This window comes from Coregonus clupeaformis, chromosome 37 (assembly GCF_020615455.1).
Source record: "Coregonus clupeaformis isolate EN_2021a chromosome 37, ASM2061545v1, whole genome shotgun sequence".
In the NCBI taxonomy this organism is placed as follows: Eukaryota; Metazoa; Chordata; class Actinopteri; order Salmoniformes; family Salmonidae; genus Coregonus; species Coregonus clupeaformis.
Genome location: NC_059228.1, coordinates 7,831,426 through 8,062,795, shown reverse-complemented (window position 1 = coordinate 8,062,795; position 231,370 = coordinate 7,831,426). Strand labels below are relative to the sequence as shown.

At 43.0% G+C, this 231,370-nt stretch overlaps 4 protein-coding genes and 1 non-coding gene across 11 annotated transcripts; 2 read left to right on the top strand and 3 right to left on the bottom strand.

The window, feature by feature from the left end:
• Positions 1-4,370: 4,370 nt before the first annotated feature.
• LOC121553688 (cytoplasmic polyadenylation element-binding protein 3) lies at positions 4,371-64,219 on the bottom strand. Of its 6 annotated transcripts, XM_041866992.2 has the most exons (12): positions 63,369-63,526; positions 61,491-61,590; positions 58,978-59,813; positions 36,405-36,489; positions 26,403-26,459; positions 23,529-23,552; positions 20,284-20,451; positions 18,427-18,516; positions 8,984-9,102; positions 8,627-8,741; positions 7,889-8,070; positions 4,371-5,599 (listed from the first exon to the last, which is right to left on the bottom strand). In XM_041866992.2, exons 2-12 carry the CDS (start codon positions 61,543-61,545, stop codon positions 5,372-5,374), a joined length of 1,959 nt encoding a protein of 652 aa, XP_041722926.2. In that variant the 5' UTR covers positions 61,546-61,590; positions 63,369-63,526; the 3' UTR covers positions 4,371-5,371. The 6 variants fall into 6 exon arrangements, with proteins under 6 accessions (XP_041722926.2, XP_041722931.2, XP_041722928.2 ...); XM_041866997.2 differs by lacking the exons at positions 61,491-61,590; positions 63,369-63,526 and adding an exon at positions 64,103-64,219; XM_041866994.2 differs by lacking the exon at positions 61,491-61,590.
• On the top strand, positions 63,610-100,870 carry LOC121553689 (E3 ubiquitin-protein ligase MARCHF5). Of its 2 annotated transcripts, none has more exons than XM_041866999.2 (6): positions 63,610-63,988; positions 75,657-75,859; positions 95,237-95,367; positions 95,509-95,692; positions 96,165-96,331; positions 99,045-100,870. In XM_041866999.2, the coding sequence occupies exons 1-6, from the start codon at positions 63,945-63,947 to the stop codon at positions 99,159-99,161; spliced, it is 846 nt and encodes a 281-aa protein (XP_041722933.1). In that variant the 5' UTR covers positions 63,610-63,944; the 3' UTR covers positions 99,162-100,870. The 2 variants fall into 2 exon arrangements, with proteins under 2 accessions (XP_041722933.1, XP_041722932.1); XM_041866998.2 differs by having other exon boundaries at positions 95,509-95,710.
• A 1,785-nt stretch (positions 100,871-102,655) lies between these two features.
• LOC121553687 (insulin-degrading enzyme) lies at positions 102,656-147,065 on the bottom strand. The gene is made up of 25 exons (XM_041866990.2): positions 146,950-147,065; positions 145,373-145,557; positions 144,677-144,884; positions 142,609-142,778; positions 140,649-140,771; positions 138,300-138,412; positions 137,977-138,139; positions 137,387-137,479; positions 135,627-135,718; positions 135,049-135,129; positions 134,541-134,644; positions 130,694-130,796; positions 128,751-128,873; positions 128,195-128,277; positions 127,748-127,892; positions 123,741-123,851; positions 123,415-123,535; positions 116,108-116,199; positions 115,374-115,485; positions 112,500-112,667; positions 112,004-112,276; positions 106,121-106,182; positions 104,040-104,112; positions 103,885-103,952; positions 102,656-103,739 (listed from the first exon to the last, which is right to left on the bottom strand). The coding sequence occupies exons 1-25, from the start codon at positions 147,033-147,035 to the stop codon at positions 103,644-103,646; spliced, it is 3,048 nt and encodes a 1,015-aa protein (XP_041722924.1). The 5' UTR covers positions 147,036-147,065; the 3' UTR covers positions 102,656-103,643.
• Positions 147,066-194,222: 47,157 nt separating this feature from the next.
• LOC121553625 (opsin-3-like) lies at positions 194,223-209,622 on the bottom strand. The gene is made up of 4 exons (XM_041866880.1): positions 209,211-209,622; positions 204,896-205,215; positions 196,085-196,336; positions 194,223-195,443 (listed from the first exon to the last, which is right to left on the bottom strand). Exons 1-4 carry the CDS (start codon positions 209,527-209,529, stop codon positions 195,174-195,176), a joined length of 1,161 nt encoding a protein of 386 aa, XP_041722814.1. The 5' UTR covers positions 209,530-209,622; the 3' UTR covers positions 194,223-195,173.
• Positions 202,324-202,376, top strand: LOC121553791. Its single transcript, XR_005997577.1, has one exon. It is a non-coding gene; the product is annotated as a U7 small nuclear RNA (small nuclear RNA).
• Positions 209,623-231,370: the final 21,748 nt, after the last annotated feature.

The following is a 231,370-nucleotide window of genomic DNA, read 5'->3' as shown; positions in this document are numbered from 1 at the left end:
GGAACTGCACACTTGAAGTAGTAGTAGTAGTAAGCATTAGCAGCATAGAGCTCCATGTTTTTTAAAATCAGTTATACTACCAATTCAGACACCATACGTCCAAACATTCTCAAAGCCTCGTCAAGATGGAACCAGTAATCAAACCAAAAATACAAAGTATAATAAATGAACACTTAAAAGTAGTGATTTTGTCTGAAAAAAAACTATTGAGCAGGTTTTGAATCTTTTTTGTTTATCACATGATGAAGAGGCCTACTGACTACCCAGAGAGAACATCCATGAAGCATAAGTGAAAACATACTATTTCTAGTGTTACGTGAAATATATAGGTATATTTAATGAAGATTATATGAAAATGCCTCCACCAAACACATGATTTTCTTCCTACCAAATCTTAGCCTTTCAGTTGCACAAACACAGGTGCTTATTATTGTCAGGGTATAAAAATGATAAATACTAGACAAATACTTGGTGGTATGAGTGTAATACTGACCCTTGGGAGAAAGCAACCATTGGGTTAGTAGAAGAGATGAAGGTTATTAGTACAAACTGGTAGAAGAGAAAAGCTAGAAGTAACATTCTTGGACCAGCATTTGCATTGGTGTTTTTTTCTCTTATTGATGACCATACTGTAGTACAGGAAGTGATGTCACAACACTTCATGTGGAGAATTAGTCTATGTAAAATTAGGGCAAAATCAAGTCAATGCCATCCCCTAAGAACACACCACATAATATCAAAAGAGGATGTTAAAGGGTTTCTTGGGTCAAATGAATTTCAAATCTAAGGCCAGTTCATACACTATAGCAATCTAGCTGGTTTGGGGACAGAAAGAAAACATGCCAAAGATTTAGATGTATGACTCCTCTTATTAAGATGAATGGATTCCAACAAGTCACTCCCTCCACTTAACATTTACATTCATACTTAAATACAATCTCAATGGTGCACATAGCCACTTTTCAGGCTACTACAGGGGTTAACCCACCATCTGAAACTCAAGGGAGGGGGGTTCACATCAGTGGAAGTGGTGTGACATGGCCATACAATGTTATTGAAAGTAATGTCATTGACTATAGAAGGTGGGGGTTATAGTAGTAGCAGCAGAAGCAATAGGAGAGGTTGGTATCGTTGTCCAGCTTCCACAATACACTGCGCCATTCTGCCTTTTTATTGTATTGCCTATTCATTTGTTTTACATTGCCAATCAATTAACAATACCAACCGTCATCGTGTTCTTTTTCCTTTCTTTCGATCATCGTCACACTAATGTAAGCAACATCAGCGAGTTAACATAGGCTTTGCATTTCAAAAGTCTAGACACTTAAGTAACAATATTAAAGGTTTTTCAGTTTCCAAAAATAAAATAGTGAACAAACAAAAAACTATAAAAGAATTAGCATCATAAAATTAATTTATTCCATGTAAAAATGCAAAATAATATTAATGACATTGACCAGATATGAAAGTCTCCACCAGAAATAACTTAATGGTTGAGAAATAAGTATTTAAAGAAAACACTAAACAAAAAGGAAAATATTTAAATATGTTTGAAGTCTTTTTAGCAAAAATCTAAAAAAATAATAAATGTTCTCAGTACAAAGGCTACATGACTACTGGAAGGTACTAGCATGTAGAGTAGGTAAATAAACAGTAGAAAATTATTTTAGTGAATCACAATGCAATGAAAATAAATTTGCAATAAAGATTTATGCCGCTTTCTTTCTTTTTTTTTTTCTCTTTTTTTTTTTTACAAACAGTATTGCACATTACAACAAAGAACAGGTTCTTAGCCTTAAAAAAATGGGACTAATTCAAGTCTTGCGTGAATCGAAGGCCACCACTCAATTGATGCACCTTGGGGGCTTTCGATCAAGTTACAGTTGAAAATAATTACATTTTCTCTCCACCTCCATCTGCTCAGTCTCTTTTTAAACAATGTCAGAATAACATATCATGGGTATGTTGCATTTACAAAACAAAAGGGAGCACATACTTTTAGGAAACGTAAAAAAGTGTTCTTAAAAAATAACATGAACAGAAGATCTCTTTCACAATTCTGGTCAGCATAGTAAATGATTGATTATAAATATAAGTATCTTCAGTTGTCTTTCTGTGCACCTAATAGACTTATTTCTATAGAACTCTTTTTTTTTGTGGATTAATGTTTTCCTTAGAACACTACCACTCATTATATGTTTGTCTTGGTGACTCCGCACTTCCACAGGTATCAGACCAGTGGGAAACTCACTCTAACCACCTCTGTAATAAGGTAGACTCTTTACTTCAGCTAACTACATCATTATATTAAAGTTATAATGCTCTAGTTCCTTCAGTTGTTGTTTTTCTTCAAAGAAACACAATTTAAAATTAAGCAAATAAGCATGACAAAAATAAAATCAACCACCTGTTAAATCATCTCTCAAATAATTAAATTACTTTTATTTTTTTTTGAATAAACTTAGAAAATATCAATTTTTCTCCTAATATATTTCAAAATTGAGGTATTGCAAAAAGATCAAGTCAGTCAGAAAGCACGCTTTTTCGTTTTTTCTCTCAACCCAAAAAATAGCTGACTCTTGAAAACTGTCCAGATAGAAAGAGTAGTGCATAACAAATGTATATTATAGAGAAGGAACAAACATAGAAAACCCTTCTGGGCGGGGAAAGAAATATCACAAAAACACCCAGAATTCACTTTCATAGGGATACTTATTATTATTCATGGTTAGTCTCTTTTTTTGTCGTTTTTCCCACATTTTTTTTTTCAAAACAATGTCCACCATTTTAGCAGGTAATTATTCTACTTCAAGCTTTGCAGGAAAATCTGGATCAATACGGTAATCCCAGCTAGCACACAATGTTCTGGCAATGTTATTACAACCCCGTAGCCATGTCGGGACAACGTTATGTGCGGGCTGAGAAGCTCGGTTTACTAAACCACAAGTCTCCAGTAGTGTCTGTTTTCTCATCACTGTCTATAATGCCTTGTCACAACAGTACAAATGTTTTTAACTTGCACCTTGAAGCCCACAGACATGGGGCTTAATGCTTCGCGCAGTATCATCTGTGGTCTCCGTATGTGTTGGTGGTTTAAGTTGAACATATGTGAGCTCTTTGGTTTTTTTGGGGACATGATCCTACGCTTTGTCAACGGTACAGACAGTGGTTCTGTGTTTTTCAGAGTCAAGCTCACTTAAGTCTGTGTGTCATATGTTCTGTGTGTTTGGGTCAGACTTTGTGTGCATAGGTGTGTGTTTGTAAGAGAATGATAACCATCTGTGTACAGTGAGTGTGTGTCAGACCTGGGTTCAAATACTATTTAGGTTATTTTAATTACTTTCAAAGACATTTGGAAATAAGTATTTAGATATTTTTTATTTGAAAAGACAAGTAGTTGAATATTGGAATGTATTTGGAAATACACTTTGAAAAGTATTTGAAAATACTAAAATACACTGACTCAAATACACGCCCATGCAGTTAACACAGATATTTGAAAATACTTTAAAATAGTAGGCTATTTATAGGAAATTATTTGAAAATACTTTCAAATACTTTTAATAGAAGTACTTGATTCAGGCCACATTATTAGAAAATACTCAAATACACAGAAAATAAGTATTTAAAAAAATAATCAAATACACATGTATTTGAACCCTGGTCTGGTGTGTGTATTTGTGTAAACGTGTGGACGAGAGAACATATATACGTGTGCATAAACTAGCTCATGAAGTTTCACATGACTTTTATGTCAGACATCAACAACAGTTAAAGCGAATCACAGTTCTATAGGCATACTCAGACCTAACTACATACGGTATAAAAAAATGCCACAATTATATTAACAAATCACTGCAAAAAAGTACTTCACCTATCATAGACAGTTTTAAATGATATATCCTACATCTAGTTGGATTCATGATTAATATGAAGGTTTCGTCATCTGGTTATGTTAGCCACCTTGTGCAGAAGCAGTGCTCATACTGCCCCTGTGGCTGTTAACTTATATCTCACTGGAGGTGTAGGATTCTTTTACCAGTCTTCCCTATTGTGTCCAGTTTCTTGCTAGTTTTATGTACATCTATTGTGTTGTGCAAACATGGGCAGAATTGAATAGTAGACATGATACTGAAATTCTATTGCATGCAACCTGATTGAAATACTGTATACATGCATTAAGGGGCGACCCCCCCCACCCCCACCCCCCCACATCATACTAGGCATAATGTAGTAATGGATGCCCCCCTCTCACCATTATATATATATATATATATATTCTTTTTACATTTGAGTCATTGAGCAGACACTCTTATCCAGAGCGACTTACAGGAGCAATTAGGGTTTAAGTGCCTTGTTCAAGGGCACATCGACAGATTTATCACAGTCGGCTCTGGGATTCAACACAGTGACTTTTCGGTTACTGTCCCAATGCTCTTAACCGCAAGGCTACCTACAATGATAGCCGGTCATCATCCTTAACACCAGGTGCCATCATAGTTGTTATAACACCCTAGCCTGAATAAAGTACTATGGTATCTGTTAATACCATGGATATAGCAGCAAAAGCTATTGCAGCATTACATTAACATAACGCTAGAAAATAATGTTATTAAAAAAATAAAGCCCTACTAATCAAAAGCAAAACTAAATCTGATTTCGCCTTGAGGTATTCATTTTACTATTTTCAAAGTCAATATAGAGAGCAAATATAGCTGTTTTTTTTTATCTGGGCTTCTGTGGCCCACACTACTGGATAATTGTTAAGTCTTGCTACATTTTATGCCACCTATGTCGTTTTTCTGTATGCATTAATTCAATTTTTGCGTTTGGTAATATATCTTACAAGGGGCAATTATTTTTTTTTTTAAATAAGTGCATGTTCCTTTCACATAGAATCTAATTATCTATATATGTATAGATAGATATATAAAACAAAAATATATATACTTTTTAAATATATATGTATTGTATAGTCTCACTTCTGCCACAGCTAAGTGGGGTTCTACAGGAGACACTGACCCACCCGGTCATGAAACAGGGGACTCGAACATAATCAGGTTTTTCTAACATACCATCCCATGTGTGTTTAGTGAGTATTTGTGCCAAAGTGCAAATTCTAAGCAGATAGACTTTCACAATTAATTTTTTTCACCCTAATATTATTATTAAGGGTACACTGGACAATGAGTTTGTAGTCGAGCATTGTAGAAAGAACCATGTATTTGTAGTTCTCATCTTCACTGATGTTGAGGTGGTGGGGAGGGGGGCAGAGCAAAGGTGGTGAGGGGGGTGTAGCGCTGTCCCAGGTCGAGAGAGTTTAGGGGCTGGGGGGGGTGGGGTCGTGGGGGCAGGGCTTATCTCAACCCCCTCAACTCCAGCGGAAGGACACTTGTCGAGGGCGGTCGCCCCCCTCCTTCACCAGTGGCTTGTGGAACTCTCGGCCCACCCGGGAGTGGATACTGGCCCAGCAGTACTCACAGTAGTACTGCAGGCAGGTGACGTTGGCACAGAAGAAGGGGGCAAACTTCCCCCCGCAACGTGCCCCCTGGCACTCGTCACACATCTGGTCATCCAGGACGTAGGGCTTCACCTCAACCTGAAGGTCAAAGGTCAGAGAAAGGAGACACGTTGGTTTATTATCTTCTTGGCCTGAGGTGTAGATTGAACTCAAACTTGAATATCTATTCAAACTTGAATATCTATTGTCAGAATGTAAACTGAGGTAGTCTATATGCTTTATGCAAAAAGTTTGACCATTTTTATTGCCATTAGCGCCCGAGTCTGGGAACGTATATTTCTGTTGATGTATTATTTGCCCCTCTAATACCACTGTGACATCTTAAAGGCTAAATATATCAACTTCTCAAATATGTTTCTGTCTCTGGCTGTTCTTATTTTCCTCTCTATGGATAAAGCACTGCAAAAACTGGTGTGGCGAATATTGTAGAGCCAAAATGGCTGCCATGTGTCCAAGTGTTAAACAACATTCTTAGACCACTGTCTGGGGCTCTTTATGCACCGAAGCAGGTATACTGCTACACACACACACAAGATAATTGGAGTCCGATGACCGTTGCTGAGGGACAGACTATCTAATCTGTGTCTCCATGGAGATGACACAGTGTGTGAGCAGGGCCTGGTTACATAGAGATGTCCCTCCACTACAGCCTATTGTAATGAAGGGTCCTCTTTAAACCCCTAGCCCTGGAGATACATATGGTAAAGCACTGTCTGTCTGAGCTCAGCTCAAAAAGAACTAAAGTCCAGAACTACAAAACAATGGCTTTGGAAAGACATGACAAGCTAGCTAGCTGAAACATGACTACAGACATGGGCTTTGGAAAGACTACAACAAGCTGGCAAAGCTGGGTATTCATTAGGCACCAATCCAAAGAAAACGGACTGAAACAGGGAGGGACTACCTGAACTTGCCCAATAAGAAAGCCTCTTTTTGTTTTCCATTGCATTATGTTTTTCTACGGCATGCACTAATGAATACGACCCAGAAACAGAATAGCACCCAGGCTATTAAATACAATTATCACCTTAGTGAGTACCACAATGGTCTGAGGTAATTGAACCATTCTGGCCTATCATTAAGACAATTCCAAGAGGCCATTTACAGTTAACGGAATGATTGTGTTGCTAGGGGTGGAACTGAAATAAAGCATGAAAACAAAAGTGGTGTGGTTGGACACCAGTGAACAAGGCCTTAGGCCTCAACCACAAGCATGAACATTACTTTACCCTGAGAGAACTTGGGTGTGGCGCAGTGGTGGTTGACCAAATGGGGCTATGGTGTGTACGGAGGGAGGGGAAGGGAGGGAAGCAGATGGGCTTTTCTGGGTAGAGCCTCCAACGATGTATCCCCCCAGCCAGTATCCCCTCATTCATTCCAAGCTTCCCTTGGCTTCAGACAAATATAGGGATCTGGAAAAGAGATTTCTCTCATACCATCTCTATGGCGCTATGGCTGATAGTGAGGGTTCGCAGTGCAGAGGTCTTATCTACAGCCCATTACGTTCATTGTTAGTGGTCTAGTGATCTGGGCCCATATTCAAAAAGCATCTCAGAGTTAGGAGTACTGATCTAGGATCTAACTTTTAAGTAATAATCAATAAGAGTATATGGAATGGGAGGACCTGATCCCAGATCAGCACTCCTACTCTTGGACTATGTGAATTCGGCCCTGGTCAATCAGAATGAAGACACTGTCTGCTCAACCAGCCACTGAGGTTGGATATTAGATGATGGCAGCCCAGATGGAGTGTGGACCGAGCAGCCCCCAATGAGCCTCTCTGGGCTGGCAGACTATCAGTCTTGGTTGGTTACGATCGACCATACTCGATAGGGCTAGCTTGCTCAAAATAACCTGTCAGCAGCAGAGCTGAAGTTAATATACATGTATAGGGAAGTCCTATAATTAAACCCTCCCCGCGTCTGTCAGCCCTCCAGCAGCCAAAGGCCAGGGTGATTACACAGCTTACTCTGTTCCACAGACCTAACCGGGGCTCCCTGTATTGTAGGCTCGCTGAGCGGTTGGTTGGAAACCAGCGTATAATGACAGCTCTTACGTATAGAGAGACTGAATTTGAGATAAGTAGTGCAGATCCACAGCAGCAAACCATAGGAAAACCTACAGGGAGGTAACACTAGGGTCATGTTTATTCGTCACCAAATGGAAGAAAGCCGACTGAAACAGGGAGGGACTACCTGGACAAGTTTCTTGTTGCAAAACGTCTTCTGTTGCGTGCCCTAATGAACACAACCCAGTCATTCTTCATCTGCTAAATATATCTCCCTGTTATCCAGCTTTTAGGGCAACTCCTGAAGCATTATTGATACAGAGACAGACATTTTGAATACAGTGATTGGTCTCACTAACCCGTTTGTCAATGTCATTGTGCTGCAGCTGAACGAATCGGGCGCTGATGGCGGCGATGTAGCTCTGCTGATTGGAGAAGGCCACGCGGGCCGCCCCCTTGGGGTACTTGAGCTCCGGGTCAGTGTCGATGCCGGCATAGCACACGCCACCATACAGCCTGTCCATGATCATAGCTAGTTCCACTAGAGAGAGAGAGAGAGAGAGAGAGAGAGAGAGAGAGAGAGAGAGAGAGAGAGAGAGAGAGAGAGAGAGAGAGAGAGAGAGAGAGAGAGAGAGAGAGAGAGAGAGAGAGAGAGAGAGAGAGAGAGAGAGAGAGAGAGAGAGAGAATGTTATGACTGCATGCCTCTAGTTTTGTCTAATGAAAATTGAGGAAAAAAGTTTAACTTCATTTTTGTCGAGACAAACAGATGCGACATTCGACTTGAATAACATTCTTCGCCAATAGTCAATAACATTCTTGGGACTGTTGTTATAATTAGCATAGGTCACATAGCAGACAGACAGTCAGTGATGTTTGTCCCAAGCACAGATATATCATACCACCTAATGGGCCTTGCATGAATACTTTACATGACCACCAGTTGGCTCACTGCCTGGAAACAAAGTAGATTGCTTTCTCACAGGCACAACTTTATTTTTGATTACAGCCAGTAGGCTACAGTCTATGCCAGTCAACCTTACACAGCTAATCCACCAACTTATCCACTGATCAACAGCCACTTTGACCAATACCCTACCTGCACGTAAAGGCCGGGGCACGCCCCCCACAAAGATGGTCTTTCGGGGGTCCAGCGGCTGGGAGCCGTCCATCACAAAGTCACTGTCACTTAGGTTCCAGGGGCGGATCTGGACCTGGAGAGAGAGAGATACATAATTAATTAAGGACTGTGTCTGACAAGGAATTCACACTTATACCCTTTTCACATGATTGTGGCAACCTGACCCGTACCGCCTTCGCTATTTTCCTTACCAGTTCCAGCAACTACGGTGAACGTGTAACCAGAATGGCACAGTACAGGTCTGCTTGGCTTGGTTTGGCTCAGTAGTGTGAAAAAGGTATTACAGTACAGTATAATACTGTAGCATTCACTTACTGGCTTGTCCTTGATAGTTGGGCTGGAGACACACAGGTAAAGCTTGCCGTCCTCCTCGATGCAGGCGTCAATCAGGGCCTGGACAGAGGTCTCCTCTTGGAACAGTAGGAAGGCATAGCCTGGGAGAAAAGAGATAGGAAGGAGGAAGTGTTTAAAAAAATCCCCATTCACAGTAAGTACACTGTGTACTGTCTATATAGTTATGAATTCATGAGTGCACAGTTCAGTGAGCATCTCAAGTTAGCAGTGGCTTTTGAAACAAATCTGAACCACCGAATGGCCCCATAGATTACTTTTAGGGAAAGTGACAAAAGAGGTAAGTCTAAGAAAGTGAAGACATCCTGTTCTTTTCATGAGTCTATTCATATTCTCAGAGTATCTCCTCTTACAGCCGATTTACTTGAGGTCTGATCCTCTTCATCAAGGTTTCAGAAGACAGCACTGCACACCCAGTGCCTTTCTGCCTGAAAGCTGACACAGCTAAAATGCAAGTCTGTTCTGTTCCACTACTAAAATAGGATGCCATGCAAAATGTATCAACCTAATACTATCCAAATCTTTTTGGAACAATTTTGGAACAGAGAGATTTCTTCCTGTGGGATGATGAGGTCTGGCTTTGCAGCAGAGAGAGACACACACACACACAGACAGATAAAACATTGAGCGTGAGCTACCGAGAGAAAGAAAGGAATTAGCGATTGATAGGAAAATAATATATATTGTGTGACCTGAGTGAACAAAAGATCATGATAAAAAGTAAACGAAACAAGAACATGATGACACATTTGCGGTAGGTAGCTTAGTGGTTAAGAGCGTTGTGCCAGTAACCGAAAGGTCGCTGGTTCTAATCCCCGAGCCGACTAGGTGAAAAAATCTGTCGATGTGCCCTTGAGCAAGGTACTTAACCCTAATTGCTCCTGTAAGTCGCTCTGGATAAGAGCGTCTGCTAAATGACTAAAATGTACAAAAAAATAAATGTAAATGTAAGGTATCACAGTGGTATTCGATTCAGTGGAATAGGGTACACTCGCCAAAAAAGACATTTGCGGCAACTACTAATAGGCTAGCACCCACCAGAGCCATAAATATAGCATACATATCCATCTTCGATGCACATGATTTGACATATCCTAAATTAGGGGGCCGTGGTCATTTGAGCAGAACCGTGGAGGCACCAGGAACATGCCGTGGGAAGCAGCAGAACAGGCAGCAGGGTGGAGGGAGGCCGGGCCAACACGTAGACAGGACATACAGTATGGTGCAGAAGACTGTCATGTTTTACATTCCTCAAAGGGACTGCTGCTGCAGATGGAGGGGAAAAAGAGTAAAGAAAAACACACTGACTCTGCAGATTCAACGGACTGTGAAAGTGTGTGTGAGAGAGAGATAGAGAGTCTACGTGTAAATGTAGGGGGGTGTGTGTATAGCTACACAAATTAGAGCAGGGATGGGCAACTTTGATGGGGTGGAACTCATCATGAGGGGTCGCAGTTGCTTGTGGAGTTGCGTACCCACATGTGCATCCCCCCCCCCCGCAATTACACACATTTTGCCATGGGGTGGAGAGAAGATTCTGCACTTTCATAACTAATTTCATGCAATTCTACACATTTTGCCTTGAGGCGGAGAAGAAAATGAGATGCCGTAGGGTGGCGAGAAATGTTTGCAGTTTTTAATATGATATCTGAGTGAGACTGACTAACATTACCGGCCGGTAATTTGACCATGATTACTACGTTTAGATAGCTGGCCGCTAGACTAACTTACCAATCAAAAATCAAAAATGCTGACATGGGCTAATTGAGTGATGACATCTGCTGATGCACAACCACATTTGGAAATGTCACCTTGTGTATTCTACTATGCAACAGTAAGTTGAGACCCCGACTGAGTAAAAAAAAAATATATATGTTTTATCCGAGGGCCTTCAAAAGGGGGGGCCGCCAGTTGTCCATCCCTTAATTAGAGTATACGTGTTCAAGTTCATGCATACATGTCACCATGAGAGCTACAAATAACTGCACCAATCATTTCCACTCCCCAGCCTTCTAGCGCTGCTCCCTGAGCCCCGGCAGTGCCTAGACATCCTCTCATCATTACACACACCAGAGTGAAGTGTGTGTGTCTAGGGTCCTTCAGTGAGGTCACAACCAGCACTCCACTGCCCACCTCTCCAGAACAGCCAGGCCCTTCAACGGGGACTCAGTGCCTCTGATGCCTCACACACATCAAAGCCAGTACCCACTTCCCCGTCCCTGCTTCACAACAGATGAGTCCCTGTGCATCACACTCGCCATTAGTGATGGGGGGGAAAAAATCTATACAGTTACATTACGGGACATTATTTTTGACAATATATCGTATCGACAATATTGCAATATTATTTTTGCCCTAGCTGGCTGTTCCTGCACCAAAACTCCAATATGTTTCCTTCTTCTTTTTCACCACTACGTTTTCCATGACTGATCAAAACTTATTGTCTCGTGGCTCTCTCGTCCCTCTGCATTAGACATAGGGTGAGCAATATGTTTGGTAAAAAGCATGAGCTGGCGCACACCCAGAGAACATTATTTTGTGTAGAGGTGGTGACCAACGGCGAATAAACAGTAAGCTATAAAAATAAATAAAGTGAGTCGCACACTCAATATATAAACTCCCAGTCATTTATTGGGTAAACCACCAACGTTTCGGTATCACTGTGCCTTCTTCAGGGTAACCCAATAAATTACTGGGAGTTTACATATAGTGTGCGACTCTATTTTCAGAGCAATATGTTTAGAACATCAAATCGCAATAATTCACAGTATCGAATGGCAATACATTTAGAATCGTGAGAATCGCAATACATATTGCATCAGCAACAAAGTATCGTGATAATATCGTGAGGTCCCTGGCAATTCCCAGCCCTACTTGCCATAAGCAAAACATGAGGCCCCAGAGGTCAATGCTGTCAGTAGAAGGCTGTTTTTAATATATCTGAGGACTGAAAACACAGGAGAGGGAGCTTCAGGCATCACAAGATGCGTCAATATGGTGTGAAAAAGCTGATTATATGATTCACCATAACGGGATATTTCAAAGCACACACAGACACACCACCAGGTGGAATGGGGTATTTTCAATGTCCAAATGGCAGACTGGCAGTAGTCCAGCCTGGTTACACACTTAACCCTCACTTAGCACATCATCCTGACCGATTAACCACATTTCACTTGCAAAATCTGACTTCAAAGTATTTTTCTGTCTAGACAGACAGCAATTTCTGATACTCCATGATATATTTTGATCAGCTGGCTTGTTCTTGTGTCAGGAAACTAAATGCCACATTAATCAGATAATATACCTGGCCATTACAACAGATCAAAGAATACTTTTTACCAAATTCGTCTTTACTGCGTTTTGCCTTTGTAGGACAGCATAATACAACTACTAACTGACTAATCCATCTGTGTGTCACTACTATTGGTTAATTACGACCAGACTCCTCCTGGGACTAACATGGGGAAAACATAAGACAATTCGGACAAAGGAAACAGGCAGGTGTGCCTGTTGTGCCTCATACCCTCAGAATAGAAAACCCAAACATAGGCTTTTCACAGAACCCCTTTTGACTGCCATTACATAAAGAGGGACAGAGACACACAGACAGACAGACAGAGAGAGAGAGAGAGAGAGAGAGATAGAAATAGAGAGAGAGCGAGAGAGACACGCAGACAGACAGAGAGAGAGAGAGAGAGACAGAGAGAGAAATATAGAGAGAGATATAAATAGAGAGAGAGACACACACACAGGCAGACAGACAGGCAGACAAAGACAGACAGACAGACAGACAGAGAGAGAGAGAGAGACACACACAGGCAGACAGACAGGCAGAGAGAGAGAGAGAGAGAGAGACACACAGACAGAGAAATATATAGAGAGAGATAGAAATAGAGAGAGAGAGAGAGACACACACAGGCAGACAGACAGGCAGAGAGAGAGAGAGAGAGACACACAGGCAGACAGACAGGCAGAGAGAGAGAGAGAGAGAGAGAGAGAGAGAGAGAGAGAGAGAGAGAGAGAGAGAGAGAGAGAGAGAGAGAGAGAGAGAGAGAGAGAGAGAGAGAGAGAGAGACACGAGAGAGAGAGAGAGACAGAGAGAGAGAGAGAGAAATATATAGAGAGAGATAGAAATAGAGAGAGAGAGAGAGACACACACAGGCAGACAGACAGGCAGAGAGAGAGAGAGAGAGAGAGAGAGAGAGAGAGAGAGAGAGAGAGAGAGAGAGAGAGAGAGAGAGAGAGAGACACGCAGAGAGAGAGAGAGAGACAGAGAGAGAGAGAGAGAAATATATAGAGAGAGATATAAATAGAGAATGAGAGAGAGAGACACACACAGGCAGACAGACAGAGAGCGAGAGAGAGAGAGAGAGAGAGAGAGCGAGAGACACGCAGAGAGAGAGACACAGAGAGAGAGAGAGAGAGAGCAGAGAGAGAGAGAGAGAGAGAGAGAGAGAGAGAGAGAGAGAGAGAGAGAGAGAGAGAGAGAGAGAGAGAGACACGCAGAGAGAGAGAGAGACAGAGAGAGAGAGAGAAATATATAGAGAGAGATATAAATAGAGAATGAGAGAGAGAGAGACACACACAGGCAGACAGACAGAGAGCGAGAGAGAGAGAGAGAGAGAGAGCGAGAGACACGCAGAGAGAGAGACACAGAGAGAGAGAGAGAGAGAGCGAGAGAGAGAGAGAGCGAGAGAGAGAGAGCGAGAGAGCGAGAGAGAGAACTGCAGTGTTCAGAAATGGCCAGCGGTGCAGTCAAGGAAAGGAACAGCGTGTTCCGTCCCGGAGCAAGAGAGTAGGGGGAGAAAGAGAGGAATAGGAGAGATACATTAATTTCTGAAACACCCTAAATGACTTTGACAGACAGACAGACAGACAGACAGACAGACAGACAGACAGACAGAGCGAGAGAGACCGTGAGAGCGACAGAGAAAGTGAATGGTGTGTGTATGGAGGAGAGAAAGAGGGGAAGAGACAGTGGGGAAGGAAATAAATGAAGGAGGCAGTTCTTGGCTCTCACAGTGAGTAAACAATGCTCCCTTCCTTCTCAGATTCAAAGCACCGTATAGGATTAACTTCGGTCACCTTCCAGCAACTCCAAAGCTGTTAGATCACATCTAACAGGCGGAATAGGCACACACACTTCGCTATTAGGATGGGTGCCATCGCTGATATGTAATCCAGGGAATTCCTAAGTACCTCTGTCAGGTTATTGGGCTAGTTGGAGTTCGGTTTGTATAGCCTTCTGTTTTATTTGTGTCCATATGCAATCTTCCCAGGCCTTGATGGCATTGAGAGTTAGAGGTGGGTTTGAGAGTTTCTAGGGAAGACAGTTTGCGTCCCGATTCTCCAGAAGTGTGTCACACATTCCCTGTTGTGGATTTAAAAGCATTGGATTGGTGTAAACATTAGCGGGAGGGAGGTTCCACCATTGTTAATAGACAAATTCACCTTTTTTCAACCAAATCTGTATTTTGGATTTAAAGTGTCCAGACACTTTTTTTTGCATTTTCACTTGGTTTTTAGAAACTTACCCCACCATCGATAGACTTCTTCATGCTCGTTCTGCACACATGGAAAAGTATAGCTCGAGTCCAACAAAATGGAATATAACGTTGCGGATAAAGTTAGGAATGACACAATTTCATGTGTACAACACCTAAAGACCTGCATCAGTATACTGAGAGAGTTTAAAATTATTTATTTGGGACTTTTTGAAACCTTTGTTCATGTTTTATCTGTGCCCCTGCAACTGCAGAACGAGCATGAGGAAGCCTATATCTGGTGGGGTAAGTTTCTTAAAACCAAGTGAAATCGCTAACTGTCCGGACACTTCTATAACATGCCATTTACATCCAAAATACAGATTTGGTTAAAAACAAGCCAACTTGCCCTTTAATAAATCCATGGGAGAAAGTATGCAAGTGCACACTTCAGGGGAAGGGAAATTCGTGCCAGACAGGCAGGCAAGCCGCAGTGCAGAGGCTTAGTAAACCAGAGGAGAAGAGGAGAGCACAGATCAGCAGTGGCTCGTGCCTGAGATTTATAGAGATTTACTGCTGAGCTTCCGACTGCGCCAAGGGAGGAAAGGTAAACATACAGCCAGACAGTTTTGGGCAGTAAAGAATTATGTTTACAGATACACGACAGGTCCGGTTACCTCACGGTCCTACGGCCAACAAAATGACACACGACCAGGACCGCCCGACTCTTTCCCTCGCCGACGGCCAACACCGTCTCACCAGGCACTCACCAACATATGACCTCACAAACAAGCCACTGTAATTTCACACCTTGACTCAAAAAGTTCCAAAACTCTGCTGTACAAACTATGACCAATTTTCCCAACAAACATTTACTTAATTGGCTAACTCCTCTTGGGAGCACAGGGCATCCGCCGTGGCTCTCTAAGTCAACTACAGCCTAAAACTTACTTCACAAATCAATAGCCACCATCAACATTACCTCATAAAATACAGTCGTCATTTTTTGACAGTCAGTTTCCTACAATCAAAGTTTAAACGATGAGACTTGCTTTGAGACTCGTTTCAAAGTACGGTTAAAGTTTGTGTCTGTTGATTTAATAAGGTGACATCCTCATCAAGGCTAATGTTTCCTGATTCAGGAACTAGTGTGTCTTTCCAGATTTTCAGCCCTAAGAGAGCATTTTAGACTAAGAGTTCTGATCTAGGATCAGGTCCCCGCTGTCTTATTCATTATGCTCTGAAAGGCAAAACTGATCCTAGAGCAGCACCTACTCCGAGACCCTTTATGGATACAGACCCAGGACTAGTAGACAATAAATCAGTGAGTACTATCTGTGAAGGATGGAGAGCAGACTCTGGCAAAGCTCCCTTGCAGCTCATTAGCACAATCCTAACATAGAAATCAGCTCTTTCCAGTCTGGAAGCTGTCTCAACTGATCATGACTGAAACATACAAACGACCTGCCCTGCTGACATTATATATCCTCATAACAGAAAGGAGGAAGGAAGGGGGGAGGAGATGGAGGAGAAGAGGGGTGAAGAAGAGAGGAAGAGAAGAGAGAGAGCAGACATGAGACACACAGCCAAGCTGCCCTGAAAGTAGGCCTATCTAATCTATCGAGAGAAAGAGGGAGGAGGAGAGATATGGAGGAGAAGATGGGTGGAGAGAGAGCAGACAAACCCACGGGGAGCTGTAACTCGTGTCACTGAAAGTAAATAAATGCCCCGCTGACAGCATCTTACATGTTGAGAGAGGAGAGAGAGGAGGGAGAGGGAGAGAGCGACACAAATATCTGCTTTCCTAAAACAAATAGGCATGGGAGTGTGACGAGAGCACAGGCAGCCGAGACCAGAGAAGGTGAAATGAAGCTTCACTAAATCGTCTCAATTTGTGAGAAATGACTCAATGCATCCTCGACCATCCCCCACACATCTTCTCTGTACCATGAGTAGAGAGCTAAACCCACCCTAGAGGTGAGGGTACTGCAAATGGAGCTTCAGTGGCATCATTACAGAGTGGCCTGACTGTCTGTCTGCCCTCCTAGCCAGAGGGGGTGCCCTGTCCTGTTATGCCAGCCTATGCCAGCCTATGCCCGCCTCGTCCAACTACAACGTGGATAAGCTCCCAGCATCCAGACTCTGACGCGGACACATTATCCTAAAAGCAGCCACTCTAAACCCCAAACGAGCCCCCTCGTTCCTCTCTACCTCCATGCGGAGCGGACAGAAATAGCTTCAGCAGCGTTTGGAGCTCATCTCCAACGGTGATGCCTGGGACTACAGGCCAGGGCTCATTGAGCAGGTGTGAGCAGCACCACCGTCACGGTGATCTCATTGGTCGGTGACATCATCCAGCAGGCAGACAGACAAACAGACAGGCAGGATGAGAGAATGGGACAAAGGTACTAGGAAGTTTAGGAACAGTGCAGTGGCCTTTGAACTGACCTCAGGCCTGTCCATCAGGGATAACTGCCTGTCTGGCCCCAGGCTTGCAACTGATCCCAGTTCAGACCCTAGATGGACCCTGCCCAGCCACAACATGATTCATCCTAATCTCCCAAACCAAAAATGATTCCATAATTGTACAGAGACACATAACTGCTCATTTTAATGCGACACAGGATGGAAAGAAGTGACTACCAACTTCCATTAGGTCAGCTTGGAACCATTTTTAATATGGGGAGAGATTGATGACTGCTTGATGGGAATCCTACATCTTAGAAACACCCCTTACAGCCTGTGATAGGATAGGATACACACACATGCGCAGACACATACACACACAAAGAAATACATGTGAAGGCACATACACACAGTCGAAAGGATGTGCACTCACACAAACCTTCAGCTAAGAACTTGGCCATTAGGGCGACTGTCCAAGCTCTTTCACTCAGTATCGCTAACGTGCCGAGTTCACGAAGACAGTGTAAACAAGGGATTTCAGACGCTCTCACATGGCATCCATGTTTTAAAAGGAAGAAGGGCCCCTATTAAAAACCTAGGTGGCCCAACACTACATTACAACACCAACAAACGTGGGAAATTACAACAAGCCGTGGTGGTTTCCTTGTGGCTTACCAAGTCTTCCCTCCCTCCCTTCCTTACAAGGAATTCTCCGACTCTCAAGCCTGAACTCATTCCCCTAAAAGGATGCTGTATTTTCCCCTCCTGAGCTTTGGAATACTAGAGAGCCCTGAGCCGAGGCCTATTGAAAATAAAGTGTACCACCCCCCAAAAACTAAGGAAAGGGAAGAAACTGGCAATTTTCACAGCTTCCCCAAATGCAGCGTGTTACCATATGCCTGAGGAATGTCAGCTATTTCCAACCCTCTGCTTTAATAGTTTCCCTAATGACGCATTGAAGTGTGTGTGTGTGTGTGTGTGTGTAAGTGTGTGTGGTGGGCCAGCGGAGTGACATGATACAGGCAAGAGGGGCCTGGAAGGAAGGGCCATCTCCGCTATGGTCACCTGTCCAAATGAAACACAAGAGGGCCGGGGGCCAGGAGAAAGCCTTTGCACTCTCCAGGTATTGACAGAAAAACAACTCTCCTCTCGTCTGAGTGCTCTGGGCCCTTCAGGAGCCTGTGGTGTTTTTCTATCCCTGAAATAGCAGTAGGGGGCCATATAAATAAATAGACGCCTCAACTCGAGACCTAGGTGACCCTTGAATTCTGGGTAATGTAACCCTTCACACACAACCTATGCCTTAGAAGCGCAGCATGATCTCTCTGAGACAATGACTGAACAATAACATCTGTTACTGTGGACTGAGGTCTTAAATTGGACTGGTAAAGGAATTGTTGATAGGATTAACCAATGACATTAACCAATGACAGGAGTTGGTGTCCCACAAACATTCCTATATTTATTCAATGAAAAAGGCTATTTTACAGACTGGTGTGAACAAACTGTTCTTACCTTTAGGTGGAAAGTAGGACTTGCTCTCGGCTTTGTGGGGCCAATCCACCACCAGGTGTCCATAGCGACGGAAGCTGTTGGTGATCTCATCTACAGAAAAAAAAACATGTTACCATGGTCATGGAGCAATTTGCAAAAATATAAACGCTACATGTAAAGTCTTGGTCCCATGTTTCATGAGCTGAAATAAAAGATCCCAGAAATGTTCCATACACACAAAAAGCTTATTTCTCTCATATTTTGTGCACAAATTTGTTTACATCCATGTTAGTGAGCATTTATCCTTTGCCAAGATAATCCATCCACCTGACAGGTGTGGCACATCAAGAAGTTGATTAAACAGCATGATCATTACACAGATGCACCTTGTGCTGGGGACAATAAAAGGCCATTAAAATGTGCAGTTTTGTCACACAACACAATGCCACAGATGTCTCAAGTGTTGAGGGAGGGTGCAATTGGCATGCTGACTGCAGGAACATCCACCAGAGTTGTTGGCAGAGAATTGAATAGACATTTCTCTACCATAAGCCACCTCCAACGTTGTTTTAGAGAATTTGGCAGTACGTCCAACTGGCTTCACAACTGCAGACCACGTCTATGGCGTTGTGTGGACGAGCGGTTTGCTGATGTCAACATTGTGAACAGAGTGCCCCATGGTGGGGTTATGGTATGGGCAGGCATAAGCTACGGACAACAAACACAATTGCATTTTTTCGATGTAATTTAAATGCACAGAAATACCGTGACGAGATCCTAAGGTCCATTGTGAGGCCCATTTATTTTAAAGTTTCTGTGACCAAGACGCATATCTGTATTCCCAGTCACGTGAAATCCATAGATTAGGGCCTATTTAATTTATTTAAATGGACTGATTTGCTCATATGAACTGTAACTCTGTAAAATCTTTGAAATTGTTGCATGTTGCGCTTATATTTTTGTTGAGTATATTTGTCCACATGATGTGCAATTGCATGTCAAGCAGGCCATCAAAAATGTTGTCTACCCTCACTGTATGCCATCAACAATACCAAAATGCTTGTCTTCCAAATTCATGTGCACGTCTGAGCCACATTGAGCAGTGTCACCATTCCAGATCCTGCTATGCCCTCAGGCCCTCTTCACACTCCGTGAGATAACACACTATCACATCTGATACCAGACTGACTGCCAGCTCATTGCCACAAACCCACAGAGCATAACCAGTCAGTCCACAGGCCCAGAGAACCAGCTCCGTGACTTATAGACAGCATACAGACTTACAGAAGGGAAGGGAAATGGGGATACCTAGTCAGTTGCACAACTGAATTAATTTAACTGAAATGTGTCGTCCGTATTTAACCCTCCGAATCAGAGAGGTGCTGCCTTAATCGACAATCCACATCATCGGCGTCCAGGGAGCAGTTGTTCTTAGGGGTTAATTTCCTTGCTCAAGCGCAGAACGGCAGATTTTTCCACCTTGCCGGTTTGGGGATTCGCACTAGTGACTTTTCGATTACTGGTCCAGCGCTCTTAACCGCTAGGCTACATGCTGCCCATTTAGCCCACTGAACCAGCAGACCACCAAAATACATCTGTAGACCCACATCTGGCTTATAACCCCCCCCCACCCTTACTATCCTAGCCAGTACAAAACATCTAAGCTTATTAATCATGTGCTATGAAGCTGATGGACATTCTATGAGGAAATATAGTGATTGTACAATAAGGTGCTAACCTGGTCCAAGACCTGTTTGTGCTGTCTTGCCAATTTCTATGGTCATTGCCACGGCAAACACTGACAATGACCATAGGAGATGGCAAGACGACACAAACAGATTTGGGACACAGGCTAGTGCCACTGCCATCCGTCTGTACCTTCATCTATGTCAGGGGGCAGGCCTCCAACAAACACCTTCCTGGAGTAGCGCTCCATCCGCTCTTCGTTCTGACAGCGGGTGGGCGAGTTCAACCCCGCAGTCAGAGAGGGGTCACTGTGCCCGTCGTCCAGGAAACCGTCCTCAAAGGGAAAGAGTGAAGAGCGACCTGGAAAGAGAGAGAGGGGAGCGAGAGAGAGAGAAAGAGATAGGGGGGGATTGAGAGGGAAAGAGAGATGACAAGCAAGGATAACAGGGAGAAGAGAAGGGTACAAAACAGAAGAGGTGAAGACAGGGAGGATATGAAAGAGAGAGAGAGAGAGAGAGAGAGAGAGAGAGAGAGAGAGAGAGAGAGAGAGAGAGAGAGAGAGAGAGAGAGAGAGAGAGAGAGAGAGAGAGAGAGAGAGAGAGGAGATGGTGTTATTATAACTGGTAACAATAGCAGTCTCCTTACAGAGGAAGGTCAAATCACAATCATGCTGCTTCATGAACTCTCTTTCTTCAAACATTGTGGGCCTGCCTGCCCTCCTCGGACGAGCCACCTGTGTTTTTTCGGGTTGCCTATGTTCAAACAGTAAAAAAAAATATATATATATATTTATGTTTTTGAAAATAATCTTTGGGATCGAAAAAAACGTTTTCAGTGTAATCTTAAACAACTAAACCAGATAAAGAGTATGTAAAAAATATAATTGACCTATATATTTTTTTATAAAATCCTCTGAGAACTAACAATCACCAAAAACAGAGTCAGAGACACTACAATTCCCAAAATTACGCATTCAGGAATATTTTTGTCATGGCATGGGGCACCCATTGATTTTGTTATAATGTTTGAGTCACTCAGATAGCATAAGCCATAGCAAAATGTGTATAATTGCAGGAAATTGGCTATAAAACTGCAAAAAAACATTCTCAGCCTCATGGCAAAATTTGTAGAATTGCAGGAAATTATCTTTAAAGATGCAACATTTTGTCAATGTGGCCAACAGGAGGGCCTCTAAAACTTTTGGCCGGCGCCCCGCCATGCCCACCACCTAAGCCCCATTTTGATCCAGAAAACCCCCTAAGTCCTTCATAGCCTTCTTCCACCAGATAGACCCTTGTTCCTGCAGGCGATAGGAACAAGGGGTGGAGGGTGCAGGAGGGATAGAGGGCAAGACGGCTGACCATTTGCCACAGCAGTAGATGACCTCTTACAGGTGAGGGCAAAGAGGACTGTGTACTGACTGAATGGAGCTGCATGTATCTAAGATCTGGAGGTAGACGATGTCAGAGGCCTCTTTTAGGCGTAGGCTACTGTACATGTATTTTTACTTACCATGCTAACAGGCACACAGCTATAGAAAAATACAGGACGGCTGACTTAAAGATAATAACCGTCCGATCTGTTGATCGCTGAGTCATAAGCGCTGTCTACATGTGGAATAATGTACTGCCAACAGTCAGACTTAAAAAGTCCTATAATTCTTAGATGCAACAAATGCAAGCACTGCAACAACATTTTAACAAAGTTGCAAATGTTACCAGGGCTTTCCTCAGTGAGGAAATATGAATTAGTTGAACACTCCAAATCAGAGAAGAGCATGTCCGCAACTCCCATTCTTTCTATTCAGGACATAAATAGTTTCTGAGTCAGTGTACTTCCTCAATGTTTTTATGATACCTTGTAAAAAACATTTATTTTGGATACAAAATTCGGAAGTGCAGTGCATTCGGAAAGTATTCAGACCAATTTCTACAAATGTAGAAAAATAAAAAACTGAAATAACTTATTTACATAAGTATTCAGAACCTTTGCTATGAGACTCGAAATTGAGCTCAGGTGTATCCTGTTTCCATTGATCATCCTTGAGATATTTCTACAACTTGGAGTCCACCTGTGGTAAATTCAACTGATTGGACATGATTTGGCAAGGCACACACCTGTCTATATAAGGTCCCACAGTTGACAGTGCATGTCAGAGCAAAAACCAAGCCATGAGGTCGAAGGAATTGTCCGAAGAGCTCTGAGACAGGATTGTGTCGAGGCACAGATCAGGGGAAGGGTACCTAAAAATGTCTGCAGCATTGAAGGTCCCCAAGAACACAGTGGCCTCCATCATTCTTAAATGGAAGAAGTTTGGAACCACCAAGACTCTTCCTAGAGATGGCCGCCAGGCCAAACTGAGAAATCGGGGGAGAAGGGTCTTGGTCAGGGAGGTGACCAAGAACCCGATGGTCACTCTTAAAGAGCTCCAGAGTTCCTCTGTGGAGATGGGAGAACCTTTCAGAAGGACAACCATTTCTGCAGCACTCCCCCAATCAGGCCTTTTGAGCCCGCTTTGAGTTTGACAAAAGGCACCTAAAAACTCTCAGACTATGAGAAACATGATTCTCTGGTCTGATGAAACATAGATTGAACTCTTTGGCCTGAATGCCAAGCGTCACGTCTGGAGGAAACCTGGCACCATCCCTGCGGTGAAGCATGGTGGTGGCAGCATCATGCTGCGGGGATGTTTTCAGTGGCAGGGACTGGGAGACTAGTCAGGATCGAGGGAAAGATGAACGGAGCAAAGTACAGAGAGATCTTTGATGAAAACATGCTCCAGAGCACTCAGGACCTCAGACTGGGGCAAAGGTTCACTTTCCAACAGGACAACAACCCTAAGCACACAGCCAAGACAACGCAGGAGTGGCTTCGGGACAAGTCTCTGAATGTCCTTGAGTGGCCCAGCAAGAGCCCGGACTTGAATCCGATCAAACATCTCTGGAGAGACCTGAAATCAGCTGTGCAGTGACGTTCCCCATCCAACCTGACAGAGAGGCTGTAATCTCTGCCAAAGGTGCTTCATCAAAGTACTGAGTAAAGGGTCTGAATACATATGTAAATGTTATATACATTATTATTATTAATTTTTTGTGCAAAGGTTTATAAAAACCTGTTTTTGCTCTGTCATTTTTATTTCCTTAATCCATTTTAGAATAAGGCTGTAACGTAACAAAAAGTCAAGGTGTCTGAATACTGTCATTTGATCATCCGCCTCTCCCCGACTTGAATTAAATGCAATGACGTCAAAACAAAAAGGTGCGTAAATTAACATGATTTCATCCAATCACAGCACAGACGAAGGCAGATCATGTGACATCACACTAGAACCCTCAGCCCTGGAAAGAGAAACACCCGTACGGAGAGACACAAGCATTTGTGCTCATGCATCCCATTCATTTTGGCAAGCAGAAACACAGTAAAATTCCACAAGTTACCTCTTCTGCGGCCATAGCTCCTGGCTGCTTGTGAACAGTGGGAGAAGGAGGGAGGGAGAGAGAGGGAGAGAGAGGGGTATGGAAAGGAGAGGGACAGAGACATGGGTTTCGTGGGAAGACAACCAGGCAGAACATCACCAAGGCAACAGCGAAACCACAGACACAGACGGCCACACCTAATCATCAGCGATGGAGGGAGACAAGGCTTCATTATGGGTTAGCTGGCAGTAGCCCACAGGAAACCTGCTGCACCTGCCCTAGCCGGGCAGAGGAGAATGAGATATAATATGCCTTACTACTCCAAAATATTCACCTGCAATAACAGAGCAATGACTAAACCCTATTATCCAGATTATCATCTCAGGCAATAAACAGGGACTACTACCTAGCTCACGTTTACTCTAATTTCTGCCCAGCGTCAATATTCATGAATGTGGCTGATATAGCGACACGCATAGACAGATGTCATTAAATCATGAACTAGTGAAACAGAGTCTTTATCCAGTGAGAAATGTCCACTCACAGCTGCCCTGTGGATGGAGCCATGGAAGCCTGAGTCTCAGGGTCCGGACAGGAAAACTGTGAGAGGAGGACTGCCCTACTATGTGATAGGGTTGGCTGGCAGATTTCAATTTAGTGAACAGGCCAAAAAAGGTACAGCAGACAGAGATAAGCCTTTGTGACTTTTCTCTCCATCACATTAGTTACGGTATTCGTGGGCTTTCGGAACAAACCTTTGAAGTGTTAGCTAGCGCTTAGGAAACACAGTAGCAAAGGACTTACATGAAAGACCACAACAAATGTATTGTTTGGTGTGTGTGCGTTTTCACACGTGAAATTTCAAAAACCTTCCTTGAATGCACCCAATATGCCTGAATAGGAGCCTTGCTGTGGCTGAGAAAAAGGCAAACAAGAGACAAACAGTCTATAACATTAATGCCAGTAGACAGTGCAGAGGGGCTTCTGGTAATACATCCCTAAACAGACCTTCTCACAGTCAAGTGTCACAGAGAGAGAAAACAGTCTTCTCCTAAAAACCAATATGGGGCCTCCATTGTGCTGGTGCCCTTTTGCGACCCCCCTCCCTCCCTCCCCCCCCCCCCTTGCTCTTGACAGAGACATTGTATCCAGGCCTCTTCGCTTACTGGCTTTTCATTAAAACTCTCTGGCTCTTCTCACCACAGAGCACCGTTGTTCAGACCAATGTTCTCCATTTTATTCTCCCACTGTCAGGGCCTTAGGAGAGACAAAGGCGCCTAGCAACAAGGGGAAAACGGTGGACGGGTGGAACCCGCTGATCTAGTGTAGACTAGTAAGTGCTGTTGGGAAACTGTCAGTCACTCTGGTGGGGGAGAATAAGACAAGGAGGATGAGAGTGAGGGCAGGAACAGGAGTAAGCAGAGACTCAGAAATGTGAGTGTCAGAGAGGAGATTTTTGAAGGGATGACGGGAAGATCTTCTGGGCATGAGGAGCGTTATGTCTGTTATGTCGGCACAGATTCAAAGCATTGTTGTACGGAGAGGAGCGGTTCTGAAAAATATCTGCTAGGCCCTTACACTTCTACTAAGATATCAGTTCATCTTCAACCATAAATCCATGTTGTTGGCCTTACGGTTCATCCTCCATCTTAGCCACAAAATCAGTGGAAAGACTCAAGGCTTCATACAGCTGAGACAATGGAGAGATGAAGAGTAGACTAACGTTAACCAGCTTTCCTCACATCTAAAGCAGTGCTGACATTGGAGACTACAGCTGCGAGGGTAAATTCTGACAGATGCCAGAGCTCCGTGCAGATCTGAGATCTGTGCTTAAGTTAAACCCTCTAGAACAGCAGTTTAACATCTATTTGAAATGTGTTTCCCAAAGGACTGATGATGAAAATAACTAGTTAAAGAGAAAACAGACAGCAGTGTTGTCAAGCTGTGACAGCAGTAAAACAAGTTACTATAAGCCTTCTTGGATATCTTCTCCTTTTCCATTCATCCTCATTTCCTCTCTTTTCTCACTGCTTCCCCTGCTGGCATCCCCAACCAGGCGAGTGAGGAGAAACCAAGGTCGTGTTCATAAGGTTACGCAACAGAAAACGTTTAAAAACCTTTTGCAATGGAAAACAAAATTAGCATTTCTTATTGGACAAGTCCAGGTAGTCCCTCCCTGTTTTAGTCAGTCCTCTCTCATTTGGTGCCTAATGATCATGACCCAGGGCTCGACTAACACTCCCAGATGTCTTGAGCCGAGCTCCACCAGTCACCATGGACACCCCAATCCGCTTTCCTCTCACAGAAGTTTTGACAACGCTGAAAGGAAGAGCCTTTTGCCAACTCACTGTCTGTAACTCTGAGGGAAAAGAAAGAAAAAAACTGGACTGAGGGAGAAAAAGTGACACTTATGAATTATGAAAAATAATTATCTCCCAGACACGGAAAAGGGGTGGGGGGGGGTAATCTAGTGTTACAGGTCGGCTATTTTTAGAACCGGTATTCAGGGGTCGTTGACTGTGGTTCCCCCCTGCTCTGCGCTGAGAGATAGGTCCATGCTGGGTTTATGGTGTCAGGGGGTAACACTTGGGGTGCGAGGTGGGATTAGCATGAGTGGGCATCTGTGCCCTACTGTGTATGGGCCCTGTGGCGATCGCTGCCCCAACCCTAGGGCATATCCTGAGGCATCCTGCATAGGTGTGTCATGATGACACTACTTCTGAATAGGTTTGTATTGTTAGTTTCCGTACAACAGAGAAGCAACACAATGGCACCACTCTGCGTGTCAAACCGAATGCCACAATTAAAGCACAAATACATACATCCATAATAACATTGTAACATAGAGGGATTTAAAGGGAAATAGCCTATTGTATGTTCTGAAACACTACTCACTGTTCAACGGCATAATGTGATCTGCTCCGGGGTGGTGAAAGTTCAGACCCATGCGTCCTGTAGAAAAACAAGAGATGACAGGTTATAACCTGCAAACACAACACTCATCACGCTCCATACCAACAACACAAAACATGGAAATGCTAACATGAAACATATAACTTTTATGTGAATGTTCTGAGAGGACAAGATGTGGCATATAATATGTTACGCATATTTTATACTGTCGTCATAACCTGGTAAAAGACACCCACAGAAAATAAATAAGTATCATTGAGAAACCAAACCAGGGCAAACGTGTGTGATAAACAGCAAATAGATGCAGGTTAGGCTATGGAAAACAGTCATTCAGTTCTCTCGCTCTCATGCGTCGCAGCTCACACACAAACAATGGACACTCCAATGCAAAGAATTTGACAGAGCATGCATTCTGCTCTGGCGACAATGGGAAAGCGTCACAAGGCCTGGCTGTCAGTGTGTTGTGGACATGCCCAGGCATCCTCCACCTCCACACCAACCAGTGAAAGGACTTCCTGGTACAGACTGTAGTACTGTCAAAAGTACCTCTCTCTCCTGGCTCGATCTCTTTCATACACACAAATACATACTGCATTTTTGGAGATTTAGAGGCCTGGGTAAGGCCCAAATGTCATAAATATTCCAACTAATTAATTATTTCTCAATTATGCTTTTAGATACAAATGTGAAATATATGTCACCAATCCTTCCTTCAAAAGACCATTCTATAGATAAAATATTGTGAATATCCCCAAAAGAATGGTATTGTTTTGTCCTGGTTTCGTGGGGAATCACTCTAGCAGACTGTTTCCTAGTTAACAGTTGAGTTATGATTCACTGTATGCAAAGACAAATTAGCATCTATCTTTGAGTAACAACCACACAGTGACAGACTTTCAATTCCCCAGTCCTTCCTTTCTACAACACTAAACTACTGGCTGGTTTTCAAACATATGGGCAGCAAAATACTACCATGGACAAACGAGAAACAGGGTTCAGGAGTTCACGTAATGAAAAGATGGTCCAGCAAGTCATCCATGCCTTTAAATGGCAGATATTTCTACATCAATTACCCAACAGAAAACGTGCAACTAACGTGTTGGCTCCAACAGGGCAACAAGTTTCATCACAGTGCTCAAAATCTGCACTTAGCCTATCCAGTATGGGTGAATGTCAGGGGCAGACATCTTGTTTTACCGCGTGTACGTCTATATACAGTGCATTCGGAAAGTATTCAGACCCCTTGACTTTTTCCACATTTTGCTACGTTACAGCCTTATTCTAACATTTATTTAAAAATAATAATTTATCAAATCTACACACAGTACCCCATAATGACAAAGCGAAAACAGGTTTTAATACATTTTTGCAAATGTATTACAAATAAAAGCAGAAATACCTTATTTACATAAGTATTCAGACCCTTTGCTATGAGACTCGAAATTGAGCTCAGGTGCATCCTGTTTCCATTGATCATCCTTGAGATGTTTCTACAATTTGATTTGAGTCCATCTGTGGTCAATTCAATTGATTGGACATGATTTGGAAAGGCACACACCTGTCTATATAAGGTCCCACAGTTTACAGTGCATGTCAGAGCAAAAACCAAGCCATGACGTCGAAGGAATTGCCCGTAGAGCTCCGAGACAGGATTGTGTTGAGGCACAGATCTGGGGAAGGGTACCAAAACAATTATGCTGCATTGAAGGTCCCCAAGAACACAGTGGCCTCCATCATTCTTAAATGGAAGAAGTTTGGAACCACCAATACTTTTCCTAGAGCTGGCCGCCAGGCCAAACTGAACTATCGGGGGAGAAGAGCCTTGGTCAAGGAGATGACCAAGAACCCGATGGTCACTCTTAAAGAGCTCCAGAGTTCCTCTGTAGCACTCCACCATTCAGGCCTTTATGGTAGAGTGGCCAGACATGATTCTCTCGTTTGATGAAACCAAGATTTAACTGTTTGGCCTGAATGCCAAGCGTCACGTCTGGAGGAAACCTGGCACCATCCCTACGGTGAAGCATGGTGGTGGCAGCATCATGCTGTGGGGATGTCTTTCAGTGGCAGGGACTAGGAGACAAGTCAGGATCGAGGGAAAGATGAACGAACAATGTACAGAGAGATCCTTGATGAAAACCTGCTCCAGAGCGCTCAGGACCTCAGACTGGGGCGAAGGACAACAACCTTAAGCACACAGCCATACAATGCAGGAGAGGCTTCGGGACAAGTCTCTGAATGGCCTTGAGTGGCCCAGCCAGAGCCTGGATTTGAACCCGATCTAACATCTAAAAATAGCTGTGCAGCAACGCTCCCCATCCAACCTGACAGAGATTGAGAGGATCTGCAGAGAAGAAGGGGAGAAACTCCCCAAATACAGGTGTGCCAAGCTTGTAGCGTCATACCCAAGAAGACTCGAGGCTGTAATCACTGCCAAAGGTGCTTCAACAAAGTACTGAGTAAAGGTTCTGAATACTTATGTAAATGTAATATTTCCGTTTTTTATTTCTAATAAATTTGCAAACATTTCTAAAAACCTATTTTTGTATTGTCATTATGGGGTATTATGTGTAGATTGATGAGGGGGGGAAAAAAACAATTTAATCCACTTTAGAATAAGGCTGTAACGTAATAAAATGTGGAACAATTCAAGGGGTCTGAATACTTTCCGAATGCACTCCATAGAGAAACTTGTGAGAGACGGGGCGGCTGTGTTGCAAGCCGGAATGGCCCAAACAAGACAAGGTGTAAAAAAGTTTAAAAACTAAGTGGCAGCAGACAGATAAAAGCATTTCAACAGTTTAGACCAGGGTCGTATTCATTAGGGCAGAATTAATCTAAGGGTGGCAGGTAGCCTAGCGTTTAAGAGCGTTGGGCAAGTAACCAAAAGGTTGCTGGTTCAAATCCCTGAGCCGACTAGGTGAAAAATGTAAGGCACTTAACCCTAATTGCTCCTGTAAGTTGCTCTGGATAAGAGCTTCTGCTAAATGACTAAAATGTGCGTTTCTTATTGGACAAGTTCAGGTATAGTCCCTTTCTGTTTCAGTTTGTATTCTTCCGTTTTGGTTACTGGCCCAACGCTCTTAAACGCTAGGCTACCTGCCGCCCTTAGCTTCAATCTGCTTAATGAATACAACATAGTCCTCCTCCTAAGCTGGAAACAGCAGTGAAACTAGTAGTGAGATTTTGATGAAAACGAGAGAGGGGGAGGGGATAGAAGCCAGTGCAGCCACCGCGTCCAACAGATGAGAGCAGATGTGAATTTCCTCAAGGTTCTCAACGATTCATAATCCAGCACGAGAACAGAGGGGCTTATATGGCAATATTGCGCGCACACGTATCTATCCCCCCTTCTTGCTGATGTTATGTTGCTGTGCAAATCATGTGATTGCTATATCTTGTTTGATTGACATTGATAAAAACACCCAATATTTTTCTTCTTCCAAATCTCTCTCACACACACACACACACACACAGTTGATTGTCAACCTCGCTCTCTCCTACTGCCATTTCCAACTGAATGAGAGTACAGTGTGGCCATCTTGAGTGAAGAAATCTTATTGTGTGTGCCAGCATCACTGTATTGTGACATGCCCGAGTGAGCATGTTGTGTCATTTGTCAAAAAGGATTTGTCAAAAGTCAGTCCCCAGAGGAAATAGGCCCATTCTTTCTCAGAAACTGTTACTGTAAAAGTAATGGAAGATAACAACTTGGTATGATCACATCCCTGACTCATACTCTAGAATAAAATGTGTGGTTTTCTTTTGTTTGAATTGTGGCGAGACATAGACATGAGCCACACTCAATGTTGACAGCATTACTTGAGTGTTAGGTCACACAGCCAACACTGAATATATCCAGCCCTCTAGCTGCACGGGAAAGCGACGTGATGCCTCCATTTTGCCTATTCAATAGCCTTGGTCCATGGTAGTCCTACTTAAACCAGGGTCGTATTCATTAGGGCACAACGTAGCAAAGCGTTTTGCAACGGAAAACTAAAATGACAGTTTCTTATTGGACACGTTCAGGTAGTCCCCTCCCTGTTTTAGTCTGTTTCCTTCCATTTGGTGCCTAATAAGAAAGATCCAGGCATTCTAGTGGCGACAGAGTGGACAGTTGCTCCTGTAAGCCCTAAAATAGCCCTGGGCCATCTGCTTCCCCAGTTCAGTGGCATGACCTCAGGGTGAGGCCTGGGGCTATTCTCAGACTGTGTGTGTGATCAGTACAGTTTCTTGACTGTGTCCAGCTCGCTAATAATCACCGAAATGAAAGCTAGACAGTCAGGGAGCATCGTCAATTCCAAAAACACTGGATTATTTTGCTAGTTTTGACAGTGTGAAATTATAACACATTTTCTGTGCGGCCCTCCAGACCTCGTTGAAGACCGAATGCTCAAAATGAGATTTAATACCCCTGGGTTAGAGCAGTGTTTCTTAATCCTGGTCCTAGGGACCCAAAGGCAGTGCACATTTGAGGTAATTCAAATGATCAACTCATCATCAAGCTTTGATGATTTGAACCAGGTGTAGCGCTAAAGGCAAAAACTAAAATGTGCATCCCTTTGGATCCCTAGGACCAGGTAAAAAAAAAAAAGAAAAACACTCCAAGTAATAGACTAGTGTCCTCATCTCTCCAAAACACCTTTGCTCTATATGCAGAAATTCCCCAAGACGAGCCCTTAGAAAGGTGTGTTTGGTTTAGCCTAAATGGACTGGTTTTCATGGGGCTGCATTTAGAGAAGTGTTGTACAGCAAATTATGATCCTAAAGGGTTAACCTTCCTCTAGATTCCATGAGGTGCTCATCAGCGACTGCCTTATCCCTGGATTTCTCCCTGACTCTGCCTTAGCCACGTTTTTTACCCTCTGTTCCACATTAAATTATGTATTAAAGCTACTCAATAACTGCTTTTGGAAAAAGCCCAAGCAGCAGTTATGCGGAGGAATGGCAAGTCAACGGGGAGGTGTGGAAGTGTTAACCCTGCCGACAAAAACACTGAGACTAGGAGGGAGTCTCACACCCAGGCTACTGGCAATGAAATGCAACCCTCCAACTGTCTGAAAAGCTCAAAGGATGAAAATGACAGATTTATTTACACTAGATGTTCTTGAAATGAAAGAGTTGAGATATTTCCCTACAAAAAAAACATAATAACCTCAATGAAAGGCCAACAGAATAAGAATTATCATCAACTACTGTACTAGTAGATGCTGGATGGACAAAGGCTAACCTAAGCTAATGGAGCGTGTGTGTGTGTCTAACCTTTCCCACTTTCAGCAAAGCTAAGAAAGTTATCTCCCAACAATGATTACAGACTGTTTAAAGTTCAGACGCATCCTCTGTCGTCATCAGTGATAGAGCAAATTATTTAAAAAGGTGCACATTTGAGTTAGCCTAGCCTACATTTGGCTGGACTAGGTCAAGTTCAGCTTATCGGTCAGCCTGGCCAAGAGAGCCTGAATGTCTGGGTGACCTTTTAATGACCTTTTACCTCAGGGTCAGGCTGTTGTGACATCTCTGACCCAAAATAAACAGCCTTCACTGCTCTTTCCCCTTCCTTCTCTTGCCCCATCAGTCTACTCTGAAGTTCCAGTGTCCCTCCTGATAATAAAATGGGCGTCAAGAGTAAGGTTTTATCTATTGATTTGTAAATCAACAAACACACTAAGACAAACAGCATTGCTCAATAGATCTGTACTCAAGTTAGAGAGACTGCAGAGTTTAAACTAGTTGAGATGCGTATTTACAGTTAGAAGACTCGTTTCATTGATCAACCACAGCATAGATGTGATTACTGCACTCTAGTTTACCAGTGTGCTGCATCAGATTCCACTATGCTATTCTTTTAGCATGTAGTCCTACACAGCAACTGACCCCATCTGTCATATAAGCCTATATGTCTTCATCCAACCAATGCAAATGTCCACATCACCCCACACACATAACCCAGAATGACCCTCTCCCACACACACAATCAAGTGTTTCTTTTTAATTCTATAATGTCAGTTGTAAGAAGGCTAAATTAATTTGCTTTTTCGAAACAAACAGTAGGCCTATTTGTTATTACTAGGCTACATGTTTCTATGCACTGCTGAAATTCATGGTAATTCAAACATCACTAAATACACTAAATACATTTAAAAGCTCAAGTTGAGTAAAATGAACACAAATTAACAATGGAGTCTATTTGTAGCCGAGGCATACAGTCACATTTGAAAGACCATTTGAGGCAGACCGGCTGAGCAGCAGATGTGTGTGGACATGACATGAATGCTTTGAATAGAATGCCTGATTTGCATGTGGCGGTATATGCTAGTCAGTCTATGGAGCAATTTGTCCTGTGTCAGTGGATGTGTATGTGCAGAGGTCTGTGTGTGCATGCGCCATAGCCACAGCAGCTTGGACTCTGGTGGCTGCAGTAGAGGCTGCTGGTGTTTTTCCAGGCCGGGGGAGGGGGGGGGTGCAAGGGAGGCCTAACTCTAACCCTTACTCTCCACACGTGAGTTCAGCGGACCTGTTTGTTCAGGCCATCCCAGCCCTGCCTGCTCCCTTTCAACTTTCAAAACAGAGCGTAAATTCCCCATGCATGCCATTCCGATCGGATTAATCAACATTCAGGAGTTGGAGAGGATCACAAGAATGGAGTGGCAGTCAGTGGAGTGGCCTCTCTCCTCCCTTTCCCTCCCCCTGGATGGAGTCTCTGGACTGACTCCGCTTCAAACACAGAGTCAACTCTATAGAGGCTTGCCCTTTTCAACATCACAGTCAGACTGAGGGTGGTTCACATTCACATCCCTACAAGTTACCCTGTTACATTTAGCCCCACTCTCCCCTATGCACTCACAGCTAATTGCTTAGTGTTAACCATGCTGCTGCTAACCATGCTGCTGCTAACCTAACATAGCAGGCGTAAAATAATCGCCTGAAACTAGACCCCCTACATACTGGTCTTGACGAGGAGGTTCTCTTCTGCACTGTTCAACCAATCTAGTAAATGTGGAGGAAGAGTTAAGATGGAGGAAGAGTTAAGATGGAGGAAGAGTTAAGATGGAGGAAGAGTTAAGATGGAGTGTCGCCTTGTTAACATCTAAAAGCGGAAGTTGGGTCACAGGCTCTCTTTCCATTTCCTCTGAAAACCAGAACATCCGATTGTTGGGGCACTCTGCAGAGGCAAATGCTGCTGCTAAAAACTCTGGGTTTAAAATGGTGTAGTTCGCTAATATTTAAGAGTTGAGAAATAAATAAATAAAGTAAAAAAGCCATTAAAACAGCTGTTTTCCCAGCGATTGCAAGAATTGTTGTGCATTGACTGCTTGTCATGCATGTTTCCCTCCCGATCACTCATAACTTGAAATGAGCCTCGAGAGGAACATTTATCTTGTATAGAACACAAAACACCACGCCGACTAGGTAAATAGATAAACTATTCTACTATGGGGTTGTCTGATTTTTCTATTCATGACTTGTTTGCAGAGGAAATGTAAACGTGGACTGTTCTAGCATCTTCGAAGTGCGCCTTAGCAGAAATATTTTTTCATGTGCCATATTTTTTTGCAGTGGCGGCAATGATTTTGGTGTGGCGCAGCACCACGGCTGAATGACTGCAACGGAAACACTGAGTCAGCATCACTTTGAGATAATAACACAGGGAAAGGATAAGCAAAGTGTATTTATTTTTTTATTGCCTAGGTGTAATCTAAGAATTACATTTAGAATCCATATTAATTTCATATGATCTCTGTGGGCCTAGCAAAGATTTGTCATATCCCTTTCAACATGTATTACCTTTTAATGTGGCATAAACACAACCAGTCATGAGGCTTTCATCTGATTGTCAAACAATCCCTTCCCATGCTACCCATGCACCGTCGTCCACTCACAAAATAATTCCAGCATCCAAACAATTTCAATGTGCACCCGCAATTTGATGAATAAAAAGATACATTGGTCACAAAACACCTACAAATGTATTGTAATGACATTCTGAGATTGTCATTAGGCCTACATTTGTAGCCGGAATTGGTGCGTCCAATGCTGTCCGCGGGCCTCGGTCTCTGACACTCATCTTGGCAAAATCAAAGTGTTCTCCTCTAACCATAACACAATTTGGAGTGTAGATCACCGGATTTTAAGTCAATTCACTAATTTTTCATGCGGTAATGTTAAAGAATGGTGTAATAGCCTATAGTTTTCTTGGAATTTTGGGTTAATTATTGTGATTAGTAATTATAAAGTAAAGTAATTATCAGTTTTAACGGTACGTCGTACCCCCACTATTTCTTCTGCCAGGACTATTTCTTCGGTACCGGGCCAGCTTACTTTCACCCCTGAGTGCAAGTGACAGATCTAGGTGGCTATCCCTTAGCCTGGTCCCAGATCTGTTTGTGCTGTCTTGCTAACTCGTATGGTCAGAGTCAATGGCCATTGTCAATGACTGTTGGCAAGACAGCACAAATAGATGGCTGTCCTGTGCCTTGCTGTATTAGGGCAGCCAAAGCCAGTGGAGCCAAGGTTAGGGAAGGAGGACACCAACAGGGAAGACCTGCTCTGTGACAGGCCAAGCGGCAGCACGCCTCTCTGAAGGCAGCCCCACGCTGTTGACATGAGGAAGGGGAGTAAACAGTGCTGGGGCAGGAATGTGGAACCATCGTCCTCTCTCCCCCCTCTCTCCCACAGGGGAACATTTTCAGGAGAGGTCTCGGTCTCCTCCCCTCCCTCTAGTTCCAGTGAAGTTGAGCCTGCCCGGGACAACCTTTGCAGCATTAAAACAATCCTCTCCTGACACAATATTGAAAAAACAGTATCTATGCATGAGAAAGCAGCAGGCCGCTACTCATAATAACCCCCCCCCCAAACATTTCCATTGTCTGGCAGGCTAAGAAAACAACACTGAACATGACAGAGGCCAATAGTCCAACAGAGATCTGAAAGCAATGGAGTCAGTTTTCATAATAGGCATGTGACCTGACAGAATTATCTCAAGGAATCTGTGAGCCTGTGACATACATACAATGTGACATCAAAGAATTTGGGGAGTCTCCATTACAAAACAACATGTTGCTTTTCACAGTGAACGCTCTATGCTCTGATAAAGATAGACTAAGGGCTACCTTTGTGTTTCTCTAAAATAAGGCATTTGAATAATTGCTTTGATTTGCTATTTCTTTGTATCAAATAATCACTATGCCAGCCTTTAGAGCAACCAACAGACACATTTGAACCCACTTGTTTGACCCAAATGAATTTGACTCAATGTTATTGTCATCCCGCAGAAGAGGAGTAGCATATAAGGGGTAACTTTAGCTCAGTTTCATACTAATTTGACTTTCTCTTATATCCTTCCTCCCAACTTAATAACAGGAACAAATACAATCTGACTACAACAACCTTCACTTTGCCATAACGGCACCAAATAAAAGTCTGTCAATGATTACGGTAGTAATAAATAAAATGGTTCACACGCAAACACACACACCTTCAAAAGAGGCACGCAAAGGAGCACACACATGTGAACAATCAATCACACATGGTCACTCAAAACAACAACAGATAACCACAAAACATGGCAACATGCCATGACACAAGTGACATCAATATAAATATTTACATGTGACGGACCACAATATTTACCCGGGAAACAGAAGCAAAAATGTAATCATGAGTAGTTGAATAAAGTCAGAAGAAAATGCAGAGAAGCAGCTTGTAAGGAATATAAAAAAAAAAGCGTACACTACACAGAGTGCATGAAAATTGTGTCTGATTTTGCAGGTTAGGCCAGTGGTTAATTTATCGTATTAAAATTACGATTGCAAAAACTAGATTGTATTGGTGATAAAGAAGGCAAATAGAGCAAAATAAAACAAATGGTTTTATCAAAAGATTATTCCCATGAAGCCCAAAAAAACATAAGCGTGGATGTATGATTATTCCTAGCCTGCAAAATGATATATCAGCGATAGTCATTGGTGGGCCACCAGCTGGGTTTACCTTTGTCATGGTCAGTCCTTATCATATCCATTAAGGAATTCTCCAAAGAGTGCAAGCTAAATGCATCAAAGGGCCGATTCCGGTCCTGCAAGAGAAGAGAGGGGTCAGAGGTTAGTTATCTTATCTCAGCTAGTTATCAAAATAGAGTACGACAACATCACTACTACTAGACACTGTGGATGTTGCTTAAGACTAGCTTGGAGATAATAGCGATAATAACTTGATGACTTGTGAGAGGATAAGGAACACTCATCATCCACACAGATGCACAAAACATACAATCATATCAATTTGTTGAAAGTTCAGCAGTGACCTGATAAGGGGAGAGCAGGGTTTCAACTAAATGAGGGCCTCTTACAACTCATGTCCAAGTCAAAGACAATCACAGACCATGCTGCCTGATATTACACAGCAGAAACCATTGGAATCTTGCGTTTGCATTTTGCCTTGCTGTTGTCAACGCAGGCCAAAACCAGCTGGTCTTGTAATCCTAGCGAATCTCAATTAGACAGCCAAGCATTAGTCAACAGAAACTAAAAGAGAGAGAGTATTTTACATTAGCCGACGGAACTGCACAGTGTGCAGATTTTCGTTGGTCTGATAGGAATGTAAATAGTAGAGGATTTCAAGAGTAGGGACACACCTAGAAAATCAAGAGTAGATTAAACTAGTGCCAAGAATGGCGTGATTTGTGAGTGTGCTCTTTCCTCAAACACTCAACATGTTTCATTTCCAGAGTGGGCTCTTTTGAAGTTAGCAGTGTGTGTGTGTGTGTGTGTGTGTGTGTGTGTGTGTGACGAATCAGTGTATTTAGTCCTCCAGGCTAGCAGACCTGCCATGTGGCCACCCTCTGAACTAGAGTCCTGCATTGGGTCGGATACCCATGGTCCACTGCAGTTGACCAGCAAAAAAAAATAAAAAAAATCAGCTGGCGTGTGGAATGAAAACATTCTTTCAACCCGTGGGTCGGCTCGCGGTTCAGAACAATTATATTGCGGGTGGGAAACGTTTTAAATCATGATAATTATATTATTTTACAAACCCAGGAGCTTGTTGTGTTGCGAATTCCATTCTGTGAGTGGTGAGGCAAACATTTAGGCTACCAGCCATGCACGCAGTGGATCAGGGAACTGTCCTTTATTTGTGTGGTGCTGAAACGTGTTTCATCCCCCCACGTGATAATTAGTTGCCGAGTGTACTTTCCCTGGCTAGCCTAGCTCATGCGAAAATGGCTCACGTAGGCCTACCCAGAGAAATATGAAAAACACTATTGTGAAATCCCCAGTTTGGTTTGGAAGGATTTTGGAGTCATTGTGGACAAGGACAACAACCCGGTAGATGGATACAAAGCCAGCAAAAAGTGCAAGCAGGTATTTGTTTACGCCCTGTCTAAGCCGGGGGAGGGGGGTTCTACTAAGCTATATGGAATTGTTTTAACAAGGTCATACCAAGGATCATTTAGCTATTTGATTTTTTATTTTAAGACCCCTTGAAGTATAAAAAAATATGACTTGTTTTGGGATGGAAAATTAGTTTTAGCCTTAGTGCTATTAGCCCATACAAATGCATTGAATAACAAATTCACTACATGGAACAACAGATAGTCCCCCCAAAAAAAATCTAAAGGAAGTTTGTTCTGAAGTGTCTGTCCTATATCTGAGATTAGGAAACAATTTGGTTTATAATTTTTTTTAAAAATTTTTTTTAAATGGTACTGGGAGACCTTCAGACGAGTTTTGTGAGGCCTGTGGGCGTCCTAGAGCAAAACCAACATGTACGTGTTCGTGAGAGTCTCATCTTTCCATAGAGAGGTCATAATAGTTTGTAGGCCAAACCGTTCCAACACTACAGACAATTTTGTGAGAAGACCAATTTTCAGGATGTCTAATGGTCTGACAAACACCGCTCTAGCTCGGTCACCTTTCACCACAGATGCGGAAGTACGACATGTGGTGGAATGAGACGCATCCAATGCAAAAAAACGGATATCTCTAGCTTAAACTAATGGATTTTCATGGGGATTTCTTTATTATGCTAATTAGATTTCCACGGGGGCACGGACATCGACTAATGATTATGTTAATTCAGGCTTTCGTTCATTTAGACCATACGCAGGCCATATCAAGTTTAAACCGGTGCACTGGTAAAAGTTTGAGTAGCCTAGGCCAGGGTTTCCCAAACTCAGTCCTGTTCCCCTCTCCCCCTCCTAATAATAATAATAATAATAATAATAATATTATAGCCTAAATAATTCATTTTCATTCCTTCTGTATAGGGTTGAGTGGGTGTGCAGGTGTGTAGAGTCAGTATAAATGTATGTGCATATTATGTGTGAGTAAGCACATGGAGTGTTTGTGTGTGTGTTGAAGTGACAGCTACTGGGTTTGTAGGGCCCTGTGAGTGTGCCTAGAGACAGTGCAAAGATTGAAATAAAAGCTCAATAACAGATACAAGGTAAACTCAGATAGTCTGTGTAGTTATTTTGTTAGCTATCTATCAGTCGTATTGCTTGGGGATAGAAGCTGTTCAAGAGCCTGTTGGTGTCAGACTGGATGCACCAGTACCTCTTGCCGTGCGGCAGCAGAGAAAATAGTCTATGGCTTGGGTGGTTGGAGTCTCTGACGATTTTCCGGGCCTTTTGTCACATTGCCTGATACAAATTAGTCAATGTGCTGCATCTCATTGTAAAAATGACCCAAATGTTGAATAAACATGTATACAAATTAATTCATGCAGGGAGGGGAATAATAGCCTACTGCTCTGGAGTCGTGAAAACAATTAAATGAATTCATGTTATTTGGCAGGTCACGGATCGGCTCTTGGAACAATTCTATGCGGGTGGGTCGGGTTGCAGAGAAGAATCTGTCCCGATTCTGGATATCGGGTGCGGCTTGGAATTGATGTGACCGGCGTGGGGCGGGTACGGCACCAAAAAAAAAACGGTTAGCTCCATATGGATTTCAGCCTATAAAGTTCAGGGCCATTTGGTATATACACTGCTCAAAAAAATAAAGGGAACACTTAAACAACACAATGTAACTCCAAGTCAATCACACTTCTGTGAAATCAAACTGTCCACTTAGGAAGCAACACTGATTGACAATACATTTCACATGCTGTTGTGCAAATGGAATAGACAACAGGTGGAAATTATAGGCAATTAGCAACACACCCCCAATAAAGGAGTGGTTCTGCAGGTGGTGACCACAGACCACTTCTCAGTTCCTATGCTTCCTGGCTGATGTTTTGGTCACTTTTTAATGCTGGCGGTGCTTTCACTCTAGTGGTAGCATGAGATGGAGTCTACAACCCACACAAGTGGCTCAGGTAGTGCAGCTCACCCAGGATGGCACATCAATGCGAGCTGTGGCAAGAAGGTTTGCTGTGTCTGTCAGCGTAGTGTCCAGAGCATGGAGGTGCTACCAGGAGACAGGCCAGTACATCAGGAGACGTGGAGGAGGCCGTAGGAGGGCAACAACCCAGCAGCAGGACCGCTACCTCCGCCTTTGTGCAAGGAGGAGCAGGAGGAGCACTGCCAGAGCCCTGCAAAATGACCTCCAGCAGGCCACAAATGTGCATGTGTCTGCTCAAACGGTCAGAAACAGACTCCATGAGGGTGGTATGAGGGCCCAACGTCCACAGGTGGGGGTTGTGCTTACAGCCCAACACCGTGCAGGACGTTTGGCATTTGCCAGAGAACACCAAGATTGGCAAATTCGCCACTGGCGCCCTGTGCTCTTCACAGATGAAAGCAGGTTCACACTGAGCACATGTGACAGACGTGAGAGTCTGGAGACGCCGTGGAGAACGTTCTGCTGCCTGCAGCATCCTCCAGCATGACCGGTTTGGCGATGGGTCAGTCATGGTGTGGGGTGGCATTTCTTTGGGGGGCCGCACAGCCCTTCATGTGCTCGCCAGAGGTAGCCTGACTGCCATTAGGTACCGAGATGAAATCCTCAGACCCCTTGTGAGACCATATGCTGGTGCGGTTGGCCCTGGGTTCTTGCTAATGCAAGACAATGCTAGACCTCATGTGGCTGGAGTGTGTCAGCAGTTCCTGCAAGAGGAAGGCATTGATGCTATGGACTGGCCCGCCCGTTCCCCAGACCTGAATCCAATTGAGCACATCTGGGACATCATGTCTCGCTCCATCCACCAACGCCACGTTGCACCACAGACTGTCCAGGAGTTGGCGGATGCTTTAGTCCAGGTCTGGGAGGAGATCCCTCAGGAAACCATCCGCCACTTCATCAGGAGCATGCCCAGGTGTTGTAGGGAGGTCATACAGGCACGTGGAGGCCACACACACACTACTGAGCCTCATTTTGACTTGTTTTAAGGACATTACATCAAAGTTGGATCAGCCTGTAGTGTGGTTTTCCACTTTAATTTTGAGTGTGACTCCAAATCCAGAAATTGATACATTTGATTTCCATTGATAATGTTTGTGTGATTTTGTTGTCAGCACATTCAACTATGTAAAGACAAAAGTATTTAATAAGATCATTTCATTCATTCAGATCTAGGATGTGTTATTTTAGTGTTCCCTTAATTTTTTTGAGCAGTGTATTTTGGCACTGACTACAGAGCTAATTTAGTGAGCTTATCTGGCCCACTTCCTGGTTCATTGAGGGAGAGACTGATCCAATATGGAGCCTGTGTCGATACTAGTAACCTCAGAATCAGACAGAGACTTTCTAGTAGATCATTTTTATCATAAAACCTTTTATCGTAGGCGATTGATTAAATCAGCGAGTGATGGAATGACAGGGTGTAGGCAAGTAACGGAGTGACGTACAGCGTGCCTGGTGAGTGTGCGTGCAGCACAGGAGTTCGGGTTAGGCCTAGCCCTTGGCAGCTGTGTCCTGTGAGTCCACTGCCCTGGCCGTGGGGCCACATTGTTTGCACACCAGTGCTATTGTCGTGCATTCGGCTGAGCATTCAATAGCATTATTCCCCCTCTCTGGACCCACAGCACCGCCGCGGCAGATAAAAATCTGCCCACTTGGTGCAAACGGTAAACACTTAAAATGCTGAGCTTTCCATTACCCTCCCCTCTTTTTCCACCACGCACTCTTCTGATCCTAAACACAGAGAGTGAGGGGCATCATTCACAGTCAGTGGCGTGTTCATTAGGCCGATAAGAAACGCTCATTTTCCTTTTCCATCGCAAAAGGTTTTGCTACATTCTGCCTTAATGAATCCGACCCTGAGGAGATACACTGCATCTCCTCCACTACTGCTTTTATTGTTGTGTTAATACATCACATAGGAGATCCAGCATGTGGGATACAGACTATGGTGCCATTGTACCTGATCCCTATTCTCAAATTGTCTCTATTCATCTGACCCATTACCAGGTAATGAGAGTACCTTAATGAGCAATATTATGAACCACGTTATTGGAAACAGACCAAACATGAAAGATATGGTTGACTTCTGCTTTGGAAGAGTTTTTGGAGCTGAAAGTGACCATATGTTTGCTCAACAGGGTGAGCTAGGCCTAAGCGTTAACAGGTTTGTTAAGCAGACCTTGATTTTGGCATCCACTGTTAGACAGAGCCTCAGTCAGAATCTTTGAAGCACTGTCCATATGGGATCTGATTCATCCATACAGTGCACAGGTATGATATTACAATTTTCCTGGGCTTAGAGAGATATTTAAGAGATGTATTGTTAAGCCTCTGATTTAATACAGTGCCTAGTGAAAGTATACACACCCCTTGCACAGTCTTCACATTTTGCTGTCTTACAATTATTTTTTTTAATTGTAAAAATGTCCTACCGATGTGCACAACCTACTCCACATTTTCAAAGTGAAAGAAAGATTACAGAAAATGTTATAATTTTCAATCAAAAGAAAACCTGAAGATGTGTTGATTGCATGTCTTCACACCCCAGAGTTAATGCTTGGTGGAAGACATCTTTGGCAGCCATTATAGCTGTGAATCATGTTGAATCAGATTCTACCCACTTTGCACAACTCTTGGGGCAACATAGTACCTAGTGAAAGTCTACACACTCCGTGCACAGTGTTTGATACCATTCCATTCATTCCGCTCCAGCCATTACCAAGAGCCCGTTCTCCCCAATTAAGGTGCCACCAACCTCCTGTGATTCAAAATGATTCAGTCTTCACATTGTTCTGCCTTATAAAAACATCTGAAAAGGTTTTTGATTTTTTTGGAGCAGCTTGGCAGGGTCGTGTTTCAGAGGACGCATGGTTATCTACCTTCGCCTCTCCCGAGTCCGTACGAGAGTTGCAGCGATGGGACAAGACTGTAACTACCAATTGGATATCACGAAATTGGGGAGAAAGAGTTAAAAAGTACAAAAATAATTTTAAAAAAAATAAAAAATACTTTTTTTCGTACATATCTACACAATCTACTCCACATTTCCAAAGTGAAAGAAAATGATTTAAAAAAACTAACATTTTATAAAAAAATTCCAAATAAATGAAATATTTAAATAAATGTGCAGATGTCTCCCTACGAGCCAGGACGCAGCCTGAGATCCTCTGGCAGGGCACTGTTGACCATGCCAAAGTCTAGGTTGAAAACGAAAGGAGACAGGGCATTTGCCATTAGGGCCCATAGAATCAGGCTTGCAGATTCATTGACTAATTTTAAAACCCTGCTGAAGACAGACACTTATAAAGACGCTTTTAATGTAAAGCTTCAATGTATGATTTAAATTATCTTTTTTCATTCTCCTTCCTCCTGTCTTTCTTTCTTCATTAGTACTTTTATTTTATGATGTGAAGCACTTAGTTACTTGTAATGAAAAGCACTATACAAATAAAGTTATTATTATTATTGATTGTGTATGTCTTCACATCCCAGAGTTAATACTTGGTGGAAGCACCTTTGGCAGCCATTACAGCTGTGAATCATTGTGGTGGCAGCACCATGTTATGGGTATGCTTGTCACTGGCAGGGACTCAGGAGTTTGTCAAGATCAAAATAAATATGAAAGGAGCAATGTCCAGGTAAAAAGAGGAAAACCCCCCTTGGTCTTCTGAAAACCTAACCCTGGGATAGAGTTTTATTTTTCAGCGGGACAATTACACAAATGTTAATTCCAAAGACACACCAGAATGGCTTCCCAATAAGTGTTGAGTGTTCCTGAGTGGTCCAGTCTCAGTCCTGACTTAAATTTGCTTGAAAATCAGAGACACGGCTTAAATATTGCTGTCCATCAATGATTCCCAACCGAATGTACTAATCTTAAGCAATATTGACAAAAACAATGGATACATTTTGCCCTAAGAGTCATGCAAAGTTGATAGAATATTATTAAAAACAGTAGAGGATGCTGAGGGGAGGACGGCTCATAATAATGGCTGAAACGTAGCGAATGGAATGGCATCAAACCATGTGTTCTAGTCATTACCACGAGCCGGTCCTCCCCAATTAAGTTGCCACCAACCTCCTGTTATTCAAAATGATTCACAGCTGTAATGGCTGCCAAAGGTGCTTCCACCAACTATTAACTCTGGGGTGTGAAGACATACACAATCAAGACATCTTTGTTTTTTAATTTTGTATTCATTTGGAAAATGTTCTATAATTTTTCTTTCTATAATCCCAATATATTCATTTTTAGCTAAATGTGAATACTGTGCAAGGGGTGTGTAGACTTTCACTAGCGACTGTCCTGTATGTGTTGCCAGGCTAAGCTTCAGTGTTATCAATGAAACCTCATGCATAACTAAAGTATTATAAAGAGCAACTTTATCATTGAGGAAAACTAAACTTAGGCTAATAAAAAACTGGCAAGGTAGCGCTCACATACACTACGCACACCCTTTTCTAACACAGGAAGTTAATGCAAAATATAGCCGTAAGCAGCAATGAACGAGCTTCACAGGGATGAAAGAAAGGACAAGATCAGTTGGATAAAACAAGCACAATATATAAAAACAAATGTTACCTTTATTTAACCAGGTAAGCCAGTTGAGAACAAGTTCTCATTTACAACTGCGACCTGGCCAAGATAAAGCAAAGCAGTGCGATAAAAACAACACAGGGTTACATATAGGGTAAACAAAACATAAAGTCAAAAATACAACAGAAAATATATATACAGTGTGTGCGAATGTAGTAAATTATGGAGGCAAGGCAATAAATAGCCATAGTGCAAAATAGTTACAATTTCGTATTAACACTGGAATGATAGATGTGCAAAAGATGATAGAGATACTGGGGTGCAAATTAGCAAAATAAATAACAATATGGGGATGAGGTAGTTGGGTGGGCTAATTACAGATGGGCTGTGTACAGGTGCAGTGATCGGTAAGCTGCTCTGACAACTGACGCCTAAAGTTAGTGAGGGAGATAAGAGTCTCCAGCTTCAGAGATTTTTGCAGTTCATTCCAGTCATTGGCAGCAGAGAACTGGAAGGAATGGCGGCCAAAGGAGGTGTTGGCTTTGGGGATGACCAGTGAGATATACCTGCTGGAGCGCAGACTACAGGTGGGTGTTTCTACGGTGACCAGTGAGCTAAGACAGGGATTTGCCTAGCAGTGATTTATAGATGACCTGGAGCCAGTGGGTTTGGCGACGAATATGTAGTGAGGGCCAGCCAACAAGAGCGTACAGGTCACAATGGTGGGTAGTGTATGGGGCTTTGGTGACAAAACGGATGGCACTGTGATAGACTACATCCAATTTGCTGAGTAGAGTGTTGGAGGCTATTTTGTAAATGACATCGCCGAAGTCAAGGATCGGTAGGATAGTCAGTTTTACGAGGGCATGTTTGACAGCATGAGTGAAGGAGGCTTTGTTGCGTATTAGGAAGCCGATTCTAGATCTAACTTTTGATTGGAGATGCTTAATGTGAGTCTGGAAGGAGAGTTTACAGTCTAACCAGACACCTAGGTATTTGTAGTTGTCCACATACTCTAGGTCAGACCCACCGAGAGTAGTGATTCTAGTCAGGTGGGCGAGTGCAAGCAGCGTTCGGTTGAAGAGCATGCATTTAGTTTAATTAGTGTTTAAGAGCAGTTGGAGGCTACGGAAGGAGTGTTGTATGGCGTTGAAGCTCGTTTGGAGGTTTGTTAACACAGTGTCCAATGAAGGGCCAGATGTATACAAAATGGTGTCGTCCGCATAGAGGTGGATCCGAGCGTCACCAGCAGCAAGGAGCAACATCATTGATATACACAGAGAATAGAGTCGGCCCGAGAATTGAACCCTGTGGCACCCCCAGAGAGACTGCCAGAGGTCCAGACAACAGGCCCTCCGATTTGACACATTGAACTCTATCTGAGAAGTAGTTGGTGAACCAGGCGAGGCAGTCATTTGAGAAACCAAGGCTATTTAGTCTGCCAATAAGAATGCGGTGGTTGACAGAGTCGAAAGCTTTGGCCAGGTCGATGAAGACGGCTGCGCAGTACTGTCTTTTATCGATCGCGGTTATAATATCATTTAGGACCTTGAGCGTGGCTGAGGTGCACCCATGACCAGCTTGGAAACCGGATTGCATAGCAGAGAAGGTACGGTGGGATTCGAAATGGTCGGTGATCTGTTTGTTAACTTGACTTTCAAATACTTTCGAAAGGCAGGGCAGGATGGATATAGGTCTGTAACAGTTTGGATCTAGAGTGTCACCCCCTTTGAAGAGGGGGATGACTGCGGCAGCTTTCCAATCTCTGGGGATCTCAGACGTTACGAAAGAGAGGTTGAACAGGCTAGTAATAGGGCTTGCGACAATTTCAGCGGCTAATTTTAGAAAGAAAGGGTCCAGATTGTCTAGCCCAGCTGATTTGTAGGGGTCCAGATTTTTCAGCTCTTTCAGAACATCAGCTGTCTGAATTTGTGTGGGGGGGCATGGGCACGTTGCAGCGGAGGGTGCAGAGCTGGTGGCCAGGGTAGTGGTAGCCAGATGGAAAGCATGGCCAGCCGTAGCAAAATGCTTGTTGAAATTCTCGATTATTGTAGATTTATCGGTGGTGACAGTGTTTCCTAGCCTCAGTGCAGTGGGCAGCTGGGAGGAGGTGCTCTTATTCTCCATGGACTTTACAGTGTCCCAAAACTTTTTGGAGTTAGTGCTACAGGATGCAAATTTCTGTTTGAAAAAGCTAGCCTTTGCTTTCCTAACTGATTGTGTATATAGGTTCCTGACTTCCCTCAAAAGCTGCATATCGCGGGGGCTGTTCGATGCTAATGCAGTACGCCACAGGATGTTTTTGTGCTGGTCAAGGGCAGTCAAGTCTGAGGAGAACCAGGGGCTATATCTGTTTTCAGTTCTGCATTTTTTGAATGGGGCATGCTTATTTAAGATTGAGAGTAAAGCACTTTTAAAGACCAACCAGGCATCCTCTACTGACGGAATGAGGTCAATATCCATCCAGGATACACGGGCCAGGTCAATTAGAAAGGCCTGCTCGCTAAAGTGTTTTAGGGAGTGCTTGACAGTGATGAGGGGTGGTCGTTTGACCGCGGACCCATTACGGACGCAGGCAATAAGGCAGTGATCCCTGAGATCCTGGTTGAAGACAGCGAAGGTGTATTTAGAGGGTAAATTAGTCAGGATGATATCTATGAGGGTGCCCATGTTTACAGATTTTGGGTTGTACCTGGTAGGTTCCTTGATAATTTGTGTGAGATTGAGGGCATCTAGTTTAGATTGTAGGTTGGCCGGGGTGTTAAGCATATCCCAGTTTAGGTCACCAAGCAGTATGAACTCTGAGGATAGATGGGGGGCAATCAATTCACATATGGTGTCCAGGGCACAGCTCGGGGCTGAGGGGTGTCTGTAGCAAGCAGCAACAGTGAGAGACTTATTTCTGGAAAGGTGGATTTTTGGAAGTAGAAGCTCAAACTGTTTGGGCACAGACCTGGATAGTAAGATAGAGCTCTGCAGGCTCTCTACACAGTAGATTGCAACTCCTTCCCCTTTGGCAGTTCTATCTAGACGGAAAATGTTGTAGTTGGGGATGGACATTTCTGAATTTTTGGTGGCCTTCCTAAGCCAAGATTCAGATACTGCTAGAACATCAGGGTTGGCGGAGTGTGCTAACGCAGTGGATAACTCAAACTTAGGGAGGAGGCTTTGGATGTTAACGTGCAAGAAACCAAGGCTTTTACGGTTACAGAAGTAAAAAATTAATAACGCCTGGGGAGTAGGAGTGATACTGGGGGCTACAGGGCCTGGGTTAACCTCTACATCACCAGAGGAACAGAGGAGGAGTAGAATAAGGATACGGCTAAAGGCTTTAAGAACTGGTCTTCTAGTGCGTTGGGTACAGAGAAAAAAAGGGGCATTATGTACAGACAAGGATATGGAAGGATATGAGTACAGTGGAGGTAAACCTAAGCGTTGGGTAACGATGAAAGAGATAGCATCACTGGAGGCACCGATTGAGTCGGTCTCCGTGTGTATGGGGGGTGGGACAAAGGAGCTGTCTAAGGCAGGTTGAGCTGGGCTGGGGGCTCTACAGTGAAATAGTACACTAAGAAATAACCGAAACAGCTATAAGCAAGGCATATTGACATGGGAGAGGCATAAAGCAATCACAGGTGTTATTCGAGAGAGCTAAGACAACAGCTGGTAATGGCGACAAAGTTTGGGCTGAGGCTAAACATAAACAGGATTTTGTACCGTATAAAAGGAACAGTCCAGCAGGCATCAGCTGTATAGCTGAGTTATCATAAGGTCCGGTGAACAGCAATAGGAGAGTTCGGAACTATTTCACATTGTTCATGAGGAGAAGACGATTGCACATTTTGAGCTTTAGCGTAACATATGCAAAGAATGAGTTGTTAATAGTTTCCTTGTTTTTGAGATATAACTACCAAATTCAGTGTGGTTCATTTTAGGGACGTCCATGATAGCGATGACAAGTTTCAAGTAGATAGGTCCCTTGGAGTAGATTTACAGTGGTTTAGATTGCCACGTAAAATCATATTTTTTATTTGTCAATAACTCAGCAATTTTTTGACCAATCCCTTAGCTTTTCAAACTAAGTTAAGACATGTACGATAGGCCTACATTCCAGATTTGGTGTCATTTGGTCATATGGTTCATGAGAATAAGATTTTAGAAGTATTTTTAGCATATTAGCGTATGTGCTAATATGCATCTACTGCATGGGGTCTCCAACAGGTCAATCGCGAGCTACCAGTACCTAGCAGCCCACCTATGAGTCGTCGCCAAACAATTCTGAAAGTACATGCAATTTTCACGTGTTCCACCGCAAACTGTCCTAAACAAATCTCACAAGTATCAGACACCGCAAGCTCCCAGCTACTATCTAATCAATGCAACAATGACATTATCCCACCCCTGGTTAGCCACTATTGGCTTAAAAAGCCAAATGTAACACAATATCTGAGAATTAATTTCCAGCAATATTGCCCATCTGTCTGTGTGGTGTGCGCGTTTGTCTTTCACTCCGTGCGTAGCCAGTTGATGTGATAACCATCTTGTGGGTTGACAGAAATACTTACCCCAAAACCTTCTCAATTAAATGTTAACTGCAAAGTAGGCTTACCTGGTAGAAGTATATCATGAGTAAGTATATAATGTATCTATTATTTGCTAACTTTGCTATGAAGTGAGCAGCAGCAGTACAGAACCATCGCTAGACCGGCACATTAGACAGCACATTACTCACTCGCTAGTAGGCTTGGCCAGTATAACGTATACCGGGGTATTTGGAAATAGCCACGGGGTGGTTTTTAAATACCCTCAATACCATTGACACGATTTCTTTGAAGTTTTTATAAATGTGAATATTTGTAGCTAATAATAGCTACATTTAAGTAAATACCTGCAGTCAACTTGCAATAAGTTAGGAGATAAAGATTGCGTTCTTCATTTCACCTGTCACAATATTTCATTATGAAGCTGACCGGTAGTCTCCAGTCATGTGGTGTTTGTTTACAAGCGCACAAAGGCAAGAGACTGGAACCTTGTGAGTCACACACTGTTGTGCAGCCAGGTGATCTAGGTGATCTAGTTACTGTATGGAATTCACAACTAAATGTTTACCAGCTAGATATCTTATAACTATTAGTTGCAGTTGTGCATTTGGTTTGCTAATTTAGTAGCTAGTTAGCCATCTAGCTAAGTGGTTAGCTTCTTCCAAAATCAAGTTTCACTTGGTAACAGCAGAGAATCCCCTCCTGGATCAAGAGCCTTGCGGTCTAATATGTATTTTGTGTGTGCAGCAAACTGTGAGTAGCATTTTTGAGTTACTTGTATAACTTTGAGCTGGCACGTCTGTCCTGCAAATACTTTAGGTCAGAAACAGTATAAAAATGTTTGCAATGTGCTTGTTAGCATTTAGTTAGCATTCTCTATGGGATTTGACATGTACTTGTTAGCATTGCTCATCTTCGAAATACAATGGCGCCCTTTGTGCTCAGTGCCGGTATGACCAAATATCCCGGTATGGCACAAGGTTGAAATGAAAACTGGATACTGCCCAAGCCTACTCGCTAGATGTAGAATTAAACGAGCCAGATGTGCAATTAAAAGGGGAATTACACAAAAAAATATCTACATTTGTTCTTTTTCTTTAAGACCTAAACATTTTTTTTATTCTGATGTGATTTAAGCATCGACATGGACTCAGAACATCCAATTTCGTTGTTTCTCTATGAACAATTGTAATTTTGAGAGTGAAAAAAAACCTAAAAACCCAGAAGAAAAAAAAACAGAAAAAACATTTGGGAAGATAAACATAATTTGGGAGAAAACTAAATGACAGATTTTATAGGGACCCCCTTAGAGTTTTTTATTAACCATTATTTTACATAGTATACAAGAGAAAGTAGTGCACTAAGGACCCGGGGAAGAGTTGCAGAAGAATGTGCTTATTTGAAAGCTAGAAAAAAAAAAAAAGCATTTCATTTTCTTAAAGCAGCTCTCATGCTAGAAAAGGTTGGAGACCCCTGATCTACTGGTATAGTGTGGCCATCTTTGACTGCAATAACATTATATTATCAAACTCTTTAGGGACTATTGTGATGAGTTCAAACACCAAATTTGGAGTGAATCTGACTTTTAGTCCATGAGAAGATTTTGTATGATTATTTTAAGCATTAGCGGTACATAGTCCAAAAAGTTAATTGTTAATAGTTTCCTTATTTTTTATAATATCAATACCATACTTAACATGGTTCATCATGGTAATGTATTTGATGACCCTAAAAGGTTTAGAGTTGATAGACCATTGTGAAGAGGATTTACAAAGGATTTAAATGGACACGTAAAATCGGATTTCATGATTTATCAATAACTCGGCCATCTCTTAACCAATCCCTTAACTTTCCTCAAACTAAGTTAAGAGATGTACCACATACCGATTTAGTGTTATTTGGACTTATGGTTCATGAGAATACGTTTTTTAAAAGTGCTACAGTGTGCCCTAATGAAGATGACCCTGGTGATACTCTGAAGTGACTTTAAACCACTCTTCAACAGTTTGTGCTTGGTTTGATATCTCCTTTGCCTGAATTTCACTTTAGCAAACAGGGCACTCTGAGCCCATGGCATGTGGCCCCCTGACCTTGTTTTCCTCATAACTACCTCCACAGCTAGCTAAATAGAGAGCAAAAAGATTAAAAGTTCACTAAATGAAATAGAAAGATAGCTAAATAGTAGCAAAGGGAAAGGGTTTAAAAAGAGAAAACAACAGACAATAGTTATCTATATCTACTCGATATGTTTCAATCAGGCTTGAACTTCACCCTCTGCCCCGGACCAGGTTCCATTGGCACATGTTGTTCCCTGCAACAGTTTCACATTTTGGCTCACACTACCTTCCCCGGGGCTCTACCTCTTGATTGGATAAACAAATACTGCCCACTCAGTGAGTACAAGTTCAAAGTAGCCTACACTGGAGATATTTACTATACTGAACAAAAATATAAATGCAACATGTAAAGTTTTGGTTCCATGTTTCATGAGAAGAAATACAATATCCCAGAAATATTCCATATGTACAAAAAGCTTCTCTCTAAAATGTTGTGAACACATTTGTTTACATCCCTGTTAGTGAGCATTTTATCCTTTGTCAAGATAATCCATCCACTTGACAGGTGTGGCATATCAAGAAGCTGATTAAACAGCATGATCGTTAAACAGATGCACCTTGTGCTGGTTACAATAAAAGGCCACTGCTGGGGACTCTGTCTGTAATAAAGCCCTTTTGTGGGGAAAAACTCATTCTGATTGGCTGGGCCTTGCTGCCCTGTGGGTGGAAATCCATAGTCATGTGAAATTTATAGATTAGGGCCTAATGAATTTTTTCAATTGACGGACTTCCTTATATGAACTGTAACGCAGCTAAATGTTTGAAATTGTTGAATGTTGCATTTATATATAGTGAGGGAAAAAAGTATTTGATCCCCTGCTGATTTTGTACGTTTGCCCACTGACAAAGACATGATCAGTCTATAATTTTAATGGTAGGTTTATTTGAACAGTGAGAGACAGAATAACAACAAAATCCAGAAAAACGCATGTCAGAAATGTTATAAATTGATTTGCATTTTAAATGAGGGAAATAAGTATTTGACCCCTCTGCAAAACATGACTTAGTACTTGGTGGCAAAACCCATGTTGGCAATCACAGAGGTCAGACGTTTCTTGTAGTTGGCCACCAGGTTTGCACACATCTCAGGAGGGATTTTGTCCCACTCCTCTTTGCAGATCTTCTCCAAGTCATTAAGGTTTCGAGGCTGGCGTTTGGCAACTTGAACCTTCAGCTCCCTCCACAGATTTTTTATGGGATTAAGGTCTGGAGACTGGCTAGGCCACTCCAGGACCTTAATGTGCTTCTTCTTGAGCCACTCCTTTGTTGCCTTGGCCATGTGTTTTGGGTCATTGTCATGCTGGAATACCAATCAACGACCCATTTTCAATGCCCTGGCTGAGGGAAGGAGGTTCTCACCAAATATTTGACAATACATGGCGCCATCCATCGTCCCTTTGATGCGGTGAAGTTGTCCTGTCCCCTTAGCAGAAAAACACCCCCAAAGCATAATGTTTCCACCTCCATGTTTGACAGCGGGGATGGTGTTCTTGGGGTCATAGGCAGCATTCCTCCTCCTCCAAACACGGCGAGTTGAGTTGATGCCAAAGAGCTCCATTTTGGTCTCATCTGACCACAACACTTTCACCCAGTTCTCCTCTGAATCATTCAGATGTTCATTGGCAAACTTCAGACGGGCATGTATATGTGCTTTCTTGAGCAGGGGGACCTTGCGGGCGCTGCAGGATTTCAGTCCTTCACGGCGTAGTGTGTTACCAATTGTTTTCTTGGTGACTATGGTCCCAGCTGCCTTGAGATCATTGACAAGATCCTCCTGTGTAGTTCTGGGCTGATTCCTCACCGTTCTCATGATCATTGCAACTCCACGAGGTGATTTCTTGCATGGAGCCCCAGGCCGAGGGAGATTGACAGTTATTTTGTGTTTCTTCCATTTGCGAATAATCATACCAACTGTTGTCACCTTCTCACCAAGCTGCTTGGCGATGGTCTTGTAGCCCATTCCAGCCTTGTGTAGGTCTACAATCTTGTCCCTGACATCCTTGGAGAGCTCTTTGGTCTAGGCCATGGTGGAGAGTTTGGAATCTGATTGATTGATTGCTTCTGTGGACAGGTGTCTTTTATACAGGTAACAAGCTGAGATTAGGAGCACTCCCTTTAAGAGTGTTCTCCTAATCTCAGCTCGTTACCTGTATAAAAGACACCTGGGAGCCAGAAATCTTTCTGAATAAGAGGGGGTCAAATACTTATTTCCCTCATTAAAATGCAAATCAATTTATAACATTTTTGACATGCGTTTTTCTGGATTTTGTTGTTGTTATTCTGTCTCTCACTGTTCAAATAAACCTACCATTAAAATTATAGACTGATCATGTCTTTGTCAGTGGGCAAACGTACAAAATCAGCACGGGATCAAATACTTTCTTTCCTCACTGTATTTTTTCAGTATACACACTACCAGTCAAAAGTTTGGACACACCTACTCATTCAAGGATTTTTCTTTATTTTTACATTGTAGAGTAATAGTGAAGACATCAAAACTATGAAATAACACATATGGAATCATGTAGTAACCCAAAAAGTGTTAAACAAATCAAAGTATATTTGAGATTCTTCAAATAGCTACCCTTTGCCTTGATGAAAGCTTTGCACGCGCTTGGCATTCGCTCAACCAGCTTTATGAGGTAATCACCTGGAATGCACTTCAATTAACAGGTGTGCCTTCTTAAAAGTTAATTTGTGGAATTTCTTTCCTTCTTAATGCGTTTGAGCCAATCAGTTGTGTTGTGACAAGGTAGCGAAGGGTATACAGAAGATAGCCCTATTTGGTAAAAGATCAAGTCCATTTAATGGCAAGAACAGCTCAAATGAGCAAAGAGAAACGACAGTCCATCACTACTTTAAGACATGAAGGTCAGTCAATACAGAACATTTCAATAACTTTTGAAGTTTCTTCAAGTGCAGTCGCAAAAACCATCAAGTGCTATGATGAAACTGGCTCTCATGAGGACCGCCACAGGAATGGAAGACCCAGAGTTACCTCTGCTGCAGAGGATAAGTTCATTAGAGTTACCGGCCTCAGAAATTGTAGCCCAAATTAATGCTTCACAGAGTTCAAGTCACAGACACATCTCAACATCAACTGTTCAGAGGGGACTGTGTGAATCAGGGCTTCATGGTCGAACTGCTGCAAAGAAACCACTACTAAAGGACACCAATAAGAAGAAGAGACCTGCTTGGGCCAAGAAAAACGAGCAATGGACATTAGACTGGTGGAAATTTGTCCTATGGTCTGGAGTCCAAATTTGAGATTTTTGGTCACAACCACCGTGTCTTTTGAGACGCGGTGTGGGTGAACCGATGATCGCCGCATGTGTAGTTCCCACCATAAAGCATGGAGGAGGAGGTGTTATGGGCTGGGGTGCTTTGCTGGTGACACTGTCTGTGATTTTATTTAGAATTCAAGGCACACTTAACCAGCATGGCTACCACAGCATTCTGCAGCGATACGCCATCCCATCTGGTTTGAGCTTAGTGGGACTATCATTTGTTTTTCAACGGGACAATGACCCAACACAGCTCCAGGCTGTGTAAGGGCTATTTTACCAAGAAGGAGAGTGATGGAGTGCTGCATCAGATGACCTGGCCTCCACAATCCCCCGACCTCAACCCAATTGAGATGGTTTGGGATGAGTCGGACAGCAGAGTGAAGGAAAAGCATCCAACAAGTGGTCAGCATATGTGGGAACTCCTTCAAGACTGTTGGAAAAGCATTCCAGGTGAAGCTGGTTGAGAGAATGCCAAGAGTGTGCAAAGCTGTCATCAAGGCAAAGGGTGGCTATTTGAAGAATCTCAAATATAAAATATATAATATATTTATTTAACACTTTTTTAGTTACTACATGATTCCATTTGTGTAATTTCATAGTTTTTATGTCTTCACTATTATTCTACAATGTAGAAAATAGTAAAAATAAAGAAAAACCCTTGAATGAGAAGGTGCGTCCAAATTTTTGACTGGTACTGTATATGACAATATTTGAGAACACAAGAGAGACTAATGAGAGACGACACCATTGCCTGGTAGTAACTGAATATTCTTCTGACACTGAATCTGTAAATGAGAGATACAGGAATCAGTAATTGGCAATTCCTAGGCTGTCACAAATCCATATGTTTTCAGTGAAAAATACTTTCCAATAGCTGTCTGTGAGTCCTATTTTGGACATCAATTAGTTGCAATGATTTAGTCACTAGCTGTTCAGGATGTGGGAGACAAACGTTATTCACAGAGCAACAAGTACTATTTGGGAAAACTGTGCTGCAATGAGTTTAAAAGAAATAACAGAAATGAAGTCAGCATTGTTAGCAGTGACAGCAATGTTGCGTTGCTTGTTGTTTTTTTTTGTAACTCTTGTGTTAACGTAAGCCCCCACTCACAAACCATCAGTCACAACACGCAGGAAAAAACAATGGCATACGGGAACAATACTGGCCTAGAGAAATGTAGCGGTTGTTGCAAAGACAGTACTACACAACTAACTTAATCTATGTTATCACATTTTAATAACATAGGACTATTTGATATGTGTTAACTAACTGATAAGGCCACAATGATTAGCTAAAAATCATATTGGGATATCAGAAAATGTAAAATGCCTCATTCCTATTCTGTTTTTCAACACACAATAATTGTGCCCATGTGGTTGACCCTAAAGTTCCTATTTGTCAATCCTGACAATAGCTCTACAGTATTTTTGTAGTAGCGTACTACCATGTAATTATGTTTTGATTGTCCTCTCCTTGAGGACTATGTCGAAATCTTTTTTAACTTGCCACTCAAGGGAATTCAAAGATTTGAAATGACAATTGCCTCTGATGATAATACAGCAGAATATCAAAGGGTCTCTGCTTTGACTGTCTGTAAATGGCTCTGGCATATTGGAATGAGAAACGATCCAACTCCTATAGTCCGGTAAGAAAAGTCTCCAGACGCACAATTTATATATTTTCATTCTCTCCGTGGTCCCGTCAATGAAAGCTTCAGCAAGTATTCACAACACTCTACTTTTTCCACATTTTGGTTGTTACAGCCTGAATTTAAAAATGACTTAAATTTGGATTTTTTTGTCACTGGTCTACACACAATACCCCATAATGTCAAAGTGGAATTATGTTTTTAGAAATGTTTACTAATTAATTAAAAAGGAAAGGCTGAAATGTCAACCCCTTTGTTATGGCAAGCCTACATAAGTTTAGGAGTACAAATGTGCTTAATAAGTCACATAAAAAGTTGCATGGACTCACTTTGTGTGCAATAATAGTGTTTAACATGATTTTGATTTGATTACCTAATCTTTGTACCCCACACATACAATTATCTGTAAGGTCCCTCAGTCGAGCAGTGAATTTCAAACCCAGATTCAACCACAAAGACATGGGAGGTTTTCCAATGCCTCGCAAAGAAGGGCACCTATGTAGATTAGTAAAAATAAAAAAGCAGACACTGAATTTCCCTTCGAGCATGGTGAAGTTATTAATTACACTATGGATGGTGTATCAATAAACCCAGTCACTACAAAGATACAGGCGTCCTTCCTAACTTTGTTGCCGGAGAGGAAGGAAACCGATCAGGGATTTCACCATGAGGCCAATGGTGACTTTAAAACAGTTACAGAGTTTAATGGCTGTGATAGGAGAAAACTGAGGATGGATCAACAACATTGTAGTTACTCCACAATACTAACTTAATTGTCAGAGTGAAAAGAAGGAAGCCTGTACAGAATAAAAATATTCCAAATATGCATTCTGTTTGCAATAAGGGACTTAAGTAAAACTGCAAAAAATGTGGCAAAGAAATGAACTTTATGTCGACATTGAATGTTCCTGAGTGGCCTAGTTACAGTTTCGACTTAAATCCACTTGAAAATCTATGGCAAGACTTGAAAATGGCTGTTTAGCAATGATCAACAACCAAATTTACAGAGCTTGAAGAATTTTGAGAATAAATAAAAGTCAAAATATTTTGGTTACTGGCCCAACGCTCTTAAACGCTAGGCTACCTGCCGACCCTGTATTGACTCAGGGGGTTGAATATTTATCTAATCAAGATATGCGTTTTATTTTTCATATATTTTCTAACCATTTTCTAAACGTTCTTCCACTTTTACATTAGAGTATTTTGAGTAGATCGTTGACAATAAATGACAATTAAATCCATTCTAATCCCACTTTGTAACACAACAAAATTTGGAAAAAGTAAAGGGGTGAGAACAGTTTCTGAAGTCACTGTATCTCCATTAAACAATGCCTTTGTCTCTGCTTTTGAAAAAGGAGGTGTCTCAGGCCCAAGAATAGTGGTAGCCTAAATAGAATGGGCAGATAGGACGGCATTTCATTGGTTTGTGTCTGATGTAGTTGTAGACATCAGAGAAGGCTGCGCTGAGACAGCATCTATCACTGACTAAAAGCACACATAACTCCTACGTTATCTCCACTGCAGTGCTGGCAAACTAGGCATAGAAAATGTGACTTACATTGGCAGCATTCTAGTACTCTCCTTTAAATTAGTGTAGCATTATTTAGTTAATGACTCAGAAAGGGACCTTCCCCTTAGGCCTATCTAAAAAGGCCTACAATGTAAAACTAAACTAAAAAAAGATTCTACAGAATCACAGTTTACTGAACCGGCACTGTTCATTACTTGGTTGTCAAGTGACTATAGCCTAGTGCATCCTTTCATTTATGTCTATAGCTTTTTTTAATAACTTGGCCTGAATAAACTGAACTACTTGTCCAAATGTTATAATTGATGTCATGTGATACTGTCTATGGCACATCAGGCTATAGTGACAAAGTAAAAAGTTTGCACAGTGAAAAGAATCGTTCATTACAAACCAGTAAAACAACAGGAGAGGGGTTGAACTGACATAGGTGTCGCAAACAATGTTTCAAACGTCACTTTGTTACAATGTAATTATGACTAATACCACCCACTAGACTAAAACTAGCCAATTACATACGAGCAGTGTGCCCTTTAAGAGCTATTATTAAATATATAATTTTCTTCAATAATTGCGATGATTTTTACTAGGATAGTGTGGGAAGTGAACTCCAGAGCCATTTCTCAATGGAGTCAGACTTCTGACCATAGAAATATAATTAATAGAACAGGCTAGGAACCTCTAATCCTGGCAATTTGACTGGTAAACTAATGGGTACACTCGCAATGGCTGCCTGGTATTGTGATGGAATAAGTTTCATGGTAACGTAGAATGTTCATTCAAATGATGCTAAATGTATTTTTTGTAAGGTCAGTTGAGTTGATTCAACAAATCACAGCACAGATTGATGGGCACACTTCCTGCTTTGCTCCAATGGGTAATCACAAAATGGCTGCCAGTCAACCCATTATGCTATTATTGACTTGAATGGGGAGGTCCATTCTATTCATTCTATTTCTGTGCTGACACCGATGGAAAATCGGAAATGATGCATAGCAACCTTATTATAAAGTAATAATAGACTAATCAATATCATAACGTCATAATAGCCTAATCACATACTAAACAATCCATTATGACAATTATTTAACATTGTTATAATTAAGATTTAGGCTGTTCTAATGATCTGAACCAGTGCCTGTGTGGGTTGCAGGAGACTAAAATCAACGAACTTCCTTTATTTTAAAGAATCATTTACATGAAGAATATTCATCATAACCTGATATTTATAATTTGGTAGAATGCTTGAACCAGTAAGCTATAGGCCTAGTTCGTTGACAGAGATTGAGAACTTGGTTAGTCTATATGGTTATTGCATTAAATGGTTACATTTCTTTCTTATTATGCCAGCTCACTCTGGTAGTGTTTAAATGCAACCTATGAGCATACATATAGGCTACTTCTACACAGTTTCAAATGTTCTCTCATGATGTGGACATGACGTCATCATCATAATCGTCTTCTAACACTTTCGCCTCTTGCGTTTAATTTACATACCAACATTGTTTATTAAGAAAATGTTTCAAATTGGATAAAGGTTTCCTTATTACTAGGCCAAACATACCTGAAAAGGCAGCATATTGTTGCCGTTGTCCATCCTAAAGGCGTTGTCCTCCATCCAAGATTTCGTGGGGAGGGGACCAGCTCTCGGGAATTTTGGGGGTGCTATAACGTTGCTAGAATAGGGCTTTTTCATCGGGGAGATGGGGTTCATGGATGACGGCACCCCTACACCAATCCCGACTCCCACAGCTCTTCGCGGGTCCCTGCCTGCCTGGAGACCGCTCCAGGGATTGGAGGTTGCGCTCCAAGTGGTATTTTGGTGATTATTCCAACCCGAAGATGAGGCAGGTGAAGAAGCCTTGCTATTCATGACAGACTGGTGACTGTAAGCGTTTCTCTGTGGAAAATGACCTTGATTGGGGCTAACAGGGGATCTCCGTTGCTGTGCCGGCTGGTGCTGGGCTTGCTGCTGTGGATGCTGAGACTGTGCCAAGCCAAGCTGAGGTGAGAAATTGCCTCCAAATACCGGATTGACGTGATGGGGGAAGTTCTGGAAAAGCATTGTTCCGTTCACTGAGGGTATTCCTTGATGAAAATTGTCATCCACGGTGTTCGTAGTTCCAGTAGACCAAGTGCTACCAAATGAGGGGGACAGGGTGCCACCGGTTTCCTGCGGCTGATGAAAACTCAAACCCGGCAGAATCGGAGACTCCATCTGCACTTTCTCTTTGTTGAGCGCTGAAGCTGCTTGGTTACTCACACTCGACGGGCTCTCATCTAATGTAGGGGAATCCAAGGGGGTCGGGGTGGAGGGAGGGTCTACTGCTGGATCTTGCTGCTGATGAGGTTGGGCTTTGTTTTTGTCCATCAGTAAATCATCCTGCATGGTTTGCTGAGCTGAAAAGGGAAAAACAGATAAGTTAATTATTATTGAGAATGTCGTAGACAAGGCTCTCTGGGCTGTTGTGATATTTTAGTGAGAACTCCGAGAGGGGAATTGTGCTGCTGCAAGGCAAATTAGTGATCACCCATTTAGAAAAAAAATCTAATACTGCTGGTGTGTTACAATAAAGTGCACTTCAGCAAGAGATTCAATAGTGTCACCCTTTCTGACGCCAGCGCTCCACTCGGATGTATGCGGGAGATACACGTGGAGGACACCGATATTCACCATGTCTCATTTTCCTTTACCCAGGAACTCCGAACTGCAATGTGAAACTGATTCTTGTTCCTGTTTTTTTTCCTCCCTAGAACCACCCCTGAATTAATTTCCAGTAAATAAAGCTGTTGCGTCCTTCAAGGTTAAAGAGACACGCCACCTTGATCCACCCACTTCATAGTAAAATGGATACATTACGGATAGCTATTTCCTATGGAATGAGCAAGGCACTTTTTCTTAAGTTTCTGTGACAATGATTGCTGCAGTAGCTATATGAGATGATGAATTTAGGCTTTCTTTGCTTGTACTTTTGTATGACATTAGCCTAGTAGTAGCTTAGACATGATCTACAATTTTAAGTGACTTCACAGAATGACTTGCTACATAGGTTAATAGCTTCACCCTGAAAGCATGAACGTTATAGAGATTACAATAAGAGGCATCTTAAATTACCCCATTCAACTTGGTAAATGTTCCTGTCTCGTTTTTATATGCTGATTTTCTGAGTAGGGTGCAAATGGGTGCTATAACAGAGACAGCCCTATATGCATATCTATGTTCACAAAAGCCTAGAGGAGCGGTGCTGCGCCTCTTCTTTCATGCCTGCCTGCCTGCATTGATCAAAATAATATTTCTAATGTATATTTATATTAATTTAATATTTTAAGGCTATCATAAATTCTTTATATGTTTATTCTGGGCGTCCGTTAGCATAATTATAGACAAAATTAGACCTATCGCTGAGAACAGTATTATTATTATTAACAGTATAAAATCATTCTGCTTGCAGTGCACACAGTCACACTTGAATGATGGTTAGGATACCGTACGGTTTATTGTCAATTTTAATTATGAACCATTCGAGATAACTGTGGCCTAATAAAGCCACATAGAGTGGTATTTAGAAGGTATTAAGAATAGGCTAAAACGACTCAAACACAGTAGGCTGTCAAATTTATGTTGAGCACATTATTTTAATTCTCAGGCATCTAGAATAGCGTATTCCTAACAGGTGTGACGTTGACTTCTCGCAGAAAGTAAAATATTGAACAGCATTCTGGACACCGGTTAATCCTTGTTTTTTCCTCGATGCATAAACGCTGCCTATTCGTGGTCATCAAGTAATCAATACGGGGGCAGTTTACCAGCCTAAAAGAAAAACAATATACCAATTTTGACAAACTAAAAGTCGTAGTTTCCCTACGCGTTGGTTATACAAGACATTCGATACATTCACAAGCGGGCTATTAAATACATTCATATCCGACCACCCTAATCCACAACTGTACAAACACGGCAACAGCATGCACACCCGTGTCGGTTTTCTGTTTCACATTAAATTCAATTTACCTTTATCGTTCACCCAAACTATTTCTGTTTGCCTCGTCTGGGTTTAGATATGACAAATGAGTTACCCTTCGTGCGGAGGTAGTCAGCAGTTGCTTCAACAGCTGATCGACAGCGGCGCATGGATGAGGAGGCTTCCGGGATTTGTAGTTTATTAGTATAACTTGTCTAGAATGCAAAGTTTGGTCGGAAAAAAACAATTGTTTTTGGTCAGCTTTTGTTTAGCATGTAGGCCCATACATTTTTGCATTAAATCAGGTTAGTATTTAAAGATGACTTTTTTTATTGACTATCAAACATGCTATTTGCTGCAACAATATATAGTTTGATTGGATCATCATTAACCCATTCATAGACGCTAAATTGGGTTAGTGTTCCCACAAGGCAATATCTCCATGTTACAGCTTGTTTACGAGGCGACCACGTAACTGGGGAGGAAGTGTAGTTCACATGGACAGCCGTGGGCGAAGCTAACTGCTGAAACCCCTAGAGAAGGGTTTTTTAGTGAGCTAGATGTAGCTAGCAGATTGTAATGGCTAATGTGATGCTCCATTAGCCATTTAAGCAATAAGGCCTGAGGAGGTGTGGTATATGGCCAATATACCACGGCTAAGGGCTGTTCTTATGCACGACGCAACGCAGAGTGCCTGGACACAGCCCTTAGCCGTGGTATATTGGCCATATATCACAAACCTCCGAGGTGCCTTATTGCTATTATAAACTGGTTACCAACGTAATTGGAGCAGTAAAAATAAATGTTTTGTCATACCCGTGGTATATGGTCTGATATACCACGTCTGTCAGCCAATCAGCATTCAGAGCTTGAACCACCCAGTTTATAATTAAGCAATAAAGCCAGAGGGGGTGTGGTATATGTCCAATATACCACGGCTAAGGGCTGTTCTTAGTACAACGCAACGCAGAGTGCCTTGACACAGCCCTTAGCCGTGGTATATTGGCAAGATACCACAAACCCAAGGTGCCTTATTGCTATTATAAACTGGCTACCAACGTAATTAGAGCAGTAAAAATAAATGTTTTGTCATACCCCTGATATACCACGGCTGTTAGCCAATCAGCATTCAGGGCTCGAACCACCCAGTTTTTAATACAGGTTAGGTACTGTTTGGCTTAGCACAGCAAATGTTCAACTAACCTTAACTTGTCAATACTTCCTCAATTCCCGACTTGGAATACATCCAGTCTTCTAAAAGTGAATGTCTAGTTGCTGGGTTTCGTTTGAATTTAGAAAATGCTCCGTTAAAAATGAAATCCATTTTTTTGCTACATTAAGTAATCCAACAATGTGTACACCACCATTGTCTATTTCAAATCTTCTCTCATTGATTGAGAAAGGTGAGTGTCATGACATGCAGCACTTTGGGGTGGACACCCACCTGTCTCAATCAATGAGAGAATATTTTAAATAGATAAGATGGCAGTGTACACATTGTTGAATTACTTCATGGAGCAAAACATTTAATTTAATAACTGAGCATTTTCTAAATTCAAACGAAGCCCCTGCAATTAGACATGGACGTACATAGGTTGGTTGTCTTCCAAGTCGGAAATTGAGGAAGTATCGACAAGTTAAGGTTGGTAAAACATTCTGTGCTAAGCCAAACAGTATATATCTAATAACGCTTATCAGCCAGCTGGAATAGAGTAACGGTCTGACTAGGCGATATTTTAATAGCTACATTAGATGAGGCTGCTTTTCTTCACCGACCACAGACCCATGTAATTAGGGGAAGAAAAAAAAATGTATCCCAGATTACATTTGCCCAATATCTTTCATGACTGCAAAACCTTGTCGCAACATTTTGCAGTCATTTTAACCAATAAAATGTAGAGAATAAAGATACAACTGAGCCATTAAATGAGATGTACTCCCCGAAGCTTGTGGCTTAAAAACGCTACAGGGCGCTATAACAAATGCAGCCTACCGCAATACGAAGTATTCTGTAGCCATATGTGTATCTTCATGATGCTCGTCTTCCCAAGTAGGCTTAGTGCCTCTTAGGTAGGTCCGCCTGCACAAGTTAGAGTATTAATTAGATATTTCTTTGGCCACATGAAGGAGGAAAAGTCGGGTCGGACTACATATCCCAGGCATCTTGTAAATGTGTGATTTCTCAGCCTCTGACGGGCTTGTTATTGTTGGTGACGCAATGCGCATCACGAGTTCCGGTGCGTTACCTCATAGAGGGGCGGTCAATGGAGTCAAGCCGTCGCGTTAAAAAGTAGTTTTTAGCAAACTAATAAACTGAAACCTTAGATGAAGCATCAAGTAGTAATGCATTAGTTATAATGACTCCAAAGGAATTGGTTTATAGTTGAAGTTTTAGCTAGTTCATTTCGGTTAGACAAGTTAGCCAGCTAGCTAACCTCTTCGACTTCGTGCCAACAGAAAAGGCCTCGCCGCTTTCAACAAGGCCAAGCTAGCTAGCTATCTAACCTGCATAGGGACTTAATACACTCAAAACGTTTAAGTGTACTGTTGTTTTACATTTATTGGCCATATGTCGGAAGAGAGCGCATTGGTAATGCAACAGAATTTGGACAGGTGAGTTGAGTTTACCGTTAGCTAGTTACCAAACCAGTAGCGAAGCTAGCTAACGCGTTAGTAGCTAGCTAGGTGGCCCTTGGATTCATAGTTAATAACTTTACAAATTCTTACCTTGTGGCAAGTATTTTGTAGTTCAGCTAGTCATATGTTGCACGCTATAGTCATTGTTTCATCCAGCTAGGTAACTAAAACCATGGGTCTGGATCAGTGCGCTGGACCATCATCAGATGTGAGCTGGGGGGGGGGTGTTACGCGAGACATCTGGCAGAGGATGGCCATAATCATCATGCAACCTCCCTTTTTGGGCGTTGAGTGAATACTCAGGGGACTGATTAGGATTTTGTACTGTCAAGGTGGTGGATAACGAACACAAATTAATTGCCTGTTCAAATGTAGCCTTTCATTAAGGTGTGGTGGAACTGTACTACTGCTTTGCCCTTCACACTAGTCAAGGTTGCCAGGGTCACCCTGGCCCAGACCTGGGTATGCTCCTTTCCTGAGTCTGATAACAAGATGCACATGTATTTCCAATGTGCTATGTGTACATTTAAAATCTTACTCACCTCACAATAAAACACAACCTGGGAAAGAGCGTACCTACCCCAGGCCAGTTCAAATCTGAAGTCTACTACAATATCGCTAAACCCTAATGGAAAATGCTATTTTAAATTAGATTCTGCTTTTAAATGATAAACTTCAATATGCATTGGGGTATGTGTATGTATTATGGATCCCCATTAGCTTACTCTTACTGGGGTCAAGCAAAATTAAGGCAGTTATACATTTGAAAAACATTACAATACATTCATAACAGATTTCACAACATATTAACTGTGTGCCCTCAGGCCCCTACTCTATACCTCATTTATCTTGTGTTTGTATTCATGTCTATGTTTGTTGCTTCACAGTCCCCGCTGTTCCATAAGATGTATTTTTATCTGTTTTTTAAATCTAATTTTACTGCTTGCATGAGTTTACTTGATGTGGAATAGAGTTCCATGTAGTCATGGCTCTATGTAGTACTGTGCGCCTTTTCCATAGAGGTTTTAGGCTAAACCTTGCAATCGAAGCTCATCTAAAATTTAGAGACCTGTGATGAATGCCTTGACTATGGATTGTGGTGGTGCTCCAGAGTGAGTTATCGATTTGCTCCTGTTGTAGAGTAGGCCTGTTGTCTGTGACCTTGCCAATGTTTTATTTTCCACTATGTGCCATATTTGCCAGAATGGCCCAGCTTGCGTCTGAGTGCCATAAAACAAATTTGATAACCGCTTTGGGCACAACAAGTGAAACGCACAGGGTGAGCTGTTTTCTACTAAAGCAGGTGGCATGGCACATTTTAATAACTGGATCTTTGAACTGTGAAAACATATATTTTTTAGATAAGAGGGCTAACTTTTGTGCAGTGAAAATGGTGGAAGGAAGCCTCTGCGATTGCTAAATGTGTAACAGCTCTGCATGCCGCTGCCATGCCAGGGCTCTATGCTGACATTTATTACAAGGAGCACTTGTTCTCAAGTTTAAAAATGTGGGAGCACACACAGAAATGTGGGCGCACAATGTAAAATATTTGAGATATTAATGTTAAGAATTGCCAGCAATTAAAAAATACAGGGGTTATAAGCACCAGAATATTTTATTTTAAAGATTGCGCATAACCTATATTGGGCCTAGGCCTATATGAACCCTAGCTACTTTTACAAGATCTCCTTTTTCCTTTATTTCTCTGCTACCAAGTGTTTGCATGCTACTGGTAAAGTTACCACAAAGATTACGATGAATAAACTCTGGAGATGGCTTATGGTAGAGAAATTAACATTTTAAAATCTCTGGCAACAGCTCTGGTGGACATTCCTGCATCTGTGGTGGTGTTTGACAAAACTGCACATTGTAGTGTGACCTTTTATTGTCCCTAGCACAAGGTGCACCTGTGTAATGATCATGCTGTTTAATCAGCTTCTTGATATGCCACACCTCTCAGGTGGATGGATTATCTTGGCAACGGAGAAATGTTCACTAACAGGGATGTAAACAAATGTCTGCCCATAATTTCAGAGAAATAAGCTTTTCGTGCATCTGGAAAATTTCTGGTATCATTTATTACAGCTCATGAAACATGGGACCAACACTTTACATGTAGCGTTTAATATTTTTGTTCAGTATCTGATCGGCTAGTTTTTGGACAGGGTTGATGTAGGTTAATTTAATCATAAAATGTAACCATGAAGACTAAAGCGATTAGGCTCTTATCTTTTATGATACATTTATGACATTGTTATAGTGTATGTAGGCCTATAGGTAATAGTTATGCCATATTATCATTATAGACTGACCTGATGACGATATCCAAAATTCTACAGCGTATCACAAGTAGAAAACGTATCCATCACCTCCTGTCTCTTCTTATTGGAGTTATGTCATCATTTTATGGGAGGTAAAGATTAATTATTTCATTCACCCATTGAAATGCCAACTGTTCAAGGTTTAGTGTAATTATGCAAATTGAGATGTAAATGTCATATGGACAGATTGGAAATAGGGGGCTATTCTCATTGACAAACATTTATGGAGAGGCAGTGCGACAAGATTTAAATTCTTCACGTGCGTAACTCAGCTCTTTACGTGCGCACAGCCCCAGCCAGGGAATGTTGCAGAGCGAGGTGGGATAGGCTATCGTAGTTCTTTGACTTTGTGCGATTTTAATTTACTAGCTATGAAACTAAATGGCTGAAATTTGAAGTTTGAAAACAGCTATTGCAGCATTTCTTTTGTTAGAATGTGATCATACTTGATTATTTTTATTCACAAATGTGGGTGAAATGCTCCCACTGTGAACCACCTGCCAACGTGGCTGATGAAATAGACAACTTACCCGCCAATACCAAAATATACCCGCAGGTGGCGGATGTAAATTTTAGGCCCTGTTGGAGACGTGCATGGCCATGCTGTCATGGGTGAACAGGGAGTACAGGAGTGGGTTGAGCACGCACCCCTGTGGGGCCCCCGTGTTAAGGATCAATGTGGCGGAGGTGTTGTTGCCTACCCTCACCACTTGGTGTTGGCCCGTCAGGACTACGGGACCCAGTTGCTATGGAATCTAGTGGAAACCAGATGGGAGGTGAGGGAGACTAAGTGAATTGGTAATGTTTTTGGTGACAATCAGCTTTGAAATCAGCATATTTTGCGTTATGGTTATCAAAAAGTACTAGGGTAGTGAATTCAGCTGTAAGATAGCAAGGAATGTTAGCCTACGATTAAAGCGGGAAGCTACTGGTATCGTCTTGCATTGTAAAAGTGTTGTAGCCTGTAAGGATATTGTTTTGCGAACCGTTATGAAGTTTCTACATGCCGTGCTGCATTATTCAAGTGTGTTAATTTCTGTGCAGCATGACTGGGTAGCTAACAATGCAGCCCAGACAGCTCTAGCAATGAATGAGCAGCCTAAGTGGAGCAGGCACTTTGCTTTACGTGCTATAAAGTGGCTGCACTGATACAGACTTGATCCTCTCTATCACGTGACTCATCTTTAAGAGGAGGACCGAACATAGCAAATTCTAGTACCTAATGTACAGAGGTTTTGGTATACCGTGCAACATTAGTAGGAGGAGGCTCACAGGTTGCTAAATGACCCTTATGGCCTACTCCCTGGCTGAGCTGAATACCAGTAGTAAGGGGGAGAGATGACCTATTCAATTATGGCTTAGCTCCGGTTCAGAACTCATCTGTCTGAATGTCCCGGAGAAGGAGGAAGATGATGATTCTCCGTCTCCTTGCTCCGACTCCACCCTCTCTGCTTCTGCTGACTAGAACACAGGTGTTAGAATATTGCTCTACAAGACATCTGGCATATATGTGGAATGCAGTGGAGGCTGCTGAGGGGAGGATGGCTCATAATAATGGCTGGATTGGAGTCAATGGAACGGTATCAAGCACGTGTTTCCATGTGGTTGATACCATTCCATTGACTCCATTCCAGCCATTATTATGAGCCATCCTCCCTTCAGCAGCCTCCACTGGTGGAATTGTGTTACAAAGGCACACACACCGTATCAAGCATGGAGCTAAACTAGGAGGCTATAAACTAGTAGGCTATAGGAGACAAACTCATACACATCAACAGGGTTTATCGCTGGGTGCTACTATTGATTACATTCTTTCTTCCTGCATTGATCAAATAATCATTATGCCCATTGTTTTCTATTAGTAGGTGACGGTCACATGTTTGAGAAAAGACTTGCAGGTAGTCTCTTTCCTTTGCATATGGTCCTAGACATTCTGACGCTGTCTGCCTTGTAGGCCTATTGATGTACAGTGAGGGGGAAAAAGTATTTGATCCCCTGCTGATTTTGTAAGCTTGCCCACTGACAAAGAAATTATCAGTCTATAATTTTAATGGTAGGTTTATTTGAACAGTGAGAGACAGAATAACAACAAAAATCCAGAAAAACACATGTCAAAAATGTTATAAGTTGATTTGCATTTTAATGAGGGAAATAAGTATTTGACCCCCTCTCAATCAGAAAGATTTCTGGCTCCCAGGTGTCTTTTATACAGGTAACGAGCTGAGATTAGGAGCACACTCTTAAAGGGAGTGCTCCTAATCTCAGCTTGTTACCTGTATAAAAGACACCTGTCCACAGAAGCAATCAATCAATCAGATTCCAAACTCTCCACCATGGCCAAGACCAAAGAGCTCTCCAAGGATGTCAGGGACAAGATTGTAGACCTACACAAGACTGGAATGGGCTACAAGACCATCGCCACGCAGCTTGGTGAGAAGGTGACAACAGTTGGTGCGATTAATCGCAAATGGCAGAAACACAAAATAACTGTCAATCTCCCTCGGCTTGGGGCTCCATGCAAGATCTCACCTCGTGGAGTTGCAATGATCATGAGAACGGTGAGGAATCAGCCCAGAACTACATGGGAGGATCTTGTCAATGATCTCAAGGCAGCTGGGACCATAGTCACCAAGAAAACAATTGGTAACACACTACGCCGTGAAGGACTGAAATCCTGCAGCGCCCGCAAGGTCCCCCTGCTCAAGAAAGCACATATACAGGCCCGTCTGAAGTTTGCCAATGAACATCTGAATGATTCAGAGGAGAACTGGGTGAAAGTGTTGTGGTCAGATGAGACCAAAATGGAGCTCTTTGGCATCAACTCAACTCGCCGTGTTTGGAGGAGGAGGAATGCTGCCTATGACCCCAAGAACACCATCCCCACCGTCAAACATGGAGGTGGAAACATTATTCTTTGGGGGTGTTTTTCTGCTAAGGGGACAGGACAACTTCACCGCATCAAAGGGACGATGGACGGGGCCATGTACCGTCAAATCTTGGGTGAGAACCTCCTGCCCTCAGCCTGGGCATTGAAATGGGTCGTGGATGGGTATTCCAGCATGACAACCCAAAACACACGGCCAAGGCAACAAAGGAGTGGCTCAAGAAGAAGCACATTAAGGTCCTGGAGTGGCCTAGCCAGTCTCCAGACCTTAATCCCATAGAAAATCTGTGGAGGGAGCTGAAGGTTCGAGTTGCCAAACGTCAGCCTCGAAACCTTAATGACTTGGAGAAGATCTGCAAAGAGGAGTGGGACAAAATCCCTCCTGAGATGTGTGCAAACCTGGTGGCCAACTACAAGAAACATCTGACCTCTGTGATTGCCAACCTGGGTTTTGCCACCAAGTACTAAGTCATGTTTTGCAGAGGGGTCAAATAATTATTTCCCTCATTAAAATGAAAATCAATTTATAACATTTTTGACATGCATTTTTCTGGATTTTTTTGTTGTTATTCTGTCTCTCACTGTTCAAATAAACCTACCATTTAAAATGATAGACTGATCATGTCTTTGTCAGTGGACAAACGTACAAAATCAGCAGGGGATCAAATACTTTTGTAGGCTATGCTTGTAAAAAGGCTGTAAATAGGCTGCCTACCCTTTGATGCTGCTCGGCATGTAGGTATAAACAGCATTTCAGTTCATTTTGCTCACTTAGCAGATTCTTTGTTATTGATCTTGTTTGAGTTGTGCACGGTCACTGCACCAGAGTGTGTCTCTGCTCTGTATTCCAGGACACATCTATTTAGTCTACTGTCTGAGAGGAATCTTCGATCAATACGCTACTCTGTAATCGGTCCCAAGAGCTAGGCCTAGCCTAACAAAATACACTTTCTTCGAAAATCAACCCCAAGTATGAAAGCCTGTGTTTTAGGAGGTGACTTTTTTTCTGCTGACTGCCCACTTTCACCAAGTGCTATCCCCCTGAGGCCATGGATGAGATTACTTTACTTGGTCCGGGGCGGACAGTGCACTCCCAAGCTTCTTATATCTTCCTCAGATATAGGGGGATTTTGATTTTTGGTTCAGCTGCAGTGTAACAGCATACACTGTGTATGTGTTTTTTATTTATACATACATACATACATACATACATACAACATACATACAGTTGAAGTCGGAAGTTTACATACACCTTAGCCAAATACATTTAAACTCAATTTTTCACAATTCCTGACATTTAATCCTAGTAAAAATTATGTGTCTTAAGTCAGATAGGATCACCACTTTATTATAAGAATGTGAAATGTCAGAATAATTGTAGAGAGTGATTTATTTCATTTTATTTCTTTCACCACATTCCCAGTGGGTCAGAAGTTTACATACACTCAATTAGTATTTGGTAGCATTGCCTTTAAATTGTTTAACTTAGGTCAAATGTTTAGGTTAGCCTTCCACAAGCTTCCCACAATAAGTTGGGTGAATTTTGGCCCATTCCTCCTGACAGAGCTGGTGTAACTGAGTCAGGTTTGTAGGCATCCTTGCTCGCACACGCTTTTTCAGTTCTGCCCACACATTTTCTATAGGATTGAGGTCAGGGCTTTGTGATGGCCACTCCAATACCTTGACTTTGTTGTCCTTAAGCCATTTTGGCACAACTTTGGAAGTATGCTTGGGGTCATTGTCCATTTGGAAGACCCATTTGCGACCAAGCTTGAACTTCCTGACTGATGTCTTAAGATGTTGCTTCAATATATCCACATAATTTTCCTTCCTCATGATGCCATCTATTTTGTGAAGTGCACCAGTCCCTCCTGCAGCAAAGCACCCACACCCACGTTCTTCGGCTTGCAAGCCCCCCCTTTTCCCTCCAAACATAATGATGGTCATTATGGGCAAACAGTTATATTTTTGTTTCATCAGACCAGAGGACATTTCTTCAAAAAGTACGATCTTTGTCCCCATGTGCAGTTGCAAACCGTAGTCTGGCTTTTTTTATGGCGGTTTTGGAGCAGTGGCTTCTTCCTTGCTGAGCGGCCTTTCAGGTTATGTTGATATAAGACTCGTTTTACTGTGGATATAGATACTTTTGTACCCGTTTCCTCCAGCATCTTCACAAGGTCCTTTGCTGTTATTCTGGGATTGATTTGCACTTTTCGCACCAAAGTACGTTCATCTCTAGGAGACAGAACGTGTCTCCTTCCTAAGCGGTATGACGGCTGCGTGGTCTCATGGTGTTTATACTTGCGTATTATTGTTTGTACAGATGAACGTGGTACCTTCAGGCGTTTGGAAATTGCTCCCAAGGATGAACCAGACTTGTGGAGGTCTACAATTATTTTTCTGAGGTCTTGGCTGATTTCTTTTGATTTTCCCATGATGTCAAGCAAAGAGGCACTGAGTTTGAAGGTAGGCCTTGAAATACATCCACATGTACTCCTCAAATTGACTCAAATGATGTCAATTAGCCTATCTGAAGCTTCTAAAGCCATGACATCATTTTCTGGAATTTTCCAAGCTGTTTAAAGGCACAGTCAACTTCGTGTATGTAAACTTCTGACCCACTGGAATTGTGATACAGTGAATTATAAGTGAAATAATCTCTGTAAACAATTGTTGGAAAAATTACTTGTCATGCACAAAGTAGATGTCCTAACCGACTTGCCAAAACTATAGTTTGTTAACAAGAAATTTGTGGAGTGGTTGAAAAACAAGTTTTAATGACTCCAACCTAAGTGTATGTAAACTTCCGACTTCAACTGTACATACATACACACACACACACAGTGCATTAGGAAAGTATTCAGATCCCTTGACTTTTTCCACATTTTGTTACGTTACAGCCTTATTCTAAATTTGATGAAATTATATTTTTTCCTCATCAATCTACTTACAATACCCCATAATGACAAAGCAAAAACAGGTTTGTACAAATTTTTACAAACAGAAAAACCTTATTTACATAAGTATTCAGACCCTTTGCTATGAGACTCGAAATTGACCTCAGGTTCATCCTGTTTCCATTGATCATCCTTGAGATGTTTCTACAAATTGATTGGAGTCCACCTGTGGTGAATTCAATTGATTGGACATGATTTGGAAAGGCACACAACTGTCTATATAAGGTCACACAGTTGACAGTGCATGTCAGAGCAAAAACCTAGGCATGAGGTCGAAGAAATTGTCCGTAGAGCTCCGAGACAGGATTGTGTCAAGGCACTGATCTGGGGAAGGGTAAAAAAAAATGTCTGCAGCATTGAAGGTCCCCAAGAACACAGTGGCCTCCATCATTCTTAAATGGAAGAAGTTTGGAACCACCAAGACTCTTCCTAGAGCTGGCCGCCCGGCCAAACTGAGCCATCAGGGGAGAAGGGCCTTGGTCAGGGAGGTAACCAAGAACCGGATGGTCACACTGACAGAGCTCCAGAGTTCCTCTGTGGAGATGGGAGAACCTTCCAGAAGGACAAACATCTCTCCAGCACTCCACCAATCAGGCCTTTATGGTAGAGTGGCCAGACTGAAGCCACTGCCCAGTAAAAGGCACATGACAGCCCGCTTGGAGTTTGCCAAAAGGCACCAAAAGACTCTCAGACCATGAGAAACAAGATTCTCTAGTCTGATGAAACACATATTTAACTCTTTGGCCTGAATGCCAAGTGTCACATCCGGAGGAAACCTGGCACCATCCCTACGGTGAGGCATGGTGGTGGCAGCATCATGCTGTGGGGATGTCTTTCAGCGGCAGGGACTGGGAGACTAGGCAGGATCGAGGGAAAGATGAACAGAGCAAAGTACAGAGAGATCCTTGATGAAAACCTGCTCAGGACCTCAGACAAGGGCGAAGGTTCACCTTCCAACAGGACAACGACCCTAACCACACAGCCAAGACAATGCAGGAGTGGCTTCGGGACAAGTCTCTGAATGTCCTTGAGTGGCCCAGCCAGATTCCGAACTGAAACCCGATCGAACATCTCTGGAGAGACCTGAAAATAGCTGTGAAGCGATGTTTCCCATCCAACCTGACAGAGCTTCAGATGATCTGCAGAGAAGAATGTGAGATTTTCCCAAATACAGGTGTGCCAGGCTTGTAGCGTCATACCCAAGAAGACTCGAGGCTGTAATCGCTGCCAAAGGCGCTTCAACAACGTACTGAGTAAAGGGTATTACTAACTAATTCGCTAAAATTTCAAAAAACCTGTTTTTGCTTTGTCATTATTGTGTGTAGATTGATGAGGGGAAAAAACTATTTAATCAATTTTAGAATAAGGCTGTAACTTAACAAAATTTGGAAAAAGTCAAGGGGTCCGAATACTGTGTGTGTGTATATGTGTATATATACACTACCAGTCAAAAGTTTGGACACCTACTCAATTCAAGGGTTTTTCTTTATTTTTATTGTAGAATAATAGTGAAGACATAAAAACTATGATATAACACAAATGGAATCATGTAGTAACCAAAAAAGTGTTAAACAAATTCTTCAAATAGCCACCCTTTGCATTGATGACAGCTTTGCACAATATTGGCATTCTCTCAACCAGCTTCATGAGATAGTCACCTGGAATGCATTTCAATTCACAGGTGTGCCTTCTTAAAAGTTAATTTGTGGAATTTCTTTCCTTCTTAATGCGTTTGAGCCAATCAGTTGTGTTGTGACAAGGTAGTGGGGGTATACAGAAGATAGCCCTATTTGGTAAAAGACCAAGTCCATATTATGTTTAAAAACAGCTCAAATAAGCAAAGAGAAACAACAGTCCATCATTACTTTAAGACATGAAGGTCAGTCAATACGGAACATTTCAAGAACTTTTAAAGTTTCTTCAAGTGCAGTCGCAAAAACCATCAACAGCTATGATGAAACTTATGAGGACCACCACAGGAATGGAAGACCCAGAGTTACTTCTGCTGCAGAGGATAAATTAATTAGCGTTACCAGCCTCAGAAACTGCAGGCCAAATAAATGCTTCACAGACACATCTTAACATCAACTGTTCAGAGGGAACTGTGTGAATCAGGCCTTCATGGTCAATTGCTGCAAAGAAACCACTACTAAAGGACACCAATAAGAAGAAGAGACTTGCTTGGGCCAAGAAACACGAGCAATAGACATTAGACCGGTAGAAATGTGTCCTTTGGTCTGGAGTCGAAATTTGAGATTTCTGGTTCCAACCACCGTGTCTTTGTGAGGCGCGGTGTGGGTGAATGGATGATCTCCGCATGTGTAGTTCCCACCGAAAAGCATGGAGGAGGAGGTGCTTTGCTGGTGACACTGTCTGTGATTTTATTTAGAATTCAAGGCACACTTAACCAGCATGGCTACCACAGCATTCTGCAGCGATATGCCATCCCATCTGGTTTGGGCTTAGTGGGACAATCATTTGTTTTTCAACAGGACAATGACCCAACACACCTCCAGGCTGTGTAAGTGTTATTTTACCAAGAAGGAGAGTGATGGAGTGCTGCATCAGATGACCTGGCCTCCACAATCCCCCGACCTCAACCAAATTGAGATGGTTTGGGATGAGTCGGACGGCAGAGTGAAAGAAAAGCAGCCAACAAGTGGTCAGCATATGTGGGAACTCCTTCAAGACTGTTGGAAAAGCATTCCAGGTGAAGCTGGTTGAGAGAATGCCAAGAGTGTGCAAATCTGTCATCAAGGCAAAGGGTGGCTATTTGAAGAATATAAAATATATTTTGATTTGTTTAACACTTGTTTTGGTTACTACATGATTCCATATGTGTTTCATAGTTTTGATGTCTTCACTATTATTGTACAATGTGAAAAATAGTAACATTAAAGAAAAACCCATGAAAGAGTTGGTGTGTCCAAACTTTTGACTGGTACTGTATGTATGTATGTATGTATGTATGACACACGGACGGACTATTATGACCTTCACAGAGTAATTGTATTACTCAATAGTTTGGGGGTTTTGTAGGCTTTAACCTTATTTCATTTTAAGCCTACATTTCATGGTGAATGCAAGGTCACATGTAGGTCTTGTCTTGGGTATGTTTGTTCTCTCATCCTGTTCCAGAGGAGCTCTCTCTCTCCCTACATACCACTCAGTGCCCAGGGGGTGAGGCTTTGGTTGTGTTTCCTGCCTCTGAACATGCTGTTGATTCAGCCAGTGTGTTTGGTAGCTCTGAGGTTTACAGGGTGGAGGTCACATAATCTGGATGAATGCAAACCCTCTCCCTGACACACAACCATTAATTCATTGTCAAATGCACTGAGAATACTTAACTGGTATACAGACATTGATAAAAAGACCGACCCCAGTGTTTCAGCCACTGTTGGTGCATGCGTGGGTGCATTAGCCTTCTCGTGTGTGTTTATGTGCCTGTGGAACAAACCCTCTCCTGTTTGTGTGCGTTTCAGGAGCTGCTGGGTGTGCTTTGCCACGGACGAGGATGACCGCACGGCGGAGTGGGTGCGTCCGTGTCGCTGCCGCGGCTCCACCAAGTGGGTGCACCAGGCGTGTCTGCAGCGCTGGGTGGACGAGAAGCAGAGGGGCAACAGCACGGCCCGCGTGGCCTGTCCTCAGTGCAACGCCGAATACCTCATCGTCTTCCCCAAGCTGGGTATGATATGACAGGGGTGGGGGCCTGTGGGATATGGGCTGGAATGTTCCTGGAATATTAGCTGGAGGTAGTTAACGTTACAGCGAGTTCCTGAATTGATGCTTTCACGCTGTTTGTAGGCCACATTATTGAATTGGTCTCACCCTGTTCAAGCGAGTGTCTTTCCTGATTTTCACACATCAGGAGTAAAGAGATTAACATGCATTAACTGCTTATGTGATGTGTTATGATTTCAGTCAGTTATGATTCAGGCCCATGTGAAAGATATTTATGTCATTAGAGCGTTTTGTAATTCCATGGCAGCTTACCTAACAGATCGAGACAGCTTTGCTGCGTCTGTCAGCACACAGCCACGTAATAACAGCTGAATCACGGTCAAATTTGTAGTATCTCACTTTACTGTCACTTCACTGTCAAAATGTCATAACAACCCTTCACTTCCCTACCCTTCCAAAGGGGAAGTAGCATTAGAAGGCAATTTCCATGCCTAAATGAACTTCTGAATTGGTCCTTTGAGGACATAGACAACTAATGGCTGTTGTTGCTGTCTTTCTAATAACGGTTGCAGCACAGGGACAGTGACTCAGTGCTGTGAATTAGGAGGGGGGAACTGAGAGCTCTAAAAACCACTCAGCCTGTCTCAACTCACTGCATGTTTATTTACTCCCAAAGCCAGGGTAGGTTATTTGGTGAGTCTGGTAAATATACCCTTTGAGGGAGAAGTAACACAAGGAATTGGAGCGGGCAGGGCACCCGCCAGATGCTCATTACCAGACCTGGGTTCAAATGTTATTAGACACATTTGAAATAGTTTGCTTTAGCCTGCCTGGAGTGCCAGATAGGTGGGCTTGGCACTTGTGCGACTATTCTAGCAGTTCCATTGCACCAGGCAAGCTCAATAAAACTCAGCGAAATCATTTGAAATCATTTCTAATAGTATTTGAACCCAGGTCTGCTACCCGCTCATTACCGGCCAGCTTCAGCCTCACTGGAAAATGCCAATTTGGAGAGGGGGTGTAGAGAGGAGAGTTGCCCACTGTAATTAACCCCAGCACGTCAGAGTGACGGGGACACTGATTGTTCCCAACACTGGCACTTAGTTATCAAGTAAACACAGCCAAACCTCTCCAAAAAGTGTTGCCTTGCAAATGTCATTTTCCTTTAGCGTTTGTTCCTCAGCTCAGCGTTTGTTCGTTCGGCGATTACAGACCTTTCAGCTCCGTCAGTCACCGTAAGAGAGGAAACTTTTATGTAAGTGGAAACCCTGGAAACTGCTTTGGGGAATAACACTTGTACATTTTATAGCACCTGGTAAGCTATTAAATCACTCTGCATACACGTCTAATTAGTGTGTAATTGGGACTAGGTACAACCTATGAAGTAGGGCCTGGACATAAGACAATGTATTTGGGAGGGCAAGCTCTGCTGGTAAGCAGGGCCACGTTGTATTTTTAGATGAAGGCCTGGCTGTGCTGTCAGTCACCTGTGTTGCTATAAGCAGCAGGACTGGAGCATAGAGATCAGGGCACTTAGTTCTACCTCGTCTCTGGAGCTTCGGTTCAATGGGAAGACTCTGGGACAGTTCCTAGTCTCGTATGCCAAGTACAGGACAGAACTAATGATGTGTCATTGATAAAGTCACGGCACATGACAAACCGGCACCCAATAATTCTCAAGCAGTACTCTGTGAACTTAGAACACAAATCAGATCAGTGGCATTTATATTTCCATGTTCACGTTCACTTCACTCACCCATTTTTTAAAAAAAGTATCTGGCTCACTGAAAACATAATTATCCTGTGTCCCATCATGGAACCGTCTCTACTGCTTAGTATTTCAGATAACATTGATGGAGCATGAATCCATACTGGGGAATTTGGTTCGGTGGCAGGCTTTTTGAATGTCATCTCTGATTCTCCGCATAATGAGTAGATGAGGCGACTAGTGAATCTCAATGTGAATATTTTCCTCTTCTTTTGTTCTAGATGGGCATTACTCTCTCTCTTTCTCCCAATATGTAAATGCTAATTGGGTGTATGGAGTAGCCTGACACTGGGCTTGCCTGCATGTTCAGTAAATAACCTTGTCTCTGTCTTCTCTCCTGAGGCCCACCATGCCTGCTGCCTGCCTGGTTATTCTGGGATAAGTGTCTGTGTCACACTCTACCCTTGCCCCCACTGGTACATTTATCCGGTTAACCTTCAAAACAGGTGAAAGGAGGAAAAAAAGAGATGTCTCCTGTTTACTCTCCAATCCCATGTCCCCTTCCCCCCCCCCCACACACACACACACACAGAGAGAGGAACTAATCTCTCATTCCCATTCAGTAGCTACTGAAGACTTGTTCTGGACACTTTGTTTCATCGCCCCCTTTACTATCTGGCTGATCAGTAGAACTTCTTTGTGGTCGGTTGTTTTTGGCCAGCGTCTTCACAAGATTAGCCATCCATGAAATATGTCCTAAATGTTTATTATCAAGTTCATCAGTTCCCCTACACACACATCCTCCACAAGTTTTGTTTGTGTTCCTTTTTCTTTTGAATACCCCGGTGTTTTTTTCATTTCCAGGCATTAACAATGATAGATGAGGGATTGTGTACTCTGTGTGTGTGTGTGTCCGTGTAAATAGGCAGTTTTTTGTATTTTTCGTACATATTTCCCTATCACACTTTTCATCCTCCTACTAAATATACTTTCCTGCAACCCGCCTCACTCAATGTGGAACGGATTCTATTATTGACTTACCTTTTATCTAGAATCTCCAGTTGAAACTAGCCAGCCAGCTAACTAGCTACTTGCTATTAGCCACCGTTAGCGGTTTTCACCCAGAACATCGGATTTTCTGCCGGAATAACTGAATCACTGGACATTAACACCGGATCGCAACTAGCTAGCCGCAACCGAATGGATGTTGCTGTTGGCTAATCACTACTGCCCCCGAAGCAAGCACCAGTTAGCCTTGAGCTAGCCTCGAGCCAGGCCCATATCCCAGCTATCTACCTCTCTGTCTACCGGACGGGAGTAGCCAGCTAACTAGCTACTTGCTATTAGCCACCGTTAGCGGTTTTTCACCATTGTCCGTGGCCTGCACTACCTACCAGCCAGCTCTAGCCTGGACTATTATCGGCCAGTCTGCACTGTCTTTAGAGCGCGTTATCGACCAAGAATATATCGGTTTTTCTGCCGGAATCACTGGACCTTTAACTCCGGATCATCGCAACTAGCTAGCTGCAACCAAATGGATGTTGTTGTTGGCTAATCAGCCTTGAGCTAGCCTCGAGTCAGGCCCATCTCCCAGCTATCTACCTCTCTGTCAACCGGACGGGACCTCCTAGAGTCGACACGGAGCCCCGCTGATCCATCACGACTGTTCTGCCGACGTAATCGTCTGTGGTTTCAACAGGCTTACCGTTGCGACGACCACGAAGATCCATCTGCTAGCCCCGGCCCGCTAGCACATGCAAACAACAGCCGTGCTTCCTGCTAGCCTGTGCTGTAGCACCAATTCGAACTGCTCTCGGACTCACATATTGCTGTTCACTGAACCTTATGATCACTCAGCTGCACAGCTGATGCCTGTTGGACTGTTCCTTTACACGGTACCCTGTCCTGTTTAGCCTCAGCCCAAAACTTTATCGCCATTACCAGTTGTTGTCTTAGCTCTCTCGAATAACACCTGTGATTGCTTTATGTCTCTCTCCCATGTCAATATGCCTTGCCTATTGCTGTTCCAGTTAGTTCTTATTATACAATTTCACTGTAAAGCCCCAAGTCCCTCTCAAACTGCCTCAAATAGCTCCTTTGTTCCACCCCCCATACACGCGGAGACCGGCTCAATCGGTGCCTCCAGTGATGCTATCTCTTTCATTGTTACCCAACGCTTAGGTTTACCTCCACTGTACTCATATCCTTGTCTGTACATAATGCCCTGAATCTATTCTACAACGCCCGGAAATCTGCCCCCTTTACTCTCTGTACCCAACGCACTAGAAGACCAGTTCTTAAAGCCTTTAGCCGTATCCTTATTCTAGTCCTCTGTTCCACTGGTGATGTAGAGGTTAACCCAGGCCCTGCAGCCCCCAGTATCACTCCTACTCCCCAGGAGCTATCATTTGTTGACTTCTGTAACCGTAAAAGCCTTGGTTTTCTGCACGTTAACATCAGAAGCCTCCTTCCTAAGTTTGAGTTATTCACTGCGTTAGCACACACTGCCAACCCTGATGTTCTAGCAGTGTCTGAATCCTGGCTTAGGAAGGCCACCAGCAATTCAGAAATGTCCATCCCCAACTACAACATTTTCCGTCTAGATAGAACTGCCAAAGGGGGTGGAGTTGCAATCTACTGTAAAGATAGCCTGCAGAGCTCTATCATACTATCCAGGTCTGTGCCCAAACAGATTGAGCTCCTACTTCTAAAAATCCACCTTTCCAGAAATAAGTCTCTCACTGTTGCCGCTTGCTTCAGCCCCCAGCTGTGCCCTGGACACCATATGTGAATTGATTGCCCCCCATCTATCCTCAGAGTTCGTACTGCTTGGTGACCTAAACTGGGATATGCTTAACACCCCGGCCATCCTACAATCCAAACTAGATGCCCTCAATCTCACACAAATTATCAAGGAACCTACCAGGTACAACCCTAAATCCGTAAACATGAGCACCCTTATAGATATCATCCTGACTAACTTACCCTCTAAATACACCTCTGCTGTCTTCAACCACGATCTAAGCGATCACTGCCTTATTGCCTGCGTCCGTAACGGGTCCGCGGTCAAACGACCACCCCTCATCACTGTCAAACACTCCCTAAAACACTTTAGCGAGCAGGCCTTCCTAATTGACCTGGCCCAGGTATCCTGGATGGATATCGATCTCATTCCGTCAATAGAGGATGCCTGGTTGTTCTTTTTAAAAGTGCTTTCCTCTCAATCTTAAATAAGCATGCCCCATTCAAAAAATTCAGAAATAAGAACAGATATAGCCCCTGGTTCTCCTCAGACTTGACTGCCCTTCACGAGCACAAAAACATCCTGTGACGTACTGCATTAGCATCGAATATCCCCCGCGATATTCAACTTTTCAGGGAAGTTAGGAACCAATATACACAAGCAGTTAGGAAAGCAAAGGCTAGCTTTTTCAAACAGAAATTTGCATCCTGTAGCACTAACTCCAAAAGGTTTTGGGACACTTTAAAGTCCATGGAGAATAAGAGCACCTCCTCCCAGCTGCCTACTGCACTGAGGCTAGGAAACACTATCACCACCGATAAATCTACAATAATTGAGAATTTCAACAAGCATTTTTCTACGGCTGGCCATGCTTTCCACCTGGCTACCACTACCCCGGTCACCAGCTCTGCACCCTCCGCTGCAACTTGCCCATGCCCCCCCCCTAATAATCTGGGCTAGACAATCTGGACCCTTTCTTTCTAAAATTAGCCGCCGAAATCGTCGCAACCCCTATTACTAGCCTGTTCAACCTCTCTTTCGTAACGTCTGAGATCCCCAGAGATTGGAAAGCTGCCGCGGTCATCCCCCTCTTCATAGGGGGTGACACTCTAGATCCAAACTGCTACAGACCTATATCCATCCTGCCCTGCCTTTCGAACGTTTTTGAAAGCCAAGTTAACAAACAGATCACCGACCATTTCGAATCACACCGTACTTTCTCCGCTATGCAATCCGGTTTCCGAGCTGGTCATGGGTGCACCTCAGCCACGCTCAAGGTCCTAAACGATATTATAACCGCGATCGATAAAAGACAGTACTGCGCAGCCGTCTTAATCGACATGGCCAAGGCTTTCGACTCTGTCAACCACCGCATTCTTATTGGCAGACTAAATAGCCTTGGTTTCTCAAATGACTGCCTCGCCTGGTTCACCAACTACTTCTCAGATAGAGTTCAATGTGTCAAATCGGAGGGCCTGTTGTCTGGACCTATGGCAGTCTCTATGGGGGTGCCACAGGGTTCAATTCTTGGGCCGACTCTTTTCTCTGTGTACATCAATTGTGTCGTTCTTGCTGCTGGTGATTCTCAGATCCACCTCTACGCAGACGACAGCATTTTGTATACATCTGGCCCTTCATTGGACACTGTGTTAACAAACCTCCAAACGAGCTTCAATGCCATACAACACTCCTTCCGTAGCCTCCAACTGCTCTTAAACACAAGTAAAACTAAATGCATGCTCTTCAATCGAACGCTGCTTGCACCCGCCCACCCGACTAGAATCACTACTCTCAAGGGGTCTGACCTAGAGTATGTGGACAACTACAAATACCTAGGTGTCTGGTTAGACTGTAAACTCTCCTTCCAGACTCACATTAAGCATCTCCAATACAAAGTTAAATCTAGAATCGGCTTCCTATTTGGCAACAAAGCCTCCTTCACTCATGCTGCCAAACATGCCCTTGTAAAACTGACTATCCTACCGATCCTTGACATCGGCGATGTCATTTACAAAGTAGCCTCCAACACTCTACTCAGCAAATTGGATGTAGTCTATCACAGTGCCATCCATTTTGTCACCAAACACCATATACTACCCACCACTGTGACCTGTACGCTCTTGTTGGCTGGCCCTCACTACATATTCGTCGCCAAAACCACTGGCTCCAGGCCATCTATAAATCACTGCTAGGCAAATCCCCGCCTTATCTTAGCTCATTGGTCACCATAGCAGCACCTACCCGTAGTATGAGCTCCAGCAGGTATATCTTACTGGTCATCCCCAAAGCCAACACCACATTTGGCCGCCATTCCTTCCAGTTCTCTGCTGCCAATGACTGGAACGAACTGCAAAAATCTCTGAAGCTGGAGACTCTTATCTCCCTCACTAACTTTAAGCATCAGTTGTCAGGGCATCTTACCGACACATCATCTCTTGCACATCTATCATTCCAGTGTTACTACTAATTGTAATTATTTTGCACTATGGCCTATTTATTGCCTTAACTCCATAACTTGCTACATTTGCACACACTGTATATATATTTTCTGTTGTATTTTTGACTTTGTTTTGTTTTACCCCATATGTAACTCTGTGTTGTTTTTATCGCACTGCTTTGCTTTATCTTGGCCAGGTCGCAGTTGTAAATGAGAACTTGTTCTCAACTGGCTTACCTCCTCTAAATGTGCCCTAATCTGTTGAAAGTTAACGACCTTTGTATAATCGTGTAGTAGGCTTAGGCCTCGATCACTCATCGTTTATTGAGTCGTGTACACAGGCTCATAGGGGCTTATGTGAACTTCGATTTAACAGAGCATGAAAGTCCTCTGAAAGCTTTCGGAGACTTTCCGACACAGGGAGAGATGGGGAGCTGATGCGTGGTAAGACCTGTGCACCCACACTAATGATAACTTCCTGCAGAAGGCCAGGGAGCATACAGATGGGCAGAGGAAGAGACAGTCTTTGGTGCCTGGAGAAAGAGACTGAGGTAGACACCCACTGGGCTGTGTAGGAGGCAGAGAGAGGGTAAAAGATGGGGATGGGATGGTTGGTAGATGGGAAAGGATGATCGATGGCAAGAGAAAAAGAGGAGAGGCCTAATGATGTGGCAGTCAGTGAAGTGTACCAGTCTGCCTGCTCCCCCGAGCAAGCTTCCTTTGACTCCCACTGTGTTCAGACATACAGACAGAGGTGTAGAGAGAGTGGGAGGGAGAGAATGAAATTAGGCCACGGTATGAAGAGAGCAGCTCATCAACCAGCGGCAGAGAGGAGACTGGGGTTGCCTGCCACTGCTGCTGATGAATCACTAAAAACCTAGGCCTGAAAAATAGCCGACGGCTCAGACAACGAATCAGCAGCACACTGACGCTGCCAGCCTACCACCTGATTCAGCAATCTGCCCGGCGACTCCCCATTCTCCTCTGTAATACCCTGCCTGCCCTGGGGACTGGAAACGCTCTGACAAATCGCTTTCCTCTTGACATTTATGTAACTTCACCATGCCATCATTAGACTTCTGCAGCCACATTATGACATAGCTTCCAGAGGTCATGATGTCACACTGTCTGATGTGTGCTTTTCCAGCTGAACTCAACACAGTATTCTGCTCAGGCAGCCAGGCAGATTCGATGGACACAAGAGGATAGTGTGCTAGTATAGCGTCAGTGGGTCTCTCTGGGGTTATCAGTAGTGCTTAATTGATTATTTAGGTCCGATTAGCACATCTTGTTTACAACTTGTGCCGTAGAGCTTTACCTAGATTTCCTCTGTGCGTTTAAGTGCTAGGCTACATCACGGCACCTCACTGGGGGCTGCCTCTACCTTTTTTGAAGTGAACACAGCTACATTCATAGAATTACATATCGAATTTAATAGGATATCTATGGCTTCGTCTGTATGCTTAGGAGACATAGACATGTGCATTATAGTGTGCTTTGAAGTAAGCAGAGTGCTGCGCTCTGAAGTGAACACAAAAAGAACAGCACTATGTTGCTGGCTCCTTCCTACAGTCTTCTAATGTAAAGTACTAGTCTGTGTTCTGGGCTTGATCACTGGGGCATAGGCCTACAGACAGACACGGGACTAAACAGCTTCTGTGTCTGGATTTATATTCACCCGACTGTGCTAAAAGTAGAAGTAAACTTCTTTAGAAATTGTTTACTTTTCCTTCTGTTGGGAATGGCTTTAAGGGTGTTTCAGTGACTTTAATCAATCTCGGAAACATGGCACTTTCGCAGCTCACAGACATTGGAGGACAACTTTCGATTGGTCTAATAAAGGCAGAGCTGAAGAGATGGGTGCTGGGTGGTGTTAAGATGCTGAAGTGTAGTTATTTTCTCGGGGCGTTCTGCTGAGCCCAGCTCATTTGTTAGCCTGACAGGCATTACTCGTGTTCCTACTCTCAGGGCCGGGCCTCAGGTTAGTACGGCATCACATTGATTAATGTGTTTGGCTGTAGCACACCACTTGTGTCAGGTTTTTCTCTGCTAGTTGTGGGCTGTAAACTCTGAGATTTCTAGTAGGAAAGGAAAGTGCAGTTAGCACTGGTATGGGAAGCTAGCTAGATTTTTTAAAACCTCAGCAACTGATGATTTCCACCCACCCTATCATGCTGATTTGGCCGGTGGTGTAAAATGAGGGACGGTGTGACCTTGCTGGTCCTTCTGGGAGAGGGTAAAAAAAAGTGGGTTGGAACAGTGTGCCAACATGCCTGCCCGCCAGTGAGGAACTGGGATGCAGTTGCAGTTTTTCTCTCTCTATCCCACCCGTCCTCTTTTAATTATGTTAATTAGGAATTTGCTGAAATGAATTGCTCAGCTTTCCTTTTTGCCATTAAGTGTGACCCAGTTCCCCCTGACTGTGGATGGTTTAATGCTTAGGCTGGGACAAAGCGGAAGGGATTCCGACACTGTCATCAAAATATGCCCAGATTAATGTGCTCAAGTGGCACGAGATCAATCTGGTTGGCAAACATAGGAGTGGCAGAACTGACACGACGCAGGAAGCCAATGTGTTCGTAACTACTTTTAGAAATTAAAAGTGTTTGTTCCCCATTGTGCCTTTGGCAGCTTTGACGTGACAAATGTCACCCTTCCGTTGTTCCTTCAGGTATCTGTAGCCAGCTAAAAAGCCCGCTGCAGTCCTATGACTGCCTTGCATGCTGAGTAGAGGGAGAAAGCAGCCATCTTGGACTGAAACACCATTGTTCTTACATTTGAGACCTGATTTCATGGCTTTCTCCCAAAATAGCAGCGTCACTATAGGCATTCAGTGCAAATATAAAGTCACTGTTGTTTTAGCAGTGGGCATTGCTGGATTATTTGACCAGTTGTGGTCACCACCAATGTAAACTCCATTTTTGGGGGCAATGAGCAAATTTCAGCTCTGCTGAGCGCAAACTTCAACGTTGTGAAAATTCTGTGCGACTTCCAGCGCACGTTTCCTGTGAACACTGAGGCTGTACCTGCTTTAAGTTACAGTTTTAGCAGTGGCTATGCAGGCTACTGTGGCTATTTGATCATAATGTAGGCCTACCAGAGTGGCCTACCATCAAAAACAATGGAGAAAATGCATCCCATAACATTTTAACATGGAAATGGCTGTTCTATCATTCAGCCTGCAGTAGCAACCAATGTGTGGTGTTCAATTTAGGCCTACATTGCATGACACTTTTGAAAAAAAAACAACAACATGCAGGGCTTGACATTAACCTGTTTATCCACTTGTCCTTCAGACAAGGAGGTGACTGAAAATGTTGTTTTGATGCAAGGAACCACTTATTACAGAGAATCAGACAAATTATGCTACCCTCTGCCTATTGGCTACTTAGCTTATTCAAGCCTGTCTCAAAATACAACACTGCCACTTTTAAGACCAAAAAAAAACTAACTGCCAAAGGATATGAACAAAATGTGCACACATGGCTACATGCAGCTCTCGCTTTGATCTCAAAACAAACGCAACTACTCACGACCGCTCATGCTGTAAACACAGTCCAGTTCAAAGTAAATGGCACATATCCATATATGGCAATGGTATATTTGCATATAGGCCTACTGTAGCTCTGATTGTTTATGCCACACCGGTCTATGTAAAGTATGGGCTGAGTAGTGTGTGTCAATGCAATAGAATCCTACTCCGATGCGTTCTGCCTACAACAAAATATCTTGCATAGTTCGTTTTGTTTCTGTATGATGCATTGAAAGTGGCTAATATTGCGTTGATTCGGTCCCAATTGCCACAGTAAAGGGAAATGTTGATAGTATTAACAAAGAACACTCTAGAACAGTGGTCACCAACCTTTTCTGAGTCAAGATCACTGAGTCAAAAAGCCGAGATCTACCGCTCAGATTTTTTTAAACATTACTTAAAGACGCATGCCTATGCAACATTATCCAATTAAAAACAGTACTGTAGCAATGAGGTTTGTGCAGTAAGCTATAGGCCCAATAGATTATCACCACATATTGGCTTTGCTTGAATTGACATGCCAGTGAATGCAATGTTGTTCGGGCAATTTTTTAAAATTATATTTCAACATTTGTGGTAGGCTATATGATCACACCGGTAATAGGATCCGTTGTTGTATTACTTGTGAAGCACAGCTGAGTGAGCATACATAAAAATATATATTTAAAATTTTACTGGGCTGATGGTGCCTGCATCTGATGGTCAGTCTCAGCAGAGGGAGAGAGCAGCAGACTGAGGGTCCACCTCTCAACATCCCTCCGGTCTCCCTTTCCTCCACTGACACTGACCAAAAAGGGACACCGTCTTCCAGCTGATGGCGAAACTCGAGTCGCACCGCATTATTTCTGCCACATGCACAAATTCATCTTGTTACTCCTATGAACAGAGAAAGTGAAATATTCCTTGATAATAAAAAAGACCCAAGCCGCTAATTATTACAACAACGCTCGCCTATCGATACACTTTCCTACTCCTTCGTTACCTCTTGCAGTGCTTGTAGCGCTGAGTGGAAATAGGAAGAACGTGCATTTTATGGCTTATAAAAGTGTTGACAGTGCTGAGTAAGAACTTAAACATGAATTCACTCATAGAAACAGCATATCTTTGCTGTATTCGTTGACAGTCTCTCTCTAGTCATGGTTTTAACTTTCTTTTATACCTGCTACGTTACTGCAGACACTGTCATCTGAGCCATCCAATTGACCAGCAATGGGCTTATAGTGCACTTGATTTGCTCTCTGGGCCCGCCGGGAAGGCAGAGTTTGTACCGTCAGACACATTAACTGGTTCAAAATGGCAACAGTTTGCCTACCCGGCGCACAGGGCAGCTGAATCGGGTGCACCTACCGCCAGCAGCCCGAGACGAAGAAATAAATATAGGAACACAAGGCTTTATCGTTGTTTTTTTTACAGAAATGTTTGGCGATCAACTAGGAATGCCTTAGATCACGATCGACCAGTTGGTGACCACTGCTCTAGAAAGTTGAGTGAAGTTCAATCTTGTTCTTCTCTCTGTGGGCTGATATTTCTCAATAGTCAATAGTCAATAGTATCAAAGGCTGCACTGAAATCTAACAGTACAACTTCCACATTCTTCTTATCATTTTTCTTCAACCAATCAGTCATTTGTGTCAGTGTAGTACATGTTGAGTGCCCTTTTCTATAAGCATGCTGAAAGTCTGTTGCTAATTTGTTTACAGAGAAATAGCATTGCATTTGGTAAAACACCATTTCTTCCAACAGTTTGCTAAGAGCTGGTTGAACCAGTAAAGGCCGCTTTACCACTCTTGGGGAGCGGAATGACATTGGCTTCCCTCCAGGCATGAGGACAAAGACTGTCCTTTATGTTAAGATTAAAGATATGACAGATAGGAGTGGCTATAGAGTCAGCTACCATCCACGTTTTCAATGCCAGGAGGTTTGTCATTGATTGATGACAATAATTTGTCCACCTCTCCCACACTAAGTTTACAAAATTCAAACTTACAATGCTTTTAGTTTATTATTAGTTTTTTTATGCATGAATACGATGGCTCACTGTTCATTGTTGGCATTTCCTGCCTAAGTTTGCTGATTCTACCAATGAAGTAGTCATTAAAATAATTGGCAACATCAAATGGTTTTGTGCTGAATAAGCCATCTGATTCGATGAAAGATGGAGTTGAATTTGTCTTTCTGCCCATCATTTCATTTAAAGTTTTTTTTTTCCATCATTCTTTATATCATTGATCTTGGCTTCATAATACAGTTTCTTCTTCTTTTTGTTGAGTTTAGTCACATAATTTCTCAATTTGCAGTAAGTCAGCCAGTCAGATGTGCAACCAGACTTATTAGCCGCTCCTTTTGCCCCGTCTCTTTCAACCATACAGTTTTTCATTTCCTCTTTAATCTATGGAGCCTTAACAGTTCTAACAGTTAGTTTCTTAACAGGTGCATGATTATCAATAATTGGAAGAAGCAATTTCATGAATTCATCAAGTGCAGAGTCTGGATGCTCCTTATTAATCACATCAGAACAACAACTATTTTTATCATCCACAGAAGTGTCACAGCGAAATCTTTTGTGTGATGTCTTATACATTATTTTAGACCCACTATTTTAGGCTGAGAGAATTTGCAGTTGTAAAGCTAATTTACTGCAATTCTACACATTTTGCCATGGCTCATGCTATCTGAGTGACTCACATTATAACAAAATATGACATGGCATGACAGAAAATACTGAATGCATCAATTTTTGAATTTTAGGTTCTCCCTGATTGGTGATTTGTTAGTTCTTAAAGATTATCTTATTTAAAAATCAATATGTCCATTCTCTTTTCTGCATACTTTCTGGTTTTAGTAATTTAAGTTTACACTGTAAATGTTTTTCATCCCTAAAATTATTTTCACAAAAAATAAGAATGTGGACACCTGCTCATTGAACATCTCATTCCAAAATCATGGGCATTAATATGGAGTTGGTCCCCCCTTTGCTGCTATAACAGCCTCCACTCTTCTGGAAAGGCTTTCCACTAGATGTTGGAACATTGCTGCAGGGGACTTGCCTCCATTCTGCGTTCCAATTCATCCCAAAGGTGTTCGATGGCATTGAGGTCAGGGCTCTGTGCAGGCCAGTCAAGTTCTTCCACACAGATCTCGACAAACCATTTCTGTATGGACGTCACTTTGTGCACGGGGGCATTGTCATGCTGAAACAGGAAAGGGCCTTCCCCAAACTGTAGCCACAAAGTTGGAAGCACAAAATCGTCTAGAATGTTATTGTATGCTGTAGCATTAAGATTTCCCTTCACTGGAACTAAGGGGCCGACCCCGAACCATGAAAAAACAGCCCCACACCATTATTCCTCCTCCACCAAACATTACAGTTGGCACTATGTATTCGGGCAGGTAGTGTTCGTCTGGCATCCGCCAAACCCAGATTCGTCCGTCGGACTGCCAGATGGTGAAGGGTGCTTCATCACTCCCAGAGAACGCGTTTCCACTGCTCCAGAGTCCAATGGCAGCGATCTTAACACCACTTCGGCCAACGCTTGGCATGGCACGTGGTGATTTTAGGCTTGTGTGCGGCTGCTCGGCCATGGAAACCCATTTCATGAAGCTCCAGACAAAGTTATTGTGCTGACATTGCTTCCAGAGGCAGTTTGGAACTCTGTAGTGAGTGTTGCAACCGAGGACAGCCTATTTTTACGCTCTTCAGCATTCGGCGTCCCGTTCTGTGAGCTTGTGTGGGCCTACCACTTCGCGGCTGAGCCGTTGTTGCTCCTAGACGTTTGTACTTCACAATAACAGCACTTAGCGGGGCAGAAATTTGACAAACTGACTTGTTGGAAAGGTGACATCCTATGAAGGTGCCACGTTGGAAGTCACTGAGCTCTTCAGTATGGGCCATTCTACCGCCAATGTTTGTCTATGGAGATGTAATGGCTGTGTGCTCGATTTCATACACCTGTCAGCAACGGGCTCAAATAGCCGAATCCATGTGTGTGTTATAGATAGACAGAACTATGGAATAACACATATGGAATCATGTAGTAACCAAAAAAGTGTTAAACTTCAAATAGCCATCCTTTGCCTTGATGACCGCTTTGTACACTCTTGGCATTCTCTCAACCGACTTCACCTGGAATGCTTTTCCAACAGTCTTGATGGAGTTCCCACATGCTGAGCACTTGTTGGCTGCTTTTCCTTCACTCTGCCGTCCGACTCATCCCAAACCATCTCAATTGGGTTGAGGTCGGGGGATTGTGGAGGCCAGGTCATCTGATGCAGCACTCCATCAGTCTCCTTCTTGGTAAAATAGCCCTTACACAGCCTGGAGGTGTGTTGGGTCATTGTTCTGTTGAAAAACAAAACCAGCACAAACCATATGGGATGGTATCACTGCAGAATGCTGTGGTAGCCATGCTGGTAAAGTGTGCCTTGAATTCTAAATAAATCACACAGTGTCACCAGCAAAGCACCCCCACACCATAACACCTCCTCCTCCATGCTTTACGGTGGGAACTACACATGCGGAGATCATCCGTTCACCCACACCGCGTCTCACAAAGACACGGCGGTTGGAACCTAAAATCTCAAATTTGGACTCCAGACCAAAGGACACATTTCCAACGGCCTAATGTCCATTGTTTGTGTTTCTTGGCCCAAGCAGGTCTCTTCTTCTTATTGGTGTGGTTTCTTAGCAGCAATTCGACCATGAAGGCCTGATTCACACAGTCCCCTGTGTCTGTGATTTAAACTCTGTGAAGCATTTATTTAGGCTGCAATATCTGAGGCTGGTAACTCTAATGAACTTATCCTCTGCAGCAGAGGTAACTCTGGGTCTTCCATTCCTGTGGCGGTCCTCATGAGAGCCAGTTTCATCATAGCGCTTGATGGTTTTTGCGACTGCACTTGAAGAAACTTTCAAAGTTCTTGAAATGTTCCGTATTGACTGACCTTCATTTCTTAAAGTAGTGATGGACTGTTGTTTCTCTTTGCTTATTTGAGCTGTTCTTGCCATAATTCCAGGTGACTACCTCATGAAGCTGGATGAGAGAATGCCAAGAGTGTGCAAAGCTGGCATCAAGGCAAAGGGTGGCTATTTGTAATACTTTTTTGGTTACTACGTGATTCCATATGTGTTATTTAATAGTTTTGATGTCTTCACTATTATTCTATAATGTAAAAATAAAGAAAAACCCCTTGAATGAGTAGGTGTCCAAACTTTTGACTGGTGGTGTTTTTTAGGTGAAACTAATTTTGGGGATGGAAAAATGTTTAGTGTAAACTTTAAACGACTTAAACCATGTATACATTATACATATTTTTGTGAATTCTTTATAAATGTTTTGGGGATATAGGCAGCCCTGAAAAAAACACTTAGGCAGCCCGCCCAATACTTTTCTATGCAGAAGAAACTCTGCAAGAGGAGTGGACAGTGTCTATGTACTGATTTGATGTCTGTCTCTGAAATCCCAGACCTGGAACATTGTTAATGTGGGAGGCAACCTGTCTGCCTAGGGAGACAAATCTCTATCTCTGAGTTGGATATGACCAGTGGTTCAGGTCCAGCAGAGGGAGATGGGCTCTGCTGCTACAGGTGCCATGGCAACAGTGCCAAGTAGTGCCACGATGACTAGTGCCACATAATCAGCTCATTGGCCTAGTCGAGGATCACTAAAACATTCAACGTCAAACGGATGCTTTAGGTTTTCAAATTATGACATGGGCTGCATTTTTTATTCATGCCCTGAATTAAGCAGAATTACAATAGAAATGAACCCAACCCTGCTCAAACAATGACGCAGCATTAAAGTCTCCCAAGTGACACTTTGGGGTGTAGCCTACTTTTTGAAAAAGACAGCTCCGCATAGCCACCGATAAGGACAATCCATCACATCAAGGAGACCTGATGTCCCGGACCCCTTTCTCCCTTTAATGTTCTCCACTGGTCTCCTGCTGCAGGTATTAATAGTTTCTGGATGGGCCTGTGTGATTAAAGCAGGTTGCCTCCCGTCCCTGTAAATATTGAATGATTTTCTCCTTAGTGCTCTAGAATGCGAGAGAGGAGGATGAGGAAGAAAAAGAAGGGAAGATTGAGGTCATAGCTATTACTTGACTGTGTCTAATAAGGGGTAAAATGGGGTAGGCTACTATATATGACACACAGTGGCTGCCTAATCTGATCTTTGACACAGGCCTGTTCTTATGGCACAGAGATGAATTATAGCCAGGTTCACACACATGGTCTCCCTCTAGCATTGTAAAGGTGTTCCGCAGCCTTAATCTAAATAACAATCCATTCCTCTCCTATCTGCCTGAGCCTCTTTGTCACTACACATTCCAGCACAAATGTTTTCCGGTCAAACCCAATACTTCACATTATTTTGCTCTGAGCACAACAGGAATGCTAAATAAAGGAAGCTCATTCTTTTGAGCATTTACGCGTTGCTGAAATCACCTTACTCATTGTACTTTAGGAATGTCTCACGACGGTGTGTGTGTGTGTGTTTTTTGTTTTGTGTATTCTGTGTGCTTTTCCTCACTGCTGAAGTTACCTTCCTCATTGAATATTTCACGAGTGTGGCCTACATGTATCTACACTACATGGTATGTGGACACCCCTTCAATTTAGTTGATTCGGCTATTTCAGCCACACCGGTTGCTGACAGGTGTATAAAATCGAGCACACAGCCATACAATCTCCATAGACAAACATTGGCAGTAGAATGGCCTTACTGAAGAGCTCAGTGACTTTCAATGTGTCACTTTGTCAAATTTCTGCCCTGCTAGAGCTGCCCCGGTCAACTGTAAGTGCTGTCATTGTGAAGTGGAAACGTTTAGGAGCAACAACGGCTCATCCGCGAAGTGGTAGGCCACACAAGCTCACAGAACGAGACCGCCGAGTGCTGAAGCGCGTAACGCGTATAAATCATCTGTCCTCGGTTGCAACACTCACTACCGAGTTCCAAACTGCCTCAGGAAGCAACATCAGCACAATAACTGTTTGTCGGGAGCTTCATGAAATGGGTTTCCATGGCCGAGCAGCCGCACACAAGCCTAAGATCACCATGCGCAATGCCAAGCGTCGGCTGGAGTGGTGTAAAGCTCGCCGCCATTGGACTCTGGAGCAGTGGAAACGCGTTCTCTTGAGTGATGAATCACGCTTCACCATCTGGCAGTCCGACAGATTAATCTGGGTTTGACGGATGCCAGGTGAACGCTACCTGCCCCAAAGAAGTTTGGAGGAGGAGGAATAATGGTCTGGGGCTGTTTTTCATGGTTCGGGCTAGGCCCCTTAGTTCCAGTGAAGGGAAATCTTGACGCTACAGCATACAATGACATTCTAGACAATTCTGTGCTTCCAACTTTGTGGCAACAGTTTGGGGAAGGCCCTTTCCTGTTTCAGAATGACAATGCCCCCGTGCACAAAGCGAGGTCCATACAGAAATGGTTTGTGCCCAGAGCCCTGACCTCAACCCAATCGAACACCTTTGGGATGAATTGGAACGCAGACTGTGAGCCAGGCCTAATTGCCCAACATCAGTGCCCGACCTCACTAATGCTTTTGTGGCTGAATGGAAGCAAGTCCCCGCAGCAATGTTCCAAACATCTAGTGGAAAGCCTTCCCAGAAGAGTGCAGGCTGTTATAGCAGCAAAGGGGGGACCAACTCCTTATTAATGCCAATGATTTTGGAATGAGATGTCCACATTCTTTTGACCATGTATGTGTATTATGTTTTTTTTCCCTTTAGTTTATTTTGTGTTTTTTCTCATTGCTTAAGACATCACTTCCTCATTGTACTTCAAGTAGGGCTACTTTCATTGTACTTAGGACACGGGTTAGGGTCAGAGAGTAGGGTGAATGGTGTATACCACAGGTGTCAAACTCATTCCACAGAGGGCTGAGTGTCTGCACTCCTCCCTTGTACTTGATTGATGAATTAAGGTCAGTGATTAGTAAGGAACTCTCCTCACCTGGTTGTCTAGGTCAGTGGTTCCCAAACTGGGGTGTGCTAGGGGTCAGAAAGTTGTAATAGTAGAATGCACAAGGTGCAATTTTTAAATTGGGTAGTGCATCAGTTTTCCTCCTGTCATGTCAGTCATTGCATACCTTTTAGAGAGCTATTATAGCTTGTCAGAAATGTTCAAATCAACTAGCCCATGTCAGCTAAAGTTTTTTAGCTAGGTTTTTTAGCCCATAGATTTTGTTGTAATGTTTGAGTGACTCATATCACATGAATAAACATTAGACATGACAAAATGTATAGAATTGCAAGAAAATGAGCTTTAAAACAGCAAAATGTTCTCTGCACACCATTACAAAATCTGTAGAATTGCAGGAAATAAGCTTTAAACCTCCACCAACAAGAGGCGTGTGAACAGTTTGTCATGAACAGTGCTTGTGCCCATAGAAATAGACGTGCGTGTAGGGGGGGCGCGGGATGTTCCCCAATGCTGGAAGGGGGTGCCGGAGTGAAAAAGTTTGGGAACCCCTGGTCTAGGTCTTAATTGAAAGAAAAAAAACTGCAGACACTAGGGCATCCATGGAATGAGTTTGACACCGCTGGTGTGTACTGTACACTAAGAATTCTACCACCAGGAGAGCAGCCATCTTATGACCCCTCCTGGAGAGGTTTCGTCTGATTGGTGCTCTACTTTACTCCACCTCAGCATGAGATATTTGTAGCGTTCTAGATGGACTCTGCTTGGCCCTTTTTCACTGTAAAAACAAATAAAATGCTCAAGTGAAAAGAGTTCACACGAAAATGGCCAGTGATTGAAAACCGACACTAAAACAGGGTTTTCCATTGCAAAACGATTTTCTACGGTGTTCCCTAATGAATATGACCCAGGCCACAGACGGGACAACACCCTTCACGACCCTATTTTACAATCTGTAACAAACACTATCACCTTCTTCATACTTGGTGTGTGTGGTCTCTTTTTAACTCTTATCTTTCTGTATCCCTCCAGGGCCGGTGGTGTATGTGCTAGACCTGGCTGACCGGCTCATCTCCAAGGCCTGTCCCTTCGCTGCCGCTGGCATCATGGTGGGCTCCATTTACTGGACCGCTGTCACCTACGGGGCCGTCACTGTCATGCAGGTGAAAGCACAAACACACACAGCTGTGTTTATCGACAGACTACGGGTGCATTTGACTTGGCAGTGCATTACATAAGGTGCCATTTCGGACGCACTCTATCGTTAAGCTACCAATCTTGACCATGGTGTCCCCTGTGCCCAGGTGGTGGGCCATAAGGAGGGCCTGGATGTGATGGAGCGGGCAGACCCCCTGTTCCTGCTTATCGGCCTGCCCACCATCCCCGTCATGCTGATCCTGGGGAAGATGATCCGCTGGGAGGACTACGTGCTGCGCTTCTGGAGGAAGTACTCCAACAAGCTGCAGATCCTCAACAGCATCTTCCCAGGTCAGAAAGGACACATTGGTAGGGATGCAAGCCGTTCTGCAACACCAGTGTTATGTGAAAGCTTATTCATTGTGTGTGTCTGTATGATGAAGAGTGGGTGATAAAGATCTTATTAGATACTTGATGGATGATGCTACCTGTGTTAAAGACTGTTGTAATGTTGTGTGAACAATGTGGCTTGACCCAGTGTGTGAGCAGTGTTTGTGGGGATAAAAGAGCGCTTAGACGGGGTCCGTCCGTTGTGGCTTGTGGTGGTGGTATGTAGGTTCAGTAGCAGTGGGGTTTTCCCACTGATCTCATCATCAAGGATAGTGATTGATGTGGGTAGAAACCGAACCCATCACTTGATGAATGTGTTTTTGTGTGTTTTGTTTAGCATATCCAACTGTGTGAAGATGTACTGGCAAAACATCAACACCCACAATGCACCTCACCCATCCTGACCCTGCACCCTCCTCTCTGTCTTTCTCAGGGATTGGGTGTCCAGTGCCTCGTATCCCGGCAGAGGCCAGCCCCCTGGCGGACCACGTGTCAGCCACCAGGATCCTGTGTGGCGCCCTGGTCTTTCCCACCATCGCCACCATCGTTGGCAAACTCATGTTCAGCAGCGTCAACTCCAACCTGCAGAGGACCATCCTGGTGGGTAACAAAAACGAACCTCTGTGTCCTGTTAGTCATACACAGACAGACAGTGGGCCTGGGTTTTGGCCATTGTAGTTATATGGACCACATATTCCTCCTATGTAGTGATTGCAGGGTTTTTGCAATGGCTATACAGTGCATTCTGAAATTATTCAGACCCCTTGACCTTTTTCACATTTTGTTACGTTACAGCCTTATCCTGAAATGGATTAAATAAAAATAAAAAACTCATAAAGCTGCACGCAATAGCCCATAATGACAAAGCGAAAACAGGTTTTTATAATTGTTTACAATTAAAAAATAAATAATTTTTTTTTTAAAAGGTAGAAAGATCTTATTTTACGTAAGTATTCAGACCCTTTGTATGAAACTCAAAATTGAGCTCCGGTGCATCCTGTTTCCATTTATCATCTTTGATGTTTTTACAACTTGATTGGAGTCCACCTGTGGTAAATTCAATTGATTTGACAAGATTTGGAAAGACACACACCTGTCTATATAAAGTCCCACAGTTGACAGTGCATGTCAGAGCAAAAACCAAGCCATGAGGTCGAAGGAATTGTCCATAGAGCTCCGAGACAGGATAGTGTCAAGGGACAGATCTGGGGAAGGTTACCAAGACATTTCTGCAGCATTGAAGGTCCCCAAGAACACAGTGGCCTCCATCATTCTTAAATGGAAGAAGTTTGGAATCACCAAGACTCTTCCTAGAGCTGGCCGCCATGCCAAACTGAGCAATTGGGGGAGAAGGGCCTTGGTCAGGGCGGTGACCAAGAACCCAATGGTCACTTTGACAGAGCTCCAGAGTTCCTCTGTGGAGACGGGAGAACCTTCCAGAAGGACAACCATCTCTGCAGCACTCCACCAATCAGGCCTTTATGGTAGAGTGGCCAGATGGAAGTAAAAGGCACATTGACAGCCCGGCTGGAGTTTGCCAAAAGGCACCTAAAGGTCTCAGACCATGAGAAACAAGATTCTCTGGTCGAATGAAACCAAGATTGAACTCTTTGGCCTGAATGCCAAGCGTCGTGTCTGGAGGAAACCTGGCACCATCCCTACGGTGAAGCATGGTGGTGGCAGCATCATGCTGTGGGGATGTTTTTCAGTGGCAGGGACTGGGCGACTAGTCAGTATCGAGGGAAAGATGAACGGAGCGAAGTACAGAGAGATCCTTGATGAAAACCTGCTCCAGAGCGTTCAGGACTTCAGGCTGGGGGCGAAGGTTCACCTTCCAACAGGACAACGACCCTAAGCACACAGCCAAGACAACGCAGGAGTGGCTTTGTGACAAGTCTGTGGATGTCCTTCAGTAGCCCAGCCAGAGCCCGGACTCTAACCCGATCGAACATCTCTGGAGAGACCTGAAAATAGCTGTGCAGCGACGCTCCCCATCCAACCTGACAGAGCTTGAGAGGATCTGCAGAGAACAATGGGAGAAACTCCCCAAATACAGCTGTGCCAAGCTTGTAGCGTCACTCAAGGCTGTAATCGCTGCCAAAGGAGCTCTAACAAAGTACTGAGTAAAGGGTCTGAATACTTATGTAAATGTGATATTTCAGCTTTTTATTTTTAATACATTTGCAAAAATGTCTAAGAACCTGTTTTTGCTTTGTCATTATGGGGTATCGTGTGTAGATTGATGAGGGAAAAAACCTATTTGTCAGGTGGGAAGGAGAAGTAAACAACATTAATAGACTTGGTAGATTTTGATGTCCCCACATTATAATTGGAAGAGGAAATGTAAACTCTAACATAGCCTATTAACTAGAAAGGTAACTCCAAACACTTTTGCTAAGAGCTGCTGTTTAGCTTGCTAAACAAAGGTTAGCCATGTGTTGGCAAAAATGTATGTCCAAGTCAAGAAAGCTTACCAGCAGCCAGCGGGATTTGCCGCACTGGTAGCCAATTCACCGGTGCTTTTTCAAAGTGTAATGGCCTCCAATGAGTGTAATTTGCTCAATATGAAGATGTGAGAAATGAAGTTGACATCATTAGAAATTATATTTTTCTCTTCTACTGTAGGTATGTAATTCAAAATTAGTTTATTATGTTGCTAGCAATATTCATAATGTTAATTTTAAAAAATCACTATTTATATACACTGAACAAAAATATAAAGGCAACATGTAAAGTGTTGGTCCCATGTTTCATGAGCTGAAATAAAAAATCCCCGAAATGTTCCATACGCACAAAAACTTTTCTCTCAAAATGTGTGCAAATTTTTTTTTTACATCCCTGTTAGTGAACATTTCTCCTTTGCCAAAATAATCCATCCACCTGACAGGTGTGGCATATCAAGAAGCTGATTAAACAGCATGATCATTACACAGGTGCACCTTGTGCTGGGGACAATAAAAGGCCACTTTAAAATGTGCTGTTTTTTCACACAGCACAATGCCACAGATGTCTCTAGTTTTGAAGGAGTGTGCAATTGGCATACTGAGTGCAGGAATGTTCCACCAGAGCTGTTGCCAGAGAATGTAATGTTCATTTCTCTACCATAAGCTTGGCAGTAACCACGCCAACGATCTGCCAACTTATATCTGTAGCGTCCGAACAGTTTGGGCTACACACTAATACGACCCCTTTGTGGAAAGGTGAGACTCTCACGAACACATGTAGTTTGTTTTGCTCTATGATGCCCACAGGCCTCACAAGACTCCACCACCCCCCCCAACCTGAGCTTTTGTTCTTTATGCCCTGTCTGCAGGGTGGGATCGCGTTTGTGGCCGTCAAGGGAGCGTTTAAGGTGTACTTCAAACAGCAGCAGTACCAGAGGCAAGCCCACCGCAAGATCCTCAACTTCCCAGAGGCAGAGGAGGCCTGAGAAGGCCCTGGACAGGCACACTGACACACAGGGGGAGTGGATGGAGAAGAACAGTGAACTCTGAGCAGGAACACTGTCGGACAGACAGATTGACGGACACGGGGATCATTGGCGCCCCCTACCTCTTATACCCCTCCGAGCAGCCTCGCCTCACATGTTTCTGCTCTCTGTGGAGTCGTTGTCCTATGCTGCTGACATTCATGCTGTATGACTATCGCCATAATCTATTGCGTTTTTAAAACTTTAACACACGTACACTAATACAGACATGCGTGCAGGCAGAGACACATGCTCATGCATATTGCACACAGGAATGTGACTTGTGTTTTTGTGACTGCTGTGTTGCAGTAGCGAGTTTGGAGTATTATATTATTTATTTTTTTACATAACCAGTGCTTGTTGTATTTTCAGAAGATAAATCTGGGACACGTGTAATTATTAGGCAGGAAAGTTTTATAAATCATTTTTGAAATTTTGTTTGCAAATGTGAGGGGTTTAATGAGGAATATTGTTTTCCTGTATTGCATGTGTTTTAAGAGATAAATAAGACTAAAGTATCTTTATCACTAAGAGATTATTATTTGAAGGAAGGAAGATCATCTTACCTGCTCCCTTCAGACATTGTTGCCACTCATGTTTCCATTGGTAAATATCCCCAGGCTTGTGACTGAAAATACATGGTCATCATCATTAATCTCCTATTTAGAAGCACAGTACAAACCTCGTAACAAAGTGTGATTGTCTGTACATACAGTAGTTGCAGAATAAGTGAAGTATTGGATGACATTTTTTAGGGTGTGTTTTTACTCCTATGCCTTGAAGTGTTCGCATTCATTGTTTGTAGATGATTTTGTTTAATTGTTGGTACTTAACCCTAATTGCTCCTGTAAGTCGCTCTGGATAAGAGCGTCTGCTAAATGACTAAAATGTAATCTATAAGCATCTATAATCCTACAGCTCACTTCTACCTTTCATATGAAATACTCAATAAGAATCAGTGCACAGATGTCTTCTACTCATGGGATGAGCACGAATGTGATGTGCAAGCCCGCAGTTGGGAGGTGGGTAAATGGATCATATAGATCTGACACATGCAGCATTGCCTTTTAAATTAGCAAAAATTGATGGCATGCTGTCTACTGAACGAAGGCGTGACTGACTCGTGTAACATCTCATATTTTAACCCAAATCACATACGCCACAGATACATCCTTGCTAACACCTGCTTTGTTTATTTTAGTGCATTTGGCTCAAGGCAGTCATAGAATGGGATGTAATTACAACTATATTTCTAGAAGTGCTCTAGAACTATATAGAACCAGTACACAGGTGGTCCAGTGGTCTAAGCCGCTGCAATATGGGTTTGAATCTGGTCCACTGCTATTTGTAGCAACTCTCCATCTATCCTGTCCAATAAACAAAAAATGTGAGTGGAACTGCCCCACTCATTAAAAAAACAAACGGTATACAATATACGACTTGAAAAAAGGCATGCCATAAACCAACCACTAGAATATTTTATGTTAATCTCTCTCTTAGCTGTGTCTGGTAGACAGATGTAATCTCTGTGGTCAGCTCAGCTTTTAAATTCAAGGTAAAAAAACAACAACATTATGCTAAGAGTGAGGAAGTTGTATATTACATGGATTGTACAGACATTGCTTCTAAATTTATAATTTCATGATCGATTATAAATGTATTTTTTCTAACCTTGAAGTGGATGTGTTGAGTTCATTCTAAGGTCCAGATGCACACTGTAGGACAAATTCCATAGATATGAACAAGGGGCTATCACATTTCATAGTATATTGCTGAAAGATAACACCTTCGGTTTATATATCATTTTGTAATACTAGTATAGTGTGTTCTTCTGAGATAAAAATCCTGTGTTGACTGATATTGGAGTCTATCTTTTAATAACAGACAACTATTGTTCCAGTATACAGTCATTTATTAGTTATAAACACACAGGAGGAAATAAAAATAAAATAAACTTAAGACTTAAGCACTCCTGCATTACTGAGCCATGAACATGTCTGCAGCAACTCAACCAGCCAATTTACAGCAGTGTCCACTGACAGTCTCACTGAACCTCCTTCCATTTGAAGAGTTTCATATGATCTGGCTGGTATTCAGTAGGGCACATGTAGCAAAACAATTTTGCAACTGAAAATCAAAACAAGCATTTCTTATTTCAGTAGTCCCTCCCTGTTTGTCAGTTTTCTTCTGTTTGGTGCCTAATGAATACAACCCAGTTTCGCAAAATGAACCAACACAGTTATTCCCATGTTCGAGTCTATACTGATTACTTATGGAAACTATTGAGGAAAAACTGGTTGGTTTCCCCCTAAATACATTAGCAAGCAGTGACAACTACTGGTTGCCAGAGACTGTTAGTCCTACAAAAGGAACACTGACTGCAGATCAGTTATTGGTCCCTACCATTGTAGGGTGGCCACTGCTAAGCACTGAACCCAAACCAGTGGAATTCAAGGGAATGTTCAGTCTATGTCAGTGTACAGCTGTACTTCGTGTGGAAAGAGCACCTTTGGGTTCAGTTTGAGCATAAATCCATAAGAAATGCCAGTTTCTACCTAGTGGTTAAACACATTAGGTTAACGTTGCAGTTGATATATATTGGCCTGAGAACATATGGGAGACCACATAAAGCTGACATTTGCTGTATCAAAGAGTGGTTGGTGCCAGCGGTAGTTTGACTTGGCAATGCTTGTTAACACCTGAGAGACTAGGCCATGGTGTAGACACAGACATGGCGCTGGCATGAGTACTATCCATGCATCACATACCACTCAGAAAAAGGTCAGTTCCACCTTTCAATATGTGTCCGTTTTTAGGCTGGATGAGAGCAAGGACTCAAGAATGCAGTGTCCCCCGCTTCTATATAACAGTACAGAGGCCATGTGTGTTTCAAGCCACACTGCTCTTAGGTTCCCCAGTTTATTGCTTAGTGAGAAGTGCATATTTAGAAACACAGGCCTGACTACACCGTAACCCTCCATCCATAAGCCTCTTTTGAAACCCTTCAGACAAAACATGATTCTTTTAAAAGGGTGTCCTGAGAAAAGACCAGATTGAAAATCTGTTTACCCCACCAGACATTCTATAACAGTCCTTTATGTTTTTCTGAAGGATAGCATCTTTAAGACTGCAATGACCCTGTTCCAAGTCTGACCCACAGAGTAAAACTCCAGACACTGCTGTGGTGTGTATCCAGCTGACTGCTCCATCCATAGAGTTTTATCTCTATTGCTCCAGATTTGTAATATACCATCTTCACTGCCAGAGAATGACCAATAATCACCCCCCCTCCCCCACCTTTAGGGTACAAGCTAAGTCTCAAACGGAGAAAGGGTGGGGGGGGGGGGGGGCCCTATGCAAGAATCACTAGTCGAACACAACCAGATTAAAATATGAATGATACATGAACAAGAATAAAAGCTATAAAATTACAAATGTATACCTCCAACAAGTAATTAACAAATTACAGACGTTTATTTTTCTTCAATCTCAAATAAAAGCAAAAAGCAAAAGATTAGCGGGACCCTGAGATGATGCTTGGATAATACAACCCTATAGAACACATTAGTTCAAAATAAAAGCTTCATGAACACACCTCTCCACCAAATTAGCAGTTTTAAAACAGCTCCTCCAAAGGGCCTTGACATTTTACTAGTTTAAAAAATAAATAGATCCAGATCTCAAAACCTGTACATCATGGATTAAAATAGAATAATTTCCATAAGGCTGATATAATAGGTGTGTCAAACTGAAATTGTGTCTAAAATAGTGTTGCACATTAATCTTATTTAAACACAGTGTCTTTGTGATAACAATTCAGGGAGTTGTCACTGTGCCTTGATGCGTCGCACGAGTACATAAGAAAGAAAGAAGTATGTGTCCAGCGTGTCTAAAATGATATTAAGTGCACCCTTTGTAGAGCGAACCTCAACAGCTTCACATAATCATCATTAACCAACGGTTTACTCTCACCACAGTAGCATGTCCTGTAGCTAAATCGACTAAAAACACATTATGAAGTGTCAAGGGGTACTTGTACTGGTTTACAGGGTTCTGGCCTTGTGGTTCTTTAAGTTAGTACTATTCCTCTATAATTATAATATGAGCCCTGCTTCAACAGTCTATACATTGTCGGGAATGTGTGTTGGTGGAGTTTTCCATGAGACTAAAATTAGGTGAGTTTTTGTGTGTGACCTCTACTCTTACAAGGAGCTATGATGAGATCCACAGCCAAGTTGTGGGAATCGCACACATTTCCAAGCACCTCTAGTGGCCTCCAGCCTATCACACACACAGATACATAAACACAGAGAAACACACATGCAGGCTTAGTCAGATGAGTGTGTTGCTGACTCCAGTTGCCTCAGGGGGAATAGATGGACAGAGCAGGGTCCACCCCACAGTGCTCCCATGCTACTCTGGGGGCAGGGCTGCCCGGTCCTCTCACAGTTTGGCAGCCATGAAGTTGATGTGGGGCTTGGCCAGGGGAAAGAGCGGAAGGCTCCTCTTGAACTCGTTCATGTCCTGCACCAATGTAGGCTGTACACAGTGGGAGCGAGATGGACAGGTCAGTATATTACAGACATAACACACACATCACATTGCCCCAAAAGTTACATCATTCTGCCAATTCTCTATCACAGACACGCACCCCTCCTGTATTATAAAAGGATAACTACATTACCTGTGGCAAGGAGGGGGCAGGGACCAGGTTGACGTCATTCTGGGCAGGGAACTCTCCCACGACTGGGCCTAAACAAAGGACAGAGACATTTCAACTGTTAAACAGTCAAAGCAACCCCCACCCCAAAAACTCTCCATCACTAGTACAGTACTCACAGGAGTCCATCTCCCTAGACAGGACGTGCACAGACACCTTGTGCCTCTTGGGTGCATCCACAGCCAACAGATCCTACAGAGAGAGACAGGAGTTAGATAGAGACACCGAGAGAAGAGACAGACAATTTAATTGAAGCCTCTATTAAGGTCACTGTCTGCGGAAAATGAATTATATTGGGGTGAAGAAATGTTCCAGTCTTCTGCATCAGAACAAAGTGAATTCCACAGTCATAAATCTGTGGAGCGGGGAAAATATGGTGAAATGTATTACACAATGAAAATATTCTGTATGGGGCCTGTGCTGCTTCTGCTGAGATATAAATATAGGAAGTCTTTCATTGCTTCAGTATCCTTGGCCCCCTTATCCCCTTGAAACACACCACCCTGACGGTGACGCAACCCCTCGTTATGGTTGTAGATCAGTGGCGTTCGGTGCAGTTTAATATGAAGGAGGACGATTTTTTAATTTATTTTAATGAGCGTAGCCTTATTTCTATTACAGTATATATGACTGTCATTCATATTTCATTTATCCAGTTCAATGTAACAGTGATAGGTTTAGGCTACTACATGATACTCAAATTTTCCCTGTACCCATCATGAGGTTGCTACAACCTAGCTTATGAATGAAAGTTTACAACGTAGGTGCACACAGGTCGAGAGAAAAAATTGAGTTGACAGACAGTGACACATGGACAGACAGTGACACATTCAATACAGCCTTGCACACTCTTGCCTGCATCTAGCTGATATAGGGTGTAATCATTAGTCCAACAGTTGTAAATGAGAATTTATACTGGACAAATTCAGGTATGTTTATCCCAGTTTCGTTCCGTTTGCTTCTGTTTAAGAAACGTTTTTCAACAGAATCGGCAGAATGAATACACCCCTGCTCATGCGTAAACAGTTTACTTTCATAGCAGCCACGTTGCATTCCTTCTCATATCTATGCGCGCTCCTCCTCTCACCTTTTCCTTCGCTTGTGGACTTCAATGCACAACACGTGACCAGGCGAAAAAAAAGAATCCAAGCCAAACCATATCATAACCGCTACACACCGCTTACATCGTTGTCACCATATTAGCTAAAGTAATGTCATAGTCAACATAGCTAATAGAACTAACGCATTAGTAAACCCACTATAATCATGCAGTAACGTTAGTGTACAGTCAGTAAGAAGTTTAGCACTAAATAAGTAAAACCAAAAGCTTACCTTGACTTGGAAGAGTTCCAGTGTTGTGTTGGATAGTCATAGCCAGCTAGCTAACATAGCATCCCTCTGTTTGAGCAGGGTGTTTAAGTAGGCTAAACTAGCTAGCTGCATTTGCTAGCTAAGTGAAACTGAAAAGAAAATAAACTCTTGCTTCTCCTTCATTTGAGGAAATTAATTAGTTCAAAACAGTTCTACTATTGTCTTTCTCTCGCTTTGAGTTAACCACATTTTATGCACTGCAGTGCTAACTAGCTGTAGCTTATGCTTTCAGTACTAGATTCATTCTCTGGTCCTTTGATTGGGTGGACAACATGTCAGTTCATGCTGCAAGAGCTCTGATAGGTTGGAGGACATCCTCCAGAAGTTGTCATAATTACAGTGTAAGTCTATGGAAGGGGGTGAGAACCATGAGCCTCCTAGGTTTTGTATTGAAGTCAATGTACCCAGAGGAGGACGGAAGCTAGCTGTCCTCCGGCTACACCATGGTGCTACCCTACAGAGTGCTGTTGAGGCTACTGTAGACCTTCATTGCAAAACAGTGTGTTTTAATCAATTATTTGGTGACGTGAATATATTTAGTATAGTTTAATCTAAAAAAATATACTTTTTAAATGTTTTAAAAATTATGTTTGTATGAAATTCACTGAGGAGGATGGTCCTCCCCTTCCTTCTCTGAGGAGCCTCCACTGTTGTGGATATTCTGTGAGCACAGCATATCGTGTCAGTGTCACCTCCACAGCTATGAATAGAACCAGGACGTGGAGGATAAGAGTGGTGGGGGAATAAATGAAACAAGGTGCAATCTTTCAGGGAGGACAGATTGAACAACACACCTGCATACAGAAGATGGATGATGAGAGCTACTCACCCGGTGGAACTGTACAATGTTTTCTTTCGTGAACGTCTTCAGATAGGCCACTTCAATGTTATCTAGAAAACAACAGGAAACACTCAGGATTAACGGTCGATGATTTGAGATATCACTACAGCTTTGACCAAAACAAATATGTATGCATGAATGTAGAACAGAACTGGTGGCAAAGTCCTTACATACTCATCACAAGTAGGATACCAGTGATGGGGGGAATCGAAAGTTACATATCGGAATATTATTTTTGATGATATATCGTATCGTTTTGACAACGTCGCAATATTTTTGCACTAGTTGGCTGTACCTGCACCAAAACTCCAGTATTTTTCCTTCATAGCTTGTTCTCCATCTTTTTATCTTGGCCAGGTCGCAGTTGTAAATGAGAACTTGTTCTCAACTGGCTTACCTGGTTAAATAAAGGTGAAAAAATAAAAAAATAAGTGGGGAGACAATGTTCTCAGGACTTTTATTTTCATGACTGATCAAAACTGCACTGCTCAAAAAAATAAAGGGAACACTAAAATAACACATCCTAGATCTGAATGAATGAAATAATCTTATTAAATACTTTTTTCTTTACATAGTTGAATGTGCTGACAACAAAATCACACAAAAATTATCAATGGAAATCAAATTTATCAACCCATGGAGGTCTGGATTTGGAGTCACACTCAAAATTTAAGTGGAAAACCACACTACAGGCTGATCCAACTTTGATGTAATGTCCTTAAAAAAGTCAAAATTAGGCTCAGTAGTGTGTGTGGCCTCCACGTGCCTGTATGACCTCCCTACAACGCCTGGGCATGCTCCTGATGAGGTGGCGGATGGTCTCCTGAGGGATCTCCTCCCAGACCTGGACTAAAGCATCCGCCAACTCCTGGACAGTCTGTGGTGCAACGTGGCGTTGGTGGATGGAGCGAGACATGATGTCCCAGATGTGCTCAATTGGATTCAGGTCTGGAGAACGGGCGGGCCAGTCCATAACATCAATGCCTTCCTCTTGCAGGAACTGCTGACACACTCCAGCCACATGAGGTCTAGCATTGTCTTGCATTAGCAGGAACCCACGGCCAACCGCACCAGCATATGGTCTCACAAGGGGTCTGAGGATCTCATCTCGGTACCTAATGGCAGTCAGGCTACCTCTGGCGAGCACATGGAGGGCTGTGCGGCCCCACAAAGAAATGCCACCCCACACCATGACTGACCCACCGCCAAACCGGTCATGCTGGAGGATGTTGCAGGCAGCAGAATGTTCTCCACGGCGTCTCCAGACTCTGTCACATGTGCTCAGTGTGAACCTGCTTTCATCTGTGAAGAGCACAGGGCGCCAGTGGCGAATTTGCCAATCTTGGTGTTCTCTGGCAAATGCCAAACGTCCTGCACGGTGTTGGGCTGTAAGCACAACCCCCACCTGTGGACGTCGGGCCCTCATACCACCCTCATGGAGTCTGTTTCTGACCGTTTGAGCAGACACATGCACATTTGTGGCCTGCTGGAGGTCATTTTGCAGGGCTCTGGCAGTGCTCCTCCTGCTCCTCCTTGCACAAAGGCGGAGGTAGCAGTCCTGCTGCTGGGTTGTTGCCCTCCTACGGCCTCCTCCACGTCTCCTGATCTACTGGCCTGTCTCCTGGTAGCGCCTCCATGCTCTGGACACTACGCTGACAGACACAGCAAACCTTCTTGCCACAGCTCGCATTGATGTGCCATCCTGGATGAGCTGCACTACTTGAGCCACTTGTGTGGGTTGTAGACTCCGTCTCATGCTACCACTAGAGTGAAAGCACCGCCAGCATTCAAAAGTGACCAAAACATCAGCCAGGAAGCATAGGAACTGAGAAGTGGTCTGTGGTCACCACCTGCAGAACCACTTCTTTATTGGGGGTGTCTTGCTAATTGCCTATAATTTCCACCTGTTGTCTATTCCATTTGCACAACAGCATGTGAAATTTATTGTCAATCAGTGTTGCTTCCTAAGTGGACAGTTTGATTTCACAGAAGTGTGATTGACTTGGAGTTACATTGTGTTGTTTAAGTGTTCCCTTTATTTTTTTGAGCAGTGTAGTTTTCTCATGGCTCCCTCTTGTCACTGCAGCAGACATATAGTGAGCAATACTGTTTGGAACATTGAAAGTGCAATGAAATCACAGTATCGATTTGCAATACATATCGGCGCCTAAGTATTGTGAGAATATTGTATCATGAGGTCCCTGGCAATTTCACTTTCGCAGTCAAAAAGCCAGCAGAGATCTACCGCTCAGATTCTTTTCATTTCTTTACCTAATAAAAACAGTTCTGTAGGAATGGGGTTTGTGCAGTAGGCCTAATACATTATCACAGCATATTGGCTATATGTCTGCCGATATTGTTCTTCTCAGACCATATTATACTGAAAACTCTATGCGAAGGAGCTGTTTCATGCTGCATGATGCAAATTGTGGTCACACCAGATACTGACTGGTTTTCTGATCCACGCCCCTAAAAAAAAACGGTATTCCCAGTCATGTGGAAACCATGAATTTCAGTTGCCTGATTTCCTTATATGAACTGTAATTCAGTCAAATCTTTGAAATTGCTGCATGTTGCATTTATATTTTTGTTCAGTGTATATTTCAAAACTTGAGCTTTGATAACTAAATAAATCAGTTGGTGTAGCACTTGTGAGGCGAGGTTGAGCATAAATTGAAATAATTTTTTATTTTACTGGACTGATGGTATCTGCATCTGATGGTCATGGTGCTTTCAAGACAACTGGGAACTATGGGAAAAACAAGGTAAAATCATGACGTCAGTGATCTTCAGGTCGGAGCTCTAGAAAGATGACCGAGCTTCAGACTTGGAATTCTGAGTTGGATGACCGTTCAAACAATTTTTCCCCAGTCGGATTTCATTTTTTTTCCAGAGTTCCCAGTTGTCTTGAACGCACTGAAGTCAGAAGTCGGAGATGTCCAAGTTCCCAGTTGTTTTCAACACGGCATTAGTCTCAGCGGAGGCATTAGTCTCTCCTTCCTTTCCTCCGGTGAGACTGACCACAGAGGGGGGGACACCATCTTCTCAAGTCGCAAAGCATCTGCCTCATGCACAAATTCATGTTGTTCCTATGACCAGAGAAAGTGAAATATTCCAAGATATTAAAATAGACATGATGAGCTGCTAGTAATAATAAAAAACGCAGGGCTATTGATACACTTAGCTACTAATTCATTGCAGCTGCAGTGCGAGTGGTAGTACGGAGAAGCACTTTTTTTTTGTTTTGTAACAGTGTTGAATACAAACTAAATCATGAACTCACTCATAAAAACAGCAGCTCTTTGCTATAGTCTTTGACAGTCTCGCGCTCTGGTCATGGTTTTTAAAATCTATGAAATCTCATGTAGGCTAGTATCAAACTTTGCTGGAAGCTATAGGCACGGTGATTTGAGCTATCCGATTGGCCAGCGCAGTAGACACACTCGATTTAGCCACAGATCATCCAGTTCGCCGGGTAGGCGGAGTTTGTCTTTTGAGACTAATTAAAAGGTTAAAAATGAGAAAACCTTACCTACCCGGTGCGCAGGGCTTCTAAATCAAGTGCACTTACCGCCAACTGCGCAACACAAATATTATAATAAAAGGAGTGCAAGCCTTTATCGTTGGACTTTCTACAGAAATGTTTGGTAATCGACTAGAAATGTCTTGAAGATCGACCAGCCGATCGTGATCGACCGGTTGGTGACCAATGCCCTACAGGATCACCAGCCACCCCGACCGTACAATGTTCCACTATTGACAAGGCTCCACTTCCTATCATGACATTAGTATTGACGGTTGCTGCCCTCAGTCTTCTCCCATCCTCTTTCCCTCTAACAATGAGAACATTGATGGTTATCATCATCTCTCCCTAATTAGCGTTCTGGATCACACAGGGGTTTATGGCAGATTACCAGCCCATTACAATCCATAATAGCACTCAGGAGAAAGCTGCAAGGGCGAGGTGTGCTCCGGGAGTTTATTCTGGGGCCTAATCATTGCTAATTTCTGCGGCAGGTAGCTCCGAGACGGCAACAACCTTCCTTTCCCTCAGGGATCCTCCAGAATGTCAATATAAATAAATGTACAGTGGATATAAAAAGTCTACACACCCCTGTTAAAATGCCAGGTTTTTGTGATGTAAAAGAATGAGACCTATAATGTGAACAATTCAATTGAAAAACAAACTGAAATCTTTGAGGGGGAAAAATAAAAAACTCACAATAACCTGGTTGCATAAGTGTGCACACCCTTAAACTAATACTTTGTTGAAGCATCTTTTGATTTTATTACAGCACTCAGTCTTTTTGGGTAGGAGTCTATTAGCATGGCACATCTTGACGTGGCAATATTTGCCCACCTATCTTTGCAAAAGCGCTCCAAATCTGTCAGATTGCGAGGACGTCTCCTGTGCACAGCCCTCTTCAGATCACCCCAGAGATGTTCAATTGGATTCAGGTCTGGGCTCTGGCTGGGCCATTCCAAAACGTTAATCTTCTTCTGGTGAAGCCAGGCTTTTGTGGATTTGGATGTGTGCTTTGGGTCGTTGTCGTGCTGAAAGGTGAACTTCCTCTTCATCTTCAGCTTTCTAACGGAAGCCTGAAGGTTTTGTGCCAAAATTGCCTGGTATTTGGAACTGTTCATAATTCCCTCCACCCTGACTAAGGCCCTGGTTCCAACTGAAGAAAAACAGACCCAAAACATGATGCTGCCACCACCACCATGCTTCACTGTGGGTATGGTGTTCTTTGGGTGATGTGAGGTGTTGTTTTTGCGCCAAACATACATTTTGGAATTATGGCCAAAAAGTTCAACCTTGGTTTCATCAGACCATAACACATTTTCCCACGTGCTTTTGGGGGACTTGATGTTTGTTTTTGCAAACTTCAGCCGAGCTTGGATGTTTTTCTTTGTAAGAAAAGGCTTCCGTCTTGCCACCCTACCCCATAGCCCATTCATATGAAGAATACGGGAGATTGTTGTCACATGTAGCACACAGCCAGTACTTGCCAGAAATTCCTGCAGTTCCTTTAATGTTGCTGTAGGCCTCTTGGAAGCCTCCCTGACCAGTTTTCTCCTCGTCTTTTCATAAATTTGAGGGACGTCCAGTTCTTGGTAATGTCTCTGTTGTGCCATATTTTCTCCACTTGATGATGACTGTCTTCACTGTGTTCCATGGTATATGTAATGCTTTGGAAATAATTTTTTACCCTTCTCCTGACTCATATTTTTCAACAATGAGATCCCTCTGATGCCTTGGAAGCTCTCTGCAGACCATGGCTTTTGCTCTGAGATGCAACTAAGAAAATGTCAGGAAAATCCTATTAGAACAGCTGAACTTTATTTGTGATTAATCAGTCACTTTAATGATGGCAGATGTGTAATGACTTTTATTTAACATGAGTTTGAATGTGATTGGTTAATTCTGAACACAGCCACATCCCCAGTTATAAGAGGGTGTGCACGCTTATGCAACCAGGTTATTGTAAGGTTTTTATTTTTCATTTTTCCCCCCTCGAAGATTTCAGTTTGTTTTTCTATTGAATTGTTCACATTAACAGTGGAAAAAGTTCTGACATGATTTATCTTTGTCTCATTCTTTTACATCACAAAAACCTGGCATTTTAACAGGGTTGTGTAGACTTTCTATATCCACTGTATATCTCACTCAAAACACCTATTCATATAACAAGGCCTCCTAGCAGTTATAATATGAGGAGGATCAGGAGGAATATCCATTTAGTCAACACTAACTCAGCAAACTACCCACAGATTTCACTTGGAAAAAGCTCTTAAGCCTCTAGCCCAGGTAAAGGAAGAGGTGTGTATTCACAAGTGCATATTGCACATTGTGTGTCTGCACATGCTCACCTCTGTCGAAGTTGTACTGCTGGGAGATGATCTCCCCCCAGTACATGGCACACTCGGCGGCCAGCTTCTTGGGCTTGTCCAGGCGGCGGATGGCCAGGGCCTGGATGTGTTTCTGGAAGGCCTCGTCGTTCATTTCCTCCACAGACTTCTCCGTGGCTTTTAGGAAGGCCTCCACCCGGCTCTCCAGGTAGTGGGGGGCCTTCTCCGACTGGATGATGAAGCGCAGGCCCTGGACCCCGTTAGCGCGCCGCGGACCGCTAAACACTATGTACCCTGAGGAGAGAGGAGAGTGAAAGTCTTTAACAATGCACTGTAAATTCTGGAACGTGTGTATGTGTTTAACTGCATGCATGTAGTCTACTGTCCCCTTTTCACTGCAGGGTTTTGAGTTCAAGTGTGTTTGAGTACTTTACAAAGGACCTTTTCACAGGAGGTAATTTCCCCCTCCCTGCCTATCTGGACCGGTCTCCACTGGAGTGTGTGTGAGTGGTCTTACCCAACTGTTCCTTGGTGCGCAGTGTGTTGAAGCAGGGCTCAGAGATGATCTGACAGAAGAGCTCCAGCAGCATGTTGTTGTGGGTTGTCTGCATGTCTGTCTGGTAGTAGATCTCTATGCCACAGTTGTTGTGCACCTCGTTCCTCTGCTGGTACACATACCAGCCACCTGGAAGGCACAGACAGCAGGGTCGTAGTCATTAGGGCACATAATGGAAAAGGTTCCAAATGTTTTGCAAGGAAAAAAGAAAACCGGTGTTTCTTATTGGACAAGTCCAGGTAGTACATCCCTGTTTCAGTACATTTGGTGCCTAATAAATACACTCAGTGGACAGTTTATTAGGTATACCACCCCGTTCACGAAAATGGTTCTCTCCTACAGAGAGTGAGTCACGTGGCCATGGCTTGCTATATAAAGCAGGCAGACCAGCATCGAGGCATTCAGTTACTGTTCGATTGAACGTTAGAATGGGAAAAACGTGTGATCTAAGCAACTTTAAGCGTGGTATGATCGGTGCCAGGCGCGCCGGTTCCAGTATCTCAGAAACGGCTAGCCTCCTGGGCTATTCACGCACGACAGTCCTAGGGTTTACCAAGAATGGTGTGACAGCCTCCCGAGTGGCGCAGCGGTCTAAGCGGCATCACTACAGACTGGGGTTCGATCCCAGGCTGTGTCGCAACGGCTGTGACTGGGAGTCCCATAGGGCGGCGCACAATTGGCCCAGCGTCATCCGGGTTAGGGGAGGGTTTGGCCGGGGGGGCTTTACTTGGCTCATCACGCTTTAGCGACTCCTTATGGCGGACCGGACGCCTGCAAGCTGACTTCGGTCGTCAGTTGAACGATGTTTCCTCCGACACATTGGTGCAGCTGGCTTCCGGGTTAAGCGACTGGGTGTTAAGAAGCGTGGCTTGGCGGTTCATGTTTTGGAGGACGCATGCCTCAACCTTCGCCTCTCCCGAGCCCGTTCGGGAGTTGCAGCGATGAGACAAGATCGAAATTGGGGGTAAAAAATAAATAAATAAATAATAATAATAATGGTGCGACAAACAAAAAACATTCAGTCAGCGGCAGTCCTGTGGGCAAAGCAGCTTGGCAAGAATCATGCAAGCTAACAGGTGGGCCACAAACAGAAATAACGACGCAGCACAACAGTGGTGTGCAGAACAGCATCTCGGAACGCACAACTAGTCAGTCCTTGTCACGGATGGGCTATTGCAGCAGACGACCACACCGGGGGGTTAATAATAATAATAATATAATAATATGCCATTTAGCAGACGCTTTTATCCAAAGCGACTTACAGTCATGCGTGCATACATTTTTTTTTTGTGTATGGGTGGTCCCGGGGATCGAACCCACTACCTTAGCGTTACAAGCGCCGTGCTCTACCAGCTGAGCTACAGTCCACTCCTATCAGCTAAAAACAAGAAGAAGCGGCTCCAGTGGGCACGCGATCACCAACACTGGACAATTGAGGAGTGGAAAAACAGCGCCTGGGCCGACGAATCCCGGTTCCTGTTGCGTCATGCTGATGGCAGAGTCAGGATTTGGCGTAAGCAGCATGAGTCCATGGCCCCATCCTGCCTGGTGTCAACAGTACAGGCTGGTGACGGTGGTTTAATGGTGTAGGAAATGTTTCCCTGGCACACGTTAGGTCCCTTGATACCAATTGAGCAACGTGTCCATGCCCCGAAGAATTCAGACTGTTCTGGAGGCAAAGGGGGGTCCGACCCAGTCCTAGATGGGTGTACCTAATAAACTGAGTGTATATGACCCAGAGTTTATACACATACTGAGGCATCACAATCTTCAAAACACACATTTACTAACCATGCAATACAGAAGGCATGGGCCTCAAACAGCTAACCCAAATGCAAATACTGTATAACGCCGCATGCGCAACTCAGCAAACATTGAGGCTTAAAAAATGCATTTAGGAATTAGCAACAAGTCCTAAACAACCTAGCCAGTTGATGCACCACCGGCTTAACTGCGAATATACAATTACTAAAGAACATGTTTCGATAGATTTAAAAAGCATAATACAGAAACGTTATATATAGAATTCAGCTAGAGGACAGGAGAGACTAAGCCAACATCACACGTTTTGCTGAGTGGCTGTGAATAGCCGTGTTAAAAGCTTTTCATTGGCACTTTCATTTTTGAAAAGTAGATGCGCAAAAACCCTAGGGACATGTTGAGTTCATTTGGATATTTACTCGCATTTGAGTCCTAAATGATCAAGCAGACTTTGAATGAGGAGAGACGGGTTGGGGAATGCAGCAGGTTGCTTATGCATATCCTTTTCTATGGGGAATGATGTGTCAACAGTTCTCCTCAGAATGGAAAACGTGTGCAGGTGAAGATGAGAGTTAGCAGTTGAAGTATGTGTCTGTAAAAGCTTATGTTATAAGCTTTTTTGTTGGGAAGCTAGAAATCGTGCTCCGTCCAACGGCTAGTTCAGTTTGTGTTTTCAACCCTCAGTCCCAATCCTGCTTCAGTTCCTGGCTGGCCGGCCAGCTGGATCCAGGATGTTTCCAGGTGGCCCAGACAGCTCTGACTTTCCTCTCCGCTCAAGTTACCTAATGTCATCAAAAAAAAGAGTGGCACTGTGTGTGTGTTGTTGTGCTGTGTGTGTTTGTGTAAGAGGTTAAGGAAAAGTGTGTGTATTATATTGCCTAGTGATGTCTGTTTCCCCTTGCTGAGCCTTTCACCCTTGGACATTGACGGGGCATAGACACTGAGGTTTTACACAAGCACAGGTCCTGACGTAGGCCAGACTGTTGGGTAAGAAACCTTCATCATGGTCACCATGGGGACGGGCATGACTGGCAGGTACCTGAGGAGGAAGGGAATGATGGGCAGTTGACCTACCATCTGGCACCTGCACCTCCCTGTAGCGAATCAACTGGCTTGGTAGGAGGGGCTTGGTGTGGGCTTGATTCATAAGCGTGTCCTCAACCATCTGTATCATGTCTAGAGCAGACTGGAGAAAGAGAGAAAAAAAGAGAGAGAGAAAAGTGAGAGGTGCAAATGATATAAATCAGTGTTGTAAACCACCTTTTTAAATGTGGCAAGATAACTCTTTCCATAGCTAATCTCCCACGTTCTATGGTAAATAGCAGATACCTATCTATAGGTCCTTCCACTGAATCAGAACACTGCTATAATATTCTGTCCACGCAGTACAAGCTCTTTCTAAGGTAATAGGAGTCTCGCAGTGAACTGTGAGTCTCTATGGTGATGAAGTGGACCCTTGCCCCCGCTGGTGCATCCAATTCCCTCTCCACTAGACTGTGACAACTCTCCACTGGGCATCATTACCAGATATAAGGGAGACTGTTCGGCGACGGCTGGGATCTTTTAGAAAGTGTGTGATTTGATCGGAGGATCTTATCAGGGTTTGACAGTGTGTTCACCTTCTGTCACTGCTAGAGGACATTTAAAAGGATTCCACTTAAAACCTATATGGGAGAGGAGCGGCTGCCCGTATAAGCAGTTATAGAACATATCCACATTCAATACATTGAATGTCTCGCTGTGTGTATGTGTCTGCCTGCCATTTACAAATAAACAGTCTGTCCACTGGAAGGTAAGATCAAACTCACCTCCTTGGTGATGTTGCCATGGAGAAGGGTCTCGATGTGTAACCGTGACAATAGTTGAGATATGAAGGCCTTAAGGCGGGGGAGAGTGACATCTGGAAGACAGATTCAGACGGGAGCAATCAATCACAGAGCCATCATTCTAAATCTATAATCAGGCTAGAACCGAATCAAATGCATCAGTCATGCGGGCTCTTGCTGCCCACCGCATAGCATCCCTGTCATGAACCCGGGCAGAAATGTACGTACACAAACACACTCACCCTAGACACGTTCACAAAAACGTGGAGACATGCAGACACACACACACACACTTCTTCTCTGCGTAGGCTGGTCAATCTGAATTCACACAGTGTCTGACCCAGATTCATTCAGATAGTGGTGAGAAGCAGCCAGGGATGAGTGAGGGGAGGGTAGTAGGGAAGGGCCAAACACACAGCAGTAGCTTGTCTGTAAAAACCAGGGACAGGGATCTGAGAATGTCTGGAGACCCAGAGAAGGGAAACAGGGGCACCAACTAAAAACATAGGTACGAGGAAGGGCTGGGAAGATACCAGTATCGCAGTACTTGTTAGCGTTGTGGCAAGGAAACAAAACACGAAGCGGATTTAACTTCCTTAGGAAAACCGCCCTAATATTGGAAACAAACATCAGATCAAATGTTATTGGTCGCATACACATGTTTAGCAGATGTAGCGAAATGCTTGTGTTCCTAGCTCCAACAGTGCAGTAATATCTAACAATAAACACAAATTTAAAAAAGTAAAAGAAATATTAGGACGAGTCCAGAATATAAATATATATATATACACTGAACAAAAATATAAACGCAACATACAATAATTTACTGAGTTATAGCTCATATAAGGAAATCCGGCAATTTAAATACATAAATGCATTACGCCCTAATCTATGGATTTCACATGACTGGGTGGACCTGGGAGGGTATAGGCCCACCCACTTGGGAGCCAGGCCGACCCACTGGGGAGCAAGCCCCAGCCAATCAGAATGGCTGAGAGGTTTACCCCACAAAAGGGCTTCATTACAGACAGAAATACTCCTCAGATTCATCAGCAATCCGGGTGGCTGATCTCAGACGATCCCACATGTGAAGAAGTCAGATGTGGAGGTCCTGGGCTGGCGTGGTTACACGTGGTCTGCGATTGTGAGGACGGTTTGACGTCCTGCCAAATTCTCTAAAACGACGTTGGAGGTGACTTATTGTAGATGAATGAACATTCAATTCTCTGGCAACAGCTCCGGTGGACATTCCTGTAGTAGAAATGCCAATTGCACATTCCCTCAAAACTTGAGACATCTGTGGCATTGTGTTGTGTGACAAAACTGCAGCCGTTTATTGTCCACAGCACAAGGTGCACCTGTGTAATGATGCTGTTTAATCAGCTTCTTGATATGCCACACCTCTAAGGTGGATGGATGATCTTGGCAAATGAGAAATGATCACTAACAGGGAATGTAAACAAATTTGTGCACAAAATTTGAGAGAAAAAAGGTTGTGCACATGGAGCATTTCTGTGATCTTTTATTTCATGGGACCAACAGTTTACATGTTGCAATTTTATTATTGTTCTATTTTTTTATAGATACAGTACCAGTCTGAAGTTTGGACACACCTACTCATTCAAGGGTTTTTCTTTATTTGTACTATTTTCTACATTGTAGAATAATAGTGAATACATCAAAACTATGAAATAACACATGGAATCATGTAGTAAGTGAAAACATCTCAATATATATTTTATGTTTGAGATTCTTCAACGTAGCCACCCTTTGCGCGCGTATATATGTGTGTGTGTATATATATATACATATACATACATACATACAGTGGGGGGAAAAAAGTATTTAGTCAGCCAACAATTGTGCATGTTCTCCCACTTAAAAAGATGAGAGAGACCTGTAATTTTCATCATAGGTACACGTCAACTATGACAGACAAATTGAGAAGAAAAAAATCCAGAAAATCACATTGTAGGATTTTTAATGAATTTATTTGCAAATTATGGTGGAAAATAAGTATTTGGTCACCTACAAACAAGCAAGATTTCTGGCTCTCACAGACCTGTAACTTATTCTTTAAGAGGCTATTCTGTCCTCCACTCGTTACCTGTATTAATGGCACCTGTTTGAACTTGTTATCAGTATAAAAGACACCTGTCCACAACCTCAAACAGTCACACTCCAAACTCCACTATGGCCAAGACCAAAGAGCTGTCAAAGGACACCAGAAACAAAATTGTAGACCTGCACCAGGCTGGGAAGACTGAATCTGCAATAGGTAAGCAGCTTGGTTTGAAGAAATCAACTGTGGGAGCAATTATTAGGAAATGGAAGACATACAAGACCACTGATAATCTCCCTCGATCTGGGGCTCCACGCAAGATCTCACCCCGTGGGGTCAAAATGATCACAAGAACGGTGAGCAAAAATCCCAGAACCACACGGGGGGACCTAGTGAATGACCTGCAGAGAGCTGGGACCAAAGTAACAAAGCCTACCATCAGTAACACACCACGCCGCCAGGGACTCAAATCCTGCATTGCCAGACGTGTCCCCCTGCTTAAGCCAGCACATGTCCAGGCCCGTCTGAAGTTTGCTAGAGTGCATTTGGATGATCCAGAAGAGGATTGGGAGAATGTCATATGGTCAGATGAAACCGAAATATAACTTTTTGGTAAAAACTCAACTCGTCGTGTTTGGAGGACAAAGAATGCTGAGTTGCATCCAAAGAACACCATACCTACTGTGAAGCATGGGGGTGGAAACATCATGCTTTGGGGCTGTTTTTTCTGCAAAGGGACCAGGACGACTGATCCGTGTAAAGGAAAGAATGAATGGGGCCATGTATCGTGAGATTTTGAGTGAAAACCTCCTTCCATCAGCAAGGGCATTGAAGATGAAACGTGGCTGGGTCTTTCAGCATGACAATGATCCCAAACACACCGCCCGGGCAACGAAGGAGTGGCTTCGTAGAAGCATTTCAAGGTCCTGGAGTGGCCTAGCCAGTCTCCAGATCTCAACCCCATAGAAAATCTTTGGAGGGAGTTGAAAGTCCGTGTTGCCCAGCGACAGCCCCAAAACATCACTGCTCTAGAGGAGATCTGCATGGAGGAATGGGCCAAAATACCAGCAACAGTGTGTGAAAAACTTGTGAAGACTTACAGAAAACGTTTGACCTGTGTCATTGCCAACAAAGGGTATATAACAAAATATTGAGAAACTTTTGTTATTGACCAAATACTTATTTTCCACCATAATTTGCAAATAAATTCATTAAAAATCCTACATTGTGATTTTCAGGATTTTTTTTTCTCATTTTGTCTGTCATAGTTGACGTGTACCTATGATGAAAATTACAGGCCTCTCATCTTTTTAAGTGGGAGAACTTGCACAATTGGTGGCTGACTAAATACTTTTCCCCCCCACTGTATGTGTTATTTCATCGTTTTGATGTCTTCACTTTTATTCTACAATGTAATAAATAGTAAAAATAAAGAAAAACCCTTGAATGAGTACCGTGGCTTGTGAAAGTATTCACCCCCTTGGCATTTTTCCTATTTTGTTGCCTTACAACCTGGAATTAAAATAGATTTTTTGGGGGTTTGTATCATTTGATTTACACAACATGCCTACCACTTTGAAGATGCAAAATATTTGTTACTGTGAAACAAGAAGAGAAAAAAACAGAAAACTTGAGCGTGCATAACTATTCACCCCTCCCAAAGTCAATACTTTGTAGAGCCACCTTTTGCAGCAATTACAGCTGCAAGTCTCTTGGGGTATGTCTCTAAGCTTGGCACATCTAGCCACTGGGATTTTTGCCTATTCCTCAAGGCAAAACTGCTCCAGCTCCTTCAAGTTGGATGGGTTCCGCTGGTGTACAGCAATCTTTAAGTCATGCCACAGATTCTCAATTGGATTGAGGTCTGGGCTTTGACTAGGCCATTCCAAGACATTTAAATATTTCCCTTAAACCACTCGAGTGTTGCTTTAGCAGTATGCTTAGGGTCATTGTCCTGCTGGAAGGTGAACATCCATCCCAGTCTCAAATCTCTGGAAGACTGAAGTAGGTTTCCCTCAAGAATTTCCCTGTATTTAGCGCCATCCATCATTCCTACAATTCTGACCAGTTTCCCAGTCCCTGCTGATGAAAAACATCCCCACAGCATGATGCTGCCACCACCATGCTTCACTGTGGGGATGGTGTTCTCAGGGTGATGAGGTGTTGGGTTTGCGCCAGACATAGCGTTTTTCTTGATGGCCAAAAAGCTCGATTTTAGTCTCATCTGACCAGAGTACCTTCTTCCATATGTTTGGGGAGTATCCCACATGCTTTTTGGTGAACACCAAACGTGTTTGCTTATTTTTTCTTTAAGCAATTTCTTTTTTCTGGCCACTCTTCCGTAAAGCCCAGCTCTGTGGAGTGTACGGCTTAAAGTGGTCCTATGGACAGATACTCCAATCTCCGCTGTGGAGCTTTGCAGCTCCTTCAGGGTTATCTTTGGTCTCTGATTAATGCCCTCCTTGCCTGGTCTGTGAGTTTTTAGTGTGCGGCCCTCTCTTGGCAGGTTTGTTGTGCTGCCATATTCTTTAAATTTTTTAATCATGGATTTAAAATGGTGCTCCGTGGGATGTTCAAAGTTTCGGATATTTTTTTATAACCCAACCCTGATCTGTACTTCTCCACAACTTTGTCCCTGACCTGTTTGGAGAGCTCCTTGGTCTTCATGGTGCCGCTTGCTTGGTGGTGCCCCTTGCTTAGTGGTGTTGCAGACAGGTGTATATATACTGAAAATATGTGACAGATCATGTGACACATAAATAAAGTCCACCAGTGTGCAATCTAACTAATTATGTGATTTATGAAGGTAATTGGTTGCACCAGATCTTATTTAGGGGCTTTCTTAGCAAAGATGGGTGAATACATATGCACGCACCACTTTTCCGTTATTAATTTTTTTGAATTTCTTTAAAACAAGTTTTTCGTTTCATTTCACTTCACCAATTTGGACTATTTTGTGTATGTCCAATACATGAAATCCAAATAAAAATTCATTTAAATTACAGGTTGTAATGCAACAAAATAGGAAAAATGCCAAGGGGGATGAATACTTTTGAAAGGCACTGTAGGTGTGTCCAAACTTTTGACTGGTACTGTGTGTATATACAGTTGAAGTCGGAAGTTTACATACACCTTAGCCAAATACATTTCAACTCAGTTTTTCACAATTCCTAACATTTAATCCTAGTAAAAATTCCAGTTAGGATCACCACTTTATTTTAAGAATGTGAAATGTCACCACTTTATTTCTTTCATCACATTCCCCGTGGGTCAGAAGTTTACATACACTCAATTAGTATTCGGTAGCATTGCCTTTAACTTGGGTCAAATGTTTAGGGTAGCCTTCCACAAGCTTCCCACAATAAGTTGGGTGAATTTTGGCCCATTCCTCCTGACAGAGCTGGTATAACTGAGTCAGGATTGTGGGAGCTGGTATAACTGAGTCAGGATTGTAGGCCTCCTTGCTCGCAAACGCTCTTTCAGTTCTGCCCACATATTTTCTATAGGATTGAGGTCAGGACTTTGTGATGGCCACTCCAATACCTTGACTTTGTTGTCCTTAAGCCATTTTGCCACAACTTTGGAAGTATGCTTGGGGTCATTGTCCATTTGGAAGACCCATTTGCGACCAAGCTTTAACTTCCTGACTGATGTCTTGAGATGTTGCTTTAATATATCCACATAATTTTCCTTCCTCATGATGCCATCTATTTTGTGAAGTGCACCAGTCCCTCCTGCAGCAAAGCACCCCCACAGCATGATGTTGCCACCCCCATGCTTCACGCTTGGAGTTTGCCAAAAGGCACCTAAAGACTTTCAGACCATGAGAAACAAGATTCTCTGGTCGAATGAAACCAAGATTGAACTCTTTGGCCTGAATGCCAAGTGTCACGCCTGGAGGAAACCTGGCACCATCCCTACGGTGAAGCATGGTGGTGGCAGCATCATGCTGTGGGGATGTTTTTCAGCAGCAGTGACTGGGAGACTAGTCAGGGTCGAGGCAAAGATGAACGGAGCAAAGTGCAGAGAGATCCTTGATGAAAACCTGCTCCAGAGCGCTCAGGACAACAGACTGGGGCGAAGGTTCACCTTCCAACAGGACAACAACCCTAAGCACACAGCCAAGACAACACAGGAGTGGCTTTGGGACAAGTCTCTGAATGTCCTCGAGTGGCACAGCCAGAGCCCGGACTTGAACCCGATCGAATATCTCTGGAGAGACCTGAAAATAGCTGTGCTGCAATTCTCTCCATCCAACCATGAGAGGATCTGCAGAGAAGAATGGGAGAAAGTTCCCAAATACAGGTGTGCCAAGCTTGTAGCATCATACCCAAGAAGACTCGATGCTGTAATCGCTGCCAAAGGTGCTTCAACAAGGTACTGAGTAAAGGGTCTGAATATATTTATGTAAATATGATAGTTTTTTTATTTGAAATACATTTGCAAAAATGTCTAAAAACCTATTTTTGCTTTGTCTTTATGGGGTGTTGTGTGTAGATTGATGAGGGGGAAAAAACAATGTAATTAACTTTGGAATAAGGCTGTAACGTAACAAAATGTGGAAAAAGTCAAGGTCTGAATACTTTCCGAAGGCACTGTATGTACAACAATAGTTGAATAGGATGGACTTGGCTAGAATACAGTATATACATATGAAATGGGTAAAACAGTATGTAAATATTATTAAAGTGACCAGTGTTCCATTATTAAAGTGAGCAGTTATTTGTCACCCAGAGTCACATTGATTTATTTTCCAAGCTATAGCACACAATATTTTACATAGGGCAGGTTTTTCTAAAAAAACAACGAGTTTGGTCTTCCTTTTTGACATGGAAAACATATTGCGATACTGGTATCGTCACAGCCCTAGCACTAGGCAGGTGAAATAGGGACACGTTTATTTTTGGTAATAATGATAAGACAGAAATGCTGTCTTTTCCCCAAGGTAAACTCAGCCTCAAGTGATACACAGGACGAGGCTCCATTGTGAACCCAATGTACTGAACGTACAAACAGTACATCTGCTCCTCTTCCTACGGTAAAGATTTTCACTGCAGAGAAATTACTGCAGCTCAGGGAGGAGCTCAAACTGGCTCAGTATTCAAATGAGAGTGGGGGAGAGATAGGAAGGGAGGAGTGTGTGTGTGTGCGCGGGTATGTACGTACATACGTACGCATGCCCGCGTGTGTAGGGATGTGTGTGAGAGATAGAGAGAGAACGGCTCACCGTCCAGAGCCTCCTTGAGCTCGTCTTTGGTCCAGGCCACCTCTGTCATCAGCAGACGCAGGTAGTACATGGCATGCTGATGGGGTTGCTCCGCCCTGAAGTTGTTCAGCGACCTCATATACTGGAGGAGGGGTCAAAGGGAAACCAGGGGTCAACGTTCAGCCCAGTCATATCAGGAGTCAAACACATTTCAAGGATAGTTTTGGTGTGCCATGGGGTCAAACACAATATCAGAACCACAGAGTCAAAAACCAGCATCAGCTTCGATCCATTATGATATCATATCCAGAGAACATTTTTAAACTGGGGGGTGGGGCTCAGCTTACCGCTTCCTTGATGATGTCAAAGCGTTTCTCATCAATCTCAAACGCAGCCATCTTCTCAATGATCTTCTTCAGCAGGATGTGCTGCTTGTCATTGTAACCCTTCACTGAGAGCTGTGGGAAGGAGATGGAAGGAAGAGGGTGGGAGAGATAAAAGGTGAACATAACTTGATGTGGCATAGAACCTGTAGGAAAGAACAGTAAAATGTGTGTGCGGATTAATAAACAGCCCCATCGGTTAGGGAAACTAAAAAGGTAGTATTACTTTTTAGACCACCCTCCTAAACCTCCCCTCCTGCCCCTTCCTCTAGGACACTGACTCTCCTCAGTGTAACGCTAACCACTTTCTGTCAAAGGGGACACTGAGTGCTGGCTGAGTCCTGAGCACAGTCTGTGAAATGGCCCCTCACACAGAGCAGAGGGAGGCAGGCTGGGCCATGACGTTCCTCTACCGTGACTGTCACTGACCGCGCTAACATCCACGCTAATGACTGTGGCATCACACACTAGCTCGTTATAAACACTACCTCGTTAGCACAGGGTGCCAACCCGGCATTGCTGCCACTGCAATGAACATTTTATGGGTCTGTAGCCAACTACTCAACTCTCTACATAGCAAGCATTGCTCATTACCATCTACTGCAAATGCATTTCCCCTTATTCATCCAGATCTGTGACAAGCTAACAATAAGTGATCCAGTGAGTGGTGTGTGTATGCATGTGACTGTAGTATGTCCGTGTAAATGTATCAAACCAACCACACAGTGCTTAGGCAGAGCCCAGTCAAGGTTATATGAAGCTCTGGTTTGCACTATCATCCAAACCTTCAGGCGCCTTCATGAATCGGAAATACCATCAGGCTACAGCGTTTAGCTCTCGTAGTCACCCTCTACCTCCCCTCTCTCGTTCTCCCTGACACACACTGACACCAGTTAACTCTAAATCTCTTCCAACATCATTACCCTTGATGAGTCCCCAGCTAGTTTGTGCTGACTCAACTCTATTACTCCTAAAGCTTGGAAAAGCTTAATATAGAGAAAACCACCCTATCATAAAGGCGTTTTTCTGGATTTTTTTGTTGTTATTCTGTCTCTCACTGTTCAAATAAACCTAACATTAAAATTATAGACTGATAATTTCTTTGTCAGTGGGCAAACATACAAAATCAGCAGGGGATCAAATACTTGTTTTCCCCTCACTGTATGTGTGATTGGCTGGAATGGAGAATTAAAAGCATGTAGCATCAACCCATGAGGGATTAGCCTATAAAATGTATAATCCTATTCTTAGGTAGTCTCTTATTTATGACGTTGATATCACATAACAGTAGTGGATAACTTTAACAAGCAGGCAAAATATCCTCATGACTAGGACTATGCTTCATTCTGCACACATAAGATACTGTTTGACAGAGGTAGGCTTAGTTTGGATGTTAGACATGTGAGAGGAGTAAAATGAGTTAGTTAAAGAGTAAAACCAAACCACCACAAACCAAAGCTAGACAGGGACAGTGTGTGTACGATAGAAGACAAGCATCATTGCGCATCTCGATTCGCCATTAAAACAAACACATAGCAAAACCTAATTCCAATACTAAGCGATATGAAGATAGTTTTTGAGGACAAATTGGAAGGAGCTTTCGAACGCTATTAGCTATACGTACAATGCCAGCTCCAGTCTCTAACTTGCTATTGGGATCATGAGTCAGCAGAATTGACAGTACCTATACATTGTTTTTGGCTTTATTCCTTTAGGACTTGTGAAGGAGACCCGTACTGTTCTACTATCTGGCTGACATTGACAGTAATGAGAATTTCAAAATGGATGCCAAAGATGCATTAAAATAAATCAACAAAATGTGAGAGAATGTATGAAGTTCTATCTAGGTGTATTAGTTGGGGTGTGTTTTGGGAGTGATTCAGTGAAATCAACAGGGCCAAACGTGTCCTTCAAAACAGGCAGTCTGCTGATATTATAGTTCATATTTTAATGCAGACCTGATCAATTGAACTTACTCTGTTGTCAGATAAGTATTGGATAAATGAATAGTTGATGTTCAACTTCATATCAGTTAAACAGCATTCCTTGAAGACTACAGTCGTGGTCAAAAGTTGAGAATGATACAAATATTAATTTTCACAAAGTCTGCTGCCTCAGTTTATATGATGGCAATTTCCATATACTCCAGAATGTTATGAAGAGTGATCAGATGAATTGCAATTAACTGCAAAGTCCCTCTTTGCCATGAAAATGAAAATCCCCAAAAAACATTTCCACTGCATTTCAGCCCTGCCACAAAAGGACCAGCTGACATCATGTCAGTGATTCTCTCGTTAACACAGGTGAGAGTGTTGACGAGGACAAGGCTGGAGATCACTCTGTCATGCTCATTGAGTTAGAATAACAGACTGGAAGCTTTAAAAGGAGGGTGGTGCTTGAAATATTTGTTCTTCCTCTGTTAACCATGGTTACCTGCAAGGAAACACGTGCCGTCATCATTGCTTTGCACAAAAAGGGCTTCACAGGCAAGGATATTGCTGCTAGTAAGATTGCACCTAAATCAACCATTTATCAGATCATCAAGAACTTCAAGGAGAGAGGTTCAAATGTTGTGAAGAAGGCTTCAGGGCGCCCAAGAAAGTCCAGCAAGCGCCAGGACCATCTCCTAAAGTTGATTCAGCTGCGGGATCGGGGCACCACCAGTGCAGAGCTTGCTCAGGAATAGCAACAGGCAGGTGTGAGTGCATCTACACGCACAGTGAGGCAAATACTTTTGGAGGATGGCCTGGTGTCAAGAAGGGCAGCGAGGAAGCCACTTCTCTCCAGGAAAAACATCAGGGACAGACTGATATTCTGCATAAGGTACAGGGATTGGACTGCTGAGGACTGGGGTAAAGTCATTTTCTCTGATGAATCCCCTTTCCGATTGTTTGGGGCATCCGGAAAAAAGCTTGTCCGGCGAAGACAAGGTGAGCGCTACCATCAGTCCTGTGTCATGCCAACAGTAAAGCATCCTGAGACCATTCATGTGTGGGGTTGCTTCTCAGCAAAGGGAGTGGGCTCACTCACAATTTTGCCAAAGAACACAGCCATGAATAAAGAATGGTACCAACACATCCTCCGAGAGCAACTTCTCCCAACCATCCAAGAACAGTTTAGTGACGACCAATGCCTTTCCCAGCATGATGGAGCACCTTGCCATAAGGCAAAAGTGATAACTAAGTGGCTCGGGGAACAAAACATCAACATTTTGGGTCCATGGCCAGGAAACTCCCCAGACCTTAATCCCATTGAGAACTTGTGGTCAATCCTCAAGAGGCGGGTGGACAAACAAAAACCCACAAATTCGGACAAACTCCAAGCATTGATTATGCAAGAATGGGCTGCCATCAGTCAGGATGTGGCCCAGAAGTTAATTGACAGCATGCCAGGGGGCGGATTGCAGAGGTCTTGAAAAATAAGGGTCAACACTGCAAATATTGACACTTTGCATAAACTTAATGTAATTGTCAATAAAAGCCTTTGACACTTATGGAATGCTTGTAATTATACTTCAGTATACCATAGTAACATCTGACAAAAATATCTAAAAACATTGAGGCAGCAAACTTTGTGAAGACCAATACATGTGTCATTCTCAAAACTTTTGACCACGACTGTACATTTGGCCATCCTTGCAGTGAAACCACAAGTTGGAACATAAACGGACAGGACACAAGAAAGGGAAGGGGGGCTCTAGGACCTCCCCATCTTCCTACAGACAGACTAACACACACAGAAACAAACGGCGTAGATAGACGGAAAAGATACAGCCAGTCTTCCACACTCAGAGCCTCAAGCTGTCAAGTCTAGCTTTTCCGACGAGGCGGTTCGAGGGAGGGAGGAGGGAGAAAGGAAAGATGAAGAGGATGATGCAGCCAGGGCTGATACGAAGGCCCAGGTTGAGAATGCACGAGGGAGGAACAGGTGGGTTTGGGGTCGCGGCGGCGATGGGAAATGTGGATACTTACATACATCCCATAGATGGTATTTTGGAGGTCATAGTTCAAGCCGGCTAGCTCGGCTGCATATGCATACTCGTTGAGGGAGTCCTTGAGGAGCTCCAGGTACAAATAGGCCATGTTACAATGTATTGGGTCCACATACGCAAACGGGCTGTAGAGAAAATGGCAGTGATGAATCAACTGTTAGCTACAACTTTACAGCCAGAAATCTCTCTCCAAATCACTGTCCTTGAAAAGCAAACAGTAGCAGTGTTGCTTATACATTAATTGATTAATTCAAGGATAGGGATCAGCAGGACAAGTGGGTTCCCATGGGGTCCTTCCTAATATGATTTGAAATAGCAGTATTTGAGTCCTATAACTACAATAGTTTGTATGAGGAAAATAATACAAAACGATTGATCAGATCATCATCTCATAAACTTGAACAGGGGCTGTGGTTTGTCTACCAACCTGAAGAACTCAAAGTTAAGGCATGCCTTTGGTAGGAAAAACTTGTCATCCTGCTTGAACCACACCTTGCTCATAGCAGTGTCCTAGAAAAAAGAATGCATGGTTACATTAGCAGCAGATTCCATTGAGGAGAAAGGGCATGCAAAAAGTACTGCAGCCTGATATCTTCATATACTTGTTTTTACGAGGTATATCAAATCTCTACAACTGCTTTTGTACTTTATTGGGTTGTGAACAGCAGTCAAAAATGTAATACTGAAGCTAATAGCTCAAAAGAATTGTTCCACAAGAGATTCCAACCTGTCAGTAGTAGTTACCATGTACATCCTCTGATCAGAACACCTTGACAACAGTACTAAATACTTAACATCTCAATCCTGACACTGTTTCCTCATTGTCATATGAAAGCTTATGAACCAATTCAGACACTTGAAACACGCAGCAAAACGTTCAGTTCTGTCTAGCTGCTTGGCAATTTAAGTAAAAACGGTTTGTTAATGTAACACCACAACATTTTAGTCAATTAGCAGACGCTCTTATCCAGAGCAAGCCTTACCTTGATTAGAGTGGGGGCGGAGGGAGAGTCCTTCTCCAGAGGGTAGATCTCAAAGCTGGTGGGAATGAACTCATTCTTCATGGGCAGCTTGAACTTGCCATTGAGGTTGGCGTTTCCCCATTTCTGAAACACAGACGATTTAGCTAGTCCTCCTTGCTAAGTTGAGGGTTGGGTAGGGAATTTATTGATACGTGACTAAAGGCTTCAACACATCTATCCAACTATGGCCAATAAACTATAGACAAACTGTCCATGGCAGATTCAACATGACACAGGATCAACTTTGTCCAGTGGCAACCAACTACACACTAGGGTTCGGCAGTATACCAGATTTTGAAATACCCACGGCATGATTTTCAATACTGTCAAAACCATTTTCTTATTTTTTATTTATTTAGCTACTTAAGTAAATAGCTACAGGTTACGAGAAAGCAGATTGCATTCTTAATTTCAACGGTCACATTATTTTTCATTATAGGCTTTATCCATTTGAAATCAATCACTTTTTGACAGCATCCCTTTTGATTTAAACAAAACTTTCCATACATGTCTGGCCATGGAAGAGGTGGTCAGAAAGTGATTTTTATTAAAACCTGAATGCCAAAAAATTCAGGAGATAAAGGTGCTCAATGTTGACCCATTTTACATACCCCACCATACCATGAGACATCCATATCTTCATCACTTGAAAATATAGCTAGGTTGAGTTTGATATAACTTAAAAGCTTACAAAACAGCGTTGTCAAACTATTTTATAATTTCTTGAAAACAATGTTAAATTTTTTGGGGGGGGACTTACCTTTAAAATCAATTATCAAAAAATATGTGAAGTCAGAATTGTGTAATATTCGCATGTTGTAGCTTAGACCCTACTTCACATCAGAGGTTGTGTTGTGTCCGCTATCAGTTGAGACACAACCTGCTCTTGAATACAGGGTGGGTGTCACTTAAATCATAGAAATATAATTAATAGAATGGACCTATCCATTCAGACCACTGCAGTTTAGCTGATACACCATTGAAATTGAAATATAAACTTCTAATTACTACAACAAAGATGGTGTTCATGTCTTTTTTATTTCCTATATTATTTCAATAGGTTTCTTATGGAGGCTTGACACTAATTTAAAAACAACATATTCCCATTCAAGTCAACATTCTGATGTGTGGACCTTCAACCATCTTTGTGGTACCATTTGAAAGTTGAAATGTAAAATTGTATTACCCTTTTTAGCACATTTATCAGCCAAAACATGACACCTACCCTGTAAGAGCATGTTGCGTCTCAACCGATGGGCACAACACAAACACCTCAGATGATGTAAAATAGGTCCTAAACTACAACATATGCAAATATGAAAAAAAATATTAATATATAAAATAGTTTGACAACCCTGTTTGTAAGCTTTTAAATGATATCTCAACCGTTTATATTTTCCAGTGATGAAGACATGGATGTCTCATGGCATGGTGGGGTATGCAAAATAGGTCAACTTTGAGCATCTTTTATACGGTCCTCTGTAGCTCAGTTGGTAGAGCATGGCGCTTGCAACGCCAGGGTTGTGGGTTCGTTTCCCACGGGGGGCCAGTATGAAAATGTATGCACTCACTAACTGTAAGTCGCTCTGGATAAGAGCGTCTGGTAAATTACTCAAATGTAATCGCAGATTGCCAATTTAAGCATTGCCAATGGACGATTTAAAAAGACGCCCAGTCAGATCTGAATCTCAAATCTGTCCTCTATTCCTTGTTTCCGTTCCTCCTACTGAAAATGCATTGAAGGAGAAGGTCCGAGAAGAGGAACAGCCGATCTTCTCCTACAATGTGTTTCGAGGATGAGGCAAGGAGAGGACGTGAGGAATCAAAGAAAGACTTCTGAGATGCACCCACAGGGTGATGGGTTTATAGAAAAGCTGTCGAGTTTGAATGCATTTCAGTCTCACCTTGAGGACTTCCTCAGAGATGGGCTCCTGTTTGTAGTGCGTCCCATACCATTCCTCCGTCTTGTCTGTCTGCCCTTCAAACGACTTTGAGACAACTGCGACTCTGCAGGGAGAGGATGAGAGACAGGTCTCATTATTAGCATGTATAAACCCCCTTGTCAGATCGGTTTAGAGTCAGACACTCCATTTTCCGTGTGGCCTACGCTAGATTTGTAGCCGACCTTATGACATCAGCGCGAGTGCCTTCCATAGCCCTTTCTATATCAGTGTTCTATTTGTAGGATGCCAATAGTAGTGACTTAAGTAGAGTAGTAGTGACTGTAGTGGTAGTAATACTGCAGAATGTGTTATTGAGCTCCCCATTGATTCAGGTTCAACAGTTTCTGATAGTTCTCTTAATTCAACAGTGGGAAGTTTAGGTGAATGTTAAAGGTCCAATGCAGCGATTTCATTCTCAATATCAAATCATTTCAGGGTAACAATTAAGTACCTTACAGTGATTTTGCTAAATTAAAATGTTCATAAATAAAAAAAAATACAAATTTTCTTAGCAAAAAGTATTTGATCCCCTGCTGATTTTGTAGGTTTGCTCACTGACAAAGAAATGATCAGTCTATAATTTTAATGGTATGTTTATTTGAACAGTGAGAGACAGAATTACAACAAAATCCAGAAAAACGCATGTGAAAAATGTTATAAGTTGATTTGCATTTTAATGAGGGAAATAAGTATTTGACCCCCTCTCAATCAGAAAGATTTCTGGCTCCCAGGTGTCTTTTATACAGGTAATGAGCTGAGATTAGGAGCACACTCTTAAAGGGAGTGCTCCTAATCTCAGCTTGTTACCTGTATAAAAGACACCTGTCCACAGAAGCAATCAATCAGATTCCAAACTCTCCACCATGGCCAAGACCAAAGAGCTCTCCAAGGATGTCAGGGACAAGATTGTAGACCTACACAAGGCTGGAATGGGCTACAAGACCATCGCCAAGCAGCTTGGTAAGAAGGTGACAACAGTTGGTGCGATTATTCGCAAATGGAAGAAACACAAAATAACTGTCAATCTCCCTCGGCCTGGGGCTCCATGCAAGATCTTACCTCGTGGAGTTGCAATGATCATGAGAACGGTGAGGAATCAGCCCAGAACTACACGGGAGGATCTTGTCAATGATCTCAAGGCAGCTGGAACCATAGTCACCAAGAAAACAATTGGTAACACACTACGCCATGAAGGACTGAAATCCTGCAGCACCCGCAAGGTCCCCCTGCTCAAGAAAGCACATATACATGCCCGTCTGAAGTTTGCCAATGAACATCTGAATGATTCAGAGGAGAACTGGGTGAAAGTGTTGTGGTCAGATGAGACCAAAATCGAGCTCTTTGGCATCAACTCAACTCGCCGTGTTTGGAGGAGGAGGAATGCTGCCTATGACCCCAAGAACACCATCCCCACCATCAAACATGGAGGTGGAAACATTATGCTTTGGGGGTGTTTTTCTACTAAGGAGACAGGACAACTTCACCGCATCAAAGGGACGATGGATGGGGCCATGTACCGTCAAATCTTGGGTGAGAACCTCCTTCCCTCAGCCAGGGCATTGAAAATGGGTTGTGGATGGGTATTCCAGCATGACAATGACCCAAAACACACGGCCAAGGCAACAAAGGAGTGGCTCAAGAAGAAGCACATTAAGGTCCTGGAGTGGCCTAGCCAGTCTCCAGACCTTAATCCCATAGAAAATCTGTTGAGGGAGCTGAAGGTTCGAGTTGCCAAACGTCAGCCTCGAAACCTTAATGACTTGGAGAAGATCTGCAAAGAGGAGTGGGACAAAATCCCTTCTGAGATGTGTGCAAACCTGGTGGCCAACTACAAGAAACATCTGACCTCTGTGATTGCCAACAAGGGTTTTGCCAACAAGTACTAAGTCATGTTTTGCAGAGGGGTCAAATACGTATTTCCCTCATAAAAATGCAAATCAATGTATAAAATTTTTGACATGCGTTTTTCTGGATTTTTGTTGTTGTTATTCTGTCTCACTGTTCAAATAAACCTACCATTAAAATTATAGACTGATCATGTCTTTGTCAGTGGGCAAACGTACAAAATCAGCAGGGGATCAAATACTTTTTTCCCTCACTGTAGCTAGGACCGTCTGGGAGTGGTCTGAGTGGGGAGGGGAAAACTGAAAACTAGCTGTTATTGACAGAGAGGTTTGGAACTCTCTTTCTCATTGGTCTATTAACTGGTGATGTCACCAAGCAGGCCAAAACTCCATCCACCGAGACAGGCTGAAGTTTCAAGCTGTCTTTTCAAACAGTTCTTACACTAAAAGGGCATTATCATTTTCACAGAATTATTCCAACCTCACTGTGTAAATATATATAAAACACATGAAAATCACATTGACTACATTGGGCCTTTAAGGTAAATTTGCCATGAGAATGACTAAACGGAGTGTGTAATGGGAAATTTAAAATCACTAAAGGTCATATTTAGATTGAGTCTCTGTACCCCTACATGCTTGTATGGTTAATGACATGACTGAATAGTTCCACTCCTAGCCTAATGGTTGTGTGACAACATGTATGACCTTGGTTGTTTGTTATTCAAGTTGACTCAGTTCATGTTCAGGCAGCGTCAGCAGAACAGTGTCGTGGTATCTGAATGTTTGTAACCGAGGTGTACTTATTTCAAACATCACAGTGAGATACTGGCATTTTCAAAGCTAGGTAGAAAAAAGCTTATCCTGCCAAGTCCCCTGAAAGAGGCAATGTAGGAAAGGAGAATGATTCAAATAAAAGTATTCCTCTGCATTTCATTGAGATATCCATATAAACACTACATGACCAAAAGTATGTGGACAACTGCTCGTCTCATTACAAAATCAGGGGCATTAATATGGAGATGTCCCCCCCTTTGCTGCTATAACAGCCTCCAGTCTTCTGGGAAGGCTTTCCACTAGATGTTGGAACATTGCTGCGGGGACTTGCTTCCATTCAGTCACATGAGCATTAGTGAGGTCGGGCACTGATGTTGGGCGATTAGGCCTGGCTCGCAGTCAGCGTTCCAATTCATCCCAAAGGTGTTCGATGGGGTTGAGGTCAGGGCTCTGTGCAGGCCAGTCAAGTTCTTCCACACTGATCTTGACAAACTATTTCTGTATGGACCTCGCTTTGTGCACGGGGGCAGTGTCATGCTGAAACAGGAAAGGGCCTTCCCCAAACTGTTGCCACAAATTTGGAAGCACAGAATCGTCTAGAATGTCACTGTATGCTGTACCGTTAAGATTTACCTTCACTGGAACTAAGGGGCCTAGCCCGAACCATGAAAAATAACCCCAGACCATTATTCCTCCTCCACCCAACTTTACAGTTGGCACAATGCATTCAGGCATGTAGCCAAACCCAGATGAGTCTATGGAGATTGCATGGCTGTGTGCTCGATTTTATATACCCGTCAGCAATGGGTGTGGCTGAAATAGCCGAATCCACTAATTTGAAGGGGTGTCCACATACTTTTGTATATATAGTGTAGATAGTTGCTGGATGTACTCTTTTCAAGGACATTACAAACGTGTTTATCAAAAGGCTCTTCAAACAGAAGTGTCATAGGCGTGTATTCTTAGTTGAGTGGAGCGCTGGTACCCTTGCAACACTGAGCCAATCTGGACTGCGCTGGTTTGATTATGCATCCGCCACAGTTGCTGAAACTATGCTGGAAAGAAGAATGTGAAAACAGAATAAAAAAAGCCAGTACAGTATGGTCTGGGTCGGCATGATAGTGTGAAAAGGGTATAGGAGAGTAGAGCAAACACGGTTAGTGACCTGGGAAAGAGCTGGAACTAACCTGACGTATTCTGGCTTCAGCTTGTCCAGCACCATCTCTATCAGGTCTGGCCTGAAGTCTTCCAGCAGGTACTCTGCTGCTAGGATCTCCTCCAGAGGGTAGTACTGCAAAACAGAGGACAAAAAAAAAACAGGTTTACATGCTAACAATGGGGGAGGCATTTGACTAACACGTGCAGGGGAACACAGTTCACTGGAGCTCAGAACTGGTGCTCTGCTTATAAAAAAATAAAAAAGATTAACACACAGAGGAATGAAAACCAACAGACCAAAAGACACTGGACAACCTACCCTCCTCTATGACTGCCTTGCTACCATAGTAATATTTTGACTCTAGCAGGAATGGCAGTTTAATTTAGACTGGGGCTGAGTCTGCTGAATCTTTTCCCACAAAATAAGAGACTGGCAGACAAGGCAGTCTGATGACATCATTGTCATCAAACAGAGCCACGGAGCTGCAGTGCATCACCGTAGAGACGACCTTAAGAAATGGAGAGAGCACCACCTACGTGCAGTAATCCAGACACTTTGGAGGTGTAGCCACGAGGCCGCTCCTTGTCCTTGAACCTGAAGGCCACTGTGTTTAAGTCCTGCGGAGGAGAGACAAGTCACATGTCAACCACATGCAAATACAGTACTATTACATACAACGGAGGATTGAGCGACACTTACAAAAAGACAATTCAGATGTCATCCACGTGTTCTGTTAAATACACCAGAGGTTTAACTATGAGGCCAACAAAAAGACGATTTGAGTCTTAGTCTTGGTCCTGACTTTATTTTGGTTTTGTAAAAAGGACTATACATGCATGATTGTTTCCTGACAGCACATACACTGGCTACTAAGATAGTGAGTAGTTTAGTCATTTTAGCAGATGCGCTTATCCAGAGCGACTTATAGGAGCAATTAGGGTCATGTCCCTTGATCAAGGGCACATGGACAGATTTTTCAACTAGTCGGCTCAGATTCGAACCAGCGACTTTTCAGTTACTGGCACAAAGCTCTTAACCCCTAGGCTACCTGCCACTCAGAAACTAGACTGAGCTCAGAGACTAGGAGTGAGTGGTACTACAGTGCAGTATTTACCTTGCACTCCTCGAAGACCCACTCCTGAGGCCCCTTCGTGCGCAGCTTCTGGATGTACTGGAACATGTGGAAGATGATGTCATCCACGTGCACTACAGAGACAAATGACATTTCAGCTCACATGGTTGAAACAGAACATACAGTGCATTCGGAAAGTATTCAGACCCCTTGACTTTTTCCACATTTTGTTTACGTTACAGCCTTATTCTAAAATTGATTAAATTGTTTCCCCCCCTCATCAATCTACACAAAATACCCCATAATGACAAAGCAAAAACAGGTTTAGATTTTTTTTTTAAAGAAACAGAAATATCACATTTACATAATTCAGACCCTTGACCCAGAACTTTGTTGAAGCACCTTTGGCAGACTTGGGTATGACGCTACATACTTGGCACACTTGTATTTGGTGAGATCCTCTCAAGCTCTGTCAGGTTGGATGTGGAGCGTCGCTGCACAGCTATTTTTCAGGTCTCTCCAGAGATGTTCGATCAGGTTCAAGTCCGGGCTCTAGCTGGGCCACTCAAGGACATTCAGAGACTTGTCCCGAAACCACTCCTGCGTTGTCTTGGCTGTGCGTTTAGGGTCGTTATAGGGTCGTTGTCCTGTTGGAAGTTGAAACTTCGCCCCAGTCTGTTGTCCTGAGCGCTCTGGAGCAGGTTTTCATCAAGGATCTCTGTACTTTGCTCTGTTCGTCTTTCCCTCAATCCTGACTAGTCTCCCAGTCCCTGCCGCTGAACAACATCCCCACAGCATCCCGTAGGGATGGTGCCAGGTTTCCTCCAGACGTGACGCTTGGCATTCAGGACAAAGAGTTCAATGTTGGTTTCATCAGACCAGAGAGTCTTGTTTCTCATGGTCAGAGTCCTTTAGGTGCCTTTTGGAAAACTCCAAGCGGGCTGTCATGTGCCTTTTACTGAGGAGTGGCTTCCGTCTGGCCACTCTACCATAAAGACCTGATTGGTGGAGTGCTGCAGAGATGGGAGAACCTTTCAGAAGGTCAACCATCTCCACAGAGGAACTCTGGAGCTCTGTCAGAGTCACCTCCCTGACCAAGGCCCTTCTCCCCCGATTGCTCAGTTTGGCCGGGCGGCCAGCTCTAGGAAGAGTCTTGGTGGTTCCGAACTTCTTCCATTTAAGAATGATGGAGGCCAGTGTGTTCTTGGGGACTTTCAATGCTGCAGAATTATTTTGGTACCCTTCCCCATATCTGTGCCTCAACACAATCCTGTCATCTCGGAGCTCTTTGGACAATTCCTTCAACCTCATGCCTTTTGCTCTGACATGCACTGTCAACTGTGGGACCTTATATAGGCAGGTGTGTGCCTTTTCAAATCATGTCCAATCAATTTAAATTTACCACATGTGGACTCCAATCAAGTTGTAGAAACATCAAGGATTATCAATAGAAACAGGATGCACCTGAGCTCAATTTCGAGTCTCATAGCAAAGGGTCTGAATACTTATGTAAATAAGGTATTTGTTTTCTATTTTTAATAAATTAGGAAACATTTCTAAAAACATGTTTTCACTTTGTCATTATGGGGTAGTGTGTAGATTGATGTGGAATTTGTTTAATTTAATCAATTTTAGAAAAGGCTGTAACGTAGCAGAATGTGGAAAAAGTCAAGGGGTCTGAATACTTTCCGAATGTACTGTAAACCACACACAGACAGCTTTCTGACATGAGGGTGTGGGCACATACACACAAACAAAGCACACACTAAATCAAACACAATCCCTGAGATCATAATGCTTACAGAGTCCCTCCTCTGTCAGGTCCACATTGATGATGAAGAACATGAAGCCTTTAGCTCCCTCTTTCTGGCCTCCGACTAGCGTGTTTACCCAGCCTGAAGAAGAAGAAAAGGGCACAGCTCCCATTATCAATTCAAATACAAACACTTCTACACATATACAGCAGTATAAACCCTTGACTGTTACAAAAATAAAAAAAGGAATTTAGGATATTTCTACATTAACATTTTATTCATTTAGCAGAGGGTCCATAGCAACTTAGTTATCACATTCATCTTAAGATCTCTAAGTGGGACAACCACCTATCTCAGTCATATTAAGTAAATTTTTAGCTATCAGCAAAGTCAGTACTAGTAAAAATGTGTGAAAGTGTTGCTGTGGGATTATTTAAGAAGAGGTAGGGTTTCAGCCATTTTCGTTAGATGGGCAGGGACTCTTCTGTCCTAGCTTCAGGGGGAAGCTGGTTCCAACATTGGGGTGCCAGGACCGAGAAGAGGTTTGCCTGGGCTGAGCGGAAGCTGCGGTTTTCTACCATTCTATCAAGCCCTAAATCTTAAACTGAGATTCTCTTTATCACAGCCCTCTGGCCTACCTTTGGATTTGAGCTCAGACAGCAGGCTCCCTGGGCCCTCGTGGCCTATCAGGTGGCCCAGGTAATGGCCTGGGTTGGACTTGTAGTACTTCTGCAGGTCTGGGATGGGGAACGTCACATACAGGTTCCGAATGTCCTTGATAGGTACCACTTTGTAGAATTGCTATGAAGGAAAATTAGGAATGAGATATTTGAATTGAGACAACGAAAAGTACTTCAGTTGCACAACTTTTCCATGGGAGTATGTATTTGAGTGTGTATCCATATATTTATTTGTGCGTGCGAGTATGTCTCCTCTTGGGGGAAGAAACTAAGGAGCTTACCCTGAGGTGCTCCTCCTGGAAGGGGTGCTCGGGGAACACGGGGATAGGCACATTCTTGTTCTCCACTTCTCCAAACAGCTTGACCACCATGGTGGTGAGCTCATCTAATGATTCTGTGTGAATGAGAAAAAGAAAAGGGCGAGATTAGTTTAATTTATTAAGATACGCATCAATCTTCCTGGGTTCATACTCAAACCATTCAAATTACAAAACAATTCAAATACACTTACTATACTGTAATTGTTATGTAGCATTTAATTGCATGTACATGAAGCACTGTTTTCATCCTGTAAGTTAGTTTAGAATATTGTACAGTAACAGGAGAGGTCAATAATGCAAGCAAAATGTGCCCAGACACTATCACCCGTGTAGCTGTGAAAGCCATTAATGAAGTCATACCATTGTAAAACCAGCTGCCAAGTGCAGCCCATTTCATTTTACTATAGAGGACATGGTGTCACTAAATGCACCATTTCAACTGGGAAAGAACACACCAGTGACTCATTGGATCATGGCTCACAGAAGTGGAAAGGTGAACACAAGGGTTATTCAGGAATATTTTACTGGGGCTGGTGGGGACAGCGTATTAAAGGGGAAATAACTGCAACTGTAAAAGTAGACGTCTTAAATCACTTATTCTCTTTGGTCCTGATCCCTGCTCAGACTGAAATGTACTGTATTACATTCTAAGGCAGGGTTTCCCACTCATTTTGTTTTTTGGCCTAGCACTACACAGCTGATTCAAATAACCAAGCTTTGATTATTTGAATCAGCTGTGTAGTGCTAGGCCAGAAACCCCAGGCAGTTCCATGTAATTGATCTATTCCAGAGCTAGCACACCTGATTCAACTTGTCAAATAATCCTCAAGCTCTTGAATAGCTAGTTCAGAGCTACAGCAAAATTGTGAAATGTCTTGGGGTCCCAGAGGAGAGGTTTGAGAACCACTGCAGTAGAGCACAGCACAGTACATTAGAGTACAGTATTAAAAAAAGTAGAGAAAGTATTTTCAACATTCATTCAGAACCAAAAATGAACCCAATTTCAACGTCCGAAAAATGTATTTTCAACATCAGGAAAATAAATATTTTAAAACTTCCTGAAAAGACTTATTTTCACGTTTTATTCAGAACCTAAAATTAACCCAACTTCAACGTCTGGAAAATAAGTACTTTAAACTGAATTTTACTTACTTGGTTCAGATTTCTGGGAACACACTGAAAAGTAACTTGACACTGTTGATCAGTCAGCGCAAATTTGGATTAAAATGGCATGAAGAGAATTGCATTGACAGAGGAAGGTGTACTGAATTAATGCATCATAAGGTAAGGGCTGGAAATTGTTCAGGATGCTCGAGCAGCAACGTGTCTGTCTCATTTGTTGATTTAGCTAATTAGGTAGCTAGCATGTGTACACACTGCAATGCACAGCCAATGCCCTACTTACAGTAGCTAACTGTTTCTTAACAAGACGATTTGTTTTATCAGCTACAGTTTGTGTTGTGAGAGGCTGATCTTGGTTGAGGAAATGTAGGCTAGTCTCGCGGCGAGACTTCCGGGAACACATGCGAAATAGACCAAGCAGACCAGGCTGGGGTTTGAGAAGTCAATGAGAAGTGAAAAATTCTTCCTGTTGTTAATTTTCTTGAAATCTAAAGGCACAACCTAGATTCGAGACAATGTCTTAAGTATTTGAACATGTTATTACTCCAACCTCGTGAAAGTGACATGTTTTCATTCTCGACAAAAACAACTTTATATCGAAGGAGTGCTTTTGATTTGACGGCTGCACATGCGCAGTTTGGTGCGAGACGACGTTAGACCCGATGACGTGTTTCTGCGCATGAGCTTAGCTAGCCAACGTCGCCATGACATCGCCTACAAGCGTGATCTGGGATTTCCATTGGAGAAGCAGTTTCTGCCCATCTTTGTACTGTACTGTCTTTGCTATAGTCTCGTTTTAATCCGACGTCTAGAATTTGAGCTAGGTAGGCGCTATCGCCCATACAATAATAAGTGATATAAGACCTCTACTTTTAGTTGGAAGTTTAAGTTCAAACTTTGTATGTCTCTGGACGGCTGAGCAAACAGATGACTGCAGGACTTGGCTGAGTGTTTTGGGGGCTCAGTCCCAGACAGTTCCAGGAGAGGAGTATTAAGAAAAGCACTTCCTAGCCTTTAGTGTGACCTAAGAGAGGATGCGAGAGCTTTTAGCTCTGTATAGCTGACAGGTTCTTTTCTACATCTAAACCAGCTTAAGATCTCTGATCCAGCAGCAACTCTCTGATTGTTACATATAAGTGGAGGTACGACACACAAACACACAGGCTAACACACCATACACACACTTACCTCTTCCCAGCACACACAGTCCCATGAGGTTGGAGGAGTAGTAGGTGGAATGGAATTTCAGGAGCTCCTGGCGGATGTCGATCCCATCCTTGGATGGCCTGGTCTCCAGAGTCAACTTGTTACCTGAAAAATCAACCAGATATAATTCTTAACCAGCTAGTCAATGCATGCACTAATATTTTTGTAATGTATGTACAGTGCAGTGAGTGCTTAACCTAATTGGACAAACGAATCGAACCTTTATCATTATATGATGTGTTGGAGAAAAAAAACTGTGGCAAAAATGAGGACATCAATGCATCAAATCAATTTGTAAAAAGCCAGAATTGTTGTCAAAGAGGACTTTATGAAACAGTCCACAGTGGGAGGGAGAATGCATCCACTTATAAGGAAAACAAGCTTGTTCTAAGAAAACCAATGTGTGAACAAAATTAATCCCAACAGTGATGCAACAGTGATCAATTCTGAGTAAGGCCAGCAGTGACAGACCGACCACTTTTCTGTCCTCTGTGGGACTAATTAGCCTACACAACCACAGCCCAAGTCTAGCACTTCATCTGTGGCAGGCTAGCTGGTGGGTATTTCCCTCTGCTAAAACAAATAACAGACAGAGCCACACAACATCTAGAACATCTGGAGAGATGTCAACTGTTAAAGGGGCCCTTCACCACTTTATAGGTGTGGTGCATGAAGCGGATGCGGCAGTGACGTTACCAGTGACTCGTCCTCCATGTTAAACTGCAGCATTGCAACCCGTCTGTCTAGAGACTACCTTCCTCCCAGTCCATCCACAGTAGTAATGTTAAAGCCACAGGCCTCTGCTTGTCTCAGCCTTCCCTCTCTGGTGTTATAGGATGCAGGGCCAGGCCAGCGGCTGCAGATATACAGCCGGCCCTCAGTGCCCAGATAACATTTATAGTTGGAATGGATTTTTTTTTAAATGGCTGTCATTAACTCACAGGCAGAGGGGGAAAGATTGCTTGTACTGGTTTTTTCCTGTGGTATTTCAGCTTTATGACATTAGGTTCAGATATGTCATCTTCCATCATTCTTGTTTTAGGGCCTGTCTGACCTGCCACTGCTTTTTTGTGTTTAAATGCATAGCCCTTTGTGTGCTATGTGGACTCTCTCCTTGTATTCCAATTGGCTCATTAATCCCACCTCCTCTCCCCTGTAACTATTCCCCAGGTCGTTGCTGTAAATGAGAATGTGTTCAGTCAACTTACCTGGTAAAATAAGGGTAAAATAAAATTGTATCTAGGTGTTGTAGGCCCTGTGTAGCTCAGTTGGTAGAGCATGGCATTTGCAATGCCAGGGTTGTGGGTTCGATTCCCACGGGGGGCCAGTATGAAAATGTATGCACTCACTAACTGTAAGTCGCTCTGGATAAGAGCGTCTGCTAAATGACAAAAATAAAAACATTTGCCTAAATATTCATTATCTCAAGCACCATAATATATACATGTGAAAATGAATTTGTGGTGAAATGTTTCCCTTTAAGCATATCTAAGAATGTTATGTTTTTGTGAAGGATGTCATGACCCCGTTTGTCTCCGACATTCGTTTATTAGTGAGTGTTTCGGCCGAGCTGATCCAGTTTCTGTTATTAGCCAAAAATAAAGCTTATATAACTCAACACTGCCACCAGCTGGCTCTTCTGGGCTGGGAGCTGCTCAAAGTATAATCATGTGAGAACACAGAGAGAGAAAGAGTACACATTCCACAATTAAAGGCTGAGAGGAATTTAGTTGTTTTATACAGGACTGCTGGGTCATGTTCATAACGGCACATTGTACATAAAAGTTTTGCAACGGAAAATTAAGTACTGGTAGTCCCTCCTGTTTCAGTCCTGTTTCAGTTCGTTGTATTAAGTTTTGTGCCTAACGAATATGACGTGGGAGGATACATGCTGGGTTGGGTTGACCCGTCTATAGTATGTGAGGTGGCATGACGTTTTTACCGGTCCCAAATTTGCTGAACGGGTGGTTGGGGTTGCCAGTGGCCTTCTCCAGCTGGAACAGCCTCCAGGCATCATTCATCAGGTTCTTCTCGTGCTCGGAGTCCACAGCATTCACCTCACGGTCCTTACAGCTCTCGTCAAACAACGGGCACAGGAAGAACTGAGCAAACCTAGAGACATACAGGACAAGACAATCATTTAACAAGTTAACATGCATACTAGGCAAAAACAGGAAAATAGGCTATTTAGATTAGAACACTGGGGCCACTGGATGAATTTATTTTGAGTATTAACTTGATTGTCCTGGTGAAGGCCTTCAGGTGATGACTGTGCAAAAGGTGTATTAGGTGTGTGTGCTATTTATTGTTCCAGGCCAGAGGTTTATGACTACAGTGAAATGTGGAAAATCACACGGTCTGAATTCAGAGGTATACTTTTCTCTGCATAAGGCTGTTCGTCAGCAGACTCAATAGACAGCAGTGACATTTGACAGATCTGTATGCAAAGCTATTTGAATGGCACTGAGGAAGAGCAACTGCCATGCAAAGCAGAATGACTGCAATTAAGTGAATTAGCCAAAGTAAATGCCCTCCGCAGCTAGGCTTTGCATAGCCTGCAGCAAACGATTGTCAACATGCGTAGCTGGATGATTCAGAAATCTGAGATGTCACACAAGCATGTTGTCCTATATTAAAATGGCCCTATACACCTGTAATTACTATTCTGGTAGCCCCATACACCCATTTTCAACGACCATCCTTCATTTGTAGCACTATTCTATGAAGGTTCATGATATGGATTTAAAAATGGCTTCCAAAACCCAGATCATAGACTCCAGTGCTCCATTACTTTCATGCATTCCCAGCAGCACTATGGAACTATTAGGATGAGAAACTATGAGGCTTGAACAGGTGCTTCATAGACACTATTATTACAAAGCTTAACCCAAATCTACAGCTAGAAGTTATACTAGTACTCCATCCAAAATACATAATTTAGGCAACACACAGTGGCCATAATCGACTGAGGAAAGGCTGGTGTTCTAAAAAGGCCTCATCATTCAAGATGGGGAACCTTACTAAACCTGAAGCTTCCCCATCCAATTATTTGTATGCTAACAGTAACCCTTCCACCTTATCCACACCTAGTTAAGATGTGAGAGCTAAAGAAACTGATCCCATTCTATCCTTGAGGTCTCAGGTACTGGTAGGGGTGAAATTGACACTGGGACAGGTAACTGTAGACTGGGGGATGTGTCCTGGTGGCTCTCTGGGATTAACACCTGTGCTGCGTTCAGTAAATGTTTACGTTCTGGAACGTTCAATTGAACGCAAAGGGTGCTGCACTGAACAACCAATTGAAAAACTTTGAGGGGTTGGATTGTGGAACGCTGACAGCATTACCACGGCCATTTAAATACGTCGTCACTCATTGCTTCAGCCACACCCACCAAACAGGCGCAAACATACCTCAAAGTCTGTTCAAGAACATACAAGAACGTTTTAGGGAAACGTGTTGTTCAGTGCAAACCTTTCCGCAACATAGCAAACTGAACGCACCTCAGGTAGACCCAGGGGATGGATCACATATTAATATTTAGAGAACACACACAGACTACACACATCACGTGTCCCTATAGAACTAGAGTAGTTCACTATCAAACAGAGAAAAACAACAGACCAGAGACGGCTCAGTTGAGAATGTAAATAAAACGTATTTTATACCTCTTCTCCGCCAACTAGAGGCCAGTCCAGTTTGGGAGGGATTTTACAGCAACATAAATTGCTAGTCATGAGGAAAAGCATAATATTTCATACACAGACAGCCTAATTGAGTCACAGTGGCACATCCAAGCTGTCAAAATGGAAGAGTCATGGGAGAATTTCTACTTTGACATAACCTGGGTCATATTCAAAAAGCACCAAACGGAAGAAAGCAAACTGAAACGGGGAGGGGCTACCTGAACTTGTCCAATAAAAAACACTTGTTGTCCAATAAGTAAAGTTAATTTTGCAAAGACAAATTCTACATTGTGCCCTCATGAACTAGAGCCTGTTGGTTCACCCACCTGTCCAGTGCTCCCTCCAGGTGCTCATGGGATACGTCAAAGTAGTAGTTGGTGTGCTCTCCACTGGTGAAGGCATTGGAGCTGCCAGCATGCTCACTGAGAAACTGGCTGTACTCATTCTCCTTGGGGTACTTCTCTGTGCCCAAGAACAGCATGTGTTCGCAGAAGTGGGCAATGCCTGATATGTTCCCTGGGTCCGACAAAGAACCTGAGGTGGCAGACATAAGTGTCGAACACAGATAATCAGTATGTTTATTTGCTTCCACACACTGCTGCTCATAAAGTAAAACAAAGTTAATTGATGTTTAGTTGCTGGCAGCCATAACACTGGAGAGATGCTGTTTTATCCACAAAGACACTAAAGGATTCAAGCTGTCAGGCTAGCATGGTTCAAATCCTGTTAAAGAGATTATGTGGTACTTTTGTATACTTTTGTGATTTTTGTGAATTTCTCCTATTTTGTGAATTTGGGGCTTGAAACAAATAAATAAAGACACAGATAAAGAGAGGTAACATTTAAGGAGAGATAGGGTTCGCTATGGGATGAAAATGTATACACTCACTTACTGTAAGTCTCTCTGGATAAGAGGGTCTGCTAAATGACTAAAATGTAAATGAGAGAGGTCCTGGTATTGAGAATGGGGCTGGGAGGCTGCCTGATGCCTAGGCTAGAGGTGGAGGGGGTGAATACTGTACCTATGTTGACGTCCAGCCCTGCTGACGACTTGTCTGTGGTGGGGTCACTGATGAGCACGGCCTTCAGGCCATTGGTGAACTCCAGACCCCTGTAGACCCGCTTGTCCTCTGGAGAGCGGACAATCTCACTGACCACCCTCTTCACGGCAGGGTCTGTCATTCTGAGGGGCAGAGATGACTCAAGCCTGTACAACACAGGGGATAATGCTGTTATTATTCTACCCACTATTTATCAATTGACTAAACAAGCCATCTACAGACAGATGGAAGTTACAATGATTGTTTTTAACATGTAGGGGGGGGAATGTATATTGGCGAGCATTCTGAGTGATGCAAGGTAGATGGACTGCCCAAACTGAAGTGCCATATTTAGACCCCAAATTGGCAGTGCCCTCAATGAAGGTAGAGGACAGACTGCCCTTGGGTGGTATTTGGTATTTTATTAGGATCCCCATTAGCTGTTGCAAAAGCAGCAGCTACTCTTCCTGGGGTCCACACAAAACATGACATAATACAGAACATTAATAGACAAGAACAGAAGGACAGAACTCCATACTTTTTTTTTTTTTCAAGACACAGGTAGCCTACATATCAATACATACACAGAAACTATCTAGGTCAAATAGGGGATAGGCGTTGTGCCGTGAGGTGTTGCTTTATCTGTTTTTTCCTAAACCATGTTTGCTGTTTATTTGAGCAATATGAGATGGAACGGAGTTCCATGCAATAATGTCTCTATATAATACTGTATGCTTTCTTGAATTTGTTCTGGATTTGGGGCCTGTGAAAGGTGGCTGAGCAGACGCCAGCATTAAGTCAACAGAAGAACAGCGGACCAATAGTACCGTGCACACAAGCGCGTCAGTCAATTAATTCAACAGGCAGATATGCAGAATTGTATAGGTTGGAAATAAAGTTTAAATACCTGGGTCTATCCGGGTATATCACCCAGTCCACTATGAAAACAACAGCAAACAAATGGATTGTTTGTTTGTTTGTTACTAACAACACTCCTCAATAAAGTAACAATTTACCGTTAAACAGATGTTGGCAAACAGCTCTGTACACCAAGTAAACAAAATATATTAGCTAGCTTCTGGTTTACTACAAGTTAACCTACTTTGTTACAATATAGCTAGTCACATTTAATTTGTTCACAGCACGAGTGTATTCTTCCTAGGCTGGTTTGAGTTTGCAAATTAGCCGCACTGGGATAGCCGAGTGCAACCAGCAGAGATTAACCTCATTAACTGGCTAGCCGGAGTCCTACTAGCTAGCTAAATTTTGTGCGTAGCTGGTGCATCCAGGTGAGGTAGCTAGACTGGCTGGTTATAAATGAAGTGCATAGATTTTTCCTTGGTTAGCTAGCTACCAAAGATGATTTGCTACCTTGTGTACTGTTACGTAGCTAGCTGCTAATGCTATTATGCTAATGCTTAGTCAGCCCGCGCTAGCTAGGTAGCAAAGCTACCTACTGTGTCATTCTGTGGCAAAATAACGTTACAGTTAGCTGGTTAATTATTAGCTAATTTCATTAGGGTTTTTAAAGTGGATAGTATCTGACATTTAACACTCACTTAAAATGTTGATTAAAGTACAAACTATTCCCCGCAACCAGAAGCTGTCTCGTAAACTGGGCCGGTCGGCTAAAACATTGCAGCATACTTCAGATAGACAAATCAGAGAAACCTTAACCACAGAGTTTCTAAACCCAGAGGCACAACATCGCGAGACTTCCGGGAACGCTTGCGAAACAGATCACGCCGGGGTTTGAGAAGTCAATGAGCGAAGTGAAACATTCTTCCTTAATTGTTAATTTTCTCGAAGTCTAAAGGCACAACCTAGGTTCAAGCAAATGTCTTAAGTATTTGAACATGTTATAACTCCAAACTCGTTAAAGTGACAAACTGACACATTTTCATTTTCGTCAAAAACAACTTTATATCGAAGTGCCTTTGATTTGACGGTCTGCACATGCGCAGTTCGGCGATGACGTGTTTCTATTCATGAATTTTGCTAGCCAACATCGTCTTCAAGCGTAATCGGGGATTTCTATTGGAGAAGCAGATTTAGCCTATCTTCATACTGTACTGTCTTTGCCTTCACGGCACCATGTTGTAATTGACAAATGCAATCGACGCCAGAGATTCACGTAATCGGTAATGAATTGTGTGATTTATTTAATATCAGGGGTATTTACTCAAATGCAAGACTATTATTTTAGAGTAACAACACATACAACATGTGGACAAGTATGGTTTTGAATGATGTGCCTGTTTGGATGAATCCACTTCTTTCCTAATGTGCCCATCTACTATCAGTTCATCGCACATAAATGACACTAAAACAAACAATAAATAGTACTTATACCGGTATACAGTGGCAGCTAGAGTAAAGACTCTCCATTCAGTGGAGCAGTGGAGCTTGTATGCAAAGAGATTAGCTAAATCATTCCCAATACAGTTATTGATGAATTTCCAATATCCTTAGCATATTGAACTGTCACTTTAGAATTTGGATCAACTCAGGATTATGCTGTGTAGTGGGGTGGTTTAGCAAATCCCTTGTGCACTTTGTGATTAAAGTACCAAATTTGACACATATGTAGATTTATGTAACATGAAAATATTTCAAAAAGGAGCCACCTCAGATTTGGCCACTGGAGGGCAAACTCTGTAATACATCTTATATTTCTGAAGACTGAAAAAAAACATCACATTTGGCACAGAGGTATACATGTATCCTGAAAATATTTAGATATGGAGCCACCACAGATTTGGGGGCCCCTGGGTGTCCTGGCAGTCAATTTACGAAATGGCCACAGACTAGATGTCTTCACGGGTCCACCCGAACCCGAATACCCGAGACCTGACCCCGGACCCGAGCAGGTCCGGGTCCATAATTCTAACTTTTTGGACCCCGAGAAGAATACAATTTTACAGTTCAGATGACCTATTTTGAGATGAGCACGCCTAATTTGGCACAAAGGTCGATTTAGGTACCCTGAAAAGATTTAGATATGCAGCCCCACATATTTAAAATGTGTTAATCAGATGCTTCTGAAACAACAGGTGTGGACTAACAGTGAAATGCTTACTTACGGGCCCTTCCCAACAATGCAGAGAGAAAGAAAATAAATAACAGAAAAGTAAAACACGTAACAATAAAAGTAATAATAGATACACAATGAGTAAAGATAACTTGGCTATATACAAGGGGTACCAGTGCAGAGTCGATGTGCAGGGGTACGAGGTAATTGAGGTAGATATGCACATAATACTAGGAATAAAGTGACAGATAGTAAACAGTAGCAGCAGTGTATGTGATGAGTCAAAAAGGTTAGTGCAAAAAGGGTCAATGCAGATAGTCCGGGTAGCTATTTGGTTAACTGTTTAACTATTTAACAGTCTTATGGCTTGGGAGTAGAAGCTGTTCAGGGACCGGTTTCAGACTTTGTGCATCGGGACCGCTTGCATAGAGAACAGTCTATGACTTGGGTGGCTGGAGTCTTTGACCATGTTTTGGGCCTTCCTCTGACACCACCTGCTATAGAGGTCCTGGATGGCAGGGAGCTCGGCCCCAGTGATGTACTGGGCTGTACGCACCACCCAGTTGCAGAGGGAGGTTTTTAGTCCCAGGGTCCTTAGCTTAGGGATGAGCTTGGAGGGCACTATGGTGTTGAACGCTGCACTGTAGTCAATGAACAACATTCTCACGTAGGTGTTCCTTTTGTCCAAGTGGGAAAGGGTAGTGTGGAGTAATAGAGATTACGTCATCTGGGGATATGTTGGGGTGGTATGCAAATTGGAGTGGGTCCAGAGTGTCTGGGATGATGATGTTGATGTGAGCCATCACCAGCCTTTCAAAGCATTTCATGGCTACAGATGTGAGTGCTACGGGGCGCTACTCATTTACACAGGTTACCTTGGCGTTCTTGGGCACAGGGACTATGGTGGTCTGCTTGAAGCATGTAGGTATTACAGACTGGGTCAGGGAGGTTGAAAATGTCAGTGAAGACACTTGCCAGCTGATCGGCGCATGCTCTGAGTACGTGTCCTGGTAGTCCGTCTGGCCCTGCGGCCTTGTGAATGTTAACCTGTTTAAAGGCATTACTCACATTGGCTATGGAGAGCGCGATCACTCAGTCATGCGTAAAAGCTGGTGCTCTCACGCATGGTTCAGTGTTGCTTGCCTCGAAGCGAGCATAGAAGGCATTTAGCTCGTCTGGTAGGCTTGCGTCACTGGGAAGCTCATGACTGGGTTTCCCTTTCCAATCCGTGATAGTTTGCAAGCCCTGCCACATCCGACGAACGTCAGAGCAGATGTAGTAGGACTCGATCTTAGTCCTATACTGACGTTTTGCCTGTTTTGTGTTTCGCCGGAGCGCATAGCGGGATTTCTTATAAGCGTCCGGGTTAGTGTCCTGCTCTTTGAAAGCGGCAGCTACATTTGGTCCCTGGGGGCAGCCATCTTACTAAATGGACTGTACCACATTAGTAAATAAATAAGCTATTTCAAGTATTTTGATAAGCTATTTCAAGTAAGCTATTTTAAGTAAATAGAAAAGCTATTTAAAGTATTTTGCTCTATGCGATCCAACCCGGAGTGAAGTTTAAAAAATAGGCTATAGTAGAATTTAACAGTAGAGCAGACAGTTATTTTCCATTGAAGTATATAGGCTAGGCTACTACTGTAAGTCTGAATCATAGAAATAGAATCTCATTCTAGTTCTGTGTTCTGAAAAGCCTACTGTAACCTGATTTCTAATTTCTCGAGTAGACAATGTTTCAGAATTCGCAGGCAGTGTAGCAATGCAAAACATTGTTTAATTAAAGTGTTCTGCCGGTCCACAACAACTTTTGACCAGTAGTGTATTTATACATACATACATACATACATACATACATACATACATACATACATACATACATACATACATACATACATACATACATACATACATACATATAAACTCAGCAAAGAAAGAAACGTCCCTTTTTCAGGACCCTGTCTTTCAAAGATAATTTGTAAAAATCCAAATAACTTAACAGATCTTCATTGTAAAGGGTTTAAACACTGTTTCCAATGCTTGTTCAATGAACCATGAACATGCACCTATGGAACGGTATTTAAGACACTAACAGCTTACAGATGGTAGGCAACTAAAGTTACAGTTATGAAAACTTAGGACACTAAAGAGGCCTTTCTACTGACTCTGAAAAACACCAAAAGAAAGATGCCCAGGGTCCCTGCTCATCTGCGTGAACGTGCCTTAGGCATGCTGCAAGGAGGCATGAGGACTGCAGATGTGGCCAGGGCAATAAATTGCAATGTCCGTACTGTGAGACGCCTAAGACAGCGCTACAGGGAGACAGGACGGACAGCTGATTGTCCTCGCAGTGGCAGACCACGTTTAACAACACCTGCACAGGATTGGTACATCCGATCATTACACCTGCGGGACAGGTACAGGATGGCAACAACAACTGCCCGAGTTACACCAGGAACGCACAATCCCTCCATCTGTGCTCAGATTGTCCGCAATAGGCTGAGAGAGGCTGGACTGAGGGCTTGTAGGCATGTTGTAAGGCAGGTCCTCACCAGACATCACCGGCAACAACGTCGCCTATGGGCACAAACCCAGCGACGCTGGACCAGACAGGACTGGCAAAAAGTGCTCTTCACTGACGAGTCGCGGTTTTGTCTCACCAGGGGTGATGGTCGGATTCGCGTTTATCGTCGAAGGAATGAGCGTTACACCGAGGCCTGTACTCTGGAGCGGGATCGATTTGGAGGTGGAGGGTCTGTCAGGGTCTGTGGTGGTGTATCACAGCATCATCGGACTGAGCTTGTTGTCATTTCAGGCAATCTCAACGCTGTGCGTCACAGGGAAGACATCCTCCTCCCTCATGTCGTACCCTTCCTGCAGGCTCATCCTGACATGACCCTCCAGCATGACAATGCCACCAGCCATACTGCTCGTTCTGTGCGTGATTTCCTGCAAGACAGGAATGTCAGTGTTCTGCCATGGCCACCGAAGAGCCCGGATCTCAATCCCATTGAGCACGTCTGGGACCTGTTGGATCGGAGGGTAGGGCTAGGGCCATTCCCCCCAGAAATGTCCGGGAACTTGCAGGTGCTTTGGGGGAAGAGTGGGGTAACATCTCACAGCAAGAACTGGCAAATCTGGTGCAGTCCATGAGGAGGAGATGCACTACAGTACTTAATGGAGCTGGTGTCCACACCATATACTGACTGTTACTTTTGATTTTGACCCCCCTTTTGTTCAGGGACACATTATTCAATTTCTGTTAGTCACATGTCTGTGGAACTTCTTCAGTTTATGTTTCAGTTGTTGAATCTTGTTATGTTCATACAAATATTTACACATTTTAAGTTTGCTGAAAATAAACACAGTTGACAGTGAGAGGACGTTTCTTTTTTTGCAGAGTTTATATACACTACCAGTCAAAAGTTTGGACACACCTACTCATTCCAGGGTTTTTCTTTATTTTTACTATTTTCTACATTGTAGAATAATAGTGAAGACATCAAAACAATGAAATAACACATATGGAATCATGTAGTAACCAAAAAATTGTTAAACAAATCAAAATATATTTTATATTTGACATTTTTCAAATAGCCACCCTGTTGCCTTGATGACAGCCTTGCACACTCTTGGCATTCTCTCAACCAGCTTCACCTGGAATGCTTTTCCAACAGTCTTGAAGGAGTTCCCACATATGCTGAGCACTTGTTGGCTGCTTTTCCTTCACTCTGCGGTCCGACTCATCCCAAACCATCTCAATTGGGTTGAGGTCGGGGGATTGTGGAGGCCAGGTCATCTGATGCAGCACTCCATCACTCTCCTTCTTGGTAAAATAGCCCTTACACAGCCTGGAGGTGTGTTAGGTCATTGTCCTGTTGAAAAACAAATGATAGTCCCACTAAGCCCAAACCAGATGGGATGGCGTAACGCTGTAGAATTCTGTGGTAGCCATGCTGGTTAGGTGTGCCTTGAATTCTAAATAAATCACAGACAGCGTCACCAGCAAAGCACCCCCACACCATAACACATCCTCCTCCATACTTTACGGTGGGAAATACATATGCGGAGATCATCCGTTCACCCACACCGCGTCTCACTAAGCCACGGCGGTTGGAACCAAAAATCTCAAATTTGGACTCCAGACCAAAGGACACATTTCCACCGGTCTAATGTCCATTGCTCGTGTTTTTTGGCCCAAGCCAGTCTCTTCTTCTTATTGGTGTCCTTTATTAGTGGTTTCTTTGCAGCAATTCGATGATGAAGGCCTGATTCACACAGTCTCCTCTGAACAGTTGATGTTGAGATGGGTCTGTTACTTGAACTCTGTGAAGCATTTATTTGGGCTGCAATTTCTGAGGCTGGTAACTCTAATGAACTTATCCTCTGCAGCAGAGGTAACTCTGGGTCTTCCATTCCTGTGGCGGTCCTCATGAGAGACAGTTTCATCATAGCACTTGATGGTTTTTGCGACTGCATTTGAAGAAACGTTCAAAGTTCTTGAAATGTTCCGTATTGACTGACCTTCATGTCTTAAAGTAATGATGGACTGTTGTTTCCTCTTTGCTTATTTGAGCTGTTCTTGCCATAATATGGACTTGGTCTTTTACTAAATAGGGTTATCTTCTGTATACCCCCCGCTACCTTGTCACAACACAACTGATTGGCTCAAACGCATTAAGAAGGAAATAAATTCCACAAATTAACTTTTAGGAAGTGTCACGATCGTTGAGAGACGGGTCAGACCAAGGCTCAGCGTGGTATGCGTACATATTTATTAATGACGATAAACACTTGACAAACAACAAAAGCAACGTAACGTGAAGCTCAAACAATGGCTACACGCTAACAAGCCAAACAGGAGTCAAGATACCACAATTAAGGTAGGCAACCAGGCTACCTAAGGATGATCCCCAATCAGAGACAACGAGCGACAGCTGCCTCTGATTGGGAATCACACCCGGCCAAACATAGAAATACACATACTAGATATACAACCTAGAAATACAATAACATAGAATTAACAGAAAACTCACACCCTGACCCAACCAACAAGAGTTCTCTCGATCAGGGCGTGACAGGAAGACACACCTGTTAATTTCGAGTCTCATAGCAAAGGGTCTGAATACTTATGCAAATAAGGTATTTTTTTTTATATATATACACTTGCTAAAATTTCAAAAAACCTGTTTTCGCGTTTTCATTATGGGGTATTGTGTGTTGATTGATGAGGAAAAAATATATTTTAGAATAAGGCTGTAACGTAACAAAAAGTGGAAAAAGTCAAGGGGTCTGAATACTTTCCGAATGCAATGTATATATTATTTGTTGTATTTTATTTCTACATTTCAATAATGCATCATCAACATAGCACCAGCTGTTTGTTCCACCTGTCCCGGTTTCTGAAAGGATGTGGACTGCAGTGTGAGGGGATCAGAGGCTCGTCTCGTAGGAGTACTGATTACTGCTGAGGTCTGGGGGTCTCTCAGGCGCTTGTAATAGCAGCCGAAGCATCACCCAGGTGGGTGCTACACTTCGGTGGTGGATCTGTTCCAGCCTACCTACAGAGGAGGAGTAGCTGTGCACTTCAGAGACAGAGGTGCCTTATGAAGAGCTCTGGGCCTGCTGGTCTGACTAATGTTTCTCCCTCCCTGGGAGAAAGTGTGTACAGTATATCAGACAATATACCACGGGTATGATGCAAAAATAATTGTTTACTGTTCAATTTATGTTGGTAACCAGTTTATAATAGCAATAAGACACCTCAGGCAGTTGTGGTATATGGCCAATATACCACGGCTAAAGGCCGTATTCAGGCAGTCTGCTTTGCGTCGTGCGTAAGAACAGCCCTTAGCCATGGTATATTGGCCATTATAAACTGGGTGGTTCGAGCCCTGAATGCTGATTGGATGAAAGCCGCGGTAGATCAGACCGTATACCATTTACTGTTCTATTTATGTTGGTAACCAGTTACCAACATAAGTAAATATAACAGTAAACAAGTAGTTTTGCGTCATACACGTGGTATATTGTCTGATATACACACGGCTAGAATGCTGTTTGAGCCTATTTGCATTAAGGACGCAAACTACCCGGTTTATAATAAGTATTCACCCACCTTGGACTTTTCCACATTTTGTTGCATTAGAAATTGGGATTGAAAATGGTTTAATTGGGATTTGTCAAAATAAACTGAACAAAAACATAAACGCAACATGCAACAATTTCAAAGACTTTACTGAGTTACAGTTCATAAGGAAATCAGTCAATATCCTTATGAGTCAGTGGTCCTCTGTAGCTCAGCTGGTAGAGCACGGCGCTTGTAACGCCAAGGTAGTGGGTTCGATCCCCGGGACCACCCATACACAAAAATGTATGCACGCATGACTGTAAGTCGCTTTGGATAAAAGCGTCTGCTAAATGGCATATTAATTAATTAATTAATATTAAAATTGAAATGAATTCATTAGGCCCTAATCTACAGATATGCATCTGTTGGTCACAGATCCCTTAAAATAAAGGTAGGGGTTTGGATCAGAAAAACAGACATTATCTGGTGTGACCACAATTTGCCTCATGCAGCGAGACACATCTCCTTCGCATAGAGTTGATCAGGCTGTTGATTGTGGAGTGTTGTCCCACTCCTCTTCCATGGCTGTGCGAATTTGCTGGATATTGGCGGGAACTGGAACACGCTGTCATACACATCGATCCAGAGCATGCCAAACACGCTCAATGGGTGACATGTCTGGTAAGTATGCAGGCCATGGAAGAACTAGGACATTTTCAGCTTCCAGGAATTGTGTACAGATCCTTGAGACATGGGGCTGTGCATTATCATACTGAAACATGAGGTGATGGCGGCGGATGAATGGCATGACAATGGGCCTCAGGATCTCGTCACGGTATCTCTGTGCATTCAAATTGCCATTGATAAAATGCAATTGTGTTGGTTGTCCATAGCTTATGCCTGCCTATACCATAACCCCACCACCACCATGGGGCACTCTGTTCACAACGTTGACATCAGCAAACCGCTCGCCCTCACGACACCATCTGCCCGGTACAGTTGAAACCGGGATTAATCCGTGAAGAGCACACTTCTCCAGCGTGCCAGTGGCCATCGAAGGTGAGCATTTGCCCATTGAAGTTGGTTACGATGCCAAACTGCAGTCAGGTCAAGACCCTGGTGAGGACAATGAGCACGCTTATGAGCTTCCCTGAGACGGATTCTGACAGTTTGTGCTGGTCTCAGACGATCCCGCAGGTGAAGAAGCCGGATGTGGAGGTCCTGGGCTGGCGTGGTTACATGTGGTCTGCGGTTGTGAGACAAGTTGGACGTACTGCCAAATTCTCAAAAATGAAGTTGGAGGCGACTTATGGTAGAGAAATAAACATTACATTCTCTGGCAACAGCGCTGGTGGACATTCCTGCAGTCAGCATACCAATTGAACGCTCCCTCAAAACTTGAGACATCAGTGGCATTGGGTTGTGTGACAAAACTGCACTTTTTAGAATGGCCTTTTATTGTCCCCCAGCACAAGGTCCACCTGTGTAATGATCATGCTGTTTAATCAGCTTCTTGATACACCACACCTGTCAGGTGGATGGATTATCTTGGCAAAGGAGCAATGCTCACTAACAGGGATGTAAACAAATTTGTTCACAAAATTTGAGCAAAATATGCTTTTTGTGCATATGGACAATTTCTGGGATCTTTTATTTCAGCTGATGAAACATGGGACCACCAATTTACATGTTGCGTTTATATTTTTGTTCAGTATAATTTGTCAAATTAATCCATAATGTGAAAATTCTATAATTGTTTTATTAATTTATAAAAAATGTTTAACTCAAATATATAGCACACAAACCTCTGCCCAATGTAGGCACGATGTATACATGATGCAGGTGTCTACACACTCTACGGAGAAAGTAGATACGGAGCGTAGCGCGGTGTTGCAATGTAGTTTTTCGTCACAAAAGAGGCGGCTCCTTGTAATACGCTCTGGCAGCTTTCTGATTAGATGAGGAACATGGCGGAAGCAGATGTTCTGTTTGAATCAGATGGTGCGTCGAGTCGAGATGAGAGTAAGAAGGATTGGATCACAGTGGTGAAAACAAAAGGAAAAAAGAGAAGTGGTAGCGGAATCTAGTAAATCCAAACCTAGTTCTGATTCTTGTTTGGTCTAAGTGAGGGTTTTGGATTGATGGAGTTACCTGGGAGGTCCGTTTGAAGTCTCTATGAAAATTGTGGATGCGTTAGATAAGGTGGCGTTGGTGAAAGTAACGAGAAGTGGGCTTATTTTGGTTTTCTGTGTATGCGTGGAACAGAAAGAGCGTGCTCTGCGCCTCAAGAAGTTATCGGATTGGAATGTATCATCTGTGAATCTTTGAAGCAGGGTGCCTATCAAGGGGGTTATCTCTGGGGTGGCACTATAAGTGAATGAAAAGGATATACAGTGAGGGAAAAAAGTATTTGATCCCCTGCTGATTTTGTATGTTTGCCCACTGACAAAGACATGATCAGTCTATAATTTTAATGGTAGGTTTATTTGAACAGTGAGAGAGAATAACAACAACAAAAATCCAGAAAAACGCATGTCAAAAATGTTATAAATTGATTTGCATTTTAATGAGGGAAATAAGTATTTGACCCCTCTGCAAAACATGACTTAGTACTTGGTGGCAAAACCCTTGTTGGCAATCACAGAGGTCAGATGTTTTTTGTAGTTGGCCACCAGGTTTGCACACATCTCAGGAGGGATTTTGTTCCACTCCTCTTTGCAGATCTTCTCCAAGTCATTAAGGTTTCGAGGCTGACGTTTGGCAACTCGAACCTTCAGCTCCCTAATTTTTTCTCCTGGCTAGGCCACTCCAGGACCTTCATGTGCTTCTTCTTGAGCCACTCCTTTGTTGCCTTGGCTGTGTGTTTTGGGTCATTGTCATGCTGGAATACCCATCCACGATCCATTTTCAATGCCCTGGCTGAGGGATGGAGGTTCTCACCCAATATTTGATGGTACATGACCCCGTCCATCGTCCCTTTGAAGCGGTGAAGTTGCCCTGTCCCCTTAGCAGAAAAACACCCCCAAAGCATAATGTTTCCACCTCCATGTTTGACGGTGGGGATGGTGTTCTTGGGGTCATAGGCACCATTCCTCCTCCTCCAAACACAGCGAGTTGAGTTGATGCCAAAGAGCTCGATTTTGGTCTCATCTGACCACAACACTTTCACCCAGTTCTCCTCTGAATCATTCAGATGTTCATTGGCAAACTTCAGACTGGCCTGTATATGTGCTTTCTTGAGCAGGGGGACCTTGCGGGCGCTGCAGGATTTCAGTCCTTCACGGCGTAGTGTGTTACCAATTGTTTTCTTGGTGACTATGGTCCCAGCTGCCTTGAGATCATTGACAAGATCCTCCAGTGTAGTCCTGGGCTGATTCCTCACCGTTCTCATGATCATTGCAACTCCACAAGGTGAGATCTTGCATGGAGCCCCAGGCCGAGGGAGATTGACAGTTATTTTGTGTTTCTTCCATTTGCAAATAATCGCACCAACTGTTGTCACCTTCTTACCAAGCTGCTTGGCGATGGTCTTGTAGCCCATTCCAGCCTTGTGTAGGTCTACAATCTTGTCCCTGACATCCTTGGAGAGCTCTTTGGTCTTGGCCATGGTGGAGAGTTTGGAATCTGATTGATTGATTGCTTCTGTGGACAGGTGTCTTTTATACAGGTAACAAGCTGAGATTAGGAGCACTCCCTTTAAGGGTGTGCTCCTAATCTCAGCTCGTTACCTGTATAAAAGACACCTGGGAGCCAGAAATCTTTCTGATTGAGAGGGGGTCAAATACTTATTTCCCTCTTTAAAATTCAAATCCATTTACAACATTTTTGACATGCGTTTTTCTGGATTTTTGTTGTTGTTATTCTGTCTCTCACTGTTCAAATAAACCTACCATTAAAATTATAGACTGATCATTTCTTTGTCAGTGGGCAAACGTACAAAATCAGCAGGGGATCAAATACTTTTTTCCCTCACTGTACGTGAGGAATTGGATCAAGTGGTTGGTGCACACCGACTGATCCGCATGGTTGATGGAGTGAGGAAGCACACTCCATCCATTCTATTCTTTTTTTTCACGTGTATTTGGGATTTGTGAGATACCCGGTACGAGCCTTGCCCAAACCCATGCAGTGTGAAAAATGCAAATGACTTGGTCTTGTGTTAATTGCATGTAGACGGAAGGAGTATCGTATGTCAGCTGAGCCTAAATGCTGCAATTGTGGTGAGAAGAGAAAGGAGTGATGTTGAAGAAATAATGGTAGTAGAGACCAGTAAATATTCCTTGTCAGAGGGATCCTGACATGTTGCATGGTAAGAAGTTGGACTTTGTAGCGTTTATTGCATTGGTTATCAATTGCACAGCGCGAACAGAGAGAAAATCGTAGAAAATAGTCATAGTTTTGAGCGCGGATTAACATTTTTGGGGACTCAGGGATTTTATAGCAGAGACATTACAAGGACTTCTGACGATGAATGCTCCGTACTCAAAGGCCCCTGAGCCTGGGTAGGGTGTGATTTGAACTGTGACTGAAGGAGTGGGATGGTTTTTTATTTATTATTTCTTTGTATTTTGTCGGGCCCCCCTCCACCCTCTTTTCCGCAATGGAATATTTTTGTTTCACTACTCCGTACAGTAGGTGGTGGGAATACACCAATAGGTTGTAGTCTGCCATACAATGTTGAAGAAGAAGCAGCAGAAGAAGAAGAAGCTCCAGCATTGCACGTACTTCTGTGCAACCTGAAAATGGAGACGTGCCGTATCATTCCTTGCGGAGCCGTGGGGGCAGTGTTCTCGCTTGGTCCTTGATCCGATCTATAGGCTATGCATCAAAGTAGCATATTCTGCATTGATAACCAAATATGATCTCAGTGACTGTTGTGGCCTTATTAGAATCCCCCCCAAAAGGTATTTTGTTGAGAAGTAATAGCTAACTACTGCTACACGGTAAAAACAGCTGGCATACATGGTCCTTTCCTCCGTGATTTTATTTTTAGCCGATATAGGAGCAAATACATTGAAGCAGCATATCAAATTGGGATAATGTTGTAGGTTACACTGGTGAGTAGGCTATAATATTTGCCAGGGCTAATTATTTATCAATCTTATTATTTCACATGGGGGAGATGTGGGAAGCTAAAAAGGCTAGCTTGCTTGCTGTTTTTAGCCAGCCAGCTTGCTAGCAAGCTGCTAGCAGAGTAACCTACAGCCTATTGGATATCAGAGCGGTGGTAACTCACCAGTATTACGACCAGGAATACGACTTGCCCTGGGGAGATCCTTTGTTTGCTCTCCCCAGGGCAATTGAACTGATTCCAGCGGCTGACCCAAAACATCGCCGGCAGAGGAGAGGCACTCGGAGCGGCCTGCTGGTTCGACTTAGGAGGCGCGCACACCACCCACAGCTTCCAAGTATACTACTCGCTAATGTTCAGTCTTTGGATAACAAGATCGATGAGCTCAGGGCAAGGATTTCTTTCCAGAGAGACATGTAAAATACTTTGTTTCACGGAAAATATGGCTCTCTGGGGATATTCTGTCGAAATCGGTCCAGCCAGATGGGTTCTCAGTTCATCGTGCAGACAGAAATAAATATCTCTCCGGGAAGAAGAAGGGCGGAGGTGTGTGCTTCATGATTAATGACTCATGGTGTAATTGTAGTAACATACAGGAACTCAAGTCCTTTTGTTCACCCGACCTAGAATACCTCACAATCAAATGCCGACCGTATTATCTCCCAAGATAATTTTATTTGGTTATAGTCACGGCCGTGTATATCCCCCCTCAAGCCTATACCACGACAGCCCTCAAAGAGGCTGCATTTATTGGAGCCGGGGATTTTAACAAAGCAAAGTTGAGGACAAGGCTGCCAAAGTTCTATCAACATATCGACTGTTGTACTTGGGCTGCTAAAATCCTCAACCATTGCTATTCGAACTTCCGGGATGGTTATAAGGCCCTCCCCCGCCCTGCTTTCGGCAAATCTGACCACGACTCCATTTTGATCCTCCCTTCCTATAGGCAGAAACTCAAACAGGAAGTACCCGTGCTAAGGACTATTCAACACTGGTCTGACCAATCGGAATCCACGCTTGAAGATTGTTTTGATCACGCGGACTGGGATATGTTCCGGGTAGCTTGCAAAAATAATTTAGACGAATACACTGAAACGGTGACTGAGTTTATCAGGAAGTGTATAGGTGATGTTGTGCCCACTGTGACTATTAAACCTACCCTAAACAGAAACCGTGAATGGATGGCAGCATTCACGCAAAACTGAAAGCGCGAACCACCGCATTTAACCATGGCAAGGTGACTGGGAATATGGCAGAATACAAACAGTGTAGCTACTCACTCCGCAAGGCAATTAAACTGGCAAAACATCAGTATAGAGACAAAGTGGAGTCACAATTCAACGTCTCAGACACGAGACGTATGTGACAGGGTCTACAGACAATCACGGACTACAAAAGGAAAACCAGCCACGTCGCCAACACCGAAGTCTCGCTTCCAGACAAGCTAAACACCTTCTTCGCCCGCGTTGAGGATAATAGAGTGCCACCGACGAGGCCCACTACCAAGGACTGTGGCCTCTTCTTCTCCGTGGCCAACGTGAGTAAGACATTTAAGCATGTTAACCCCCGCAAGACTACCGGCCTAGACGGCATCCCTAGCCGCATCCTCAGAGCATGCGCAGACCAGCTGGCTGGTGTGTTTACGGACATATTCAATCTCTCCCTTTCCCAGTCTGCTGTCCCCACATGGTTCAAGATGGCCACCATTGTTCCTGTACCCAAGAAAGCAAAGGTAACTGAACTAAATGACTATCGCCCCATAGCACTCACCTCTGTCATCATGAAGTGCTTTGAGAGACTAGTCAAGGATCATATCTCCTCTACCTTAGCTGTCACCCTAGACCCACTTCAATTTGCTTACCGCCCCAATAGATCCACAGACATCACACTGCCCTATCCCATCTGGACAAGAGGAATACCTATGTAAGAATGCTGTTCATTGACTATAGCTCAGCATTCAACACCATAGTACCCTCCAAGCTCATCATTAAGCTCGAGGCCCTGGGTCTGAACCCCGCCCTGTGCAACTGGGTCCTGGACTTCCTGACGGCCGCCCCCAGGTGGGTCCTCAACACTGGGGCCCCACAAGGGTGCGTGCTCAGCCCCCTCCTGTACTCCCTGTTCACCCATGACTGCGTGGCCAAGCACACCTCCAACTCAATCATCAAGTTTGCAGACGACACAACAGTAGTAGGCTTGATTACCAACAATGACGAGACAGCCTACAGGGTGGTGAGGGCTCTGGGAGTGTGGTGCCAGGAAAATAACCTCTCACTCAACGTCAACAAAACAAAGGAGATGATCGTGGACTTCAGGAAACAGCAGAGGGTGCACCCCCCTATCCACATCGACGGGACCGTAGTGGAGAAGGTGGAAAGCTTCAAGTTCCTTGGCGTACACATCACTGACAAACTGAAATGGTCCACCCACGCAGGTCCACCCTCAGGAGGCTGAAGAAATTTGGCTTGGCACCTAAGACCCTCACAACCTTTTACAGATGCACAATTGAGAGCATCCTGTCGGGCTGTATCACCACCTGGTAAGGCAACCGCCTGCAACCGCAGGGATCTCCAAAGGGTGGTGCGGTCTGCTGAATGTATTGCCGGGGGCAAACTACCCGCCCTCCAGGACACCTACAGCGCCCGATGTCACAGGAAGGCCAAAAAGATCATCAAGGACATCAACCACCCGAGCCACTGCCTGTTCACCCCGCTATCATCCAGAAGGCGAGGTCAGTACAGGTGCGTCAAAGTTGGGACCGAGAGAATGAAAAACAGCTTCTATCTCAAGGCCATCAGACTGTTAAATAGCCATCACTAGCACATTACAGGCTGCTGCTGCCTATTGAAATCACTGGCCACTTTAAGAAATGGAACACTAGTCACTTTAATAATGTTTACATATCTTGCACTACTCATCTCATATGTATATACTGTATTCTATAATATTCTACTGTATCTTAGTCCATGCCGCTCTGTCATTGCTTGTCCATATATGTATATATTCTTAAATTCCATTCCTTGCTTAGATTTGTGTGTATTGGGTATATGTTGTGAAATTGTTAGATATTACTTGTTAGAAGCACAAGCATTTCGCTACACCCGCAATAACATCTGCTAAACACGTGTATGTGACACATATTTGATTTGATTTGATTTGAATGGATGGAGTGGGCTTCCTCACTCCATCAACCATATGGGTCAGTCAGCGTGGACCATCAACCATACGGGTCAGTCAGTGTGCGTCAACACTGCATCTACTTCTTCAGTTATATCATTTGCACTCACTTCTAGCGCCATTCCAGAGATAACCTCCTTGATAGGTACGCTGCATCACAGATCCACACGACACATTCCAATCCGATATCTTTTTCAGGAGCAAAGCACGCTCCTTATACTCCTCGGTCACACAAAAAAACGAACATTCAAAGCCTCTGATTTTTATCAAGATGTCAAACGGATCTCCCAGATCACGCCATAGGTCCAAAAAATAGATTTACTAGATTCCACGACAACTTTACTTCTCTTATTTCCCTTCTTGTTAACCACTGTAATCCTTTTCTTCTCACTCTCATCTCCACTCAACGCGCCACCAATTTCAAACAAAATATCTACCTCCGCCATCTTCTTCCTTCCAACAAGTGACTTCCGACAAGTTATCTCTCTCCCCACTGGCTTCTCCGTAGTGTTCTTCATGGTGGAATAAAGCAAAATTACGTCGTCCTCGGGGGCCGGAGTGGTGTCACACTTTTTTCCCATCCCTAGCACAGCTGATTAAACTACAATAATTGCATTCTAAACAGAAGATCATAAATATTGTATTATTGGAATCAGGTATGTTAGCTGGGGAAAAAGTGTGAGTTTTTCCTAGCCACCGTGCTTCTACATCTGCATTGCATGCTGTTTAGGGTTTTAGGCTGGGTTTCTGTATAAGCACTTTGTGACATCTGCTGATGTTAAGAGGGCTTTATAAATGCATTTGATTTGATTTGAATTCCTAGTCTCAAGATCATGTAAGAGATGAAAATGGAACCAGGCAGCCACTCTTTGATTTTATTTTGATGTGTTCATAATGATGACATATTCAAAGTGCCTGTACCCAAGCCCCATGGGTACATCTGGGCTGGGCCCCTGTACTTACAGTTCTCTAAAATGTTATATTCTGGCAACTGAGGTAAGCAATTATATTATTTTAGTGGGCACACATTTAGCGCACAGAAGGTGTTACGCATACAAAGCTCTCCCTCGCCCTCGATTTCGCAAATCTGACCATAACTCTATCCTCCTGATTCCTGCTTATAAGCAAAAACTAAAGCAGGAAGCACCAGTGACTCGGTAAATAAAAAAGTGGTCAGATGACGCAGATGCTAAGCTACAGGACTGTTTTGCTAGCACAGACTGGAACATGTTCCGGGATTCTTCAGATAGCATTGAGGAGTACACCACATCAGTCACTGGCTTCATCAATAAGTGCATCGATGACGTCGTCCCCACAGTGACAGTACGTACATAACCCAACCAGAAGCCATGGATTACAGGCAACATCCGCACTGAGCTAAAGGGTAGAGCTGCCGCTTTCAAGGAGCGGGACTCTAACCCGGACGCTTATCCCGCTATGCCCTCCGACGAACCATGAAACAGGCAAAGAGTCAGTACAGGACTAAGATTGAATCGTACTACACCGGCTCTGATGCTCGTCGGATGTGGCATGGCTTGAAAACTATTACAGACTACAAAGGGAAGCACAGCCGCGAGCTGCCCAGTGACACAAGACTTCCAGACGAGCTAAACCACTTCTATGCTCGCATCGAGGCAAGCAACACTGAAGCATGCATGAGAGCACCAGCTGTTCCGGATGACTATGTGATCACGCTCTCAGTAGCCAATGTGAGTAAGACTTTTAAGCAGGTCAACATTCACAAGGCCGCAGGGCCAGACGGATTACCAGGACGTGTACTCTGAGCATGTGCTGACCAACTGGCAAGTGTCTTCACTGATATTTTCAACATGTCCTTGACTGAGTCTGTAATACCAACATGTTTCAATCAGACCACCATAGTCCCTGTGCCCAAGGACACTAAGATAACCTGCCTAAATGACTACCGACCCGTAGCACTGACGTCTGTTGCCATGAAGTGCTTTGAAAGGCTGGTCATGGCTCACATCAACACCATTATCCCAGAAACCCTAGACCCACTCCAATTTGCATACCGCCCCAACAGATCCACAGATGATGCAATCTCTATTGCATTCCACACTGCCCTTTCCCACCTGGACAAGAGGAACACCTATGTGAGAATGCTATTCATTGACTACAGCTCAGCATTCAACACCATAGTGCCCTCAAAAGCTCATCACTAAGCTAAGGATCCTGGGACTAAACACCTCCCTCTGCAACTGGATCCTGGACTTCCTGATGGGCCGCCCCCAGGTGGTAAGGGTAGGTAACAACACATCTGCCACACTGATCCTCAACACGGGGGCCCCTCAGGGGTGCGTGCTCAGTCCCCTCCTGTACTCCCTGTTCACCCATGACTGCATGGCCAGGCACGATTCCAACACCATCATTAAGTTTGCCGACGACACAACTGTGGTAGGCCTGATCACCGACAATGATGAGACAGCCTAGAGGGAGGAGGTCAGAGACCTGGCCGTATGGTGCCAGGATAACAACCTCTCCCTTAACATGACCAAGACAAAGGAGATGATTGTGGACTACAGGAAAAAAAAGAGGACTGAGCACGCCCCCATTCTCATCGACGGGGCTGTAGTGGAACAGGTTGAGAGCTTCAAGTTCCTTGGTGTCCACATCACCAACGAACTATCATGGTCCAAACACACCAAGACAGTCGTGAAGAGGGCACGACAAAGCCTATTCCCCCTCAGGAGACTGAAAAGATTTGGCATGGGTCCTCAGATCCTCAAAAAATTATACAGCTGCACCAGCGAGAGCATCCTGACTGGTTGCATCACCACCTGGTATGGCAACTACTCGGCCTCCGACCACAAGGCACTACAGAGGGTAGTGCGTACGGCCCAGTACATCACTGGGGCCAAGCTTCCTGCCATCCAGGACCTCTATACCAGGCGGTGTCAGAGGAAGGCCCTCAGAATTGTCAAAGACTCCAGCCACCCTAGTCATAGACTGTTCTCTCTGCTACCGCACGGCAAGCGGTACCGGAGTACCAAGTCTAGGTCCAAAAGACTTCTCAACAGCTTCTACCCACAAGCCATAAGACTCCTGAACAGCTAATCATGGGTACCCAAACTATTTGCACTGCCCCCCCACCCCCACCCCCACCCCATCTTTTTACGCTGCTGCTACTCTGTTAATTATTTATGCATAGTCACTTTAACTCTATCCACATGTACATATTACCTTAACTACCTCAACTAGCCGGTGCTCCCGCACATTGACTCTGCATTGGTACCCCCCTGTATACAGTAGCCTCCCTACTGTTATTTTATTTTACTTCTGCTCTTTTTTTCTCAACATTTTTTTGTTGTTGTTTTATTTGTATTTTTCTATAAAAAAATAAATGCATTGTTGGTTAAGGGCTGTAAGTAAGCATTTCACTGTAATGTCTACACCTGTTGTATTCGGCGCATGTGGCCAATACAATTTGATTTGATTTGATGTATGCCTCAGCAGGCACCGCGTCAGAAGGTTGTTTTACACTTCAATTACTTTTCAGTATGACAGGGTCAGGTTTGCTTCACCAGCTTTTTAAATAAAACTTCAAGGCCAGTCATGATGAGGGACAGAATGGGTTTAGAGTGAAGAACATACACTCTCCTGAACTATGGCCGAACAGATAGAGGTTTTAAACATTTTGCCAATCATTGTTAGATAACTTTTTTCGAATAGGTTTGTCTTCACCATGTTATTGTCGATAAACCAATAAAGTGCATTTTGTATTTATATTTTGATGTGTGTATTTTCTGTCATTTCTGTAATTCAGGGCTCAGCTGTAAGAGACCTTGGTCCATGTTCATGAGCAAATCTGACCAGTTTGATTTCTTCTCCAGATGGTCTCCAAAGGAATCCCCCATGCATTCCAGAATGATCCACTCTGCTGCTACAACGCCTACACACATCACACTGCAAATCTCATTAGATAGATTATTAATACATTTGACAAGCAAAACAAAGTATGGCCATTATCTTGTAACACAGCAGTCTGTCAGCCTTTTGTATTACTGATGTATAATTACAGTACGTTAAATGCAGACTTGATTAAAGGCTACATTTGTCACTCCCACTCTCCTTAGTTATCACTTTGTCTCTGTAGCATAAGGGTCATTATTGAATTGTGGCATGGCATTTAGGAAAAAAAGGCAAGGGATGCAAATGCCACTCCAATTAAAAAATGACCTATAATCAACTGTTATTATAACAGCACTCAGCACAGATTCCAGTAAAATTATTGTTCAAGAGACAGACAGACAGACCACTTTAGCACTCTTTCATCATAGAAAGTGCATAGAGACACAAACATGGTCAGTGGCCTCAGATTTACTAACTGAATCAACAGGACCTCTTCCATCCCAATGGGACTCCGTAAATCATTACGCTTGTTTGCAACAGGAAGCAAAGGGAATGAGGGTAATGTGTTTCATCTTGAAAATGCCTCAAATGATGCAGGCCTTTATTTCAATCCCAGAATACTTGACATTTCAAATGAACACCTGTCTTAGGTTCTTAGGGTGTGAATAGTCAGTTAAACCAATAAATCAAATAAAATCACATTTTGATGGTCACATACACATACAGTGGGGGAAAAAAGTATTTAGTCAGCCACCAATTGTGCAAGTTCTCCCACTTAAAAAGATGAGAGAGGCCTGTAATTTTCATCATAGGTACACGTCAACTATGACAGACAAAATGAGAATTTTTTTTCCAGAAAATCACATTGTAGGATTTTTTATGAATTTATTTGCAAATTATGGTGGAAAATAAGTATTTGGTCAATAACAAAAGTTTCTCAATATTTTGTTATATACCATTTGTTGGCAATGACACAGGTCAAACGTTTTCTGTAAGTCTTCACAAGGTTTTCACACACTGTTGCTGGTATTTTGGCCCATTCCTCCATGCAGATCTCCTCTAGAGCAGTGATGTTTTGGGGCTGTCGCTGGGCAACATGGACTTTCAACTCCCTCCAAAGATTTTCTATGGGGTTGAGATCTGGAGACTGGCTAGGCCACTCCAGGACCTTGAAATGCTTCTTACGAAGCCACTCCTTCGTTGCCCTGGCGGTGTGTTTGGGATCATTGTCATGCTGAAAGACCCAGCCACGTTTCATCTTCAATGCCCTTGCTGATGGAAGGAGGTTTTCACTCAAAATCTCACGATACATGGCCCCATTCATTCTTTCCTTTACACGGATCAGTCGTCCTGGTCCCTTTGCAGAAAAACAGTCCCAAAGCATGATGTTTCCACCCCCATGCTTCACAGTAGGTATGGTGTTCTTTGGATGCAACTCAGCATTCTTTGTCCTCCAAACACGACGAGTTGAGTTTTTACCAAAAAGTTCTATTTTGGTTTCATCTGACCATATGACATTCTCCCAATCCTCTTCTGGATCATCCAAATGCACTCTAGCAAACTTCAGGCGGGCCTGGACATGTACTGGCTTAAGCAGGGGGACACGTCTGGCACTGCAGGATTTGAGTCCCTGGCGGCGTAGTGTGTTACTGATGGTAGGCTTTGTTACTTTGGTCCCAGCTCTCTGCAGGTCATGGGATTTTTGCTCACCGTTCTTGTGATAATTTTGACCCCACGGGGTGAGATCTTGCGTGGAGCCCCAGATCGAGGGAGATTATCAGTGGTCTTGTATGTCTTCCATTTCCTAATAATTGCTCCCACAGTTGATTTCTTCAAACCAAGCTGCTTACCTATTGCAGATTCAGTCTTCCCAGCCTGGTGCCGGTCTACAAATTTGTTTCTGGTGTCCTTTGACAGCTCTTTGGTCTTGGCCATAGTGGAGTGTGACTGTTTGAGGTTGTGGACAGGTGTCTTTTACACTGATAACAAGTTCAAACACGTGTCATTAATACAGGTAACGAGTGGAGGACAGAGGAGCCTCTTAAAGAAGAAGTTACAGGTCTGTGAGAGCCAGAAATCTTGCTTGTTTTTAGGTGACCAAATACTTATTTTCCACCATAATTTGCAAATAAATTCATTAAAAATCCTACAATGTGATTTTCTGGATTTTTTTTCTCAATTTGTCTGTCATAGTTGACGTGTACCTATGATGAAAATTACAGGCCTCTCTCATATTTTTAAGTGGGAGAACTTGCACAATTGGTGGCTGACTAAATACTTTTTTTCCCCCACTGTATATATATATATATATGAAGAATGGGCAAAAATCCCAGTGGCTAGATGTGCCAAACCCTAAGAGACTTGCAGCTGTAATTGCTGCAAAAGGTGGCTCTACAAAGTATTGACTTTGGGGGGGTGAGTGGTTATGCACGCTCAAGTTTTCTGTTTTTTTGTCTTATTTCTTTTTTTATTTCACTTCTTCAAAGTGGTAGGCATGTTGTGTAAATCAAATGATACAAACCCCCAAAAAATCCATTTAAATTCCAGGTTGTAAGGCAACAAAATAGGAAAAATGCCAAGGGGGGTGAATACTTTTGCAAGAATACTTTTGCAAGTTTTGTGCTGTGTCTGGATAATTATCACAGGTACATTGTGCTTTGTTAAAAGGTTTATGACTTCAGTCAACACAGTACAATGTACACGGCACCCCCCTTGACTTCAGAAGCCCACCGTAACCAGTACAGACATGGGTTCAAATACTATGTACTCTTTTAAATACTTTGAGCGTTTGCTTTAACCTGCCTGGAGTGCCAGGTGGGCGGCGTTTGCACTTTTGGAAATGTCAACAAGCAAGCTCAATCAAGCACAGCTAAAGTATTTGAAATGATGGTGTTTGACCCCAGGTCTGGTCCAGAGTTATGGACAGTCCCAACACTGTCACATGTTTAGTTCTGTACCTATGATAGATTACATGAGCTGTAATTCCGCCCCATAGTATAAAGGTTATGCTCAGCTCAGGACGTGTACACTGCAATGTGACGATGGAGGGAGGAAAGCCCAATTGTGTACACATAGCTGTGATGTGTCTGCTGTTGTAGAGGGTGTCCTCTGTCTCATTCTGTCTTTAAAGAGGAAGAACTACATTTAGGTCAATGTCTTCAAAGTAGTTTACTAAAATCAGTAATCCCTTTATCATTAAGAGAAGTGGGAAGACAGGATGTCTGGAGGAATGTAGATTAGAGAAGTGAGAAACAAAAGACACAGTCAGACATAGAACAAAGGAATGGAAAATAATGAGGCGAGGTCAGCTAGGTAGAGAGTGGTGATGGATGGAGGAGTGGAGGGGGGGGCAATATGGTAGCTAATTAAATAAGTATTTCTTTCTTCCAGGAGGAAAGAGAGGGATTTTATTCTGCCCAGTTGTTCAAGTAGTAAGGACAAGATAGAAAACGGCACTTCCGATAGATGTTCCACTAAATCAATTATCCCATGCACTCAACACTTCAACACTGTTGAGTGCATGGGATAGATTTGCCTTTTATTTAATGGCACTCCACAGCCTTGGGCTAGAGATAATGGGTTAGAGAGAGCATGGTTCTTCTGACTCTAATGAGACACATAGGGGTTTCTGTAATGAGCTTTCCAATAGTCTGTTATCAACGGTAGGGCAGTTTCAGGCACATTTAATAAACTCTGAAGATCAAAGGGCTTTCTGTCACTATGTCTACTAAAACGTGGTTGACATGCGCACACAAGAAGCGCTATACTCATTGTTTTAGTAGACTAGTGAATGTCATATAACAGGCTTATGTAGTCGATCCTTGATCACCCCAAATAAAAAGTTAACATGTGAAAGTCATATATTACAGCACTAGACTGTGTTTACTGACAGTCATCAATATATTTACAAGCCTGTAGCAATGGTTTTCTTTTTTAAGGGGTAGATCAGCTTTAAAATTGCAGATAGATTGTGGCTTCCACCAATGTAATTGTCTGCATCATTTCCAATCCTCCATATATATATATATTTTATACATTTTATTATTTTCCCCTAACCCTACCACTCCTCCCCTAATTGGAGTAAACTAATGGACAACAACACTTAGGCTTCTACTTCCAGCTTATACATACTATATGCATTTTACAGACACAGTACATTTTACAATAGTTATATTTTGTTTGTTTTTAGTCCCATCGTTCAGCTACCCCCATCCTTCATCTACAGTTGAAGTCGGAAGTTTACATACACTTAGGTTGGAGTCATTAAAACTCGTTTTTCAACCACTCCACACATTTCTTGTTAACAAACTATAGTTTTGGCAAGTCTATTAGGACATCTACTTTGTGCATGACACAAGTAATTTTTCCAACAATTGTTTACAGACAGATTATTTCACTTATAATTCACTGTATCACAATTCCAGTGGGTCAGAAGTTTACATACACTAAGTTGACTGTGCCTTTAAACGGCTTGGAAAATTCCAGAAAATGATGTCATGGATTTAGAAGCTTCTGATAGGCTAATTGACATCCTTTGAGTCAATTGGAGGTGTACCTGTGGATGTATTTCAAGGCCTACCTTCAAACTCAGTGCCTCTTTGCTTGACATCATGTGAAAATCAAAAGAAATCAGCCAAGACCTCCGAAAAAATTTTTTTGACCTCCACAAGTCTGATTCATCCTTGGGAGCAATTTCCAAACGCCTGAAGGTACCACGTTCATCTGTAGAAACAATAGTACGCAAGTATAAACACCATGGGACCACGCATCCGTCATACCGCTCAGGAAGGAGACGCGTTCTGTCTCCTAGAGATGAACGTACTTTGGAGCGAAAAGTGAAAATCAATCCCAGAACAACAGCAAAGGACCTTGTGAAGATGCTGGAGGAAACAGGTACAAAAGTATCTATATCCACAGTAAAACGAGTCCTATATCGACATAACCTGAAAGGCCGCTCAGCAAGGAAGAAGCCACTGCTCCAAAACCGCCATAAAAAGCCAGACTATGGTTTGCAACTGCACATGGGGACAAAGATTGTAATTTTTGGAGAAATGTCCTCTGGTCTGTTGAAACAAAAATATAACTGTTTGGCCATAATGTCCATCGTTATGTTTGGAGGAAAAAGGGGGCAGCTTGCAAGCCGAAGAACACCATCCCAACCGTGAAGCACGGTGGTGGCAGCATCATGCTGTGGGGGTGCTTTGCTGCAGGAGGGACTGGTGTACTTCACAAAATAGATGGCATCATGAGGAAGGAAAATTATGTGGATATATTGAAGCAACATCTCAAGACATCAGTCAGGAAGTTAAAGCTTGGTCGCAAATGGGTCTTCCAAATGGACAATGACCCCAAGCATACTTCCAAAGTCAAGGTATTGGAGTGGCCATCACAAAGCCCTGACCTCAATCCTATAGAAAATGTGTGGGCAGAACTGAAAAAGCGTGTGCGAGCAAGGAGGCCTACAAACCTGACTCAGTTACACCAGCTCTGTCAGGAGGAATGGGCCAAAATTCACCCAACTTATTGTGGGAAGCTTGTGGAAGGCTACCCGAAACGTTTGACCCAAGTTAAACAATTTGAAGGCAATGCTACCAAATACTAATTGAGTGTATGTAAACTGCTGACCCACTGGGAATGTGATGAAATAAATCATTCTCTCTACTATTATTCTGACATTTCACATTCTTAAAATAAAGTGGTGATCCTAACTGACCTAAAACAGGGAATTTTTACTAGGATTAAATGTCAGGAATTGAGGAAAAACTGAGTTTAAATGTATTTGGCTAAGGTGCATGTAAACTTCCGACTTCAACTGTATCTCTGAAGACCATCCTGTTTTGATTTCTATTTGCCATATATTTTTCAACTAGGCTGGGATGTTTCACAAAAGTTATGAACCTTTCTATTATCATAGTTTCTACAGATTGTAAATTAAAGATAATTTTTTTTGCTAAAAGTATTATTATTGATCGATTGACTTTTTAAATCACCCAGCAGTGCTATTTGCAGAGTTAGCTCCAGTTAAATGTTGCAATTCTTCAGCCATTCCTGAACCTGAGACTGAAAACAAGCTACATATGGACAGTACCAAAACAAATGATCTAATGATTCTGTCTCTTCGCAGCAAAATCTGCAGAGCTGGGATGGTTGTATCCCTCATATAAACAGTATAGCATTATATTGGTTGCAAGAATTTTGTATAATAATTTAAATTGAAAAACTCTAAATTTTGAATCCAGTGTCGTTTTGTGTATCAGTTCATAAACCATGTGCCATGGAATCGGTACATCAAATCTCTTCCCAACTGTTTTGCAGTGAATGTTCCTGAGTGGCCGACAGTTTTGACTTAAATCTACTTGAAAATCTATGGCAAGACCTGAAAATGGTTGCCTAGCAATGATCAACAACCAATTTGACAGAGCTTGAAGAATTTTGAAAAGAATAATGGGCAAATGTTGCACAATCCAGGTGAGGAAAGCTCTTAGAGACTTACCCAGAAAGACTCTCAGCTGAAATCGCTGCCGAAGGTGCTTCTACAAAGTGTTGACTCAGGGGTATGAATACTTATGTAAATGAGATATTTCTGTATTTAATTTTCAATACATTTGCAAAAATTTATAAAAACATGTTTCACTTTGTCATTATGGGTTATTATTAACTTATGTAGAATGCTAGTGCACAAGTCCTATTTATAATTCATTACAAACTGACAAAACTTTATTTACATTGACGTTTTTACATTATCACATTTAATTAATTACACTTTTTTGTTAACTATACATTACAAAATTAAGGCTCATGAATAGCATCTATCTGTCTGTGGAATAATGTTGGTACTGTATGGTGTCTTAGGGCTGAAGGTGCAAAGGAAGAGATCCAGGCAGACTTGACTGTGGGATGTGATGGAGAGTTCTCTGCAATCCGGAAACAGTTCCTCCGTCAGAGCCGTTTCAACTACAGTCAGACTTACATCCCCCATGGGTACCTGCAGCTCACCATGCCCCCCATCAATGGAGAGGTTGGTCCTCTGATGCTCAGAACATGGCACAGGATCCGACCTGGGGCAATATTCACAAACAGTCTCGGAATAGCAGTGCTAGGATCAGTTTAGCCTTTTAGATAATAATGAAGAAGGTTATATGGAATGAGCTCTCCTGGTGAAATGGAACCAATGGTATAGTCCGAAAAGTGCATACCCCACACATTCAACACTTCAGGCAGGCTAAATAAAACGCACAATGTATTTGAAAGAAAGCAAATACTATTTAAACCCAGATCTGCACAGGATGTTTTTATAGTTAATTGTATCACCAGTGTTCCATTAAGGGTTGGGTGCCATCTCATTTTGTATGTTGGTCACCTTTTGGTGTATGTAAAGCTGCTGTGTCTGTTGTATATGTGTTTACCTCTTTATACTGTAATAATGCCCTCATTTATTTTACTTTGCCCCCAGTATGCCATGAAGCCTAACTATCTGCACATATGGCCAAGCAACACATTCATGATGATTGCTCTGCCCAACTTGGTGAATGTAAATTAGAGACTGTGTATGTTTACCCCGTATGTCCATACTCTATATATCCTTTCAGCTTCATTATCAGGTGCTAAACTTGATAATAGAGCGTAGGCAAGTTTAAACATGTTGGAGAGATGCATTTGTGAAGTGTATACAGTATGAGAAAATGTCTCTAAAATAGTCTCTAACTACTGCCTCTAACTAATGTAAAAGACAATATGGACTCATTAGAATATGTCAAAATAGTGTAATTTAAACATTGGAGTTACAGTGCATTTGGAAAGCATTCAGACCTTCACTTTTTCCACATTTTGTTACAGCCTTATTCTAACATTTATTTTATTTTTTATCCCTCATCAATCTACACACCATACCCCATAAGGACAAAGCAAACATTTATAAAATCTATAACAAAATTAAAAACAGAAATACCTTATTTACATAACCCTTTGCTATAAGACTCGAAATTGAGCTCAGGTGCTTACTGTTTCCTTTGATCATTATTGAGATGTTTCTACAACTTGGAGTCCACCTGTGGTAAATTCAATTGAGTGGACATGATTTGGAAAGGCACACACCTGTCTATATAAGGTCCCACAGTTGACAGTGCATGTCAGAGCAAAAACTAAGCCATGAGGTCGAAGGAATTGTCCGTAGAGCTCAGAGACAGGATTGTGTCGAGGCACAGATCTGGGGAAGGGTACCAAAACATTTCTGCAGCATTGAAGGTCCCCAAGAACACAGTGGCCTCCATCATTCTTAAATGGAAGAAGTTTGGAACCACCAAGACTCTTCCTAGAGCTGGCCGCTCGGCCAAACTGAGCAATCGGGGGAGAAGGGCCTTGGTCAGGGAGGTGACCAAGAACCCAATGGTCACTCTGACAGAGCTCCAGAGTTCCTCTGTGGAGATGGGAGAACCTTCCAATCAGGCCTTTATGGTAGAGTGACCAGACGGAAGCCACTCCTCAGTAAAAGGCACATGACAGCCCGCTTGGAGTTTGCCAAAAGGCACCTAAAGGACTCTCCGACCATGAGAAACAAGATTCTCTGGTCTGATGAAACAAAGATTGAACTCTTTGTCCTGAATGCCAAGCGTCACGTCTGGAGGAAACCAGGCACCGCTCATCACCTGGCCAATACCATCCCTACGGTGAAGTATGGTGGTGGCAGCATCATGCTGTGGGGATGTTTTTCAGCAGCAGGGACTGGGAGACTAGTCAGGATTGAGGGAAAGATGAACGGAGAAAAGTACAGAGAGATCCTTGATGAAAACCTGCTCCAGAGTGCTCAGGACCTCAGACAGGGGCGAAGGTTCACCTTCCAACAGGACAACAACTCTAAGCACACAGCCAATACAAGGCAGGAGTGGCTTTGGGACAAGTCTCTGAATGTCCTTGAGTGGCCCAGCCAGAGCCCGGACTTGAACCCGATCGAACATCTCTGGAGAGACCTGAAAATAGCTGTGCAGCAACACTCCCCATCCAACCTGACAGAGCTTGAGAGGGTCTGCAGAGAAGAATGGGAGAAAGTCCCCAAATACAGGTGTGCCAGGCTTGTAGCGTCATACCCAAGAAGACTCAAGGCTGTAATCGCTGCCAAAGGTGTTTCAACAAAGTACTGAGTAAAGGGTCTGAATACTTATATAAATGTGATATTTCCGTGTTTAAAAAAAAGGAGAAAAAAGTGTTATAGCTTTGTCATAATGGGTATTGTGTGTAGATTGAACGAAGAAAAAAAACTAATACATTTTAGAATAAGGCTGTAACGTAACAAAAATGTGGAAAAAGTGAAGGGGTCTGAATACTTTCCGAATGCACTGTACATCGCACCTAAGCTGTATATGTCACAATAATGACATAGTGTATTTATACAGTATGTCATGTTGCAAAAGAGACTGATCACCGTTAGGAAGTCACAGTGTAAACAGGGTTATTTGACCCTTGACCTCAGAACATAGGTCTCCTGATCCAGCACCATATGTTCACTTTACCTAAAATAAACTCTTTAGTCACTAAAACCTTTTTCACCATCTTCACTTCTCAAATCCCTGGTCCACAGGTCCTGCCCTACATTTTAACATTCAAACAAAATGTCAGCAAAGTTTTATAGCAGATAGGCAGTAATCCCACCTCTCAACCTCCACCACTGCTACTATTAATCCCATTATGATAGTTCTGCCTGGCTGATTCAGAGAAAGCTGTTCTGTTTGAGTGTGGCCAGGTTAAAGCACTTAATTCAAGGGTACATTTGTACTGTTACTCAGTACAGCCCCAGGGTGCATTGGGAGGACGGTGAAAAATGCCCTGCTGCTGGGGAAACGCCACGGTAACGACACTCCTAGGACCCATGGGATAGGCCAGCACAGATCACATGACCATGCTGGTGTGGACGTTGATGCATGTTAACGGACTAAGTAATGGATTTGTCAATAAGCAACATCCATCAACTAGATGCATGGCATGTTAGCCACTCAGGGAGTTAATGGAAGTCATCAGGTCTCAGACAAGGTTACTGAGAGCATGGTTAACTGAATCACCATTAATAAGAATGTGTGAAATGAGAGCACTATCAGGTATTTTACTGCATAGTGTAAAACATAAAAAACACGGCCTCCCGAGTGGCCCAGCGGTCTAAGGCACTTCATCCCAGTGCTTGCAGCGTCGCTACAGACCCGTGTTCGATCCCGGGCTGTGTCGCAGCTGGCCGACACCGGGAGACTCATGAGGCGGCACACAATTGGCCAAGCGTCGTCCAGGTTAGGGTAGGGTTTGGCCGGCCAGGATGTCCTTGTCCCATCGCGCTCTAGCGACTCCTGTGGCAGGACGGGTGCATGCACGCTGACACGGTCGCCAGTTGTACTGTGTTTCCTCCGACACATTGGTGCTGCTGGCTTTCGGGTTAAGCGAGCAGTGTGTCAAGAAGCAGTGCGGCTTGGCAGGATCGTGTTTCGGAGGACGCATGGCTCTCGACCTTCACCTCTCCCGAGTCCGTACAGGAGTTGCAGCGATGGGACAAGACTGTAACTACCAATTCGAAATTGGGGAGTATTTAAATTGAAACTACTAAAACTAGATGTAAAAAAGAAAATGATCTATACATTTTTTTATAATAAATATTTGACAACTAGCAATCACTAAAATAAAAGCTAGACAAAATCGATGAATTGGGGCGGCAGGTAGCTTAGTGGTTAAGAGCGTTGTGCCAGTAACCGAAAGGTCGCTGGTTCTAATCCCCGAGCCGACTAGGTGAAAAATCTGTTGATGTGCCCTCGAGCAAGGCACTTAACCCTAATTGCTCATGTAAGTCGCTCTGGATAAGAGCATCTGCTAAATGAGTAAAATATAATTCAGGAGTATTGATTTCGTTTAAATGTTTGAGCATAAGAACACAGCATTAGCCATTGCAAAAGGTATAGAATTGCAGGACATTAGCTTTAAAACTGCAAAAAAATCCTAGCTCCATGTCAGAATGTATTGAATGGCATTAAAACACAGAAATTCTCTCTGCCGCCAAGATGGGGGCCTCAAAATGGTTCTTTCCCAGGGCCTTAACTGAATTCAGCTGCGCAGATGGGCTGACAGCATCCATTGCCACGCCCACCACCTAAGCCCCTTTTAGATCCAGAAAAAAACCAGACTATGTTCAGGCATACTGCGTTCATCTCCATATTGTTTGTTCTTATGACAAGACTTTCACCTGCACACTCTTCATGCCTTTTGAGGAGTTTGAGAAAGTTACCACGGGCGACCAGGTCATCAAGTTTTTCCAGAAATACTTTCCCGACGCCATCCCACTAATAGGAGCGTAAGTGACTTTCTCTCCCCAGTCCCTCCATCCTGCCATCCATCCTTACCTCCCTTTCATTTTCCTGCATCAGGGCAGCTCAAACAGCCGCTGTCTCTCGAGTGTGAAATTACTGACCCACCGTTACATGGCCTGGAGAGCTGAGTTTTTTATTTGAGCTGAACAGCAAGTGAGATAGGACAGGGACGGGGTGGAGAAACAGCTGAGGTGTGTAACTCTTAAAGGTATTTTCAGGGTTGATTTGAAATGAGGCAGAAGAAACCACTGAATTGCTGTTTACTTTTAGAATCACCCACACACAGTCTAAATTCACAGTTAAATTATCTTATTTATTTTGAATGAAAGAATGTTACGCCTACAATATAACATACCTAGCTCAGTGTGTTGTTTAAAGTCCTAGCTGCACTCCTCAGCCAATGCAAGCCTGAAGAATATGACTATATTCTCCTCTTATGAGATAAAGTGGTTGAAAAGTGCGCATGGATAAGGTTCTACAGTGCAGCTGTATACGAGAAATCAGCACGTACCACACTATGCATATCAATGTCATAGTGGTCATTCTGTGTCTCAGTTAAGAGCATGGTGCTAGCAATGCCAAGGTTAATTGTATGCCACTCAACACATACATACTCTATGCTATTAATGCATTCACTGCACTCACTGTCATTTGCTTTGGATAAAAGCATCTGCTCAGTGGCATACATTATTATTATAAGATATGTGACCTTGATTCAATGTAATTTCCAAAATATTGTTGACTCAATGTTATTTGAAACATGTTGTAGATTCACGCGCAGAGCGCGGCAGGTGTTTATTTCGCCTTCGCAAAAGGCAGGAATCGTGGTCACAGGCAGGCAATGGTCATACACAGGTAGGCAAACAGGCAGGAGAATCAAAAACTAGGACTGAAGGCTATAACTGGTTCTCACAAACAAGCTATAAAAAGGCTTAGTAGAGTCAAAACAAACAATACCTCACAAGGCACAAACAGAATGAACTGAACTAAATAAGGAGCTAATGAGACCAGGTGAGTAACTAACACAGGTGAAATCAATGAACAAAAATGAAAGACAGGGCTACGTTCAAGAACACAAAGAAACAGGGCTACGTTCAAGAACACAATGTTGACTAAGAAAATAAATACAGAACCTTACAGTACCCCCCACCCCCCTCCAAGTGAGGCTCCTGACGACCCAACGGCACCGGAGGGTGGAGCAGGCGGGCGGGGGAGCAGAGGAAGCCGCCTACCTCGGGGGCGAGGTCCGGCAGGCTGGTTCGACAAGGTGGTGTACTGACCCGATGTTCTGCGTCGAGGCTGATGTCCAGTGGGTCTGTTCGGGGGTCAACCCAGAGGTCGGGGAGCGGGACGATCTGGACGGTTACGGTGGAATGCCTGAATCATCTCTGGGTTGAGGATGTCCTGGTTGGGAACCCAGGACCGGTCTTCAGGCCCATAACCTTCCCAGTCCACTAGATAGTGGATGCGACCTCTCAGGCGTTTGGAATCAAGGATGGCCTGAATGGCGTAGGCAGGTTCCCCTCCGACGTCCAACGGTAGGGGCGCACTGCGGGTTGAGACTGGAGGATGAAGAGGACTGAAGGTGACCGGTTTTAACAGACACATGGAAGGACGAGGAGATTTTATACTGACGGGGTAACTGGAGGCAGTACGTGACAGGGTTGATGCAATGGGTTATCTTGAAGGGACCAATGAAGCGATGACAGAACATTTTGCAGGGGAGGCGGAGCCGGATGTCTCTGGTAGAGAGCCACACACGCTGTTCGGGGTGAAAGAGTGGCGTAGGTCGGTGGCGTCTGTCGGCAAAGCGTTTATGGGTATTAGAGGCTTCCTGCAGATGCCGGTGAGAGGTCTCCCATACCTGCTCACTCTGCCGAAACCAGTCGTCGACAGCTGGGACAGTACCAGGCTCCGCCTCCCAGGGAAATATGGGGGGTTGGTAACCAAGTACACACTGAAAAGGAGTAAGGCGAAGAGATGAATGCATGAGTGAGTTCTGAGCGTATTCGTGCCAGGCCATATACCGACTCCAGTCGTGTGGAGAGCCAGAACATTGTTGGCGGAGGTACTTCCCTATTTCTTGGTTCAGGCATTCCGTCTGCCCGTTGGTCTGGGGATGGTACCCGGAGGAGAGGCTGAGGGCGACTCCCAGTCGGTCACAGAAGGCTCGCCACACCCGGGAGACAAACTGGGGCCCGCGGTCAGAGACAATGTCCTCCGGAATCCCATACAGACTGAACACCTGCTGGAACATACACTCAGCCAATTCCATGGCATTAGGTAAATGAGGAAGAGGAACCAGACGACAAATTTGTTTTAAACGGTCTATTATGACAAGGATGGTGGTGTTACCAGAGGATTCAGGAAGGTCTGTGATGAAGTCAACAGCTATGTGGGACCAGGGTCTGTGAGGGATTGGCAAAGGTTGAAACTTACCGGAAGGGAGATGACGAGGGCTTTTGGTTTGGGCGCAGACTGGACAGGAGAGTATGTAATCCCTTACGTCGGATGCCAGTGAGGACCACCAGAATTTACGGGCTAGAAGTTTGGTGGTTCGTGTAATGCCCGGATGTCCTGACCCCAAGGACGTGTGACACCATTGCATCAGTTGGGGTCTAAAAGCTGATGGTACGTAACTCTTCCCAGCTGGTGTCTCTGGAGGTGCCGGGTCTGAGGTTAGGGCTTCTTGTATAGCAGAGTGAACCTCCCACTGTACCGGTCCCATAATGCAAGAGGAAGGAAGAATGGGTGTAGGGTCTGAGTTACTGGTCGGAAGGTCAAACTGGCGGGAGAGAGCATCAGCTTTTACGTTTTTCTTTCCAGGGATGTAAGTAACATGAAAATGGAAGTGTGTGAAGAAGAGAGCCCAGCGGGCTTGTCTGGAGTTTAACCTCTTGGCCCCTCTGATATATTCCAGATTACGATGATCTGTTAGGACAAGAAAGGGATGTTGTGCGCCCTCCAACCAGTGGCGCCACTCCTCGAGGGCCAGCTTGATAGCAAGGAGTTCTCTGTTCCCCACATTGTAATTCCTTTCAGCGGCGGATAACTTCCTGGAGAAGAAGGCACAGGGATGTGATTTGGGAGGTGTTCCCACCCGCTGAGAGAGTATGGCTCATACTCCTATTTCAGAGGCATCAACCTCCAGGGTGAAAGGAAGGGTCGGATCAGGTTGGCGAAGGACAGGAGCTGAGGTGAAGAGGCGTTTCAAGTTGTTGAAAGCAGTCAGGGCGGTATCAGTCCATTGAAGGTTCTGGGTCTTTTGGCTGGTAAGGGCAGTGAGGGGAGCGGCAGTAGAACTGAAGTTCCGAATGAACTGGCAATAGAATTTGGAGAACCCAATGAAACTTTGGAGTTCCTTAACGGTGGTGGGTTTGGGCCAGTTACTGACGGCGGTGACTTTGTTCTCATCCATGCAGACCCCTCCAGGTGTCAGTACGAAACTGAGGAAGTTTACTGAGGTTACATGGAAGGTGATCTTTTCAGTCTTCACATAAAGGTTATGGTCAAGGAGCCGTTGAAGAACCTTTTGTACATGCTGTACAGTGGGGAAAAAAAAGTATTTAGTCAGCCACCAATTGTGCAAGTTCTCCCACTTAAAAAGATGAGAGAGGCCTGTAATTTTCATCATAGGTACACGTCAACTATGACAGACAAATTGAGAAAAAAAAATCCAGAAAATCACATTGTAGGATTTTTTATGAATTTATTTGCCAATTATGGTGGAAAATAAGTATTTGGTCACCTACAAACAAGCCAGATTTCTGGCTCTCACAGACCTGTAACTTCTTCTTTAAGAGGCTCCTCTGTCCTCCACTCATTACCTGTATTAATGGCACCTGTTTGAAATTGTTATCAGTATAAAAGACACCTGTCCACAACCTCAAACAGTCACACTCCAAACTCCACTATGGCCAAGACCAAAGAGCTGTCAAAGGACACCAGAAACAAAATTGTAGACCTGCACCAGGCTGGGAAGACTGAATCTGCAATAGGTAAGCAGCTTGGTTTGAAGAAATCAACTGTGGGAGCAATTATTAGGAAATGGAAGACATACAAGACCACTGATAATCTCCTCGATCTGGGGCTCCACGCAAGATCTCACCCCGTGGGTTCAAAATGATCACAAGAACGGTGAGCAAAAATCCCAGAACCACACAGGGGGACCTAGTGAATGACCTGCAGAGAGCTGGGACCAAAGTAACAAAGCCTATCATCAGTAACACACTACGCCGCCAGGGACTCAAATCCTGCAGTGCGAGACGTGTCCCCCTGCTTAAGCCAGTACATGTCCAGGCCCGTCTGAAGTTTGCTAGAGTGCATTTGGATGATCCAGAAGAGGATTGGGAGAATGTCATATGGTCAGATGAAACCAAAATATAACTTTTGGTAAAAACTCAACTCGTCATGTTTTGGAGGACAAAGAATGCTGAGTTGCATCCAAAGAACACCATACCTACTGTGAAGCATGGGGGTGGAAACATCATGCTTTGGGGCTGTTTTTCTGCAAAGGGACCAGGACGACTGATCCGTTAAAGGAAAGAATGAATGGGGCCATGTATCGTGAGATTTTGAGTGAAAACCTCCTTCCATCAGCAAGGGCATTGAAGATGAAACGTGGCTGGGTCTTTCAGCATGACAATGATCCCAAACACACCGCCGGGCAACGAAGGAGTGGCTTCGTAAGCAGCATTTCAAGGTCCTGGAGTGGCCTAGCCAGTCTCCAGATCTCAACCCCATAGAAAATCTTTGGAGGGGAGTTGAAAGTCCGTGTTGCCCAGCGACAGCCCCAAAACATCATTGCTCTAGAGGAGATCTGCATGGAGGAATGGGCCAAAATACCAGCAACAGTGTGTGAAAACCTTGTGAAGACTTACAGAAAACGTTTGACCTGTGTCATTGCCAACAAAGGGTATATAACAAGGTATTGAGAAACTTTTGTTATTGACCAAATACTTATTTTCCACCATAATTTGCAAATAAATTCATTACAAATCCTACAATGTGATTTTCTGGATTTTTTTTTCTCATTTTGTCTGTCATAGTTGACGTGTAGCTATGATGAAAATTACAGGCCTCTCTCATCTTTTTAAGTGGGAGAACTTGCACAATTGGTGGCTGACTAAATACTTTTTTTCCCCACTGTATGTGTTCCTTCAGGGAGTGGGAGTAAATCAGGATGTCATCAATGTAGACGATGAGAAAGCGGTTGATCATATCCTGGAAAACCTAGTTCATAAAGGATTGGAAGATGGCAGGGGTGTTAGTAAGGCCGTAGGGCATGACCAGGTATTCATAGTGCCCTCGTGCGGTGATAAAGGCCGTCTTCAATTCGACGCCTTCACGTATACAGACAAGGCTATATGCACTTCACAGGTCGAGTTTTGTATAGATGTTGGCGCGGCCCACTTGTTCAAGGGTCGCTGGGATCAGAGGAAGAGGGAAACAGTTATTGACCGTGACGTCATTCAGGGAATGGTAATCAATACATAGACAGAGACCACCGTCCTTTTTTTCAACGAAGAAGAAGCTGGATGCAGCCGGGGAAGAAGGACGATTGAAACCGTTTGCTTCATCAATGTAGTTCTCCATTGCCTCATTTTCTGGGATAGATAGGGGGTATACACGGCCCTTCGGTGGGCTTTACTGGGCGTATTCCAATGGTATAGTGGGTGGCACTGCAGAGGCAGATTCCTCAATGGTGGTGGCTCTGCAGGGTAGGCTGAAACAACTGGTGAAGCAGGTAGAAGACAGTAGTTCACCTTGTCGCCACGAGATGGCAGGGTCGTGACTACAAAGCCAGGGGTGTCTGAGGATGAGTGGCTGTTTGGGGGATGAGAGTTCCATGAGTTGAATGGTTTCGGTGTGGAAGACTCCAATCTGGAGGGTGACGCTTTATGTCAGGTGCGTAATGAAGCCCGTGCCCAATGGCTGCCCGTCCAGGGTGTTAATCCTTTAGGGAGGGGTGACAGGTGTTAGATGAATGTCAAGCTCTTGGACTAGCAGGTGATCAATAAAATTACCTGCTGCTCCCGAAACTATCAAGCCCTCTATGTACTTAGTAACCCCCTTCAATACTGGGATGGAGAATTGCTTCTGGGAGATATTTAGAAATAAGGACACGCCTACCTGCAAGGCAGCGGAGGGACCATTCTCATCTCTCCGTGGGGGGCGAACAGGGCAATGGCTGAGTAGGTGATCTTTCCCTCCACAGTATAGGCAGAACCCTTCTTGGATCCGCCTTTGACGTTCGATACACGGGAGAGGAGCATGGCCCAACTGCATGGGCTCTGGAAGACTCTGACGAAATTACGGAATCATGGAAAGAGAAGATTTCAGGTTCCTGGGTGGCAGAGTTCTTCGACGGTCGGCGATGTGGTGGTTGATGGAGATGGACATACAGTGAGGGAAAAAAGTATTTGATCCCCTGCTGATTTTGTATGTTTGCCCACTGACAAAGACATGATCATTCCATAATTTTAATGGTATGTTTATTTGAACAGTGAGATTTTAATGAGGGAAATAAGTATTTGACCCCTCTGCAAAACACGACTTAGATCTTGGTGGCAAAACCCTTGTTGGCAATCACAGAGGTCAACGTTTCTTGTAGTTGGCCACCAGGTTTGCACACATCTCAGGAGGGATTTTGTCCCTCTCCTCTTTGCAGATCTTCACCAAGTCATTAAGGTTTCGAGGCTGACGTTTGGCAACTCGAACCTTCAGCTCCCTCCACAGATTTTCTATGGGATTAAGGTCTGGAGACTGGCTAGGCCACTCCAGGACCTTAATGTGCTTCTTCTTGAGCCACTCCTTTGTTGCCTTGGCCATGTGTTTTGGGTCATTGTCACACTGGAATACCCATCCACGACCCATTTTCAATGCCCTGGCTGAGGGCATGAGGTTCTCACCCAAGATTTGATGGTACATGGCCCCGTCCATTGTCCCTTTGATGCGGTGAAGTTGTCCTGTCCCCTTAGCAGAAAAACACCCCCAAAGCATAATGTTTCCACCTCCATGTTTGACGGTGGGGATGGTGTTCTTGGGGTCATAGGCAGTATTCCTCCTCCTCCAAACACGGCGAGTTGAGTTGATGCCAAAGAGCTCGATTTTGGTCTCATCTGACCACAACACTTTCACCCAGTTCTCCTCTGAATCATTCAGATGTTCATTAGCAAACTTCAGACTGGCCTGTATATGTGCTTTCTTGAGCAGGGGGACCTTGCGGGCGCTGCAGGATTTCAGTCCTTCACGGCATAGTGTGTTACCAATTGTTTTCTTAGTGACTATGGTTCCAGCTGCCTTGAGATCATTGACAATATCCTCCAGTGTAGTTCTGGGCTGATTCCTCACTGTTCTCATGATCATTGCAACTCCACGAGGTAAGATCTTGCATGGAGCCCCAGGCCGAGGGAGATTGACAGTTATTTTGTGTTCCATTTGCGATTAATCGCACCAACTGTTATCACCTTCTCACCAAGCTGCTTGACGATGGTCTTGTAGCCCATTCCAGCCTTGTGTAGGTCTACAATCTTGTCCCTGACATCCTTGGAGAGCCCTTTGGTCTTGGCCATGGTGGAGAGTTTGGAATCTGATTGATTGATTGCTTGTGTGGACAGGTGTCTTTTATACATGTAACAAACTGAGATTAGGAGCACTCCCTTTAAGAGTGTGCTCCTAATCTCAGCTCGTTACCTGTATAAAAGACACCTGGGAGCCAGAAATCTTTCTGATTGAGAGGGGGTCAAATACATATTTCCCTCATTAAAATGCAAATCAATTTATAACATTTTTGACATGCGTTTTTCTGGATTTTTTTGTTGGTATTCTGTCTCTCACTGTTCAAATAAACCTACCATTAAAATTATAGACTGATCATTTCTTTGTCAGTGGGCAAATGTACAAAATCAGCAGGGGAACAAAAACTTTTTTCCCTCACTGTACGAATGTATTGATTTAAATCCTGAAGGTCACCTCTACAGGCCAGCTCCGCCTGAAGTTCCCTGTTGAGCCATCTTCGGTAGACGGTAACAAAGCAGCCTCACTCCATCCACTCCCTGCAGCCATGATATGAAGACCCTAAATAAGATCTGGTGCAACCAATTACCTTCAGAAGTCATATAATTAGTTAAATAAAGTCCACCTGTGTGCAATCTAAGTGTAACACGATCTCAGTATATCTACACCTGTTCTGAAAGGCCCCAGAGTCTGCAACATCACTAAGCAAGGGCCACCATCAAGGAAGAAGCACCATGAAGACCAAGGATCTCTCCAAACAGGTCAGAGGTCAGGGACAAAGTTGTGGAAAAGTACAGATCAGGGTTTGGTTATAAAAAAATATCTGAAACTTTGAACATCCCACGGAGCACTATTAAATCCATTATTAAAAAATTGAAAGAATATGGCACCACAACAAACCTGCCAAGAGAGGGCCGCCCACCAAAACTCACGGACCACTCAAGGAGGGCATTAATCAGAGAGGCAACAAAGAGACCAAAGATAAACCTGAAGGAGCTGCAAAGATCCACAGCTGAGATTGGAGTATCTGTCCATAGGACCACTTTAAGCCGTACACTCCACAGAGCTGGGCTTTACGGAAGAGTGGCCAGAAAAAAGCCATTGCTTGAAGAAAAAAATAAGCAAACACGTTTGGTGTTCGCCAAAAGGTATGTGGGAGACTCCCCAAACATATGGAAGAAGGTAGTCTGGTCAGATGAGACTAAAATTGAGCTTTTTGGCCATCAAGAAAAACGTCTGGCGCAAACCCAACTCCTCTCATCACCCCGACAACACCATCCCCACAGTGAAGCATGGTGGTGGCAGCATCATGCTGTGGGGATGTTTTTCATTGGCAGGGACTGGGAAACTGGTCAGAATTGAAGGAATGATGGATGGCGCTAAATACAGGGAAATTCTTGGGGGAAACCTGTTTCAGTCTTCCAGAGATTTGAAACTGGGACGGAGGTTCACCTTCAGCTGTCTGTGACCAGCAGGACAATGACCCTAAGCATACTGCTAAAGCAACACTCTGGTAGTTTAAGGGGAAACATTTAAATGTATTGGAATGGCCTAGTCAAAGCCCAGACCTCATTCCAATTGAGAATCTGTGGTATGACTTAAAGATTTCTGTACATCAGCGGAACCCATCCAACTTGAAGGAGCTGGAGCAGTTTTGCCTTGAAGAATGGGAAAAAATCCCAGTGACTAGATGTGCCAAGCTTATAGAGACATACCCCAAGAGACTTGCAGCTGTAATTGCTGCAAAATGTGGCTCTACAAAGTATTGACTTTGGGGGGGTGAATAGTTATGCACGCTCAAGTTTTCAGTTTTTTGTCTTATTTCTTGTTTGTTTCACAATAAAACATATTTTGCATCTTCAAAGTGGTAGGCATGTTGTGTAAATCAAATTATACAAACCCCCCCAAAATCTATTTTAATTTCAGGTTGTAAGGCAACAAAATAGGAAAAATGCCAAGGGGGTTGAATAATTTCGCAAGCCACTGTATATGGGCAGAAAGCTTAAATTCTTGTTAATCTTACTGAACTGTCTAATTTACAGTAGCTATTACAGTGAAAAAATACCATGCTATTGTTTGAGGAGAGTGCACAACAACAAAAAACGTATCACGGCAACTGGTTTGATACATTCACCTCTGAAGGCAAATAATGTACTTATATTGTGGTCCTCTGTAGCTCAGCTGGTAGAGCACGGCGCTTGTAACGCCAAGGTAGTGGGTTCGATCCCCGGGACCACCCATACACAAAAAATGTATGCACGTATGACTGTAAGTCGCTTTGGATAAAAGCGTCTGCTAAATGGCATATTATTATATTCAGTAATCTTGCTCTGATTTGTCATCCTAAGGGTCCCAGAGATAAAATGTAGCATAGTTCTGTTTGTTAAAATCAATTTTTATATTCAAATGTAGGATCTGGGTTCTACAGTTTGAAACCCTGCTGTCTCTTGCTCCACACCCACCCCGCCCGGCCATCTAGATGTGTGAAAGTTAGTGTATAAGCTAATGATCCATCATATATGACATTCCTGGGAGTGTGTAAACTTACATTTTGTATTACCATATCATTTATGTATGTTCTCTATAGTTATGTACCTGAAAATGTATCAATTGACCAATTCGGCACATTTGGGCAGACTTGATGCAAAATAGTCCGGTATTGCAATGCTTCACTGGATCAATCTGAAACTTTGCACACACACTGCTGCCATCTATTGACCAAAATCTAAATTGCGTCTAAACTGCAATATTATATTGTGGCCTTTCTCTTGCATTTCAAAGATGATGGAACAAAAAAATAAATAGAAAACGCATGTTTTTTTGTTTGTATTACCTTTCACCAGATCTAATGTGTTATATTCTCCTACATTATTTTCACATTACCACAAACTTCAAAGTGTTTCCTTTAAAATGGTATCAAGAATATGCATATCCTTGCTTCAGGTCCTGAGCTACAGAAAGTTAGATTTTAGGTGAAAATTGAAAAAAAGGGTCCGATCATTAAGAGGTTAAAAATAAAAAACAGAAAAACCTTATTTACATAAGTATTCAGACCCTTTGCTATGAGACACAAAATTGAGCTCAGGTGCATCCTGTTTCCATTGATCATCCTTGATGTTTCTACAACTTGATTGGAGTCCACCTGTGATAAATTCAATTGATTGGACATGATTTGGAAAGGCACTCACCTGTCTATATAAGGTCCCACAGTTGACAGTGCAAAAACCAAGCCATGAGGTCGAAGGAATTGTCTGTAGAGCTCAGAGACAGGATTGTGTCGAGGCACAGATCTGGGTAAGGGTACCAAAAAATGTCTGCAGCTTTGAAGGTCCCCAAGAACACAGTGGCCTCCATCATTCTTAAATGGAAGAAGTTTGGAACCACCAAGACTCTTCCTAGAGCTGGCCGCCCGGCCAACCTGAGCAATCGCAGAAGAAGGGCCTTGGTCAGGGAGGTGACCAAGAACCCAATGGTCCCTCTGACAGAGCTCTAGAGTTCCTCTTTGGAGATGGGAGAACCTTCCAGATCAACCATCTCTGCAGCACTCCACCAATCAGGCCTTTATGGTTGAGTGGCCAGACGGAAGCCACTCCTCAGTAAAAGGCACATGACAGCCCGCTTGGAGTTTGCCAAAAGGCACCTAAAGATTCTCAGACCATGAGAAACAAGATTCTCTGGTCTGATGAAACCAAGATTGAACTCTTTGGCCTGAATGCCAAGCATCACATCTGGAGGAAACCTGGCACCATCCCTACAGTGAAGCATGGGGGTGGCAGCATCATGCTGTGGGGATGTTTTTCAGCAGCAGGGACTGGGAGACAAGTCAGGATCGAGGCAAAGATGAACGGAGCAAAGTACAGAGAGATCCTTGAGGAAAACCTGCTCCATAGCACTCAGGACCTCAGACTGTGCGAAGGTTCACCTTCCAACAGGACAATGACCCCAAGTACACTTCCAAGAAAACGCAGGAGTGGCTTCGGGACAAGTCTCTGAATGTCTTTGAGTGGCCCAACCAGAGCCCGGACTTGAACCCGATCGAACATCTCTGGAGAGACCTGAAAATAGCTGTCCAGCAACGCTCCCCATCCAACCTGACAGAGCTTGAGAGGATCTGCAGAGAAGAATGGGAGAAACTTCCCAAATACAGGTGTGCCAAGCTTGTAGCGTCATAGTCAAGAAGACTTGAGGCTGTAATCGCTGCCAAAGGTGATTCAACAAAGTACTGAGTAAAGGGTCTGAATACTTATGTAAATGTGATATTTCCGTGTTTAAAAAATAAATAACAATTTAGCAAACATTTCTAAAAATCTGTGTGTGTGTGTGTGTGTATTAATATACAGAAATCAAATAAAACATTTTCAAATGAATATGCAACCATTTAAACAACTACATTATCATAAGAAGCAAAAACATATTTTACTTACTGATCTAAAAGTGGATATTTTCCTTCCAAAAACATTTATTTGGCGCTGGAATCAAAACCATTCATTCTGTGTCACTCTCTCGGTCAATTTTTGCAATAATCTCATTCAAATTTGTATACTTGGACTTCGATTTAGCTTTTCCACTCTTAGTAGCCATGTTTTACTTTTTCAATTTTGAGAAGAGTTTGTAGAATACAATGAACCGCTGCGTAACGTAAACTACCGTGCGTCCTGTTTGCTTTCGCCTTGAGAATGATCACTGTTGCGCACAGCTCTAGCATGATGGTTGTTTGTGTTACAAAGGGCGTTCACATAGCCCAGCGCATTGGCTATCTAGCTAGCTATGTTATTGGACCAAGACACTGTCAATCAAGTGAACACCACTCGCCTCATTGGTGCGTAATGATGGCTGACCTTCATGGGCTAATTGACGTATTGTGTAGCCAATACGTAATGTAGAATGATGACACATGTTTGGCTGCGTGTCTTCACTGTTCTTTCATGCGCAATGACGCACCTGGTCTCTCTACTGCTTATCAACTATTCCTCTATATTGTGGATTTATTTTGAAAATTGGTACAGATTTGAATGATTTTATGTATGGTATGATTGCTAAATAACCTATTGCAGAGCTGGGCAAAGGATCCAACTACCACTATTGTCACAATGGATAGAGGGCACGATAGACAGTTGACTGGTAGACTATATTGACCTGTTGTATAGTTAGCGCACAGAAAAGCGTAGTGCATAAGGGAAGTACCAAAACACCTTGATAGGGGAGGAGCATGCAAGCAGATGAGGAGATTATATAGCAAAACCTGCCAAATGGTGAATGTAAATCATGGAAAAAACGCACTACCCTCCCCTGTGCCCAATAAGAAAACACTTCCCAAAGCAAGAAAAAAGTTTGACAATGTCGTAGTAAATATATAATGTTATAGCTTGGTCTGACTAAAATCTTGTGCATGACCCATCTTGTGTTGGGCCTTTGTATTTAATACAATGCACAAAAGACTTCTATCTTGTCAGCCTTATCAGCAGGTGGCTATGGACAACACCCACGCCATAGGTCTCTCAGTTCTTCCAACTCACGAGTTCTTGCTCTGAGGACACACACACACACACCCACACACACACACACACACATCATCACTGATAAACACACACACACACACACACACACACACACACACACACACACACACACACACACACACACACACCCACTGATAAACACACACACACACACACCACTGTTAAACACACACAAACACAAACACACACAAAAACCCCCTTCTCTTAGGCTGAACATCTGAAGACAGAGAACCCGACTCAGAGCCAATGCAACAGTGACACTAGCCTGGAGGTGACCTCGCCCAACTCATCAGGACCAATCAGAAGATCAGAACTACTAGAATCAACCTACTTCATTTTATTGTATAAAATGTCAGCACACAATGTTTAGGGGCTCTCGCTCAGATATCTCCCTACGAGATTGACGAACGGGTCCGTGCACGCTATTTACAGATATCTTTACCTCTGAATAAACTGCCTTATATTATACAATTATCCACCTTGTCCGAAAGTCTCTACTTGGTCTCCGTTCTCCAGTAAACTTGTGATCATCAACAACAACCCTCCCATATTTTGGACCAGACCCCCCCACCTCAGTAAATGTCAAACTGTCCCTAAGTGTTAATTATTACAGGGCTCCAGACTAACATTTTCCTCTGGTGTCACTGGTGTTACTAACTTTTACAGTTGGTGGCACCAGCCCAATCATTTTATAAAGTAATTCATAGTTTATTAAGAAGTGTAATAAATAAACTACTGAGGTATTCAATAAATAAGTTGTTTCATCTAACATGTCCAAGCAGAAATACATGATTCAATATATTTTTATGTGCAACCTAATCCGGGTATTCTCATGAAGTTTGGGTTGACAATTAGACTATAGTCAAAAATATCCAGATTTTTTCTTCAATAATGACATACATCTTTATGTGCACTAATATCATAGGCTCATTAATTTGGGTTTCAACACTTGAGAAAGTGGAAACTCAAAACACATTAACTAGATCACTAACTCTAAATATAATACCCACTGCTTGTAGCAATGTATTAATCCAACAGTAAATTGAATGTCCTAAAAAACGTTGCAGTTGTAGGCTACTACCCATGAGACCTATAGGCCTAAGCCCTCTCAATGGCCGGTACGCATTTTGCATGTGCGCCGCTCAATATCTCAAAGCCTTATCAAATAGTTTGGTTGTAAAATACTGTAGTTGCTATATAGCTGAATATTGAGAGTTGAGAAATAAACATTATACCTACAGAAAGCTGAGACTCTCCTCTCTTCAACAGGGACAAGGGGACGAAGCTTCCGAAGATGTGTTTTACCCACAATTGCATTTTTTTATGTTATACAATCAGAATGCGGCAGGTCCCAACGAAACAGGCACAGCGTCAGGACAGACACTTTCACTACAGGAATCATGAGGATAATGCACTTTACTGTTTGACCAAATCATGGTTTTAGCCACCCAAAGAATAGGACGTTTTAAGTGAGATGACAATGTAAAATGTGCTCTTTCTACATTTATAGGCACTCTTTCCTTTTTTTTTTTTTACGATCAATGATCTTGGCTGTCTAATGACAGAGTCAGAGCAGGTCTCTGCTGATGCCACATTTTACTTTGAATGTGAGTTTGTGTGACAGCTCAGCCTATCAGAAAACTGGACCGGCCCATCTTGGTAGGGGGGTCAGCCATTGCCCACTGATCAGCCAAAGGCTCATTATAGATTAGTATATAATGTCACCTTTTAAATTTGTTTTATATTTTGTGTGTGTCAATTTCGACCAGCCTAACCAACAAAAAATTGTCCAGCCCTTCTGGCATTTACTAGAATTGCCAGATGGCCAATCAGTCCCTGTAGGGGAAGACCAAGGAGCATTATCAAAGGAGCTCTGTCTGGAGCCTGGAGCCGCTGGAGTTTCTCATCACTGCAGCCTGTGGGACCAGTCTGATCTCGACTGCAATCTTTTCCCTCTTTAATTACATTCATATTATTCTACATAAAGGTAATTCCACCAAATGTAATTTCACAGTGATTGCATTTATCACTGTAGAGCAGGGTTTCCCAAACTCAGTCCTCGGGACCCCAATGGGTGCACCTTTTGGTTTTTGCCCTAACACTACACAACTGATTCAAATTATCAAAGCTTGATGATTAGTTGATTATTTGAATCAGCTGTGTGGTGCTAGGGCAAAAACCAAAACGTGCACCCCTTGGGGTCCCGAGGACTGAGTTTGGGAAACCCTGCTCTAGCGCGTGTGTTGAAATTAAATATAGGCAGGGGTGAAAGTAAGCTGGTCCGGTCCGGCAAAATAAATAGTTTCAACAGATTCAAAGAATACTGTAGGCTAGTACACTATTTATCATTTCCGCATGTCAGTCGCATGAAACATTTGCAAATAGACCTGAAAACATCTGGAATATGCTCCAAAATGCTGTGTGGTTCGACAATAACACAGACATTTCGCCAAAGCAGAGATGAGTGGTTGAGACCGAGATGCACATGGACAGCAGTGTACACATCAATTCAGGTTACAAGACTTGTGTAGGCCTAATGAATGACAATCACCAAATGTCATTCATTACACTTTTTGGTGTTTTGTAACTGATGTCTCTTTGCATTTATCAAATGGCACTGTATGGATGCCGGAATTATTTTAGAGTGGAGTAGCCTAATAGTTGGAATAGTAACTGCCCACTGGGCACAAACGTCAGTTCATCGTCTAGTTTTGATTTACATTTGGTTGAGTTGTCAACTAATGTGAATTCAACATGAAATCAACAAAAAATGTCACCATGACATTGGATTTAGATGAAAAGTTTGGTGAAAAAGAGACGAAATGCCCTTACATTTATGACTTTTTTCAAATTCAAACAGTTTTCCACGTTGATTCAACATCATCATGTTTTTGTTTTTTTATGACGTGGAAACAACGTGGATTCAACCAGTTTTTGCCCAGTGGGTGAGGTCCTGGACACTGACTGTAGGCCTCATGTAGCCTATGATAATATTAACTAATATTAAGTGTTTTGTCTCTGGAACAGGAGTAGAGAAATATAATGTATTTCTTTCAGCATCTTGAGAGAAATAAACGTACAATTTATTTCAGGGACATACTGTAAAGGCTGAGAGTATTTCATGTTCAACCACATAAAATATGCATCCAAAATCGGTCAAACTGATGTCATTTGGAAATGTTGCACGGAAAATCTCCATGGTCCCTTGCTCCATGAGAGAAGCAGAAATGAAAGAGAAAACTTTATAGACATCAACTATATTGTTGATGATGCATTGATCATTCTATCAGTTTATGACATTATTCTGGTGAGCAAGGCTTTATTTAGTATTCTAGACGAGCATCAAGTAATGACAGAAGAGAAGCTGCATGTATCTAATTATAGACAAGTTGACAAACAAATAGCCTACCAAATGTTGGAAAATATAAGCAGAATTAAGTGCGTGCACACATATAGGAGGTCCCTGTACCGGGAAGAATTTAAATCTACTTTCACCCCTGAATATAGGATATATTTCTTGTATCTGGATGTGACAAAGGTGGAGAGAGTGTTGTGCAGAATGTGCTGCTGCAATATTGTAAGGCATTTCCTCATAAGTTCATTCAGCACAATAAAGCTGCCAACCAGGGAAATAGTAATAATCAACATCACTTTCTCTTCCTCAGCCAATCACTGGTCCATTAACACTGCTGACCTCCGGTATGACACAGGGGGTACTGTTTAAAAACACCCAGCTCAGCATGAGACTATGTCAAAGGCTGGCAGACACAATTACAGAGGTGCCATTGAAAACAACAGTGTTCGAGCCAAGAGAAATAGGTCACAAACTCACAGCTACATCATTCGGTTACCATAACTGATAGGATAGATGGTAGAATGGAGTGTTTAAGAGCGTTCACGGTGAGACAGTCTGCATACAGTACTTTGAACACTTCAAGGGTTTGTTCCTTCTGAGGCACAGTGAAAGAGGGTTGGGAAAAAGTCTCTACAGTTTATAGCGATGGATCTTAAAAAAGGCTAAAATGAGAACCAGTAGTCTTGTGTCAGAAGGGTGTTTTGGAACTTCTGGATTCTGTGTTTCATGAGAGGAAGTCCTGAGGTATACAGAGGAACAGGTGATATGAGGTGATTAGTCAGTTCCCATGGTGACCTGGGTGTAGCATGATGTACTACAGTACCCATAATGCTCTGTCACAGCGGCCGCACCTGGATGCCCTCTGACGACATACCGCCGCTCTTGGAGGTGGTGTCCAGGTGGTGCACGTCATTGCTGGCGATGATGAAGACGATGGAGGAGGAGCTGAAGGTCACCCTCTTCTTTGGTCGTTCCCCGCCCCCTCGGTGGGACATGACGATTGGGCGGATAGGCCGCTCGATGCTCCGGGCCAGGGGGCGGTCCTTGATGCTGCGCTGAATCCACGAGTGCCGGGAGCACAGCAGCTGCAGCAAGCAGTGCCGGAACTGCCAGAGGGACAGGAGGAGGAGAAGAAAGAGAGAGAGGAACTCAGTCAGGGTCTCAATTTAATGTTGAGACTTAGAAGAGTAGAATACACAAGGTGCAATTTCAAAATGTGGTTGTGCACAAGCAGTTTTCCTCTTGTTATGTCAGTCACTGACAGTCACTCAATTAGCCTATGTCAGCTAACATTTTTTATGTTGCTAGGTAAGTTAGTCTGCCAACTATCTAAACCTTGTAGTAATCCTGGCCATATTACTGACTGGCACGCAGGGTACGTGCCCAGGGGCCCTGACCTCCAGGGGGCCCCATTGATTTTGTTAGTCACTCTCAACCAGATATCTTATGAACATGGGATAAGTCACGGCAAAATGTGTTTAATTGCAGGAAATTAGCTTTAAAACTGCAAAAAATGTCTCTCCACTGCAAGAGGGGGGCAGCTTAAATGTTTTGCCAGGTAGGTGGGGGCACGCCTAACCAAATCTCGCTTAGGGCCCCCAAAAGGCTAGGGCCGGCCCTGATTCAGCTATTATGCTACAATGAGGTCTGAAAACAACAGACAAACCTTGATTTTGAAGTGTGATTTTCCTTTAAATTTGGAAAAGGGCTTGTTTCAAAGCATTTCCTCTATCAGAGGTCCCCTCACCTTTCTGCTCATGAAGATGTAGATGAGAGGGTTATAGGCCGTGCTGGATTTAGCGAAGACGGAGGGGACGATGGCGATGGCGGGGGTGATCATGCTCTTCCTGCCAAAGGCTTCCATCATGGACACCACGGCATATGGTGTCCAGCACACCAGGAAACAGGAGATCATCAACAAGAACATGATGGCCACCTTTTTCTCATAGCGCAGGATCTTAATGATCTGCAATGTCTGAAGGTCCTGGATGGAGTGGAGCTGTTGGGAATGACAATAGGAAAGAATCTCATCACTTACTAACATGGTCCCATTAGAATATGTCAACAAATTGGGACATACTCAATAACCATTGCAGTTATATGTCACTTCCACTGACATATTAGTTATAAACTGAGTATACAAAACATTAAGAACACCTGCTCTTTCCATGAAATAGAGCAGTGGTCAACAACCAGTGGTCAAGATCACTTTCACAGTCAAAAAGCAAGCCGAGATCTACCGCTCAGAATTTTTTAAAAACATGACTTGTAACATTAACGTAATAAAAACTGTTCTGTAGGAATTATGTACCACCCTGAATCCCACTGCTGGCTTGCCTTTGAAGCTAAGTAGGGTTGGTCCTGGTTGGTCCCTGGAAGGGAGACCAGATGCTGCTGGATGTGGTGTTGGAGGGCCAGTAGGAGGCACTCTTTCCTCTGGTCTAAAAATAATATCCAGCAGCATTGCTCTGTGTAGGGTGCCGTCTTTTGGATGGGATGTTAAACGGGTGACCTGACTCTCTGTGGTCACTAAAGATCCCATGGCACTTATCGTAAGAGTAGGGGTTTTAACCCCAGTGTCCTGGCTAAATTCTCAATCTTTAGGTCGGAAAGTTAGAGCTCTAGAAAGATGCCAGAGTTTCTGAGTTGGATGACCGTTCAAAACTATTTTCCCCAGTCAGATGTAGTTGTTTTTACGAGTTCCCAGTTGTCTTGAACGCACTTAAGTTGTAAGTTGGATATTTTCGAGTTCCCAGTTGTTTTGAACACAACATTAGTCTCAGCGGAGGGAGAGAGCAGCAGAGGGTCCGCCTCTCACAGTCCCTGCTCTCTCCTTCCTTTCCGCCAGTGAGACTGACCAGAGAGAGGGGACATCGTCTTCCATCTGATGGTGAAACTCGAGTCGCACCACATCTGTCTCAGTCATGCACAAATTCATGTTGTTCCTATGACCAGAGAATGTGAAATATTCCTCGATATTAAAGTAGACACGACGAGCTGCTAATAATAATACAAACGCAGGGCTATTGATACACTTGGCTCCTCATTCATTCCAGCTGCAGCGCAAGTGGTAGTAAGGAATAGCACGTTTTATGTTTTGTAATAGTGTTGAATAAAAACTGTGTTGACAGTTTGAATAAAAACTGTGTTGACAGTGTTTAATTGAAACTGTGTTGACAGTGTTGAATAAAAACTTAAACATGAACTCACTCATAAAAACAGTAGCTCTTTGCTGTATTTTTTGACAGTCTCTCTGTGGTCATGGTTTTAAAAGTTATTAAATCTTATGTAGGCTAGAATCAAACTTTGCTGTGGCAGGGGTCGTGGAAGCTCTGTAGGCACGATGATTTGACAGAGCAGACAGGGTGATAGACAGAGCACAGTGATAGACAGAGCAGACAGGGAGAGCAGAGATTACTGAGTCACCACTAACGGTCTGAATGGCAATGGTCAGAAAATGTCTAAGATTGTCTATAGAATGTTGTAATATACTGTAGAATACTATAGTAGATACTACAGTGTTAGCTGCAAATAGGCACTGTAGTAAATACTACAGTAATGTCCGCAAAAACACGACCGTTTTTTAACTACAGTATTTAATTTGCCTATACCCTGCCCATTCCCCTCCCCCATGTCGCAATTTGTGCCACCCATAAGTGAGAAATCTACACGCCAAGTATAGACCATATATTGTGCTCCCTACAGATTTTAGACCTGTGCGTAATCCTCTCTGCCTGCTCCTGTTGTAAGATGGAAACACAAACAACATCCTCAACCAACTACCCACAATCACAAAGCACCACACCCTCCCAGTTTCCATCCCCTATTTTGTTTCATTTCTAATAAAGATATTAAATCTCTAAAATGTAGGCTACTTCCTCATTTCGACATTGTTTGGTCGAGTTTGCTTTGTTTGTCATGCGTCCTTGTTGATTGTAAGAACCAACCTACCTTTAATTTATGCCTTTTATTTAAATGAATCATGCAGATATCTGTTGATTTAGGCTGTCATTGTTTGCATTTTCCGGTCAGCTTTTTAGCTTGCCAATTGCTTTGATTTTGATGTAGGTATTGGAAGTCAGCCTTGTTGTTACTTAATAGTTTATATTTGTGTCTTTGTTGTGTATACTGTATTGTCTTACCGGTATGTAGGCCTAGGCATACTCCTGGCTGCACAATGAATTTCCCAATAACGTTTCATCTGAACTGAATATCTGAGTCTCAGGTGGGCATTACAGAACATTGACCTTTGGTTATGCATCAGCCCATGGGCAGTGATAGACAGAGCAGACAGGGAGAGCAGAGATTACTTAGTCACCGCTAACGGTCTGATTGGCAATGGTCAGAACATTTCTAAATTGATTGAAACTGCTCTATCGAAAAAGACAGTATTTAGTCTTGTTAGACCAATTAAACAAGTCAGTCATTCAGTCACTCACTCACTCCTTACTACCCTATATAATTGATCAGTATGATTGGTTAATCAATTATTGACCACTGACTGACTTGGCCCCACTTTCTGACATTGATAGTCATGGAAACTTCTATTGGGGCATAATTTATGAAGAGTTCTCACATAACAGTCTTTTAAAGCTCGCCAAAGTTTTTCTCTTGTGAAGGATACAATCCTCCAGAGCTTTGCATATTTGGAAACCTCTCTTTGACGGTCTTAAGAAGCCCAGTAGTAATCAGCATTCTCTAAGACTGCAGTTCACTGAGGTTTCCCTATAATGGTGAGTCAGAGGTTCATGCTGAGTTTCTCAGGGGTTCTCAGAGCACCCTCAACAAACATGGGCAGGGGAAGGGCAGAGCTTCAGTGGTTGAGGGAAGCCTTGATGCCCTGGGGACCTGGGGCTGTGCAGAAAGTAATTACTTACGTCCTTAAAGGTTGTAAATACTTAAAGAAGCAAAGACAGGCACAGTGGAGGCAGCGGTGCCAAGCTGATGCACAGAAACCGGTAAACATCTGGGTCAATTGACTACACCCACATTAATTAATTTGACTTTATAGTAAACTGTAGTATACTGTAGAATACTATACTACACACTGTAGTATCACTCTATCATGTGTAGTACTTACTATAGAAATACTAGAGTATTATCCGCAAAAACAGCACTGTAGTAAATACTACAGTAATGTCTCCAAAAACACTACAGTCCGCAAAAACACTTTTTTAACTACAGTATTTAATTGGCATATACCCTGCCCATTCCCCTCCCCATATCACAATATGTGCCACACATAAGTGAGAAATCTACACGCCAAGTATAGACCATATATTGTGCTCCCTACAGGTTTTAGACCTGTGCGTAATCCTCCCTGCCTGCTCCTGTTGGAAGATGGAAACACAAACACAAACAACATCCTCAACTAACTACCCACAATCACAAAGCACCACACCCTCCCAGTATCCTGAAGAGCAAGTTTACATCCCCTATTTTTTTCCCATCCCCATATCCTTACCCTAAACCGGGTCCGTATCCTATTCCCAACCCTAGCCCCTAAACCTTACCCTAAACCGGGTCCGTATCCTATTCCCAACCCTAGCCCCTAAACCTTACCCTAAACCGGGTCCGTATCCTATTCCCAACCCTAGCCCCTAAACCTTACCCTAAACCGGGTCCGTATCCTATTCCCAACCCTAGCCCCTAAACCTTACCCTAAACCGGGTCCGTATCCTATTCCCAACCCTAGCCCCTAAACCTTACCCTAAACCGGGTCTGTATCCCGTACCCAACCCTACTCCCTAAACCTTACCCTAAACCGGGTTCGTATCCTATTCCCAACCCTACCCTCTAAACCTTACCCTAAACCGGGTCCGTATCCTACCCAACCCTACCCCTAAACCTTACCCTAAACCGGATCCGTATCCCGTACCCAACCCTAACCTCTAAACCTTACCCTAAACCGGGTCCGTATCCCGTACTCCAACCCTTACCCCTAAACCTCTACCAAACCTGCTCCCTATAGGCCCCGTATTCCCAACCCTACCCTAAACCTTACCTAAACCGGGTCGTATCCGTACCTACCCTAAACCTTACCCTAAACCGGGTCCGTATCCGATTCCCAACCCTACTCCTCTAAACCTTACCCTAAACCGGGTCCGTATCCCGTACCCAACCCTACTCCCTAAACCTTACCCTAAACCGGGTTCGTATCCTATTCCCAACCCTACCCTCTAAACCTTACCCTAAACCGGGTCCGTATCCCGTACCCAACCCTACCCCCTAAACCTTACCCTAAACCGGATCCGTATCCCGTACCCAACCCTAACCTCTAAACCTTACCCTAAACCGGGTCCGTATCCCGTACCCAACCCTACTCCCTAAACCTTACCCTAAACCGGGTTCGTATCCTATTCCCAACCCTACCCTCTAAACCTTACCCTAAACCGGGTCCGTATCCCGCACTCCAACCCTACCCCCTAAACCTTACCCTAAACCGGATCCGTATCCCGCACCCAACCCTAACCTCTAAACCTTAACCTAAACCGGGTCCGTATCCCGTACCCAACCCTACTCCCTAAACCTTACCCTAAACCAGGTCCGTATCCCGTACCCAACCCTACTCCCTAAACCTTACCCTAAACCGGGTCGGTATCCCGTACCCAACCCTACTCCCTAAACCTTACCCTAAACCGGGTCCGTATCCCGTACCCAACCCTACTCCCTAAACCTTACCCTAAACCGGGTCCGTATCCCGTACCCAACCCTACTCCCTAAACCTTACCCTAAACTGGGTCCGTATCCCGTACCCAACCCTACCCCCTAAACCTTACCCTAAACCGGGTCCGTATCCCGTACCCAACCCTACTCCTTACCCTAAACCGGGTCCGTATCCTATTCCCAACCCTACCCCCTAAACCTTACCCTAAACCGGGTCCGTATCCCGTACCCAACCCTACTCCCTAAACCTTACCCTAAACCGGGTCCGTATCCTGCACCCAACCCTACCCCCTAAACCTTACCCTAAACCGGGTCCGTATCCTGCACCCAACCCTACCCCCTAAACCTTACCCTAAACCGGGTCCGTATCCCGTACCCAACCCTACTCCCTAAACCTTACCCTAAACCGGGTCTGTATCCCGTACCCAACCCTACCCCCTAAACCTTACCCTAAACCGGGTCCGTATCCTGTACCCAACCCTACCCCCTAAACCTTACCCTAAACCGGGTCCGTATCCTGCACCCAACCCTACCCCCTAAACCTTACCCTAAACCGGGTCCGTATCCTGCACCCAACCCTACTCCCTAAACCTTACCCTAAACCGGGTCCGTATCCCGTACCCAACCCTACCCCCTAAACCTTACCCTAAACCGGGTCTGTATCCCGTACCCAACCCTACCCCCTAAACCTTACCCTAAACCGGGTCTGTATCCCGTACCCAACCCTACCCCCTAAACCTTACCCTAAACCGGGTCCGTATCCGGTACCCAAACCTACTCCCTAAATCTTACCCTAAACCGGGTCCGTATCCCGTACCCAACCCTACCCCCTAAACCTTACCCTAAACCGGGTCCGTATCCCATACCCAACCCTACCCCCTAAACCTTACCCTAAACCGGGTCCGTATCCCGTACCCAACCCTACTCCCTAAATCTTACCCTAAACCGGGTCCGTATCCCGTACCCAACCCTACTCCCTAAATCTTACCCTAAACCGGGTCCGTATCCCGTACCCAATCCCTCCCTCCTCTTTTTATTTGTCTTCTTAATTTTTCTTCTTTACATTTAATTATCCAATAAAGTTTGTTTTAATTAAAATCAAGTACCAGAGGACAAAAGGACAACTCCAACACCCCTCCCCCTTTCCAAACCTCCCCCTCGACTGGATAGACACACTGAGAAGAGCGGTAGAACAAGGCAGGAAGCCCTGAGATATCCCTACAAGCCCCAAGCCTCTTTACTTACTTTACTACAGATTATAGAAAAGAGCAGAAGCTCTGAACAATCCGTTCAGACCCCAGTCTACCTACAGGTTATGGAAAATGTGCTCTTTTAGTATTTCTCCAGTAGGTTTCCTGAAGCAGAAAGCCTCCACTTCAATGTCAAAGATAATAAAACAAAAACACTATAGTAAATACTACAGTAATGTCACAAAAACATTACAATAAATACTACAGTATACTACAGTCTGCAAAAACACTACATTAATTACTATCGTATGTACTACAGTTATTTCACTACAGTATACTACAGTAAATACTATAGTATTCAATGTAGTGTTTTTGCTGACTTTAGTCTGCAAAAACACTATAGTGAATAGTACAGTAAAGTCTGCAAAAACACAACAGTGAATACTATAGTTTTTTTTCAGATTAGTTCATACACACACAAGCACGTACACACGCAAACGCACACACACACACACACACACACACACACACACACACACACACACACAAGCATGCGCGCAAATGCACACACAGCTCCCCACACCATACTGTACTCTCCATAGTAACCGTGCAGTCCACTGCTGAGTGAACCCACTTCAAACCCTATCATCCTCACAGGCAACCCTCTTTTATTACAGGGCAACAGGCTGCTGGCCAGGTGACAAGCTGATGAGATTAGTGAAACATGGCTGCTTACGGCTCGTGGTTAATGCTGGTTCTCATGCTACAGTCCATAACCATCACTGATTTATGTTAGCTACTAAGGACAATGAGCTTTAAAAATGCTCTCTACAGCACCAGCGTGGCAGAGTCTATGCAGGGTGGTAAAGTGGTACATCAGGATGATTTGAAGCACTTAAGAGTGAGGAAGGAGGAAGGAGGAATGGAGGAAATGTAGATACATTTTGGAAAGGTAGGTGAAAGATAAAAGGAAAAAGATCAAGTGGTGGTCATTCCGTGTGATAATGGAACAAAAATGTCCATTAAAGTTTGTACTTCGCTGAAATTTAGCGCAAAGAAAATGCAGGTTGGCATTTATTGTCATGAATCTTGCCCTGGAGGCAGCTCTGCAGAGTGGTCACAAGTTGGCACAGCCACAAAGTAATTACACTTTAAACCTAACTTTAACCTTAAACCTAACCTTAACCACAATGTTAACCTTAGCCTAACCCTAACCTTAAATTAAGACCAAAAAGCTCATTTTTGTTTTCATGAATTTTTAAGATATAGCAAATTATGACTTTGCAGCTGGCCCATCTAGTGGAAATCACTCAGTTCTGCCTCCAGGGCAAGAGTCATGACAATAAACATCAACCTGCATAGAAAATGTCCATAGAAGGAAAGGTTTTTCTGTATCCTGTATTAGGCATTCACTTCTATGATTAGTTTGGTTCAGTTCACTTCACTTTATTGACTTACTCTGGACTTTGTCTCATCTTGAGCTCTTTAAAGGCCCAGTGCAGTCAAAAACGTGATTTACCTGTGTTTTATATATATATCCACACTTTTTAAGGTTAAGAACACTGTGAAATTGTGAAAATTATGATAATGCCCTTTTAGTGTAATAGCTGTTTGAAAATACTTTTGGCCTGCGTGGTGATATCACAAGGTGGTAAATTAGTTAAAGGTCCATTGCAGCCGTTTTTATCTCAATATCAAATAATTTCTGGGTAACAATTAAGTTCTTTACTGTGATTGTTTTCAATTAAAGTGGTCAAAAAGAAACAAAAATAACTTCTTAGCGAAGAGCAATTTCTCAAGCAAAAAATGTTCTAAGACTATCTGGGAGTGGTCTGAGTGGGGAGAGGATAACTGAAAAATAGCTGTTATTGGCAGAGGTTTTTATTGGTTATTAACTAATTTAGTATAGAACAAGAAGGCCCGCACACTGTTAAAGCTCCCAACTCACCGCTTTATTGACAACGTTTCAATCCGAAACTGATCTTTGTCGACAAAGATCCGTTTCGGATTGAAACGTTGTCAATAAAGCAATGAATTGGGAGCTTTAACAGTGTGCGGGCCTTCTTGTTCTAAACTAATATTCTGTATTAGCCCAGCACCTATGTTTTTAAGAATGTGCGTATGACCACAAACTTTTCTATTAACTAATTTGCCACCTGGTTATGTCACCAGGCAGGCCAAAACTCCATCCCACCAAAACAGGCTGAAATTGCAGGCGGTCTTTTCAAACTGCTCTTACGTTAATAGTGCATTATCATCATTTCCACAATTTCACAGTATTATTTAAACCTCATAGTGTGGAAATACATATATACTGTACATATAACAAGGGAAATCTTGTTTTTGACTGCAGGGGGCCTTTAATAGACCAATAAGAAAGAGAGTTCCAAACCTGCCAATAACAGCTAGTTTTAAGTTTCCCCCTCCCCACTCAGACCACTACCAGACAGTCCTAGCAAAATTCTTGCTTGAGAAATTGGTCTTTGCTAAGAAACTATTTTAGTTTCCTTTTGCCCATTTTATTTTGAAAACAATCACAGTAAAGTTCTTAATTGTTACCCAGAAATGCTTTGATGTTGAGGTAAAAATGGCTGCATTGGACTTTTACATTTAAAGATGATCAACACAAACCACACTGACATAAACACGAAGCAACAGAAGAAAATGGGAGGGAGAGACAGCAAGACAGTCCTTCTTCTTACCATTCGCACCGTGTAGAGAATGTTCCCATAGCAGTAAATCATAATGCCCACGGGGACAAAGAAGCAGGCCAGGAGAAAGAGGAGAATGAAGGAGGCATCGATAGGGTCCTTGGATGTCCAGTCCAGGGAGCAGCCTAACTGGTGGATCTCCAGGGTGTAGCGGTTCCACCCCAGAAGAGGAGCCCCTGTCCAGGCCAGGGAGTAGAGCCAGATGTGGGTGATGCACCTCCAGGCCCAGGGGAAGTCCACCACCTGAGCATAGACCACCCGGATATAGCGCTCGTATGCCAGAGCTGAAAGACTCATGATGGACACGATGCCTGGAAGGGAGGGAGATGGGTGATGATGCTGAGTAATGACTAGCGAATCTGGGTTATGCAATATTTATCTGTAGGTCCTGATTATTACTGTCTGCAATTGGTTATTACACTGTTATTACAGTTATTACTCAGTCCTCATCAATATTTTCCCAATATATAATAAATAATCATAAATATCCTATTAGCAATTAATCATGATTTTCTTCACAAGAGAAATAATAGGAGAGGTGTCTTGTTGTTTGTGCATTTGATTCTGTCAACACACACAAACCCTTAATTTTGATCAAATCACACATTCTACCTTTAACAATCTCCAGAAAACACATTATGGTCACATTCAATTTCTCCATTGCAGAGCAATTACTTTTGCCAGACATTTGGCCCAATCAACACCAAGCGTTGCAGCACAGATGTGTTGCAATATAAGGGGAGCTGTTCGAGCACAGAGTGTTACTGCACACTATAACACAACTAATACATAACATGTCTGTACAGGTCAAACTGACAGGACCACACTGCATGAGTACAATGGGTGTAACAGGTGCAGGATGTCCTGAGAGAGTCATCCAAATTTAGACTGTTGAAGAATGTCAGAGTTGTTTCACATGCTGTAGTAGATGAATATGGTATCAATACTCTGTGCCAGTCATCTCTTTCTGAGGGGCTTTAGTGTGCCTGTATGCTAATTATCATTCATTGTTATATTAACCAGCATCTTCAGTGTCTCTGCCTTAGTGCAGGCTGTTCTTCTGTTTTGGCTGTTTTGGCTATTTTTGTGCACTTCGAAAAGCCCTTCACATTTTATTGATCCGTTCAAAAGCAAACTTGGACTATAGTGAGGAGCAATGCGGACATCGAAGTCAAATTACCATGCTGTTTTATCCCCATGTGCTACAGTTACCCCCATCCATCCTACAAGAGTGAACTATTTGTTTTTGGAGGCAACAAATAACATAATTTTTTATATTTAAATAGTTTACAATATATGAAGACATTGGACAGATGAGAAAAGTCCCGCATATAATTATATCGGACAATATTGCACTTAGCCTACAGTAGGTTACATGTGCCTGAGAGAGATATGGGGAAAGAGGGAGAGAGACAGAGAGAGGGAGAGAGAGAAAGAGAGCGAGAGAAAGCGAGAGAGAGTGAGAGAGCGCAGAGGGCGTGAAGGTTGCACTAACAACCTCATTAGCAGACCTCTTCGTTAATAAGTGATGATTCCTTTAATAAATAGGGAAGAGACCGTTAAGTGATTGTGTCTCTCGCTCGCCCTAAGCACCCAATGACGGTAATAGCATTGATGAAATGGGTCGGAAAAAATAACCTGAACTGTATGGATAGCCATTTTATTATATATTCATTGCATTATCGATATAAAAAATGGAGAGAAAATAAATAATACATTTTATATCAACATTTTTATTATAAATATCAATAATTCCCCATAGGATTCAATGGAGAAACAATTCAAAATTAGGAAAGTGTTCTTAATGTTTCGTACACTCAGTGTAATAAGATGAATATTGTGGTGGCAACATCATTTTATGGGTATGCTTGTTACCGGCAGGGGCTAGGGAGTATTTTAGGATCAAAATAAATATGAAAGGAACAAAGGACAGGTAAAACGTTTTAGGAAAACCTGCCATAGTCTTCTGAAAACCTAACCCTGCCATAGTTTTATTTTTCAGCAGAACAATTACACACATTCTAATGCCAAAGACACACAAGAATGGCTTTCCAAGAGGTGTTGAGTGTTCCTGAATGGTCTAGTAGTCTCAGTCCAGACCCAAATCTGCTTGAAAATCAGTGACAAGCATTGAATATTGTTGTCCATCAAGGATTCCCAACCAAATTTACTGAGCTTGAATAATTTGAATAATTAATGAATAATAAGACCGCAAAATGTGAAGACTCTGCAAGGGGTGTGTAGACTTTCACTAGCGACTGTATAGAGCATGCAAATGGTATCCCTCCCCCATGAAGGTCATTATCATATAATTGTTTATATTGACAAATCATTTCAAAATCATGGGCATTAATATGGAGTTGGTCCAAACACACCAAGACAGTTGTGAAGAGGGCACGACAAAGCCTATTCCCCCTCAGGAGACTGAAAAGCTTTGGCATGGGTCCTCAGATCCTCAAAAATGTATACAGTTGCACCATCGAGAGCATCCTGACTGGTTGCATCACCGCCTGGTATGGCAACTGCTCGGCCTCCGACCGCAAGGCACTACAGAGGGTACTGCGTACGGCCCAGTACATCACAGGGCCAAGCTTCCTGCCATCCAGGACCTCTATACCAGGCGGTGTCAGAGGAAGGCCCTAAAAATGGTCAAAGACTCCAGCCACCCTAGTCATAGACTGTTCTCTTTGCTACTGCACGGCAAGCGGTACCGGAGCGCCAAGTCTAGGTCCAAAAGGCTTCTCAACAGCTTCTACCCCCAAGCCATAATACTCCTGAACAGCTAATCATGGCTACCCTGACTATTTGCACTGCCCCCCACCCCACCCCATCCCCCTCTTTTACGCTGCTGCTACTCTGTTTATTATTTATGCATAGTCACTTTAACTCTACCCACATGTACATATTACCTAAATTACCTCGACTAGCCGGTGCCCCCCTGTATATAGCCTCCCTACTGTTATTTTATTTTACTGCTGCCCTTTAGTTATTTGCTTTTCTTTTTTTACTTAACACTTTTTTTTATTTTACTTTTTAAAAAACTGCATTGTTGGTTAAGGTCTTGCAAGTAAGCATTTCACTGTAATGTCTACACCTGTTGTATTCGGCATATGTGGCTGCTCCAGAGTCCAATGGTGGCGAGCTTTACACCACTCCAGCGGACGCTTGGCATTGTGCATGGTGATCTTAGGCTTGTGTGCGGCTGCTCGACCATGGAAACCCATTTCATGAAGCTCCCGACGAACAGTTATTGTGCTGACGTTGCTTCCATAGGCAGTTTGGAACTCGGTAGTGAGTGTTGCAACCGAGGACAGACAATTTGTACGTGCTACGCACTTCAGCACTCAGCGGCCCCGTTCGGTGAGCTTATGTGGCCTACCACTACGCAGCTGAGCCGTTGTTGCTCCTAGACGTTTCCACTTCACAATAACAGCAGTTACAGTTGACCGGGGCAGCTCTAGCAGGGCAGAAATTTGATGAACTGACTTGTTGGAAAGGTGACATCCTATGACGGTGCCACATTGAAAGTCACTGAGCTCTTCAGTAAGGCTATTCTACTGCCACTGTTTGTCTATGGATATTGCATGGCTGTGTGCTCGATTTTATACACCTGTCAGCAACGGGAGTGGCTGAAATTGCCAAATCCACTAATTTGAAGTGGTGTTCACATACTTTTGAATGTATAGTGTTGTAAACACGCACTAAAGGCGCAATCAGCTATTTAAATCAACTGCTGGAATTGATACAAACATTCTTGAGCCTACTTATGTCATAGTCTATCCATGAAATTGATATATGTACAATGATTACAGTATAGAAAACTAGCCACTTGTCAACAAAATATTCCATATTTTCCAGTGTGTAAAAGGGGCGCCAGACACAGATACGGATAGAATTACACGGGTATTTCCGAGGTTTCCTTGACACGAATCAGCTTCATCCCCATAGCGGCAATGGCATTCATAAACATCCACAACCATATAAAGACTGGTTTCATAAATAAATAGGGAGAAAGTGTGCTAAACAGTTCTCCCTTAGAATAAGATGGGTAGTAACTTTCCCGTGCAATAGACGAAATAGACTATAGGGATCACAGAGTTATGAAAATGTAATACCCCCAAAGACTCAACTTTGTTATCTGAAACATACAAACATGGAACACAAATTAAATGGAAAGGCTGCCACAAAACAAATATTGGATTAGGCCTATTAAAATACGTACAAATATTTTTTATTTTTTATTTTATTTTAGATGAATGTGTGAATCTAGGTAAGACACCCAAAGCACAGAAGTTCATATACTGACCAAATAAACTGTTGCTGAATCCGTCCCAGACGCATGTTGCCGAGTTCCAGTCCCATCCGCCTTTGATGCACGAAACAAACGTAAAGTTAATTCCAATGACAGACACCAACAAGTCACTTATACTTATGTTTACTATTAACAAATTTGTGGGGGTCCGGAGTCTCTTGAATCTGTAGTACAGCATGATGACAATAATATTGTTGCAAAATCCGAAGAATCCGATTGTTCCGATAGCAAAAGCAAGGATTTTGTAAGTACCAACCGCAAATATATATTCTTCTGTATTTCTTTTAGTTCTAGTGAAATTCGCAGGATTCATTGCTTGAATAACATTGTGTGTGCGCGCGTTGAGCTGTCTAGTGTGGTGAGGAGGGAAGATCTGCGTCGCAGTTGGATTACTGACGCTGCTCTAAACCAGTTAAACCTGCGACATCTCTTTGGAGAATTTAGGACTATGCTCCTGAGGATGGTTGGCTATCTCAAATGTATTTCTCGAGCAGTTAGATCCTCCGCAGTCGTCATCCGTCACGTGAATCAATTGACAGCCACTGTAGACCTACTGTACCTCCTGACTGGTAAAGTTGTCACGCTTCGAACAGACCGACTGTTTTTAGCGTTTTGGTACACCAGAAGTACATTCATCTCCAATGGAACGCTGCGTTTGCCTTGCAGCATTGCGTTGAAGAGGCAGTTGTTGTACGTTCTGTGTGGTGCATACGTTGGATTTATCGAATTTATGCATCAAATTGTATGCGTAGACTTGACAGAAAGTAGCAAAATATGAATGATGAATTTTTGTTGCACACGTATCCAGTAAAATAAATGTGGGATTACATAATAAAAACAGCTTGACTGCAGAATTTCTTTACATTTTTTATTCATTCATTTGCCAAGTAGCATACATATTATTTATTCGATGACATCTAAAAAATAATTGTGAGAGCCCATAATATAATTCCCTCAAAAATGCATAGTTTTGGAGCGAAATGCACTAATAAATAGTCAAGATAGCAGAGAGTAGGCTCTTTCAACAATGACACCAATGCTGAGGAAAGGTGCTTTTGATCGCGCCGGTGGAGAATGTATCCGAGAGTGCGAAGGCCACATGTGTTCTCCACAACAACCTGCGGAGGTCATTCCAGGAGCCGCTCCGGATGGAGATGGGCACGCCAAATGGTCACCAGGGCAGGTGCCAACAACACCCCCAGATAGGCACTCCAGGTGAGGGAGAGCTGACAACCTACTTCTCATCGCCAGCAGGTGAAGTCCCATGGCAGCATGCCGTGGAGTGAAACATCTCTTTTAAGAGCCCCCTAACACAAAGGTTATTTTAAGAACCATCCACCGTCATCCATAAAATAGCATTTTTCCCCAGATTATTTCATGTCTCATTGTCTCTCTTCTTTTGGAAGTTATATTTAAGTGAAATTTGGGAGTAAAGACCACACCTTAACCCCTTCCCTCTCCCATTAACATCTGTATTATACACACCTGGCGTGGTACATCAGGTGAGCAGAAGCTCTTATTAAGGTTATATGTTAGTATGATAACAATGGGAAAAGGTAACCTAGGGTCCATACAAATAGTACAGTTTACCATGATCTTCACTGGTCTGAGAAAATACAGGTGGAAAAAAAACTAATTAGGAAGAGAATGTGTTTTTACATTCATCTTGTCTTAGATCTGCAAAGGAGTAGGGAAGAAATAAACAGATTAAGTCTAAATGAGATATTAATAAACAAATGAAACTGACTATGCAAACATTAGAATGTAATAAGTATTCAAGTACAGGAAAGAACATGACAGGTATGTGTGTTGTAAAAATGTTACAAAAAATAAAACAACAAAGATACTCATAAAGCCTAGAGATAGTAGGGCGACTTCAGACATGGCCATAAAGAGAGAGAGGACAGGGCACTGGAGATCTGAGGTACAGAGAGGAGTGAAGGAGAGGTGTGTGTGTCTCTGTCTCTGAAAAAATTAAATAATGTGTAGCCATAACACAGCTAAACAAACAAATGGCCCATGGATGTCATGGACCAGTCGATGAACATAATTTCACATAAAGTTTAAACACCCTGGTTTTCAAGTGGTTTTAAATGAAATAAATATATTCACCTTTAGTCTTGTAAGAGACCAACAAGAGCATCTGTGAATTCTCCGGTGTGTGAGTTTCAATTCTGTCATTTCAGAAATCTATGTAACACTAATAATGAATGCTATCCTAAGACTTTAGAAACAAATGACTTTATGAATTGACTGAATTTAAACAGAACTGACATGTGTGAAACGAAAGGTACAAGAGGGAGGTCAAAACAACAACCAGACAACTCCTCTCCTCTTCCTGTCCAACTCGTTGCCCTAGGCACAATAAATGGATCCAGAAAAAAAATAATGTGGCAGAAGTGCCAATGCCGCTGGCCTGAAGCTGCTGACCCAGACCTCTTCTTCTCTTTCTCTGCCCTCCTCTCTCTCTGACACCTGTCCCTGAGTCCTCTCCACTTCCTCCTACAGTCTTCTTCTACATAGACATGAACATGATAAGCCAAACCATTACCTAGCATAACTATAAATATTAGATAGCTATTATGGACATGTCACCTACCGTACAGACACACACACGGTTATCTGACCAAATGATCAGGGGTAGTATCTACCATAATTTCTATGACTATTTATCTGACATACACACTCACACTCTTGCTTCCTTATTCTCCTCGTCCAGCTCCTGACTTTGGCTGTGTGACAGACAGGATTAGCCTGTCCTCCTAGACGATGTGACTCATTTGCAACTGTTTATCTCCCATGACACGACATGCCATTTTACTCCAGGCTCCTCTGTCTCAGGGGTCTTAGGACTCTTCCTTGCCTGATTGATGTTGCATGCATCTTCCATAATCCTAAAGCCTCTGTTACTTTCCACTTATTCCACCTTCCTCAATAATCAAAAGACCTTTTACTGTTTCAGACAGTTCTTGCTCTTTTGTTTTTAACTGTAATAGAGCAACACATGATTGCATTTCTTTCTTAACCATCTCAATATGAACTTTGAATAAAATAAAGCAATATGGCCTCATGACTAGGTCTGAGAATGTCTGTGTTCCCAGTCTGCAATTCTCAGTGAAAAGGTACATTCCTAGAAGATGATGAGTAGAAGCTTGTGGAGATGCAAAATGGCAAAAGGTTCCTCCTCTAATCTGTCAAGGGATGACAGTGTATGTATCAAACAATGAATGTGAGACTTCAGTTTTTTCCACACAGAGATCCGGATCTGAAGGGATATTAGAGTAAACAGTTCAATTAAAGCAGCACAGAGACATGCAGAGTCATGTAAATGTCACATCACGAATAGGAAGAGAGCTGGATGGAAATAAGCAGTGTACATGGACATGGTATCATCTCACCATTGTTATTCATACCGGGTTAGAGGCACCCTGCATCAATTGGAGACCCAATCAATGCACATTTTCCCTCACAAATATATAATTTACACAGTAGGTCTACATAGGCTACATAACACTCTTAGGTGCAAAGTAGAACAATATAGGGTTCTTCGGCTTGTCTCCATAGATGAACCATTTTTGGTGCTAGGTAGAACCCTTTTAAATAACTATTTCATTACCTAAAGGTTCTTTCTAGAACTTTCTATGAAGGGTTCTATTGAGAACCCTTTTATCTTTGAGGTGTTCTTCCTAGAAGCCTCTATGAGCGGTTCTACCAAGAACCCTTTTGTCTTTGAAGGGTTCTTCTATTAGAACCCTCTATGAACGGTTCCACCAGCATTATTAGCCCTTTAAAAAACTCTTTATGACAATACATTACATATATTATATATATTTGAGGGCCTAGTTAAGCCTAGTTATACCCTAACAAAGTGGTCTGAAACTCCTAGTTTACAGGCCACATCAGGCATGCAAGTCACATTATGCTGGCTTGCAAAGTGATGTGTAATTCCTATTGGAATCCAGCCAGAGTGAGAATATCCAACAATTAAACTTTTAATCACCCGCAAACTGCATTTAGAATGACTGCCAGGATAGGGAAGATTGGTTAATGAGTCTACCTAAATCATCTAAACTGGAACAACCATCTCAGTAACAGCTGCAATAAGTCCAACTAATAACAGGTTGCATTAGTTTAGAAAAATGTGAGTTATTTATATTTGTGTAGCATAAGATTAATCAATCAATCAATGTACATGCAAAAACACAGATATTGAATCAAACAATTCTGAAAATCAACCTGCAATAATGCTGGGAATTATGATAATGATGGGCGTGGTTTTGAGTGTTTTACTCTACACATAGTAAAAATGACACAAACACACTCAACTCAAGTTAATTTAACTCCTGAATCAACACTAGAAATGTTAAACTGAAAAATCAACACTAGGTAAAACTGGCCAATTTGTTGTGTACCATACAATACACTGCTGGTTCACTCCGACTCCCTTCTATTCTCCTACTCTCTGCTCTTGGCAGACACAATGTTTGTAACTTAATTTATGTTCCCCCAACTGCCCTGAATACCTCTGTTGATCCTATAGCGAGTGTATGCAGTAATCATGTGCCTATGAACTAGAGTTACACTGTTAGCACTGAGGCGGTGTGCCCTAGTAGGAAGTCCACTGTTCCAATATAAATAACATGAGCAAGTCTACTTCTGATAAGCTTCCCAGTAAAGCATTCGAAACAATCAAGCAACCCAGAAAAGTGCTAGAAATAGCCCATATTAACATATGTAGCCTAAGAAACAAGGTTCATGAAGTCAATAACTTTCTTGTAACAGATATCATTCATATTCAGACTATCTCTGAAACTCACTTAGATAATACCTTTGATGATACAGTGGTAGCAATACATGGCTATAACATCTACCGAAAATACAGAAATGCCAACGGGGGCAGTGTTGCGGTCTATATTCAGAACCACATTCCTGTAAAGCTTAGAGAGGATCTCATGTTAAATACTGTTGAAGTAATATGGCTACAGGTTCATCTGCCTCACCTAAAGCCAATTCTTGTGGGAAGCTGCTATAGACCACCAAGTGTTAACAGTCAGTATCTGTATAATATGTGTGAAATGCTTGATAATGTATGTGATATCAACAGAGAAGTATATTGTCTGGGTGACTTAAATATTGACTTGCTTTCATCAAGCTGCCCACTCAAGAAAAAACGTCAAACTGTAACCAGTGCCTGCAAGCTGGTTCAGGTTGTCAGTCAACCTACCAGGGTAGTTACAAATAGTACAGTAATGAAATCATCAACATGTATTGATTACATCTTTACTAATGCTGCAGAAATTAGCTTTAAAGCAGTATCCAAATCCATAGGATGTAGTGATCACAACAGCGTAGCCATATCTAGGAAAACCAAAGTTCCCAATGCTGGGCCTAATAGTGTATAAGAGGTCATACAATACATTTTGTAGTGATTCTTATGTTGATGATGTAAAGAATATTTGCTGGTCTGTTGTGTGTAATGAGGAGCAACCAGACACATTGATGAAATTGCTTATTCCAGTTACTAACAAGCATGCATCCATTAAGTAAATGACTGTAAAAACTGTTAAATCCCCTTGGATTGATGAGGAATTTAAAAATGGTATGGTTGAGAGGAATGAGGCAAAAGGTATGGTAAATAAGTCTGGCAGCCCAATCGATTGGCAAACGTACTGTCACGATTCTCTAAAGCGATTCTCAAATGTGGAAACAGAATAATCCAGGAGACGGAGCGGGCAGCGGAGGTGAGTTGGTGGGAGTGAATAGGCAGATCCAATGGTGTCACAGAAGCCACCGACGACCAGGCAGGGGTGGGGTGAATGTTGCGGGAGAATGACTGTAGACAGAGTAAATGGAGGTGAGTACACGGCAAGCAAAAAGTACAGAACAACAAAACTAACTCTAGTAAACTTGAGGCTGATACGCTGACACAACATACTGTTCATGGCTAACGATCCGGCAGGGAATGGTCAGAGCTTATGAAGTGGAGAGGTGATGATCAGGACCAGGTGTGCAGATAGCTGATGAGATGCAGGTGCGGGTAATAGAGAGATCTCCCGCCTAGCTTCATCGCCTGGCAACCAGACAGGGTGCGTTCAGGAACCTCAGGAAACAGACTTCAGAACAGAAAACAGGCAACACAGGCAGAAACAGACTCAGGAAGCGGGATTCATGACACGTACTGCAAATTAAGAAATCATGTGACAGAAAATAAGAAGACAGAAAATAAACTATACTATGAAACAAAAATAAATGATATAAAGAATGACAGTAAAAAGCTTTAGAGCACCTTAAATGAAATTTTGGGAAAAATTGCAAACTTGGCTCCATCATTCATTGAATCAGATGGCTCATTCATCACAAAACACACTGATATTGCCAACTACTTTAATTAAATTTTAATTGGCAAGATAAGCAAACTTAGGCATGACATGCCAGCAACAAATGCTGACACTACATATCCAAGTATATCTGACCAAATTATGAAAGACAAGCATTGTACTTTTGAATTCCGTAAAATGAGTGTGGAGGAGGTGAACAAATTATTATTGTCTATCAACAATGACAAGCCACTGGGGTCTGACAATCTGGATGGAAAATTACTGAGGATAATAGCGGACGATATTGCCTCTCCTATTTGTCATATCTTCAATTTAAGCCTACTAGAAAGTGTGTGCCCTCAGGCTTGGAGGGAAGCAAAAGTCATTCCGCTACCTAAGAATAGTAAAGCCCCGTTTACTGGCTCAAATAGCCAACCAATCAGCCTGTTACCAACCCTTAGTAAACTTCTGGAAAAAATGGTGTTTGACCAGATACAATGCTATTTTACAGTAAACAAATTGACAACAGACTTTCAGCATGCTTATAGGGAAGGACATTCAACAGGCAAAGCACTTACACAAATGACTGATGATTGGCTGAGAGAAATTGATCATAAAAAGATTGTGGGGGCTGTTTTGTTTGACTTCAGTGCGGCTTTGGACATTATCGATCATAGTCTGCTGCTGGAAAAACGTATGTGTTATGGGTTTACACCCACAGAGGGGGTTCTTTAATGGAAGCCTCTCCAACATAATCCAGGTAGAATGAGGAATTCCCCAGGGTAGCTGTTTAGTCCCCTTACCTTTTTCAATCTTTACTAACGACATGCCACTGGCTTTGAGTAAAGCCAGTGTGTCTATGTATGTGGATGAATCAACATTATACACGTCAGCTACTACAGCAACTGAAATGACTGCAATGCTTAACAAAGAGCTGCAGTTAGTTTCAGAATGGGTGGTTAGTCCTAAATATTTCCAAAACTAAAATCATTATATTTGGGACAAATTATTCACTAAACCCTAAACCTCAACTACATCTCATAATGAATAATGTGGAAATTGAGCAAGTTGAGGTGACTAAACTGCTTGGAGTAACTCTGGATTGTAAACTGTCATGGTCAAAACATATTGATACAACAGTAGCTAAGATGGGGAGAAGTCTGTCCATGATAAAGCGTTACTCTGCCTTCTTAACAACAATAGTCACTTTAATAATGTTTACATATCTTGCACTACTCATCTCATATGTATATATTGTATTCTATAGTATTCTACTGTATCTTAGTCCATGCCGCTCTGTCATTGCTTGTCCATACAGTGAGGGAAAAAAGTATTTGATCCCCTGCTGATTTTGTACGTTTGCCCACTGACAAAGAAATGATCAGTCTATAATTTTAATGGTAGGTTTATTTGAACAGTGAGAGACAGAATAACAATGAAAAATCCAGAAAAACGCATGTCAAAAATGTTATAAATTGATTTGCATTTTAATGAGGGAAATAAGTATTTGACCCCTCTGCAAAACATGACTTAGTACTTGGTGGCAAAACCCTTGTTGGCAATCACAGAGGTAAGACGTTTCTTGTAGTTGGCCACCAGGTTTGCACACATCTCAGGAGGGATTTTGTCCGACTCCTCTTTGCAGATCTTCTCCAAGTCATTAAGGTTTCGAGGCTGACGTTTGGCAACTCGAACCTTCAGCTCCCTCCACAGATTTTCAATGGGATTATGGTCTGGAGACTGGCTAGGCCACTCCAGGACCTTAATGTGCTTCTTCTTGTGCCACTCCTTTGTTGCCTTGGCCGTGTGTTTTGGGTCATTGTCATGCTGGAATACCCATCCATGACCCATTGTCAATGCCCTGGCTGAGGGAAGGAGGTTCTCACCCAAGATTTGACAGTACATGGCCCTGTCCATCGTCCCTTTGATGCGGTGAAGTTGTCCTGTCCCCTTAGCAGAAAAACACCCCCAAAGCATAATGTTTCCACCTCCATGTTTGACGGTGGGGATGGTGTTCTTGCGGTCATAGACAGCATTCATCCTCCTCCAAACACGGCAGGTTGATTTGATGCCAAAGACCTCCATTTTGGTCTCATCTGACCACAACACTTTCACCCAGTTCTCCTCTGAATCATTCAGATGTTCATTGGCAAACTTCAGACGAAGTATATGTGCTTTCTTGAGCAGGGGGACCTTGCGGGCGCTGCAGGATTTCAGTCCTTCATGGCGTAGTGTGTTACCAATTGTTTTCTTGGTGACTATGGTCCCAGCTGCCTTGAGATCATTGACAAGATCCTCCTGTGTAGTTCTGGGCTGATTCCTCACCGTTCTCATGATCATTGCAACTCCACGAGGTGAGATCTTGCATGGAGCCCCAGGCCGAGGGAGATTGACAGTTATTTTGTGTTTCTTCCATTTGCGAATAATCGCACCAACTGTTGTCACTTTCTCACCAAGCTGCTTGGCGATGGTCTTGTAGCCCATTCCAGCCTTGTGTAGGTCTACAATCTTGTCCCTGACATCCTTGGAGAGCTCTTTGATCTTGGCCATGGTGGAGAGTTTGGAATCTGATTAATTGATTGCTTCTGTGGACAGGTGTCTTTTATACAGGTAACAAACTGAGATTAGGAGCACTCCCTTTAAGAGTGTGCTCCTAATCTCAGATCTTTACCTGTATAAAATACACCTGGGAGCCAGAAATCTTTCTGATTGAGAGGGGGTCAAATACTTATTTCCCTCATTAAAATGCAAATCAATTTATAACATTTTTGACATGCGTTTTTCTGGATTTTTTTGTTGGTATTCTGTCTCTCACTGTTCAAATAAACCTACCATTAAAATTATACACTGATCATTTCTTTGTCTGTGGGCAAACGTACAAAATCAGCAGGGGATCAAATACTTTTTTCCCTCACTGTATATGTATATATTCTTAAATTCCATTCTTTACTTAGATTTGTGTGTATTGTTAGCTATTACTTGTTAGATATTGGAGCTAGAAGCACAAGCATTTCGCTACACCCGCAATAACATCTGCTAAACATGTGTATGTGACAAATAAAATTTGATTTGATTTGATTTAACAACACTATCAACAAGGCAGGTCCTACAGGCCCTAGTTTTGTGCACCTAGACTACTGTTCAGTAGTGTGGTCAGGTGCCACAAAGAGGGACTTTTCAGCTGGCTCAGGAAAATTGCAGTTGGCTCAGAACAGGGCAGCATGGCTGGCCCTTAAAAGTACACAGAGAGATAACATTAATGATATGCATGTAAATCTCTCATGGCTCAAAGTGGAAGAGAGATTGACGTCATCACTACTTGTTTTTGTAAGAAGTGTTGACAAGCTGAATGTACTGAGTCTGTTTAAACTACTAGCACACAGCTCGGACACCCATGCATACCCCACAAGACAAACCACCAGAGGTCTCTTCACAATCCCCAAGTCCTGAAAAGACTATGGGAGGCGCACAGTACTATATAGAGCCATGACTACATGGAACTCTATTCTACATCAGGTAACTGATACAAGCAGTAGAATCAGATTAAAAAAAAAAAACAGGTAAAAATACACCTTATGGAACAGCGGGGACTGTGAAGAGACACACACAAAGGTACAGACACACGCATACGCATACACGGCCCCGTGCAGCTCAGTTGGTAGAGCATGGCGCTTGCAACGCCAGGGTTGTGGGTTCGTTTCCCACGGGGGGCCAGTATGAAAAAAATGTATGCACTCACTAACTGTAAGTCGCTCTGGATAAAAGCGTCTGCTAAATGACTAAAATGTAAATGTAATATTGTTGTATGGTGGTATTATACATTTTGTATTGTAGATATGTAGTGGCGTAATAATGGTATATGATGTACTGTTTTATATTTTGTTTTATATGTAATGTAAGTACTTTAATGTGTTTGGACCCCAAGAGGAGCAGGTGCTGCCTTTCCCTAATAAATACAAATACAAAAATATAATCACAAAAAATACACATTCGAAAGATAGAAATCATGGCAAAGATAAATTATACAGTGCATTCGGAAAGTATTCAGACCTTCACTTTTTCCAGATTTTGTTACGTAACAGCCTTATTCTAAAATTGATTAAAGCGTTTTTTTCCTCATCAATCTACACACAATACCCCATAATGACAAAGCAAAAACAGGTTTTTAGACATTTTTGCAAATGTATATAGAAAAACTACTGAAATATCACATTTACATAAGTACTCAGACCCTTTACTCAGCCATTTTCAAACAGAGACGTTGGTTTTTGGGTTCAGCTCCTCTTTAAGGAATACCAGATACAGTGCCTTCAGAAAGTATTCACAACCCTTGACTTCATCCACATTTTGTGTTACATTTATTAAATTGTGATTTTGTGTCACTGATCTACACACAATACCCCATAATGTCAAAGTGGAATTATGTTTTTTGAAATGTTTACAAATTAATGAAACATTCAAAGTTGAAATGTCTTGAATCACTAAGTATTCAACGCTTTTGTTATGGCAAGTGTGGTATCCCGGGAGGTCTACCCCAGGGGGTTGGTGATAGAGGGGAGGTACGTGCCACGACGTTGGCTCCCTCTGCTGGGAGTACCCGGGCTAATTAGGGGAGAGTGCCAACCAGCCGTGCAGGCCACATAAATGGAGCACCATGGCACACTACGGGAGAGAAAAAGAGAGAGGCAAGGAGTGAGCCGACAGAGGGGAAAGACTACCCCATCAGTACATTTCAAACACAGATTCAACCACTAAGACCAGGGAGGTTTTCCAATGGTTCGCAAAGAAGGGCACCTATTGGTAGATGGGTAAAAAAATTAAATACGACATTGAATATCCCTTCGAGCATGGTGAAGTTATTAATTACACTTTGGGTGGTGTATCAATACACCCAGTCATGACAAAGATACAGGCATCCTTCCTAACTCAGTTGCCGGAGAGGAAGGAACCGCTCAGTGATTTCACCATGAGGCCAATGGTGACTTTAAAACAGTTAGTTTAATGGCTGTGATAGGAGAAAACTGAGGATGGATCAACATTGTAGTTACTCAATCAATCAATCAATCAATTTTATTTTATATAGCCCTTCTACATCACTTAATATCTCAAGTGCTGTAAGAAACCCAGCCTAAAACCCCAAACAGCTAGTAATGCAGGTGCAGAAGCACGGTGGCTAGGAAAAACTCCCCTAGAAAGGCAAAACCTAGGAAGAAACCTAGAGAGGAACCAGGCTATGAGGGGGTGGCCAGTCCTCTTCTGGCTGTGCCGGTGGAGATTATAATAGAACCATGCCAAGATGTTCAAAAATGTTCATAAGTGACAAGCATGGTCAAATAATAATCAGGAATAAATCTCAGTTGGCTTTTCATAGCCGATCATTAGAGTTTAAAACAGCAGGTCTGGGACAGGTAGGGGTTCCATAACCGCAGAGCAGAACAGTTTAAACTGGAATAGCAGCAAGGCCAGGCGGACTGGGGACAGCAAGGAGTCACCACGGCCGGTAGTCCCGACGCATGGTCCTAGGGCTCAGGTCTCTCAGTTGGCTTTTCATAGCCGATCATTTAGAGTTGAAAACAGCAGGTCTGGGACAGGTAGGGGTTTCGTGAGCCGCAGGCAGAACAGTTGAAACTGGAATAGCAGCAAGCAGGCGGACTGGGGACAGCAAGGTGTCATCATGCCCGCTAGTCCTGACGTATGGTCCTAGGGGCTCAGGTTCTCAGAGAGAAAGAGAGAACGAGAGAATTAGAGAGAGCATACTTAAATTCACACAGGACACTGGATAAGACAGGAGAAGTACTCAGGTATAACCAACTAACCCCAGCCCCGACATAAACTACTGCAGCATAAACACTGGAGGCTGAGACAGGAGCGGTCCGAGACACTGTGGCCCCATCCGAAGAAACCCGGACAGGGCCAAACAGGAAGGATATAACCCCACCCACTCCGCCAAAGCACAGCCCCCCGCACCACTAGAGGGATATCCCCACCCACCAACTTACAATCCTGAGACAAGGCCGAGTATAGCCCACAGGGTCTCACCACAGCACAAACCAAGGGGGAGGGCGCCAACCCAGACAGGAAGATCCGTCAGTAACTCAACCCACTCAAGTGACGCACCTTTCCCCCAGGGACGGCATGAAAGAGCACCAGCAGGCCAGTCCACAATACTAGCCTAAATAAGAGTGAAAAGGAAGCCTGTACAGATTACAAATATTCCAAAACATGCATCCTGTTTGCAACTAGACACTAAAGTAATACTGCAAAAAATGTGGCAAAGTAATTAAGTTCTCACTGAGTACCACTCTTTATATTTATAAGCATAGTTGTGGCTGCATTATGTTATGGGTATCGTTGTAATCGTTTAGGACTGGAGTTTTTCAGGATAAAAAAGAAACAGAATAGAGTTAAGTACAAGCAAAATCATAATGGAAAACCTGCTTCAGTCTGCTTTCCACCAGACACTGGGAGACAAATTCACTTTCAGCAGGACAATAACCTAAAACACAAGGCCAAATATACACTGGAGTTGCTTACCAAGACGACATGGAATGTTCCTGAGTGGCCTAGTTACAGTTGACTTAAATCTGCTTGATAATCTATGGCAAGACTTGAAAATGGCTGTCTAGCAATTATCAACAACCAACTTGACAGAGCTTGAACATTTATTTTAAGCATAATGGGCTAATATTGTACAATCCAGGTGTGCAAACCTCTTAGAGACTAAACTGTAATCGCTGCCAAAGGTGTTTCTAACATGTTTTGACACAGGGGGTTGAATACTTATCTAATCAAATATATTACTGTTATATTTTCCATAAATGTGTTTAAAATGTGTACTTCCACTTTGACATTAGAGTAATGTTTGTAGATCGTTGACAAAAAATGACAATTAAATCCATTTTAATCCCACTTTGTAACACAACAAAATGTAGAAAAAGTCAAGGGGTGTGAAAACTTTCTGAAGGCACTTTACATGCACACACATTCACATATAGGTACAGTTTAAAACATTCTCACACTTATCTTTTTAAACTGATACAAATTGTCAGAATTCAATAAATATTTATTGGGCTATAAAACAGATGGTTTTAAAGAGGTTAAAACACAGACCATGGTAAAAGGTTATTAAAACAACCAAAAACCTTTCCTTACAGAGCATATAGCATGTCTACTGTACCTCTTCCAAGCATTTCTTTCCCACTGTTCAAACAGACCACCTTTCAAAACACAAATCAATTAAGAGCAGGTGTGGACAATTACTAGGTGTGGCCAACACACCTGAAAACACTCAAATTGACATGACAAACTATTGACTGTTGAGGATGAAGTTGATGGTAAATATATACATATATGAAATGGTTTGAATGATGACAGTTCTGGGCCCAACTAACATATAAGTTACAAAATAACACATTTAAAAAAGGTATAAGTGAAGATGCATTGAATGCAATAAAATGCCATCTTCACAGGTTCTTAGGATAAAAAAAGGTTATAGGTAGAACCCTTTGCCTTACAAAGAAGCCTTTTCGAACCCTTTTTTCTAATAGTGTATCTGCATATACAGATGTAGTGTCTTATTTGATCACTCTTTTGTTGCTGAGAATTGTCCTGCAAGCAGGAAATGCAAACTTGTAGTGTATTTTAGTTTTAAAAAGGCTTCTAAAGTTTGTAGTTTCAACTTTGAAATCTCATACTTGATTTGCCCTAACGAAAAATATATCAACCCCTACAATAATGTCCATTAATTATAATCCACATTTCCTGTTGCTGCAGGATTATTTTCCTGCTGTAGCAAACTGGATCAAATTAAGATCCTACATCTGTAGCATAGAGATATGTATTCTGTAGTATGAAGCCAGATAATAACCCATTTTGCTACATTTGTTGCTTACACATCCAGGATGAAAAATGCCTGATAAAAAAGCTCAAAATGACATTTGGACAAGTTTCAGGCACGCTGTGGAAAACAAACTGTGGTTATTGACTAGGCAAACAGCCTGTGGACAAGGAAGGGGAGGCTAGCTAAGGAATATTGAAGTAAAAGAGAGAGTGTATTTTGGGTCTTCCTCCATCTGTCAGAAGGCGTGGGTACACCGAAGGAAACGCTTTCGGCCTGTACTGTAACATTATGTGACAGAGCAGATAGGACTCCTGCTGTGCTATGGAGATGATAGGGAACCAGACAGTGTGTGGTTGGATCTGTCCCAGATATGAACTGAATATGCACCCTTTTCATTACACTATACCTTGAATGGCCCAGGCAGAAACCAGCCAGCATCTATCCACTCTCACTCTGCAATCTGATACTACACTGCAACCTCCAGGCCTAGAGTGATGACAAGAGTTGGTGAAATGTATCTGGGCATCAGTACTGTATTCGCATCACCCAGACCCCCCAGCAGACAGTTGGGTGAAAGGAGAGAGGGTTGTCAGAAGAGGTTGGGCTGTTTAGAGGCTATTCGATCCCCTCAGATTCTCCTGATTCAATCTGATAGCCCAGCCTGGTCTCATAGACTAGACGTAACATAGTAAATGTAAATCTGAGATACAAAAAATAGTATGATATGTTACGTTTGGTATGGTTAAATACGGTAAGACAAATGGTTACTTAAGGCAAAAACCAAAGTAGGGAGGTTAGTCGGGGTGGATGGGTGGGCGTGTAATGCGAACGTCTAGCAACCCAAAAGTTCTCATCATGGACAATTTTAGCATTTTAGTAACTTTTCAACTACTTAGCAACTACTTAGCATGTTAGCCAACCCTTTCCCTAACCTTAACCCTTTTAGCTAACCCTTCCCCTAACCCTTTAACCTAACTCCTACATTTAACCCTAACCACTAACACCTAGCCTATCTAATGTTAGCAAGCTAGCTAATGTTAGCCACCTAGCTGGAATTCATAACATATCATACGTTTTTCAAATTCGTGACATATTGTACATTTTGCAAATTCGTAACATATCATACGAAATTGGTGATGGACATCTTCAAACTAATACATACCATTCGAAATGTAATATATCATACTAAAATTGGTGTCTTGGATTTACTTACAGAATAATACGAAATGATCTGAGACCAGGTTGGATAGCCCCTTGTGTGTCCAGGTAATCTCTTTAGCAGTATGACTGGGCCTGCAGTCTCATCCTGACTACAGGTGTAAGGTGGCCCATGGCTAGTGGTGAGCGAATAACTGACATTTCTGTCATTTTTCGGTTTTTAATTCTTAAGAGTCTAAGCCATTGGGGAGGGGTGAATTGTTTTAAGATGGTTATACCATGGAACATTTAGTTATTTGATTTTGAATTATAATATTGAATTGGCCTTTACTACTATAGCCCATAGAAACGCATTGAATAACACATTCATAAATGGCAAAAAATAAATCATAAGGAATAAGGTTTTGAAGTGTCTGTTCTACATCTAGGAGATACAGTGCATTCAGAAAGTATTCAGACCCCTTGATTTGTTCCAAATTTTGTTACGTTACAGCCTTATTCTAAAATCGTTTCAATTGGATTTTTTCCTCATCAATCTACACACAATACCCCATAATGACAAAGCAAAAACAGGTTTTTAGAAATGTATTAAAAATAAAAAACGGAACTTCACATTTAAATTAGTATTCAGACCCTTTACTCAGTACTTTGTTGAACCACCTTTGGCAGCGATTACAGCCTCGAGTCTCCTTAGGTATGACGCTATAAGCTCGGCACACCTGTATTTGGGGGTGTTTCTCCCATTCCTCTCTTCAAATCCTCTCAAGCTCTGTCAGGTTGGATGGGGAGCGTTGCTGCACAGCTATTTTCAGGTCTCTCCAGAGATGTTCGATCAGGTTCAGTCCGGGCTCTGGCTGGGCCACTCAAGGATTCAGAGACTTGTCCCTCACTCCTGCGTTGTCTTGGCTGGTGCTTGGTTGTCCTATTGGAAGGTGAACCTTCGCCCCAGTCTGAGGTCCTGAGTGCTCTAGAGCAGGTTTTCATCAAGGATCTCTCTGTACTTTGCTCTGTTCATCTTTCCCTCGATCCTGACTAGTCTCCCAGTCCCTGCTGCTGAAAAACATCCCCACAGCATGATGCTGCCACCACCATGCTTCACCGTAGGGATGGTGCCAGGTTTCTTTGGCATTCAGGCCAAAGAGTTCAATCTTGGTTTCATCAGACCAGAGAATCTTGTGTCTCATGGTCTGAGAGTCTTTAGGTGCCTTTTGGCAAACGGCAAGGGGGCTGTCATGTGCCTTTTACTGAGGAGTGGTTTCCGTCTAGCCACTCTACAATAAAGGCCTGATTGGTGGAGTGCTGCAGAGATAGTTGTTTTTCTGGAAGGTTCTCCCATCTCCACAGAGGAACGCTGGCGCTCTGTCAGAGTGACAATCAGGTTGTTGGTCACCTCCCTGACCAAGGCCTTTCTCCCACGATTGCTCAGTTTGGCCGGGCGGCCAGCTCTAGGAAGAGTCTTGGTGGTTCCAAACTTCATCCATTTAAGAATGATGGAGGCAAATGTGTTCTTGGGGACCTTCAATGCTGCAGAAATGTTTTGGTACCCTTCCCCAGATCTGTGCCTCGACACAATCCTGTGTCGGAGCTCTACGGATAATTCCTTCAACCTCATGGCTTGGTTTTTGCTCTGACATGCACTGTCAACTGTGGGACCTTATGTTGACCAGTGTGAGCCTTTCCAAATCATGTCCAAACAATTGAATTTACCACAGGTGGACTTCAATCAAGTTGTAGAAACATCTCAAGGATGATCAGTGGAAACAGGATGCACCTGAGCTCAATTTCGAGGCCCATAGCAAAAGGTCTGATACTTATGTAAATAAGATGTTTCAGTGTTTTATTTTTGCTTTGTTTTAAGATGGTCATACCATGGATCTTTAGTTATTTGATTTGGCATTTTAGGACCCCTTTAGGTATCAAAATATATACAAAATATTTGATAAAATATTTAATTTGGCATTTACTACTATAGCCGATAGAAATGCATTGAATAACACATTCATAAATGGCAAAAAATAATGTTTTAAAAAATCATAAGGAATAAGGTTTTGAAGTGTCTGTCCTATATCTAGGAGATAATTATAAGAAAGCTCAGGAAAGCATATACAGTGAGGGAAAAAAGTATTTGATCCCCTGCTGGTTTTGTACGTTTGCCCACTGACAAAGACATGATCAGTCTATAATTTTAATGGTAGGTTTATTTGAACAGTGAGAGACAGAATAACAACAAAAAAATCCAGAAAAATGCATGTCAAAAATGTTATAAATTGATTTGCATTATAATGAGGGAAATAAGTATTTGACCCCTCTGCAAAACATGACTTAGAACTTGGTGGCAAAACACTTGTTGGCAATCACAGAGGTCAGACGTTTCTTGTAGTTGGCCACCAGGTTTGCACACATCTCAGGAGGATTTTGTCCCACTCCTCTTTGCAGATCTTCTCCAAGTCATTAAGGTTTCGAGGCTGATGTTTGGCAACTCGAACCTTCAGCTCCCCCTCCACAGATTTTCTATGGGATTAAGGTCTGGAGACTGGCTAGGCCACTCCAGGACCTTAATGTGCTTCTTCTTGAGCCACTCCTTTGTTGCCTTGGCCATGTGTTTTGGGTCATTGTCATGCTGGAATACCCATCCACGACCCATTTTCAATGCTCTGGCTGAGGGAAGGAGGTTCTCACCCAAGATTTGACGGTACATGGCCCCGTCCATCGTCCCTTTGATGCGGTGAAGTTGTCCTGTCCCCTTAGCAGAAAAACACCCCCAAAGCACAATGTTTCCACCTCCCTGTTTGAAGGTGGGGATGGTGTTCTTGCGGTCATAGGCAGCATTCCTCCTCCTCCAAACACGGCGAGTTGAGTTGATGGCAAAGAGCTCGATTTTGGTCTCATCTGACCACAACACTTTCACCCAGTTCTCTCTGAATAATTCAGATGTTCATTGGCAAACTTCAGACGGGCCTGTATATGTGCTTTCTTGAGCAGGGGGACCTTGCGGGCGCTGCAGGATTTCAGTCCTTTACGGCGTAGTGTGTTACCAATTGTTTTCTTGGTGACTTTGGTCCCAGCTGCCTTGAGATCATTGACAATATCCTCCTGTGTAGTTCTGGGCTGATTCCTCACCGTTCTCATGATCATTGCAACTCCACAAGGTGAGATCTTGCATGGAGCCCCAGGCCGAGGAGATTGACAGTTCTTTTGTGTTTCTTCCATTTGCGAATAATCGCACCAACTGTTGTCACCTTCTCACCAAGCTGCTTGGCGATGGTCTTGTAGCCCATTCCAGCCTTGTGTAGGTCTACAATCTTGTCCCTGACATCCTTGGAGAGCTCTTTGGTCTTGGCCATGGTGGAGAGTTTGGAATCTGATTGATTGATTGCTTCTGTGGACAGGTGTCTTTTATACAGGTAACAAGCTGAGATTAGGAGCATTCCCTTTAAGAGTGTGCTCCTAATTTCAGCTCGTTACCTGTATAAAAGACACCTGGGAGCCAGAAATCTTTCTGATTGAGAGGCGGTCAAATACTTATTTCCCTCATTAAAATGCCAATCAATTCATAAAATTTTTGACATGCGTTTTTCTTGTTATTCTGTCTCTCACTGTTGAAATAAACCTACAATTAAAATTATAGACTGATCATGTCTTTGTCAGTGGGCAAACGTACAAAATCAGCAGGGGATCAAAAACTTTTTTCCCTCACTATACAGTACCAGTCAGCAAGGGGCACCACCAAGCAAGCGGCACCATGAAGACCAACGAGCTCTCCAAACAGGTCAGGGACAAAGTTGTGGAGAAGTACAGATCAGGGTTGGGTTATAAAATAATATCCCAAACTTTAAACATTCCACGGAGCACCATTAAATCCATTGTAAAAAAATGGAAAGAATATGGCACCACAACAAACCTGCCAAGAGAAGGCCGCCCACCAAAACTCACGGACCAGGCAAGGAGGGCATTCATCAGAGAGGCAACAAAGAGACCAAAGATAACCCTGAAGGAGCTGCAAAGCTCCACAGCGGAGATTGGAGTATCTGTCCATAGGACCACTTTAAGCCATACACTCCACAGAGGTGGGCTTTACGGAAGACTGGCCAGAAAAAAGCAATTGCTTAAAGAAAAAAATAAGCAAACACATTTGGTGTTCGCCAAAAGCCATGTGGGAGACTCCCCAAACATATGGAAGAAGGTACTCTGGTCAGATGAGACTAGAATTGAGCTTTTTGGCCATCAAGGAAAACGCTATGTCTATCGCAAACCCAACACCTCTCATCACCCAGAGAACACCATCCCCACAGTGAAGCATGGTGGTGGCAGCATCATGCTGTGAGGATGTTTTTCATCGGCAGGGACTGGGAAACTGGTCAGAATTGAAGGAATGATGGATGGCGCTAAATACAGGGAAATTCTTGAGGGAAACCATGTTTCAGTCTTCCAGAGATTTGAGACTGGGACGGAGGTTCACCTTCCAGCAGGACAATGACCCTAAGCATACTGCTAAAGCAACACTCGAGTGGTTTAAGGGGAAACATTTCAATGTCTTGGAATGGCCTAGTCAAAGCCCAGACCTCAATCCAATTGAGAATCCGTGGTATGACTTAAAGATTGCTGTACACAAGCGGAACCCATCCAACTTGAAGGAGCTGGAGCAGTTTTGCCTTGAAGAATGGTCAAAAATCCCAGTGGCAAAAGTGCCAAGCTTATAGAGACATACCCCAAGAGACTTGCAGCTGTAATTGCTGTTCGGGAACATCAATAGTAACATGTTTTCACAACAAAACATATTTAATTGAACTGTTGACAGCCCCTCTCTCTGCGCGCTCGAGAAAGGAATTAAGGTGAAAGAGGAGGAGATGGAAACGCATGGTGGTGAGATATTCTGTAGCTAAAGGTAGTGTCAGCCTATTAATTATGAAAATATAAAAAATTCCCTATCACTAGGCTATTCAAAATCAAATACAAATTCACTACAATTGTAGGATAACGCTGTAAACAATCAATTAACCAACAGCATCGCTTAGGCCTATACATTCTCTCCCAGACTCATGGATAGAACGTTTGGAGAGTAGCATAAGGTAACCAGTTCATTCAGTATGCATAATAATACAGTCCACACTCAAATGCGATTACTAAAATGTGTTTAAGTATAGGCTATTTTTCATGTTTGCTCACAGAGATGGAATCAAAGGGGCCTGCGACCCCAAGGACTGTCATATGCTGTGAGAGAAATGAAGACTGTTTTTTGCTGTACAACAAGATTTTTCAGCATTTCCTTGAAGGAGAAATCAATGCATCCAGCCGGAGCAGATGACACACTGGAAAACAGGCTTTTCGACATGTATCACTCAGAGACAACCGAGCACATAACTGCACATCATCGCAGCCGTGAAAGATTAGTCATCTAATCTCAGAGTTGTGATGGCTACTTCAGCACTGGGAATGGGGGTAGACTTTAAGGGTGTCCATCATGTAGTCAACTATGGACCACCTCAAGTCTTACGTGCAGGCATATGGAAGAGTGTGGAGGGGCGGCACAAGCTCACATTCACTTTTTTTGGGCGTTTCAGATATGAGACTATGTGTCAAACCGTACCAGCTGCAGGCGGGTGCAACTGTTAAAGCTCTTTGATGATGAGGTCACTCAAACAATATCACCCAAACATTACTGCTGTGACAATTGAGCTACCTCCTGCAACTGCAAGGAGGTATGTGAGAGCAATTCAAGTCCTTTGGAGAGGCATGCAGGACAACAAATATAAGCAAGACATAGGCTGGTCAGTGAAGAGCATAGGCAATACATGACCTTGCACTTGAGATGGCGCACACAGGTGTTCATGGGAGTGTCTCTGTTTATTGCACATCAGCGAATGAGGATAACCATGACACAATCATAGACATCCTCAACATCCTGAGCACAATTCCCTTACTTTTCTCAATTGAGGACATTTTTTTCTGCTCTGCCCATTACTGACATTAGACATGCAATAGCCCTACTGTCTATCATCACTGAGGTTTTTGGGGATGATGCATCGCAGTGCTAGCTGTGCCACTAGAGATCCTGGTTCGAGTCCAGGCTCTGTCGCAGCCGGCCGCGACCGGGAGACCCATGGGCGGCGCACAATTGGTCCAGTGTCGTCCAAGGTAGAGGAGGGTTTGGCCGGCAGGGATGTGGGTTCGTTTCCCACGGGGGGCCAGTATGAAAAAAATAAAAAATAAAAAATAAAATACATGTATGCATTCACTAACTGTAAGTTGCTCTGGATAACAGCGTCTGCTAAATGACTAAAATGTAATGATGAAATGTTGGGACAACTTGGGACTTTTGCAAACATAACTGTGTATACATGAGGAATTTTACATGCTGTGTTGATTAATACCGTAGGTATTGTCTCATCTGCTTAACATTTCAAAAGACTCACGTATGTATTCTAGGATATTATTGTTGTGGAAACAGGCCATTTTACCATTGAGATATATGGAATAGTAGAATGTATGCCGTACACTGTAAATAAATAATTTAGCTTAAAGATTTGTTCTAATACTCATTTTGAGTTATCTAAAGTATAGAGTGGGCTAAGATGTGACCTGTCACCCATAGTTATTTGTTCATGAAGTGCATTTTTGAATCTCACTTTTAACTTTTCTCCTTCACTTCAATAAATAATCCAGATTTGGAAACATCAATGCACAGTGGATTGTATGACTTTATTGTAAATTAACTTGTAGTTGCCTTTTTTAATGAAATAAGTAACCAAGTGTACTACTATAAACTTTACACAACTTTCAAAGTAGAAGAAGTGTGGGTTATCTCCCCAGTGTTGGCCCAGAGAACTGGGAAAAGGCTA

What these genes read in the sequence shown, in the direction of transcription:
- LOC121553688 (XM_041866991.2), bottom strand. Translation starts at nt 60,090, where the DNA reads ATGGTGAATATCGGTGTCCTCCACGTGTATCTCCCGCATACATCCGAG. An exon ending in GAGCGCTGGCGTCAGAAAGG is followed by an intron (nt 59,814 to 60,020) that starts GTGACACTATTG and finishes TTCCCTTTTCAG; the next exon opens with CTCAGCAAACCATGCAGGAT. An exon ending in ACAATATGCTGCCTTTTCAG is followed by an intron (nt 36,490 to 58,977) that starts GTATGTTTGGCC and finishes CTTCTCTTGCAG; the next exon opens with GACCGGAATCGGCCCTTTGA.
- LOC121553689 (XM_041866998.2), top strand. Translation starts at nt 63,945, where the DNA reads ATGTCGGAAGAGAGCGCATTGGTAATGCAACAGAATTTGGACAG. An exon ending in CATCGTCTTCCCCAAGCTGG is followed by an intron (nt 75,860 to 95,236) that starts GTATGATATGAC and finishes GTATCCCTCCAG; the next exon opens with GGCCGGTGGTGTATGTGCTA. An exon ending in GGGCCGTCACTGTCATGCAG is followed by an intron (nt 95,368 to 95,508) that starts GTGAAAGCACAA and finishes CCCTGTGCCCAG; the next exon opens with GTGGTGGGCCATAAGGAGGG.
- LOC121553687 (XM_041866990.2), bottom strand. Translation starts at nt 147,035, where the DNA reads ATGCTGCAATGTTTTAGCCGACCGGCCCAGTTTACGAGACAGCTTCTG. An exon ending in CTGGAGGGAGCACTGGACAG is followed by an intron (nt 142,779 to 144,676) that starts GTGGGTGAACCA and finishes GTATGTCTCTAG; the next exon opens with GTTTGCTCAGTTCTTCCTGT. An exon ending in CTTAACTTTGAGTTCTTCAG is followed by an intron (nt 127,893 to 128,194) that starts GTTGGTAGACAA and finishes TTTTCTCTACAG; the next exon opens with CCCGTTTGCGTATGTGGACC.
- LOC121553625 (XM_041866880.1), bottom strand. Translation starts at nt 209,529, where the DNA reads ATGAATCCTGCGAATTTCACTAGAACTAAAAGAAATACAGAAGAATAT. An exon ending in ATTCAGCAACAGTTTATTTG is followed by an intron (nt 205,216 to 209,210) that starts GTCAGTATATGA and finishes CCTCCCTTCCAG; the next exon opens with GCATCGTGTCCATCATGAGT. An exon ending in ACATCTTCATGAGCAGAAAG is followed by an intron (nt 195,444 to 196,084) that starts GTGAGGGGACCT and finishes TCCCTCTGGCAG; the next exon opens with TTCCGGCACTGCTTGCTGCA.